Source organism: Heteronotia binoei, chromosome 13 (assembly GCF_032191835.1).
Source record: "Heteronotia binoei isolate CCM8104 ecotype False Entrance Well chromosome 13, APGP_CSIRO_Hbin_v1, whole genome shotgun sequence".
In the NCBI taxonomy this organism is placed as follows: domain Eukaryota; kingdom Metazoa; phylum Chordata; class Lepidosauria; order Squamata; family Gekkonidae; genus Heteronotia; species Heteronotia binoei.
The window spans coordinates 69,833,562-70,095,602 of NC_083235.1; the positions used below are offsets into that span (position 1 = coordinate 69,833,562).

At 45.0% G+C, this 262,041-nt stretch overlaps 2 protein-coding genes and 1 non-coding gene across 6 annotated transcripts; all 3 read right to left on the reverse strand.

The window, feature by feature from the left end:
• Positions 1-2,013: 2,013 nt before the first annotated feature.
• Positions 2,014-37,036, reverse strand: FOXJ1 (forkhead box J1). Its single transcript, XM_060252759.1, has 3 exons — positions 36,891-37,036; positions 22,910-23,488; positions 2,014-4,245 (listed from the first exon to the last, which is right to left on the reverse strand). Exons 2-3 carry the CDS (start codon positions 23,429-23,431, stop codon positions 3,433-3,435), a joined length of 1,335 nt encoding a protein of 444 aa, XP_060108742.1. The 5' UTR covers positions 23,432-23,488; positions 36,891-37,036; the 3' UTR covers positions 2,014-3,432.
• Positions 37,037-45,856: 8,820 nt separating this feature from the next.
• Positions 45,857-213,433, reverse strand: RNF157 (ring finger protein 157). 4 transcript variants are annotated; one of them, XM_060252948.1, is made up of 21 exons: positions 213,326-213,433; positions 153,490-153,608; positions 126,565-126,653; positions 119,547-119,693; positions 102,769-102,886; positions 94,752-94,818; positions 94,208-94,251; positions 89,419-89,466; positions 88,876-88,947; positions 86,191-86,350; positions 85,738-85,850; positions 82,744-82,785; positions 82,036-82,274; positions 81,671-81,779; positions 80,877-80,988; positions 79,856-80,040; positions 79,311-79,376; positions 67,823-67,871; positions 60,872-60,982; positions 50,732-50,772; positions 46,241-46,394 (listed from the first exon to the last, which is right to left on the reverse strand). In XM_060252948.1, exons 1-20 carry the CDS (start codon positions 213,411-213,413, stop codon positions 50,732-50,734), a joined length of 2,019 nt encoding a protein of 672 aa, XP_060108931.1. In that variant the 5' UTR covers positions 213,414-213,433; the 3' UTR covers positions 46,241-46,394. The 4 variants fall into 4 exon arrangements, with proteins under 4 accessions (XP_060108929.1, XP_060108930.1, XP_060108931.1 ...); XM_060252946.1 differs by lacking the exon at positions 50,732-50,772 and having other exon boundaries at positions 45,857-46,394; XM_060252949.1 differs by lacking the exon at positions 60,872-60,982.
• A 1,259-nt stretch (positions 213,434-214,692) lies between these two features.
• TRNAL-GAG (transfer RNA leucine (anticodon GAG)) lies at positions 214,693-214,767 on the reverse strand. The gene has a single exon. It is a non-coding gene; the product is annotated as a tRNA-Leu (tRNA).
• Positions 214,768-262,041: the final 47,274 nt, after the last annotated feature.

A 262,041-nucleotide genomic window follows, 5' to 3' on the forward strand; every position in this document is an offset into this window, starting at 1 on the left:
CTCTATGAACAATTCCCATAGGGAATGATGGGGAATTGATCCGCGGGCATCGGGGGCTCTGGGGGGGCTGTTTTTTGAGATAGAGGCACCAAATTTTCAGTATAGCATCTGGTGCCTCTCCCCAAAATACCTCCCAAGTTTCAAAAAGATTGGAGCAGGGGGTCCAATTCTATGAGCCCCAAAAGAAGGTGCCCCTATCCTTCATTATTTCCTATGGAAAGAAGGCATTTAAAAGTCTGTGCAGTCCCTTTAAATGTGATGGCCAGAACTCCCTTGGAGTTCAATTATGCTTGTCATACCCTTGCTCTCGGCTCTGCCCCCAATGTATCCTGGCTCCACCCCCAAAGTCCCCAGATATTTCTTAAATTGGACTTGGCAACCCTAAGAGAATGGGTACTAGAGACTGAGGTAGGGTTGCCAGATCTGTGTTGGAAAATACCTGGAGACTTTGGGGGTAGACCCAGGAGAGGGCGGGGTTTGAGGAGGGGAGGGGCCTCAGCATGGTACAATGCCCTAGAGCCCGCCCTTCAAAGCAGCCATTTTCTCCAGGGGATCTCTGCAAGCTGAAGATCAGTTGTAAAAGTGGGAGTTCTCCAAGCCCCACATGCAGGTTGGTAACACTAAGAGGTCAAAACAGATGAGATTCTGGGAGATCAATGAACAGATCTTCCTGGCATCTTTTAAAACAGTCACAGCAGCCAGGTTCCTGATTAATGGGCCACAGGAGGAATGGAGGGGGCCATTATCCCTTTTGTCCTTGCACTTTTTGCAGTTCAAATCCTGGCTCCCCACACAATACCCTGATAAAGAAAAAAAGGCAAGCAAAAGTGAAGGAACAGACTCCACCTCCCCCCACCTATAAACAGTTAACAGTAGATGGAGTTGGGTTCAGTTCGCAAAATTGGGGGGAAAAGGTTTAAGTACTGAGCCTTGCATGGCTAGGGTCAATATTTTATTTTTAAAAACCCCACTAATGGTGACTGTGACATCTGTCATGTCTTTCCTGATCCTCAAGTAAGAGATTGCTACGGTAGAAGGAATGGTGGTGTCAGAAGTTCAGACCCCATAGGATAGAGGCTACATTATATCCTTATGGAGCCTATAGTCTACCAGTGGTCATCCATGTTCAAGGCTACGGTCACATATACTCTGAGAGAGGATAGGCAATTTGTATAACGTGCTTTGAAAATATAAAATATCCCCCCCAAGAGAAATGATGTATACACAAACGGACGTTATTATGCACGGTCTCTCCTGCCCGCACATGTACATGCGTACACAGACACTCCACGTATAAATAATGTGAAAAGACCTTCTGTCTTTCAGTTTTAGTGTCTTGTCAATAAAAAAGAATTAAAAAAGACTCACCTTCGAGGAATGAAGTGAGAAGGATATGTACTAAAAGTGCCATGAAACTACAATTATTTCCAACCATACCCCCGTCATAGTAACATGAGCCCTGTACTGATATTTGGGACATAACAATTAATTAATTTTAGGGTTTTATTCTTGAAGAAAGTACTTAATTTAGCAATAATGGGGATTATTTTTGAAGTTACCAACATTCAAAACGTATCATGAGGGAATTCCTTTTCAAATGTATATGATTGCCCACGCAATGTACCTATTTTGTACAAATCACCTGATGGATGAGCATACATTTTCTCGTCACTGTGAATACACAATATTATGCATTTATCGGGGGCCAATAATCATATTCGCCATTGAAAAACAGCACCTAGAATTTTGTCCCTAGGGAGCAAATGCTTGGAAACTATGGGGATGGCGTGATGAGATGCATGGGAATGTTAACACCTGAAGATTCATAGTGTTGACCAGTATGAATATAAAGGAGATGCTGGCATGTAAAAACCATTTAAGTGAGTCTTGCTAAAGTCCTTTTGGTTTTCCCTTCTGCACAATGCAGACAATGGCACTTTACCCTCATTCTACAGCTCTTTAAAAGATAACAAACAGAAAATATTACCATATTCAGAAAGAGAGAACTTCTTGTGGCTATGTAAATATTTTAATTTATTTGAATGCATGCAAATTTTAAGATGACTATTGACTAACATTCACTCTGGGCTAAAAATATTTATTAGGGTGGCAACCTCAACTCTAGGATATAAGAATAATAAGGCAGAATGAAGCTGAAGATTCTTCAGTTGTTTGCAGTTTCCCCTGCATACAAGTTCTGTGTTCTATAACTGTCCCTAAGTCAAGAGCCACTGAAAAACAGCAACATTTCAAAGCCAACACTAAATTATCACTCTGGCTGGGGGCTAATACTCTACAAGGCATTAACTAAAGCAGAGAAATGTTTTAGCAGTTTCCATAGCCGCCTCACCAAAGGAGAAGAAAACGTAGCCATTCGTTATCGATCAGTTAAGCTGTTGGCTGATTTGTCAGATTCTGTCATACGATCGCAAAATTCCTTCATAACTTCCAGTTAGAAAAGGGTAGATTGCTTTTGTTAGTGGTCCAGAATGTTAGAGAATAGCCTGCAGTGCATCGTGTCTAAGCTTCACAGCATACACATTCAGTCAAGATTGCAAAATGGTCAAGAATATGAAATACAAAAATAAGTCAAAAGGATCACCTGGTGAACATCAGGTTCCATTGTATAGTGCTTTTTTTTAATCCTTTGCTGTCCAAATTCCACCTTGCATCTTTCATTACATTTTCCTCTGTATAACAAACAGCTGATATGCTTCAATCTTCATTAACATTATTACAAACAATCCTCATCCCTCCAATACTCTACTGATTTTGCCCTGTAGCTAAAAATATGTTTCTTAATAGATACAGATATATAATAGGCTCTACTTTTAAAAGCCCATAAAGAGCTTGACTAGTTGATTCATATCAGAGTCTACAGATTTCAACTACTAAACTAGTTCTAAGACTCCTAGGATACAGGTGGAAATTGTATTTGCCTGCTACTTAACTGCCACATGTTTTATCTAGAAGTTTTCCCTGGGTAGAAATACAGACACACTCACACAAAAAAAGGGAGGGAGATGGAAAGATTAAGCAGGCGTAAGAAGGAAGAGGAAATTGCAGGTGATCTAAAACATTCTTAGTTACCAGAAAAGGCCAGCTCTTCCATCTTACTCAAACATCCTCCTCCCTTCTTCTACAAAGAAGATATGCTCTTTTCTATTCCCTCTGCCCTAAAGTAAAAAGTCCATATTTCTTCAAAAGAACACAAAAATAAGTACTGTATTTGTTTGTCTCATGGGACACAGAGTTTCCCCATATGTGTTGCTTTCAGATACATCTGACGCTTCTGGCCCCAAATAATAAAGATGTCTCATATGCCAGAGGATTCTTCAGTCTGTAAAGTCCTGCAGCTCTGGGAATATCTTGTTCATATAGCAGGCTGATCTGGGGTGATCTTCAGCCTTCTAACCAGGGATCAGTCTCTTATTAAAGACACCCGGCATTGTTCCAGTCATTCATTTCTGTCTGCAAAGAAGGGTCGCTGAGTTCAAACAGAGGATCCATGTTGACGGAACTCGAGAGGTAATCATTAGTCCCTTCATCCCAGGGGTGCTGAAGGAAAGAAGTGGCAATTAAGGTTTCATCAAAGTCCAAACTGTTCTGGTTGGATTCTGTTAGGACATAATCTTGTCCAACTGGGCACCATTCCTGTGGACAGTCAATATGCCTTCCTCGCACGGTCAGGTCTACATCCCTGGTTATTGGGCTAATAGGAGGGGTAATCTCCAGATCCTCAAAGGTGGAGAAATCATCATTTAAGGTGGTATCAAAGATAGCCTCCCAGTCAAAGTCACCTTTCAGAGACCCAAGCTCTGTCTGTTCTTCCTGAGTAAGTATGGGGGAACTGGAGAGGCGGGCTGTCTTATACATCCGTTTGGGTAGCGGCTGTTTGCGTTTATGGCTCATTTTCCCATCCACAAGGTTCCAGTTCTGATCGTTGGTGACTTCTTCAAACTCTTTGAGCAGCTGTTGAGACTCCATATTGATTTTCAGAATGCTGTTTTTCCATGAAGTCGCTGCTTGGTTAGCAGAACTGGAACTGGCATCTTGTTGGACTTTGCCGCTAAAGGCTGGATGGATCTGCACAGGGGGCATCCTGCGCTTCTTGAATGCCCCGTTCATCAGTCTGTCTGCGTACTGAGGATCAATTTTCCAGAAGCCACCTTTTCCAGGTTCATCCTTCTCTCGAGGCACCTTGATGAAGCACTTATTCAAGGACAGGTTGTGTCTAATGGAGTTCTGAAATCAAAAGAATAGAGAGAGATTAATTTTGGCAGCATCAGGAAAAGCGTCATGTAGAGGATGGTGCGGACTTGTTGTCTGCGCCCCCAGAAGGTAGGACCAGAAACAATGGCTTGAAATTAAATCAGAAGAGCTTCAGTCTTAACACTGGGAAGAACTTCCTGACACAGCAGTTCCTCAGTGAAACAGGCTTCCTCAGGAGGTGGTGGGCTCTCCTTCCTTGGAGGTTTTTAAAGAGGCTAGATGGCCATCTGACAGCAATACTGTTCCTGTGAATTTAGGGGGAGGTATTTGTGAATTTCCTGCATTGTGCAGAGGGTTGGACTAGATGACAGTGGGGTACATTCCGACCCTTTGATTCTATATAATTACAAAAGTCTTTTTAGCAAGAGAGCAAACTATAGTGGTTTAAGACAATCAGACAATCAGATCTGGAGTACTGTTATAATCATGTACATATATGTACATATGAAGCTGCTTTATACTGAATCAGACCCTCAGTCAGTATTGTCTACTCAGATTGGCAGCGGCTCTCCAGGGTCTCAAGCTGAGGTTTTTCACACCTATTTGCCTGGACCCTTTTTAGTGGAGATACCAGGGACTGAACCTGGGACCTTCTGCTTCCCAAGCAGATGCTCTGCCACTGAGCCACCGTCCCTCCCCAAATCATGGTTAGAAGTATGATTACAGACAAACAGATGGCCTACTCCAACATACTTTAAAAATCAATTTACATGTCTTTATGTCCCATTGTAGTCTTTAACAAAACCAAGCCATTAAAATTACACTATTTAAACGTATGAAGTGGAAGCAGATATATTTCTAAGATCCCAGTAAGAATCTGGCAATTGCTAAGAATTTCATTGTAAGGGCTTTTTTGGTAGAAAAAGCACAACCTGAACTGATTTGCATATTAGACCACACCCCCTGATGGCACCATTGTTTCACATAGGACTTTTCTGTAGAAAAGCCCAGAAGGAATTCATTTGCATATTAGGCCACACCCCTGACACCAAACCAGCTGGAACTGCGTTCCTGTACATTCCTACTCAAAAAAGCCCTGATTTTAATCATTTTATGCCACCTTTCCACTCAACCAGGATCCCCAAAGTGATACACATTAAAACATTTGAACAATTAAAAACATTTAAAATGCTTCAATACAAACACGAACAAACAATACCAGAACCAGGGAGGAAGACCAATAACCATTATTGGAAATGTCAAATAAAAGCAAAAAGGTCTTCACCTGCTGGCAGAAGACACTGATTGAGGGAGACAGAAGGGAGTTCCAAAGTTTTGGTGCCACAACCAAGAAAGCCTTTTCTTGCATCACTACCTGTCTAGCCTCAGGTAATTGGGGCAATTGCAGCAAGGTCTCCAAAGATGACTAGAATGTTCATATGGTGGAATGTGCCTCTTTTGCTTTTGTTGAATGGACTTTTATGTCCTCATGGTATGATAAGAATAGTGCTTGCTCTTAAAATTCTATAGTAGTATTAGGGACATGGCTTTTGTCAAGATTTGATGAGGAGATAAGTCCCGCCTTCCTGGCTCCCCCTCCCACCCACCAGGGACTGTCAGGGGTGGAGCCATCCCCCCCCCAGGGCATTTTGGGCAGGAGGAGGCAATATGGCTACAGTGGTTTTTTTCTCACATCTAAGACATGGTGTGTGCTGGAGGGGGAGAGAGAGAGAGGGGGTGTGTGTGAGAGAGATACCCTTTGCCCTTTCAGCCAGCCATAGAATGCTTCAGATCCCTTTTAAAATACACAGTTACACACAGGTTCCTTCAGGATTTTAGCACTTCCCAGGAAAAAAAACCCCTCCAGCTTCCTAAAGCGGGAAACACAGAGAGAGACAGAGAGAAACTGCAGAAACAGCAAAGTTTTAAGCCAGCTTTCCCAAACATTCCTCTGACACTGGAATGGAGGGGCTTTAATACAGCTCCCCTTCCCCCGAAAGAGGGAGAGACCCCGGCTCTTCTCCCTTTCATAGAGCAGGAAGTTTTTAGCATGCAAAGAGCTTTAAGCCATAAAGCAAAAGCTAGCTGCAAGCTTACCAAGCAGACCGTTTTTTCCCCAACTTTTTTTTTCTAAAGGAAAGCAAATTCCTTTTCAGCAATGCGTATTCTCCGCCAGACGCCCTGCTTACTGACTGCTGGAGTTTCAACACAGCGCGCCAGGCTGAGGAGGAGGGACTGAGAAACCAGGGGCCAATCGACGTAGCCTACCAGACAGAATTTACCCCAGCTGAAATGGGGGTTCTAGCCATTCAGAAAGCAGGGAATCACATGGTCCTTTTCAGCCAATGGCAGCTGCACCCTTCAACCAGCATTTCTAACGCTGAAGAGGAACACCCCCCCCCCTCGTTTGCTGCTGTCTCTGACTTGTTAAAATAAAAAACCACACAAACTTTATAAATAATAATAACAAGACAATGGATTTATGGCTTAAAACTTTGCTATCTCTGCAGTTTCTCTCTGTCTTTCCTGCTTTAGTGCTAAAATCCTGAAGGAACCTGTGTGTAACTGTATTTTAAAAGGGATCTGAAGCATTCTATGGCTGGCTGAAGGCGCAAAGGGTATCTCTCTCACACACACACCCTCTGTCTGTCTCTCTCTCTCTCTCAGCACACACCATGTCTTAGAGTGTCTGTGCTCCTCTGTGGGGCAAGCAGGAAGAGAGAACTGCTGTTGCTCTAAGCCCCTGCAAACATTTGCTCTGTCTGGGAGGCAGGAATTTGTGATTTCTACTCTCTCCTTTTTAAATACTGCTGCAAAAAAAACACTAAACATTTCCCCCACACTGCACAAATGCACAGTCCTTTCCAAAATACAGGGTTTTTTTCAAAAGCGCAAGTTTAAAACCTGTATAATAATCCTTTTCATTCCCATTGTACAAAAGCACAGACCACAAAAATACAGTTTGCACCAAACAATTTTTAACCTAAGAAAAAAAACCACTGTAGCCATATTGCCTCCTCCTTCTCAAAATGCCTTTGGGGGGGGGGGATGGCTCCACCCCTGACAGTCCCTGGTGGGTGGGAGGGGGAGCCAGGAGGGAGGGGGGAGCCAGGAAGGCGGGACTTATCTCCCCATCAAATCTTGACTTGACAAAAGCCATGTCCCTAATACTACTTTCTATCATTCATATGAGAATCTATATGAGCTATAAGGGGAAAAAGAAGGGTAGAAATTTTACAGAATGTCTGCCAACAATGTAGATTAAAAAAAAATCGTATAGACTTGATGGCCAATGTTACAGTTCTTTAAATGCCATTTCATGATGTGGTCTTTAATAAAGAATTATTGGTACTCTTGGAATATCACAATTCCTACTACGTTAATTAGTTTAAGTGAACATTTCAGTGAACATTAGTTTCCGTGAGATCCTGTGCATGTTACAGCAAATGTGCATACAGCTGTTTAAAAGAAAAACCAGTGTGTGCTAACATTGCAGCTTGAACTGGAAACCAGTGTCTGGGTAAACACGGAGTCTGTCCTGCACATCCAGCTACACATACATTGAATGTAACATGAGGATTATCCAATGCATGTGTTAAAAACAAGTGTACACTGTATACAGACTGAATGTGCATTCACTGTGACTTAGGAACAGACCTATATGCAATTCATATACAGTGTACATTTGATTTTCCTTTATATATAAGCAATGAATAATTATCATGTTACATTAAATGCACGTTCAGGTGAGTGTGTGACTGAAACCCCACATTTATCCAGATACTGGCCTCTGGCTTCATATGTAAAATAAATGTGCATTGGCTGTTTCTAGGGTTGTCGGATCCAGGTAGGAAAATTCTCGGAGATTTTGGAGCCCAGCCTGGGGAGTGCACCCTCCAGAGCATTCCTTTTCTTCAGGGGAACAGATCTCTGTAATCTGGAAACGAGCTGTAATTCTGGGGGAACCCCAGGTCCCACTAGGGTTGCCAATCCCCAGGTGGGGGCAGGGGATCCCCTGGTTTGGAGGCCCTCCCCCCACCCGCTTCAGGGTCATCAGAAAGTGGGGGGAGGGGAAGGAAATGTCTGCTGGGAACTCTGTTATTCCCTATGGAGATTTATTCCCATAGAAAATCATGGAGAATTGATCCGCAGGTATCTGGGGCTCTGGGGGGGCTGTTTTTTGGGGTAGAGGCACCAAATTTTCAGTATAGCATCTAGTGCCTCTCCCCAAAATACCCACCAAGTTTCAAAAAGATTGGACTAGGGGGTCCAATTCTATGAGCCCCAAAAGAAGGTGCCCCTATCCTTCATTGTTTCCTGTGGAAGGAAGGCATTGAAAAGGTGTGCCGTCCCTTTCAATGTGATGGCCAGAACTCCCTTTGGAGTTCAATGATGCTTGTCGCAGCCTTGATCTTGGCTCTACCCCTAATGTCTCCTGGCTCCACCCCCAAAGTCCCCAGATATTTCTTGAATTGGACTTGGCAACCCTAGGTCCCACCTGGAGGCTGGCATCCCTTATGAACAGACATATGCACATATATGCAGAGTATCCACACATTCACTGTAATATGTAAACAGAAGTTTTCATTATTACTCATTAGTGTGTCTGTTATTAATGAAGGCTGCTCTTATACTGATAATAAATGCAACTGCAAATCAACCTGTTAAGTCTGAGACAGAACTAGGCTTGCCAGGTCTAACTCAGAAACTATCTGGGGACTTTTGGGGTGGAGCAGGAGACTTTCACATTCCCTAAAATGAATAAGTAAAAATACAGCAGTGCACCTCCCCTGAATACAGTCCTCATTCCCAAGCAGTTGCACATCCCCTGTGCTCTTTCTCTCTCTCTCACACACACACACAGCAGCCAAAATAAACAGTTTGCAATCACACAGTTGTGTGGTCTCACTGGGGCAATGTACTCACGAGTTGCTGAAGTTCCAAGTTGTTCAGACTAACACAGGGAAACCAAAGTTTCTAGTTTCTCTACTATGCAAACAACCTTTGAAACTATTGTAAAACAAACGGAGGGTCTGGGATGCTTTCACAGGTACTGGGAGCAGCCGTGTTGTTCTGCCGGCTCACCCCACCCCCATTCAGCCTGGCCTCTACAGATTTAAAGGCACAGACACACTATCTAAAAAGTAAGCCTTTCCAAGTGTCTTCTTAAGCCTTCTGAAGTGGAAAGACACATGGTGGCTGTTGGGACAGGGCTTCCCCCTGCCGGCCAACTGACTGGAGGCAGGAAGGAGCCTGCAAAACCGGGAGATCCCCTGCTGGGACCTGGGGATGGCAAGCCTAGACAGAACAGGATGTGTTGTTATGAAAGGTGTAGTAGTGATAGTGAACATAAGAACACAAGAAGAAGAAGATACTGGATTTATATCTCGCCCTCCACTCCGAAGAGTCTCAGAGCGGCTCACAATCTCCTTTACCTTCCTCCCCCACAACAGACACCCTGTGAGGTGGGTGGGGCTGAGAGGACTCTCCCAGAAGCTGCCCTTTCAAGGACAGAGTCTCAGAGCGGCCTACAATCTCCTTTCCCTTCCTCCCCCACAACAGACACCCTGTGAGGTGGGTGGGGCTGAGAGGGCTCTCACAGCAGCTGCCCTTTCAAGGACAACCTCTGCCAGAGCTATGGCTGACCCAAGGCCATCCTAGCAGATGCAAGTGGAGGAGGGGGGAATCAAACCCAGTTCTCCCAGATAAGAGTCTGCACACTTAACCACTACACCAAACTGGCTCTCCTCTTTGAAGTGATTCAAAGAAAGAACCAGTGAGTGCAAGAAGCATGTACTAGAGGCTAGTCTAATTCAAAAGAAACTGGGAACAGCCATTTTGTTATTACAGAAATGACAAAAGTGGTAAAATGTCTTAACTTTCCTGTTTCTCTGTTTGTATAGAGTCCACAGCACCAAATGTTACAAAAATAGCATTATTGAATCATGACAGAAATAGAACAAAACGTTTAAGCTACAAGGCAGCCGTTTTGACAGCCTGTGATCAATAGTATCCTTTCTAGTGAAGCCTACATAAAATTTCTGTTACCCCAGGATTGCCATTTCGTCAAAAGCACCAATCTGGCAAGGGACAGACCTCACTCAGGGGCAGAGACTGGCCTCGCCCTCCTACACAGCATTAAGACAAGTAAAAGGATATCAGCGGGGTCAAGAGGCAGAGCCCCCAGGCTCAGAAACAGCGCCGAGGGCTCAAATGACAGAACAAAATAACCAAAAGTCGAAGCCAACCCCAAATACCAATTAATAAAGCGTGAGGTGATGCTGTCACAGCAATTTTTTCAAGCAAATGGGTCAGGAGGAAACATCCAAAGGAAGTGTTCTCATAAGAGGCCAGTGCTCCACGAATTTCTTGGTCCAACGCAGCTTAGCAATATTATCAAGCGACGAGGCCACACTTAAATCCTCATTTCACGTAGGCTTTGATGAGCTTCATACAATCACATTCCTCATAATTCATATCAAGGCAACGTATACACCTGTTTTCTCACATTTTCATGAAAATATCGCTCAGCACAATTTATATGGGTTTACTGTAACCAGCATTGGTTTTATCTGTATTGTTTTTGCTGGCTTCTGCTGTGAATAAACTTAAGATTGCCAAGCTGCTTTGGACCAAGAAATTCTTAAAATTGGAGCACTGGACTCTTATGAGAACACTTACCTTGGATGTTTCGTGAAGAGACTTGGGGAATGGGGGTGACAGATGTTCTTGTTTACATGCACTAATATTTGTATGTCTTTGTTTAAGACATGTATTACTTTTCATAAGAAATTGTAATTGTTGTTCATTTTGGAGGCTGGTTGATGCAGAGGCTTTTTGGCTCCCCCCCACCCAGTTCTATTTTTCTGCATTTCTCTTTTGGGTTGCAGTCCCCAGGTGGTGACTGAAGATCTCCTGGAGAAAACACCTGCTTTGGAAGTAAGCGTGTTAGTCTCCAAATCCCAGTGGGGGTCCCCTGGATTTGCAGGCTCTTTCCCACCCCCAGTCAAGCTGACCGGTGGGGGGAAACCCTGCCCCAACAGCCACCATGTGCCTTTTCACCTCGGAAGGCTAAAGAAGCTTGGAAACGCTTGTTTTTATATGGTGTGTGTGCCTTTAAATCTGTAGGAGCCAGGCTGAACAGGGGCAGGGTGAGCCGGCAGAATAACATGGTTGCTCCCAGTGAGCTCTGAAGCTGTAACAAAGGAAGGGGAAGCAGCCCAGACCCTCAGTTTGTTTTACAATCCTTTCAGAAGTCATTTGCATAGTAAAGGGTAAACTAGAACCCTTGGTTTCCCTGTGTTAGTCTGAAGAACTTAGTTGACTATACAGCAGATGGTTACATGCAACACCGTGAGTAAATTGCCCCAGTGAGACCACAAAAGTGTGAGCTAGCAAACTGTATTTTGGCTGCTTTGTGAGTGTATGTGTTCACTTTCAATTAGTGAAAGTGAAGCTGCTGGGGGATGAGAAAATGAAGACTTACTAAGGGGAACTGCACCGCTGCATTTTATTCATTCATTCATGGGAATGGAGAAATCTCCTGGCTCAACCCCCAAAGTCCCCAGATATTTTCTAAATTAGTCTTGGCAACCCTATCTATATGGCATTATACTTTGCTGAGATCCCTCTCTTCCCCAAACCCTGCCTCCTTCTAGGTCCACCCCTAAAATCTCCAGATATTTCACAAGACAGAGCTGGTAATCCTACCCACACAGGGTTGCCAGGTCGGTGTTGGAAAATACCTGGAGGTGGATCTGGGAGAGGGTCAGGTTTAGGGTTGCCAAGTCCAATTCAAGAAATATCTGGGGACTTTGGGGGTGGAGCCAGGAGACATTGGGGCGGAGCCAGGAACCAGGGTGTGACAAGCATAATTGAACTCCAAGGGAGTTCTGCCCATCGCATTTAAAGGGACAGCACACCTTTTAAAATGCCTTCCTTCCATAGGAAATAATGAAGGATAGGGGCACCTTCTTTTGAGGCTCATAGAATTGGACCCCCTTGTCCAATCCTTTTGAAACTTGGGAGGTATTTTGGGGAGAGGCACTAGATGCTATACTGAAAATTTGGTGCCTCTACCTCAAAATACAGCCCCTCTAGAGCCCCCCGATACCCGTGGATCAATTCCCATCATTCCCTATGGGAATTGTTCATGGAGGTGCATAATGGCTGTGGGGGCGGGGCTTCCCCTGCCGGCCAGCTGGCGGGGGAGGGGGAAGCCTGTAAAACCGGGGGATCCCCCGCTGAGACCTGGGGATCGGGAAGCCTAGTCAGGTTTGGGGAAGGGAGGGGCCTCAGCATGGTACAATGCCATGGAGTTCACCCTTCAGAGCATTTTCTCCAGAGGAGCTGATCTCTACCAGCTGGAGATCAGTTGTAAAAGCGGGAGATCTCTAGGACCCACCTGGAGGCTGGCAACCCTATCTACTCAAAGTGGAGTAAAACCCACTTTGGCTGGAATGGCCAGTGATCATTGGACCACTGGAACTTTCCCCTGTGTCCATAACAGACATTCTGCCCCTGCAGAAAAGGCATCCAAAGACACCTGCTGTGTGCACAGAAGGCACTTTTGAAACACAGAAAATGTTGGGTTAAAAATGCAAGTTAAAGTTGGCTGCGAGCTTAGTGCTCCAAAAATCTTAAAGGTACAGCACAGCAAGTTCCTTTGCCTAAAAAGGAACCAAACTGTTAAAAACGGGGCTCTTTCCTATCCCTTAAAAAGTTTCCGGCTACTGGCCAGAAGAGAGAAAAACTGGTTACGCCAGTAGAAAACTGGACAGTGGCAACTCCGTCTATTGCATGAGGCATAAAGAGATGCATCTTAGACACACACACACTTCTGAGGGGGGATGTGTGGAGTTCTCATTGTGCAAAGTTTGGAAAGGACAGGAGCAGTTCTTGAGAAAACTCTTTGTCATTTCAGCCCAGCAAGTCAAAACTCCCACCTTCACACCCAGTAACACACACAAGGGGCTAAAACTGTAAAACTAATTAAAATTGTAAAACTAATGACTTGCTGTCATGCCTTTATCTGGCAGGGACTCAGCACAAATAAGTGTGGTGAGATGGCAGGAAATGAGAGCAGGAGTATTAGGGGGGGGGGGGGGGAAATCAGTACTAAGGCTCTATCTTTCCTGAGAGTCCCTATGTTCTTTTTTTCTTTTAAGGAGTCACTATAAAACACATCACATGTTTTGTGCCTTGATGGTTTTAGGTACATGGATAATTCACAGCAATCTCAGAATGGAGAAGGCCGCTGCCCCTCCTCAAAATCTGCCTCTGTATCAATGCTTTAGGTTGCAATCCTAAGGGAACATTCCTGTGAGTATAGGGTTGCCAAGTCCAGTTTAAGAAATATCTGGAGACTTTGGGGGTGGAGCCAGGAGACATTAGGGGTGGAGCCAAGATCAAGGCTGTGACAAGCATCATTGAACTCCAAAGGGAGTTCTGGCCCTCACATTTAAAGGGACGGCACACCTTTTCAATTCCTTCCTTCCACAGGAAATAATGAAGGATAGGGGCACCTTCTTTTGGGGCTCATAGAATTGGACCCCCTGGTCCAATCTTTTTTAAACTTGGTGGGTATTTTGGGGAGAGGCACTAGATGCTATACTGAAAATTTGGTGCCTCTATCTCAAAAGAAAGCCCCCTTGAGCCCCAGATACCCGCGGATCAATTCTCCATTATTTTCTATGGGAATAAATCTCCATAGGGAATAATAAGAGTTCCCAGCAGACATTTCTGTCCCCTCCCCCCGCTTTCTGACGACCCTGAAGCGGGGGGAGGGTCTCCAAACCGGGGGATCCCCTGCCCCTACCTGGGGATTGGCAACCCTATGTGAGTAACAGGGCTGGCCACTAGCCAAACTAGGCAATTGCCTTCTATGAGGACTAAACTGGGTGCCCCCATGTAATTTAGTGGCGTTATCAGTGCGGGGGGGCGGGGAGAAGTTAGCCTTGTTCACTGGCCCTGGTGAGTAAGCCTCACTGAATAATATGCAACTTACTACTGAGCAGACCTGCTTAGGATGCCTCTCCATGAGACTGGAAATGCAAACGGAGCATATAACTGTCATCCCAGGTTTTAAAAAACCCCTACAAGCTTCATTGCGTACGTCTTGTCTGCAGTCTGATGCTGAGAGGACTGTCCCATAAAAGACAGCCATCGTGGCATAAATGTAATAGCAGCACCCTGTGGAAGAGCTACTTAATCTGCCGCAGATTGGGGACACCACACATGCTTCAGCCTCTTGTGATATAGTTGCACACTGATTTGAGACACACATTTGTGTACTCATGTGGCATCCCTGGGTTGATCTGGGCTTTGTTTTTGTGTTCAGCCTCTGCATCATAATAAAAAGAGAGAGAGAAATTAGAATAGCTCTGAACACAACAAAGAGAATGCCAAAAAGAGGACATTTTCTGTTCCCATAGAGCTATTCTAAAAAGAATGAATGTGTGTGTGGAGCAATGTGCACAATTAGAAGGGAAACTCTGTTATTGGGTAAATAACACCCTTTTGTAGTACACAAAGCCAAGAGGGTGTTAAAAGATTGGATATGGTGAAGGATTGGGGGAGGGCTTTAAAAAAAAATGTTGCCTAGATATCTTTATGCTTATTCATCCATAATCCTTATTGCCAAAGAGCAAAACCAAGGCTTGAATGCCTGGAGGGCTAAATAAAACCCCCCATTCCTGTAGGCTGAAACTCTCCAGGCATCTTGGCTCCTTTCCAAAACACACAGCTCCCACAGGAATCTCTCTCCATCTCCCCACTGCTTATGGGTGGCATGACATTTTGACTCTGCACTTACAGGAACTGGGGCTGGCAAGGCAGATGAGAACATGGTGATGACTAGAGAAAAGAAAAGAAAAGAAAAGAAAAGAAAAGAAAAGAAAAGAAAAGAAATTCCTGCAAATATGCTGGTTTCCAGTGAGTCAGAATTTACTGTTTAATTAAATTTAACAAGGGTCACAGAATACCCCTCTGCTTGGCCTAGAGTCACTTTAAAATTGTTGGAATTGTCTACAGTTGATTATTACCCAGCTAGTTAGCATATTTATCATTCTTTCCTGTACTAATCAATCAAATGACCTGCATGTTTGTAGAGTGCAATGGAATACTTAAAAAAATGCAACAGAAAGGGGAGAATCTTTTAACCTCACTGTCAAAGTTTGCAAAGAAAGGCAATATTTGAGGACCTTGCTTGTTTGTACAACACCTCCATGTTTATTACTTTTAGGAATACTAAAATTTCCCAGCTATTTACTCAGGAAGAATCTCATAATGTACTTAATGCATTTATAAATAAATGATGTTCACTATTTATTATTGTTTCTTCTAAACTATTTGCATGTCCCAGATGCCATCGCCTACAATATGACTGGAGTGCTGGATTTGGATTTTGAAATTTTCACCTAGACATGAAATATAGTATTATTTCTACTACTACCACCTATTTCTCAATCTGTCTTTCCTGTTTGCAAAATAGGTCTCCTACGGTCCACATTTTTATTGTGAGGATGCACAAGGTAAGGTACATAAAATGTTCTGCATATTAAAAATAACACTTAGATTAGATTTAAATTGCAATACAGTCAACATTTTATGTTCAAGAGGGAACAGATGTGTGGCTCTCTTAGCCATCATAATTCGTTCTACCAGTCTCCTGGCCAACTTGACATTGGTACCCCCACCCCTACTGCAACAGGGGCGTCTCCAAATATGAAATTCTCTGCAGTGACACCAGAATATCCTTCCCTTCCCCAGAGAAAATTGCACTCTATGCAATCACATACTTAAAGTCTCAGACTCTCAGGATGCCACAGATGACGTTCAGTGTCTCTTATTTACAGTGTTCAGAACTGACATCTTTTCTTTGTTGATCCCCTTATTTTGATTAAAACCTGCATATTACAATAAATGAACCACCAGTTTTGTAACACTGTCACAACTCTTTGTTAGTACCAGCGTCTGCAGGGTTATCACACTTCGCTGGGAATGCACAGCGTGACACAAGAGGATCTCACCCAAAATAGAGATTCGGTATTACTTTAACTTTTTATTATTTATACTTTCTAGAGATGGTAATCTCACCTATGGTAATTTGGGTTGTGTTTAAGTTAATGCTGAGTACAAGCCAATGCAGAGGTACTGAATCAGAGTTACTTAGATTGAAGTAACTCACTCCTAGTGTAGTGGCTTGCTCTGGAACATCCAGAAGTCAACATAATCCATTCTGTTGCTTTTTTTCTCCCACCTTTCTGTGTTTGCTTGGTGACTGCAGCCTAATTAACATTGTTGCAAAACTATATCCTTAATTATCATTAACGGAAACATGAACAAAACATTAGAAGTTGTGATTGGAAGCTGAATTTCACTCAGACCAATTTAATTAAGAAGCTGTGGTGCACAGAGGGAGAAAACAAAGGTATTTCTGGACATATCAGTAAGCAGAAGAATAAGCTGACAAAAACCATGAAGTTTGTTTGTGTGCATGTGACCTTTCCAAAAATACTCTCCTCTTGGAGCTGAAGTAACAGCTGCCAAGGTCATGAAGCTCTAGGTAAGGAAACAGGTAAGGGCCAAAAAGGACATGCATTACAGTGATGATAGATGTGCCTCCAACAACTATATCACTGTAATCTTTGCCCATTTTTGGCTGGTCCTTCTGCTGAGTCCTTTCTTGGTTCAGTCAGATCTAGCCACAGTAATCCATGCTTAGTTACAACTAGACTGGACTATTACAATGTACATTGTGTGGAGCTACCCTAGATACTGTTCAGAAGCTGCAACTAGTCAGGGCCAGCTTTGGGGAACATGTGACGCTGATATTGTAGCAATTACACTGGCTACTGATCTGTTCCCAAGCCCAATTCAAGGTGCTGTTTTTGCCTTCATAGCTTGGGACTGGGGTATCTGAGAGACCATCTTCTCCCATACGTTCCTGCCCAGGAATTAAGATCATAGGAACAGCCCACCTGACTGTTCCATCAATCAAAGACAATCACTTGGCAGTACATGAAAGAGGGACTTTTTGGTGGCAACACCATTAATATGGAACACCATTCCCGGGGGGGGGGGGTGTGCCTGACTCCCTTACTTTCAGTCTTTAAGAGGCAGTTGAAGACAGTTTTAAGACTGCATTTGATTAATTTGGTGGCAGTCTTAAATGAGGGTTTTAAACTCTGTTTTGTATTATCGTTCTTTATATTGTAAACTGCTTTGAGCGCCATAAAGTGGAAAGGTGGCTCATAAAGGTTTTAAATAAATAAATCGTAGCAGAAGTTCCACAGCTGTAATATATGCCACACTGAGCTCACTGGAAGAAGGTGGGAATATAAACACGAGGGATAAATAATATAAAGAACAACTCACCATCTGGATATATTGTAATCACATGGTGATTATCCCTCCTCCCCTGCCATTAGCCAGGAAACTCTGTTGAGCAGTCCTGAGTATTAAAGCTCTGGGCAGGAATCATTCAATACCACCATAAGGAGGAGGCCACTTTTGCTAGAAGTCCTGCTGACCCATCTTACGTCAACTGTAACTTGTGCTCCAACTTTAAATAATCTATTCGCTGCCTCTGTCCTGTGGGCATGAGCGTCTTGCCTCATTTAGCACTTAAGAGATCTGACTGAGGAGAAGGTCAATGTAGGAAGGGTTGGGCTTAAACTCACCCAGATGTACTGGCAGGAAGCAAAATTATATGATTCCATTGGGTCCTGCAGTCCAGTCATGAAGCGACCATTTAGAAGAAGGTGAAATGACTTTGTTTTAGCGTACGGATAATGCGGTGAAGAACATCTCAGTGGGGTTTCTGTCTGAGACTCAGTGCTATAGCTACTCCTCAAGAGTAACCATAACCATATAAATAATACAAATGCCAGGCCTATCAAACATAAGGATGGCAGAATCATATGTGGAGAAAGTTTTCCTTTCACTGAGATGTATTTCTGCGAGAAACAGTGCTTGCACCCTTGGATTGTACTCAGTGTTAACGAAGGGGAAAGCACTACTGTCTTAGAAGGAATATCTGATGGACAAATAAAAAAAATCATGAGGCATGTGGATTACTACAATAATAGAGCCCAAATAAGCATCTTAAAAGATGAGACTGAGAACCCTTATTTGGGGTTCTACCCAGACTTATAGTTGGGTCAGTGTTAGGAACTGTGACTCTGATGTAAAAAGAAATAAAAATCCAAGGGGTGAAGGTCACAATTAGCTGGGCATTGCCCACACTGAAAATTCAGTGATGTGCCTCAAACGGAGAAGTTTACCATACTGCAAAGGAGAGTTATCACCATGTTATCAGTGCACTTTTCAACACTGATAACATGGTGATAACTTGGGTTCTAAGACAAAGATCATTGCAGACTAAAGTCCTACTGATCTAGACCAAAACATTATGGTTTAATGATTCTTTAAGAAGTTATTGGGAAAGTATCGTTTTTCTGTGTTTGACTGCTTCAGAAATTAAATACGTCTGATGAAATATTCCATCCCTTTCACCTTTTTTTATTTAATATTTATTTATTTTCATCTGCTCTCTGACAATCCTCTGTCTGGTTCCTGTTATCCTTTCTACTTCTTTACCGTCCCTCTCATACATTTCTGTGTCTTTAACGTCAATCTTGAGAAGTATCAGCTAGTAAAAGCCAGTTTGGTGTAGTGGTTAAGTGTGCGGACTCTTATCTGGGAGAACCGGGTTTGATTCCCCATTCCTCCACTTGCACCTGCTGGAATGGCCTTGGGTCAGCCATAGCTCTGGCAGAAGTTGTCCTTGAAAGGGCAGCTGCTGTGAGAGCCCTCTCCAGCCCCACCCACCTCACAGGGTGTCTGTTGTGGGGGAGGAAGGGAAAGGAGATTGTGAGCCATTCTGAGACTGTTCGGAGTGGAGGGGGGATGTAAATCCAATATCTTCTTCCACCTCACAGGGTGTCTGTTGTGGGGGGAGGAAGGTAAAGGAGATTGTAAGCCGCTCTGAGACTCTTCGGAGTGGAGGGCGGGATATAAATCCAATATCTTCTTCTTCTTCTTCTAAAATTCAATTATTTGGCTACTCTAACAAGTACTCGATGAGGTGATGCTGCCGGCACCTTTGATTTCCCCACACCAATGGAAATCTGGTGGCAAGAAGAGCAGATTATCTGTTTAACTCCTGTAGAATGCAAAGTTGTCCCTTGATTTAAATGTTTTCCAGGAGTGACACAGATTGGTCTAGACTGGTACCTTCTATTTGTGAAAAGCTAAAATTTGAAAACGGAAATTAATCTGTCAGAGGCAAGTACAGGATATGGAAGACGGTTTCTTGGTGTGAGAGGTTGACTTTCAAAGTCTTTGTAAAAGGCATGGGAGCAAAGAGACATGGGAAGTTTAATGGCCTGCTCTCAAATACATTCAGAATTAACAAGGCCACCCTTCTATGCCAAATGAAGTCAATGTGTTTTGAAGAGTGATACTTTGTTTAGGATTTCACTGTAAATTGCAGGTATCCCAGGGCCAAACAAAACAAATCTTCCCATAATTTATAAAAAGGTAAATATTATCTGTGTGAGGTCCCAGCTAAATCAAAGTGATATCAGTGGGGATACAAAAGAGGAATGGCCTATCATGTGTCTCACTGGTATTAGCCCTGGGGTGGGGGAGAGAAAGGCACATTTATTTTGCTTATCTTTTCCCCCTTCTCGGTCTTATAACAGCTTGGGATGGAGTTGGGAAGGATCGGTCGCAACCCAGCAAACCATGCTGGGTCAGAGAAAGCATGAGCCCTCTCTCCTGCACTGGAACCCAAGTGGCTTCCATTTCCTTCTAAAAATGCTGGAAAGATCTGCTCACAGATCTCCCACCCTTACATGCAGCTTGCCTCTGAAGAACAATTGTCGTTACTTTTCATACTTTATGACCGCCAAGACAGAAATGTTCCTGAGCCATAGTCATAAGTGCGCCAAAATTCAGAAAATGCATCATTGCTCACTTCTCTAGCTTCAATGCCTCCTGACCTTGTAGATCCTTGGCCCCCATATCCCCAAGTTATAAGCGACTGTAGCAGTAGGCCTACAGTTTAAATTCCTTTCCAATTTTTAACACTGTCCTTAATTTAACAAAGTCCAACATTCACCCCCTTCTCCTCTTCTTCTTCCAAGCTTTCAAACTTTCTCTTTCCCACCTTCTAATAGTATTTTGTTTGTTTTAAAATCGTCCCGGAATGGTAGATAACAATCGGTACCTTTTTCTAAGGTCATCCAGATCAACACTGGTCTCGTACAGCATCAGATGTTTAGCAGTCTCAAAGAAGATTAGGATCTTGTCAAGCTTATGTCAAATAAATGACTCTGTAAGCTTCTGCAGATGATGAATATGCAACTCTTCTCCGGGGATCCCTCAAAGCCTCAAAAGAGCCCCCCTCCCGGGATTCCCTTTTAGCCAAGGTAAATCACCTCAAAGTTTCCTGTGCATATCTTGACTAATCTCTCACTGAGAAAAGTAGGCAGAAGGCAAAAATTTGCCCTTTACTACCCCGAACAGAAGCTCCAGTCTGCCCCCCTTAGAGAGGCAGGTCAGCTCAGCATTCTCCAAATCCCGGAAGTCAAGACTGTTGGGAGAATCAGCCCTGCAATCTTCGGGTGTATAATAAACCAGACACTTGGCCACTGCACTTCACCTTCTTACCTCCTTATCCTTCCTCCAATTTTTCTTTTTTATTTATTCATCTATACCCTGCTTTTGTCCCCAGTGGGGAGTTCCAAAGTGGCTTTATCATATCATTCTCTCCCCTCCATTTTTATCCTCACCACAACCACCCTGTGAGGCAGGTTTGGTTAAGACAGATTGGCTCAAGGTTATCTTAGCAAGCTTCCATGGCAAAAGTGAGGATTCGAACCTGGTTTTCCCAGACCCTAGTCCAACACCATAACCACTACTGCTGGCTCTCCTTATCTCTCCACCTGTTTTTTCTCTTTCACTTTGTCCTCACTGGCGTGTTGTGCTTATTTCTACACTAGGCTTCCCAAACCCCCGATTTGGAGCCTCCTCCTCCCCCCGCTGGCCAAAAATTCAGAAAGCGGGGGGAATGGCAGCCCTTCCCACCCAGCCCCAATCCCAGCAGCTTCTCCTCTCCCGTTCCCACCGATCCCCAATGCTTCTCCTCCTCCCTTCCCTTCTCACCTCGATTGCAGCAGCTTCTCCTTGCCCCTCCCCTTCCCACCCAGCTCTATCGCAGCAGCCGGAGCTTTCCCAGGCTGCTTCCTGCCCCGCCCCAAAGGACCATGTGCCTTTGCACCTCCGGAGGTGGTGAAAGGCTTCAACTTTCTGTGCCTGTGTCTGTTGCTGAAATAAGCTGGCTGGTGAGTAGAGAGGGCAATCCCCTACATCAGATTTGCGAGAAGGGGTGTGTGTGTGTGTGTGTGGAGAGGGAAACGTCTTCATTGTTAGCTATGGAAATCGTTTCTCATAGGGTATAATGGGGAATTGATCTGGAGGTTTCGGGGGCTCTGGGGGAGCTATTTTTTGAGGTAGAGGCACCAAATTTTCAGTATAGTATCTAGTGCCTCTCCCCAAAGTACCCCCCAAGTTTCAAAACGATTGGACCAGGGGGTCCAATTATATGAGCCCCAAAAGAAGGTGCCCCTATCCTTCATTATTTCCTAAGACATTTTAAAAAGTGTGCTGTCCCTTTAAATGTGATGGCCAGAACTCCCTTGGAGTTCAGTTATGCTTGTCACACCCTTGTTCCTGGCTCCGCCCCAATGTCTCCTGGCTCCACCCCCAAAGTCCCCAGATATTTCTTGAATTGGACTTGGCAACCCTATTCTACACTGTGCATGGAGCATCTAGAACCTCCTTAAGTGACTATAGTTACTGTGATTTCTGTAGTCTTAGAAAAAGGACAGTAATTCCCTCAGTCATCCTTAGCATGTGTCCTGCAAGGAAGACATAAAGATAATTACTATCTTCACAATGAGCAAATGCCTGTTTACATTTTCTGCCGTCTAATTTACAGCAACCTCTGCGTGCTACTAACTGCTTACTGCAGGCAAAACATTTTTGATAGGAGACATACCAAGCAACCATAATTGCACCTTTGGGAAAAGGAAGGGTAGAAAGGAGCTACCGCATGAATATTACCATAATGTATTTGCTTTCTAGTGTTAAAGGGGGAACATAAAGAGAATTCTTCCTCTTGGCCCCTCCCCCCCCAAAAAAAATTAGCCTGACCAATGGTGTACCAACATGAGTCCCCTATCAGATGGCAAAAAATGAAAATTAGGGAACCTTGATCTTAGCTGTGTGAGGAACAATGATCCATGAAGTAGGATGCTAATGCCCACATTAGAGCTATAAAGAACTATTTCTTGGCCAATCACAGATTATTATGAACTCTGCACAAGGAGGCCTCGGAGCACTATCTCAGCTTCTTGACGGTGAATCTATTATTTGTGACACTTCCCTCACAAGGCGGTTGTGAGGATTAAAACCATTTTGGAAATTTATCAGTGACAGCAACGACGTCATATTATCAATCTTGACTTGGGAGACACAGGGAGCCTTCAACCACGATGAAGTATCAATGGATTCTGTTTTCTTTTCCCCTCGGAGGAGAAGAGGTGCATCATAAAACGTCACCCACATTTCGTGACTGACCTCATTCCCAAAGGCAGTTGCCCAAGTGGGGAGGGACATAACCACTTACCTGCCATGTGGGGTCAGCATGCCGGAAGTAGCAGAAATTATCTGTAATCCACTTATAGATGTCTGAGAGGGTGATTTTAGTTTTCTTGCTGGTTTCCATTGCCATGCAGATGAGTGTGGCATAGGAATAAGGAGGCTTCACGTGGGGATTCGTCTTGTAATCGATGTCTTCCAACGGCTGGCCTTGTAGATGTGCAGTCCTGGATGTGGAGGAGGAGATGGGTTTGCCCGGAGTATGGGGCATCCCCATGCAAGCTGGATCACCAGCCAAGGGAGAACATGGCGCAGCCGATCCAGGAATTTTGTGATACCCATGGGGATCAGTGCTGCACGGGGAGGAGGAGGACTTGCCCATGTTGGCATTGATGATGGAGAACTCTTGAAGCCACTGTAAGCTGGTCAAGCTGTCGTCCAAGTTGCCCGAGTCTGCCATGCTGCTCTCCTGGCCTTTCTCTTCCTCTGATTGCATGTTCAGCCAGTTGTCAGTCATGTCAGTAGAAGGCAAAATAGGGAGGTCCAGCATTCAGGAGTTGTGGGGGAACGGGAAGAGGGGAAAGGGAAAGGGCAGGGAGTGACAGTCCTGCAACAGCAACATAAAGATGTTCAAGATCCCGGACATCTAGCAAACAAACAGTTTAGCAGGTTACTTTTCAGTCCAACACTCTCAAAGCACTGGAGTCAAATATATCCTTAATGTGTCCCCCAGGGAATCGAGTCACGCCTGGGTGCAGGAACTCAAATCGACCCGCTTAACTATCTTGCTTTATGTGGCCCATGGCGACGAGGCTGTGGAATTCATCCCAGTGCTGCCTTCTCCCTTTTGGGGCAAGATTTTTCTCAATCGATCAAGATTTTTGTTTTGTTGCTACTGAAACTACGTTAAAATCCAGATAGAAACATGCAAATGAAATAAAGAGCAGGACCTCTTTCTGGGTAACAACATTTGCTGCAATCCATTAAGTGGTAGGAGTTACAACAGTGACACCCTTCAGCATTTGCCCAATTAATCTAGAGCAATGCAGGGTAGCACATATTTGATTTCTCTCTTCAGGTACAACCACTATCATCTTTACAAAGCAGCAGATACACATGTAGAAATATGTTTGCCATCCAACTTAGAAAGGGGATGCCTAATGTCCCCTCTCCTCCCAAACGCTTTGGCTTTCCAAACCTATGCTTGGGACACCTAATCAAAATGGGAAATCTGTTTCCAGCACCCACAATCCATAACTCGAATCTCTTTAATTCAACAGAGCCGGTACCAATCTATGCGCTACGAACATTTTTATATCAGTCCTATCGATTTTCACAGCACTTCACGTAACGTCCTTAGCATTCCTCCTGATACGAAGCAGTCTTGGCTCAAAGCCACCTGCTCGGGCTCAGCTGGTTTCTGGATCGAGTTGTAAAAGGACGCCAGTGCGGCTTTAGAAATCATATCGACCTTGTTTGCAAAACACAACCTACGCTATAGAAGTTATTCAGATCGGCGAGCCAGGCCAAAGACTGCAGCTTCCGTGAAGCCCTTGTTTTTCTATTTCCAGCCCTCCTCCTTACCCCAAACGAGACATTTTTAAAGATGCTAACCACTCAGACCTCAAACGCACAAAACTATATCAAAACACCACATATCTTTATGAAGAAGGCCGCTACGGTGGGTATACTTGCAATTGCCTACTTGACTGATTTCTTGGAAGGGCTTGACATTAGGGCACTCGAACCTAACGCGCTTGTGTTTAAAAAGGAGTGGAAGAAATTTAGAGGATATGTAGAGAGAGAGAGAGAGAGTGGAAAGTAAAAAGACATTGGACAATTTTTTAATATAAATATGAGAAAAGAAAGATCTTGAACGTTGATCGGTTAAGGGTACCTTTATAACTGAACTTAAATCTAGAACTGAACTTAAATCTAGAGGATATGTAGAGAGAGAGAGAGAGTGGAACGTAAAAAGACACTGGACAATTTTTTAATATGAATACGAGAAAAGAAAGATCTTGAACGTTGATCGGTTAAGGGTACCTTTATAACTGAACTTAAATCTAGAACTGAACTTAAATCTAGAGGATATGTAGAGAGAGAGAGAGTGGAACGTAAAAAGACACTGGACAATTTTTTAATATGAATACGAGAAAAGAAAGATCTTGAACGTTGATCGGTTAAGGGTACCTTTATAACTGAACTTAAATCTAGAACTGAACTTAAATCTAGAGGATATGTAGAGAGAGAGAGAGTGGAACCTAAAAAGACACTGGACAATTTTTTAATATGAATATGAGAAAAGAAAGATCTTGAACGTTGATCGGTTAAGGGTACCTTTATAACTGAACTTAAATCTAGAACCTCGGCGGGAGTCTAGCAAGGGCGGGAGGGGGGACTGGAAACTATCCTATGGGTTAGAGATAGGGATGATAAAATTAGCTATTGTTACCATACGTTATTAATAAAATTGCTTCAAGCGAAAAACCTAAGGTGCTGGGGTGCGGTGCAATTCCCAGTTCTAACATCAGGTAGGAAAGAGGGCTCAAGGTGACCAGGGAGCCTCACCTGGCAGAAAGACAAGAATCCCCTTCCTCTTACCTGCTCCTACCAGGAAACCCCCAAATGTTTCCAGCTCCCCCCGACCGTTGCGCGGGATTCAAGGGGGGGGGGAGAAAAAAAAGGGGGGGGGAGAGCAGGGGATCCGTTTCTGCAGCTCCCCCGTCGGATGAAGCCGGAGCCTTGGCGCTGCCCGAGCTCTTTCCTGGCGGAGCCGCTGTGATTTGTAAGCAACAGAAGCACTGTCAATAAGTAGCTGCTGGAAAAGGCTTCTCCGGCTGCTATGGAGACGCTCCGCCTCTATCAACAGCTTCTGCCCTTCCCATTGGCCTTCGCGTCTCCATGGTGAAGGCGAGCGCTTGGCGGTTTTTGCTCCCCCCCCCCCGGTCCCTCCCTCCCGCAGTTTCGCTTCTTTGCCCAAAGTTTAGCGCCGCTCCTTCCCTCCGGCCCCCCGGTCGAGCTCGTTCCCCCTCCGCCGCCTCGCCTTGGCCCCCCCGGCGCGCTTTTACGCACGGCTCGGAGCGAGGGGAGCCCTTTGCAACGCGCCGCGAAGCCTGCAGGCGCAGAGCTCCCCCGAAGCTGCCAGGCGCCGTTTGCAAAGGGCATTTGGGGGGGGGGGGGAAGAGGTGGGAGGGGAGGGGAGAGAGCGGCTGCCCAGTCGAGCCCCTGCTGGGCGGCGGGAGCTGCGCCCAGCGGACGCTGCGGGTTTCATGGTAGGGTTGCCAAGTCCGAGTCAAGAAATAGCTGGGGACTTTGGGGGTGGAGCCAGGAGACTTTGGGGGTGGAGCCAGGAGACATTGGGGTGGAGCCAGGAACAAGGGTTGCCAAGTCCGATTCAAGAAATATCTGGGGACTTTGGGGGTGGAGCCAGGAGACATTGGGGTGGAGCCAGGAACAAGGGTTGCCAAGTCCGATTCAAGAAATATCTGGGGACTTTGGGGGTGGAGCCAGGAGACATTGGGGTGGAGCCAGGAACAAGGGTTGCCAAGTCCGAGTCAAGAAATATCTGGGGACTTTGGGGGTGGAGCCAGGAGACTTTGGGGGTGGAGCCAGGAGACATTGGGGTGGAGCCAGGAACAAGGGTTGCCAAGTCCGATTCAAGAAATATCTGGGGACTTTGGGGGTGGAGCCAGGAGACATTGGGGTGGAGCCAGGAACAAGGGTTGCCAAGTCCGATTCAAGAAATATCTGGGGACTTTGGGGGTGGAGCCAGGAGACATTGGGGTGGAGCCAGGAACAAGGGTTGCCAAGTCCGATTCAAGAAATATCTGGGGACTTTGGGGGTGGAGCCAGGAGACATTGGGGTGGAGCCAGGAACAAGGGTTGCCAAGTCCGAGTCAAGAAATATCTGGGGACTTTGGGGGTGGAGCCAGGAGACTTTGGGGGTGGAGCCAGGAGACATTGGGGTGGAGCCAGGAACAAGGGTTGCCAAGTCCGATTCAAGAAATATCTGGGGACTTTGGGGGTGGAGCCAGGAGACATTGGGGTGGAGCCAGGAGACTTTGGGGGTGGAGCCAGGAGACATTGGGGTGGAGCCAGGAACAAGGGTTGCCAAGTCCGATTCAAGAAATATCTGGGGACTTTGGGGGTGGAGCCAGGAGACATTGGGGTGGAGCCAGGAACAAGGGTTGCCAAGTCCGATTCAAGAAATATCTGGGGACTTTGGGGGTGGAGCCAGGAGACTTTGGGTGTGGAGCCAGGAGACATTGGGGGCAGAGCCAGGAGCAAGGGTGTGACAAGCAAAATTGAACTCCAAAGGGAGTTCTGGCCCTCACATTTAAAGGGACGGCACAACTTTTAAAATGCCTTCCTTCCATAGGAAATAATGAAGGATAGGGGCACCTGCTTTTGGGGCTCGTAGAATTGGACCCCCCGGGTCCAATCCTTTTGAAACTTGGGGGGTATTTTGGGGAGAGGCGCTAGATGCTATACTGAAAATTTGGCGCCTCTACCTCAAAAAACAGCCCCCCCAGAGTTCCTGATACCCGCTGATCAATTCCCCATAATTCCCTATGGGAATCGTTCATGGGGGTGCATAATGGCTGTGGGGGTGGGGCTTCCCCCGCTGGCCAGCTGGCTGGGGGAGGGGGGAAGCCTGTAAAACCGGGGGATCCCCCGCTGGGACCTGGGGATTGGGAAGCCTATTTCATGGAGACAAATGAAAGTCCGCTTGCAACAGCGCCCAGATGCCCCTTCTTCTGCAGGATGCTCAAAGGGGGTGGAGGGGGGGGAGAGAAGGGGGGAAAAACACACACGCACCAGAATCCTTCTGCCAAGAACAAGCAACCCAGCAACCGGCAAGAGCCCGGCCCTGAAAAGAAACGGACCCGTTTCCAACCGCCTGCTCTTGCCTTTCCACTGCGGGGTGACATGAGAGAAGGTTACAGGATGATGCATGGGATGGAGAAGGTCGAGAAAGAAGTCCTTTTCTCCCTTTCTCACGATGCAAGGACTCGTGGGCATTCGATGAAATTGCTGAGCAGTCAGGTTAGAACGGATAAAAGGACGTACTTCTTCACCCAAAGGGCGGTTAACGTGTGGAATTCACTGCCGCAGGAGGTGGCGGCGGCTACAAGCATAGCCAGCTTCAAGAGGGGGTTAAATAAAAATATGGAGCAGAGGTTCATCAGTGGCTATTAGCCACAGAGTGTATATATATGTGTGTGTATATATATCTGTATCTATATATGTGTGTGTGTGTATAAATTTTTTGGCCACTGTGTGACACAGAGTGTTGGACTGGATGGGCCATTGGCCTGATCCAACATGGCTTCTCTTATGTTCTTATGTGACTCAGAGTGTTGCACTGGATGGACCATTGGCCTGATCCAGCATGGCTTCTCTTATGTTCTTCTGTGACACAGTATTGAACTGGATGGGCCACTGGCCTGATCCAACAGGGCTTCTCTTATGTTCTTATGTGACTCAGAGTGTTGCACTGGATGGACCATTGGCCTGATCCAGCATGGCTTCTCTTATGTTCTTCTGTGAAACAGTGTTGAACTGGATGGGCCACTGGCCTGATCCAACAGGGCTTCTCTTATGTTCTTATGTGACACAGAGTGTTGGACTGGAGGGGCCATTGGCCTGATCCAACATGGCTTCTCTTATGTTCTTATGTGACTCAGAGTGTTGCACTGGATGGACCATTGGCCTGATCCAGCATGGCTTCTCTTATGTTCTTCTGTGACACAGTGTTGAACTGGATGGGCCACAGGCCTGATCCAACATGGCTTCTCTTATGTGACACAGAGTGTTGGACTGGATGGGCCACAGGCCTGATCCAACATGGCTTCTCTTATGTGACACAGAGTGTTGGACTGGATGGGCCATTGGCCTGATCCAACATGGCTTCTCTTAGGTTCTTACGTGACACAGAGTGTTGGACTGGATGGGCCACTGGCCTGATCCAGCATGGCTTCTCTTATGTTCTTCTGTGACACAGTGTTGAACTGGATGGGCCACAGGCCTGATCCAACATGGCTTCTCTTATGTGACACAGAGTGTTGGACTGGATGGGCCATTGGCCTGATCCAACATGGCTTCTCTTAGGTTCTTACGTGACACAGAGTGTTGCACTGGATGGGCCATTGGCTTGATCCATTGGCTTTTCTTATGTTCTTTCACCAGGGCAAATCTCTTCACTCCACCCTGTCCTCAGACGTTGGCTTCCCCGGGTTTCTTTTCCACTCCCCCGCCCGAAGCTCCAGCAGGCATTACCTCGCCTTTGAAGATTGTATTTGTGAGAAAACAATAAAGAGCGATTGCGGGGGTGAGGGGGGGAGTATTCATGTGAAGAGGTCTTCGCTTTTCTTGAACCTTCGCCATGGCTGAATTAATAGTTACCCTTTCATGCTGCTAAGAATTTGGGACCAAATTGACCCCACGTGTAGCTCCTGTGCAGGACAGCCGAGTTTGCACCAGGGATGGGCTGGGAAAACTCTCCCCCTCCTTCCCTGCTTCGGTTCTGTGAAGCTGTGTTCGATTGACCTTTGGGTAACCTTAAGAAGTTAGATCAAGGAGGAGAGAAGGCTGGGGAACAGAAGACCCTCAATCAAAAAGATTGCTGGATCTTTCACCCCTTTTAATTAAGAGGACTACAGCCACAGTTCTTCATCAATAAATAGGAAAGTTGGGTAATCTTGCTATCGCAAAGACCTTCATAAATAGGCTCCCCCCCCCACCCCCCATGCAGAACATTATTGGCATTTTGGCTTTTTTATCCTGCCTTTCCCCGAAGAGAAGAGACATCTGTACAGCTGGCTGTAATTTTAGCCTGTAGATGAGCCCAAGGTCACCCAGGTGTTTGAAGTGAAGTCTCCCCCCTCTAAACCCAAGTCTGTGTTCGCGCACATTTTTGTAAGCACCTTCAGATTCATCACCCCAATAGTCAATTCCTGGTTGAGGTACTACCTGCAGCTGAAAGGGCGAACCGTCTTGCTCCAGGTTAGCTGATGCTTTAAGGTATGTTTTATTATGCAGAATTTCCCCTCTCCTTTCTTTGTGCTGGCATCTCAGCACCTGGTTGGTGTCCATTGCGTGTTAACCAGCCACTGCCTCTAGTCACTAAAATTATACTGCGCACTAGGATTGCAGAAAAACAAACGGATGAAAACGCTTAATGCACACCATATTGGAAACACGGAGGACGGTTTTCAACACCTTGTTTTCTCTTCGACCAATAATACACACCAGAAAGGCTTCCTCTGGGCTGTCACAGGACAGATCCATCCCCAACAGCATACGCTACACATATAGCACCAACGTCCTCTCTGCAATTCAAACTTCAGCTCTGCCAGTCTCACAATGGAAATCATGTTAGCACAATTATCTAATAACTTAAAACAATTTTTCCCTTCATGACACATTATCTAGCGCTACAACTGAAGAGCTACAGACCTGTCCCTGACTGAAAGCCTAAGCGGCTAATTACAAGTTAAATGCTGATTTTTATTATTGTTATTATTTGCTAGAAATTTTTTTAATAAGTGCCCTACCACCGGCAGAATTAGAGTTACATGGCAGGTGTTATTTAAACAGGTATAATGAATTGAGTGATTGGCAGTGGGGATATGGAAAGGCACAGATGGGAAAGAATCATGGTTAAAGGAAATGTCCAAACTTAATTTTAACAAATTTAGTGTTGCCATGGATGAAATTTATCAGTGGATTAGCTACCGTGAAACTAATACATTGCTTAGGTGCCTGGTTCTGTAGAGGAGAAACTGTCCTGTTTCAAAACAAAGTTTGCATCAAGTGGCACCATTAAGACCAACCAAGTTTAATTCTGGGTATAAGCTTTTGTGTATATATTTATTTAATTCTATTTATATCCTGAGCTGAAGCAGGCTCAGGGTGGCGAACAAGGCCAATAGGCAAAATTAAATACAATAAAGTGAGCAGCGAAGTGGCCAAGTTTGCAGATGACACTAAATTGTTCAGGGTGGTGAGAACCAGAGAGGATTGTGAAGCACTCCAAAGGGATCTGTTGAGGCTGGGTGAGTGGGCATCAACATGGCAGATGAGGTTCAATGTGGCCAAGTGCAAAGTAATGCACATTGGGGCCAAGAATCCCAGCTACAAATACAAGTTGATGGGGTGTGAATTGGCAGAGACTGACCAAGAGAGAGATCTTGGGGTAGAAGAAGAAAATATTGGATTTATATCCCGCTCTCCACTCCAAAGAGTCTCAGAGCGGCTCACAATCTCCTTTACCTTCCTCCCCCACAACAGACACCCTGTGAGGTGGGTGGGGCTGGAGAGGGCTCTCACAGCAGCTGCCCTTTCAAGGACAACCTCTGCAAGAGCTATGGCTGACCCAAGGCCATGCTAGCAGGTGCAAGTGGAGGAGTGGGGAATCAAACCCGCTTCTCCCAGATAAGAGTCCGCACACTTAACCACTACACCAAACTGGCTCTCTAGTGGTAGTGGTAGATAACTCACTGAAAATGTCAAGACAGTGTGTGATTGCAATAAAGAAAGCCAACGCCATGCTGGGAATTATTAGGAAGGGAATTGAAAACAAATCAGCCAGTATCATAATGCCCCTGTATAAATCAATGGTGCGGTCTCATTTGGAGTACTGTGTGCAGTTCTGGTCGCCGCAAAAAGGATATTATAGCATTGGAGAAAGTTCAGAAAAGGGCAACTAGAATGATTAAAGGGTTGGAACACTTTCCCTATGAAGAAAGGTTGAAACGCTTGGGGCTCTTTAGCTTGGAGAAACGTCGCCTGCGGGGTGACATGATAGGGGTTTATAAGATAATGCATGGGATGGAGAAAGTCGAGAAAGAAGTACTTTTCTCCCTTTCTCACAATACAAGAACTCGTGGGCATTCAATGAAATTGCTGAGCAGTCAGGTTAAAACGGATAAAAGGAAGTCCTTCTTCACCCAAAGGGTGATTAACATATGGAATTCACTGCCACAGGAGGTGGTGGCGGCTACAAGCATAGCCAGCTTCAAGAGGGGATTGGATAAAAATATGGAGCAAAGGTCCATCAGTGGCTGTTAGCCACAGTGTGTATATATAGATATAGATATAATTTTTTTTTGTTCACTGTGTGACACAGAGTGTTGGACTGGATGGGCCGCTGGCCTGATCCAACATGGCTTCTCTTATGTTCTTAAAACCAGTTAAAAATTAATTACAATTACAGCATTAAAACCATTTAAAACAGCCAATACAATTACAGTAAGTGCTATATTCGTACTATATTTGTGATGGCAGTGTAGCAATTCTCTCCAAATAATCTCCAGATGTAATTAGAATCTAGAGGCCAGGCTCTATGGTAATCAGTTCACGTTTGTCTAGACAACTTAATATGACCAGGCAGAGATGACACATTTAGCAGTCAAATGTGGAAGAGCTCCATCTTACAGGCCCTGCAGAACTGTAATCGATCCCGCGGAACCCTAACCTCTTCAGGGAACTCATTCCACCAGCATGGGGCTTCAACCAAGAAGGCCCTTGCTCAAGTTGCGGCCAAGCTGGCTTCTCTGGGGCCAGGGCCTGAGAGAAGGTTTTGAAACCCAGATTGTAGTACTCTCTGGGGTACATGCGAGGAAAGGTGGTCCCAAAGATATGCAGGGCCCTGGCTATATAGGGCTTTAAAGATAAGAACTAGCACCCTGAAACGAATCTGGTATGTAATCGGTAACCAGTACAGAGCTTTCAGTGCAGGTTGAATGTGCTCCCACAAGGGGAGACCCAATAGCAGCCTGGCTGCAGCGTTCTGCACCATTTGAGGAGTCCAGATTTGAGGCAAGGGCAGCCCCACGTAACCCCCCATTATAGAAGTCTGGTCTTGAGCAGTGTTCCCTCTAAGCTGAGTTAGTGTGAGCTCGGTCACAGATTTTTAGCCTCCAGCTCACACATTTTTGTCTTAGCTCAGGAAGGATGACCCCAGAGCACGCTAATTTATGCAGTAACTCACAACTTTAATGCCAGTAGGGCACAATTTTGATGCCAGTAGCTCACGAAGTAGAATTTTTGCTCACAAGACTCTGCAGCTTAGAGGGAACATTGGTCTTGAGGTGACCACAGCACGGATCACTGTTGCTAGGTCATCACAGCTGAGGAAGGGAGCCAACTGCCTCACTAGTCAGAGATGATAAAAAGCTGATTTGGCAGTAGCTGCTACCTGGGCCTGCATTATTAGAGAGGAATCCAGGAGCACTCCTAGACTCCTAATTGTGCCCCATCAAATGCCGGAAGTGAGATCTCCATCCCTAGACCACCACAGCTCAAGTACTGGACCTCCATCTTGGGCAGATTCAGTTTCAATTGATTCAGCCTGAGCCAACCATGGCTTGTAATGCCAGGTCCAGTTTTTTTGGGTTGCCAGCCTCCACGTGGGTCCTGGTGATCTTCCGCTTTAATAAACTGATCTCCACCTGATCTCCTCTGGAGAAAATGGCTGCTTTGAAGAGCGGACTCTACGGTACTGTACTATGCTGCAGGTCCTCCTCTCCCCAAACCCCACCCTCTCCCAGATCCACCCCCAAAGTCTCCAGGTATTTTCCCACACAGACCTGGCAACCCTACCTCAGTCTGAGACACTGGGCAGCTTCTGCCAATTTGGATAGACCGATGGTCTGATTCTTGGTGGACCAATGGTCTGATTCAGTAGAAGACATCCTTGCTATATTATATGAAACAAGGTAATTGCTTCAGTCCATAGAATCAAGCTATAATAATTTTAAAAAATGAATATTATACAATGCACAGAGAAAGTTGTTTTTGCATTAGGATGGCCCCTAGCCTGCAAGAATATCATAAGAACATAAGAGAAGCCATGCTGGATCAGGCCAACGGCCCATCAAGTCCAACACTCTGTGTCACACAGTGGCAAAAAAATTTATATACACACATACACTGTGGCTAATAGCCACTGATGGACCTGTGCTCCATATTTTTATCTAAACCCTTCTTGAAGGTGGCTATACTTGTGGCCGCCACCACCTCCTGTGGCAGTGAATTCCACATGTTAATCACCCTTTGGGTGAAGAAGTACTTCCTTTTATCCGTTTTAACCTGTCAAGCAGTTGATTACGAAAACTGATATAAATAGCACTATCTGGTGGGCTAGAGATTTCTGCTCTTCTCTCTAGGGAAATCCCACCACTCTTTATAGTCCCAAAATACTTGTTTTATCTTACAGTTTCAAAATACAGGTGAGCGGTTATGCTTGCAAGATTACATGAGCCACTATCTGCAATCTCTGAAGATGGTGTATGAGGTACACTATTTTCAGATAAATATTGCAGTTGTGGCTTAGGGATCATAGAAATGGTGAAACATGTTTTATTTGAATGTCCATGGTATCACGAGGCTAGACAGAAAAGGATCAAACTACTTATATCCCACCAAAAGGAGCCTCCCCCCCCCCGAGATTTTAGTTACTAACATTTTAATGGACCCTAAGCCAGCAAATACACTTTTAAAAGCCGCAGGCCGCAAGAGTTTAGGCAGCTTGTAATAAAACACCTTGTATAGCCTTTGTGCCTGCCTTGTATTCTTCCTTTTATTTTTAGCTGGAATTGATCAATATATTCAAGACCTGAGCTAAGAATGGCATTAGATTTAGGGTTTCTTTCTTTTTTTTCGGGGGGGGGGGGGGTTGACATACTGAATTTATCAGAATGGCAATCAACACAATCAAATTCAGATAATCAATAGAATTTAAATGTGTGCTTTCTAAACAGTACCCGTTATCTTTCTTTATTGGAAGGACGTAAACGTTTATAAAGGCACATGGAAGAGTCTCTCCCAGACCACCTTATATACACTTTTTCTCTTTATACAAACGTACATGGATTTAATAGACAGTTATGATTTCCCATTATGTGGTATTTGAGGTTACCTTCTGTCAGAGAGTTTTCGGGGAACTGCTGTATTGTTCTGCATGTTTGTAAATATGCATTTCTGCATACATTGTAGAAGAAGATGATATTGGATTTATATCCCGCCCTCCACTCCAAAGAGTCTCAGAGCGGCTCACAATCTCCTTTCCCTTTGTCCCCCACAACAGACACCCTGTGAGGTAGATGAAGATATTGGATTTATATCCTGCCCTCCACTCTGAAGAGACTCAGAGCGGCTCACAATCTCCTTTCCCTTCCTCCCCCACAACAGACACCCTGTGAGGTAGATGAAGATATTGGATTTATATCCCGCCCTCCACTCCGAAGAGTCTCAGAGCGGCTCACAATCTCCTTTACCTTCCTTCCCCACAACAGACACCCTGTGAGGTGGGTGGGGCTGGAGAGGGCTCTCACAGCAGCTGCCCTTTCAAGGACAGAGCCTCAGAGCGGCTCACAATCTCCTTTCCCTTCCTCCCCCACAACAGACATCCTGTGAGGTAGATGAAGATATTGGATTTATATCCCGCCCTCCACTCCAAAGAGTCTCAGAGCGGCTCACAATCTCCTTTCCCTTCCTCCCCCACAACAGACACCCTGTGAGGTAGATGAAGATATTGGATTTATATCCCGCCCTCCACTCTGAAGAGTCTCAGAGCGGCTCACAATCTCCTTTCCCTTCCTCCCCCACAACAGACACCCTGTGAGGTAGATGAAGAGATTGGATTTATATCCCGCCCTCCTCTCAGAAGAGTCTCAGAGCGGCTCACAATCTCCTTTCCCTTCCTCCCCCACAACAGACACCCTGTGAGGTAGATGAAGATATTGGAATTATATCCCGCCCTCCACTCCGAAGAGTCTCAGAGCGGCTCACAATCTCCTTTGCCTTCCTCCCCCACAACAGACACCCTGTGAGGTAGATGAAGAGATTGGATTTATATCCCGCCCTCCACTCCGAAGAGTCTCAGAGCAGCTCACAATCTCCTTTCCCTTCCTCCCCCACAACAGACACCCTCTGAGGTAGATGAAGATATTGGATTTGTATCCTGCCCTCCACTCCGAAGAGTCTCAGAGCGGCTCACAATCTCCTTTCCTTTCCTCCCCCACAACAGACACCCTGTGAGGTAGATGAAGATATTGGATTTATATCCCGCCCTCCACTCCGAAGAGTCTCAGAGCGGCTCACAATCTCCTTTCCCTTCCTCCCCCTCAACAGACACCCTGTGAGGTGGGTGGGGCTGGAGAGGGCTCTCACAGCAGCTGCCCTTTCAAGAACAGAGCCTCAGAGCGGCCTACAATCTCCTTTCCCTTCCTCCCCCACAACAGACACCTTGTGAGGTGGGTGGGGCTGGAGAAGGCTCTCACAGCAGCTGCCCTTTCAAGGACAACCTCTGCCAGAGCTCTGGCTGACCCAAGGCCATTCCAGCAGGTGCAAGTGGAGGAGGGGGGAATCAAACCCGGTTCTCCCAGATAAGAGTCCCAGATAAGCCTGTGTTACAAGCTATATTTGAATACACATTTACTCTTCACTTGGCTAGAAGTTTTTCAAGTAATTTTTGTAGGATTGGGCTGTTTAAAGTATGTTATTATCTCAGCTTGATTATGGCTCAAGCAAAGGAAACCCCCCAGTAAATAGTACATTACAGTCTTCACTAATACTTTACCATGTAATAGTATATAATAATATCAAACAGACACTTCTCATCCAATATCAAAATACACAGTAAGCAATGAACTTTCAATAGCACAATGAGAAATAACACACAACAAAAATATACAAACATACTCCAAAGCCCATACTTCCAGAAGTCACAAAATGGCTCTCCAAAATTCTGTTACAAATTCTCCAGGCAGCGACATGGAAAAGTCTCTGATGGTGCTACTCATGGAAATAAAAATATTTATCCAGCTGACCAGTAATCGATGCAAAAGGTCCGGTTTCAGAATCTTGCTCCACAGCGGAGCTTCCATCACAGAGCAATATCCTCTTAATGCATCGTTTTACTAAAAAGAAAAGGACTATTTCAGACCAGTGCCTCCCATACATAATAACAAAAATTCAAATGTGGAGCTACCTATACTTACAACATAGAGGAGGAAAAATTCTCAAAGAAGGGAGCACCCAGGCCTCAAGTAGCTTTAATGACCATCCAATGTCTTCCTCAGCAGGCATGGCATTCTCAATTGAGTTACTCCCAAACAGAATATGCACTCCCACTCATTCTCTTCACATTTCTTAAAGGGGAACTACTACTAAATCACAAGAAACAGCTTAATTCACGGCTCTGGTTCAGCCCCACTGGCTTTAATGTGTTGTACTTATAAATAAATTTGGCTTCTTGTCTTAACGAAAGTCTAACTGAATCACTTTGATTGCATGGGTGTTTCTTAATATGACACAAAACTGCAAATTGCAGTTGTTCTGGTTGGTGATGACGCATCAGATAAGGCTTGACTGGACGGGCATCTGCCACGCCCCATCTGAATCTTGAAATATGCTCTAGCACCCTAGTTCTAATAATTCTTGTACAGCCAATGTAGAATCTGGGACAGGGACATCTGAGACACGTTTTCTTTGGCAGGTAAAGTAATCCCTAATCCAATACGTTTTTTAAATTAGGGGAGGAAATGTTATCAGTGATCCAGGCAAATCTGCATGTCTCACAACCACTGCATTTGCGTTGATCACCTGATGAAAGTTCTTAGGGGCCACATCCATAGCAAGCATATCTGATTTGGAAATAATTTGTTTAACATTTTTGGATTTCCTATAAGTAATTACTGGGGGATCCCCGAACCCTGGGATGTCTGTTATCAAATGCCAATGCTTCTTAATAACTTTTCTAATAGCAGGTGCTAATGTAGAATGCAATAAACTCCAATGTATCCTATTATCTGGTATTCTATTTTTAGGTCTCAATGAAGTATATCTACCAAATTAGCTCTGTCTTGGCAAGTTCTAAGGATGTGAGAAGGGTACCCTCCTAGTAAAAGCTGAGTTTGTAATAATTTTTGTTCCTTAAGAAGAAGAAGATGAAGATATTGGATTTATATCCCGCCCTCCACTCCGAAGAGTCTCAGTGCGGCTCACAATCTCCTTTCCCTTCCTCCCCCACAACAAACACCCTGTGAGGTAGATGAAGATATTGGATTTATATCCCGCCCTCAACTCCGAAGAGTCTCAGAGCGGCTCACAATCTCCTTTCCCTTCCTCCCCCACAACAGACACCCTTATTGTATATGTACGAAATGTTGTTAGCCGCCCTGAGCCTGCCTAGGCGGGGAGGGCGGGATACAAATAAAATTTTACTTACTTACTTACTGAGGTGGGTGGGGCTGAGAGGGCTCTCACAGCAGCTGCCCTTTCAAGGACAACCTCTGCCAGGGCTATGGCTGACCCAAGGCCATGCTAGCTGGTGCAAGTGGAGGAGTGGGGAATCAAACCCGGTTCTCCCAGATAAGAGTCTGCACACTTAACCACTACACCACACTGGCTCTCAATCTTAAGATTATCTTAAGATAATCACTCTTTTCAGTACAGTTTCTTTTAATACTTAAAAATTGCCCATATGGTAGATTATTTTTTAAAGGAGTCAGGTGGGAAGGTGAATAATGCAAATATGTATTCAGATCTGTAGGTTTCCTATATAATTTGAATGTAATAGTAAAATGTTCATTTTAGTAAAATGATGCATTAAGAGGGTATTGCTCTGTGAGGAAAGTTCAGCTGTGGAGCAAGATTCCAAAACCAGACCTTTTGCATCGATTACCGGTCAGCTGGATGAGTATTTTTATCTCCATGAGTAGCACCATCAGAGAGTTTTCCATGTCGCTACCTGGAGAATTTGTAACAGAATTTTGGAGAGCCATTTTGTGACTTCTGGAAGTATGGGCTTTGGAGTATGTTTGTATATTTTTGTTGTATGTTATTTCTCATTGTACTATTGAAAGTTCATTGCTTACTGTGTATTTTGATATTGGACGAGAAGTGTCTGTTTGATATTATTGTATACTATTACATGATAAAGTATTAGTGAAGACTGTAGTGTACTATTTACTGGGGGGTTTCCTTTGCTTGAGCTTGATTACCCCCACAACCCCACGTGTTTGCTTTTTGATTATGGCTCAAGACAACTATACTTAAACTCAGGGCTTTTTTTATATAAAAAGCCCCACAGGACCTCATTTGTATATTAGGCCACATCCCCTGACATCACCATTGTTTATCACAGGGCTTTTTAAAGAAAAAGCCCAGCAGGACCTCATTTGCATATTAGGCCACACCCCTCAACCAAGCCAGCCAGAACTGCGTTCCTGTGCATTCCTGCTTAAACTGAAGAGCTCCCAGAAAAGCACTGCTTGGGTATTTTTTGATAGCATTCATAAATGTAAATTGCACAGTTTACTTCATGGAATTCATACATCTTTTGCAACCATTATATTTAGGAAAACTTCTCAGTAATAATGCTAATGATCGTTTGAAACTGAACAGAATAATTCCAGCTATTGGCCAACATTTTTAACTTGCATGAAATGCTTTCCCAGGTGGTTCTAATCAAGTGGAGAGACCCTGGTATGAATCCCCTCACCATTTGTGTAGAAAATAAAATGCCCTGAATTACAGTAATTAAGTAGTTTGTACAAACAGGGTTTCTGAATCAAATTGGAGGAGAACCAGTGACCAGTAGTTAATCACAGACAACATTTGACGTCAAGATAATACCTTCTATTGATGTAGAGGACCATAATAAAGTATATCACTGATATGAGCTTAAATGATTAAATTCAATTTCAAATTTGCAAAATGTCAAGCCAGAAATTCAAACATTCTCAATATTTAAATTCTAAAACTTGATGGTTTTACAATGTAAACGTTTGGGTTTTGGTTTTTGTTTTTTAGCAAAAGTTCATCTGCCTATACACAGCTGATGTAGCAAGACTAGAATTTAGCCTTATATAAATCTGCCTTGTGCAACTCTCCTCTTTAAACTTTTCCTTATTTATGTAATTGCTAGCTCATCCGTAAGCTACATGTCCCTTTCTTTGAGTTACGTGCCATCTCCTGATTCTAAAGCATCATTACAGTTCTCCAACAATTCATCAGTGTTCCAGTGGCTTTAAATATAATCACAAGTAGCAATCATACTTCCCAAGTTTGTTATTCAAATTCAGCAGACCTTTTGGTCAGATTGTAACTTACAGCCGGCTTTCTTTTAGTGTGCATTAACTGACCCCTTGTGTAAATGGGTGATGTCACTGTGGCGTACCCAAATGCACCACTGACACAATATCCATCCACCTCTTTGAAAGCCGACACTGCCATTCAGTTGGGCAGGCAGCCTCTGTGCAATCCTAAAGGGGTTGTGTGAGCTGTTAATGATAAGTAAATTGCATTACAAAAACATGTTTGAAGAGATACTTAATTTTGACTGTCACATGTATTACCCAGGAAAAGAGGCAATTTGTTGTTATGCCCTTCCATGCCAATATAAACAGCTTTATTCACCCTTTATTCACCTGTTGCTGTTTGTCCATTGCTTATTTTATATGTTTCTTTCATCTTTTTTGTGCATTGCACAAAATGGAGCACATTTGTGACAATACTGTTTCAGTCTCTCAGGACTGATAATGCCATAGCAAATTTATATCCTTTTAATTCCCCCCCGCCCCGGGAGAATGGACAAATAAATTTGATGTCCATATATGCTGGCCATATGCTTGGGAACACATTTCAGAATTAACACCCCCCATACAATGGCTGTCCCTCCTATTCATATGTTTAAGTATAACTGATTAACTACGCATCGTTGCTACAACACTTTAAAAGAGAATTAAGAACATTCTTTTAAACATGGTAGAAACCATCCCATTCTTTTCTTTACCTGATCTATCACATAGACATTTAGTGCTCCACTATACCATTGATTTCTGTAATACTTACTGGTTCAGTCTTTTAACAACAAAATGACTGAGAACAACTATTAATAAGAATATATTAATAATAATATGGAGTGCTCTTTGCCTAGTATATTGTAAAATCCACATTTCCATTATACTAGGCAGGGAATACTCTATAAGTAATAGCTAAAATAAACATGGAATCTCGTAGCACCTTAGACCAACAGCATGTTATTCCAGCATAATATGAATAAGCTGTTATGGACTACAGATCACTTCTTCAGACGCAGTGCACAGATCCTCATTATGCGGAGAGCCAGTTTGGTGTAGTGGTTAAGTGTGCGGACTCTTATCTGGGAGAACCGGGTTTGATTCCCCACTCCTCCACTTGCACCTGCTGGAATGGCCTTGGGTCAGCCATAGCTCTGGCAGAGGTTGCCCTTGAAAGGGCAGCTGCTGGGAGAGCCCTCTCCAGCCCCACCCACCTCACAGGGTGTCTGTTGTGGGGGAGGAAGGTAAAGGAGATTGTGAGCCGCTCTGAGACTCTTCGGAGTGGAGGGCGGGATATAAATCCAATATCTTCTTCATCTTCTTCTATTGCAAAGGGCAGAGGCGGGTGACAAGCAGCAAGGTTAAGGGACCAGGAAATGCAGGAAGCACAAGGCACAGCATAGCGAGGATCCACTCATTACATTTGAAGTAGTGGGCTCTAGTTCACAGGAGTAGATGCTATCATAAAACAAGACTATTTTTGGTGCAGATTAATTTAGCTACCTCTATGGGAAACATAGCTGTTACAGAAAGAAGCAGATAGGCAAAATACCAATCCTGTTCTTAAAAAAAACATGCCCCCCCCATCCAATTTATGGCTACTCATCAAAATTCAGTTTTAAATTAGTAAGGTAACTAACAGCAGCCTCTCTTGTCCCTTCCCATCAGTAACGTTGACAAAGCAAATAAAAGCAAACACATTAATTTTGCAATACATAACTAAAAGCACAGATTTCTCCCCAGCCAACCATGCCCCAAATCAGTTCCAGACAGCATTCCTTGTAAACAGCTTTATTCGCCCTTTAAAGAGTCATGCAGTAATAAATACATATTTCATCGTTGCCATAGAGGTGTACATGAGTTTGCCTAGAAGTCTCCATATCTTTCACATGGGGCATAAGCCACCAGAGTCTGTGCACTCTTGAGTGGGCTTAAACGGCCTCCCTGCTGAGTGGCCTGCTTTATAACGAAGTGTTCTGGTCGGAACCCTTTTCTATGTGGCAAGTTCTCTCAATGTCAAAAAGCCACGAGAAGTCTTAACAGCTGTTGCCTTCTGCCATGCCACAGAGTAAGTAAACAGGACATAAGAGGAAGGATATATTTTGTATGGCTTTGCTTGGATGTACTTCTTCACTCCTGAGGAAGAGTCACAAACATTTCAAGTACCAATATTACAGTTTTTTTCAAGAACTCCTAGAACACACAGCAATATCTTTCTTCGCTGAAATAATCGGGAGTACTCAGTAAAACAAACCCTAAGCTATTATTCCCACTATTCTCATCATAGCTCAGTCTCAGGTCTTCCCTCTATATATTGTTCTATATGTGGGTAACAAACGGTTGAAAATACTGCAATGAGTTATGCCTCATAAAAGCTCATGATACAATATATTTTGTTAGTCTCTGACGTGCTGTGCAATTCTACCTACTTAAAATAATGAAGAAACGCTGACAAAAAGCACTTCATCGCCGTTTGTTCCTATGGAGGTTAACTAGAAGGGCCTACATAGCTGATGTTCAAAGTGTAAGTCATTAAAGTGCTCGCCGCACCCTCAAAGTGCTTGGGAGGACTCAGACTGCAAACATTTCAAGAGCCTCCATGCTGAATGATGCTCGGTGTCTTAATAATGTGAAGGCTGCAGCTAAAGTCTCTTGGACTGTTTTTCTGTAGTGATCAATTGGGTATCGTAATACCTGAGTTGGAGTTGTATGAACAGCGCAGCAGGTCTAAATTATTACTTGGCTGTATTGTTAGGTTTTCTCTATAAGACCACCAAAGGACTGAAAATTCAAGTAGTGGGTACAGCCAGCCCTAGATGACAAAACAATCTAATCAGTCAGGTTAAAGGTTCTGGTGTTAACCTTTAAAGCTCTAAATGGTCTGGGACCAGAGTACCTTTGGGACCACTTCTCCTGGTACATCCCTCAAAGAGCATTGCACTGCCTTTTATCCCTGGTCCAGAGTATCCAGCTGCTGTCAATCAGAACTGGGGCTTTCTTGGCCCTGGCTCCGGCCTGGTAAAACACTCTGCTGGGTAACAGTCTATGGGATCTAAACCACTTCCACAGGGACTGTAAAATGGAGTTGTTCCACCAGGCTGATGGTTGAGGGCAGCGACGGTTCTTAGATTGACCTCCCTTCCTCCTTCCCTCTCCCCTTCTTGCATATTAGGGGGACTTTGGGATATTCATTTCCCTACCGGAATATTCTTATGCTATCTAGTAGCTGTGTCAGTTGTTATTTTATTGTATTTATTGCGTTATAAAATTAATGTTTTAATTGCATGGGATGTTTTTTAAAAATGCTGTAACCTGCTCTGCGCCGTGTTGTACGGGGGAGGGAGGGCTATAAATAGAAATAAATAAACTTTAGGATTTGCAGATGTGCCCCTTCCCACCAAATAACTGCAGCTGGTTAAGCATTGTCTATATGCACGAGTGTCTATCTTCCTCTCTGATCTGACCTCTCTAACAGCAATCGAACCAAATTTCCAGAATGACAAAGCCTCACTTATTTTAATATAGATATTTCCAAACAGATTAGTTCAAGGAGACTGTACTGGTGCTTTAACACACGACTGGTCTGAGGTAGGATACAAAGATGAGATTGTTAGGAGCTAGATGGGTCCCAACCAAAGACAAAATACCACTACTGGGGTGCGGTCACATGTACCATTAAAAGCGGGTGTATAGCGCTCAAATCTGAACTGCTGAATATTGAATCGATGCAGGGCAGTTCAGACGAGCATCCAAGAATGCGATTCATTCTGTTGTGCGCGATCAGACATCCAATACTATCGCGCTCCTTTCTTGGAGCATGTGTAATCAGATGGTGATTTCTGGGAGGGGAGGGGGTCCATTGAACATGTGCCCAACTGTTTGGAGCTGGGAAATCAAAACTTTCTTCAGAGGCAGGGGGGAAGGGCGAAAGTTTCCAGAATTAATATTGCCGATCCAAACCACGGAACTGCCAGGAATTATTTTCCTAGAAATTGGCAGTGACAATGATATCTTGAAATCCTCCACATTGAAAAAAAAAGAATTTTTTCCTGTTCTGAATAGTGGGATAACGTTTCCTCCCCCCCCTCCGATCCTGTGTTGATTGGAGAAGCAGAAGCGTCACCTCAGATTCCCGGATGATCTGGCAATGCGCATGTCTGCTGGGGCTTTCTTTAAAAAAAAAGGTGAGAGGCAGTATCGCATGTGAGCTGTCCAAACAACAAAAAGCCGATTGTGTGCCGCTGTTTTGAAAAAGGGCCGGACTTTATGTACTGTCAAATTAATGCGCCATTCATGCGTAGCAAGCCTGGATGAGCCCGGATGACGATCGATTGCCAGATGTGGCTGTCTGAACGAACACATTTAATCCGTCAGCCAGACGGAGCTGTGTCGTCGCTAATGGTACGTGTGACCGTGCCCCTGGGATTGCTTGCTGAAATGGCTAGAAATCAGCTTGTCGCCAAGAAAACAATCTTAATGGCTAGAGTGAACAAATATATAACCAAGACTGTGCTTATGCGGCTCTTATCATTAGGCTAGAGTTTTCACTGTCTGACTTGCAGTGGTACAAAGGAGACGCTGTGCCCCGCCCCCCCCCCCCTTTAAACCTCACCATCCACTTACTTTATACTCCTTCTTTAACTTGCAAGTTTTGTATTGAACTTCAAGGATGGCAAATTTAGGCTTGCCAGCCCCCAGGTCCCAGCAGAGGATCCCGTTTTTGCAGACTCCTTACTGCCACCAGCCGGCTGGCCAGCAGGGGGAAGCCCCACTCCTGCAGCCACTATGTGCCTTTAAATCTGTGCAGATTTAAAAGAAGCTTGCAAACTGTGTTTTGGACTGTGTGTGTGCCCTTAAATCTCAGCAGGAGAAAAGCTGCATGGGTAGGATGAGCAGCAGAGCCACATGGCTCTTCCTGATGACTGTGTGAAACATGTGAGAAAGGAAGAGAAGACAGCATGGTCCTTCTGTTTGTTTTGCATTAATTTCTTAAGTTGTGTGTATAGTAAAATGGGTAGCAAAGAGTAAACTAGAACCTGATTATGGGATGGAGGAAAACTCTACCCCCTAAGCTGGTCTCCTTTTATTTTCCTCTGTTAGTCTGAAGAAGTTGGTTGAAATACAGCAGACTGTTACATTCAGCAACTCGAGTAAATTGCCCCAGTGACAGCACAAGAGTTTGTGCTTGCGCTGCTTTGTGAGTGTGCATATGTGTTCACTTTCATTTAGTGGAAATGCAGCTGTTGGAAGCACTTTGAAGGCAAAAAAGAGGATGAGGAAATGAAGATTGTATTCAGGGGAACCGCACAGCTGTAGTTTTATTTATTTTAGGGAATGGGAAAGTCTCCATGCTCTGCCCACAAGGTCCCCAAATATTCAAGTTGGACCTGGCAAGCCTACAGGGATTCCACATCAGAAAATGGAGAAGAGAATTTTCACACATAAGGAATAATTTTTGTTGTTGTCAGGCCAAGTGTATCTCTTTCATCCATCTACATTTAGATATTCCTTATTTTTATAGAATATCTTCTGTACAACTCTGCAAAGCATAATGTTATGTCCTTAATTTTATGGCCTTGAAAAACTCTGTTGAACAGACACTACACATCTCTCAAATGGTTTGTGACTCTACCCGCACACATTTGAAAGGCATCTCTAACACTATAGCAGGGTGGCAAAGGAGCTTGTTTCTTCTGCTGCCAGAGTTACTCTACGCATTACAAGGTGCCAAGGGCATATTTTCCACTGTGTATAATGAGACAGAGAGGAAAGACCAATTCCGGATTTGTGCTGCATGGTTTCGCTAACAGTAGCTTTTCTGCTGCACTCATTATTATTATTACAGGTGCACATTCTATATGCACCTGTTCTAAAACATGTAATGAATGGAGCTACATTTATTCGTATCCAAAAGAGGAGATATGGTGTTATGGCCATCACCGAAGGAAGCTTTGGGTGTGCCATAAATACAGAGATCAAGAGGCAGAAGGGACGGCTGAAGTGACAACGTATTAGAAGACAAAGAATGGTAGAAGATGGAGGCACCAGCCATTAAATCCAACTTAGTCATTCAGTCTTTCTAAAAATTGAAGTGAATACAGACTAAAACACATGAGGAATCTGAATCAATTAATAGGGATGCTGGATTACAGTGCTTTTTAAAAAAAAATAAATATCACGTTGTGCCGTGTTTGACAATGTTAATGCCCACACATCTGCAGTTTCAGAGTTTTTTTTGGGGGGGGGACATGTTCAAAGAGGTAATTTTCCCTCTCGGGACAATGTGACATCATAGAGGACACAGAGGTCTCAGCATGCACTGCATATCTTCATCGTGTTTCTGGTTCATAGTGCTTGCAGACAGATGATGCCTCCAGGTCTGGCTGTGATTCAGAGCATTAGCATCTGATGTCTGGGTACCTAAGAAGAAAAAGCAACTGTTATAGAGAAGAAAAGCAGCGAACAACTTAAGTCACCCCAAGTAAGTGGGAAAGGGTGTTTTTTTTTTTAAAGGAACTAATACAGACATAAGGCAACAGAACTTTCAGACTGATTCTTAATAATGTAAGCTTGGATTTTAATAGGACTCATTTTAAGGCCAGAATTTCCATAAAGTTAAAATGCAATTTTGGATACCCTTCAAACATGGCCACCGATTAATTCAAAGCCTTAAACAAATGCACTTACACAATGTATTTGTGTTTTTTTCCATACGTGCTCACAAAGAATGGGCTTCAAAAGCCATTTTACTGGCATGTCCAAATTCAGCATACATCTCCATTAAGCCCCAAGTTTTTAAAAGGTTGCCTTGTCATGTTGCCATTTATTACAAAGATGCACCCGAAATTTGGTACTACCACTAAAAAAATCTTTGCATTCTGCTATCCATGCTAAAATATACACAGAGAGAGCTTGGCTGTGTGTTTTTTTTTCCTGTCAGAAGTTGTATATTTTATTCTTTTTAGAAAAACACCCACATCTTCCAAGCATCTCAAAAAACTGGATTTCTCTGCCAAAATCAATAACTGTTGCTAGCTGGCATATTTGCTGTAGCTCTGACAAGCTGGCTAGTATAACCAGAAATATCCTTTATCAGAAACTACTGCTCTATCTAAATAGTCTCAAAGCAGCTTACAATCTCCTTCCCTTCCTCTCCCCACAGCAGACACCTTGTGATGTAGGCAGAGCTGAGAGAGATTTCTCAGAGAGCTGTGATTGGCCCAAGGTCACCTAGCAAGCTTCATGCGGAGGAGTGAGGAACAAAGCCTGGTTCTACAGACTGGGCAGCAAACTCTCCAACATCTGAAGCCTGCTAGGTGATTTTGAACTAGTCACAGTTCTCTCAGCCCTCTCTCAGCCCCATCTACATCACAAGGTGACTGCTGTGGGAAGAGGAAGGGAAGGCAATTTTAAAAATTATTTTTGTGAGTATTTGTGTGTGTGTGTGTGCGTGCCTGCAAGTCATGGTTGACTTCTGGAGACCCCTGGTTGGGCTTGGGCATTTCAGAAAGGTGGCTTGTTTGGCTGCCTTTGTGTCCTGGCCATCCACGTACTTGCCAGGGTCGGCCTTGCTTTAGCTTTTGAGCTCTGATGAGATAGGGCTTGCCTGGGCTATCCAGGGCAGGAAGGGAAGGCAATTGTAAGCTGCTTTGAGACTCCTAGGGTAGAGAAAAGCAGGGTATAAAAAAGCCCTCCTCCTCTCCAAATAAAATAACATTGCATAATGCATATACCAAACCCATGCACAAATACCTTCCACATAAAACCATGTGATGCCTGAGATCCCTTTTTAGCTTAACTTGGTGGTCCCAGATCACCAAGCAATGGTTTTGCAGTGTGAGCAAGTTCATTTGATCTTCAAATGGCTACTGCTATTGGCTTAGACAAATGCCCTGTGAGGCTTCATATTCTTGGAATCTAATTGCACAGCTCAGGAGTAAAAGGAATGTAAGAGTAACCCCTCCAGCTCAGGCCATTGTTCTCTGATATCAGGCAGACACAGATATTCAAACAAGCTGATAACAGAACTCTGTTCTGCAACACCTACATCCAATTTCTGACTTGGTTTAGAGCAGGGGTGGCCAACGGTAGCTCTCCAGAAGTTTTTTTGCCTACAACTCCCATCAGCCCCAGCCATTGGCCGTTCTGGCTGGGGCTGATAGGAGTTGTAGGCAAAGAACATCTGGAGAGCTACTGCTGGCCACCCCTGGTTTAGAAGCATCCTAAGAATTAAGACAAGTACTTTGAGCGACCTGGCAGCTATTTCTAATGCATGTTCACTTGAATGCAGTGAGCAAAAATTTTATATTTTAATTATTTTACTTCAGTAGAGTCGATAGCCTTAAAGTGCATGCATAAACTGGGATTTTCATTATGTACAGGAAGCATCCAGTTCAAAAAATACAAAACTGTGATGTAGGAGCATACAGAGCTGCAACTGTATGCTGCAAGCCTTGTACTGGCCAAATTTAGGTGATCTAGAAGAACCAACTCTGGGTACAAAGGATTTTCCAATTTTATAAGGAGAAAAATGTCTTACGGACGTTTAGTACCCATAGCAGCATGTCCAATAGGAAGACAGAACAATGCGTCAGTAAACACCCTAATCAAAATGGGCTAGAATGAGGGGAAAGAAAAGAAATCCAAATTCTAAACGATCAAGAGCAATCAAGTTATCAGATCACCCATCATCAGCACTAAAATTTCCATGGCAATGATCTGAAGTTTGCAAGAGAAAATTCAGGAAATATTCTCAGTGTGAGACAGAACAAAACGAAAAACATATTTCAGAAACATTTGCTGCTAAACGACTTCAACATAAAACTACCAGTGAGGGGAAAAAATCTGCTGGCTGACACATGCTAATACAACCTTTTGCCCTCGCTGTTCAGACCCTTGCCAGAAGTGCATTTTAGAGTATAAAAGATACCCATGCAAGGAATTCTACTGTAACAATAATAGATGGTAGAGGCAGAGAAGATAGCTGTTCCCTCTTTGTTCTTTCCAATACGTCCGGTCTTTCCAAGATCAATGTTTGACACGCGTCAAGAGCACAGAAATGCGCATCCTCAGAACAGTCTGGTAGCTTTAAAAAAAACTAATTTTGAAACGTTTCCTCTGAATAAGGGGAAAAGTAGTGTGACCTCACGAACAAATATCCTGAAAGAAGCTCACAACACTTGAGCAGTTAAATTCGGAACCACAGTTGTAACGATGAAACACTGATGGACTCGTGTCCAGGTACAAAACCCTTGTCCTTTGTTTTGGGTAAGTGTGACATTCCTGGACTGACGGACTCTGATAAGAGCGATCTGATGACTGAAGCTAGTGAATGTTACTTAGGAGACAACTTTGTACGCTGCATCAGCTGAAAAAAGCCGAGGCAAGCATGCAATATTTATTACTAAACTTTATCAACCTGTTTATTTGGAACAGAGCTATCACGTTAGCAACTTTTGTTAATACTCTTGATGTATAGTTTAATTTGTATTACAGGATGTCTTGTGCCGCAATTCAGCAGGGTATGATTTTCCTGCGCAAATTTTTCATATTTACAACGACCACTGGTTTTAGCCTATAAAAATACTCAAGAGAAAATGGTGGTACTGAAAGTGGTTTTAAAAGGGTTCAGCATAGGTATGACTGCATTGTCGCTTGCTGGTGCTTTCCCTGCTCTGACTTTACTACAAGTTGTACCTCTAGAATTAAAAAAAAACACAGGCTTCTCTTATGTTCTTAACCCACACCATACAGCACCAAGTGTGGGGAATGATGAGAACTCCGCTAGAATTAACATACCTTGTATGCGTCCACTATGAAACATAACTCCTATGACATTCCTGGCACATCCAAGATTCAAATTATTTCAACGTCTCAGACAAATAATGCTGTGATCCTGTGATTACTGAAAATGATTGATTTTATAGTTGGAAAGTGATGGCTAGCTGCACCAGTTCCCAAATCAGCTGAACTGTTCTTCTATTTGGTTTGCAGGTCACAGACAGAAGTCTTTTCAAGGTCAGCGGGCCCAAACATTAGATCTCTGTAGTCCTACATTTCCTAAGCCATTCACAACAGTGGTTTTCAACCCATGGACTGGGATCCTTGGATGTGTCACAAGCCCTTATGAAGCAGCTATATTTGTTTTGCTGCTTTTTGGGAAGGGTTTATTGTTAGAGAGCATGCTTAGAGAGCAAGGGTACCATACCTCCAATATCTTCTTTGCACACATGCTGGAAAATTGGCCGGGTGCTGAGGCAAGGTCACTCAGCCATGCAGAGGATTCTTCAGTGGCTCTACTGCTTGACTTGCTTCTCATTATTGTACAAGCCACGACACTCAGCTTGAGCATCCCGTACCCAGCTTTCTTTACGTACTTGCCCACTGACATCTTGCCACGATTGAGGTCCTAACTCTGGCTCCCCTTCATCCTGTCATGCGCATGAAATTGTTTTCTTGCTGCTTAATGGGTCCTATGCTGCTATTTAGGCTTAAAGATCAGCCCCGGGTATGGAACATTTGAAGACCACTGCGCTCAGGGAAGCCCTTCTGTCGATGTGCTTCCACACAAATGGTAGAAACGACCATTACGTGCCCTTGTCAAGATATTATTTGCTAAGGGAGAAGACACCCTTTCCTTCATCCAAAGAATGGGGACAACTGGGCTTATCAGGAAGAAAAAGAAAATCATACTGCAAAAATGGGAGTTAGATTTGTACAGAGGGAGTGGGAAAGAGAGAATGTCACATGTCTCGTACCTATTCCTCAATGCTTATGGGACAGGACTCCGGAACTGCAGCTGTTTAGTGGAGAAGACCAAAAGCAAATGGTGAACAAGAGAAAAGACAAACACCACAAATGCATATGTGTACAACAGAGAAAGGAAGGAAAGTACAACCAAAAACGTTCGCTATGCTGTGTCTCTTCACTAGCTTAGATTTTTCATAGACACTTTTGTGTTGTGACACTTCAGGACAGGGGTGGGGAGCCTTTTTTTCTGCCAAGGGCCATATGGATATTTATAACATCATTCGCAGGCCATAAAAAATTATCAATTTAAAAAACAGTGCTCCACCGGGGGAGAATGATTCAGGCCAGCAAAATTAATGCGAATAATTGTTTTTCTATTTGAAGTCATGTGGGAAGAGCCTAATCTGGCACACACACACACAACCCACTGCCCTAGGCAAATGCATATGTCCAAGGCTTTTTTGTAGAAAAAGCCCAGCAGGAACTCAGTAGCATATCAGACCACATCCCCTAATATTAGCATATTAGGTCACACACTCATTAGCATATTAGGCCACACCATCTGGGATTATCAAGTGCAAACTGAACTGTAACAGTAACTTTTCCAGGCCCTGTAGCAATTCTGGCAGCCATCCAAGCCCCAGGGAGGGTGCTGCACAGTACATCTGGGCCCTGTGATCCCTGCCTGACCCTGGGGTGGCTGCTGCACAGCGCAGCTGGGCCCCACGATCCTCGCTGGCCAGCCAGGCCCCAGAGAGGTTGCCACATGGCTCGGATCAGTCCAGCAATCCCCAAGGGCCACACCAAGTGACCTCGAGGGCTGTATATGGCCCTCGGGACAGAGGTTCCCCACCCCTGCTTTAGGATAATGTTCAAAATGAGTTGCAGTTTTCTAAAAGTCCAAGTCTGGATGATTGGGGTGACTGTAGCATGGTGGAACTCAGCTCTTAGATGTCTATAAGGAACATAGGGTTGAGAATCCATTCAAAATAAGAATGTTTTTGCTTCATAAACCATCTCTCCTATCTCATGTACCTTAGAGATGTCTGTAAGAAATGCATGTTCAAGGAAAGGCATGGTATTACATAGCAAACTGATACTTTATAATCCAACATTCTTATGAACTGTGCTGTGTAAAGACACTCCTATTTCTCAGAGACATCAGTAGTTGTGACTACAATTGGATATCCCACAGTGTCACTGAATTCATGACTTAGGCATTAAGAATGGCAAATTACAAGAAAAGGTTCCAAGGCGGATAAATGCAGCCCCACTCCTCATAAAGACAGTGATACACCAGTGAAAACAGTCTGAGGAGTGTGCTATCAAATCAAGATGTAACACGTAAGCCCATCTTGTTCCTTTTGTACTCATGCTATTTTTAATTGGCTGGAATAGCTTATAACTTATTTTTCAGATTTATACCCCATGTTTCAAAGATACTTCCAGCAATGATGAAACCAAACAATTTTAAATCACTAAGCTTTGATTTATGCTAAAATACATTTAAAAATTAGGGCTACCCTCCCTACAACATACCTGACAATTTTAATCCAGATTTAATATTTGACACAGGGCAACACATACACACATTATAGCAGGGGCCAGTTTTTTTCCCTGTGCAGTCACAACAGTTTGTGCATGCTGATATCAGTATAGCTTAGTAACTTTGTCAGAGGGATTGTATGTTACTTTTGTCCTCCAGGACAGTCTGCTTGCAAACGGGAGGCTCCCTGTCTTAAAAACAAAATATATAGCTAAGGAAGTGGACCACATACTTCTTTGCCTACTGCTGGGTACTAAAAAAACATGATTTGGCCCCGGTGACAACTGCAATTTCTTGCCATCAGGAGAGTCTGCACTGCAGCAGCAGAGCCCCCTAAAGGCAAACCAAGACAGTTACTTCTGATCATCCACATCATCGAACCAGTTCATTTTCAGATCACCATTTTGCAAGTCATAACTTCACTCAGGGCTGCTTCTCATGTTACTACTTCTACTTGGGTACGCATGCACATGACAAATCATGTCAAATATGAGGGGTAGATGCTGCACGGTGTTAACATTTAAAACTATCTCTGCATGTTTTGTCTTCTGACATATGTACCCGAGTGGGTGTGGTCTTGATTCTCCTGCTCATCTTCCTTTACGAGTGACTGTTTCCTCTCCAGAAAACATCAAACTCCCATTGGCTTACCTTACTTACCTTTGAATCTATTCACATGTTAAGGAAAACAGATGACTCAAAGAGACTGAAGACCCCAAACAAACAGGGTGAGATGTCATAGTATTATCCCCTCAATTTAAATGACATATCTACTAGATGTTACTGAAACAAGAGCTCAGACATTAGAGTTAAGAAAATGGAGTGTGAGGGAAACTAGGGGACAACTTTAGAAATGCACCTCTGCTGGTTAAAAACAGCTGTACAATGTGTTCTTCCAGCCATAAAATAAAGGGCTTAAAATCACATGCATCTATGAGACAGGCAGCTCAGAGCCATTTCTCAATCTGCTGTACGTATAGCTGGTGTTTCACTAAATATATGCTTTATCCTGTCTGGCTATAGAGCAAGGAAGGGATTTGCAAAAGAATGTACCACAGGCTGTGCAGCTAAGCGAAGATCTTTTAGATCTGCTTTGCATGAACATAATGAGCTGTCAGCAATCTGCAAGAGATTTCTGTAAGAAGCAAAGCCACCCAAAGGGTATATTAGTCAAGCAAGGTACCCAAATCTTGTGTGGATCATCCCGTTTCTTCCACTGGGGTTTCTTAATGTCCAACTTTCATTCATATAGCTCAAATACTGTAGGCAACACCCTGGAATATTTCTTGTGCATAAACAAACACAACAGGGATAAGTGTGTGACTCCATCCAACGCAATTCTTGTCTTTCACCCAAGTGCTAGTTCCACTCTCTCCTCCCTTAAATCTACCCAAGAACTTGATCTACTGGAAGACTTCCAGAGACACCTCTTCCATGGCCTCCCCTTTCTATAATTCAGCAGTAAACCGAAAAGTATGAGAAAGCCCGCACCAAACAACTTATCATTAGCTAGTTTTATACTAGCAGAGATGTCCATTCAGGTCTCCCCAAACTGAAAACACACAACTCCGCCCCCCCGACTAGCATATGGGATATATTTCAGCATCCCAAATGTACCTAGGATTTTTCCGGAGAACCAGGGGGGAAATCCCACCCCAATCATGTATGTGTTCAGGAATTACTGGTAAATCTGAAACAACAGCTAGAGCAGATTACTCCTAACACTCAGCTGTTTTTGATATTTTTCTGCAGTCCCTTTAAACAGATGGTGTTTAAAGGGACTGCAGAACACGGCCAACAAAACAGCCAAGGTGGGGGGGAACTCTCCCTGCCAGCTCAGCTGGGGTTATTTTGGGCTGTTGGGCTGAACTACCAAAGAGAATCCCAGCTGAGCCTGTGGGGAGGGTACTCTTTAGGATCAGCTGCTTTGTGGGGTCTCTTGGGCTGTCTGGTTTAAACCAGGCTGCCCAGCAGGATAATGGAATCCCCAGGGCTTTACAGAGATATCTCATGATACATGCTAAGTACTCAGTTCTCATACCCAGAATTAAACTTCGTTGGCCTTAAAGGTACAACTGTGTAATGCTGGAGTCTGAAGTTGCTAAAAGTAGCTAGCGGTAAGGCCCACAGTGGGCAAGATCTCATGACTAAGAGGGGAGCATGTCTTATTAGCTGCATTGTATGGTTCAGATAGCTCTACCTCAAATAATCTGTCCCTTACTGTTCATATTGCCTCTAATTCTGAAAGGGAGAGAAGAGATTCAAAGGAAATATTCAGTGCTCTTAGTTTGTTTCCAATATTGACCAGCCATGGGAAAATATTACATTCTGTCAAGAATTGGGCATAGTAGCTAGAGGGCTCAGATCTATAATGCAATCAAAGCCAAAATTTAAAGGTCATAGACCATACCCTTGTAGTCCTAAAATTTTGGCCACATTCCAGGCATAAGGCTGCATATGGTACACATAATGGAACACCCAAAATCTTCTGTAGAAAGCCTGAGTGTACTTGTTCGCCTGCTTTGAATCGATCCAGATAGGGGCTCCATAGAGTAAATGGGGGCCAATTTTCAAATTAAAAACTTTTAGCACAGCTGGAACATATTGGTTCCCAGTTTGGTGAAGTGGTTAAGTGTGCGGACTCTTATCTGGGAGAACCGGGTTTGATTCCCCACTCCTCCACTTGCACCTGCTGGAATGGCCTTGGGTCAGCCATAGCTCTGGCAGAGGTTGTCCTTGAAAGGGCAGCTGCTGTGAGAGCCCTCTCAGCCCCACCCACCTCACAGGGTGTCTGTTGTGGGGGAGGAAGGGAAAGGAGATTGTGAGCCACTCTGAGACTCTTCGGAGTGGAGGGCGGGATATAAATCCAATATCTTCATCTACCTCACAGGGTGTCTGTTGTGGGGGAGGAAGGGAAAGGAGATTGTGAGCCGCTCTGAGACTCTTCGGAGTGGAGGGCGTGATATAAATCCAATATCTTCATCTACCTCACAGGGTGTCTGTTGTGGGGCAGGAAGGTAAAGGAGATTGTGAGCCGCTCTGAGACTCTTGGGAGTGGAGGGCGGGATATAAATCCAATATCTTCATCTACCTCACAGGGTGTCTGTTGGGGGGGAGGAAGGTAAAGGAGATTGTGAGCCGCTCTGAGACTCTTCGGAGTGGAGGGCGGGATATAAATCCAGTATCATCTTATTATTATTATTTAGAGAAATAGAAGCGCAGAAGTGCGTTAACATTTGCTTTAGCATTATTGATTGTCACTTTGCGTTGTTGGGTCCATGGTGTAGTAGCCTGGAAATGCAAACCTAAGTACTTCAAGTGTTTTACTCGTTTGAGCTCATGGTTGCCCTCCCTCCAAGTATATTGCTTTCTAGATTTGGAGAAGACTAACACTTTCAATTTCTCATCATTTAATTCTAATTGGTTGATTTTACAGTACTCTTGGCAGTGATTTAATAGCCGAAGGAAACCTACTCGGGAGCAGTACAATAGGACTGCATCATCTGCAAAAAGCAAAATTTGAACGTTGGTGGTACCCAATTTAGGGCTGTGGCCGTCCGCCTGGGTCAAAAAGGGGGCAAGATCAGATAGGAAAAAAATTAAAAGAAGGTGTGCAAGAACACAGTCCTGCTTGACTCCTTTGTGGGTTGGGATTTTTTGGGTTAGTCTCATGTGCTATTAGAATGCTGTTACTGTGTTAATATTTGGCACAGCATTTTATTGCTAATTCTTGATAGTATCTTAGAGCTTCTAGAGTCATATAAAGATGGGAACACAACTGATGCTGTGGCAACGTTTTTGCAGGCTGCTCTTCTGATGCGCAATAATATATTGTAATGTCATGGGTGCTGGGGACCCTGCAGAAGAAGCCGAGCCTGCAGAAGGAACGGTGCCCCTGCCACCTGCACCAGTGCCCCTGCCTCCTGCTGAAGAAGATCCAAGCCCCCCTGCCTCGCCCTCTCGGGTGGCTCGTGTGCGTGACCGCCTTCGTCGGGACCTCAGGGATCGGAGGAGGGCGGCACGCTCACAAGCAAGACGCTCCCTGAGCCCTGAGTGTTGAAAGGATTCTGGCCCTTCTAAGTGTGAGGATGCTTAAGTTTCGGCAGGATCCTGGCTGCTGCTCTGAGACAGCAATTAGCCCAAATGAGCAACAGGCAGCAGAGGGCTATATAGCTGTGGGCTTTGGGAGGAGGCTTTGTGGAAGCAACTAGTCACATACCTGACATCCTAGCAGCCACTCCGGCTCTTGACTTTGGCTTTTGGATTCCTGACTTTGGCTTGGACCTCTGGACCCCCTGACTTCGGCTTCGGAACCTCTGACCTGTGATACCTGTTTTGGCGCCTTGGACCCACCTTGCTCACCAGTTGCAGACCCTGGACCGCCCCTGGACTTTGCCTGACTCAGCCCCAGCTCGTGACATGTAATTTAAATTTGAATTAGACAGATTGATTTTTTACTTATTTTTGTACAGATTGCAGACCCTTTTAGAATGTCCTTTTGTCTTGACTCATGTTGGCATGTTTTATCTATTTGTATGCATATGTACACACATCTATTTTTCTCTCTCTCTTTTTTCTCTCCTTTAATGCCAGTAAAGGTAACTGAACTGAAAGGTACAACTGAACTCAAACTTAGCTCTTTGTTATTAACTTTTTATTATTTGTATGCTACTTTGCGGCTATTCACAGACTTTGCCAGCTGTGTTATTTCAACCTTAGCTGTACTCATACATCTTGACTCTTCCTGGCCACTAATACTCCCTGCCGCCCCAGCAAATATGCATAACGCTTGAAGAAATCTATTTCAGTGTATTCAAAGAAGTTTGCATCTACACATGCTAAGTTTCTCAGCTTTCACTTACACACAGAATTGAACTTTGTTGGTCTTAGAGGTGTCACTGGGCTCAAATTTAGTTCTCACATCTGTTTGTTAACACTTTCATTATCTGTATGCTAATTTGCTGCCATTCACAGGTCTTATCAGCTGTTTGAATCCAAGCTCAGCTACACTTATCACTCAGTTATGCATCTTGACTCTAACTAAAACTCCCTGGCAACCAAACCACCCCCCCTCCCCACGTAAGACCTGAGGAAAACTGTTCCTATGTATCTGAAGAAGTATGCATGCACACAAAAGTTTATACCCAAAATTAAACTTTGTTGGTCTTAAAGGTGCCACTGGACTCAAATTTTGTTCTATTGCTTCAGACCAACATGGGCTACCCGCCTGAATCAATCATTTATTGAATCATCCTCTAATGCAATTTGTAGACAGCCTATCCCAAGGCTTGCATGGGATAACAGTCCTAAGGACTCGTTTACCTTATTTGCTTGGTTAAGAAGAAGAAGAAGATATTGGATTTTTATCCCGCCCTCCACTCCAAAGAGTCTCAGAGCGTCTCACAATCTCCTTTCCCTTCCTCCTCCACAACAGACACCGTGTGAGGTGGGTGGGGCTGGAGAGGGCTCTCCCAGCAGCTGCCCTTTCAAGGACAACTTCTGCCAGAGCTATGGCTGACCCAAGGCCATCTCAGCAGGTGCAAGTGGAGGAGTGGGGAATCAAACCCGGTTCTCCCAGATAAGAGTCCGCACACTTAACCACTACACCAAACTGTTTCTGTTAAGACAGAAACAGAAAGAATGTCTAGTTTAAAAGAATGCAAAGAGTCATGGATATACACTAAATTGGGATTAAATCACTTGGTTAGGAAAATCCCCAGCTTTGGGTGTTTATACAGACACACCGTCATTTGGAAGCATCACTGAGTACAAAGACAGAAATTTACACCTAATTGCTCCAAAGGACTTTGCATGCGGCTGCTTTTAAACGATTCCCACTTCAGGTCAAAATGGCTACCCCTTGAATTTATTACTATTGTTCTAGGATCCCTTATCTACTGCCACATATGCAGTTCCACATCAAAGCCTGAATTCACTGCAGAATTTCCCAAGTGGAATAAATTATAAAATGGACATGTTGATTTAGCAAAGGAATAGGGTTAACTTGCTGACATCTATATAAGAAAAAGTGTGTGGGGTGGTAAAAATCACTTCCCTCCTCAGTAGCAGTGAACGAGACCAACAAGGAAGCTTCTTACAGAGATCTCAAGTTTACAGCCTGGAAGCTTTGGGGAAAGTATGATAACCAGGTAAAGAGTTGCTATGGTTTTACAAGTGACACAAATTTACCAACGGGGTGATGGGTCTGATATATCTTTGTTTTAAAGATCTGGGGCACAAACCAGAGAAGATTAGGACTGAAATAATGGGAGCTAAGCATACAAGATAAAGCGCGGCGGAAGTCCGGGATGCCATATTTTCTCTGGATGTTACCCATGAAATGCCATCCATGTCAATGGGACTTCTACAGAATTGTACCCACAGTTTCCAGCACTGGAATCAAAGCCACCAATTCTTCTAAGGTCAAAATGTCTGTCTATGAAAATAACATCCTCCCTCCCCCCACACTGCAGCTCCTCCAGACCCATAAAGAAGAGTCAGTAAAATTTGCAACCATTAAGCAACAGGGAGATAGGGAGGATGGGAGCATGAGTTAACAGAACTGTGCTGGCGTAGAGTGAACATGAACTTTCACACTGATGAAATCCAGTTGGAGGTGGAAGAAGATCAATGAGAGAAGACAAAAATACAACAGACCCAGAGTTAGAAATACACTTAGCTGGAAATGTAATACCAGGGGCTCAGTTGAAGGCTATTAAGTGTGGTTGTGCCTAGATTATGTGCATGCTAGACTACTTAAAGAATGAAGCCTAAAGATCATTTGTATTGTACATTGACTAGAAATAGCGTAGGAGGAAATGGCTGGGTTTTATGTCGGTGCAGAAAAAGGGATCTTGCCCGACTTTCCATTTTGGCATGAATCTGAAAGGATGGTTTGGGTGTAATGAACAAACTTCTGGGAGAAGAAATAATTGGGAAGGTGGGGAGGGCTTTCCTTTGGCCAGGATACAAGTAAACCACTGATTGAGTTATAATTCCCACAGACCTCTCCAGGGGCTGGCAATTTATCCCACCATTCTTAATCTTGTCTGGGGATAATTTTGTAGCTTGGAATCAAGCTTGGATCTGAAATTGATATCATTCAGATAAGGATATCTCTAAACTACTAACGGAAATTGTTTTCTTCCAAGAAATCATGGTAACTACAATTCCATGATGGGGTACTAGGGCCCTCATGGTTGATTTGGACTTGCATTACCTGTATTTTTCGCACCATAAGGCGGTCCGGACGATAGGACGCACCTTCTTCCTGGGGGGCGATCCGCTGCCTCTGCCTCCGATCCCGGCGCTTCCCCCGCGCCTGCCTGTCTGGCTCCAGCTTCTTCCAGCAAGCGCTGGGATCGCTCCACGTGGCCCCACCGCAAACCCAGCGCTTCACGAGCGCCGGCTGTGGAGAGGGCAGCGTGCTTCCTCCTTGCCTGCCTGCTGGCTCCAGCTCTGACACTTACAGCAAGCGCCAGGATCGCTCCCTCCGCCCTCTGATCCCAGCGCTTGCTTTAAGCATCAGAGCTGGAGCCAGGCAGACAGGCACGGAGGAAGCACGCTGCCCTCTCCACAGCCGGCACTCGCGAAGCGCTGGGTTTGCGGTGGGGCCACGTGGAGCGATCCCAGCGCTTGCTGGAAGAAGCTGGAGCTAGGCAGGCAGGCGCGGGGAAGTGCCGGGATTAGAGGTGGAGGCAGCGGATTGCCCCCCCCGGAGGAAGGTACGCACCTTCGCTCCATAAGACGCACACACTTTCCCCCCCACTTTTTTTTGGAGGGGGGAAGTGCGTCTTATGGTCCAAAAAATACGGTACATCCAACTTAGGAAGAGTTTGCCTCATCCAATGATGTAATGTTACAGTGCTGGTCTGAAACTGGAAAGTACATCTATTTTTCTCCCTGGATTTTGATCTCCACTCAGCCATGAACCCCACTGGGTGACCTTGGGCCAATCACTCACTCTTTACCTCAATTACTTCACAGGGTTGTTGAAGGGACAAAATGGAGATGGGAAGAACCATACAAGCCACCTCCTGGGAGGAAAGACAGGATAAAAATATATAGCCATGACGTACAGATCTTTCTCTTCGCATGGATTTTTTAATCTTCAAAGAGGGGGAAATTGGGGAGAGAAGAAGAATGTATGATAGTGAGAAAAAAGAGGGGGGGGGAGTCCAGAGAAGAATATGTGCAGTAAAAATTAGAAGTGGATCCCATGAGCAGGCTGGAGTCAAAAGAAATTCTGAGGGATAATGTTGTGTAGTCTCAAGAAAAAAAGAAGTCACGGTTCCCAAGGGTCTTTGGAGAAAGCCACATTAAAAATTATCTTAGAAGCTGGGAAAACCTGCAATTTGTTTCTACATTATGTAATGTAGAGCAGTTAGGGAAGACAGTATGGCTTAAGATGTCAGAAAGGTGCCATAGCTAAGCACCCTTCTTGCTGTTTACTGCTACATGCTGTATAATTGTACACATACATAAATGCCAGGGGCTGCTTGCTCTCAGGCAGGTGACAGGTGTATAGGATGGGGGGGCATGAAAGTTCCCCCTCCCACCTCCCTTCACCCACAAAGTTCATGTTCAGCAGACTGCCACTCACCAGGTAAGCAGGCCTCAGAGCACAGCTTATTGTCCAGAGCTTTCACGCTTGCGTTGCCAATGTCATTGTTATTGTCACACTCCATACCTAGGAATGCGCCTGTCCTTTGGCCTGTAAGGGAGTTAATGTAGTTAGAGAGGGGATGGGGCTTTGTTTTATTTTTTTTTCCCCCTTGCTAAAGTAATGGAAGAACACAACAGTTAATTATCAGGATTGGGGGGAGGAACACCCCACGGCAAAAGCCAACAGGGTAGAGCATGGACAATAAGGCATTAGGTTGCGATGCATCTGCATGAAGCCATCCTGACTGGTTTCCTCAACCATCTCCATTTTCATTCTAATTTCAAGACACGTTTGGGGTTTATCTGTTTTTGGGGGGTGTTGGCCGATGAGGAAGATATTTGGGCTACAGCAAGAAATTTAACCATGTTTGTAGAGACAATAAGCAAGCAGGCAAAAAAAAAAAACCCATATAAGGACAGAAGGGAAATATTGTAATAACAGCTTACGAATATCTCCAGCTCGTATTACTGCAGATCTCTGGCCTTTGGGGGTTACATGAGTGCTGAAAACTCACACACTTTTCCTAATTTTATGGCCTAATAAACTGTTACCTAATGCAACGCAACAAAAATTTCACACTGTTGCAAAAAGAAAACATAATTAACATTAAGGACCGCTGGGCATACACACATTATAGACTTAAAACAACTGAATTGTCATTCTTTCCTATCGGGGAACTCTGGGAGTTTCCGTTCTGTGTGTAGATGCTAGGGATTTCTAACAATATTATCAACATCTGTATAAAAATATAATTCCCAGGATTCTTTGGTGCATTCCATGACAGTTTTACTGCTATAAAACCTATACAACTCTAATATTTCTTATGAGATGCCCGAGACATAATAGCTACAAACCAGAAATCACAGTAGTCTTGTGTTTTCATTCGTCGTACTGCTTTGTTAACTTCTAAAATGACTGCTCACACATCTCCTCATGCAACTACTGTCTAAATAATGTCAGAATTCCCCATATTTTAAAATTGAATGAGAAGACTACAACAAACCAAGTGCACATTAAAGAGTGGCCCTATTTACTTTCCGTAGTGGCCAATAACACAGGTAAACTCTTGGCCAATCCACAGGGAAACGCTTTCCGGATTACTCCACTTGTGAAAATGCTCTGACCTAATCAGAAGTCATTTTGTAGAAATAGAGGTACCAGAACTCATTAAGCACAATTCATTTGCACATGCCAAAAACCCCTGACATCACCAGGTGAACTAAATTATATCAGTTCAGTATCTACCTTAAAATGCTTCTTGAATTAGAACTGTCATAATAAAACCTTACTCCCATTATACTTTTTAAATTACTTTCTCCTTAAATTACTTTCTCCTTCTCCACAGTGGCATGATGAAGATTTCCATCTGTCTGCTATATATGTTTTGATTATTCTTCCATTTTTTTGTGGGGGGGAAATATTAGAAGGTTTGTCAAATCTTAGAGATCAGCAAAATTCTCCCAGGCGGCTTGGACAATGGAGCCCAAAAGCAAGTATTTGAGGGGTGGGGGTAAGAAAGAAAGAGCACAATAAAATTTAAAGGTTTCGGAGCACCGCTCCTTTGAGCTCCTGCCCAAAACGAGGCCTGGACCTAATAAACAATGGTTTTTCTTTTACCAAGATGTGGTTCTACAGAAAGAAATCTCTTATAGCACTTTGCATTAGTATTTCTAGTTAATTTTTTCTAAATGGAATGTGTGTTTTTAAACCCCGACCCCCACCAAATAGAGCCATGAACATAAAGAAAATGGAGCAAAATGTGGGATTTAGGCTCAGGAAATTAAAAGGAATGTTGCCATTCAATTCAAGGGTCGAGCAAAGCTCTTACGACAGCAAGTTTGCTTAAAAAATGGAGATATGGCTGAGAAAGAAGATCTTAAGTACATATAAGCCAACTTATTGAGGCACTGAAAGATTTTTTTTTAAATAAACCATAGTGTCTCCATAAGCCTGGAGACACTATGTCTCCATAAGCCTGGAGACACTATGTCTCCATAAGCCTGGAGATACTGAGCCTGCCTCGGCGGGGAGGGCGGGATATAAATAAAAGGTATTATTATTATTATTATTATTATTATTATTATTATTATTATTATTATTATTATTATTATAACTTCATCTTGTCAACGTTCCTGTCATCCTTGATGAGTGGCAAAGAGCAGGCAATGCACTATCAACATCAAAACATCAGATCTGACCTTCTCGAACAAGAGCTGTATGGATTCTTTCCGTCATGCTTTCAATTAATTCCAAAATAAAATGAATTTTTTATGGCAACAGAGTCACTCAAAACACTGGGATTGATGGTTAAGAAGCAAGTACTTGAGTTTGACTGGTTTATGGATTGGGCTGCTGAATGCGTTTTGAAGTATTTTGCTGAATGTCGGAGATAAGCATGCAAACCACTGAAATTCCTGAAGCGCAGATGGTGCTAAAGCGGAAGCACCAGCTGTGAAGTGCCGTGGATCAGGGAGGAAGAAAAAGAATGGCATTTGCGGACCCATGGAAAGTTATCTCCTTGAACAGTGACATCACGCCTTATCTAAAAATGTATTATTACCTGGCAGCTGTATACAGATGAAATAAATTCTTAAAAGGGAAATAAAACCAGCCAGTTAGCCTTGCTATTAACCTGAATAAATGGCTTCCACAGAACTCTGTAAAAGTGCAGTTTACCCCAATTATTGGTTAATTTGTCCATTTTCCTCGGCGGTTTTAAGCTAAACCTATATTAAGGAACAGAAGCATGAAACAAGAATGAGCAAACTAATTAGCCCATATGCACAGATTTGGAAGGAGAATGCTGCGGCTAATCTGTATGTTTAATTCATTTTTTCAATGTTAACTTCCATTTCTCTTACCAGAGGCTTCCAGCTACAAGTAATCATGTCCCCCCACTGGAAAAGCATACAGTTTGCTTTTGGCATATAATTGCATATAAATGAAATCTGGGGCCTATCCATTCTGACCTAACATGGGGAGGAGATGAGGGAAAGGAGAAAAGCTTTCACAAGACTGTTCTACCAATCACAGTTGATTCCATGAAGACATGTCATTCAATTCTGGAACATTTATAAAGAACAGCTGTGATCACTAAGAGCCAGCATGGGTTTCTCAAGAACAAGTCATGTCAGATTAACTTTATCTCATTTTTTAAAAAAGTTATTACCCTGCTGGATCAGGGGAATGCTGTAGACATAGTTTATCTTGATTTCAGTAAGGCTTCTGATGAGGTTCCACATAGTATTCTTGTTGATAAGTTGGTAAAATGTGGTTTGGATCCTGTTATTGTTAGATGGATCTGTAACAGGTTGACAGATCATACCTAAAGAGTGCTTGTGAATGATTCCTCATCCTCTTGGAGAGGAGTGACAAGTGGAGTGCCTCAAGGATCTGTCCTGGGGCCTGTTTTATTCAACATCTTTATAAATGATTTAGATGAAGAAAAAAAGGGAATGCTTATTAAATTCGCAGATGATACTAAATTGGGAGGGGTCACAAATACAGTAGAAGACAAGTGGGCAATTAATGTAAATAAAGAAATACAGATGGATACATGGGAGTATTTGTGGAAGAACTCTATGAAACTCTCAACATGTCAGAGTATTAAAGAAAACTGTTTTAAGATGATGTATAGATGGTATATGACTCCTAAAAAGTTGGCAAAGATGAATAACAAAATGCCGGACAGGTGTTGGAAATGAAGAAAACATGAAGGTTCTTTCTACCATATGTGGTTGGCTTGTGAAAGAGCGAAAATGTATTGGCAGATGATTCAACAAGAGATTTCTAAGATCTTGGGTTATGAATTTAACCAAGTTGCAGAGACTTTTCTGTTGGGATTACAAATGGAAAAATTTCCAAAGGAAGATATGACTTTAATCTGGTACTTGCTCTCAGCTGCTAGGACATTGTATGCGCAGTTGTGGAAGCAAGAAAAAACACCAGAGAAATGGGATTGGATTGTAAAAGTTATGACATGGAGTGAAATGGACAAGTTAACAAGAACCTTAAGAGACTATGATTTAAAGGTATTTAAGATGGAGTGGAAGAAGTTCAGAAGATATGTAGAAAAAGAGTGGAAAATAAAAGGACATTGGACAATTTTTGATAATGACTAAGTATAAGAGGGAGGAGGATATGAATTTTGGTTCTTATTAATTAAGGGTACCTTTAATAATAATGTTTTAAGTATAGTACACCGGCGGGGGTCAAGTAACGGGGGGAGGGGGAGATAGAAAGTAATATATGGGATAGAGGAAAAAAGTAGTTATTAACGATGTAAGAAATTGAATATATTACCATATGTTACTAATAGAATTGTTTGAAACCACAAATACAGTAGAAGACAAACTCAATATACAAGATAATCTTGACAGGCTGGAAAACTGGGCTAAAATAAATAAAATGAATTTTAACTGTATTTAGGTAGGAAAATCCAATGCATAATTATAAGATAGGGGATACTTATCATGGCAGTGGTATCTGCAAAAAGGATCTAGTGGTCTTAGTGGACCATACACTGAACATAAGTCAGCAGTGTGATGTGGTGGCTAAAAAAGCAAATTCAATTTTGGGCTTTATCAACAGAGGTATAGTGTCCAGATCACATGAAGTGATGGTATTGCTTTACTCTGCTCTGGTAAGACCTCACCTAGAGTACTGTGTTCAGTTTTGGACACCACAATTTAGGAAGGATATAAACAAGCTGGAACATGTCCAGAGGAGGGCAATGAAGATGGTGAGGGGTCTGAAGACCAAGTCCATTGAGAAAAGATTGAAGGACCACGTCCAATAGAAAAGACTGAAGGAGCTGGATATGTTTAGTCTAGAGAGGAGACGACTGAGAGGTGATATGATCACTGTCTTCGAGTACTTGAAGGGCTGTCATATAGAGGATAGTGCAGAGTTGTTTTCTGTTGCCCCAGAAGGTTGGACCAGAATCAACAGGTTGAAATTCAATCAAAGGATTTTCCAGCTAAATATTAGGAATAACTTCCTGACAGAGCAGTTCCTCAGTGGAACAGGCTTCCTCGCGAGGTGATGGGCTTTCCTTCCTTAGAGATTTTTAAGCAGAGGCTAGATGGCCATCTGACAGCAATGCTGATTCTGTGAATTAAGCAGATTATGAGAAGGAAGGCAGGAAGGGCTACATCAGTGCTTACTTCTCATGATCCTTTCTTGCAAGCCCAGGGAAACGCTGATTGATGCTTTGGGGGCAGTCAGCAATTTTCCTCCAGACCACTTTGGCAAGGGATCCTGGAGGTTTTTGCCATCTTCTGGGCATGAAGCAGGGATCACTGGGAATGTATGTGTGGGGGGCGGGGAGGTATTTGTGAAGTTCCTGCATTGTGCAGGGGGTTGGACTAGATGACCCTGGAGTCCCTTCCAACTCTAGGCTTGACAGTGAAGAGGGAATCTGACTGGTTTACTATCCTCAGCTTAGAATAGCAGCAAGCACCAAGGCACCCCTCAGATCACGAGCATATACACAAAAGCCCAAGAACTGAGGGGAATTTGGAAAACAATGAACATGAACATATGACGCTGCCTTCTACTGAATCAGACCCTTGGTCCATCAAAGTCAGTATTGTCTTCTCAGACTGGCAGCGGCTCTCCAGGGTCTCAAGCTGAGGTTTTTCACACCAATTTGCCTGGACCCTTTTAGTTGGAGATGCCGGGGATTGAACCTGGGACCTTCTGCTTACCAAGCAGATGCTCTACCACTGAGCCACCGTCCTTCCCCTAATATGAACATATGAAGCTGCCTTCTACTGAATCAGACCCTGGGTCCATCAAAGTCAGTATTGTCTTCTCAGACTGGCAGCGGCTCTCCAGGGTCTCAAGCTGAGGTTTTTCACACCTATTTAGCCTGGACCCTTTTTTGGAGATGCCAGGGATTGAACCTGGGACCTTCTGCTTCCCAAGCAGATGCTCCGCCACTGAGCCACCGTCCCTCCCCGAAGTAGCACAGGGTGGGAGCTGCTGCTTAACTCGATCCTGTTCCCTGTTTCTCTGCTCCAAATCTGCTCTCCAAGTTGCTTTCTTTTCTGTGGACTCCCAGACATGTATTTGAATTCTGCCTAGTATGTTGTGTGTGACTGTAAGTGCAAACAAGCTATTTGGGAATAATTCGAGGTTTAGAAATGGCAGGTAAAGTGTTAAAACATCCATTCAGCTTCAGACTCCTCTCTTGAAGCTGCTGTTTCCCTTCAAGTAGCACCTGTTGGGCATTTGCTAATATATGTGTGTATGCAATGTGCCATTGGCTCTAGGGAGCCTAGAAAAGAACTATATAATCTCTAAGAAATAATAGTGACGGAATACTGGAGCTGGGGCATAAGCTTGTCATCTTTGGAAAGACTGTAGGCTGCTGCAGGAAGAAATAATATCCCAAATATTTGGAGCGTTCATTAGCTTTAGAATTCTGATCCGATCTCATTTTCTTAGAACCAGCTCCCTTAACCCCTATTCTTGGATAAGAAACTGAATGACAAAAGATAGGTAGGGAGAGCAAACAGGTATAAATCTCAAAATGTCATAAAGTTGCTTACGGAACTGCTTTTTTATCCTTTATCCTGCACTCTAGACAAACAGAAAGGAAAACTGAATTTGGCGTTTTAACTAAAAATATACCACATTGTTGTCTGCCATCCCTTCACATTTCCCCTATGAATCTTTATTTGCCATCTTTTCTGTACAGAATGGTGAATCTTGTCCTATTCTACAGACGCCTTCCTATCTCCTGTTTGTTAGACATTCAAAAAATGCGGCAATGCAGCTTGTCCAGAACCTCCCCACTCCTCTTTCCCTTGTGCACATTGTCAGCTAGATAAGAAACATGACCAAACAACATGAAACAAGGAATAATTGTCCATTCTCTGTTACCATCTTCCTGTGTGGGGGAGCCATCCTCTTCCTCCATGACATCATTCCCCTGCCACAAAAATTAACAAAATATTACTATTAAAAAGAAAGACCTCCTGAACCACTGAAGAAAACAGAAACCAAGTTCCCTAGGTTTCCACTTCCAGAGGTGGTTAAGAAAAGAACATGCTATATGTGAAATAAACAAGTGGTTCTTAAGCCAAAGCAACCCAAAGACCCTCATTTTGATTTAACGTGTTTTTTTTCTGCAGATGACCTCCTCTTCCACCAACATACACCATATGCCAGAAAGATTGTTTTCCTTTTGGAGGCTTCTGTTCTCTTACTTCTTCAAAACTATACAGTGGGAGGGCTTCTAGTGTCCTGGCCCCACTGGTAGACCTCCTGATGGCACCTGGGTTTTTGGCCACTGTGTGACACAGGGTGTTGGACTGGATGGGCAATTGGCCTGATCCAACATGGCTTCTCTTATGTTCTTATACAGTGAGACCCTTACATGCTAGACTTGAATGTCTGTATTATCTGTATTTGGTCTACAGAGAATAGACCAAATTTGGCTATTTGGCCCAGAGAACAGTCAATACTAAAAACTACAACTAAAACGGAATGTAATCTAAGTTCTAATCCGTCTCACCCCTTGACTGTAGAGGGCTTCACACTCTAGACAGTAAAAACGTTACTTATTAGTGACTTTTAGCTAGTGGTAGGAAGGGGCCTGGAAAAAACTTTTGAAGCTACTCAAAGAAACAGAAAAAACCAGCACAGACAAACTGAACACCTGGCATTCCAAGGGAGAGCTACTGGTTCCCTGCAATCAACCAGCACGTTTTCTGTCTACTGCTGAGGTGATCTGGAAGCTAGGTGACAATGGATATCAGCAACAATATGAGCACCACCCCCATTCCTGGAAAACTGGAGAGAGCTTTATTTTCACATTAGCTAGATGGCATGAAAAGGGCTCAACTCTTCACCTTATAAAAACTCTGTGGATCCTCTGTAATACCATTATGGATACACAGGAGTTTCTGACCCCAATTTGAGGGAAGCAGAAATAAGATATTCAGTATACACCTTCTATGGCAATCAGGGTAATCCTGCTGGGTTGCAGCATTTCAAATTACAGGTCTGAATGTCCCTCCAGAATGCAGGTGGCACTGTCTATGTGATTCCCCTGATTGCACATTTATCAGTCTTGTTCATGCACCTGGAGGCAGAATGATCTCAGAATCTCAGCTTGGTGCTTTAGCTTTTGATTGAATTGTAAAACAGCGTTGTACTTCATTGCAACTGTTGTTCATCAGGCTGTCTTCTGTGCAGGAACATACTGGGACTAGGCTTGTACAGGCCAGCCACCAGAGGATTCCTTCCCTGCTTTTACCTCTCTCCTTGTCTAGAGCCAAAGTAGGGAGCCCCTCCCCAGAGTCGAAGGCATGTTTTCCCACCCAAATGGTCATGTGCTCCTGGGAGGGGCCCCCTTCCCTCTCTCAGTTCTCCAGCCACCAAGAGCAGATTAACTTGAGAGAAAGAGCTCGTGGCAGGGAAGGAGAGAGAGAATGTGTGCCTACTCAGAAGACAACTTGTTGAAAACAAAGTTGCACTTGCCTGCAACTATTATTCATTGAATATCTTCTGTGCAGGCACACATGGGGACTTTGCATGAGCAGGCCTGCCATCAGATAGGTCAAGCCTCCAGCGGGCAGTGTACCAGAGCCAGAAGCTTGTTCCTGCCCAGGGACCATGTGCCCTAGTGCAGCAGCGTTCCCACACTCAGTACCTCTAGTGCTACCGAAGCAAGAGCATACAGAGGGGCAGGAGGGAGGGTATGTGTGTTTGCAGAGAAGATACTCAATGAACAATAGTTCCAGGTTAAGTGCAACTTTATTTTCATCATTGATCTTCTGTGCAGTCCCACATAGGAATTCTAGCAAGCTACTCAGCAGGAGATAGGGCATGCTCTCCTCACTTGAACAGCAAATGAAGTACTGCCTTGCCTACTTAAGCCTCTCATATTGCTTGCACATCCAAAGCATAGTGACACACAAATATGTCTGCCAATGACTAGGTGGCAGCTTTCCAAATCTCCATCAAAGGCACTCCATCCAGGAAAGTTGCTGAAGAAGCCACTGCCTTAGTAGAATGGGCTTGAATGTTCAAAGGGCATGGTAACCTGGTCTGATCATAACATTGCCTAATAGCTCTGACAGGGTCTGAGAGGACACTCTCCTACCTCTCTTAGGGTCACTAAAGCAAACAAACAGGGCTCTATCCCTGTGGAACTCCAGGGTTCTCTTGAAGTAAAATAAGAGCTCAGTGAAGGAAAATATGCTGGCAAAATTATATCTTGGGATACATGGGACCTGAAAATGGAACCTTAGGGAGAAACTTAATACTAGGGAGAAAGATTATCCTCTCAGAAAAAAAAATTCACAAATGGAGGGTCTATCTGAAGAGCCACTAACTCATTCATCCTCCTGGTTGAAGTAATAACCACTAAGAAACACACTTTCATAGGAAGGTCTACCAAAGAACATGTAGCAAGAGGTTCAAAAGGTTTGAACATTAACTGTGCTTATACAACTGACAGAAACCCCATTGGACAACTAAAGAATCCTAGGGCAGGCAAAGATAGCCTGTTGTTGTCATTTGGCATCTGAAATCATCTTTATAAAGTCAGTATCTCTGGTACCACATGTTACATTTTATGGCACACATGGTCCAGTTCAACAGTGACACTTATGTCATATCTGGCCCTCGTAATGAATGAGTTCAACACCTCTGACCTAGCCCCTTAAAAACCTTTTGGACAAATGATGGGAGAAGACTGATCCACCCTCAGTGCCCTTGGGATCAGTGTTCCCTCTAAGTTAGCTTACATTCTGTGGCCTCCTGCTTACATGTTTTTGTCCTAGCTCAGGAAAAATTGCCCCAGAGCAAACTAATTTATGCAGTAGTTCACAACTTTAATGCCAGTAGCTCACGAAGTTGAATTTTTGCTCACAAGACTCCACAGCATAGACGAAGCATTGTTTGCGATAGCAAGAAATAACAGCTGTTGTTTTCAGGTGCAATAGATAATCGAATATGGCCTGTAATGGGCAGTACCCGGTGACATGTCCCTCTCACTACACCTTCCACTTATACATATAGGATTTCCTAGTGTTAGGCTTGTGTGATTGCAGGAGAACGTCACTAACCTCCAATGAAAAGTTAGGTCTCTGTCTAAAGCCTTCAAGCTGCCATGCTGAGGCAGTTCGGATCATGATGAAGCACCTGGCTGATGCTGATTAGGGATGGGCATGAACTGGGCTAGTTTGTGGTTCCTGAACCAGGAGTTTGGGAAAATATGCCTCCCACAAACCCTCCTCGAACCTTCATGGAGGTTCGGGAAGAGTGTGTGTGGCTTCTGAAGGCATTTAAATACCTTTGGGGCCCAACCAGAAATGAGCTCCAAAAGACATTCAAATGCCTTTGGAACTTACTTTTGGGTTGGGCTTCCTGAACGGAAGTGAGCTCCAAAGGCATCTGAATGCCTCCGGAGCTCATCTCCAGGCCTGACTGAGCTCTGAAAGTGAGCGGCAAATGCCTTTAAAGGTCTTTGGAGCTCACTCTCATACCGATTCCCCACTAGCCTTGTCCCAGTCTCATGCTCCTCTTTCTCCACGGCGCTTCCATCCAATTTTGCACAAGCTGCTGTGGAGCTGCAACTTGCCCCACCTCTTTCCTGCGGAAAGCAGAAACCAATTTTCAGAGAATCTTGCTTGCTGCGGGAAAGAGATGGGGCAAGTTGCAGCTCCACAGCAGCTTGTGCAAAATTGGATGGAAGCGTTGTGGAGAAGAGGAGCATGAGACTGGGACAAAGCTAGTGGGAAACTGGTCTCAGAGCTCAGCCAAGTTAGCTGGCTTGATTTGACTGAGCTCTCAGAGTAAGCGCTGAATGCTTTTATAGGTCTTCACAGGGTTTTTTTTTTAAGCAGGAATACAGTTCCAGCTGGCTGTCACGGCTGGGGCCGGGTCAGGCAAAGTCCAGAGGCAGTCCGAGGTCTGTAGCCAGTAAGCAGGAGGGTCCGAGGCGCCAAATCCGAATCACTGTAGAAGTATCGCAGGTCTGAGGTCCAGAAGCCGAGGTCAGGGAGTCCAGAAGTCCAAAGCCAAAGTCAGGGAGTCAGGAACCAAAGTCAAGCCGGAGTGGATGCTAGAATGTCAGGGAGATGACTAGTTGCTTCCACAAAGCTTCCTCCCAAAGCCCACAGCTATATAGCCCTCTGCTGGCTGTTGCCCGTTTGGGCTAATTGCTGGCTCAGGGAGGCAGCCAGGATCCTGTTACCACTCAAGCATCCTTGCTCTTAGAAGGGCCAGAATCCTCTCAGAACTCAGGGCTCAGGGAGCGTCTTGCTTGTGAGCGTGCCGCCCTCCTCCGATCCCTGAGGTCCTGCCGGAGGCGGTCACGCACCCGAGCCACCCGAGAGGGCGAGGCAGGGGGGCTGGGATCTTCTCCAGCAGGAGGCAGGGGCACTGGTGCAGGTGGCAGGGGCACAGTTTCCTCATCAGACTCAACTTCCTCTGAAGGGTCCCCAGCACCCATGACACTATCCCCCCCCCCAGGGCCCCCCTCCGTCGAGGGACCTGGAAGGTCGGGGTGGTCGTTGTGGAACTGGTGCACCAAGTCCGGGGCATGAAGATTGTCCTCGGGCTCCCAAGACCGGTCTTCTGGGCCGTATCCCTCCCAGTCCACCAGGTACTGGAGGCCTCCACGATGGTACCGGGAGTCCAGGATCTGGCGCACCTCATATTCTTCCTCGTCATCCACCAACACTGGTGGTGGCGGCGGTGGGGAAGGAGTCCGAGCTGGGTCAGGGGGTGCAGCCAGAACAAGGAGGGAGCGATGAAACACGGGGTGAATGCGGAGGTGGGGTGGCAACTGGAGCCTGAAGGCGACGGGGTTTATTTGTTCAACGACGGGGTAGGGTCCAATGAACCGTGCATCCAGCTTGTGAGACCGACCAGGCCGGCGCAGGTAGCGAGTTGAGAGCCACACCTGATCCCCCGGCTGCACTGGAGGGCCTTCTTGCCTCTTTCGGTCCGCAGCCCGTTTATATGCCTCCTTGGCTTGCTGTAGCTGCTCTCGGAGCAAGTCTTGGCTGGCACGGAGTTCTTGCAGGTAGGCATCGAAGGCGGGGACATTCGTGGGTGGTAGGATCGCTGGGAAGAACCGAGGGTGGTACCCGTAGGTTGCAGCAAACGGGGTCATTTGGGTGGATGAATGGACCGCGTTGTTGTATGCAAACTCTGCTAGGGGCAATAGAGTGGTCCAGTCATCCTGCTGGTAACAGGTGTAACAGCGGAGATATTGCTCTAGCGTGGCATTGGTGCGCTCTGTCTGGCCATCTGTCTGTGGGTGGTAGGCCGAGGACAGGTGCACTCGAGTACCCAGGCTGGAATGGAGGGCTTGCCAGAACCGAGAGGAGAACTGAGGGCCCCGATCGGAGATCAGATGGGCTGGGAGTCCATGCAGACGAAAGATGTGTTGCAGGTAAAGCTGGGCCGTCTCCTGAGCTGTGGGGAGTTTCGGGCACGGAACAAAGTGGGCCATCTTGGTAAATAGGTCGACGACCACCCAGATACAAGTCTGACCCTTGGAGCGTGGAAGTTCCGTGATGAAGTCCATCGAGATGGTATCCCAGGGTCCTGAAGATGTGGGCAAGGGCTGCAGCAACCCTGAGGGTTTGGCTGGGATGTCTTTGGCCCGTCGGCAGACGTCACAGGAGCTGACATAGCGGGCAACATCAGCGCGAACTCGTGGCCACCAGAATTCCCTTGTCAGCAAGTGGGTGGTCTTATGCTGTCCAAAGTGCCCGGCGGGTAACGAGTCGTGGGTCAGGCGTAGCACTTCTGCCCGCAAGGGCCCGGGCGGCACATAGAGGCGTTCGCGGTGTAGCAAGAGGCCGCCTCGAGTCGTGAACTCCCCTGTTGGGTCATCTTGGAGAGCCTGGAGGTGTTGCTGGACCCAGGGATCATTGGCCTGGCTAGCCCGAATGTCCTCCACGAGTGCTGGTGAAGTGGAGGTGGCTGCAAATACTGAGGGCGGCAGGATTGGAGCAGCGGGCGCGGTCTCAGTTGAGGCAGGGGCGTATTCCGGTTTCCGGGAGAGCGCGTCTGCTTTCCGGTTCTGGGTATGGGGGATGTAGGAGATCCGGAAGTCGAAGCGAGAGAAGAATAGGGACCACCGGATCTGGCGCTGGTTGAGACGGCGGGTGGTCTGGAGGTGTTCCAAGTTCCGGTGATCGGTGAGCACTTGAACAGGGTGGCGAGCCCCTTCGAGGTAATGTCGCCAAACCTCAAACGCCGCCTTGATCGCGAGCAACTCCCTCTCCCAGATGGTATAGTTCCTCTCTGCAGCAGTGAGCTGCCGCGAGTAATAGGCGCAGGGCTGTAGTGGCTGGGACGGCTCCTCGCGCTGGGACAGCACTGCTCCCAGGGCCACGTTGGAGGCATCAGCTTCCACCGTAAAGGGAAGCTGGGGGTCGGGGTATCTCAGGAGTGGCCCGGTGGCAAAGCGAGTCTTCAGGGTGGAGAAGGCGTTATCGGCCTCTGGGGACCAGTGGAAGGGTTCTTTGGGGCGGAGTAGTTGAGTCAGGGGTGTGGTCAGGGATGCGTAGGCCGGGATGAATTGCCGATAGTAGTTGGCAAAACCGAGGAACCGCTGCAGGTCTTTGCGATTCTGAGGAGCCTGCCAGGTCAGGACCGCTTCTACTTTTTTCGGGTCCATGAGGATCCCCTGCGGTGACACGATGTGCCCAAGGAACTCGACGGAGCGCAGGTCGAAGTCGCACTTCTCCAGCTTGGCGTAGAGACCATGGGCTCGTAGGCGCTGCAGGACCTGGCGGACGTGCTCGGCGTGCTGGGCAGGATTGCGGGAGTAAATTAGGATGTCATCCAGGTATATGATCGCGAAGCGGTCGAGCAGGTCCCGGAATATGTCATTCATGAACCTCTGGAAGACAGCGGGGGCATTGGTCAGTCCGAAGGGCATTACCAGGTGCTCGTACTGCCCGTATCGGGTCCCAAACGCGGTCTTCCATTCGTCTCCGGGCCGTATGCGCACCAAATTGTATGCTCCACGGAGGTCCAGCTTGGTGTAGATTTGGGCCCCCTTTAGGCGATCCAAGAGTTCAGGGATCAGTGGTAGAGGGTACCGGTCGCGGATGGTGATCTTGTTCAGGGCCCGGTAGTCATTGCACAGCCGGAGCTCCCCACTTTTCTTCTTCACGAAGAGCACTGGAGCAGATAGGGGAGAGGTTGAGGGTCGGATGAATCCGCGTTTCAGGTTCTTGTCCAGGAAGTCTCGCAGAGCTGCCAACTCCGGCTCCGACATTGGGTACAGACGCCCCACCGGGAGTGGTGCCCCAGGTACCAAATCAATGGCACAGTCGTAGGGCCGGTGAGGGGGAAGCTGATCAGCTCCTGTCTCTTCAAAGACATCAGCAAAGTCCACATACTTCTGAGGGAGCTGAGGACCACCACTCGGGATGCCAGCTGCTAGAGTGGTGGGAGGAGTCAGATGGGGGCATGGGTCTCGGAAGCGTAGTTCCTGCTGGGCCCAGTCCACGATGGGGTTGTGCAGCTTCAGCCAGGAAAGGCCTAGAATCAGCGGGAAGCGAGGCATGCGGGCGACATCAAACCGCAGCTGTTCTTGGTGCTGCTGGACGTGGAAGGTGATGGGACAGGTCTCCTGGGTGACGGGGCCAGAACGGAGGAGGCGCCCGTCAATAGCCTCCACCAGCGACGGAATCCCTTTTGTCTGCACAGGGATCTGGTGCTGCTTCACAAAGGCGGCATCTATAAAACAGTGGGCCGCTCCCGAGTCCAGCATGGCATACACGAACAACCAGCGTTCGTCAGGCAGACGGAGTTTGACTGGTAGCAGGAATGGCCCTGGGGTATCAGCCCGCTGTTCGGAGGACCCAGCTAGTCGCCCCAGGCTGGGGGGTCCACTTACGCCTGGGGCTGCCCTTTTGGCGGCGGTGGCAGCGAAGGTCCAGGTATCCGATGCTTAGCAGGGCAGCCAGAGGCATAGTGGCCTGCCGTGCCGCAGTAGAGGCACAGATTCTGCGTGCGGCGTCTGGTCTTTTCCTCTGGGGTCAGGCGGGGTCGAGCAGCTCCAAGCTGCATAGGCTCGTCCTTGGTGCTGGTACTAGCTGGGGACGGGCGAGGAGCCAAGTAGCACGGCGCAGGGAGCTGGCGCCCTCTGGTCTTGGCTTGGCGGCGACTTTCCAGGCGGCCATCGATGCGGAGGCAGAGGGTGATAAGTTCTTGGAGCGTGGGTGGCTGCTCCACCCTGGCCAGTTCATCCAGGACCTCCTCTGCCAACCCCTCAGTAAACTGGTCCATCTGGGCAGCCTCATTCCACGCCAAGTCCTGGGTCAGGAGCTTGAATTCAGTGGCATATTGAGCCACCGAGGAGTTGCCTTGTTTCAGTGCCCTGATCTTCCGGTTAGCTGTGGCTGCTTGGACTGGGTTTGAGAAAGCAGCAGACAGGTGGGCCTCAAACCCCTGGTAATCAGTCAGTAGGGGAGAGGACGCGACCAGTAAGGGTGTGGCCCATTTGGCCGCCTGCCCCTTTAACAGACTGATGACGAAACACACCTTGGTTTTGTCATTGAGGAAGTCCCGTGCTCTCAGTTCAAAGTACAGCCGACACTGTGCTAGGAAGGCAGGAAATTCTTCCACGGCACCCCCAAATCTGTCAGGTGGGGGAACTGGGCACTTGGCTGGAGCACTGGCCGCAGGTTGTTGCTGCAAGTGCACTACTGCCTGTGTTAGCTGCTGTACCTGGGCTTGGAGCGCAGCCAGTAGTTCTGTGGTTTCACTTGCTTCAGCATCCATCCTGTGGAGTGGGTGTTTGTCGGTGGAAGCAATCTGTCACGGCTGGGGCCGGGTCAGGCAAAGTCCAGAGGCAGTCCGAGGTCTGTAGCCAGTAAGCAGGAGGGTCCGAGGCGCCAAATCCGAATCACTGTAGAAGTATCGCAGGTCTGAGGTCCAGAAGCCGAGGTCAGGGAGTCCAGAAGTCCAAAGCCAAAGTCAGGGAGTCAGGAACCAAAGTCAAGCCGGAGTGGATGCTAGAATGTCAGGGAGATGACTAGTTGCTTCCACAAAGCTTCCTCCCAAAGCCCACAGCTATATAGCCCTCTGCTGGCTGTTGCCCGTTTGGGCTAATTGCTGGCTCAGGGAGGCAGCCAGGATCCTGTTACCACTCAAGCATCCTTGCTCTTAGAAGGGCCAGAATCCTCTCAGAACTCAGGGCTCAGGGAGCGTCTTGCTTGTGAGCGTGCCGCCCTCCTCCGATCCCTGAGGTCCTGCCGGAGGCGGTCACGCACACGAGCCACCCGAGAGGGCGAGGCAGGGGGGCTGGGATCTTCTCCAGCAGGAGGCAGGGGCACTGGTGCAGGTGGCAGGGGCACAGTTTCCTCATCAGACTCAACTTCCTCTGAAGGGTCCCCAGCACCCATGACACTGGCTTGGCATCGGGGTGTGTGGCCTAATATGCAAATGAGTTCCTGTTGGACTTTTTCTACCCCAAAAAAGCCCTGGGTCTTCAAAGCCTACCTTTGGGTGGGGCCTGCCCATATAAGGGCATTTAAGACCTATAGAAGCCTTCAGAGCTTGCTTTGGGAGCTCAGTTGAGTTGGGCAGCCCTACTCAACTGAGCTTCCAGAGTGAGCTCCAAAGGCCTATAAAGGCTTTTGGAGCTCACTCTCAGACCTCAGTCAGGCTGGCCCAATCCAGAGCTCACTTGGGATGGGGCCAAACTCCCAAACTGGACAAACGACAAACTATTTTGTACAATGGAAGAGTCCATTGGAAGTTCAGGGTTCATGAAAACTCTAAACTGACCACTGAGATGGTGACAAACAGTATGGACTGTCTGCCAAAGTCTCGAGGCAGCAGGAGGAAGTTTGCGGGCCTAACTTGCCTGGGAAATTACAGATGTTTGTATACAAATGCTAGAAGTGTCCGAGGTAAAATCGGGGAGTTGGAATGGTTAGTGTTGGGGGAAAACATAGACATTGTGGGTATTTCAGAAACTTGGTGGAATGAGGAGAATCAGTGGGACACGGTGATTCCTGGATATGTTATATCGGAAGGATAGGGAGGGAAGGGTTGGAGGTGGGGTGGATCTGTATGTCAGAGAGGGTATACAGTCCAGTAAGACTGAGAAGGAAAGAGAATTAGATTGCCTTCTAGAAATGCTTTGGGTCGAAATAGTGGGCTCAAAAGGAAATTCAACTATAGGAGTTTGTTATTGCCCACCAGATCAAAAGATAGATATGATGAAAGAATTAAAGATAACGGCTAAACGTAAAAACTGTGTCATAATAGACATGACTGACTGTGCCAGACTACTGCTAACAGGACCTAGGGAAAAGGTGCAGGCAAGACACAGAGACATTATGAAGAGAGATTTTAACTACCCACAGATTGATGGGGTCAATGTGTGTTCTGGTTGGGAGAAAGAGATAGAGTTTCTAGACACTCTCAATGACTATGCTATGGAGCAGATGGCCACAGAACCTACCAGGGGTGGAGCGATCCTGGATTTGGTCCTTAGCAATGCCCAAGACTTGGTGAGAGATGTAAAAGTGATTGCACCGTATGGAGAAACACCATTTTAGGCCTGTGCTTGTCTGGGAGTTGGCTAGAGGAGTCTATAAAACTCTAGGCAAAACTTTGGCCTAGTCTATTCCTCCTCCCCCCCTCCCCTCCTGTCCAGAAGCAGCCATTCTGAGGAGGCCTCCTAGAGAGACAGGAAGTCTTTCAGGCTGGTCTCCCAGATGGCTGTAAGAGGGAAACCAGTTCCTGGGTGGGAACTGGGTTTTATATTAGAGGTTTTTGGAGGGAAACGGGCAGTTAAAAAGTTGTCAGGAGAAGCTGACAGTCAGTTGAGTTTGATTTGAGTCTTGGTGACTGGTGAGTTGATTCTGGATGGTATGGTCAGGGCCAGTTATATATTAGAGAAAGAAGGAGCGTTTATCCCTACTTTCATTTATTACTTCTGTTCACCCTGTATTTAAAAATGCCTGTATAGAGTCCCAGCCATGCAGGTCCAGAAATGTTCTGCTTGGGCAAAAAGGAATGAAACTTTGGAGAATATGTTTACTTAACCATTTCCATGATGATCCAAATTATTCAGGACAAACTTTTCCCTCACTGGCCCAGACTCTTGTTTACTTCTTGCTGTTGTGACCTATCAAACTGTTACATAAGTGACCTCGTTGAGTGGTGGTCCCCAGTTCCTGTATCATCAAGGCTCCTTCTGCAACCAGATTACTAATTCCTTTGACCAGTTCCTATATATCAGTATTTTTTTATGCCTGGCCATGGAATTCCCCTCAAGGACAATCACCTGACCACATACAGCTTTAACATCAAAGGGTATTTGTCATTTCCTCCCATCAGATCCCATATATTAAATAAACTTTAATATCTTTACCTCAGCATCTAGTTCCTCTGCTGAGACACTGACAAAATTTGCATCTGGAGATTCAACTGGAGTTGACTACAATGAGACAGAGAATAGACTTAAGACTTGCTGAGAAATAATCTGTATAGATATTTAAGGTCATCTAGAAAATTGTATCAACTCCTATACACTACATTCCTTAATGCCCCTCACCTTCTTTTCACGCTATCCTTGGAGTAAGATGTCTGGCCGTCATTACTGTTTCAACTTATTTAATTCACAGGCAGTGCATACATGCATACATAAAGTTGTATCCATCATGGGGGCTGCACAGGTTTTGCCATCTTAAGCGATAGGTAAGCCATACAAGCCACTGTGTTCCTTCCACATATCAAAATGGCTTCAGCTGCTTTTTAAAACCAGTGTATGCTTAAAGTGTTACAAGGATTTTGACATGCTTAAATTGCTCTGGTATGTAATACCTACAATAGTTTCTTCCAATGAAGGCAGAAACTGAATCCATCCCCTGCAAAACACCACAATTTGTTAACCCTGATTGGCTTGGCCATACTTACGTCTTCTTCTGATGGTATCCCACTGACGATACCTGGGGACGGGATCATGTCCCCCTCTTCCTCAGTGCCAGGAGCTACGTATGAGCCTGACATGGAAGACATGGTGTCAGTGCTGATCTCAGAGTGCTGACTTTGAGAGGAGGCCATAGACATGACCGACTGTGCCAGACTACTGCTAACAGGACCTAGGGAAAAGGTGCAGGCAAGACACAGAGGCATTATGAAGAGTGGTTATAAGCAACATGTGTGCTAATGAGTCCCAAATCCCATTAAGAATGTCCAAAGTTAAACCCACTCCTCTGCCTCGAACAAATTTGCAAAGTCATTTTTTAAAGCTCAGATACACGTTGAGTATGCATCAGATACTGAGTTCAGGCTATGCAGACCTTTCTCTCCAAGGAGTGCAGGATGGTGGGGGGCAGTGTTCCCTCTAAGCTGAGTTAGTGTGAGCTAGCTCACAGATTTCTGGCCTCTGGCTCACACCTTTTTGTCTTAGGCTGATTCCGCACTCACCTTGCTCCGGGGCAGGCTTCCGTTTCTGTGTGGAGCAAGCTGGTGATTTCGCACCAGTTGTTCTGTGCCGCCATTTTGCGCAGGGCAAACCCGCGATTTGCCACACTGCAGTGTAAACTTGAAAAAATGTGGTGCGGCAAATCACAGGCTTGCCCCGCACAAAATACCAGCGTGGAGCAACTGGTGCAAAATCACCAGCTTGCTCCGTACAGAAACAGAAGGCCTCCCCAGAGCAAGGTGACTGTGGAATCAGCCTTAGTTTAGGAAAAACAGCTCCAGAGCAAACTAATTTATGCAGTAGCTCACAACTTTAATGCCAGAAGCTCACAAAGTAGAATTTTTGCTCACAAAGACTGCATGGCTTAGAGGGAACATTGGTGGTGGGGGAGGGATTAAAGATCAAGGAACTGGAGAGTGACTTTTCTCAAGGAAACCGAGAATACGCTTGGCAAGGAGAGTATAAGTGAGCTATCAGAAGAAGCAAAACAAGTAAACTCTCCTATTGTACCTTCTGGGGAAGAGATGGTAGAAGAAAGAGGTGTCCCTGTACATGAAGACCGATCTATTGCACCTGATGAGGATAAGGTGAGGTTTTCACTCTCAGGAGTTACACCACAATCCTGAAAAACATATCAGAAGCAAAGATTTGTGTTTTTTTTTTTAATTATCCTACTTTTTGTATTAGATTCTTAAGTGGCTAACAACGATTTAAAAATTTTGCGCTGTTATTTTCAATGAATGAACCATTAAAGGCTGAGTGGCAATCCTTTGGCTGACTACTGAAGCCACTGTATTCAGCTCCTGTTATCTTCGACAGGCAAACTGTGAAACCTTCCCTCCCAGCGCCTGTTCTACAGAGAACAGCTGCAATCAGACATCATGACAAAAAATGGTTTGTTTAAACTCCTGGCTATTTACAAGATGCAAGTAACAACTCCTGATTTGTTCACTTCTTGTCTCTTCTGCTGCCGGAAAGGGGAGCATCCTCTTTATTTCTAGCCACGTGGCTGTGAGGGACAGTGCTACTCAAGCAATGATTTGTCAATTCAGTCATCACAACAAACCACAATTAGTATAAACCCTAGTTTGAAATGCTGGTTCAGAGTCAGCCCATAAGCCTCAATTTCTTGGATTATCTGCATTTAACAGTTACAACTAACTGGCGTTTGATTGATCCGCAGTTTATGCACCATGAATTATCTTGTCGTCTGAATACAGCCTTCATCCTCAGGAAGAAAAAGTACAGAAGAAACTGAGATGGTGTTCAAAAGAGACCCCCAAACCATTTTAAAGAAACATCACCTCTTCATGACGACGAGGAGACTTTCTCCTGGAGATCCTGATTTCAGATTCACTACAGGACTTTTCATCATCTTCTTCATGTAGTACTGAGGAATTCTGGGAGACTGACCTGGGCAAAGGAAGGCAATCCCTCAGCCTACTAACACAAGTCATGTTGGAAAGCAAAAGCCATAAAATGCTGAAAGCCACCAAAAAGACACAAGTGCCCTTGCATAATTAGCTAGGTCTATATGAAAGGCAGTTAGTTACATCAGAGAGTAAACATAACTCAAAGAGAAGGGATGCCAGCCGCTTGTAGCCTAGCCATTGCAAGTTTGCAGGTCAGCCATAGCAGTGCGGGAGGGAGAGACTTGCAGGTCACTTACTTGGAAAGGCTTTTCTTCAGCTTGAGTCCTTGGCCGCCACAATCCGACAAACGGTCAAGGGGAGATAGTGTCCTCATAGGAGGCAGGTGGCTGTCACTGCCATATGAAGACAGCATGCCCGAAACGTGGCTGTCCCCAAGAACGTGGAGTGGAAGGGCCGCTGGGGATGGAGTCAGAGGCCCATTAAGGGCTTCCAGGAGGGAGACCACCTCATAGCCAGGAGGGATATTCTCTGAAGACTAGAGGAACCAGAGATGGGTATGAGAAGGACACTTTTGGCAGTAGCAAACATGGTTTAACAAGGGAGCTTGAAACAGATCAGAAAGCTTCAATTCCCCTCCAAAAATTCTGACTTGTACATGAAGGCCAGAGGCTGATACTATTGTGAAAAAAGCAATTCCTCTATCAGAGTTGCTTAAGTTACGTGCTTTGTTCAGAGAACGTATTTTAGGTTTCACTTAGCCTGAAATCTCTGAAGGAGAGGTGCAGGACTTTAGTAGTAGTGAAATGCCATTGGGGGGCCACAGCCATGCAGGGCACAAGAAGCTACACATATACACACACACACACACACAACAAACATGGAAACATACACATTTTCTCCCAGACACAGCTTGCATGTTCAAACAAAATTTCCACAACCATTAGGGCAAAACACATGCTCTTGCCCTTAGCATGAAACCTGAGGCCAAGTTTACTCATACCCACAGATGAGGTGGTGAAGTTGTATCTGGAATGTATCTCTTCAGACTGCATTAAGGGGAGGGAAGAGATCACATAGCTGAAAGCTTTCCCATGAAGAAAAATCCAGGCATACACAAAACTAATTTAACAGGCAAGAAATTCCTTCACGAGCACTTAATTTTCCAACTAAAACATTTTTTTTTAAAAAAGAAACACATATAAGAATATTTCCCCACAACTGCAGTCAGAAGCGGTACAATCTAGAAAGCCCCTCATCTGCTGTTTGTGTGAATTAGGCCTTAAATATTGAGGAATCTCTCTTCTGTATAGGAAAATCTGCACAAAATTCTGGACATGTAGGCTTGCAGAAGACAAATCTATGAATACATTCTTGTATTTCAGGTTTTCACGGCTGGTAACATCATTAGGGTTTGTAGAATCTTTCGGGATCAAGTGCCGTGTTCTACTGGAGAAAGTTTTTCTTCCAGATGTTTCGTTCTCAGCTGTGGAGAACATCCTCAGTGGCGTTGCAGCCGGAGCAGGCGCTCTGACCTTCTTGGCTGCTGTGCATTGAGTGCTCCGGCTGCAACGCCACTGAGGATGTTCTCCGCAGCTGAGAACGAAACGTCTGGAAGAAAAACTTTCTCCAGTAGAACACGGCACTTGATCCCGAAAGATTCTACAAACCCTAATACATTCTTGGGTTAGAACCCAGACCTCTTGCAAGACACAGCCAGAACCCTAAGTCCCTCACTGCCGCAGAGCCTTCTGAATTTCTAGACTCTTCCTATTCATGGTTAATGGAACATATTTTTGTGTATTTATATTGCTTGATTCTAACTGGAGTCTTCTGCTACACCACTGGACATCTATAGGAAAGTCACCTTGCTGCTGTTCTAATCATTCTCTGTTGCCCCCCTAACTGAAGCATATGTTCTATTAATGTCCAAAAATTACACATGATGAATGACATGTTTCAATAATTTCAGTACAAGACCCATACTGGTAGATCATGCACTTTATTTTGCCAGTAAAGTGCTAAACAAGCTCTAAACCTGAACAAAGTTGTTACTATGGAATTACTTTTGTACCTTTACCTTAATATAAGAATGTAAGATTAGATTTGATCAAAGGTCCACTAATCCAGCATCCTGTTTCCTGCAATGGCCAGTCACAAGCTTCCAAGAAGTCCAGCAGCTGGCTATGAAGGCAACAGCACACACTTTCTATTGCCTCTCAACACTATTAATGACATACCTCTGAACATGGAAAGTGCATTAACCAACAGCAGTTGACAGACCTGTCCTCTGTGTATCCATCTAATCCCCACCTAAAACTATTTATTTTATCTTAAGGGTTGGTCACATGATAGACACCTGTCAACAAATGTGCACTGAAGTTCTGTGCTGGGAAGTCAGTTACCAGGTGTTCAGGATTGTGGACTGTGAGACATATGAACATATGAAGCTGCCTTATACTGAATCAGACCCTTGGTCCATCAAAGTCAGTATTGTCTTCTCAGACTGGCAGCGGCTCTCCAGGGTCTCAAGCTGAGGTTTTTCACACCTATTTGCCTGGACCCTTTTTAGTTGGAGATGCCGGGGATTGAACCTGGGACCTTCTGCTTCCCAAGCAGATGCTCTATTACTGAGCCACCGTCCCTCCCCGACATGGAAGACATGGGAAGAAGATGCTTAAATCCTGCCCCTGTGCTGCCATCCCAACCTGGAATGTCTCTGGGAGATGCAAAGGGTATCCACATAACTGGGAACTGAATTCCAGTGTGGAACTCCCAAGCTCCCATCTGATCCGGAGTCCTTGTGGTAGCCAAGTGGACTTCATATAATTTGTGAACTAGCCTTGAGTTTCACAGGTTAATTGATCTCAATGTGAAGTACTACTTTCTTTTTTTCTCTCTTGAAACTATTGTTCATTAATGCTATCCTAGAACTGAGTGAGCCGTTTTTGATAATGTAGCATATTCAGGCTATTTGTTTCTCCATTCCATGGATATTAATCAATAGTGCTTCTCTTTCCCTTCTCCACTGTGCTTGTAAACCTGCAAAAATATATGCAGGGTAAGGGGTGCACAGCCAATCAGCTCTTCCTGGCAAATACCACTGAATGTTCACAAACGTTCCTTCCTTTTCTACACTTTGCAAACACCACTGTATACATATGAACATATGAAGCTGCCTTATACTGAATCAGACCTTTGGTCCATCAAAGTCAGTATTGTCTACTCAGACTGGCAGCGGCTCTCCAGGGTCTCAAGCTGAGGTTTTTCATACCTATTTGCCTGGACCCTTTTCTGTTGGAGATGCCGGGGATTGAACCTGGGACCTTCTGCTTCCCAAGCAGATGCTCTACCACTGAGCTACTGTACCTCCTATCAAAGTCAGTTTTGTCTCCTCAGACTGGCAGCAGCTCTCCAGGGTCTCAAGCAGAGGTTTTTCACGCCTACTTGCCTGGACCCTTTTTAGTTGGAGATGCCGGGGATTGAACCTGGGACCTTCTGCTTCCCAAGCAGATGCTCCACCACTGAGCCAATGTCCCTCCCCATGTATGTTGGACTGCCATTTTGCTCCAAACCCAGGGCCAGTTCTCTACCCAAACAACAAGGGAACCCCATAAGACTTCTACAGCACAACTGAGGCCTGGGAGAAGGTGAGAGGCGTGCAAGAAGGTGAGAGGCATAGCAAGTAGGCTGGCTGCAGAAAATGGGAATTGACCCTGACTTGTGTTTAAACATTTCCAATGTGTTTTGACAGTTTTGAATTTCCTGTACCCCTGACAGTGATGCTGTTGCTACCTTTGTCCCAGCGGTATATCTCCGCTCTAGTCAGCGGTTCTGGGCACTGGCCTATAACAGTTTCTATACAACTACATCAGGGATGCTTTTAACCCTAACATTTGAGACTGCAACAAACCCAGAAGCCATTTCACAGTCCAGGAGATCAAATTAGCAGGGGCAGAGGACAAAGCCAGCATTTGAACCGTTGCCACTTCAATACTAACCGAGTGTTCTTCCGAATCAGATGTCTGGGATGCGATGACAGGGTTGAAGCTGGTAGGGGAAAGGGGTCCAAGTTTTTTCCTCATAGCTCGGATCTGCAGCAAGGCTCGAAATGCTGCAAGACAAAGAAAAGGGGCAGAGGGAAAGAGAGAATCAACCGTCCTACAAAACACTGAAAAGGTATTAAAATGGCATTGTCTTTAAAGGGTTCTCTTCATGAACATTTTGTGCTAAGCTGATCAAGATCAGAAAATAACCTGGCCAGATCTTTAGAGAGGCCTTCTTGAAGTTTTTTACCTCTAAAGGTAAGCAGTGATACTTAACCATGAATTCTGCCTTTACCTCTAAATCGCCAAAAAGTAAAGGATCAAACAGGGTGAACCACCAAAATTCCTGAGAATTGAAGACAACTTACTTTAGTTAACGTCAAAGTATAAAAGAAGACAAGGACTTACGCAACCTGCAGATGGGGCAGTTGTTGGCTTGATAACGCAGGGTGTCAGCACATGTGTTGCAGAGGCAAAGATGGCGGCATGGTAAGATCAGGGTATCCCGGACATCTGAAAGGCAAACCACACACTCTGCACTATTGTCGCTCACCTCATCCTCTGCCACCTGCATAGGAAACCAAAGAAAAATGCCAGCTCACTTACCGAAACAGGGGGGGGGGGGGCGTTTTGTGTGGGGGAACAGAAGCAGTAAAACCTGAAAAGTATCAGTATGTAGTTAATAGCATCACAAGGTCATATTTAGTTATGTAATCTTTTTTACTATATGTACCCACTGCGGTTAACATATAGGAAGGTGAGACCCTGGACAGAAAAGCTGCTTATTTCAGAACAAGTTGTTTAATTTGCTTGCTTTATTCTAGACCACATTATCCTAGGTCTTTAGGTATGGAGAGCCAGTTTGGGGTAGTGGTTAAGTGCGCGGACTCTTCTCTGGGAGAACCGGGTTTGATTCCCCACTCCTCCACTTGCACCTGCTGGAATGGCCTTGGGTCAGCCATAGCTCTGGCAGAGGGTTGTCCTTGAAAGGGCAGCTGCTGTGAGAGCCCTCTCCAGCCCCACCCACCTCACAGGGTGTCTGTTGTGGGGGAGGAAGGGAAAGGAGATTGTGAGCTGCTCTGAGACTCTTCAGAGTGGAGGGCGGGATATAAATCCAATATCTTCATCTACCTCACAGGGTGTCTGTTGTGGGGGAGGAAGGGAAAGGAGATTGTGAGCCGCTCTGAGACTCTTTGGAGTGGAGGGCGGGATATAAATCCAATATCTTCATCTACCTCACAGGGTTTCTGTCGTGGGGGAGGAAGGTAAAGGAGATTGTGAGCCGCTCTGAGACTCTTCGGAGTGGAGGGTGGGATATAAATCCAATATCTTCATCTACCTCATAGGGTGCCTGTTGTGGGGGCGGGGAGATAAAGGAGATTGTGAGCCACTCTGAGACTCTTTGGAGTGGAGGGTGGGATATAAATCCAATATCTTCTTCATCTTCTTATGTCTTTTGCTGGAAGAAGATCATCACTAAGGACCAGAGCCACACACTCTAATATGACTAATTTCTCCTGACCGTCCCTTCCTGGGAAGTGGGATATTATAGTCCACAAAAATCTACCATGTTCAGCTTCATATCTTGGACATTGGAATGTGGCATGGGACGGAGCCTCAATAGACTTTTGATCACAGGAGCAGACTGTTTTCCTATATGGGATTCCATTAAAATGGCCTTCCAAGACTATGAGTGGTAAATTCCTATTAATTAGCCAGTTTCTGATCCACAAGAGGACTTGTCCTTTTACCCCATGACTCTCGAGCTTACTAAGGAGCCTTTGATGAGGAACTTTATCAAAAGCTTTCTGGAAGTCAAGGTAAACAACATCTATTGGGTCTCCTTTGTCCACATGTTTGTTCAGCCCCTCAAAGAACTCTAACACGTTAGTGAGACAAGATCTTCCCTTACAGAACCCATGTTGAGTCTTCCTCAAATGCTTAAAATGCTTCTTGAATTTATAATATAATCTCACTCCCATCATACTTTTTAAATGACTTTCTCCTATGTGGCCACAGTGGCATGATGAAGATTCCCATCTGCCCGCTTTATATGTTTTGGTTATTTCCCCATTTTTTTGTGGGGGGGGGGGGAATATTAGAAAGTTTGTCAAATCTTAAAAGTTCAGCAAAATTCTCCCAGGGGTTTGAACAATGGAGCCCTGAAGCAATTATTAGGGGGGGGGGGGGGGTAAGAAAGAAAAAGCACAATAAAATTTACAGGTTCCGGAGGTCCACTCCTGTGAGCTCTTGCCCAAAATGAGGTCTGGGCGGAACAACTAACAGCCAGCATGCAATTTTGTTTTGAGTAATTTCTAAAGACTGGAGATTTGAACTCTAACTGGAAAGTGGGTCTCATTCACATAGACTTGCATGTAGCATACACATGTATCCATGAAGTATGCCATATACACACATAAGAGCAAAACACAGGAAAATAATCTTGAGATGGCTGGCAAACACTAACCCTTTCTCTCTGTCACTTGAACACAAATGTGCATAAAAAAGCCTCCTGACAATTTTTTTTTGTTAAATCAAAGCAATCTCTGGAGTATATGATTTGATATTATGGTTGCCAACCTCCAGGTGGTAGCTAGAGATCTCCTGGGATTACAACTGACCTTCAGGTGATAGAGATCCGTTCACCTGGAGAAAATGATAACTTTGAAAGGTGGACTCTATGGCATTATACACCATTGAAGTCCCTCCCCAAATACTGCCCTCCTCAGGCCCCACCCTCAAATTCTCCAGTTATTTCTCAAACCAGAGATAGCAACTCTATTTTGTATAGAGAAGTGAGGTAGGGAATAGATTCTTAATGCTCTCTCTGCCGGCTGTTTTTCTGCTCAGCATAATCTCTCCCAGCTGCTTCCCTCACACGGAGTCATCATTATAATCATATGCGTATCCAGAACTAAGGGGTAGTGAAATTAGGGGGATCCTGAGTGGGGAAAGGGGCCATCAGGCAAAGCACAAAGTGCCAACCAATCAAAACTGCAGCCTCTTGGATTTTCATTTATTAAAAAAAACCTTGTTGGGCCTACATAGTTTAACCTGTAACTTCAAATTCTTGGACACTTGGAACCAAATTACCTTGGAATCTTGTGTGTTGTATTTGTTTTCTATTCCATAGATTTCCTGAAGCAAGTAGCTTACACCATCCACCTGTGAAAAATAATAAATACAAGTTGTAGTAGAAAACAGAAGCTGGAATATAGACATCTCCAGGAACACAGGCTACAACAGCTTCACTAGCAAACAATTTTCTTCTTCCTGAGCTATCCTTCCTGCATCAGAAGATGACTTTCAGCCTACCCGAGTACACACACATTGTGAGAACTGCCAGCGTGGCTCTAGCTACGAGAATTCCTCCATTACATGTAGGGTATGGTACCTAAACTAACTAAAACTATCCTTGGCTTGAGTCACCATTCTCCACAAGCTTGCCTTCTCTTTTTCTAAGGCTCACTGTAATAGGCTATTGAAGAGAGAAACTGACCAGAAAGAACATAGAGTCCACCTTCCAGAGTTATCACTGAGCACCCCCTTCCTTACACTGGTGTCACAGTTTACCATCCCAGGAAGGGTAACAAAAGATATACCTGAACTGAACAGCCCCGAACACATAATACTCACCACTTGCTTCTGCTTTAGGGGTTTTACACAAAAGCTTCCATCAGCATGCTGGGGAGGAGGGGGGAGGAAAGAGATCTGATGAGAGTATCAATATTGTTATTGCTCGAAAGAGATTTTAAAGAAAAAAACTGTGGAAACATAATTCTTCCAAAGCATAACTGTTTGAAAGAAGCCATTATCTGCACAAGAGGACACTATTTAGTTCCAATTTACAATCCAATTCAAGGTCCACCTTATTCTTCAGAATCGTCCAGGAATCACTCTGCCTTTAACTTAGTCCCCTACATTTAGTTAGCGTTTTAATTTTATATTTTTTACCATTCTAGTTCTTATAAAAGATAGCTACAGTTCAAAGCACTCTGGAGTTCATATTTATCTCATTGTTAAGTGATGTAATTATTTTTGTGTTTGTTTGAAACACATATACAGACATGAACAGCTACTCAGGGGTCAATATAAAGGTCAATTATTTAAGTGCCAACATTCTTGGGCAGCCATCTTGGTCTGAAGCAGTAGAACAAAGTCCATTGGCACCTTTGAGAGCAACCAAGTTTTATTCAAGTATGAACTTTTGCGTGCATGCACACTTCTCCTCAGATACATTAAAACAGGAGCTAATGTTCATATAAATATTATTATTATTATTATTTATTAAATTTATGAACCACCTCATCCCGGCCGATGCTAGGCTCTAGGCAATGTACAACAGCAAAAATCCATATAAAACCAATAGAACCAGTTAATTAAAACAAATCGCAACCCAATGGTATCCTTTATAACATGCTACAGTTCTGAGAGCCAGTTTGGTGTAGTGGTTAAGTGTGCGGACTCTTATCTGGGAGAACCGGGTTTGATTCCCCACTCCTCCACTTGCACCTGCTGGAATGGCCTTGGGTCAGCCATAGCTCTGGCAGAGGTTGTCCTTGAAAGGGCAGCTGCTGTGAGAGCCCTCTCCAGCCCCACCCACCTCACAGGGTGTCTGTTGTGGGGGAGGAAGGTAAAGGAGATTGTGAGCCGCTCTGAGACTCTTCGGAGTGGAGGGCGGGATATAAATCCAATATCTTCTTCTTCTTCTTCTTCTGCTTTCTAGACATCGGGAGCAGGGAATCCCCCCTTAAGAGGGAGGGGTGCCTACCTGGCAACAGTCGCTGTCCTCAGGTGGAACATCTCTGCTTTACTGGCCCAGTAGAATTGTAGAAGATCCTGCAGGGCCCTTGTATCTTCCGGCAGAGCATTCCACCAGTTCGGGGCCAGGACTGAAAAAGTCCTGGCCCTCATTGAGGACAGCTGGACCTCTTTAGGACTGATGCAAGACCGAGAAACTTGGTGGGGCAAGCTCTTTCAGGGTAACTGATTCACCCTCCTGGACCCAGGTCTCAGTCACGCCAGCCAGGTCCACTGACTGAACTGCAAGATAATCTTGCAGAGTCTTGGTCAAGGGAGAAAGTATGTCCTTATCTCCATCCCCTTCCATATCAAGACCTCCTCCCACCACCATACCTCCATAACTGGGATACCCAGCCCAGGGCTGGCAACTGAAGTGGTGTTCTCAATATTCAACCGTTTCCTCTCCTGCCCCGCCCCACAGCACCATACAAAGCACAGGAGGATAAACCTACCGTTTACAATTTGCACAGTTACAACGCTAAGGGCAAGAATGATGACATCTCAACATTAAATAGGTTATGCAGCCACCACACACTAACATTGCAACCTCTCCGCCCCCCCAAAAAACCTCCCCCCATCTAATTCTGTTGAATTAGTAAATAATACAGATTAATGAAATTCCATACTAATGAATTACAAATTCAATTCAATTAGCAAGGGGAAAATTCATCCTAAATTCCTATCTAGTCCCAACCATCCACTAATTAACAGCCCAATTTAATTTATGAAAAGCAGTATAAAGGCAATCCAATCAATTAACCAATCAGTTCAAATCCATCATGTAATCAATCAGCATTCAATTAATTGATTCATTATCTCCTAAACAGAATTAATAAAACACAATTTAGAGGGGAAACCGACTAATAAATTAACACAAATCCACAACTAAAATCGCAACTCCTAAGAGCCCAGTCCAGCAAGATCATAAATGTCTGAGGAAATGAGTATCCAGTGGTGCACCAATAATTCCTAACGGCCCAGTCTGGCAAGATCGTAAACATCCAAGAAGGTGGATATCTGATGGTACACACACTCCGCATCTCACAGAGCCCTCCCATCTGATTCCATCACAGAGCCCTCCCATCTGATTGGTAAAATGCCTAGGCTCCCCCATTGGTAGGAGAAAATCACTAAGATCCAGCAACTAGCCACGCCCTATTCCCTCGCTTCAGATAGACAGATTCTTGTACATAGGTCAACATAAATTTGTACATAGGTGAACATAAATCTTGTACATAGGTGAACATAATAGGTTATGCAGCCACCACACACTAACATTGCAACCTCTCCGCCCCCCCAAAAAACCTCCCCCCATCTAATTCTGTTGAATTAGTAAATAATACAGATTAATGAAATTCCATACTAATGAATTACAAATTCAATTCAATTAGCAAGGGGAAAATTCATCCTAAATTCCTATCTAGTCCCAACCATCCACTAAGTAACAGCCCAATTTAATTTATGAAAAGCAGTATAAAGGCAATCCAATCAATTAACCAATCAGTTCAAATCCATCATGTAATCAATCAGCATTCAATTAATTGATTCATTATCTCCTAAACAGAATTAATAAAACACAATTTAGAGGGGGAACCGACTAATAAATTAACACAGAGCCACAACTAAAATCGCAACTCCTAAGAGCCCAGTCCAGCAAGATCATAAATGTCTGAGGAAATGAGCATCCAGTGGTGCACCAACAATTCCTAACGGCCCAGTCTGGCAAGATCGTAAACATCCAAGAAGGTGGATATCTGATGGTACACACACTCCGCATCTCACAGAGCCCTCCCATCTGATTCCATCACAGAGCCCTCCCATCTGATTGGTAAAATGCCCAGGCTCCCCCATTGGTAGGAGAAAATCACTAAGATCCAGCAACTAGCCACGCCCTATTCCCTCGCTTCAGATAGACAGATTCTTGTACATAGGTGAACATAAATTTGTACATAGGTGAACATAAATCTTGTACATAGGTGAACATAATAGGTTATGCAGCCACCACACACTAACATTGCAACCTCTCCGCCCCCCCCAAAAACCTCCCCCCATCTAATTCTGTTGAATTAGTAAATAATACAGATTAATGAAATTCCATACTAATGAATTACAAATTCAATTCAATTAGCAAGGGGAAAATTCATCCTAAATTCCTATCTAGTCCCAACCATCCACTAATTAACAGCCCAATTTAATTTATGAAAAGCAGTATAAAGGCAATCCAATCAATTAACCAATCAGTTCAAATCCATCATGTAATCAATCAGCATTCAATTAATTGATTCATTATCTCCTAAACAGAATTAATAAAACACAATTTAGAGGGGGAACCTACTAATAAATTAACACAGAGCCACAACTAAAATCGCAACTCCTAAGAGCCCAGTCCAGCAAGATCATAAATGTCTGAGGAAATGAGTATCCAGTGGTGCACCAACAATTCCTAACGGCCCAGTCTGGCAAGATCGTAAACATCCAAGAAGGTGGATATCTGATGGTACACACACTCCGCATCTCACAGAGCCCTCCCATCTGATTCCATCACAGAGCCCTCCCATCTGATTGGTAAAATGCCTAGGCTCCCCCATTGGTAGGAGAAAATCACTGCAGGGCCCTGCATCTAGCCACACCCTATTCCCTCGCTTCAGATAGACAGAGTCTTCTACACAGGTGAACATAAATTAGCATACCACTTAATGGAGATGTTTTGACATACGCAAAGGCCAAACAGCAAGAACAACCTAGCTTGTTCTTGCTGTTTAAGTGTGTGTGCACATGAAAGCTCATACCTTGAATAAAACTTTGTTGGTGCTACTGGACTCTAACTTTATTCTTAATTATAATCAGCTGTTTCTGACTGACTCTGTCAGGTGTATAACAACATCATAGCTGCTGCTTGACCGAACACCCTTTTGAAAACTAATGGCCTTTCCTCAGATGCTTGAACCCTATAAGTAGGAAACACAACAGGAAGGTCTGTACTCAGAGATAACATAACTACAACGTATCAGAGGTCCCAGTCAATGTTCAAGAAATACCGCCATCCAGATAGCTTCAGCTGCTCAGGGCAAGCTCTCCATTTCTGTATATGGTTCTGAGCTCCATCCCTCAACTCCTTGGACATGATTTGCTTCATCAGTCAGGCTTCACCTCCTTTCTCCTTCTATGAAGAGGCCAACACTGACTTGCATGTCCAAAGACCAGGGCTAGACATTGCTGAAGCAAACTGGAAGACTGGGATGTGTTGGTATGTTTGTGGAAGAGCACCTCATTTCGTTGCTCTCTTTTTGTTGAGAACAATGACAATAAATTCATCTATCTATCTATCTATCTATCTTCTTCCACATATTCAATGTTTTCCTAGAGGGGATAACTCTAGAGATACTGATTCAACAGCAGGCTCTAATTTTAGGACCATAGTGACAAAGCAATCCCATCAAACCCACTGTCCCATGTAAATTAATTCTAAGTAAAGAGGGCTTAAGTAAGTCCATGAATAATCTATCTTGTTATCAAAGAGTGCTCCCCCACAAGCTCTGTGTTCACGTCTACAAGCCTAGAACCATATACAGAGTGTAAAAATCATCCTGGACAAGGATATCTCCAGGAAGAAAAAACTCACCTTCTCAAAAGTAGCCAACAGAACATGGCAGTGACCCATATGTTCTGTAAGACAAGAAAACAGGTACAGATGAAAGTGTTCGTGAAGGAGGGTGACACAGGTGTGCTTCAAGTGTAAGTGTCTAACTTCTTAACAATGAAAACATTCACCAGAAGCTCATTAGAGATGGTTTTCATAGTATATTTATATGCTGCTGCTCCTAATAAACATTTACACAGCACTTTCAGTGTGCAAAGTGTTTCACAAGCATTACCATGTTGTAATCCTTACAACAGCAATGTAAGGTAGGTCAATACCAATAACACAATATTGTAGGCTGAGAGAGTGTGTCTTGCTCACGGACACCTGGTCTGCTCATGACAAATGAGAGACCGAAATTAGAGGTTTCCTGGATCAAAGGTCATTCTTTAAGCCACTATGCTACATCCCTTCCTAAGAAATATTATCCAGCAGGGTACTTGATACATTCTCAGAATCTGGTTATGTAAACAGAACCTGTGCTATATGAACACAATGACAACTTGCAGACAAGCCATTTGCTTACCTTCTCCCTCATCCACCACAGCAAGTACCACCATGGGGTAAACTTCACGGTCTAGATCAAAGCTCAGCTGCAAGGAGGAAAGAAAAGTCAAAGTCATATTGGAGAAATAAGAGTGGTCAGACCAGCAAAGTTTTATATATATGCTATAGCCTACCAAAAAGAACTTGCAGTTTTGCAATTTGCATGGATATTTTCAGAATTTGCTAAGTACAGAATAATTTCTGAAGAAACACATACAGGTGGAAGAATCTTAATCTTAAATTTCCACCAACTAACAAAAGAGGTATCATAAAAAGCTCCTTTAAGGGCATTTTCTCACAGAGCTTACCCCGGAGCGACGTCCCTCTTCACCGCGCACCAACTGCTCTGCAGAACCAGGAAGAGCCGCGAAATGCCGAGCCTTTTGCGTCGCAAATGTAAACCGCTAAAAACCAGTTTACGTTAGCGACGCAAAAGCCGCAGCTCTTCGCGGCTCTTCCTGGTTCTGCGGAGCAGTTGGTGCAAAATCCGCGCAGATGCTGCGCGGTGAAGAGGGACGTCGCTCCGGGGTAAGCTCTGTGCGAAAACGCCCTAAGTCTTAACTGTGTCCTTTGAGTGCCTCTGAAAGGCGTTAATGCAGCAGAAAGGACTTAAAGCAGTGACATTCCTTTACTATTGCATTTTGGCTTTATTGTGTATATTTTTGTTTGTTTGTTTCCCCCCTTTCCCCTTCACCTTCCTTTTCCGGGGATTTAATTCACCCTGTGCATTCCCTGCATTCTATAAGCTGAGCTCCTTTGAACTCATCAATATGTATTCTGTATGTAGGGAGTTTATTTTGCAGCTTTTATTTATTTATTTCTTGCTGTATCTATATCTTGAACTTCACGTGTCTGAATCTGATCCTAGGATAATGGTATATAGATGTGTGTGAGGAACCCGGTCAGAGTCTACTTGGAAGGGTGACCACTTTAAATTTCTCCCCAGTCACCTTCCCTCAGTCCCACTCACAGAAATCCTGTCAGAACTCTCAAAAATTGGCACCAAAGTTTTAAAATTCAAAACCCACAAAAATATTTATTAGATAACAAAAGCCAAGGGAGAGGGATCAAAAATAATATTGATTAAAACTAATCAATAACAAAGAATCAGTTGGCAGGCAGATAGCTGGCAGATAATCAAATCTCAATGCCCAGAGATTGGTCAGGCTGAGGTAAGATATATATCTAAATAACACTGGCAGAAGATCTTTTAAAATAACAAACAGGCAGGCTTCAGAATCCTACTGGATTCTACTTCAGGCAGGCTATGCCTTCTGGGCACTCAGAATGCTCTACAGTTCAGTTGTTTAGCCCTGGCTTTGGCTACTTAAAATTATAAAAACAACAAACTGACCATCACTCCTTCCACACACACATAGAGAACTCCTGACTGGTGTCAGTATATTCTCCCTCACAGACCCTCTCACACTAGCTCCCAGGACTCGTACCTCATGCGTCTCAACCCTAACTAGTTTCCTGGTCTGAGACTTGGATAACCCTGCTGACCACCAGAATTCAGTTCCCCCTTTAGTGTGACTTTTAGTGATCTTAGTTTGTACACAGGAGACTGCCTGATGTGCTGGCAGATCTCCCTCAGAGAGTTTCCTTCAAAGAAGGACTTGGTTTTTCTCCCTTCTGGCCTCAAACTCTCTCTTTCAGACAGCAGCTTAACCTAGCTCTGTCTCCCACAAGGAGCCCAGCCTCACTGGCTGATCTAAGCCCCTTGTCCAGTTGCCTTTACAACTGACCGGCCTAAGCCCACAGTCTTCATTTCAGACTTTCTCTCTGAAGACTTCTCTCGAAGACTCCCCAGCTAAGACTCAAATCCTGAGGTGTTCCACTACTAAGCAAACCTCATATTGCTACTTTTTCATTGCTCGGGCAACGTTCCAGCCAACAGCTGCAAGCCTGTTCCCCAGCTACTCAGGCTAAGTTCCTGAGTCCGTCACAATGTGCTATTATAGTTTTTTGTCTGGGGGAAAGGGTTAAGATTGTGTGAATATTTGACTGCGCTTCTTGTATATTGTTTTGGAAGGAAGGAAGGAAGGAAGGAAGGAAGGAAGGAAGGAAGGAAGGAAGGAAGGAAGGAAGGAAGGAAGGAAGGAAGGAAGGAAGGAAGGAAGGAGGGAGAGAAGGAGGGAAGGAGGGGGAGAGAGAGAGAGAGAGAGAGAAAGAGAGAAAGAGAGAGAGAAAGAGAGAGAGAAAGAGAGAGAGAAAGAAAGAAAGAAAGAAAGAAAGAAAGAAAGAAAGAAAGAAAGAAAGAAAGAAAGAAAGAAAGAAAGAAAGAAAGAAAGAAAGAACTGAGTGTTCCGTCTCAGAACTAGCGGCTGCCACCACTTCAATCCTCTCCAAGAATTCTACATGCTTTGCAAGGAAAGAGACCTTTCCCTTTAACCCTCATACCATTGCCTCCTTATCGCCCAAGATACCTGCTGTTATAAAACCCATAGTGGGGAGATTTCCAGGTTTTGGCATCTTGAGCTCGGTGGGGTCCGCAGAGCTCGTCTTCGGTGGCTCCCCGAACCAAGTAGTAGGAGGGGTGCCACAGCTGTGGCATCTCGAGGGAGACCCTGGAGGGATCTCCTGACACCAAAGGGCTTTAGAGGAACCAGGGAAACAGCGGCGGCTGGTCCCTGTTCCTCCTGTCTGCCCCGATGCTCCGCTGCGGTCACCATGATGGCAGCAAGAGATGAATGCCTGACTGCTTTCTCCTTCTAACAAGCTTTTAATACATCATACTTCTACCCTAATCATTGAAATACTACCATGCAGGTAAGTCTTTCTTTTAATACTACTGACTACTGGATCTTCTACTATAATGCCAATTGGAACTGTTAAAAAAAGGGGGGAAGAGAAGGATATCCCCCCCCCCCTTTTTCCTGCAAGGGAGGTTTCAAAAAGACAAAGAACTCTCAATAATTTAAATTGGATTGAACATAGATATTTGAATGCATTTGGCTTACAATTAAACAAGCTATAATGAGAACATGATTTTATTACAATACGGTCTGAATAAAAGCTGAATATACACTCAAGAGAAATCGATTTGATACCTGATCAGGACTTAAATGATTACAACCGGAATGTAAGAGAAAAGCACACGGCTGGAGGAGATTTAGAAAGAGACTATGGGACTTTGAGTTACTTTTAACTTTGATTATCAGACTGAGTTATACTGTGGAGAAGATGGCGATTCAACTTGAAGCACTTGATAAAAAAGATGCTATGGTTACCATATTCTCCTTAAAGCAGGAAATCGGTCTGCTGACAGAGTTGATACAAGACAGGGTGGAAACTTTTATTTTGAAATGCAGTGAAACTCAACATTTACATGAGCGGAGTGGTAAAGAGATCCCAGTGATGTCTACGGAGTTGAGAGAAGTGGATAAAGATCCATTGGGAAAGGAGTTGAAAGAAATCAAAATGGAGACATTGTATGCAGTTACAAAAAGGAGGCGGAAATCAAGCGTAATTAAAGTTTTTACAGGAGGAAGTGACGGCGTGGAGGACTCATCACTTTTAGTAAAATGGATCTATGTGCAAAAGGGAGGAAAGGCAGACTTCATCAAGAAGATCAAGACTTGGAAAAATTTCAAAAAGAAGGTATTATAAACTGTTGCTCTTTCACGTAATTGGTCAACATTGAATTAATAAAAGGAAACTGGCGTGCAGTTTTGAAATGGCAAGCGAGACTTTTAGAATCTGGATGTTTCTCTTCTTTTTGTTATTTTCATCTATGGATCATACATTTTTAAAGCTAAATAGAGCCATTTAATAGAGAGTGGGTTATAGAGGCATGATTTTTTCCATAGGCAAAAATAAATAAGTGTGAGAGATGAGGCTGTTTTCATCTATGAATCCTACATTTTTTAAAGTTAAATAGCGCAATTTAATAGAGAGTGGGTTATGGAGATTGTATGATTTCTTCCCTAAGTAAAAATAAATAAATATGGGAAATGAGGCTGCCATTTCTTAAACTTGTGCTTCTTAGAGTAATATGAAAGAAGGAGATAAAGTCTCCAAAAAGTTTAATGAATCTTAAACATTCAACCTAGACAAATAATTAATTTGGGTCAATTTGTAACAAGGTAGAAAACACAGGTATTTGAAAATTTTAAAGATCTGCTCCTGATTTTTTCTAGCTGTTTATATTGAAATAGATAAAGCATTGTCTGCTAGTTTTTATTACTTTTTTATTTTTTCTCTGCTGGAAGCAATTAAGGTAGTATTAAGGATAAAGAAATTATATTCATCTTCTCTGGTTATGCTTATTGTCAATATTGTTAAAGTAACTAGTTAGTTCTTATCCCTAATATTGTTAAAATTAACCAGTGTGTTTTGTTTTGTGGTTGGTTTCTTTGCTTTTCTTGTTTATATGTATTAACGATGAATAGCTTAGATTTATATCATAAGCTATAGAATAGTAAAAAGTATATAATAAAATAATAAGACTGCAGAATTTAATGGTTATATGGGGTTAAAATTTAAGACTTGCAGATAGAAAGAATTTGGTACCATGTCTGGAGGTAGAAATGTAATTGCTAAATTTGCTGCTTCTCTGTTTTTTTTCTGTTTTGCCCCTCCCCTAACCCTTTTCATTTTTTGCTTCTGTATCTCGGCATTACTCCTTTCCCTTTATACTGAAACTTAATAAAAAAATTAAACCAAAGCCCATAATGAATCCCAAGGGTCATTTCATAGAAAAAGCTTTCCAGGAACTCAATAAGATAACTTATTTGCATATGCCACACCCCCTGGCGTCACTGGAAGTGTGCCAGAATCCAACGCCCACCACTCAGGCTCCAACCCGAAATCTCCAAGTATTTCCCAACTCAGAGCTGGCAATCTGGAGAAAAATTACTTCAAAAGCACAAAGAGAACAGTCAAGATGTTAAATGATTTCAATATCACAAACATTTATCAGAGGGCATGCATGGCCTGTCAAGTTACTTTTGGGGGAATGAAAGATGGGGGACAAATGACAGGGAGAGACAGAGAATGGAAGAAGAGGGGGGGGGTGAGAGAGAGAAAGGAGGAGAAGAAGAAGAAGAAGAAGAAGAAGAAGAAGAAGAAGAAGAAGAAGAAGAAGAAGATGAAGATATTGGATTTATATCCCGCCCTCCACTCCGAAGAGTCTCAGAGCGGCTTACAATCTCCTTCACCTTCCTCCCCCACAACAGACACCCTGTGAGGTGGGTGGGGCTAGAGAGGGCTCTCACAGCAGCTGCCCTTTCAAGGACAACCTCTGCCTGAGCTATGGCTGACCCAAGGCCATTCCAGCAGGTGCAAGTGGAGGAGTGGGGAATCAAACCAGGTTCTCCCAGGTTCTCCCAGATAAGAGTCCGCACACTTCACCACTACACCAAACTGGCTCTCTGGAGGGAAGAGAGGCTTCTCATTCTGCACTCCACACACAGGGAAATTATCTGGCTGCTAAGTTTGCAACAGCTCTTCCAACCAACCCTTTGGTTCTTGCAACCAACAGCTCTTTTCAAACCAACCCGTTTTTTTAGTAGTGACTGGGACTTCTGGGACTTGCCGCTTCTTTCTGACTTACACCATTTTTCTTTCATTGTCAATTTTATTTTGCACTAATTTGATTGGTCCAGTAAAAGGCCTTGCCTTGATTCTATTCTTGTTTCTGTAATTTTATTTTTCCAGTAACAAGATTGGGTTTTTTTAGTCTGCCTTTTTCTCATACTGATCATCACAGTGTTTTTTCCCCACTCCTTTTATTGTTTCTGCTTTACCATTTCACATAGCTTCAACAGCTGTCTTGTAAGCTCTGGGTACCCTATTCTGAAGGGCACTATATGTGCTTCCCATCCTATTTCTTGGCGAGAAAGGGCAGCCCACTTCCTCCATAAAGGGGGGGGGAAGTGACCTATCTCTTGGACAGAACAGGCAGTCCACTGCCTCCAAAAAGTGTGTGAGAGGAAAGCCCGCAGTCCTCTCCCCTGGGGAAGTGACCTGATATATGGGGAAATCTGCAGGAAAGATCCAGAGGCTGGCTCCTTTGCTGAGAGAGAGAGAGAGGTGTGGGAAGAGAAGATATAGAACCCCCCCGCCCCCTCCCCCAACAGAAGACTCCCACTCACCCAGTAGCCCAGGATGGTTGGGCAGGCCTTGCATGGTCAGGGAACTCTCCTGCACCCCCCCATCTGAAAGGTGAAGACCCCCCCGCCAAGATGTCTGCTCACTTGGCAAGGCATAGGCTGAAGGCACCACCCCCCCAATGCTGCCTCGACAAGGCAGGCCCCAGCCTGTCCTGCTACGGTGGCCCAATGCCCTTGCCTTCAGCAGAGAGCATTCCTCCCCCGAGGACAAGTGCACCCAACCGAGCATGGCAAGCCAGGCTGGACCTGCAATGAAGGCCAGAAATCACTCCCCCACCACACACCACCCTTCTCTCTCGAAGAAGAAGATATTGGATTTATATCCCGCCCTCCACTCTGAAGAGTCTCAGAGCGGCTCACAATCTCCTTTCCCTTCCTCCCCCACAATAGACATCCTGTGAGGTAGAAGAAGATATTGGATTTATATCCCGTCTCCACTCCGAAGAGTCTCAGAGCGCTCACAATCTCCTTTACCTTCCTCCCCCATGACAGACACCCTGTGAGGTAGATGAAGATACTGGATTTATAGTCTGCCCTCCACTCCGAAGAGTCTCAGAGCGGCTCACAATCTCCTTTACCTTCCTCCCCCATGACAGACACCCTGTGAGGTAGATGAAGATATTGGATTTATATCCCGGCCTCCACTCGGAAGAGTCTCAGAGCGGCTCACAATTTCCTTTCCCTTCCTCCCCCACAACAGACACCCTGTGAGGTAGATGAAGATATTGGATTTATATCCCGCCCTCCACTCCAAAGAGTCTCAGAGCGGCTCACAATCTCCTTTCCCTTCCTCCCCCCACAACAGACACCCTGTGAGGTAGATGAAGATATTGGATTTATATCCCGCCCTCCACTCCGAAGAGCCTCAGAGCGGCTCACAATTTCCTTTTCCTTCCTCCCCCACAAAAGACACCCTGTGAGGTGGGTGGGGCTGGAGAGAGCTATCCCAGCAGCTGCCCTTTCAAGAACAACCTCTGCCAGAGCTATGGCTGACCCAAGGCCATGCTAGCAGGTGCAAGTGGAGGAGTGGGGAATCAAACCCGGTTCTCCCAGATAAGAGTCCGCACACTTAACCACTACACCAAACTTGCTCGAGGGCAAGTGCACTCAGCTGAGCAAGGCAAGCCAGGCCAGGCCTGCAATGGAGGCCAGAGATCACCTCCCCCCCTCCTCCGAGGGCAACTGCACCCAGCCGAGCAAGGCGAGTGCACCAAGGTAGAGCAGACCAAGCAGCCTGGGGTTTGTCTTGCAATGTCAGCAGACGGCACCCGCCCCCCTGCCCCTCCTCCACACCACCCCTGCCCAAACAGGATTGTGTACCATCTAAAGTTATTAGTCACTGCACAATTAATTTTAAAAGGTGCATGTGCCTTTTTCTGTCGCATTAATATGATATACTGTATGCAATGCACCATTTCTGGACAAAATTCCCTGGTTTCCATATGGCAAAAGCTGGCTAAATCAGAAGTAACTGCCTGGTGGCCCCTTTAACTTCATTTCTGTAAAGTACTGGGGTTGGCGCAGTAAGAGACCAGAGTCGGAGAGTGATTTCAGCAAGCTTTACTTCAGGAACACAAACACAGACTGAGCTCTATTCAAACCTCCCGCTCCTTTATACAATTCTTGCCCCCTTCTGATTGGACCTTAACTATGTACATGGATTGGCTATTTACAGAGGCCTAAGGGCCTATCAGGGTACAGTATGAGCCTAGATGTTGATTGGCTACTTATGTTTCAATCCTTCCCCTGATTGGGCACACTTAGGCCTTCTCTGGAACCCTGGTGTGGAGTACAAGCTTGGCTTGTTCAGCTTCCCTCCAAAAGTAACAGTTCTCCATTTGAACCTAGGACACAACAATTTCCTTGTTTTCAAAGTCTTACCTCCTCTTCTGTCCATTCTGAGGGATCAACTGCATGGGAGGGGAGACAGAACTGCTGGCAAACTCCTCGCTTGTAACGGACAGTCTCAGACTGCGAACTGTTGTCTTTGGGGATGTAACTGCAGTGAAAAGAATAGAGACAGAATAAACAGTCACAAAACAGAAGATTATTCTTGCATTCCTCCCCATACATGACGAAGTAAAACACTTAAAGTCAAGGAAGTTTTCTTCCTTGTAGGATGCCAGATTTTTACCTAAAACAAGCAAGATACATCTCAAGGCTTTTTCATATCTGCTAACAAAGATGCTCTCTAATATCCAGAATACAAGCCTTCAATCAAAGCCCTCTAATGATTCAGATTTATTAACGGCCCATGGCCAGTATGTACAAAAAGATACTACAACAGTCACACACACAAAGAAAACATTCCTACAATTAAAAACACAAATTTACAACTCTCATAAAGCAGATAAGCATATCGGGATCCCATATTTACTTGAGAAATACAAAATATTTACTTGAGAAATATATATAAAAGAGTGCAATTTTATCACTTGAGCACGAAACTTTGCTATTTTCTTCATAGTCTCCATGTTTATATCAGAGAAAAACTTACTAATTTCCACACTGGAGATTTCAGAGCCTCTCTTTGATATCAATGAGATAAAGGCTGAGCGAATTTCGTTGTATAGCAAACAATGTAGTAAAACACGTCGTCGTCTCAATCGCATCAACATTATAGGGACAGAATCTTTCGGCTTGAGGCATCTTGTTATATCTGCCCTTGACCGCTGCTGATGGCACCACTGCTAACCTTGCGAAAGAGAAAGCTCTTCTCTTATTTGCATTTTCCAGGCTATATAAATAAGAGGCCAGTTGCAGGAGATAACGTCTTTCAAGAAGTCCTCTAATGTATCCTACTCAAAAGATATCCTCAGGGTTGATATCAGCTTCTAGAAACATTAACTTTCAGCAAGGCAGCCAATCTCCATTCAGATGACATCTGGATAATTCAGCTCAGATCAGCCGATATGCTTTTTGAGCACCTGCAGGGACTAATCAAAAACTATTCCAGCGGAATTCTTCACATGCTATCAAAAGCTATTCTGGGCTGAATTCTGCCTTGTCATGGGTTGTCAGAACTAAAACCAGCCTAGATTAGCAGGTCTAAGACTCCACAGTTCAAACTGCTACAGGTACTCTCAAGATTATCTGACTACAGACACCCTGTAGCCAGACATTTTTGGGTGGGGGGGCCAAGGGGATAAAAAATTTTCGGGGGGGGGGGCTGTGGGGCTTGGTTGCTTCTTCCAGCGGCCAACTGCCCAGCCCCAGCTCTCTCTCTTGCACTCTCTCTCTGTCACTCTCTCGTGCCTTCTCTCTCTCTCACTCGCTGTCACTCTCTCTCTCCTGCTGTCTCTCTCGCTCTCACACTCACTTCTGCTGTCGCTTTCTCACTGTCGCTGTCACTCTCTTGTGCTCTCTCTCATTTGCTGTCTCTCTCTCTCACTGTCTCATGCTCTCTCTCTCACTCGCTGTCGCTCTCTCTCCGTCGTTCTTGCTGTCACTCTCTCTCCTGCTCTCTCACTCGCTGTCGTTCTCTCTTGTGATCTCTCTCTCTTGCTCTCTCTCACGGTGGGTGGGGAAATAGCCTGGGAATGGAGGGGCCCTACAGAGGGAAGGAGGGTTACATAGAGTGGCCCGCCCCCTTTCCCCATAGCTATGGGCCTGACAACAGAAAACAATAGTTTGATGGCCATTGCCTTGTGTCTGATACAAGATTCTTTCTCCCCAAAGGGACAACAAGCTCATGAGTCTGTTACCCTTGAGACAAGCTGTGACAGAATGCCTCACCCCCTCCTCTGTTGAGTTTCTAAAGTGTCATTCTTTGTCTCTTGTCTCTGGAAGAGCAAGACGCTAATTCAGTTTCCAGCCATAGTTATGCAAATAACTGGACTTGTAAACGAACTGAGGGATTTGGTGTTAGGAATCTCCAGGTGACTCCTGGGAGGCTCCTGGGTGATCCAAGAATGCATTTGGGACTTGACAGGACAAGGTAACAAGGGGCGGAGAGGGATGTCAGAGGCTCATTAAAAGTGCTAGCATCAAAGTGGAGAGGCTCTCTTGGAGCTGGGCCTTGGAAAAGAGCAGACTGCTGTGCTCTGATGAGCAGCCAGCAGCCATACTGATTGACCATGTGGCTGGCCCTGGCTGGATGCAGGAAACCTGCGGTAATGGGACAGCCTTAGAACATTTAGCAACTTACTAAGCTTAGGATTGCCTGCACTACTACTCCAACTTCTCGTAGGGCATGTTTTTAAAACAGAGAGAGGAGGAATGTGATTAGAACCACCTTTTATTTGATCTTCTGGCCACTGATTGTGTGCTGGGATAAAATTATACTTGTAAGCTCTTTGTCTTTTAAAGAAACATTTCAATATTTTGGATGCTGGCTGTAAAGCTCTGGGCGCCATAGTTCTCCAACCACCTTAGACCATGCTACTTTAAGAGGAGAATCCTGGGGGGAAGACAGGCAATTGGCAGTGGTGCCAAACCTCCAGGGGTCTCCCAAAGACGGACATTGGTAGGCAGGTGCTGGGTAGCAGAGGACCTTGAGGCCAGGCCTCAGAACTAGAAAGAGGGATTGAGAGTTGTGTTCCTCGAATTTGAGATCCCTAAACTGAGCAGGTGGTGGCAGTGTGCTGTAGAGGCAGGAAGCAGAATAGCACTCTCCAAGCAGCCATGTTATTCTGTTGGCTCACCCCGCCCCCATTCAGCCTGGCTCCTAGATTTAAAGGCACAGACACACCGTCTAAAAAGCAAGCCTTTCCAAGTGTCTTCTTAAGCATTCTGAAATGGAAAGATACATGGTAGCTGTTGGGGTGGAGTTTCCCCCCACCGCCCAGCTGACCGAGGGTGGGAAGGAGCTTGCAAAATCGGGAGATACTCCGCTGGGACCTGGAGATTGACAAGCCTACAAACAACCAAACTACAAGCTATATGCCTCTGAACTTCCTGTAAGCACTTGCTATGTCACAGACAGCCAAAACATCTTATCTTTGCACATCAATACACTGATGACACCCAGCTATATCTGTTCTTGGATGGCTGCCCAGATATCACCCCACATAATCTGGCCGCAGGTTTGGAGGCTGTGGTGGGATGATTAAAAAAGAGAGTAGACTGAGACTGAATCCAATTAAGGCAGAGGTTCTGTGGCTTGGGCACAGACTTCCCACTCTTGACGGAGTGTCAATATGTCAAGAATTCGATATGATTCTGGATGCCTCCTTAACTATGGTGGCCCAGGTCACGAAGAATACCAGGTTGGCATTTTTCCATCTACACCAAGCACAGCAATTAGCCCCCTTCCTGTCACGCCCCGACTTAGACACAGTAAAACACATAACAATCACTTCCAGGCTAGACTACTGTAACTCACTCTACGCTGACCTGCCCTTGAGGCCAACCCAGAAGCCCCAACTGATCCAGAATGTGATGGGAATGCCAAGGATACAGGGCCAGCCCTAGTGCACTTGGCGCCCCAGGCAGACTAAGTGCCCACTGCCCCCCGCCACAGGGCCTCCTGGTCCCCCCTCTTCTTTGCAGTCCCCCCACAGTGTGCTTATAGGAGCACTGCCCGCCAGCCTCCTGCTTACCCACTCGACAGGCACTGCACTCTCTTAATAGACGGTAGGAAGAGGCTTCACTCACCCCTTCTTTCCTGTTCCAGAAGAAAGCGATGCCTGCCAAAGCAGGAAAGCAGGAGACTAGTGTCACTCCTCTGAGCGTGCTGGGGGGGGGGGGAGGTGGCCTGAAAGGATGGCACATATACAACCTGTGCTGTGCCAGCTACACTGGTTCCCAGTGGAGTACTGAGTCAGGTTCAAGGTCTTGGTGTTAAGCTTTTTTTTAAAATAAATAACAGTATTGAAAAGTTAACACAATAATATAAGAATATAAAGCGTGTGAATCAAATTAGCTACATACATAAATGGGTCAAAAAGCTGAAATAATTACCATTTAAATTTCCATCTGAATAACAATTACAATATTAAACCCTTAACTGAGCATACATTAATTGATCTTTAAGAGTCATAGTGCTTTCTAAATAGGGTTGAATATTTAACACCAAAATGGGTGTAATGATGTATTGTGAGTAAATAATAATTGGAAGGGATGCAGAGAATACATTTATGGTAAAGTGGACTGGTGAATAATGAATAGTGAAATTATGAATATGGTAATCTGAAGAGAAGGTGCAGTGTCAAATGAGTTATGAAAATATCAAAAATCTAAAAACAACACTAAGCTTAAAAAAAGATGAAAACAAATTAAGATAGTTATAACAATAGATCTAAAAATTAAATTAACTGACCTGTGTCATGACTTAACTGCAGAGGTATAATGGAGTATAGAGTGGGTAGAAATAGTTTTGATTTGTTCCAGCACATCTTTCCAAAAGTCTTGTAACATTGGGCATTCCCACCAGCAATGGGAATATGTTCCTATCTGATCACATTTTTTCCAGCATAGAGGAGATCTACCTTTTGAGAAGGTAGCTTGTCTTTGCGGAGTAATGTACCATCTGTGAAGAATTTTAAAGGACTGTATTCTAGTCACAGATACAGGAGAGCTAAAAAGAGAGGAGGAGTATTAGATTCCCTTCTAGAAATGCTTTGGGTCGAAATTGAGGGCCGAAAAGGAAATTTAACTATGGGAGTTTGTTATCGCCCACCAAATCAAAAGATAGAGGACGATTATAATATGATGAAAGGATTAAAGATAGTGGCTAAACATAAAAACTGTGTTGTAACAGGTGATTTTAACTACCTGCAGATTGATTTGGTCAATATTTGTTCTGGTCAAGAGAAAGAGATTGAGTTTCTAGACGCTCTCAATGACAGTGCTATGGAGCAGATGGTCACAGAACCTACCAGGGGTGGGGCGATCCTGGATTTGGTCCTAAGTAATGCCCAAGACTTGGTGAGAGATGTAAAAGTGATCGCACCGCTTGGGAGCAGTGACCATAACGTTATTGATTTCACCATTTGTATAAATAGGGAGTTGCCCCAAAAGACCAGCACAACCATGTTTAACTTTAAAAGGGGTAAATTCTCTGAGATGAGGAGGCATGTGAAGAGGAAACTGAAAGGAAAGATAAATACAGTCAAAACCCTTGGGGAAGCTTGGAGGCTATTTAAAACTACAATCCTAGAAGCTCAGATAAAATATATACCACAAGTTAGGAAAGGCACAAACAGGTATAAGAAAAGGCCTGCATGGTTAACAAATAAAGTAATGGAAGCTGTAAAAGGTAAGAAGGACTCCTTTAAGCGGTGGAAAGCTAGTCCAAGTGAAATTAATAAAAGGGAACACAGGCTGTGGCAGATCAAATGCAAGATTGTGATCAGGAAGGCAAAAAGAGACTATGAGGAGCATATTGCAAAAAACATAAAGACCAACAATAAAAATTTCTTCAAATATATTAGAAGCAGGAAACCAGCCAGGGAGGCAGTGGGGCCAAAGGATTAAAGATAGTGGCTAAACATAAAAACTGTGTTGTAACAGGTGATTTTAACTACCTGCAGATTGATTTGGTCAATATTTGTTCTGGATGACCAAGGGGTAAAAGGATTACTGAAGGAGGATAGGGAAATGGCTGAAAAGCTGAACGCATTTTTTGCCTCCGTCTTCACTGTGGAAGATGAGAAGTGTTTGCCCGCTCCAGAACTGCTAATTTTGGAAGGGGTGTTAAAAGACCTGAGTCCGACTGAGGTGGCAAGAGAGGAGATCCTACAACTGATTGACGAATTAAAAACTAATAAGTCACCAGGTCCGGATGGCATACATCCAAGAGTTCTGAAAGAACACAAAGTTGAACTTGTGGATCTTCCGACAAAAATATGTAATCTTTCATTGAAATCTGCCTCTGTTCCTGAGGACTAGAAGGTAGCTAATGTCACCCCCATCTTTAAAAAGGGTTCCAGAGGAGATATGGGAAACTACAGGCCAGTCAGTCTGACCTCAATACCGGGAAAGTTGGCAGAAACCATTATCAAGGACAGAATGAGTAGGCACACTGATGAACACGGGTTATTGAAGAAGAATCAGCATGGGTTCTGTAAGGGAAGATCTTGCCTCACTAACCTGTTACATTTCTTTGAGGAGGTGAACAAACATGTGGACAAAGGGGACCCAATAGATGTTGTTTACCTTGACTTCCAGAAAGCTTTTGATAAAGTTCCTCATCAAAAGCTTCTTAGTAAGCTCGAGAGACATGGAGTAAAAGGACAGGTCCTCTTGTGGATCAAAAACTGGCTAATTAATAGGAAGCAGAGAGTGAGTATAAATGGGCAGTCTTCACAGTGGAGGACGGTAAGCATTGGGGTGCCACAGGGCTCAGTACTGGGTCCTATGCTCTTTAACTTGTTCATAAATGATTTGGAGTTGGGAGTAAGCAGTGAAGTGGCCAAGTTTGCAGATGGCACTAAATTGTTCAGGATGGTGAGAACCAGAGAGGATTGTGAGGCACTCCAAAGGGATCTGTTGAGGCTGGGTGAGTGGGCGTCAGCATGGCAGATGAGGTTCAATGTGGCCAAGTGCAAAGTAATGCACATTGGGGCCAAGAATCCCAGCCACAAATACAAGTTGATGGGTTGTGAACTGGCAGAGACTGACCAAGAGAGAGATCTTGGCGTCATGGTAGATAACAAGACAGTGTGCAGTTGCAATAAAAATGTTGACTGCGGGGTGACATGATACAAGTTTACAAGATTATGCATGGGATGGAGAAAGTAGAGAAAGAAGTACTTTTCTCCCTTTCTCACAATACAAGAACTCGTGGGCATTCAATGAAATTGCTGAGCAGTTGGGTTAAAACGGATAAAAGGAAGTACTTCTTCCCCCAAAGGGTGATTAACATGTGGAATTCACTGCCACAGGAGGTGGTGGCAGCTACAAGCATAGACAACTTCAAGAGGGGATTGGACAAAAATATGGAGCTGAGGTCCATAAGTGGCTATTAGCCATAGTATATTACTGGAACTGTCTGGGGCAGTGATGCTCTGTATTCTTGGTGCTTGGGGGGGGGGGCAAAGTGAAAGGGCTTCTAGACCCACTTGTGAACCTCCTGATGGCACTGGGTTTTTTTGGGGGGGATACTGTGTGACAGAGTGTTGGACTGGATGGGTCATTGGCCTGATCCAACATGGCTTCTCTTATGTTCTTATGAATATATGGTCGACCATTGATCTTCAGAAAGAGTAACATTACAGTCCCAGCTTCATAATAATAATAATAATAATAATAAATTTTATTTCTATCCCGCCCTCCCCACCTCAGCAGGCTCAGGGCGGCTAACAACATTTTATAAAAACATACAATAATAATAATAAAACCTTAAAATTTAACAATATAAAACATCAACAATAAACTTAATAACATTAAAACCAGTTCAATAAATAGAGTTATTCTGCGGTATAGTTCTTCAACCGCGTTGGCGGCTCCTTAATTTCTGATCTTCCTAACAGTCCGGGTGTGCAAATTTGAAAAGGACGGTCTTGCAGGCCCTGCGGAACTGCTCAAGGTTCCGCAGGGCCCGCACCTCCTCGGGGAGTCGGTTCCACAGAGTAGGAGCCGCAATCGAGAATGCCCGTGCTCTGGTGCTCTGATATTTTATCTCCTTCGGCCCGGGGATGGTCATTAGATTTTTCCCAACTGACCTCAGTGCTCTCTGGGGTTCGTATGGGGAAAGACGGTCCCTCAGGTAGGCAGGTCCTCGGCCATATAAGGCTTTAAAGGTAACGACCAACACTTTGTACTGGACTCGGTATACAATCGGCAGCCAGTGCAGTTCACGCAGCCCCGGCTGTATATGCTCTCGTTTTGGGAGTCCCAGCAACAGCCTGGCTGCCGCGTTTTCAATGTTTTTGAGATGTAGGCTGAATGTTGCTTTCCAGATTAAGCACAATATTGTATATGGCGGAAATAAGGCCTTTTGACCTAGCAACCAATGAGTCTGTTTTTCGAAGGTTGTCAGTGGGGTCTTCAAAATTTTTGAAATATTGAGTGAGGTCAATGCATGACTTAGCTGAAGATAGAAGAACCAAGGTGGACCATTGGTACGGATAAAACGAACTCATGATTGCTTCCAATTTTGCAGGTATGTTCATTGGTAAGAGTGAAGACTTTGAATAGTTAATATGCAGACCGGAAATTTTACTGAAGGATGATAGAACAGCTTGAAGTCTTGAAAGTTAATTCTCTGGATCTGTGATGTAAAGTAGCATATAATCTGCAAAAAGGCTGATTTTAAATTCATGCTGACCAATGCTAGTTCCGTGAATGAGAGGATCATGTCGTATGAGGGCTGCAAGAGGTTCTAAAGCCAAGGCAGAAAGAGCAGGAGACAATGGACAGCCCTGTCTAGTTCCTCGCTGTAAATGGAAGGTGTCAGATATTAAGCTATTGATCTTGAGTTGTGCTGAAGGTTCTGAATAGATAGCTTGAATAGCCTGGGTGAACGTGTCGCCAAAACCCATATATTTCATCAACAATAGGAGGAATGAAATCTCAAGAGAATCAAATGCTTTCTCTATATCGAGAGAGAGGAGAAATGCAGCTGATTTAGACGATTCACATGAGAACATTATATGAAGGATTTTGTGGATGTTATCTGTTATTTCACGTCCCAGCATAAATCCAGTTTGGTCAGTATGGATATATCTTGTAATGAGTGAATTCAGACGCTTAGCCAATGTGGCTGTGAAGATTTTATAATCTTGATTTAAAAGAGATATAGAATGGAACAAGGCAGAATTGGTGAGATTCTTGTTTGGTTTAGGGAGGACAATACTAGAAGCAGCATTCCATGTTCTAGGTAAAGTGCCAGATGATAGAAACTCATTGCAGGCGTTGGTCAGCGGATAAAGATTTGTTGAGAATTTTCTGTAGAACTCAGAGGGGTAGCCGACCAGTCCTGGCGCCTTATTATTCTTGAGATGTTTAATAGTGTCCATGATTTCCTCAGGTTCAAACGGCTGATCTAGACTGACCAAGAGAGAGATCTTGGGGTCATGGTAGATAACTCACTAAAAATGTTTTTATTGCGTTTGCAATAAAAAAGGCCAACGCCATGCTGGGAATTATTAGGAAGGGAACTGAAAACAAATCAGCCAGTATCATAATGCCCCTGTATAAATCGATGGTGCGGTCTCATTTGGAGTACTGTGTGCAGTTCTGGTCGCCGCACCTCAAAAAGGATATTATAGCATTGGAGAAAGTCCAGAAAAGGCAACTAGAATGATTAAAGGGCTGGAACACTTTCCCTATGAAGAAAGGTTGAAACGCTTGGGACTCTTTAGCTTGGAGAAACGTCGACTGCGGGGTGACATGATAGAGGTTTACAAGATAATGCATGGGATGGAGAAAGTAGAGAAAGAAGTACTTTTCTCCCTTTCTCACAATACAAGAACTCGTGGGCATTCCATGAAATTGCTGAGCAGACAGGTTAAAACGGATAAAAGGAAGTACTTCTTCACCCAAAGGGTGATTAACATGTGGAATTCACTGCCACAGGAGGTGGTGGCAGCCACAAGCATAGCCACCTTCAAGAGGGGTTTAGATAAAAATATGGAGCAGAGGTGGAACTGTCTGGGGCAGTGATGCTCTGTATTCTTGGTGCTTGGGGGGGGGGGGCAAAGTGAAAGGGCTTCTAGACCCACTTGTGAACCTCCTGATGGCACTTGGGTTTTTTGGGGGGGATACTGTGTGACACAGAGTGTTGGACTGGATGGGCCATTGGCCTGATCTAACATGGCTTCTCTTATGTTCTTATGAAAATTACGGTGGTCTTCAGAGAGTCTGTTAAGACTGGGGTGCGAAGAGAGAAAATTATTAATTGAAGTTGGAGATGGATTTTGAGAAGTATATAAGGAGCAGTAGTATTCCAAAAAATTTTTTACAATATCTTCAGATTTGGTTAGCAGATTACCCTTTTTGTCTTTAGAAGCACAGATGTGCTTGGATTTCGAGACCTGTTTTATTCTCCAGGAAAGGAATTTTAAGGAATGAGACGAGTTAGTCCAATGTTTCTGCTTAATATGTAGAAGTTTCTTCTGTATTTGTGAGGTTTCAAGCATCTCTAACATTTTACGTTCTGAGAAAAGTTTTCTATAAGTCTTCTAGCCTCCTCTTTCTTTGTGTTGTAGTTCAAGTTGTATTCTATCTAGCAGTTTTTGTTTGAAGGCTTCTCCGCGTTTTCTTAGATGAGATGAGAGGGAGATGATATTGCCTCGGACAACTGCTTTCAGAGCTTCCCATGTGATAGATGCTGATGTACCAACATTAGCATTATCTTGCAAATATTGCTTTATGAATGTCAATTTGTTGAGTAGATTCTTCATTGTATAATAGAGTATTATCAAATGACCAATTTCTGGTGGCCCTGGAGGCAGCTAAAGGTGTTAGTGTGCACATCACCCAAGCATGGTCTGACCATATGATTGAGTCAATGTCCGCATTGCAAGCCTGATGAAGAAGTGGATTGGAGAGAAGAATATAATCAATCCTGGTGTAAGTATTATATCTTGAAGAGTAGTACGTATAATTCTTTTCTGTGCTATGAAGAAATCTCCAGGCATCTGTCAAGTGGTGATCATTCAAGAGCAGTTGAAGTTTGGAAGGATTTTGATGAGATTTAGCTTTGAGAGGTAGAGGCGAAGAGTGATCCAAGGCTCGGTCTATCACACAGTTGAAGTCACCTCCAACGATCAGCTTGCCTTCCTGAAAATTTTGAAGTGTGGTAAAGACTTCGTCTAGGAAAGAAAGTTGGGCATTATTTTGGGCATAAATTGATGCTATTGTAATTTTTTGATCGTCCAGCAGACCTTTAATAAAAATAAAACGGCCCTGGGGGTCTAGTTTTGTGGCCTGATGGTTGAAACGTAGCTTATGTGAGAGAAGAATTGAGACTCCCCTAGAATTTGAGCTGCCTTTGGCATGATACTGAAATTGAATCCATTTGGCTTTCAGAAAGGTACGGTCCGTAGACTTCAAATGAGTTTCCTGGAGTAGGACTATGTCTGAATGCTGTTTCAAAAGATAATTCAGGATGCGTTTTCTTTTAATAGAATTGTGAAGACTTCTGACTTTAAGAGAGGTGATGGTCCAGTTACGTGCCATGTGAAAAAGTTATAGGTAAAGAGTTAGGACTGTTGTTGAAGGGTTAAATGAAAAGAAATGTCTGATAGTGAGTGTTGATTGTATGGAAAGCCACGACACAGGTATCAAATTAACAAAAATTAAAATATGGAGAAATAAATCTAAATCTATATAAATGAGGGTGGAGTCAGCTAGAATATCAATATTTAGGGGGCTGGACTTTAATTAAAATTGAAACAGTTAAAAGAAGACAGAAAAACTAGTAGTGGATGTGCCCGAAGAGCACAATGTAATAGACCAAAGGGTGATTAACATGTGGAATTCACTGCCACAGGAGGTGGTGGCGGCCACAAGTATAGCCACCTTCAAGAGGGGTTTAGATAAAAATATGGAGCACAGGTCCATCAGTGGCTATTAGCCACAGTGTGTGTGTATGTATAAAATTTTTTGCCACTGTGTGACACAGAGTGTTGGACTGGATGGGCCATTGGCCTGATCCAACATGGCTTCTCTTATGTTCTTATGCTTATTCAAACTGAATCAAGGATATTTTTCTAATACAATTAATCTACAATTAGATATAGCTGAGTGTGGAATGTCAATATACATATGTCTATATATACTACTAATTAGTTACAACAAATGATATTGCAAAGAATATTAATTAGCCAGACAATCAATATAATACCCAAGATGAATTAATTATGATATAAAAATTTTCCTTAGCACCTAGTATTTAGAACTTAACAGCAACCATCAATTCCAACAAGAGTTAATTGTTATTAAAATTCATTATTAAAACTTGCAATTAAGCAGTAACTATTAATAAATACTACGAAGCAATGTTATGGAGATTATTAAATAACGATACAATCAATCTATTAACTGGTACAAAATTATTAGAATATAGAAACTTTTTTAAATCTTATGGAAAAAACACACCTTCAACAATTAATGCTTAAAACCAGAATATTAACAAGTACAACTAATTAAGAGCTATTATAAAAATTAAACAGAGCTTGTACTTGTTTAAATTCTCTTCCCTTCCCCCTCCTTGTTTTATAGTAATAAAAATATAAAATTGTTAAAAGTTAGAATACCTTAAAGAATTAATGCACTACCTAGAGAGGTGTAGGACTGAGTGTGAAGAATTAATAAAATTATGAAGCTATGTAACTATATACAGGTTGTTGAATTACAAGTATTCAAATACTCGCAGGATGAACTAAGCTGAAGGAAACGTATGGCTGTGAAGCTTTTAAAAAAGTGAGTTAAATGGGATGTATATAAGACAGCTATAATGGAACTATTGTGGATGAACACTGTGCTGTCAGAATGTAAAAAATAGATGGTTACTTAAACAAACAAACCGCTAAATCAGAGTGCTGGTTGTGTCTGAGCAATGAGATGCAGTAACAGATTAAATAGTGCACCACACTCTACTAAAGTGAATAAATATTTAATAATATTTCAGTCTCACTTAACCCAGGAAAGGAAAGTTCCCCGAGTTAACAGAGCACAGGCTCTGAGAGAAGAGACTGTTTAACTAAATAGAAAAACTGGCAAACAATGAGTTAACAGTGAAAGCCCCCCCCCCTTCCCCCTTAGAGCTGAATCAGCAATGAGTTAAGTTGGCTTGGGCATTCACAGTGCAAACAAACCTAGCGATTGTGACAGAGTTCTTCCTTACAGAACAAGATGAAATACAAAAACCTTTGTGAAAAATTGGAAACAATAAATCAGAAACGGTCCCATAGATTAACGAACTACCACTTTATCGTCTCTGGGGGGAGAGCTTGGATGTTTTCGCTTTTGGGTTAGCTTGGAAGTATCAGACAGTAACGGCAACTGCAGGGACCGTAGGAGAGTGACGCCTTACAAGAAATCCTCAACTGTGTAGATCCTGTTTTTGTAAGTCACACGGAATTTTAAAAGGTTAAACCAGCAATATCTAACTTTGGAATGCCTAAGAGAGTCAGTGACTTGCTTCAAATCCCGGCGCTTGGATAAAACCTCCTAGGGGTGATCGGGAAAAACCAAAATACGTTCCCCTTTGTATTGCAAAGAACCAGAACTGTGGGCTGCTTCTAGGATCATGCGTCTTGTGCGGGCTTCTGGTATGACTGCTATAATGTCCCGCGGCCCTTTTCTAGTCGAGTGATTTGGCGCGCCCATTCTAAAGGCTGCTGTAATATATGGTGAAGAAGAAGAAGACTGCAGATTTATACCCCGCCCTTCTCTCTGAATCAGAGACTCAGAGCGGCTTACAATCTCCTATATCTTCTCTCCCCACAACAGACACCCTGTGAGGTGGGTGGGGCTGAGAGGGCTCTCACAGCAGCTGCCCTTTCAAGGACAGCTCCTGCGATAGCTATGGTTGACCCAAGGCCATGCCAGCAGGTGCAAGTGGAGGAGTGGGGAATCAAACCCGGTTCTCCCAGATAGGAGTCCACACACTTAACCACTACACCAAACGGGTGTAAAGCCTTGCTCAAGCTCTAGTTCTTGCGCCACCCAATCGGAGATGAAGGCAGGGAGGTCAGATTCAAAAGACATATTTTCTGCAAATGGGACTGCCGGGCTGATGCCTCAAGGTGTAAGATCCGATCATGCAATGCGCCATGTTCTGAGCGGAGGCTACTTATGTCTTCCCTCAGAGCAGAGCACATTTCTTTGGCACCTTCTGCAGACTGACATTTTGTAATGTTAGTTTAAAGTTTGCAAATTGGTCAGTCAGTGGCTGAATAGACGCTGCTATTGTTTCTTTAATTTTAAGTTCTACTTGTGTTCAATAAAGCAGTGAATGCGGCATCGTTGATGGTAGGAATTACTGGGGCTGAAGAGGTCTCTTCAGTCGCCATGGAGTCAGAGTCGGCCGAGTCGTCAGCGTTAGAATTGGGTTGAGATATTTTAGGGAAGAAAGTGGTAATAGCCTTCCTGTCAGCGCTGTTAGGCTGAGGTTTGTCTGAGCCGGATTTTCTCATTATATTTAAAACAAACGGAAATTTTGAATGCCTGAAGATAAAGAAGTGGAGTAAGGAGGGACGGAGCTCTCAGATTATGTTGCCATTCCGCTCGGCATCAAAGCTACGCCCCCTTGGTGTTAACCTTTAAGGCCTTAAGTGGTCTGGGACCTGTATTCCTTTGGAGCCACCTCCTCGGATATGTCCCTATGAGGGTGTTATGCTCCTCTGAAAACAACCTCCTCGTGATCCCTGGTCCCAGATATCTGTCTGAACCGGACCAGAGCCAGGGGGGGTTTTTTGTTCTTGCCTCCAACCTGGTTGAACTGTCTGCCAAATGCCACCAGGACCCTGTGGGACTTAATGCAATTCCACAGAGCCTGCAAGGCAGAGATGTTCTGCCAGGATTTTTGTTGAGGACTACAATAGTTTCCATCTTCTTTTCTTTTCTTCCATCTTCTCATGTCAGCCTCCTATTCATCCTACTCATGAGACGGCAGCATGATCCAGAAAGGGTTTAAATTTACATTAAGAATGCTATCTGAGATTATGTGTAATGTAAGAAGGATTGTTTTAATAATTTTCAATGTTTTAATGCTGATGTTTTTAATTTTTTGTATATTGCCCAGAGCCCTGTGTATTCAGGGATGGACAATTCACAAATCTAAAATATAAACAAACAAAAAAACCAATGGAATTAATTGAACTATTATTGACTTATTTGCATTCACACAATTGACAGATTTATTTAGTTTCTGGAATGTGAAACTGTTTCAATCAAGGTATCTTTTCTGAAAAGTAGTACTCCTGTTGAAAAGAAATGGCATTTTTCCCAGGGCTTGATCCAACGTATTTGGTTGCTGAGATGAATAAAATTTTCTTCCAGAAGGAAAACAATAATAATTTTGGTTAGAGAGTACAGTTAGATGCGGCACCAGTATGTATCGAAAATGCTGGAGACATACTCCCCCACCCCACAGCATAACTGTGTTTTTAATTAACTTTTTAAAAATTAAAAGTGTTCTCTTGGCAACATCTATGCATGAGCATGTTCAGGTTGCCCTTTACAAACCCCAAACAACTGGCAAACACCAGGAGGGCTACCTCTCCATCCTTGCCACCTAGTAACCTTTCTTATTTTCCTTTTCTTCCCAAGGTGCCTTGAATACAGAGGTACACTTCTCCCCTTATGCTGTGCCTTCAGATACAGTGGTATATAGTGGATGAACATCATTACTGAATCATTCTCAGGTTTATGTGTAGTGGGGAGTTAGAGAAAGCAACAGCAAGCTTTACTTTCCCACCTACTTGATATGCATGCTCCATCCCTGATGCCACTGGCCATTCATCCAGTGGCATAGCATTAAAATGGGGCCAAATTCAGCATTCCTTGGCAAAGAGACTAGGAATTGCTTTTGGGAACAAAAGCTACAAGTGGTCAACTCCCTGCTAGAAAGTAAAACAAAAAAGTTAGAAGTTGCCTTGCCATTTAGTAAAAGTACTGCTAAAGGAAGATATCCTGCTGCTACTTGCCAGTTTTGCTTTGTAAAGACTGGGTGACATCATGCACAAGGAGTGGACGGTGGCTCAGTGGCAGAGCATCTGCTTGGGAAGCAGAAGGTCCCAGATTAAATCCCTGGCATCTCCAAAAAAAGGGTCCAGGCAAATAGGTATGAAAAACCTCAGCTGGAGACCCTGGAGAGCCACTGCTGGTCAGGGGAGGGACAGTGGCTCAGTGGTAGAGCATCTGCTTGGGAAGCAGAAGGTCCCAGATTCAGTCTCGGCATCTCCAACTAAAAAGGGTCCAGGCAGTAGGTGATGGAGATGGAGGGATGGTGGCTCAGTGGTAAAGCATCTGCTTGGTAAGCAGAAGGTCCCAGGTTCAATCCCCGGCATCTCCAACTAAAAAGGGTCCAGGCAAATAGGCATGAAAAACCTCAGCTGGAGACCCTGGAGAGCCGCTGCCAGTCTGAGTAGACAATACTGACTTTGATGGACCGAAGGTCTGATTCAGTAGAAGGCAGCTTCATATGTTCATGGGGAGGGACGGTGGCTCAGTGGTAGAGCATCTGCTTGGTAAGCAGAAGGTCCCAGGTTCAATCCCCGGCATCTCCAACTAAAAAGGGTCCAGGCAAATAGGTGTGAAAAACCTCCGCTTGAGACCCTGGAGAGCCGCTGCCGGTCTGAGAAGACAATACTGACTTTGATGGACCAAGGGTCTGATTCACTATAAGGCAGCTTCATATGTCCATATGACTGGAGCACTAAGATGTCCCCAGAGCAAACTGAGTCGAGCAGCCCTTGTGAGGCTTGCTGTGTTGCACTTGGCTCAGACCCAGCCAATGGAAACCAGTGAAGGCTAATTTATCAGCCCCCTTCCCCCCTTCTCGTGTAAGCAGGCCAGAGTTGAGTGGCTCCTGCAGTACTGCCGGTGATGGGGGAGCTTGGCTTGCACCTGGCTGCCAGCGGTCCTCAAAGGCCACTGGATGCATCCCTGTAAATTAAAGGATAAACACACTCATGCACAAGTGCTACAGCTGAAAGTACAGTCTCACATTCTTACCCCATTCTCTACCTTACATATCACAAATCTAGTCCTCAGTCTCAAAAGACTATACCAGATGTGATTCTTCCTCTCCACAACATTCTTACCTCACTGTTCCATTTTGGAATTCCTCAGTAGCCTGGTAATAGATGGTTATAGCCACTCGTGCGTCAGTGTCAAATGTGAACTCCACGTTGTAATGGATTTTGGCTTTGCTGACTTCCTCTCCTGGAGTCTTCACTTCCTCCGTGCATCTAGTAGATTGAGACACAGTCAAACATATTAATCTGCTCCAAGGATTTCCAGAAAATGAAGCCCAAGGAGCCCCATGCAGACTTGACATCTCTCTTCCACTAACGAGTTCACTCGATGGTTCCAGAGCTTAAGAAAGTAATAACTACTGTTGGCAAGAACTGGAACCAGCCTTACCTGAGGCTTCAAGGCCTGGTGTTGTGGCCCTGATGGTATAGCAACATTTCCATGAGAAAGAAGGGGCAAAAGTCCCAAAACCATTTTACAGGTTTTATGAATTTCAAAACTCATTATCTAATTTTTCATGGGGGTATAAAGGGTTGGTTGGGAAGAAAGGCAGCATGGGATAGCCCAATTTCATCACATCTTAGAAGTTAAGCAGGACTGGTACTATGGTTGCCAAGTCCCCTGCCTCCTCTGGCGGGGGACTTTCATACGCGCATGATGCAATGACATCACCTGGAAGTGATGTCATCACGCGGGCAATGCCTTGTGTGGCCGCTCTAGGCATTTCCAGGAAAACTCTATGGTTTTCCCAGACACTCTAGCCATTTGGGAGGGAAAAATTCTATGGTACCTATTGTGCCATAGAGTTTTCCCTCCCAAATGACTAGATTGTCCGAGAAAACCATAGTTTTCCTGGAAACGCCTAGAGGGGCCGGCACGTGACGTGGCCAGCACGATGACATCACTTCTGGATGACATCATCGCACCGGCAACGTAGGGGGAGGTTCCCCCCACCGGCTCAATGGGGACCGGTGGGTTGGGAACCCCCACCCAGAACGGGGGCTTGGCAGCCCTAGCTGGTACTTGGATGGGAGACCATCAAGAAAGGCTCTGTAAAGAACAGCAATGGCAAAATCCTGGTCTGGATTTCAGCTCTGACTCTTCACCTTCTTTGAGGGGAAGACTGCTGGTGCTGGAGGTGGATGGTCCCATTTTTGGAGTCTCCTGATGGTCAGACTCCACTTGGACAGGAGACAGAGTCTAGGAAGGGCTTACCTTCCAGCTTCTCTTTTTCTAGTGTGCATGAGAGCAATGTTTCAGCAATGGAGAGAAGGGGGTATTCACCCTGGTTCCCTTTCTCTCTCTGGCCTCTGCCCAGTTTGGTGTAGTGGTTAAGTGCGCGGACTCTTATCTGGGAGAGCCGGGTTTGATTCCCCACTCCTCCACTTGCACCTGCTAGCATGGCCTTGGGTCAGCCATAGCTCTGGCAGAGGTTGTCCTTGAAAGGGCAGCTGCTGGGAGAGCCCTCTCCAGCCCCACCCACCTCACAGGGTGTCTGTTGTGGGGGGAGAACCGGGTTTGATTCCCCACTCCTCCACTTGCAGCTGCTGGAATGGCCTTGGGTCAGCCATAGCTCTGGCAGAGGTTGTCCTTGAAAGGGCAGCTGCTGTGAGAGCCCTCTCCAGCCCCACCCACCTCACAGGGTGTCTGTTGTGGGGGAGGAAGGTAAAGGAGATTGTGAGCCGCTCTGAGACTCTTCGGAATGGAGGGCGGGATATAAATCCAATATCTTCTTCTTCATCATCATCCCCCGTCTTTGAGGGAAAGACCTGGTCTCCTTCCTCCTTGGCTGTCCCCAGACAGGCCTTATAAAAGAGTACCTGGAGGTGGGACTTTCCCAGGCATCTACCAATGTGTCTCAAACCCCTTTAGTGACTGGGCTGTTCCCAGGGGTCATTTTGTAAAAAAAAAAAGAGGTGCCAAAGCTCATTAGTACACCTCTCTTGCATAACTTATTTCCATATGCCCCACCCCCCTGACATCACCAGAAGGTGTGCTAAATTCTATCAGCTCAGCATCTATCTTAAAATGCTTCCTGAATTATAATTGTCATAATAAAACCTTGTTCCCATCATACTTTTAAAATGACTTTCTCCTGTGTGGGCACAGTGGCATGATGATTTCCATTTGTCAGCTTTATATGTTTTGATTATCTTCCCAATTTTTGGTGGGGGAAAAGATTAGAAAGTGTATCAGATCTTAGAGTTCAGCAAAATTTTCACAGGGGGGTTGAACAATGGAGCCCAGAAACAAGTATGGGGGGGGGGGGAGAAAGAAAGAGCGCAATAAAATGTAGAGGTTCTGGAGACGAGCTCTGCTCCTGTGAGCTCCAGCCCAAAATGAGGCCTAGCCGTTGCCCCTCCACACTCTCCAGCCTGCCATTTCTCCTCTCCTAGCCCCCCCACCTCAGGGCTAGGGCCATCCTATATTTTCCCAGGCTGTTTCTGGCTTCCAGGGCCTTCCACCTGCTCCAGGGAGCCTCCATTCTTTCCCCCAATTTCCTGATGCAACCCAGCTGCCTGCTGCTGACATCACTTCACCTTCCCTCCCCTATTCATTCCTTGGCAGCCAAGGATGGCCACTTGAGACTTCTGCTGCCCAAGTCAGCAGTGGCAGGCACCACTGTGGCGGGCTCTTCAGGCTACTCAACAAGCGGCTAGTGTGGGGGCAGGAGAGAATCTTTAGGGTTTGTAGAATCTTTCGGGCTCAAGTGCCGTGTTCTACTGGAGAAAGTTTTTCTTCCAGACATTTCGTTCTCGGCTGCGGAGAACATCCTCAGTGGCGTTGCAGCCGGAGCAGGCGCTCTGACCTTCTTGGCTGCTGTGCGTTGAGTGAGGCCAGGGCTGTTGGAGAGCTGCTATTTCTAGGCTGGAGGGGGTGTGGTGAAAGGGCAATAGGTTTGTGGATGTGCCCATTGTTTGGTGGGGCTTCCTGGAAGGGTAGTGATAAGGAAACTGGCTGTTGAATGTGACCATTGTTCTGTGTTAATTGCTGGGAGGGTTGGAAGGGGTGTGAAGAAAAGGAAGATGGAGAGAATCTGTCCACAGACACTAATCCCACTGGCTCTTGAATGGCAAAAGGGTGGGTGAGGAGTTTTCCTGGCTCTGGTGGGCAGTGAGTTTTGGATGGAACAGAAGCCATGGCCCCCTCAGTCCTTGAGAAGTCTCTGCTACCAGAATGATGCAGAGTATGGGTGAGTTCCAACATGCGGGAATAGAAATGTCTTATTAAAACATAGAACTTGATCTGTGTCTTCATCTGACGTGATCTGTCTCAAATTTAGCAGCTAAAAAAATAACCATGATCAGTGTGCTATTCAACCTATGGCTCACCCCAAAACCAATATTTATTTTTGTATCCTGGGCTAAAGAGCTGAGAGATACATCCTGAGGCAACAGTTTGGAAATATGACCCAATAAACATGTGTATGGGGGGGGGGGGGTGGTCTTTGGTGTCAAGGTTTGTTTGTTTGACAGCTAATAAAGATTCCAAGATCCTTTCTTGAATATGCCTTTTAAATCTGTAAAAGGGGAAGTGAGACTATTCCCTGGACTCCTATCAGATTCTACCTCTCCACACAGCCTTGAGGAAGTGGGGGAGATAGTCCTCTTCTACCCGCTGCATTTGCACATCTGATTTCCCAGGTCATGACAACATCCCTCTGAAAAGGGATGAAAGCATGACAGTGAATTAAATCCAGGACGCAAGGAAGGAAAGATATAGCATTAGTTATATGTCTCCAGTCGGCTAACCAGACAGAGCCGGCTAACCAGCCTTTACCAAAGTCTTACCGATACAGCCTTTTACTATGTCATCTTCCCCATTCCAGTCCTGAACTCTAACCACTGGCTTTAATTTTAGCCCAGCAACAGAAGCTAGTTCAAATATACCTAAATCTTGTCACTTCCAGTGACCCAAGAAAGAAAGGTAACAAAAGAAAGAGGCGAACAGCCTCTCTGGTACTGTTGTGACCATCTGCATAACTCCTCCTCAAACAGCCACACTTCTAATCTCTAATCTCTAGGAACTACATGTGGATATCTCCTGCTGCATAGCAGCTGGTGGACTGCTTCCAACAATGTGCAGCAAAACAGACCTACACAGGAGACAACTTTTGAAATATGGTTTAAAAATTAACAGACAGCAAAAGATGCACTTGTGTCAATGTCAGTTGTGAATACAAGTCTGAATGGGTGAATTTCACCACAAACACAGAAGCAGAGAGCCCGCCTTTCATGATCACCACGTATCAGCCATGTTTGCTTGGGAGTGTGAGAAACTCTGAAGGATATTTAGAAACAGAAGGAGCCAATCAGAAGGCTTCAGGTTTCCTTGTTGATTGTGAGGAAACCTAGCCCTTTAAACAAGCACGCATTCAAAACTGACTACACCTCATTTCTCATGTTAATTGAGGCATTTCTTCTAACCTAAATTCAGAGAATCAGCCCTAAGATATCTAAGTAGTGAGATCCTTTGCCAGTCTCAATAACCACCTACAAAATAGACACTGCATTCAAAGTTGTAACATCTGTATTTCTTACCAAAGTGTTCTTTGGCCTGGGCATGCATGCGTGTGAAATTTCATGTGTGTGTAATTATTTTTTATTGTTATTTATTAAATATGTGGATCGCCCAATCCCTGCTACTGCAAGGCTGTAGGTGATATACAATAACGACAAAAACATCAAACAAAGGATAAAACATAAAATTAGTACCTCACGTTTAAAACAATCAGATGGCAAATTCCAATTATTTCCCAATTTCAGACTCCTGACCACTTTGCCAGTGGGAGGGGCAAAGGGCACGGCAGGTACAGAGAGCAAAGGAGGGTGCCAGCTAGGATGGAAACTGTCACTCTCCTCAACCAAAAGTATGGTGGAACATCTCTGCCTTACAGGCCCTGTGGAATTGCATAAGATCCCACAGGGCCGATGGTGTTTGGCAGAGAGTTCCATCACATTGGGGCCAGGACCAAGAAGGCCCTGGGTCAAGGACAGAAGAATGTCTTTGGGATCAGGGATCAACAGCGATCCAAAGAATGCAACTGCTCTTCCACGGACATACCAGAGGAGATAGTCCCTTTGATATGTCAGTCCCTGGCTGATCAAGGACTTGAAGGTCAACACAAAAACCTTGAACTTGACTTGGTACTCCACCGGAAGCCATTGTCACTGGTGCAAAACAGGTTGTATATGTGCCGCCTATGATGTTCCCATCAGGACTTGCACTGTTACATTCTGGATCAGCTGGAGCTTCTGGGTCAGTCTCAAGGGCAAGCCAGCATAAAGTAGTCTAGCCTGGAGGTGACTGTTGCATGGATTACTATGGCTATGTCACGGCATGACAGGAAAGGGGCCAACTGCCAAGCCTGGAGCAGATGGAACTGCCAGCCTGGCAATATGCGTTACTTGGGCCTCCATAGTCAAGGAGGCATCCAAGATCACACCCAAACACTTGACAGACTGCGCTGGTGTAAACAGCACCCTGCCAAGAGCAGGAAGTCTATGCCCAGCTCCCAATCCCACCCCCCCCCCTCGGCAAATCACAGAACCTCAGTTTTAGTTGGATTCCGTCTCAGCCTGCCCTGTTTCAGCCACCCTACCATGGTCTCCAAACTTGGGGCCAGATTCTGCAGGGCAGTATCCAGATGACTGTTCAATAACAGAAAGAATTGGGTGTCATCAGCATACTGGTGACACCCAAGCCCAAAATTCCACAACAGCTGGGCAAGGGGACACATGTAGATGTTAACACCGGGAAGATAAGTGCCTCCTGGGGGAACCCACATATTAAGGGAGGACGCATTCTCTCCCAGTGCCACCCTCTGTCAGCAACCATGAAGGAATCAGATAAGCCATTAAAAGATCATCCCACAAACTCCTACAATGGCAACTCCAGTGGGTCAAAAGGTCACGGTCAACCATGTTGAATGCTGCCATAAGCTCTAATAACAGTAGCAGTGCTGACCCACCTCGATCCAACTGTCTAAGAAGATTATCCATCAGGGCAACCAACACCATCTCTGTCCCATGGCCAGGGTGGAAGCCGGACTACAATCAGTAAACCTGCTGTGAATAACTAAGGGTTTAACTACATGTCACATTTTATTCATAGGTGCTAGTGATCAGATCTGTGGTTGAGTGCTTGAAACTCAGTTCTCAGGTGTGCAGGGGCTGATTGAATCAGGACCATGATGACACATGGAGAGAAGACTCTTCACAGACCCCCCTCCCCACTGCTTATCTGACCTGAAACAGCCCCGGAGGCATGTTCATTGCCCTGTTAGAGAATCTTATGTGCAGCCCTTTAGTACACCAACAGGCCAAATAGCACCCCCACAGCAGATTGCAAAATATATTCTGGGAGAGGGGGGGAAGGTTAAGCCTGTTCTCCCTGTACATCATGGTCCTCATTTGAACCAACCCCTATGCACCTGAAAATTGAGTTCTAAGCACAGAACTTAAGAGTGTATACCTGAATGCTAGACCCAGGAAGATGTACTCTGTATTTAGATCTTTTAAGACAGCTATTCTGTCCGTTACTCTTCCATCTCTTCCTTCACTCAGAGTGGCACACGTGGTTTTCCTCCATTTTATCCTTATAACAACCCTTATGTGGTACGTTAATCTGACCCAGTGACACACAAGGGCTTTCATAACTTAGCAGGGATTTGAACCTGTTTCTCCCAGATCTTAGTCCAGCAATCTACACCAAACTAGCTCTTCAGCAATTTGCATTAAAAAAAACCTTTTTGGTATGCTGGCAACAATCTCATAACTCATCAAGCGCTCACTCAATGCACAGCAGCCAAGAAGGTCTGAGCGCCTGCTCCGGCTGCAACGCCACTGAGGACGTTCTCCGCAGCTGAGAACGAAACGTCTGGAAGGAAAACTTTCTCCAGTAGAACACGGCACTTGATCCCGAAAGATTCTACAAACCCTAATGCTCCTAGAACTCTTCATCAAGTGCTCAGCACCAGGTTCAACCAGCTGCTGACTACTCAAAATACCCAAGAGCTAAAGTGACCTTTTGTGTCAATTAAACAATTGGGTTTTTTGCTCCCACTACCTGAAACGACTGACTTACTTGACTAGGCGTAATGTGTCCTTGCGGATGTTGATTAGACTTCTCAGTGTCTTCACTGGTTCCTGGGGTGGTGGGGCAGCATATGGGAACTAGACAGAAATAGGAAACAAAGGAGAATGGACATTTGAGATGACTATCTAGAAGACCCTACTTGTAGTGAGCGACACAAAGTAAAATGTATATTTTTTCTATGAATCTTGCAGAGTTTGTAGAATCATATGGCAGATTGCTTACATTAGACCAGAAAGATTAGTTATAATATGGTACTGTGAATATTGGTACAACCAGAGTAGCGACTTTTATCCAATGTAGGATATCATGACATGCAGTCAGGGCTTGTCTTTTAGGACTATAAAGAAACAGCATATATATGCCTCTTTAAAAAGGCAAAAATAAGTGTATGTGCACTTATACAATGCTGCTCCAGGGAATCTTGGAAAACAGTATTCATGTGTCTGTGTGAGGAGGACATATGGCAAATTATAAGCAATCCCCAATGTTGTTTCTGGACAATTCAAGAGAGAGGACAAAACTGATTTTAAGGCACTTGTCTAGTACAGCTATAAAGGAGATCATTGCCTTTCTCTGCATCACTGAGATGAGGTGACTCAGGACTGTTTGCACACGGAGATGATTCTCTGTATAGCTGTATCGCAGAGGCATTCACAGTAGCAATGGACCAGCCACACAAGGTTTCTCTATACTTCCCTTGCCTCAGACCCCCAGGTCTACAGTGCTATAGGGCTATAACGATCTATTGCAACAATGATTTCATTCCCACCTTTCCTTTTTTTTAAAAAGGCTCTCGCCCTGTTGGTTGCAGAGTTATAAGGAGAAACTCTTCAAGAAAATACATACTTCAAAAAATAAAAAGCTAGAAAATAGTGCTTTGTTGCAATAAATTGTTATGTTATAATGCTACAGCACTACAGGTAATATTTTTAAAGCCTGAAAAAGTCCTGCAGAGAAGGCAGAAAACTGCTACTGAAGAGACTGAGGTAAGAAAAATGGCAGTGATGTAGGCAGAACTGAAAAATGTACATCTTGCTGTCCATACAATATTTATTTATTTTATTTTATTTATATCCCACCTTCCCCGGCGAAGCAGGCTCAGGGCGGCTCACAATATAAAATCACAACAATTAAAATCAATACATATTATAAAATTACACATTCAGTAATTAAAAACAGACAGAATTAACTTGGTGCTAATCTCTTTGATATTATATGTTTTTCAGTGGCGATGGTATTTCTTCAGATTTCCTACGATGTAGGCTTCGCATCAGTTGAACACCAACAGGAAGAGAGCAGTCTTGCAGGCCTTGCAGAACTGGACAAGTTTCCACAAGACCCTCACTTTCTCTTGGCAGTTGATTCCAGCAGTAGGGGGCTGCGATCAAGAAGGCCCTCTCTCTAGTGATCTTTAATTTGGCCTCCTTCGGCTCGGGGATTACTAATAGATTTTGAGATCCAGATCGAAGTACCCTCTGGGGAACATGTGGGGAGAGACGGTCCCTAAGGTAGACAGGTTCTAGGCCATATAGGGCTTTAAAGGTAATAACCAGCACCTTGTAATGAATCCAATATACTATTGGCAGCCAGTGCAGTTCCCGCAGTCCCAGCTGTATGTGTTCCCACTTGGGAAGCCCCAATAACAGCCTGGCTGCCGCGTTCTGCACTAGCTGTAGTTTCCGGGTTCGGCACAAGGGCAGCCCCATGTAGAGGCCATTACAGTAGTCCAACCTCAAGGTGACCATTGCATGGATCACTGTTGCCAGGTCACCACGTTCCAGGAAGGGAACCAACTGCCTCACCCGCCTAAGATGGAAAAAAGTGGATTTAGCAGTGGCTGCTATCTGGGCCTCCATTGTCAAGGCAGGCTTCAGCAGCACCAATACCCAAAGGCGCTTCTGATCGCAAACTTTCCAAAAAGATCATATCAAATCAGGTTTGGGAAATACTGCAGCAAACTTGAGGAAAACACAGAAACAGGATGAATAGAGGGTGATGTCACATGGGAGCACCTGAAAACAGCACTGCATTAAGGTATCCCAACTGGAGCAAAACTTCTTTTTAGAAACACTCCAGGAGAAAGAGTTGGCTTGAAAAAGGACAAGTGTATTGAATCTGAAAACCAGGCTTGTGTGTAAAAATCTTTACACACAAGCCTGCCTTCAACTCAGCCTGATTGCTGGTCTGTCAAGGTTGGTATTATCTACTCTGGCGGTGGTTCTCCAGGGTCTCAGACAAAGATCTTTCCAATCACGTGTTACCTGACCTTTTAAAGCTAGAGATGCCAAGGTACTGCATCAGGCATCTTCTGCACGCAAAGCAGATGTTCTACCGCTAAGCCGCAGCCTGTCCGCTCCATGGCCTCCCAAAAGGCTGCCCAGTTAAGTTTAAGAGAATCTTATGGTTAACAGAGATTCTCAGGATATACAGATACAGCTTAACAGGACAGTCAAAGTAGTATTTCTTTTTTCTTTTTTTTTAATGCTCTGCATTTCTATCATAAAATCTCTCAAGCACAGCTACCATTTCCCTGCCCTTGCTGAAGAACTTACTTTCAAAGATCAGATTACATTGTTCTCTGTGAAACCTCCCAAGCAGCAGCCGACAATATTCCATGCATGCATTATGGCCACATCGCAGCTGCCTTGGGAACCTTTGTTCTGAGATTTCTTGTGGGTGACAGCTGGTTGTTTCTGTTCCAACCTGTAGAGACGGTAATGCAGGCTGCGCCCATCAGCATAGTAATTCAAGATATTCTAGTGAAATTATGGACACTGCTGGAAGTGCCGCCCTTTATCCATATGAGCCTCTTCCCCGCCCCCGTCCATCTTTTTTTTTTTTGCAACAGACTAATGTACCTAGTGCAAAAAATCAGAGGCTATTTTTAGTTTGCTGATGCAGCGGAACACTGATCGAGATCAGAAACAGGCGATGGGGTCACTGATTGCTCTCTGCCTGCCTGCTGAAGAATGAACACAGATCTGCCTATTTAACAGCTGCTCTCCGGGGGGCAAAAAAGGGATTACGTAACTTTGATGTTGGTCACCTGCAGTGAGGTGTGATGAAACCCTGCTCAGGAACACTGTTCAGCTGGAAGGAGAGAAAATAAGCATGCCAGAAAGCGAGCGTGGCATTTTGCAACCTATGCAGAATCAGTGCAGTGAAGCAGACAAGGATAAACAGATGTGCTCAGCAGTGACCTTGTACCATTAGCATTGTGGATCGAACCCCTCATCTGCAGTGTGAGAACTGCTTCCAAAGCAAATCCAGTTTTCTTCACATTATTTCAAAGATTTTGGTGCTCTTTGTGGAGAAAATCCCTGTCACGTCATTTTATTCCTCTTCACCTTTGTTTCTACATTGCTGTGGTGTCTTGCTTCTATTTCAAAACCAAGACAGCTTGTTCATGCAACTTGAATAAGGTTTGCAATGTGGAATTTATTCCGACAGCGCAAAAACCAAACAACTGATAACGCCTGATGCACTCACAAAATATACTAAGCTTTCACGAAGAATGTTACTGCGAGCCACTAAGCAAGTGCTTCATGGAACATGTACCATATAAACTGGTGCACATGCTGCAAGGATTTGTGTGAAGCACCCCAGAATTTTCATTAAAATTAACCATAACTGAGTCTGTTCTGTCCATGCGCAGAGGTTACTAAGAGCCTTTTCTGAAAAAAGGGAACTTGATGGAGAAAAGCAAGGTGGGAAGGACTCATCCCTCAGCCAAAGAACTATCCACCTCTTTTATATATGCAGATAACCTAGCCTAGGAGAGAACAAAAGGAACAGTGAAAAGTTACACCTCAGCTACAGAGACTTCAAATGGAAATAGTCCAGTGATACTTTCCCAAAAGAATGGAACATTGGAACTTACTTGAAGGTTCCTTCTCTTCAGTGGGGGTGAAGTCTGAATAGCCCTATCGAGCAAGCAGAGGTGTGACCTAACCACCTTCTGAATTACTTCCCCCCATTGAAGGAGAACGGGGAAAGACAGCAAAATTCACTGTTAGAGAGGGGAAACAATGAAAGGCCCCTGACTGTAAGAAAAGGGAGGTCCTCTCATTCTCTTCTTAGGCAACTGCTTCAGTGATGAAACTATTTCAAATATTAGCTCCATTTACCAAGATGACCAGGTGCCACTGAACTATGAGGGAGAGCCCCATCTATGAAACAGGCATATGAACAATTTCTGAATGCCCCAAGAAATAAGAACCTATCCTTACTTTAACATGTAAGTGAGAAAAGGGTCAGGGGGTTTGCTGTATAAATAGGCGAAAAAGAGATCTGCCTACCAAGCTCATCTTGCTCAGCCCTCCTGTCCCAGGAAAAAAGCTACTTTTCGCACTGTATGTAGCAACCTCCAGCGCAAGCTTCGAGAACGAGTGGTGGACCAAGCTTGCAGAGAGAACCCAGCTGTGTGCAGACACGGGTAATTTAAGAGGGTTCTACGAAGCCCTGAAGGCAGTATATGGTCCATCATATCAGGCTCAGAGTCCCTTGCGTAGTGCAGATGGCCAAGTGCTCCTCACAGACAAGGCATCCATACTGAACCAGTGGTCGGAGTATTTTCAGGTTCTCTTCAGTGCCAATCGCGTAGTTCAAGATTCAGCAATTCACCTCACCCCACTTCAACCAGTGAAAACAGAGTTGGATGAGATCCCCACCCTAGAAGAGACTGTTAAAGCCATCAAGCAACTGAAAAGTGGCAAGGCAGCGGGAGCTGATGGAATCCCACCAGAGATCTGGAAGCATGGGGGCATAGTACTACATAGTACACTTCACAAAGTACTTGTCACCTGCTGGGAACAAGGCAAACTACCACAGGACTTTCACGATGCAATCATCATTACTCTACATAAGAACAAAGGGGAAAAGTCAGACTGCTCCAACTACCGGGGGATAATCCTGCTCTCCATCGCAGGCAACATCCTTGCTAGAATACTCCTGAACAGACTGGTGCCCACCATTGCAGAAGAACTTCTCCCAGAGAGCCAGTGTGGCTTCAGAGCTAACAGGAGCACCACCAACATGGTATTTGTTCTCAGACAGCTCCAAGAGAAATGCAGGGAACAGAACATGGGTCTATATGTGACTTTTGTATACCACATCGATGGGGATCTAGATTGCCAGACCCCATGATTTGGTCTAGCGGGGGGTGTCATGATCCTGGGCCTAGCGAGGCCTGCAGGCCCCAGGGGAGAAGTTACTGGGAAAAGCCTACATCTCCCAGGATCCCCTCTGTCCCTCTGATTGGGTAGCGAGAGTTTTGGAGGGAAACAGGCCCAGAGAGGGGTGGGGCCTGGGAAGAGAATATATAAAGGCCAAGCCCAGGAAGTGGGTGTCCTTTCCCTGGAAGGCTGAGCTAGAGGTAGGCTGTTGCTTGAAGAGCTGGAAGCAAGGGAAGGCCCTTACCCAAGGGGGTAAAGTGTTGGTATTAGTTAGGGACTGTATAGATAGACGAGTTAGGGCATTTGATTATTTTCCCTTCATCCCTTTTACTGTTTTATACACCTTGTCTGTTATATTGCACTGACCTTTTAAAATAAACCTCCCCCCTTTGTTAACTCTGCCTGGTCCTCATTCCCATTATTTGGCCTAAGCTAAGGGAGTCCTGGAAGGGCTTGGGAGGGTACTCTGGGCCTTCTCAAGGGGAACCCTTAACCCAGAGTGGTGGCATCAATTGGTAATACCCCCCTGAGTTTTGACATGCAGTCACAGAGTAGAGTCTTTGAAAGGCAATGTGATAAAATAGTGCTAAAGATCTAGCTCCTTTATCAGGAGACACTCTTTTAAGGCTAGGAGGTGGTAGCAACAAAGACAGAAGAGTGAAAAGTGGGAGTAGGTTTGCAGAAAAATCCAAGAAGTTTAAAAATGAATTGGGGGGGGGCCTTAACTCTCCCCCCCCATTTGTTGTCTGCACAAGCAGCTACCAGGCTCACCGTGAGTAGAGACGGGGGGAGGAGCTGTGCTGGGCTTGCCAGAGCTGTGCCAGCCTCGCCAGCAGTGTAGGTTAAGGAGAGGGGAGACTTCGCAGGTCCAGCAGCAGAGGGCAGATGCCGTGCTGGGCTCATTTGGGGGGAGCCAGAGCTGCACCAGAACCTGCCTCCTCTAGTGGCTGCAACGGTGGGATTGGCAGGAGTCACAGCACACCCAGCAGCAGAAGGCAAACTGTGCTGGGCTCACTGGCACTGGAAGTGATGGGAGGGGGGGCAGTGCAGTAGGCTTCCCAAATCCCCTGCCTGGGCGGGGGACCCCTGATTAGGAGCCTCCACCCCCCGCTCGGCAAAAATCCAGAAAGCGGGGGGAATGGCGGCCCTTCCCACGCAGCCTAAATCCCAGCAGCTTCTCTTCTCCCCTTCCCACCGATCCCCGATGCTTCTCCTCCTCCCTTCCCTTCCCTTCTCACCTCGGATCGCAGCAGCTTCTCCTTGCCCCTCCCCTTCCCACCCAGCTCCATCGCAGCAGCCGGAGCTTTCCCAGGCTGCTTCCTGCCCCGCCCCAAACGACCATGTGCCTTTGCACCTCCGGAGGTGGTGAAAGGCTTCAACTTTCTGTGTCTGTGTCTTTGTTGCTGTGAAGAAGCTGGCTGGTGAGTAGAGAGGCCAATCCCCTACATCAGATTTGCGAGAAGGGGTGTGTGTGGAGGAGAGGGAAACGTCTTTATTATTCCCCATGTGGAATATTTCTCATAGGGTATAACGGGGAATTGATCTGGAGGTTTCGGGGGCTCTGGGGGAGCTATGTTTTGAGATAGAGGCACCAAATTTTCAGTATAGTATCTAGTGCCTCTCCCCAAAATACCCTCCAAGTTTCAAAACGATTGGACCAGGGGGTCCAGTTCTATGAGCCCTAAAAGAAGGTGCCCCTATCCTTCATTATTTCCTATGGAAGAAAGACATTTAAAAAGGTGTGCTGTCCCTTTAAATGTGAAGACCAGAACTCCCTTGGAGTTCAATTATGCTTGTCACACCCTTGTTCCTGGCTCCGCCCCCAATGTCTCCTGGCTCCACCCCCAAAGTCCCCAGATATTTCTTGAATTGGACTTGGCAACCCTACAGTGCAGACAGGAAGCCATGCCAGGCTGGCCGGGGGCAGAGGCAGTGGGGGAGACAAAGCTGTGCTGGGTTCATCGGTACTGGAGGAGACAGGGCCCAGGAGCGGCAGTGAGCTCTCCAGGACCAGCATCAATGGGAGGAGCCACAGCTAAGAGGGAGAACGGATTTCCCCCCTGCAAATATCACAGGTTTCCATATATATATATATATATTCCAATTTTCAACCTGGTAAAAGATGAGGATACCTAAGTATGGAGATCCGAACTGTGAATTGACAAGACAGATCTTTCTACAAACCTGGAAAACATCCCAGGTCTGCAGAAAATCTGAAATCTAAAAAATAAAATAACATTGGGCAGCGGGGGATGGGGAAAGAGTTAAAAACTCTTCAATGATTAAAGGAACATGTGCAGCTTTAAGGAACAGATGCCCTTGGTGGCTGTTGCTAGGCAGCCATCACAGTTTGGTCAGCATTCTAGGCTGCTTGTGCCTGGGCATGCCAGAATACAAATGCCAGCCCTCATCCCCCCTAGCTCTCCTTACCTCTCCCCCGCCCTCCTTGCCTCTCCCCCAGCACACCAGTGGGAGAGGAGACCCTTCCTTCTTTCTTCTTGCTGCTGGTGGCAGTCGGCGCATTGGGCTGGTCAGGTCAGGGACAGGGTGTTGCTGGCTGCGTTCCTGGCAAGGCTTCTACACAACTGCCACCAGCCTGATGCCATCTCTGCAGGGGAGGGTGGCAGTGGTGGAGTTTCTGCCCGAGGGAAAGGCCATTGGGAACGTCCCGTCTCAGGGCTGGGGCTGCCTGGCCTGGGCGCAGCCAGCCCATTGGGGCACATGATCTCCAAGCCCAGCCTTGCTCCTCTCCGTCCAGCAAGGCCCAATGAGGAAACACACAAACACTTCCTGCCTTTCACCAGGCTTCTCGCCTGCCCTGCTGCCTCTTCCTCTCGCTCTTCTTCAGCCCTGCAAAGCCCGGGCATGCTGTGCAGAGCCATGTCCTCACACTAGGCTAAAAACAAAAACAAGACAATGCCCCCACAGCAGGGAATAAAACACTCTGGGAGGAAAGAAAGGAAGAGTGACAGTGGGGCCAGAAGGGTTACCTGGGGGTTTGATTCATGGGACCTGGACCCCTGGTGCTCCAGTAGCTATGGACCTGCTGGGGGCAGGAAAAATACGGAGAAACCCGCCACGCAGAAGCCCTGTTGTTATTGCAATGCGTCAGCATCAGCAACCACACCAGCAAGGGGGGGGGGGGAATCACACAAGCATGCCCCTGGATGGAAACGTCAGCAACCCAATCCTGCTTTGATACAGTTATTCTACAAATATTGTACCCTGGTGGGGCGGCCGGGGGGGGGGGGGAGTGTCACTATATGAAGAGGAAGACAAGAGATTTTCGGACCTCCTTGCCCACATACAGCACCATTTTCTCTTGTCTTCTTCTCATTCCTGCCCCCCTCACCTTTCTTTAAAAATCAGTAGAAGGTATATTGCTATTCACTATAGTGACATGCCTACTATATGCTTCATCAGAAGGTTTTCCCATGATGGGGGAATGGCAGACAGGATGTGGACCTTCCATTGTTTCTGCATTGACAATGAGAGAAGAATGGAGAATCTTCCTTGTATGGAAGCAACACATCGACGGCAAGCTCACCCTTATTTACTCATTATGCCATTATCTTTTGTTTGGCGTCATAAGCATTTTCACTGACCTAGCAGCAAATGGCATATGAAGCTATAATATTTCATGAAGGATGTACAGCTGTCTTTAAGCAGTTGTTCTAGTTCTGCTTCTACAACCTAAAAGGACAAGATGCGGCGCGACAGCATCTCAATACAGATTATATAGAAATATATCACACCTCCAGATCGGGGGTTTCCGGTATCGATGTAATAATGAAACGTCAGGGCCCATGTCCTGAAAAGATCGTCATATTGCAAGATCTAGAACTGGGAAGCATCAAGACAGTCCTCCTTAACAGAAGTCTTAGCACCTTAAAGTGTTTTCACTCCAACATTAGGTTTTATGAACCTAATCCGAATCGTGGGTTTTATACCGACATCACCTGCAACTCCTTGAGCGCTTTCATCAGCGCTGCCTTCGCACCATCCTCAACATCCACTGGAGTGACTTTGTGACCAACACTGAAGTCCTCAAGCAAGCGGAGGTTACAAGCATCGAGGCACTGCTGTTGAAGACGCAGCTGCGCTGGGCAGGGCATATTTCTAGGATGGAAAACCACGGCCTTCCCAAGATTGCTCTGTATGGCGAACTTTCCACCGGCCATCGAAACAGAGGGGCACCAAAGAAGAGGTACAAGGACTCCTTGAAGAAATCCCTTGGCACCTGTCGCATCAACCATCACCAGTGGTCTGACCTAGCCTCAGATCGCAAAGCACGGAGGCACACCATCCACCAGGCTGTCTCTTCCTTTGAGAACGCACGCATAGCTGGTCTTGAGGACAAAAGGAGATCGAGGAAGAATCGCACTGCTACAGCACCAACCCTAAATCAGACTTTTCCCTGCAGCCACCGTGGCCGGATCTGCCTGTCCCGCATTGGTCTTGTCAGCCACCAGCGAGCCTGCAGCAGACGTGGACTGCTGCACCCTTCTTAAAACTTCGTTCGCGAATTCAAGCCGAGAGAGAGAGAGAGGTTTTATGACCATCCAGTGAAGTGGCCTCTCCTTCAGATTATGCATATGTTGGAATAAAAATGTCTTTGACTTTACAGTGCCACAAGACTCCTATGTATTTATGCTGCAACAGACTAGCACTGTTGTCCCTTATAAACTGAATCCTTAATATAGAACACCAGTTACCTAATAACACAATACCATTTCTGTTTCTTTCTGTGACCTTGGGGATTTTAACCAGTAATATTATTTTTAGATTTAAGACATACAAATCTCACATTCTTCACCTCATGAGAAAGGATGGTTTCAGACCCTACATTCACTTGGGGGGTGGGGGGGAGAACTCCCTTATGTCAAGCCTTTTGGTGCCACCAAGTGGTAACATTCTGACATTACCTTAAATTTTACACAGTACGAAAATGCATGGAAAGAACATGGCAATTGCTAAACCAATGGGAGAAAAATCAACTGAATGCTTGTATAAAATCATGGATCCTGTATTGATAGACTAATAAACAGCTTTAATTGTCCTCATTTCCTCTCCTGCTGTTCTTGTTCTCTGTACTATAAATGTGAACTTTACAGTACATTTCAAACGTCATACATTTATAAACTTTATACATTTCAAACTTTTTTTGTCATAGTGAAATGTGAAAATGGATCTCTGTCATAATATGAAGTACAAAAAGATATTTGCAAAGGTTTTTTAATGATTTTAATAAATATTGTTAGCCAGCACATCACAGTAGTTGTTTTTTGTAATAACTGGAGATAAGCATGCTAATGTTTTGCGAAGAGTGGCACATACACTAGGCAATGTTAACTCATGGGTATGTAAGGAAAAGAAAACCTCAGGGTGAATAGAACATGGATTCTGATGTCTCTATATTAATAAGCAGAGCATGGGAAACAAGCAGAAGGAACTGGAAGTCCTAATACGGGAAGGGGACTATGACCTAATAGGTACTACTGAAACTTGATGGAATGACTCTCAAAATTGGAATATTTAGGACTGAGAGGGATACAACATTTAAAAGAGACACACAAATAAGGAAGGGTAGAGGCATAACATCATATGTGAAGGAGGTATATACTTGTGAGGAAATACGTGAATCTGAGCATGGCTGTTGAGAGTCTCTGGGTAAAAATAAAAGGATTAAGAAATAATATTATGGAGGGGGCCTGCTACGGACCATCATACCAAGCAGAGGAGTTAGATCTGGGGAGTCAAACATGCAGTTTGGGGGCTGAATCATGCCCCTGGAGGGTTCCTATCAGGCCCCCAAGCAACTGGCTGTCATCTGCTTCCTTCTCCCTATATCTTGCTTCCTTCTGCCTAACAGCTTGCTTTGCAAGGCTTGCTCAATTGCACAGGAGCTACAGAGCAAAACCTCAATTTTCTCCATTGGCTGAGGCTCCTCCCTTGGGGAGAAGGAGGGGAGGGAGAGCTTGCTTTGCCAGGCTCTCTCAATCGTACAGCAGAGCTACTGAGCCAAGCCTCTCTTCCTTCTATTGACTGAGGCTTCTCTCCCCTCCCCCCCCCATCCCCTGAGGAAGGGAGAGAAAGAACCAGAGCTTCCTTTGCCCAGTTATCTGGATCCCATGGGAGAAATCCAAAGAAAGCACCTTTAAGACCAATGGGTGCTAACGTTTTAAGTTTGTGGTTTTTTTAAATTTTAATTGTGTTTGTGTCCTTTCTAAAGTTTATATCTCTGCTACCTAATCTTAAATAGGTATGCACATGGCCTGTTCCAACATGGTCCGGCCCAACCTGACATGGACTGGCCCGACAAGGTCTCATTTATGTCAGCTCTGGCCCTCATAACAAATGAGTTCAAAAACCCTGATTTAGATTATAGACTATGACAGATTGCAAAGTTCTCAAAGAGAAGGGACACTGTGGTCATGGGAGATTTCAGTTACCCAGACATCTGCTGGAAATCCAACTCTGTTAAAAATGAAAGGTCAAATAAATTCCTGACTTGTCTTGCTGACAACTACATTTTCCAGAAAGTGGAGAAGGAAACAATGGGATCTGCTATCTTGGACTTGATTCTCACCAACAGGGAAAAACTGGTTGATGAGGTGGAAATAGTCGGCACCCCGGGTAGTAGTGACCATGTAATTTTGGAATTCACAGTCTTGGGGAAGGGAAAAGCTGTACATAGTCAGACGTATAGATTGGACTTCAGGAGAGCAAATTTTGACAAATTTAGAGTTATGCTGGGTAAAATCTCATGGTCAGAAATACTTGAGAAGGGAGTTCAAGAGGAGTGGGAATTTCTTTAAAGCAAAATATTGAAGGCACAACCAGAAACAATGCCTATGAGAAGGAAAAACGGGAGGAGCCTAAAGAAGCCAATATGGCTCCATAAACTGTTCTCTAAATACTTCAGAAACAAAAAAGGCTCAATTAGGAAACGGAGGGACGGTCTCATAACCAAGGATAAATATATGCAAATAATCAGTGTTTGTAGAAAAAGTTAGGAAAGCTAAATCTCCGTATCAGCTTGGGCTAGAAAGAGATGTCAAAAACAACAAAGATTCTCTTTCCTACGTACAAAGTAATAAAAAGAATAAGGACATGGTAGACCCATTGCGAGGATACGAAAGTAAAATTGTAACAGGTGATGAAGAAAGGGCGGAACTGCTCAATTCCTACTTTCCCTCAGTCTTCTCTTGCGAGGGAAATAGTGCTCAACATAACAAAAAACAGATGAGGAAAGGAAGCTGCAGCCTAGGATCAGCATAGGGGTAGTACATAAACACCTATTTTCTTTAAGAAGATGAAGATATTGGCTTTATATCCCGCCCTCCACTCCGAAGAGTCTCAGAGTGGCTCACAATCTCCTTTACCTTCCTCCCCCACAACAGACACCCTGTGAGGTAGATGAAGATATTGGATTTATATCCCGCCCTCCACTCCGAAGAGTTTCAGAGCGGCTCACAATCTCCTTTCCCTTCCTCCCCCACGACAGACACCCTGTGAGGTAGATGAAGATATTGGATTTATATCCCGCCCTCCACTCTGAAGAGTCTCAGAGCGGCTCACAATCTCCTTTCCCTTCCTCCCCCACAACAGACACCCTGTGAGGTAGATGAAGATATTGGATTTATATCCCGCCCTCCACTCCGAAGAGTCTCAGAGCGGCTCACAATCTCCTTTCCCTTCCTCCCCCACAACAGACACCCTGTGAGGTGGGTGGGGCTGGAGAGGGCTCTCCCAGCAGCTGCCCTTTCAAGGTCAACCTCTGCCAGAGCTATGGCTGACCCAAGGCCATGCTAGCAGGTGCAAGTGGAGGAGTGGGGAATCAAACCCGGTTCTCCCAGATAAGAGTCCGCACTCTTAACCACTACACCAAACTGGCTACACCAAACCACTACACCAAACTGAAATTAAGTCCTCAGGGCCAGATGAACTGCATCCAAGGGTACTAAAAGAAATCACTGACATAACTTCTGAGCCTCTGTCCATTTTTGAGAAGTAAGTTTGGTCATCTCTTGTAAGTTCCATCATCTTCACCAGTCATTTGTCTATTGCAGATAATACTGAAGATTTCCATTTCTGAGCATATAATAATCTTGCCACCAGCGTCGAATACAAAAATAAAGTTCCATATTTTTTTTGGTCTGTACAACAGAAAAGCCTTAAGTTTTAGCTGTATATTAATCATTAAAATCTTCTGAATAGCTGTATTTTATCAAAAAATGTCCAACACACATGATAAAATGTCCCTTCTTGCTAATTACATTTCCAAATTTGTTCAAAATATGTTTATATATTTTAGTTAATTTTTCCAGAGACATATACCATCAATACAACATTTTATAAAAAAAAAAATCTCATTCAAACTAATACTTAATGAAAATTTAAGACTTCTTAGTCAGATATTTTTGCTATTGTTTCAGGTTTATGTTATATTCAAAATTTTAGTCCATTTTATTATAGTCTTTCACCTTTTCTTCAGACTCAAATTTCAACAAATGTTTATACATTTTACTTTACTTTACTTTACTTTATTCGATTTATATCCCGCCCTACCCCACCGAGGTGGGCTCAGGGCGGCTTACAACAATAAAAGCTAACAAAGGTCGATTTAAATACAATTAAAATTATACAATAAAATACATAAAAGCCTAAAAGCCTAAAATAACATGCTCATCATTCATACAGTTTTTTCAAATTCTGTTGTACACTGTTCAAAACTGTAAGATCTCTTATCTGCTTTGAACCTTTCCAATACTTGAGCATAACCCCCCCCCCCTTGACAATTATATCCTTCTGCTATCAGGTCTTCTCTTGATTTCATTTTACAATCTCCTTGTATGAATTCTAATATATCATGGTGCATTAACCACTTGTGCTTGGTTACCATCTCACAACTTTAAAATGCTTCCTGTATTGAAAGTCACAAAGGTGTTTTTTGACATAGCCTAGGTTTATATTTATTCCAGAACTGCATATTTAATATTGTGATTTTTTTAAAAAAAAAATTAACATTAAGAACATAAGAGAAGCCATGTTGGATCAGGTCAATGGCCCATCCAGTCCAACACTCTGTGTCACACAGTGGCCCAAAAAAACCCCGCCAAGTGCCATCAGGAGGTTCACAAGTGGGGCTAGAAGCCCTTCCACTTTGTCCCCCCCACGCACCAAGAATACAGAGCATCATTGCCCCAGACAGTTCCAATAAAATGCTGTGGTTAAGAGCTGCTGATGGACCTCTGCTCCATATATTTATCCAGTCCCCTCTTGAAGCTGGCTATCCTCATCAGAATCAAGGGTGGAAACAGTTGTTCATGGTCACAGTGGAACTAACAGTGATGCAAAGGGATGACCGTGGTGCTAAGAATGATATTGATCTTGGTTGGAACATGGGAACAGTGGGCAATCAGACTAGTCTTGAGGATAGGCAGGAGACATATAGTATGGGTATGACTGCCATGGAAACAGAAAGTAAGGTTCATGCCAGGCCATCAGATGCGACGGGTCCATCTGAGTCTATATCAGGCTAGCAGCTGCGGCTTGACCTAGAGGAAGCTCTCATCTGACATGGATGGGATCAGTGAAATAGAGCATGCTGAAGGGGTCTTAGGGGCACCAGGAGTTTCAGCAGGTTGGGTGGTTGTGGAGTCTGACTTGGGTGGTCCTTGGGTTCAGAATGAAACTTGGATCTATCCTTATGTTTTGACTTGGATTGGCTCTTCTTGGCCGGAAGTTGCAAGATGCTTCTTTCATTTGATGGAACCAGAGACAGTGAGCAATGTTGAGTCAGTTCGGAGTGGGTAGCTGATGGTTGAACTGAGGTTGCTGCAGATTGTGGGATGCTTGACAGTGTTGCCTCTGGAAATGTATTGGTGGAGGACAGCACCTTTTCTGAAAGGGCTGCCTTTAAACTTGAATAAGGCCTTTTGAGCCATTGCAGAGGCTAGAAGTACTGCCTGTAGAAAGGATTTGGGTGCTAAAGCTATCCAGAGCCCTGGGAAAGAGCAGCATGAGGCAAAGGAGTGCGCAGTCTTCATTGTCTTCCCGGCACACAGTAAGGTGAGAGAGTATATGTTCTATTTTATATACTTTGATTATACACACACACACACACCTTAAGGAACATTATGTCTACCTACTACCATGCTGAATATAGTAATAAACAAGTAAAAGAAGAAGAAGATTTTGGATTTATATCCTGCCCTCCACTCCGAAGAGTCTCAGAGCGGCTCACAATCTCCTTTTACCTTCCTCCCCCACAACAGACACCCTGTGAGGTGGGTGGGGCTGGAGAGGGCTCTCACAGCAGCTGCCCTTTCAAGGACAACCTCTGCCAGAGCTATGGCTGACCCAAGGCCATTCCAGCAGGTGCAAGTGGAGGAGTGGGGAATCAAACCCGGTTCTCCCAGATAAGAGTCCACACACTTAACCACTACACCAAACTGGCTCTCCAGTGAAGATAGTTACGAATGATAAAAATGTGCAAGTATGATTTATTTCAAGGATTGCCTCTCATTTCAGAACCTCAGGACTCATGACACACAGAAGGATTTCTTCCAACATCACATACTTAAGGGAATTCACTAACACAAGATGCAGCAGTAGCCACAATGTCTTTGATGGCCTTAGACGATAATTAGTCAAATTCTTGGAGGTTATGTTGTTCATGACCATCCATGTACGCTAGCGGGACTTCCGTGTTCAAGAGGCAGTATAACCCTGAATGCTAACAATGCAGGGGCAAACAACAGATGATGGCTGACAACCTCATACTCTGCTGATGGGCTTTTAGGAAGTATCTGGTGGTATGTCAGGATACCAAAGAGGCACCTTTGGTCTTATCCGGTAGGACTCTCTTATGTTTATTTACTAGCCACTTCTTTGCCCCTTTCCATGTAAAAGTAGTTTTATGTTTGCCTGTGATTTCTGCAAAATCCCGCTTGCTGGAAAGGGCAGGGTATAAATGAAAAAAAAAATAAATTAAATTAAAACCTAGTCCTAGCATACTGCTTATCAGATATCTCATTCTATTGACTGCATTGTCTCAGTGCAATCTGCTTTAAGTCTCAGTGAGAAAGAGGGACTATAAATGTAATTTTAAAGTCCATCTATCTCTAGACAGATAGCTAAATTCTGCCATTACCTTGTGAAGTTCCGTACTAAGAGAAAAGAAATTGCATGTTTTGTATGATCTGTTTGAATTTTAGGTTATAAACGATTTTATATATTCTGATTTAAAGGATTTTATATTAATTTGAACTGATTCTGGATTTTATAATTGGTTAAACTATATTTTAGTTATCCTCGACCTTTATAGGTGTGGAAAAGTTTTATGTATTTTATTGTATTTTATGTATTTTAGGAGGGTTTTTATATGATGTGTTATAGTTTTTATATTGGTCTATGACCGTAATAAAAAGTTCAGTATCAGTATCAGTAATTTTAAAAAATACACCAGTTAAAAAAAAAGAACTAGAAACAAAAGTCCAAGAATAATGATCAAGTTTCTTCAAAATCCTTCCAAAACAAAGAAATCTTCAAATAATTCTGGAAGATTCACACTGTTGGCACCAATGCACTCTCCCTCGTGACAGCAGTCAAGAAAGGCCCCCTCCCCATGGTTTTCTGTCATATGGATAAAGCCTAAATCCAAGTGCTAGTTTTGACTTTTTAAAACCCTAAATAATTTGGGTACAAACTGGAAGACAATGCAGTTGACATAGTAGCGGTTTAATGAGCGCACCGAGATGAGCATATTAGTTTTCTGGATGCTACATTTTGTACCGCTTGCAGTTTCTAGATCCTCCTCAAAGGCAGCCCACACAGAGCAGATTGCCACAGTTTGTTATAGCTCTTACAGCACTGTGGCATTCCAAGTTTCTAACATTTTAATTAGTTGACAGAGGTCAGCCATAAAAATACTGGCATGTAGTGGTGCCGTTTGAAGGAATAGCCAGGACTACAATAATCATAGATCAGTTGTGTTATGTTTTAAAAATAGAGCTGTTTTATCTTGGGACTATAATAATGATTTTTCTAAAGAACTCTCCCTACCTTTCCCTTCCCTCTCCATCACCCAAGATAGGGCCAGATTACTTGGGAAGCTAACACATTCAAAGCCTCCAGAGATCAAAGACACTTATCCTGGCCTTGACTATTCAAAAGCAAGTTCCACCTTACTCTCAAGTACAAGTAGGACTGAAGACGAAAAAGCGCAATTTGCACGAGTGTTAGGGTATAAAAGGTGTCTAAAGCTCAGCACACAACCGATCAACTCACTGCTCTGTGGATTTGTCAAGAAACTGAGAGACACCTAAGTGGTTGTGTTTTCAATGTCTGTATATGTTTGCAAGTCTTTCAGAATTTGCACCAGCATTGTGTTAAGGTAAGAGGCACTTAACCAATCAAGGTGGAAACTAATTGATCACAGCTGTAAAATCAGCCCACAATGACATCTAGATCTAGCCTTGTCTTGGTTAGCATCTAGATGACAGCTTGTAGATTATATTGCGTCAGCGATTGGCTAACCAATCAACTAGCCAGGATAAAATCCGGCTAGGTGCCCACAAAAGGAGGAGCTTCTACTTTTCCAAGCCAGAAGCCAGGAGCCTTCTTCAGGAGCTCTAGAAGAAGATATCAGCACAACCAGGTTAAAGAGGACGGGACTTCCAAGACGTCTCTCTGGTGTTGTGGGCCTGACAGCTTAAAAGCGCCAGTATTAGTCTAGGGAATTAGCCAATTACTACACAGTCCAGTGTAGGGAGATAGGCAAATTGCCTTAGGGTTTTGTTTAGTGTTCCTTTGTGCACAGTATGTTTGTTTTAATTGCTTTTTATCATCCCATTTTGTGTGTCCCCTTATCTTGTGAATAAAGTTTATATATTTTTCTATAAGTTTTGTCTTTTACTTAGTAGACCTGGGACCTGACAACACACTGACCAAAAGAACTTATGTGATATTCTTTTAAGTTTTCCTAGTTATTTTAGTTTAGTTTTTCCCTTCCTTTAGCAGGCCTCTAGGGTGTGGCATATACTCCCTGGGCCTGGATGTCAGTTATGACATGTCAGCAGCTGGGTGTTAACAACAACAGCTGTGGTTCTTTTCCTGATAGGATTCCGTAGGGGAAGGACAGACAAAGCCTCCTGCTGTGCGTTCAAGCTTTCTACCGATGGAGTTTGCTTGAGTCAAGGTCAGGCCATGAACATTCTGATGGAAAGCTCCAAGCCAGTGTTGCTGGCAAGCCCAGAGCAGCTAGCAGCGTTTTGACACTGTTTGCAACAAGCATGTGACACCTTTTCTTCCCTGTCTGCCTTCTTACCTTCTCTCCAGCATAAGGCACATGTGTGAGACTATCAAGATACTGGGAAGTGGCTTCCAAGAAAGGGGAGTGAAACCATCACCACCCCACTGTGGCCACCTTATAGTCTTTTCCTGGGTGGTTGCCATGGTAGCAGCAGTTGTACTCTGTCCACTGCCTAGGTGCTGAGATGAATGTGCAAAGGTTGTGGAGAGGGATGAAAAGGTTATTGGAGAGGATAGGCCCTTTTATTCCCTTCACTACCATGATGCCCACACCTAAGGGAGGCTCATAGCTTACCCATCCTCCAGTCTCCTCACCAGTGGCTATTCCTCGATGGCAACCATGTGCCCACCACAAGACTTGAACACTTTCCTGGAACATGGGGAAGGTACCACATTGTAGAACTGTGCTCAGAAGAGCCCTGAGTCCGCTTGCGGAGAGGGCGGGATATAAGTTGAACTTAATAAATAATAAATAAGTAGATGGCTGAGATACTTTGTATCACAGGTAAAAACAGCACTTTCTGGCCTCAGAAACAGCACATTTGTAGCCTCCAATGAACCTTTTTCCAGCTACAAAACCCACTTCTATATTCCAGAATCAGGGCAACCAATAGGCCAGCCTCACAAAAGGGGACAGGGAAGCAGAAAGAGGAGCACATTTATAAATAAACACACCTCATGGTCAAGGAGCAAGAGGACAAAGACTGCAGTGCTATTATTGGCCAGCTCTAATTCTTAATGCTAGTACGGTACTTACTTTAGCATTTCTCCCATCATAGGGGCATTTGCACAAAGCACAAGGTTCCTTCCCCCTTGCAATTTCTGGTGTATCACAGAGCAGCAATTCCTAAATTCATGCTTCAAACTATGAATGTGACCTTGCAGAGAACACAATCAGCAGTTCTCAACTGGATGAATAGACCTGCAGTGAGAGGCAAGGCTTCATTTCTTAGGCTTTTCAGCTGCTGGCACTGGCCAACTACTATTTTTTTTGCTATGTTTCTTCTTTGTGAAACATTCAGCAAATTTAACGACTGCTACCTGTTTCTGTTTAACACTGATGCATCTGCTTTAATCATAGTTTCAAAGGAAGCAGAAGGAGAACTAGAGTAACAGAGAGATCAAAACCAGAAACTGCATCCCAAATAGAAAATTACAAGTGAGAACCCACAAGGACTTGCAAGAGGTGTTATCATTGTTCCCTTCCCCCCAGTTTCCTCTTTCCCTTCTCTAAAAGCTCCCATTATTTCTCCTCTTTTCCCTGCTTCTTTCTCTCCTTCTAGTTGCCAACCTCCAGGAGGAGGCTAGAGATCTCCTGGAATCACAACCAATGTTCCCTCCAAGCCAGGAGTAGCCAAACTGTGGCTTGGGAGCTCTTTCACACATGCTGCGTGGCTCTCAAAGCCCCCACCTCACCCGCCAGCTTGGAGAAGGCATTTGTCTCTTTAAATCATTTCGCCAAGCCTGCCAGTGGCTTGGAAAATGCATTTAAAATTAAAGTTGCTTTCTTTCCACCTCCCTGTCCCCCATCTTCCTTCCTTTCTTGTGGCTCTCAAACATCTGATGTTTGTGTCTTGTGGCTTTCAAACATCTGACCTTTATTCTACATGGCTCTTACGTTAAGCAAGTTTGTCCAGCCCTGCTCTAAGCTGAGTTAGTGTGAACTAGCTCACAATTTTTTAGCCTCTGGCTCACAAATTTTTGTCTTAGTTCAGAAAGGATGGGCCCCAAGCAAAGTAATTTATGCATGAGCCAAATCGCTTGCTCACAACTTTAATGCCAGTAGCTCAGAAAAGTATAATTTTTGCTCACAAGAATCCACAAAGGGAGCTGTGACGGAAGGCTAGGGGTTGAAGACGCACAGGGCCTGCGTCAGGTGCCCTGAGGGTGGGGGCAAAGTGCTCGGAGCTCTCAGGGAGGGAAAGTGGTTGAGGGACAGAAACTGCTGAGGCAGTCATTCAGTCAGTTGGTGTCTGACAGAGTTGGGGCCTGTCAGAAGTCTGTCAGTGTTGGGGCCTGACAGAGACTGAGTGGGTCAGTTCGTGCTTGACCGAGGCTGGGAGGGCAGCTGATCCTGTGAAGGAGCTTGAGACAGTGGCGGGAAAGTCTTCCAGAGGCTGCAAGCTCGACAAAACCAGCCAAGAGGGCTGTGTGCGTGAGTCAGTCAAGACCTGAACGGTCACAGACACCTATAGACAACTCTGAAGATCTAGTAAGGTGGTTGAGGGAGCGGATGTGGGTCTGAGACACCAGAAGGGCTGAGAGAGGGACTCCAGTCGAGGGGTGAGACTTGGCACATCATACCCAAGAAGCCAGACCTTTGCTAGAGGTGGAGAGAGCAAGATATAGGGAAACTGTGAACTGTGTAACTCAGAGACTCAAAAGAAGGAAAACGTGATTGTAAAGCTTGAACCAACTGAGCAACGTGTTAGCCTGTGTAAATATCTCCCATATCCCCAGTTTAAAGACTTTGTGTTATAATAAATCTGTGGTTTGAGTTAAAGTTCTCGAGAGCCTATATTTTTGGGAAAAACTAACAAAGCTGCTGTGGTCCCCTACGAAGAGAATTCTATTTCCATCAAATAACGAAGTAAAATACCCCGAAGAGACTGAAATAAAGAGATCCAGTGAGGCCGTGAGGTTGGCGCTGCTATAGGAGCATTGGTCACAACAGATCTACCAGCTACAGAGGTAGTTCCCCTCAAAGTTGCCAGCCCCAAGTTAGGAAATCCCTGGACATTTGGGGGTGGAGCCTTTGGAGGATGAGGTTTGGCGAGGGGAAGCAACTTCAGCTGGGTATAATGTCAAAGACTCCACCCTCCAAAGCAGCCACATTCTCCAGGGAAACTGATCTCTGTCATCTGAAGAAGAGCTGTAACTCTGGGTGGGACCTGGAGATTCGCAACCCTAATACCCTTAGAGTCTATTATACCAGGGGTGGCCAACAGTAGCTCTCCAGATGTTTTTTGCCTACAACTCCCATCAGCCCCAGCCATTGGCCATGTATAAGGCAGCTTCATATATAAGTTCATTTTCAGAAAAATCTCTTTGAAACTCATGCTGAGCCAAAATGGGGGTAGAAGGTGGGTAGTCCTCTCTTTTCACCCCTACACCTGCATGCACCTATCTTGTGTATTCTTCTCCAGCTTGCAAGCATTCCTAATGCCCATGTTCAATTGCCTGCACCACCTACGCACCCCTTCCTCAACAGCACTGGCCATTGTATGCAGTTGGGAGTGCTGTTGCCATTGCCATCAGGAATGCCAGCACTGTGTACCACCCACACTGGGCCCTGGCAGCTGCTGTACCTCAAAATATGCTGACAAATTTAGTAGGCCCTTCCTTCAGCTGCTACTACTGGAACCCTGCCTCAAGCTACAACCAAGCTTTGTTGGTTTCAAGAAAATCTTTTGACAGCTATTTTTCATACTTTTCTTTGGTTGAAACATGGGGAAATGGCTATGAAAGCTAGCAGAGAATTGTACTGCAATTAATGAATTAATTTCAAGTCATATGAAGTTCATACAAGCTTTTCTGCAGTTATCCCCAAAAAGATATTTATGAGGGACTTGCAGATTTTTACTGGCTGTGTTTCCCATGCCTTTAAAAGCAACCTGCTGTGCAGATACTTAGCCAGTGAACTACCTTCATCCTTTTTTAATATCTACAGGAGGAGTTTAATTTTGGTGTCAGACAGCTGTTAAAAGCAGGGCCAGTAAAATGGTGCCAAGTTCATAGTACCATCACTTCCAGTGCTCTTGAGATATACCCCAGTAATCTCCAATAATCTCTTTCTGCCCCACACCTCTTACTGTCACTCACTCACACAGAAATCTCATAGAAGGCCACCTGGCTACAACTGGGGGTGCCAACTTTTCGTTGGCAGAGCTCCTAAGTCTGCAACAACAGTATGATGAACATAAAAGTTTCATCCAGTAAAAATGGAAGGAAAGAAAGAAAAGGAAAGGGAAAGAATGAAATGGAAGGAAAGGAAAGGAAAAGAAAGACATGGAAAGAAAGAATATAAGAACATAAGAGGAGCCATGTTGGATCAGGCCAGTGGCCCATCCAGTCCAAAATTTCCTCATACAATGCCCAAAAAGCACCAGAATGTCCACCAGTAGGGCCAGGGCACTAGAAGCCCTCCCACTGTTGCTTCCCCCGCAGCACCAAGAATACAGACGGAGCATCACTTGCAGAGGGAGGGAGGGAGGGAGGAAGGAAGGAAGGAAGGAAGGAAGGAAGGAAGGAAGGAAGGAAGGAAGGAAGGAAGGAAGGAAGGAAGGAAGGAAGGAAGGAAGGAAGGAAGGAAGGAAGGAAGGAAGGAAGGAAGGAAGGGGGCAAAGAAAAAAAAAGCCTTCCTCACCATCAGATGACCCCAGCCAGTAAAATTCTGCCCAGGGGTCATTTGGTAAAAAAAATAGCTACTGGAATGCCCACTCCCCGCCCCTCCCAGCTAAAACACACACACACACACACCCTTCTTTGCTGCCCAGGCCTCCCGGGGAAATCTCCCCAAAACAACATACTGCAAGGCACATGAAAGCTCATACCCTGAAGAACACTTCATGGGTCTAAAGTGCCAGTGGATACTAGCTTTTCTCTCAAACACTGGGAGTGGGGGAGAAGGAAGGAGAGGCAGCCCAGCTCCTCTCTGCAGAACACAGAGATGGGGCGGGGCTAGCTTTTGCTTTTCTTGTGACCTGGTAGTGAGGCTTCTGTGGCCCGGTACCGAGTCACGACCCTGCAAATGGGAAACACTGTTTTAGGCCATGATCATGAGGCCTCTGCATGCATTCTGGAGAGAATGTTTTACTAACCTCAATGGGCATAGAATAGAAGGTCTTCTGAGAAGAAGCATAAAAAACAAATGACATCCAGTTGAAATCACCAAGACCAGTAGTTGATTAAATGCATCTCAGTAGAACATTTTACCTAGTGTGCAGACAGAGATTTAAAAATCATGTCCTAAAAAATCCTTCACTCCAGGTGTGTTATTGGGGGGTGGGGTGCTTTTTAACAAGAATACTGAAAAAAGAGCTCAGAACAATTCAAAGACTTGCACACTGTTTTCTGTTATTTCTTAACGGAAGTTATTATATGGCTTTTAAATTTTGCTATGGATCAAGAGAGTTTCAGCTTTTACCCTGTCCTCAGATACCATCAAGTTGCAAACAGATGACTGCACAAATGACATCCTTAGTGAGTGATATAGATGCTCTCTCCACCACTCTATAAATCCAGGAGAGATGTCTGCGACATTCCCAAAGGGGGCTCTTCCAGGTAAAGATGGTATACACTATGGAACTATTATATGATGTAACTAAAGGGAAACATGAATGGCGATTCTGTGTGCCACAGCCAAAAAGACACAAAAATAAATGGAGCCAAATAATAGCACTTGCTGATCATTATCAGCATTTAAAAGCACCTGACATACATTAGGTGCGCTACATGAATAAGAATACATTGAGTTTCTACCTGCAGGCTCACTGAATGGAATACAGATGTTCATTCAAAGTTATTCTATCAAAGCACATTCTTTTCATCTCCCTGTGTCCCTCAGTGGGTCATGAAACATGAGCCTTGTCAAGTTACGTAAAAGATGGCTGAACGGTGTAGTCTACCAAGCAATCTGGCTTGTAAACAGTGCAGAAGAATATATGGCCAGGACAGCCACAACTCAATTGCTGTTTTTCATCACCAGCACAGAACATACGACTTCAGCGGCAAATCGGTATCACATAGTGTCCTATGTATAACTAATACGAACTAGTTCTGGTGTGGCTTAAATGTGTAAGGCAGGACAAAAATCACAAAGCAAGTTTTGCTTCTCCAGTGTTATAAATACATAGGAGAGCCCTACTGCAATTTGCCAGCTAAAAACAAAATATCCACTCCATTTATTAGGGGGGGGGGAAATAATGATTACACGATGGGGACAGAAAACAGCAAGAACGTTTCAAGTTACCATGACGAACTAACTGTATAAACCTCATATGACTATCAGCGTGGAATTTACTAGCGTGCAATAGGCGTTCATTTTGTGCTTGTTGATATGCCAATAGAGATCTGTGTGTGTGTATATATTTTTCCTTAGTATTTAAAAAAGCTCTTGAAAGCTGTGCATTTTTCTATTTTTAGGGGAAAAGGTAAACACAAAGCAATCCTGCCTGTTAACAACCACCAGGGCAAAGCAATCTTCTCTGCACCTATGCTATGATACTTATCCATTATGTGTTGACTGAATATTGAAGAAGAAGAAGAAGAAGAAGAAGAAGAAGAAGAAGAAGAAGAAGGATGATGATGATGATATTGGATTTATATCCCGCCCTCCACTCCGAAGAGTCTCAGAGCGCTCGCAATCTCCTTTCCCTTCCTCCCCCACAACAGACACCCTGTGAGGTAGATGAAGATATTGGATTTATATCCTGCCCTCCACTCCGAAGAGTCTCAGAGCGCTCGCAATCTCCTTTCCCTTCCTCCCCCACAACAGACACCCTGTGAGGTAGATGAAGATATTGGATTTATATCCCGCCCTCCACTCCGAAGAGTCTCAGAGCGCTCGCAATCTCCTTTCCCTTCCTCCCCCACAACAGACACCCTGTGAGGTAGATGATGATATTGGATTTATATCCCGCCCTCCACTCCGAAGAGTCTCAGAGCGCTCGCAATCTCCTTTCCCTTCCTCCCCCACAACAGACACCCTGTGAGGTAGATGAAGATATTGGATTTATATCCCGCCCTCCACTCCGAAGAGTCTCAGAGCGCTCGCAATCTCCTTTCCCTTCCTCCCCCACAACAGACACCCTGTGAGGTAGATGAAGATATTGGATTTATATCCCGCCCTCCACTCCGAAGAGTCTCAGAGCGCTCGCAATCTCCTTTCCCTTCCTCCCCCACAACAGACACCCTGTGAGGTAGATGAAGATATTGGATTTATATCCCGCCCTCCACTCCGAAGAGTCTCAGAGCGGCTCACAATCTCCTTTCTTTTCCTCCCCCACAACAGACACCCTGTGAGGTGGGTGGGGCTGGAGAGGGCTCTCACAGCAGCTGCCCTTTCAAGGACAACCTCTGCCAGAGCTATGGCTGACCCAAGGCCATTCCAGCAGGTGCAAGTGGAGGAGTGGGGAATCAAACCCGGTTCTCTCAGATAAAGAGTCCGCACACTTAACCACTACACCAAACTGGCTCTCCATTCTGTTTGCAGTAGGACTGCCCTGGGAAGAATAAAATATGGCTGGGGCATGCTTTGCCAGCCATCAAGGTAAACCCTCACTGCTCCCTCTGAATCCTGCCCCTGGTACCCTGGCCTAGCCAAATGCTGGATTAAAAGACTCAATAGTTGATACACTTCCAGACAGACACAGATCCATTTTGGCCACCCATATCCCTGCTTCTCGGTGTGGCTAAGACTTCTCCTTCTTCAAGGATAAGAATAAGCATGTACTGAAAGACTGAAGAGCAGCAGAAGGCTATCTTGTAGTTTCCACAATCCCCAGCGTGGAACTGAATCCCTGAACTAGATTCAGAAATAGAAATTCAGGACTTCAGCTTTCTTCCCATCAGAAAAACATTAGGTAACCAAACCAAACATAAAAAACCCTTGAAGGAATAGGCCCAGTGGATGTGATGCAACAACCACCTGCCATAAAGCAAAAGCATAAAGGTCCTGGGGCACCTAAGACGTTAATAATAACAATAATAATAATAATAAATTTATTCTTATATCCCGCCCTCCCCCGCCGAAGCGGGCTCAGGGCGGCTCACATGACATGGTTTACACCATGATTACACTAAAATCCATCAATACATTAAAACAATAGTTAAATACAATTCAGATTAAGTTAAATAACAATTAAAATTTTATCAAGTATAAATTAAAGTGCCACAGTTCAGAATGTGTATAGGATGGCTAGGTGCCATCTCCGGGTGCCATCTTAAATGCGAGTTGACAGAGGGTGGTTTTGCAAGCCCTGCGAAATTGGTTTAGGTCTCGCAGGGATCGCACCTCCTCTGGTAGTTGGTTCCACCATTTGGGGGCCATTGTGGAGAAGGCCTGCTCCCTTGTTACTTTCAATCTGGCCTCTCTTGGTCCAGAGATTCGTAGTAGATTTTGGGAACTAAATAACTTACAGTAGCACAAGCGGTCTTCAGCATATTTGTCAGATACAACTTGTAACTCTGCAGATCTGGATCTCATCAGTGTGCAGGTGAGAATTCACCTGGCTATCTTGAGTATGCCATATTCATTGAGTTCCATGATGGAAGAAAGGTAGAATATAAGCGTAAGTAGTAAAATTTACATATCTGAGAGTTTAGCTGTAAACTTGGCATTGGTCAGAAAGAAGTCCACATAGAAAAGCAAAACACTGACCCATCTACAAACCTAGCATCATATTATAACAACTTCTCCTACCGCTACAGGTCTGTTCCCAAGGAAGTTGAGGTCACTGTTCTCTCCAAAGAGGTAGCCCTCAGGCTGTGTAGAATCAAACTTCTCGCCTCCCATGATGAAGTGACTGGCAAAATAGCTTCCTGAAAGAGAGGAAAGCAGAAAAAAATAGAAACAATGAAAGGAGTCCAGTATTGTTACACACTCCCCCACTTCCCTGAGTAGAAGCAATATCCAAGGTAGAGCTCCAAGGTTTGGATGAGAGAGCACTGGAGATGTATAGTGTCTTTGTAACATCTGTTTTATTTAAAAACAAGGAAGCAAAACTTTTGGAAACAAAAAGGCAAGAGATCGACCATCCTAAATCAGGATGCAGATAGACTGCACCGTAACAAGCTTTAAGAACATAAGAGAAGCCATGTTGGATCAGGCCGGCCCATCCAGTCCAACACTCTGTGTCACACAGTGGCCAAAAAAAAAACCCAAGTGCCATCAGAAGGTTCATCAAAAGGTTCAGAAGTGGGTCTAGAAGCCCTTCCACTTTGCTCTCCCCCCCCCCCCCCGCCAGCACCAAGAATACAGAGCATCACTGCCCCAGACAGTTCCAACAAAATGCTGTGGCTAATAGCCGCTGATGGACCTCTGCTCCATATATTTATCCAATCCCCTCTTGAAGCTGGCTATGCTTGTAGCCACCACCACCTCTTGTGACAGTGAATTCCACATGTTAATCACCCTTTGGGTGACAAAGTACTTCCTTTTATCCGTTCTAACCCAACTGCTCAGCAATTTCATCGAATGCCCACGAGTTCTTGTATTGTGAGAAAGGGAGAAAAGTACTTCTTTCTCTACTTTCTCCATCCCATACATAATCTTGTAAACTTCTATCATGTCACCCCACAGTCGACGTTTCTCCAAGCTAAAGAGCCCCAAGCGTTTTAACCTTTCTTCATAGGGAAAGTGTTCCAAACTTTTAATCATTCTAGTTGCCCTTTTCTGGACTTTTTCCAGTGCTATAATATCCTTTTTGAGGTGTGACCAAAATTGTACACAATATTGCAAATGAGACCGCACCATCGATTTATACAGGGGCATTATGATACTGGCTGGTTTGTTTTCAATTCCCTTCCTAATAATTCCCAGCATGGCGTTGGCCTTTTTTATTGCAATCGCACGCTGTCTTGACATTTTCAGTGAGTTATCTACCATGACCCCAAGATCTCTCTCTTTGTCATTCTCTGCCAGTTCACACCCCATCAACTTGTATCTGTAGCTGGGATTTTTGGCCCCAATGTGCATTACTTTGCACATTGCTTTGTGTTCAGCCAACTCACAGCTTTCTCTCTCTGCTCCTTTCAACCCTGCCAAATGCCAACATCTGCTGTTTCTTCCATGCACATTCACAAACTGACCCTCCTCCCCTTTCCTGGAGTAAGGACCATCACTTTCTCCAGGTTCTTAAAGGTCTGTCTGCACTAGAGTTATCTGAACTGGCTCACACCGAGAAAATATCTAGCACTATTAACATTCTTTTGTCAGAGGTCTGGAATCTCAGTGTCATCTTAGACAAAACCATAGCAATAGACAGACTCTGATTACCGTATTTTTCAGACCATAAGACGCACTTTTCCCCAAAAAATAGTGGGGGGGAAGTGTGTGCGTCTTATGGAGCGAAGGTATCTTCCTCGGGGGAGGGGATCCACTGCCTCCGCCTCTGATCCCGGCGCTTCCCTCGCGCCCGCCTGCCTGGCTCCAGCTTCTTCCAGCAAGCACTGGGATCGCTCCACACTGCCCCCACCGCAAACCCAACGCTTCGCGAGCGCCGGCTGTGGAGGGGGCGGCGTGCTTCCTCGGTGCCTGTCTGTCTGGCTCCAGCTCTGATGCTTACAGCAAGCGCCAGGATCGCTCCCTCCGCCCTCTGATCCCGGCGCTTGCTTTAAGCATCAGAGCTGGAGCCAGGCAGACAGGCAAGGAGAAAGCACTCTGCCCCCTCCGCAGCCGGCGCTCGCGAAGCGCTGGGTTTGCGGTGGGGGCAGCATGGAGCGATCCCAGCGCTTTCTGGAAGAAGCTGGAGCCAGGCAGGCAGGCGCGGGGGAAGCGGTGGGATCAGAGGCAGCGGATCGCCCCCCAGGAGGAAGGTGCGTCCTATGGTCCGGAGCGCCTTATGGACCGAAAAATATGGTAATTCCACACTAGACCTTTAATCCTGGTTCAACCCTGTCCCCAAATTGGCATTCAATGCTAGAATAATAGAATCAAAGAAACCAACTCTATGAGTCTAAGATTCTAGTGCAGAAAATCAGTTTGAGGACAGGGCTGAACCAGGATAAAGGTCAAGTGCAGCATTGGCCTCAGAGAGCTCAAAAACAGCATATGATACGCTGTGTAGAAAGTGAAGCATCACAAACAGAGAATCTAATATTCTACAGAATAATAGAGTTCCCAGCAGACACTTCCCTCCCCTCCCCCAGCTTTCTGATGATCTTGAAGGGAAGGGGAGGGCCTCCAAACCGGGGGATCCCCTGCCCCCACCTAGGGATTATTAATATAAACAACCAATGGTTATAGTGACCAAATTACTATGTAATATTGATGTGCATATACAAAAAACAAATTGTCAAAAGAATTCATAAATTTTCTTCCACAAAGGAGTCCCAATGTGCAGGCTGTCGACTTTGAAATGTCCTGCTTTGACTAGAACTCTTCCAGCATAGGGTGCTCCATAAATTCTTAAATAAGACGTCCCCGTCCAAAAGCATCCAAGGCCCTGAGCCGCTTGTGAGCATGATGCCGGTTTGAAGTTTTTGGGAGAATTAGTATTCCCATATAAGCAGCAGAAATATTGAGAAGTAAAGAACGCAGTTACAGCGTTACTTTAGACACTTTTGGACGGCGATGTCTTATCTAAGAATTTATGGAGCACCCTATGCTGGAAGAGTTCTAGTCAAAGCAGGACATTTCAAAGTCAACAGTCTGCACATTGGGACTCCTTTGCGGAAGAAAATTTATGAATTCTTTTGACAATTTGTTTATTGTACATTTTTTTCCAGTATTAATATTTTATTAAGTGTGCATTTATCAATTTATTTATACATCTCAAATAAATACATTTCATTTTTTTTTGCTTATTACATTCTACAAATCAAACTGAATACTAACAACAAATAAATAAACCCATTCCTCTTTCTTATTTCCTTTCTTTACCCGATTTCACCCGATCCCCATACCACTTTTCCTAATTCTTATTCTAATCATAATTATATTCTCTCTTTTGTTTCCAAAGCTTCTTTACTTCTTCACCGACTTCCATCTTTTTTAAAACTTAATTTTTAAAACTCTAACTATCTTCTCTCATGCCTGCAAAAGAAAGCTGGATAGGGTTACCTCCAGAACTCGGTGCTGTAGAAAAATCTCTACAGTTGGTCTAGGGGGGGCACACTCACCACCTCCTTGCTACTTCATTAGCTTTAACAATTCACTTAACCCAAAATCTTCTCGTTATCCCTGGGCCAAAAGAAGCCCGCCTAAAATCTACTAGGGACAGGGCCTTCTCTGTTATGGCCCCTACATGGTGGAACCAGCTGCCGGAAGAGGTGAGGGCCCTGCGGGACCTTATTCAGTTCCGCAGGGCCTGTAAGACAACCCTCTTCCGGCTAGCTTACACCTAACTGATATAGGAAATTAAATGTAGCTCTATCAGATCCTTGCTATGCATACTGCCGAAATGTTTAATGTTTTTAAGGTTTTAAATGTTTTGAATGTTTTAAATGTTTATATATTTAAATACCAATTTAATATTATGTTGACTTATCTGTTGTAAGCCGCCCTGAGCCACCTTGGTGGGAAGGGCAGGATATAAATAATAAATAAATAAATAAAATAAAACTTCCCATTTTCCATTCCCATTTATCATATCTTTATCCTGTTTTCTAACTATATACATATTCTCCTATTAATACTCCTCAAGAAAACATAATTTCCCAATTCAAAACATACTTTCCCAATTCAAACTCTTCCAGACTTTAGTTTAATTACACTGTCTATTAGTTCCTTGCCAGATGCCTCATTATAAGCAGTAAATGTTTGATTTTCCATATTGACCACTAGATGGCCTAGTGGTAACCATCTATACATAATTCCTTTGTCACGAAAAATCTTTGTTGTTCCATTCAATCTCCTCCTTGCATTAATCACTTCAGCAGGGATATCAGGAAATAAAAAAACTGTTGTGTCTTCAAGGCACAGTCCTTGTTTTTCCCTGGCGATTTTAAACAGTTTGTTCTTCATCTGTAGTTTTTTAAATTCAACAACAATGTCCGGGGAAACGTTATCAAGAGCCTTTTTGGAAATATTTAATCGGAAGGCAGAGGTAACAATCTCTTGGGAAGGCTCTACTTCTCCTTCTGTGAGAAGAATGACTCAGCCATCTATTTAAAGCTGTAGTAAGATTTTTCGTCTCTCCAAAATTTACAAATATTCCACGAAGTTTGGCCTTTCTTTCTCTTAATTTTAACTCCTGGAGTATAATCTTATTTTTGGCCCAAGACTCAAAGTCCTTAAAGTTTTTCAAATCCTCTGCTGTCTTTTTTGCCGTCTGATATGCAGCTTCAGCTTTCTTATCCATTGTTTTCAACTCTGCAGTGAGTTCTTCCAATTTCTTAATAAGTTCGACTGACTGAGAAGTCCAAGTTCCTTTTTTAATTGTCCAACCTCTCCACTAAGACCTTAAATCACTCTCAATTTCATTCTTTATCTCTGTAAGGGCATGCAATATCTCAGTCCGCTCACTTTGGAGAGGATTACTCCCTTCGGCCGCCATTTCCTCTAACAGAGAAGTCTCCAAGTCAGAATCTTCAGATTCTAAGTCAGTTTTACCCTTTCTGGGAGGTCTATAGGGAGGAGTTTTAGTACCTTTTTTTGCTCTAGTCTTTCCCATGCTTGACTTTGATGTTCTTTCCAAAATTGGCTGTGTTTTCTGGGAATAGTCGTTAATCTTCTGCAGGAATAGCAGGAGCGTAGGAGTGATGTAACCGGCCTGAAGCTCAGTCTTTGTTTATTGTATATTACATCAATATTACATAGTAATTTAGTCACTATAACCATTGGTTGTTTATATTATTGTTCCTTAAGTGACTGAAGGAGAGCCCCTGAATAATTAATACCCCCAATAATAACTGCTATAGTGAATAAGAGCATGTTTTGCCTTCACACTAAAGGTATCTGTTGCAATGCTGCCGTTAGAAATTGACTACCATCCAGTGGCTGTGAGCTCCAGCTTGAAGATTAGATAAGAGAACAGCCTCCTACAGACGACTTGCTGTAAATACATCGAGTTAAAGGAATCACGTCATAGAAATTTACTGAGGAGAGGTTTGCGAGGTGGGATCTTTGAAATCAGAGAAGCTTACACCAGCCTACTCACTTTCTTGCTTGCTAGAAAAACTGTATGCACTCAGAGAAACGGATCTCAGTCATTTTGGGGTCGGTGCCTGACTGAGTCTTCTTTTTTGGTACCAAAAAAGTAAACCTCGCTTCATACCAGTAAGTCTATGCGGACCTCATTATTTCTCTGCTTCATGACTTCTCTCCCTGTTGCTATATCCCACCTGGGGATTGGCAGCCCTAGCTATGCTGCTCTCTCTCTCTCACACAAACTCATACCCACCATTTACTTGCTCTAAAGCGAAAGCAAAACAAACGGAGGGGCTGTGCTTTGAAGAGCTTCTGCTATTGACCCTTCCCCATGAAGTACTTCCTGCTTGCTGCTTCCTGCTCAATTTTAAAGGCACACACACACACAGGCATTTTGAAAGGGGACCTGTTTGCAGGTTTCTAAACCTGCCGGAGATCTAGAGGTAAGTGGTGGCTGTGGGGGCGGGGGGGGGGAAACCTGTAAAACCGGGGGATCCCCCGCTGGGACCTGGGGATTGGGAAGCCTATCTGCAGATGACACAAAATTATTCAGGATGGTGAAAGTCAAGGATAACTGTGAAGGCCTCAAGAGGGATCTCCACAAATTGGGAGACTAGACAAAAATGTGGCAGATGAAGTTCAGCGCCTGTAAGCATAAAGGTGATGGACACCAAAAGAAAGAAAAATCCCAACTTCAAGTATTAGGCTAATGGGGTCTGAGCTTGCTGAGACAGAGAGGGGGAAAGATCCTGGGGTTGTAGTACATAGCTCAATGAAAGTGTCAACTCAATGTGCTGCAGCAGTGAAAAAGGCAAACTCTGTTGAAGAGGATTAAGGAAAATAAGACAGCCAATATTATAATGCTGCTGTATAGATCTATGGTGCAGCCTCCTTTAGAATACTGTGTGCAGTTCTGGTCACTGTATCTCAAAAAGGCATTGTAGAGCTAGAAAGAGTACAGAGGAGGGCAACCAAGGTAATTAGGGACTTGAAGCACTTTTCCTCTGAGGACAGTTTGAAGTGTTTGAGACTTTTCAGTTTAGAAAAGAGATTTCTAAGGGGGTCATGATATAGTGATTTATAAAATTATGCACAGAGTACAAAGAGTTGACAAAAATAACTTTTTTCTTCCTCTCCCAAAACATTAGAACTCAAGGGTGTACAATGAAGCTGATGGGGCAGTAGCTTCAGGATGGACAGAAAAAAATACTTCTTTACACAACTAGTAATTAAAATGTAGAATTTGCTTCCGGAGGCTATGGTGATAGCCACAGGCATCAGCAGTTTTAAAAGGGGATTGGATAGATCCATGAAGCGTAGGTCTATCAGTGGCAACAAGCCATCGTGACTAAAAGGAATCTCAAAAGAACATAAGAGAAGCCATGCTGGATCAGGCCAATGCTTCATCCAGTCCAACACTCTGTGTCATAGTGGCCAAAAACCAGGTACCATCAGGAGGTCCAACAGCAGGGCCAGACCCTAGAAGCCCTCCCACAGTTGCTCCATGTTCAGAGGCAGTAAACCTGTGAATACCAGTGCCAGCCAGGAGGCAACATCAGGGGAAGACTTTGGTCTCTGTGCCGTGTTGTTGTACCCCCAGAGGAACTAGTTGGTCATTGTGCAAGACAAGATGTTGGACTAGACAGACCACTGGTCTGAGCCAACAGGCCTCTTATAATGTTCTTAATATGTTCCAGCTCATCAGAGTAGGTGTCCTTCCTCCAGCGAAACATTTTTCATTGATGCTCTCTTATATCTAATTAGAAATAATCTGTTGACAAATGGACCAAATGCTTCCATTCAAGGAAACTGCACTGCTTGTAACAGTGGTACAGGGGTCTGTTCTCCCAGCTGTCTGAGTAACAGATGCATTTTCCCCAACAAGGTTTTAAGACCCACTACTCATCTCCACTGTTATCTTCTTGCATTTCCTCCTCCATACTGGGGATTTAGAATAAAACTACACTAAATTTATTTGAAGGAAATGGCCACAGAGATTTGCTTGTCTTGAACACAAAGTACTATTAGGTTATATTCTCTCTGTGTGTGTGTGCACACACTTGTATGTTTGTGTATGTAGCGCAGAAGCTTTACATAACATACTTGATCCTCCATGTTTCCCGATTAAGGGGAAAACAAATTACAAAGATGATCTGACTCCAGTGGTAACAAGAGAAAGAAAATGTACTTACAAAAATAAAAGTACATCTTACATAACATATTCATGTTTTGCTGTGAACAAATTAACTTCAGGAAAGGTCAGGGGGGTTTTTTGTAGCAGGAACTCCTTTGCATATTAGGTCACACACCCCTGATGTAGCCAATCCTTCAAGAGCTTAAAGGGCTCTTAGTCCAGGGCCTACTGTAAGCTCCAGGAGGATTGGCTACATCAGTGGGGTGTGGCCTGATATGCAAAGAAGTTCCTGCTACAACCCCCCCCCCCCCCCGGAAAGCTCCAAACCCAGGTAAGAGAGAAAAGAGAGGTCCTATATAAGATTAAATAGAAGGCAAGCAACAGCCAAAGAGGTGCAATATCTATGAGGGGATAAGGCTAACTGCCAAGTGTATCCGAATGAGAGAATTTTCTTCGCCCTTTCCCTCCCAGATCCTCTTGCATGCAGAGTTAAAGAACTGCCACTCTTCAGCCCTCTCTCAGCATTTTCCTACCTCTTCCATACAAATAAACTGATACTCTCAGGATTTGTGTGTATAAAAGAAAATGTTGTTCAGATATGACTAACCTTTACCTGTTACCAACTTGCCTCCTCTTTGAATTTGTCTGAAATGAGATGAGGGCACTTTCAACACATTTCAGCATAGCACATGGGGACAAAAAGAGAGCTGAAGGGTCTTCTGGACATCTAATAGCCTTGACTCCAAGTCTTGATTCCAAGACTGTCCAGGGTGGGGGTGGCGGCTTCCCAAGACAATATTTTCCTGTCTGCACGGCCTGGCTCAGATACCAAATGTGTGTGTGTATATATATGTGTGTGTGTGTACAGGGTGGGCTATAAATCCAATGTCATCATACACACACCCATACAGACACACACAGACTCCTACACACATATATATACATACATTTATATATCTATATACACACACACGCAAATTGCAGCGGTTGCCAGTGAAGATGCCTAGCTTTTTCCGAGACCTCAGTTCCTCAAAACTACATTTACCAGAGTTCAGAGGAAGAGAGAATGACTTTAAATGGATCTAAATCAAGTACAACAGCTAGGCTGAGTTCTGCCATTTCTCTTAACAAAGATTAGTTTCTCCAGTGACTACATTTCCCCAGTAACTACTTTGGCTCAACAGTGATGGGATTCAGTGATGCTCCTGAAAGCTGTCACTTTTTTTACTGGGTTGGGGGTGCAGAACCAAATATGTTTTTAAAAAAAACCACTAAAAGGCAAAATTCACAGGTAGCGTGTGATTTTCTTGATTTAATTTGTCTGCTGCATCTTTGGGATAAACCAACAAAAAAAATTAGGTGACAAATCACAAGATCTGTAATGGTTAGCATTTTTGCAATAAACCTGAAACCTTTTTGAGAGATAAATGACTTGTATTTATTAATTTATTATCATAAGCATAAGCACAATGGATGCCCCACAAGAAAAAAAAATTGTCCCACAAAATGAACAATCGGCTACAGCCCTGATGGCAGGGGTTCCCAGCCCTTTCAAGCCTGCAGGTACCTTTGGAATTCTGAGGCAGGATGGTGGGTACACCCACACAATGGCTTCCTTAAGAGGCGAGCCAAGGATAAAATGGCAGGAGAGTGTGGTTAGGCATTAACAGTAACTTTTCAAAATTTCAAGCCAAAGTTCTTTTGAACTGAACGTAATGTTTAAAATTAGGTGACAAATCACAAGATCTGAACGTAATGTTTAAAATTAGGTGACAAATCACAAGATCTGTAATGGTTTAAAATGGGGGTGGGGGGTGGGCTCCCTCTGGGTATCCTACCCCCCCAGGGAAAGTGTATGCGCAATACATAGCCTCTCCTCTCTCGGTGTAGTGAACGCCGCGTGGTCACTGTCTGGCTATGCCTGGCAGATGGTCACTGCAATGGCCTCTCCTGCATTACTGCATCCGTAGCAACACCTTCTCGCTGGTCCCCCCCTGTTTTTCACAGAGTTTGCTATGTCATGGTGCGACCGAATTGTCCGGCGGTATAACCGGATGGGCAGGCTGGGCCCACCAACCTCGCCAGCCTAAGAGAAGAAAAACTCTAACATCAAACCCGGGCAGATAGAGCTCGTTAATGTAACACCTACCACCTGGAGGACTCGCTGCCGGCATCCTGGCTTACTGGGCCATGGCAGATGACCCCCAGGTGAAAGGGTGGAGCCAGTACCGCGCACACTGCGCTTCACCTAAAAAATTCCTCTGCGCAGGCCTGAAGGGCATATCCACATACACAACGCATCAAGTCCTGCAGCGATGGGCAAGGGGCGAAACGGCAGGTGGAAGGTGCCACTGGAAGCCGCAGTCCCGATCCTGCATGTAGGCGGTTCAGGGTATTGGTCGCCTGATGCTAACCCAGAGACGAAAGCATTTTTCGGCAGCACCCTGAACGACCAAGCAGCCTTATCTAGGGACAGCACTGCTTGCTCCACATGAAGAGGGGCCTAGAAAAGGTGGCCTAAACAAAGCTCGTCTCCTCCCCCCCAGTTGGCTAGCCGCGGTCAACGGGCATCCTTACTTGCGGTCAAAATATAACAACAAAGAAAAGGCATGCACCTGCCTCACAAAGTGTGCAAAGACTAAAGCTTGCGTGTTGGAACATCAGAACCATGCTTGACACAGTAGACAGTGGTCGCCCTGAACGACGCTCTGCTCTAGTTGCCCACGAACTTCTCAGGTTGAATATCGACATAGCAGCTCTCAGTGAGGTCCGTTTCCCTGAGGAAGGTAGTCTTCAAGAACACGGTGCTGGCTATACCCTCTACTGGTCGGGTAAGTCAAAGGCTGAGAGCCGCCTTTCTGGCGTTGGCTTCATGGTCAGGAACTCCATTGCCTCCAAACTCGAAAACCTGCCAACAGGTCACTCAGATCGCATCATGTCCATGCGCCTCCCACTTCAAAACAAGCAGCATGCAACACTCTTCAGTGTGTATGCCCCAACCCTTCAAGCAGATCCTGCAGAAAAGAACAAGTTCTATGCTGATCTACACAACCTCGTACGGAAGACCCCTACAGAGGACAAGGTGATCATCCTTGGCGACTTCAATGCCAGAGTAGGTAAAGACTCGGAAGCCTGGAAAGGAGTACTTGGCAAACACGGCATTGGCAACTGCAATGACAACAGGTGCCTCCTGCTAGAATTCTGCATGGAGCACCAGCTCACCATCACCAACACTATCTTCCAGCAGAAGAACAGTCTGAAGACAACCTGGATGCACCCACAGTCCAAGCACTGGCACCTTATCGACTACATTCTGGTGCGCCAGAGAGACCTTCGAGATGTCTTACACACCCGAGTAATGCCCAGTGCAGAATGTCATACGGATCATCGTCTTGTACGCTGCAATCTCCGTCTTCACTTTAAACCCACACCCAAGAGAAGAGGTATCCCTCGGAGGAAGTTTCAGGTTGGCAGTCTCCAGTCAGCTGAAGTTAAAGCTTCCTTCCAGGCAAAACTCCAGTCAAGAATTGAGGACCCCAGTTGCCCCACAGACCCTTCTCCAGAAGCACTCTGGGAACACCTAAAAACTACCGTCCTGCAGATCTCTGAAGAAGTCCTCGGGTTCTCCACAAGGAAGAACAAGGACTGGTTTGATGAGAACAATCAAGAGATCCAAGATTTACTGGCGAAAAAGAGATCTGCCTACCAAGCACATCTTGCTCAGCCCTCCTGTCCAGGGAAAAAAGCAACCTTTCGCGCTGCATGTAGCAACCTCCAGCGCAAGCTTCGAGACATTCAGAACGATTGGTGGACCAAGCTTGCAGAGAGAACCCAGCTGTGTGCAGACACTGGTGATTTAAGAGGGTTCTACGAAGCCCTGAAGGCAGTATATGGTCCATCATATCAGGCTCAGAGTCCCTTGCGTAGTGCAGACGGCCAAGTGCTCCTCACAGACAAGGCATCCATACTGAACCGGTGGTCGGAGTATTTTCAGGTTCTCTTCAGTGCCAACCGCGTACTTCAAGATTCAGCAATCCACCTCACCCCACTTCAACCAGTGAAAACAGAGTTGGATGAGATCCCCACCCTAGAAGAGACTGTTAAAGCCATCAAGCAACTGAAAAGTGGCAAGGCAGCAGGAGTTGATGGAATTCCACCAGAGATCTGGAAGCATGGGGGCACAGAACTACATAGCTCACTTTACAAAGTACTTGTCACCTGCTGGGAACAAGGCAAATTACCACAGGACTTTCGCGATGCAATCATCATCACCCTATACAAGAACAAAGGGGAAAAGTCAGACTGCTCCAACTACCGGGGGATAACCCTGCTCTCCATTGCCGGCAAAATCCTTGCCAGAATACTCCTGAACAGACTGGTGCCCACCATTGCAGAAGAACTCCTCCCAGAGAGCCAGTGCGGCTTCAGAGCTAACAGGAGCACCACCGACATGGTATTTGTTCTCAGGCAGCTCCAAGAGAAATGCAGGGAACAGAACAAGGCTCTGTATGTGACTTTTGTCGACCTTACCAAAGCTTTCGATACCGTTAGCAGGAAAGGCCTGTGGCAAATCTTGGAACGTTTAGGATGTCCCCCAAGGTTCCTCAGCATGATCATCCAGCTACACGAAGACCAGCGAGGCCAAGTCAGACACTGCAACGACCTCTCGGAGCCCTTCCCAATAGGCACAGGTGTAAAGCAAGCCTGCGTTCTCGCGCCAACTCTCTTTACGATCTTCTTTAGCATGATGCTTCAAAGAGCCGCAGTAGATCTAGATGATGACGATGGTGTCTACATCCGCTATCGCACCGATGGCAGCCTGTTCAACCTGAGGCGACTAAAGGCCCGCTCCAAGACAATGGAAAAACTCATCCGAGAGCTACTGTTTGCTGATGATGCTGCACTCGTCTCCCACTCGGTATCAGCTCTGCAGCATATGACGTCCTGCTTTGCAGAGGCTGCCAAGCTATTCGGCCTAGAAGTTAGTCTGAAGAAGACAGAAGTTCTCCACCAGCCTGCACCCCAGGAAGATTATCACCCTCCCTGCATCACTGTGGGTGAATCAGTTCTGAAGACAGTCCAGCAGTTCAGCTACCTGGGGTGCATCATCTCCTCAGATGCCAAGATCGACAAGGAGATTGACAACAGGCTGGCAAAGGCAAACCGTGCATTTGGCCGACTGCACAAAAGAGTGTGGAGCAACAAGCATCTGAAAAAAGGCACAAAGATCAATGTTTACAAAGCGGTTGTGATGACAACCCTCATCTACGGCTCCGAATCATGGGTTTTATACCGTCATCACCTGCGACTCCTTGAGCGCTTTCATCAGCGCTGCCTTCGCACCATCCTCAACATCCACTGGAGTGACTTTGTGACCAACACTGAAGTCCTCAAGCGGGTGGAGGTTACCAGCATCGAGGCACTGCTGCTGAAGACGCAGCTGCGCTGGGCAGGGCATATTTCTAGGATGGAAAACCACCGCCTTCCCAAGATTGCCCTGTATGGCGAACTCTCCACCGGCCATCGAAATAGAGGGGCACCAAAGAAGAGGTACAAGGACTCCTTGAAGAAATCCCTTGGCACCTGTCGCATCAACCATCACCAGTGGTCTGACCTAGCCTCAGACCGCAAAGCATGGAGGCACACCATCCACCAGGCTGTCTCTTCCTTTGAGAACGCACGCATAGCTGGTCTTGAGGACAAAAGGAGATTGAGGAAGAATCGCACTGCTACAGCACCAACCCTAAATCAGACTTTTCCCTGCAGCCACTGTGGCCGGACCTGCCTGTCCCGCATTGGTCTTGTCAGCCACCAGCGAGCCTGCAGCAGACGTGGACTACTGCACCCTTCTTAAATCTTCGTTCGCGAAGCCAAGCCGAGAGAGAATGTTTAAAATATTTTCTTGCATAGACACACAGTAATGTGGTGCAGATCCTTGTGCTGTGGTGGCAGCTGTTGTTGAGGCAACTTTGTAAAAATCTACACAGCAAAGACCTCCAATAGACAACCTGAAGAAGCCCTGATGGGCAAAATCCCCACTTTCCTCATCCCCTTTCTAACAACACTTGGCAGGTGCCATTGAAGGTCTCAGAGAATGCCATGGCCTACAAGGTGGGGACTCTTGCTCTATGGTGAGATAAGTTCTATTATTCAAAGAGAACTCTACATACATTTCAAGCATTGCAGATTACTGTTTAGTTTTGTTTTGTTTTTTAACTTAACTCTTGAACCACAATGCAGGTATTCACGGCTGTCCCACTGAAAGCATCCTTCGGCCCAGGAGCTAAGAAATATCGGAGTCCACCAGATATTTCTATAAGACTTGCAATATAAAATAAGATTTGGCAAAATTCAAAAAGCTCTAAAAGAATTTTTTTAAAGTAACAAAGTTATCTCTACAGCTCTCATACAAGGTTTATTGTCCCTTTGTACTAACAGACAATAACAGCTATATGAATATCTCCCAAGCGATATTTGTGCCCCAAAAACTGTTGCTTAACACAACAGATATCACCCCAGGCCTCCGACATCTATACACTTTCAATCTCTAATGCATTTCTAACCTGATTAAAGGATTTAATATTAAAAAGGTCAAATCAACATTTAAAAACCCCATCAATTCCAAGCCTACCAGGAATAATGGACAGCCCTCATTTTTCAGTGGGTAGGGGGAAAGGAAGCTTGGTCTTTGATATCATTTCTTTTTGGGTAGGAGAAGGAAAGGGGAAAGAAAAGGAAGAAATATGACAACCGAATTCCTGGAGTCTTAATGTAGAATGGCTTAATTTCTAGTCTTGTAAAGAAGTCCTATAGAAGTATACCGGTTTTGCACAGAGCTTACCACGCGGTCACGTCCCTGTTCTCTCCGCAGCGTCTGTTGGATTTCCCACCATCTGCGCCGGAGTTACAGGAAGTGCCGCGGCTTTTGCGTGGCAAACGTAAACTGGGTTTTAGATGGTGGGAAAACTGACGGACACTGCGGAGAGAACAGGGACGTGACTGCGTGGTAAGCTGAGTGTGAAAACGGTCGTAGTCTTATTATTGGCTCCCATTATGTGACAGAGCAAAGCCTCTATTTTCTCTATTTGCTGAGACTCCACTCTTGGGGAGAAGAGAGAGCTTGCTTTGCCGGGTTCTCTTGATCACACAGCAGAGCTACTGAGCCAAGCCTCTTTTCCTTCTGTTGGCTGAAGATTCGCCCCCTCTTATCCCCTGGGGAGGGAGGGAAAGAGCCAGAGCTTCCTTTGCCCAGTGCCTTCAACCACATGGGAGATACAACGTTTTTAATTATGTTTGTCTGTATTGTTCATAAAGTTTCTATCTCCACTACCAGGCATTACATTTTATGACACACAGGGCCCCTTCCTGACAAGGTCTCATTTATGTCAAATCTGGCCCTCATAACAAATGAGTTTGACACCCCTGCTTAGATGAAGCAGTCTTTTGCCCATGACACAATAAGATTTGCTGGTCCTGAAGGCATCACAGGACACTGTTTCTCCTATGAACTGACATATGTGGTTACTCTTCCAGAACTACACAAATGATTCAGGCTTTGCCTTTCCCCTCCTCTTAAGCAGGGGGCATAATCCAATCACCATATGCTGGCAATAATATTCTCACAGACCAAACCATTCAGGAGTAAGTGGCTGCATATTCCTTTTCCCAAAAAGAGAGAAAATATCAAAATGTATTCCTGTTTCCAAGTGACTTATAACTCTGTGTGTGTGCGCGCATGTGTGTGTTGAAGGCAGTTATTAAAGGTTCCATTTAAACAGCTAATCGTGGTCCTCTCTCAACTCAAACAGAATTGAAAATCAAGAATACTTGGAAACTGCTTCATAGGCTTCTGAACACTTGCTTACATAGCCGTTACTAATTTGTAAAGATCTTTACAATCTTTCTGCTTGGTCTAACTACTCAATACAGTACGTCCCTAGGTCCCTAAGAACAAAGGCCAAGTAACATGCATATAAACCCACACAATAACTCTATGGGACAAGGGGGGTTAATTCTCCATCTAATGGACTGATTTGGATGTTGAAGTCTCTTAAACACTTTTATATAATTCTGCATTATTTAACCAGTCCCGTGAATATTCCACGTACCCGATCATGACTCTTCACATGCTAGCAATAAGTTCTTATATTTTCAGAACCGTCACTGGATTGCCCATAGCAATAGCAGCATTGTATTCTTCTTTGGATGCTGTCTTGAATACCATCCTTTGCAGAAAGGTAGCATATAACATTTACACTTTTAAAGACTAGTGTATCCACAAGGCTGGTTCAGCATATGCAAATCAATTGAAAGATTGCTGGTATTTATTGCAACAACATTACAACTTATTAGAACTCTGCACTATGACAAGCTTGGTGCTACAAATGACGTCTCTCAGTTGCCAATCGCCAGGAAGGTGAACGCATTTCCAAGCAAAAAAATTACACAGTGGCCCAGGCACCGAAACAGATAGAAGCAACTCATCATTTAGAAAGATTTTGTTTTCAGTTATTGAGGCCTGCTGCTTTCTGGCTCCATTTTTTCCACGTGCATAATTTATAGGGAAACAGAGCGGCAAAGAGAAAAACCATGGGCCAGTTTCGCACTAGACCTTTAATCCTGGCTTAGCCCTGTCCCCAAGCTGACATTCTACACTAAAATCATAGAATCATAGAGTCACAGAGTTGGTTTATCTGATTCTCCGATTCTAGTGTCGAATGTCAGTTTGGGGACAGGGCTAAACCAGGATTAAAGGCCTAGTGCGAAATTGGTCCATCTGAAAGTACACTGCCCAATGTATGCCATTGTAGCTTACCATGTCAAATACAACCACACAACTGAAGCGGCATAAGAGTGGAAATACAGTTTGCCCATAAAGTGAATAGAATCGCCTAATGAATTTAAAAAAAAAATGATTACAGAGGGAAGGAACTGCATTTAAAAAGCAAAATCCATCAATCCTCGGTTTAAAAGTTGGCACAACCATAGCAAGCAACTGTAGTCTTGGTGTCTTGATACAAATGAGGCATATGGGTTCATTACTTGTAATAGCTGTGCAAAAAAAGGCATTTCGATAATGCTGCAGTTACCAAATTCTCTCCTCTACACAAAAATACAAAAAACCCAGTCCTTTATTTCATCTGCTCATCCTAAAACAGACAGCCTTGCTCCCTACTGCCTGCAAAATCTTTTACTGAGGGTTAGAAATATATTAAACCTGTCAAATGTGCCCAAGATGGTGGCTGGGAAAGGGAGTCACTGTACTTCTTCAGTCTTCTATAGTTTGCACTGGAAGTAATTTAGTTAGCTTCTCTTTCAGTGCTAACCACCAGAGTTTTTTTCTGCTGGAGGCCACAGAACCTGGGCTGACCAGAGCTCCAGCTAGCCACGCGCTCCCACGTCAGGTGGTACGGCCTGATATGCAAATGAGCTCCTGCTGGGCTTTTTCTACAAAAAAAACCAAAACACTGCTGACAACATTTAATCTTGGTTTGTGGCATGATCAAAGTTTTTCAAAATCAAAAGAAACACACAACTGAGCTATCAACTATGTAGTCTTTGGCCCAAATCCTACCTCGACCGAAGACTCGCTAAAACAGCAAGCGCCTTGATCTCCTCCTTTCACCTAGTGGAGCTAATACTGTCCTTGGAGAACTACTGTAAGGATTCCCTGAGATAATGTTTGGAAGAGCTCACAACACTCCCAAGTATTATACAGATATATAATACGAAGCCTTGCCAGGTGGTTTATAGCACTCAGCTTGCAGACAAAGATCTGGACAGTTAGGTCGAATCAGGGAGAGAAATTCAGTCCCTTCAGCTTTACTCCTCCTTGGTCCCATGCCTACAGTATCCACACAAGTCCCCAAAAGACCTAATTTGTCTACAGCCTCTGTCTCCTCTAGAGCAGTGTGCTAAGTTTTCCCATCAAACTGACATTTTGCTTTCTTTACAGAACCAACGCTGTTTTCTTAGTGTTCTACCGGTTAGTTCAGAGTCTACAGAATTCTAAGCAGCTGAGTTGCCGCCTTCGACTGCAATTTTATGGATTTCAGTTGTATATCCTGCCCTCTCTACACGCTCTTGAAATGGGAACTCATTTTCAATTTGTCAAGAAGTACTACTAAACGCATGACTGTCAAGAAGAATTATGTTAGCAGCCCCTAAAAACAATAAATATGCTACTTGACAAGCTGATAAGCCAACACTCTTGCTTGCTGTAGCCCAGTAGCAGAACTCACAGTGGAGAGGAAAGTAAAAATACACTCTTAAAAATAGTGAGCAGGTGAGCATTAGCTAAGTAGACAATGGAGACATCATATTTTTATCTCTTCAAAAGAAGCTCATCGTAGGTGTTGCCAGGCTGCCTTAAATTGCCACAGTAACTCTCAAGAGAATGGTCCCCCTGGCCCTACTTGTATAGCAGCTACTTGTCTCTCACAAGTTTACACACAAAGCAACTAGGTGAGTGAAGAGTATACATGGGAATGCAGAGAACCATTAGATATTTTATTTGAAAAAGCTAAACAACTGAGCTATCAACTATGTAGTCTTTCGTCCAAATCCTACCTCTACCAAAGACTCACTAAAGCTGTAATACATGGAGAGCCAGTTTGGTGTAGTGGTTAAGTGTGCGGACTCTTATCCGGGAGAACCGGGTTTGATTCCCCCCTCCTCCACTTGCACCTGCTGAGATGGCCTTGGGTCAGCCATAGCTCTGGCAGAGGTTGTCCTTGAAAGGGCAGCTGCTGTGAGAGCCCTCTCAAGCCCCACCCACCTCACAGGGTGTCTGTTGTGGGGGAGGAAGGTAAAGGAGATTGTAGGCCGCTCTGAGACTCTTCGGAGTGGAGGGCGGGATATAAATCCAATATCTTCATCTACCTCACAGGGTGTCTGTTGTGGGGGAGGAAGGTAAAGGAGATTGTGAGCCGCTCTGAGACTCTTCGGAGTGGAGGGCGGGATATAATATCTTCTTCTTCTTCTATTTATAAAACATTGTTCGGTCCTAATGAAAACTATCCTCTAAGAATCTGTGTGAATAAACTATACCAAGGGACCACAAATTTGTTGACTGTGTTGGAACATTTGGGATTTTGGCAAAGGGTAGTGTTGTTGTTCGACTCTTTGCGACCCCATGGACAAAGTCACGCCAGGCCCGCCTGTCTTCCATCATCCTCCGAAGCCTGATCAAATTCGTGTTTGTTACATCAGTAACGCTGTCCAGCCATCTCATCTTTTGCTGTCTCCTTCTTCTTTTGCCTTCTGTCTTTCCCAGCATCAGGATCTTCTCCAGTCAGTGCTCCCTTCTCATTTGGTGGCCAAAGGATTTGAGCTTCAGCTTCAGCATCTGACCTTCCAGGGAACAGTCTGGGTTGATTTCCCTTAGGACTGACTGATTTGATCTTCTTGCAGTCCAAGGGACTCTCAAGGTTCTTCTCCAGCACCACATCTCAAAAGCATCTATCCTTCTGCGCTTGGCCTTCCTATGGTCCAGCTCATACAGCCATACATTACTGCTGGAAACATCATCACTTTGACTATACGGACTTTTGTTGGTAGGCAACTTTTTATTATACTGCCCATATTCGCCATAGCTGTCCTCCCAAGGAGCAAACGTCTTTTAATTTCATGGCTACAGTCACCATCTGCAGTGATCTTGGATCCCAGAAATGTGAAGTCTGTCACTACTTCCATGTCTTCCCCTTCTATTTGCCAAGGTGTGATGGGGTCAGATGCCATGATCTTAGTTTTTTTTATGTTGAGGTTCAAGCCTACTTTTGTGCTCTCCTCTTTCACCCTCAACAAGAGGTTCTTTAGGTCCTCCTCACTTTCTGTCATTAGAGTGGTATCATCTGCATATCTGAGGTTGTTGATGTTTTTCCCAGCAATCTTAATTCCGGCTTCTGCTTCATCCAGGCCAGCATTCCACATGATGTACTCTGCATATAAATTAAATAAGCAGGGTGACAATATACATCCATGTCGAACTACTTTTCCTATTCTAAACCAATCAGTTGTTCCATATCCCGTTCCGACCGTTGCTTCTTGACCCTTATACAGGTTTCTCAGGAGACATATGAGGTGGTCTGGTACTCCCATCTCTTTAAGGACTTGCCACAGTTTGTTGTGATCCACACAATCAAAGGCTTTAGTGTAGTCAATGAAACAGAAATAGGCGTTTTTCTGATACTCCTGTGCTTTCACCATAATCCAGCGAACGTTGGCAATTTGATCTCTAGTTCCTCTACCTCTTCGAAACCCAGCTTGAACTTCTGGTAGTTCCCAATCTACATATAGCTGAAGCCTAGCTTGTAGGATCTTTAACATGACCTTGCTGGCATGTGAAATGAGTGCAATGGTGCAATAGTTTGAACATTCTTTGGCATTACCCTTCTTTGGGATTGGAATATAAACTGACCTTTTCCAATCCTGTGGCCACTGTTGCATTTTCCAAATTTGCTGACACAATGTTTGCATCACTTTAACAGCATTGTCTTTTAGGACTTTGAATAGCTCAACTGGGATACCGTCATCTCCGCTTGCTTTGTTGTTAGCAATGCTTTCTAAGGCCCATGTGACTTCACACTCCAGGATATCTGGCTCAAAATCAGCAATTTCACTGTCATGGTTGATCCTTCTTGTATAATTCTTCGGTGTACTCTTGCCACCTCTTCCCGATCTCTTCTGCTTCTGTTAGGTCCCTACCATTTTTGTCCTTTATCACGGCCATCTTTGTACACCACCACAAAATACTTGTCATGGGAAGTTCCAAGCCAAGGATCCGTTAACGATGTGGGCAGCTATCCCGAGTGGGTGATCCCTACAGATGCAACATCCCTGCAGACCTAAAGGTCTCTTCTGAAACAACTACAGCTCCAATGAAGTGGTGGTATGCCAGGACTGGTTTTCTGCCTTAGGAAAGAGCTCATCTGGCACCATGAACAACATTGGCAGGAAGCACAGCATCTACAGATGCTATGCTGGATATCATTGAATTATGCCACTGGCTCATGCAACAGTAGACCACATGCTCGATAAATGCAAAATGGCAGATTCAGTCTCTGGTACCTTCACTTTAAGGGATTTCAGGCAGCAGGGCTGGAGAGACCTTTTGTGGGACACACTGGAGAGCTGCTACCAGTCGCTGAAAACAATCACCCTTGGAATAGATGGATCAGTTCTCTGATTCAACATAAAACAGCACCACGTAGGATACCAAACAATTCATGTCTCATTAGGGTTTGTAGAATCTTTCGGGCTCAAGTGCCGTGTTCTACTGGAGAAAGTTTTTCTTCCAGACGTTTCGTTCTCAGCTGCGGAGAACATCCTCAGTGGCGTTGCAGCCGGAGCAGGCGCTCTGACCTTCTTGGCTGCTGTGCATTGAGTGAGGCCAGGGCTGCTGGACAGCTGCTATTTCTAGGCTGGAGGGGGTGTGGTGAGAGGGCAATTGGTTTGTGAATGTACCCATTCAAAATGTACATTCACAAACCAATTGCCCTCTCACCATACCCCCTCCAGCCTAGAAATAGCAGCTCTCCAGCAGCCCTGGCCTCACTCAATGCACAGCAGCCAAGAAGGTCAGAGCGCCTGCTCCGGCTGCAACGCCACTGAGGATGTTCTCCGCAGCTGAGAACGAAACGTCTGGAAGAAAAACTTTCTCCAGTAGGACACGGCACTTGAGCCCGAAAGATTCTACAAACCCTAATGATGATGCCAGCCGTGAAAACCTGAAAGCTTTGATAATTCATGTCTCCTTTGGCCACTACCAAAACAGAAGAAACACCATACAAAGCAACTGTTTGATCACGACTCAAATATTGCCTTCACAATACATTGTAGATGAGCACAGTTTCGAAGGATATCCGTGTCGATTTGCAATAGAGCTGTTATATTTACCTCAACAATCTTGGTCTCTGAGGTGCTACTGGACAATCGAGCTGCTCTGCTGAAGACCAACACTGCTACCCTTTGAAACTATGCTCACCTAAATGTACAGAATTCTGTCTGCTTACATTACAAGCCTCCTGCCCGGGGTGAAAGCATTAGGAGGGCCCTGTCCAGGCTCCAAACCCACCACGAGCCCATGTTCATTTCAGAAATACAAAACACGGTTCCTTCCACTGCACTGCTTCCATTGACACTGCACAGCTGCGCACAAACTTGTATTGAGCTCTGAAAAACTATCTTGGTTGCCGGCCCTGCCAATGGACAAAACCATCCCTGCGCTAAATCAGATCATCACAGCTCAACGTAACGTAACGCGTACCACAAACGCACCGTTAACACAAAGCAAAGGTTAGAAGCTCCTTCAGTTCTCAAGCAGGTGAATGGAGCTTCACGCTACATGTCAAATCACACTGAAGAGCATAAAAACCCTGCTGGGTGGTTGCCGCAGAGCCAGCTGAAGCTGAATCCAACAAAGAGAGGGGTCCCTCACCTGAGGCGTGGCAGACTGGGGTCAGGAATCAGGCTCCCAGTCTGTAGTGGGGCACCACTGGTCTCAGGGTGATACTGGATTCCTTGTTCTCTATGGAGGCCCAGGTCACTTTGGTTGCCCAATCAGCCTTTTATCATCTTTGGCTAGTTGGCAACTGGTTCTCTCTCTCACCCGCCAGGACTTAGCTACTGTGATCCATGCAGTGGTCACTTCCAGGGTGGATTACCGTAACTTACTCTATGCGGGCTACCCTTGAGCCTGAGCTGGAAATTACAGCTAGAGCAGAACGCAGCAGCACACCTGCTGACGGCGACACCTTTGCAGATACACATTCAGCTGGTGTTGCACCAACTGCACAGGCTGCCAACGGAATACCGGATCTGGTGCAAGGTTATAGTTTTAACCTTTAAAACCCTATGCAGCCCAGGACCATCATGCTTGTGAGACCACCTCTCCCCATAGGAGTCCTAGAGAGCTTTATGCTCCTCTGACCAGCATCTCCCATTGGTTCCTGGTCCGAGAGACATCTGCTTGATCTTGACCAGAGCAAGGATTTTTCAGCCCCTGCCCAGCCTGGTGGAACATGCTCCCACTTGAGATCAGGGCCCTGCAGGACTTATTTCAGTTCCGCAGGGCCTGTAAAACAAAGGTGTTCCACCAGGCTTTGGGCTGAGGGAGAGGACATTGGACCATTCTGGCCTCCACTGCTGTTGGCCCCTTTCCCAGTGCCTGCTGTCTAGAATATGATTTCAGCACTAGAGTCTTTTGGGGCATGTATTTTCTGCCAGACACGAGGCATGAATTTCTGTTTTGACTCCTGTTATGTTTTTTTTTATTATGTTTCTATTGTTTTTGTTGCAAAAACTACAAACATAGCCCTTGGGTCTAGAGAAAACCTTTAGTCAGTAAATCCACAACACAGCTCCCCCCCCCCCCCCCAAAAAAAAAATGAAGAGCAGATGACTACAGTACATCAGCCAAGCTGCAATTATTGAAATACCAATACACATTATAAGGTCTAAAAATACCAACCGATTTTGTGAGGATGGCAAGTTATGGAAAATCCGATCCTTAACGCGCTGGCAATCTCCACACAGGTTATTGTGATGTGGTTTGAGCCAGTTTGGTGTAGTGGTTAAGTGTGCGGACTCTTATCTGAGAGAACCGGGTTTGATTCCCCACTCCTCCACTTGCACCTGCTGGAATGGCCTTGGGTCAGCCATAGCTCTGGCAGAGGTTGTCCTTGAAAGGGCAGCTGCTGTGAGAGCCCTCTCCAGCCCCACCCACCTCACAGGGTGTCTGTTGTGGGGGAGGAAGGGAAAGGAGATTGTGAGCCGCTCTGAGACTCTTCGGAGTGGAGGGCGGGATATAAATCCAATATCTTCATTTACCTCACAGGGTGTCTGTTGTTGGGGAGGAAGGGAAAGGAGATTGTGAGCTGCTCTGAGACTCTTCGGAGTGGAGGGCGGGATATAAATCCAGTATCTTCATCTACCTCACAGGGTGTCTGTTGTGGGGGAGGAAGGGAAAGGAGATTGTGAGCCGCTCTGAGACTCTTCAGAGTGGAGGGCGGTATATAAATCCAATATCTTCATCTACCTCACAGGGTGTCTGTTGGGGGGGGGGGAGGTAAAGGAGATTGTGAGCCGCTCTGAGACTCTTGAGTGGAGGGCGAGATATAAATCCAATATCTTCATCTACCTCACAGGGTGCCCGTTGTGGGGGAAGAAGGTAAAGGAAATTGTGAGCCGCTCTGAGACTCTTCGGAGTGGAGGGCAGGATATAAATCCAATATCATCTTCTTCTTCTTGATGCTGATGAGAAGTGGATATTCTTGCTGCTTACCCTCAGCATGGTGATACATTCATCAATCCCCTAGGCTGCAGTTTTAAACACCCACAGCCTTCAAATATTACCCTTTTTGCCTCTTTATCAATGCTGAGCAGCTGTACCTGGGCCACTCTAGACTGCATACCAAGATGTGTACACCGTTGCCAGCTCATGGCTTCTGTCCTGTTGAGCCATAAATGGTTACCAATCATCAGCACAGTAGGCTACCTACATGATATTCACCAGTGAGTAAAACAGTAACAATTAAACCTCTTCATTTAAACTAGGGGACAGAGAGATCGAACGAATTAAAGGGATCTCAGCAGAACACTTAAATTTTAAAAATTATTTCAGCCACAACCACCTTAATGTTTTCCACTGGTAAAGGAGTAGTCCGAAACAAAAACATCTCTCCTCCAGACAGATGGTTGTTTTTTTTTTTAAAAATGCCACAACTCAAGCCATTTTTTTTCAGCCAATACTTCTGAAATTCGATTTGGTTTTTATGGTTCACAGAGGAGACACCGCACATCAAGTTTCATATGGATAGGACAAGTCATTTTTATTTTATGAGCTGAACTTGCACGCTTTAAGAATGCTGAAATTCCACACTGCCTTTTACTTGGGAGAGGTAGCAGCTTCGTAACCAGCACAGCTCTCACTCAAATGGTGTTTTGAAACTAGAACTCCAAAGCAGATAACTTGGAGGGATTTTGAAAATAAAAGGGTATTCCTGAGACTCGTTTATGCCTTTGTCACAGAATACAAATAGATCTGTAAACAGATCTGCGCTAGGGAAGAAGACTTTTTCACGCATGTAACAACATCAAGTTACTTCATAATCGTTTGGACACTGGCACATGAACTAAGATAACAGTTTCAGATCAATGTATGCCTGAGAGTTTGCTCTCTTCTTTCATGTTACTTCAGTGAAAGGAAGACAAACTGTGCCCTAGTAGCTACACCGAAGCCATCAGCTGCGGCTCACCCACCGCTGCCCAACTGCAAAAGTACAGCTGATGTCTTAATTCATTTACCATCGACTGAAACGCAGGGTTCAAACTCATCAGAAATTGACTGAACTTTTGGAAGGTGTTTAGCATCAATTATAGAGTTGATTTCTGTTTCTTGCTGGTCCAAACAAGAAACCACCAATACCAGGTGCATTTACGGGCACAAAAAGAAAAACTGAAGATGCAAGATACAGCAAATTAAAACGCCTCCAAGTTGCTTCATCCTGGTACGCAAATGGAAACAGAAACAGGGACAAATAGCAGCAAAATCAATGAGAAATGAAGCAAGAGCACTTATTTAACAGACAGTCTCTCCCCATATGAACCCCAGAGGGCACTGAGGTCAGCCGGGAAAAATAGGATGACTATCCCTGGGCCGAAAGAGATCAAGCTCCAGAACACCCGAGCACGGCCTTTTCAATCGCGGCCCCTGCCCTATGGAATCAGCTTCCTGAGGAGGTGCAGGCCCTGCGGAACCTTGATCAGTTCTGCAGGGCCTGCAAGACCACCCTCTTCAAATTAGCATACACGGACTGCTGAATAATGCTGTTAATCAAGGATCCGCCAACACGGCCCTGTTTAAGGACCTATGTCATCATGAAAATCATGCAAACTGACAGAAATTAGCGTCACAATGCCATTATTACTGTCAGAGAAAATTAAATTATATAATTTTAACTACATTGACTGGTTTTTAAAGGATGTTACATTTAAAGTTTATTATGGTTAAATTTAAAGTTTTTATATTTATTATTGTATGTTTATGAAATGTTGTTAGCCGCCCTGAGCCTGCCTAGGCGGGGAGGGCGGGATACAAATAAAATTTTACTTACTAGAATATCTAACCAAACTACAGGTTTTTTTCCAATATTGTTGCTGTGGGAGAGGTGGAGGGAGGCACTCATGATGACAATTAGACAAGTATATAACCAGTGTAAATTTGTAGTTGAGACATGCCCTGTAAGTCTGTATCATGACATCTGCTACACAGAACGCACTGTTAAGAGGATTTTCGTGACCATGGCTGATCTTAGAACATACCCACGTGTGAGCTTTCTGCCCAGTCAGTTTGCGGCTTTAACACAAAAGCAAAAGACGAAATACATTTATAAAAATGCTTGCTCTGTTGTACAGGATTGAATACATCCAATTCATGAGACAGGTAAGGGAGGGACGCACCTGAAAAAGGTTGCACACAGACTCTTGAACTAAGCTGCACATCGGCATATTTGTTTAAAAGTACAAATTTAGACATGTCCTAAGAAGCAGGGATCAGAGGACAGAAGTGCTTTCTTGGATTCACGCCAACCAGATTCTAGTGCAACACAATGTATGTCAATCTCTGGATTAAATATGTGTCTTTAAGACAATTTCTAACGTAATTACTTGTTTGCACTCCTAGCTATAATCATCTGTTTTACTAGCTGCCTCCATCAAATATTTACACATCACTATTCATATTGAGATACTGCATTATAGTCCTTATATTATTTATCTGATAAAAGCCAGAGTGCCATTATTGGGATGACAGCCCAAACACATACAAAATAAAACACATTTTATGTACTGTGCCAGTCCAACAAGCCCAAATGATAAGTTTGTTTGATGTGAAAATCATCCAAGAAAATTATGTTTTAAAATCCCTTTTAAAATGTTTTTGGGGGAAATGACTGGCACAGAAGGAAATACACATTAAGGTCCTCCATCCATAAATGCAACACTTGCAGAGTAGAAGGTCTTTGGGTGCCTTTTAAAAATTAAAGAAGGCAAGAAGATGTTCTTCTAAGTGAAGGCTGTACATGTATTCTAAGTAGGTTCTCAGTCGTGCCAGAACAGATTAAAGAGGCAGCGGATAGTAACCTGACAATGTAGCTGCAATCTCCAAAGGAGAAATTAAACGAGCAGGGTTTATTCAAGCATCCCTTCCAATTAGAAGGACAGAAAGGGAGAAGAGAACACTATCCAAGTGTTTACAGCCCCACTTGTATTTCACAAACTTGCCATGTGATGTAATGAGTGCCAAGGCCCCTGGCAGGATCCGAATCCAGATGCACATATAATATCACAGTAAATAACTCTTACTATTAGACTGTTGCTACCATTGCCAGTTTGCAATCTAACCTACCTCAAAGAGTTCTTGTTAAGATGAAAATGAGGTAGCACATGTACACCAACCTGATCTCCTTGAGAAAAGAAAACTAAGGTGATAAGCTTACTTCATGGAATCCTGCAAGTAGAAGGCAGCATCTGAATAAAAGCCAATTAGTGGCTGTTTCACATGTTACAAAATTCCTACGGAAAAGTCACTTCTTTTGGGGAGGTATTTAATTCTGTGCAGCTATGTGTGACCATCAGCCATACATGTGGGCTGTTTCATGTATTTAGTATGCATGTGCTGGAAATCCATCATTTCCTAAAACATGCCAATGCAACTTTATATATGCACACTGAAATGCAGAATATTAATACAGTCTCTGAAACAAAACTGAATGCTATATGGGTATGTTGTAACTCATGAAATGACATTAAAATAATTTATGTCTTTCTATATAAACCCTGCCAGTTACGGTCATTTGTTTTCAGCACTGCTATATCATCTTACATGTTCCTCTTCTGCTATCTGACACCTCTCTCCCCATTCCCTAACCTGAGCCCTGTCTTGCCCATGTTATATGGCCTATAAACCCATCAAGCAGGATCCTTATTTACTTCTACTGTCCATACCAGGGGTGTCAAATGTCCGGCCTACAGACCAGAGCCGTCCCACCCAGGGCTCTAATCAGGCCTGTGGGGCTCTTTTCTCCCCCCTCCTCCCCCTCTTGTCCTCACCTTTTGAAGCTCCAATGCTGCCGAAGTACCCTGCTCTTTCTGCCTTGTCTTTGTCAGCTTCTGCAGGAAGCAAAGCTGCAAAGAAAACGTGGAGTGGATTTTCTATTAAGGATAGATGGGCCCAGAGACCGTAATGGAAAATCCATTTCATGGTTTTCTTGCAACTTTCTCTGTGCTGCAATGTGTTTCAATGGAATGGAGATCAGTTTCACTTTTCAGCATTCCTACAGCCAACTGAAGCTCATGCTTCCTGGAGCTGTGTCTTGCAAATAAAGGGTTGATGCTTTGAGCCAGCTCCTCTCTGCTCAATGGACCTGAGAACTGGTGCCTAGTGAGTACTCTAACCTGGGAATCCACAGTCAAAGGGGGATATTACACAGGAGAGCCACTGACAATCTGAGTAGACCTGGAGGGGCGGGGGAAGGACTTGCAATGTCCAGCCATTTCATGTTTTCCCAGACTCAGAGCATTTTATATTTGTAGTTTCTGCTGCAATCCTTGTGCTTTTTCTTGATGTTTTATTTTAAAAATTCCATTGCCAAATCCCACTATTCCCCCATCTTTCCATTTTAAATAATATTGTATGAGTTTCAAGTATTATGTTGTCGAAGGCTTTCATGGCCGGAGTCCATTGGTTGTTGTAGATTTTCCGGACTGTGTGGCTGTGGTCTTGGCATTGTGAGACCTGACGTTTCACCAGCAACTGTGACTGGCATCCTTAGAGGTGTAACCCAGAAAACTGGAGTTCTCTCTGGGTCAAATTGAGAAGAAGTTGGTAGGCAGGTAATTTATATCTACTCAGGCAGGTGGGGTAGGGCTGAGTCATTATCTTGTTGGTGTTTCCTGGGGCTGTGACATGCTAATGGAGGAGCTTGTATATGTATAGCCAATCCATAAACAAAAGAACCCATTCAAGTAAGCTCCTCTATTAACATGTCACAGTCCAGGAAGCTCCCACAAGATAATGACTCAGCCCTACCCAACCTGCCTGAGTAGATATATAAATTATTACCTGCCTACCAACTTCTCCTCAATTTGACCCAAAGAGAACTCCAGTTTTCTGGGTTACACCTCTGAGGATTCCAGTCACAGTTGCTGGTGATACATCAGGTCTCACAATGCTAAGACCACGACCACACAGCCCGGAAAATCTACAACAACCAGTTTTAAGCCCGTTTGTATTTTAAGTTAAAAAAATATTATGTGTGTCCTTTATAAAGTTTATATCTCTGCTACCTGGCATTACATTTTACAACACATGTGGCCTGGCCCCACAAAGTCCCATTTGTGTCAAATCCGACCTACCTAACAAATACAGTCAGTACTTGGTAATTTATTGTAAAAGCCCATGCCAAGGATTGCTTCTAGACTACGTCACTTTTCTTTTGGAGAATCCACATTATGTTATTCTCTAAACGTCTTTTCATTGGCCTCATTACACTCTTTCTTAAACGCCCCCCCCCACTCCTGTGTTATGAAAGAATGCAGTCCAAATATGCTATAACCCAGTCTAAACGGAAATGCATGAATGTCTTGTCCTGCAAAGATCCCACCCATACTGGCAATATTTTCCTGCTGTCAACCCCTCATAGCCAAGGGTAAGACTTGGATCTGGGAGAAACAGGCTCAAATCACCATTTAGCCATGGAAGCTTGCTGCGTGACCTTGGATCAGTCAAACACTCTCAGCCTAACCTTCTTCACAGATTTGTTGTTAGGATAAAATGGAGGAGATGAGACTGATGTAAACCACTTTGGGTTCTCATCGGAGTGAAAGGCAAGGTACAGTTGAAGTAAATAATAAACATCCCCCCCATTGCATCTCTGGGGGGGTGCTTTAGAAAAGAATTGGCAATTGCTACAGCGCAACAGCAATTTAAAGAACATTGTTAGGGTTTGTAGAATCTTTCGGGCTCAAGTGCCGTGTTCTACTGGAGAAAGTTTTCCTTCCAGACGTTTCATTCTCAGTGGCGTTGCAGCCGGAGCAGGCGCTCTGACCTTCTTGGCTGCTGTGCATTGAGTGAGGCCAGGGCTGCTGGAGAGCTGCTATTTCTAGGCTGGAGGGGGTGTGGTGAAAGGGCAATAGATTTGTGGATGTGCCCATTGTTTGGTGGGGCTTCCTGGAAGGGTAGTGATAAGGAAACTGGCTGTTGAATGTGACCATTGTTCTGTGTTAATTGCTGGGAGGGTTGGAAGGGGTGTGAAGATAAGGAAGATGGTTTTTGACTGTGCTGATTGTTCTATGGAATATGCTGGTTGTTCTGTGAATTTCTGCAATTTATAGACTGTAGGGTGTTTTGCAGAGCTCGATACCAAGATTGGTGGATGGAAATGCCTTCTTCCTTTCTGTTAAAGTTGTGCTGGTGTTTGTAAATCTCAATAGCTTCTCTGTTCAGGCACGTATAATAATGTAAGGCCGTAGAAAGGACTTCAGCTCTTTCAAAGTGGATGATGTGGTCTCCTTCTTGAAGTGCATGTTCGGCTACAGCTGATTTTTCTGGCTGAAACAAACGACAGTGTCTCTTGTGTTCGGTGAGGCGGGTGTTGATACTGCGTTGGGTAGTGCCAATGTAGACCGCACCACAGGAGCAGGGTATTTTGTAGACTCCAGGGGTTGAAAGTGGAACTCTCATATCTTTGGCCGAGCGCAGCATGTGGCGGATCTGTTGTGTGGGTTTGAAGACTGTGACAACATTGTGGCGTTTGAGAATTTAAAGAACACTTTACAGGCCCTTTTTGGAGCAGCAGCAAGGCATATGGCCACCACAAAAGGCTGATAGAGCAAAGTGCATGAAAAACCTACATGGAAGCTCTATTGCCAGCGAATCGTCCTCTGCATTCACAGCAACAATGAAAGAAACGTGAAGAATCCTTACCCTGAGGGAGTAGCCTTGGCCCACACTACTAAGAGATATACGAGTTCTTATATCCAGGATCAAAACTGACCTCAGTTACAAACTCACTAGATAAGCTTCTTTTTTTTAAGATTTTACGTGGGCTAATAAGGGTGGTTTACACTTTTTTTCTACTTTATGGGTTACTTAGTTTCAGCCAAGAAAGAGAGGGCTTTGTCAAATGGATGAGAATAATCGGAGGAAAGACTGCTTGCACAAGATAACAGCGAACCAGTTTGCTTTCAATCTGATAGATGTTATCTGAGTCATTGTACATTTATCTCAGCCACTGCTAAAATAAGGGCTACCAAGTGATTCCATCTGCTCCCAGCTTGGAAAGAGGACTGTGATTCTCGCATGGGTTTAGGGTACAATTTGGACCCTGCTGGAATTTTTCAAATGACACCACTTCCTACTATATATGTCTTCTTCCCAGAATGCAAGCGCTGCTATTTAACACCTACACAGCAATCAAACTGTGACCCTGCCAGTATCCAACGTCAAAGGGTCGCAAGACAGGCTCTTGAGATCTGGACCTGGAAAATCTACCTTTTTCTACCCTTATTTTTAAAATTTTTGTAACATCTGACTGATGATATGACTGTTTTCAACCAGACACTGTTCCTTAGCCTCAGTGCTCACGTACACAAAAATATAACACCAGTGATACATTACAGATCTGTTGCATTAACTACTGAAGGAACGTATGTGAAATATTCCGAACATTTAATGAAGTGTTTTGTAAATGCTAATTAATAGTATTATCAATAATTCAACGACATTAAACATAGATTGCATAGCAACAGTGCTTTTCAGCTTTCAAAACCTGTTGGTCTTGAATGGCATACTCGAGGGGGGGGGAGGGGGGAGGCTTGAAAGAGAAAGAAACTCCTCGCCCGTAGAATAAGGAGCCGATTACAGATGCTTAAAACTGGCACCAGTCCCAAGAGGATTAAAACCTAATTAAAGATGGTTAAGTTATTGTGGAAGCTATGGTCTCTAAAGAAACCTGCAACTTCTAAGGTCATACAGAACATTCGAGCATGGAGGTGAAGGCGAATTTAATCCGCAAACATGGATTTTTTCCAAGAAGCCTCAAAAAAGTACAAAGACAATACCTGCAAACCATATAGCAGCATGTCTAAGAAGCCTGTAACACTGACTGGGGGGGGGGGATCTATGTTTACACAGTACTTTTTTCATTTGATCCCCATGATGCTTTTGCATGTTACGGCATCGTGCTGAAGGCACAGCAGGTGGTACATCTTGAAAAGAACCTTGGTCATGCCACATTCAGGGGAACTCTCTCATTAGCTATCTACACGTGCCTAGCTTTAAACTTAGTTATAAAATTCTTCAGCAGACAATACAGAACAGAGCTTAAAGACCGGCATGCAGCAAGCAGCACTGTCCAGAATCTGTTCATCACAAGGTCCACATGCTCATAACAGCTCACATAATCAACTCAGAGCCAGTTTGGTGTAGTGGTGAAGTGTGTGGACTCTTATCTGGAAGAACCGGGTTTGATTCCCCACTCCTCCACTTGCACCTGCTGGATTGGCCTTGGGTTCACCATTAGCTCTGGCAGAGGTTGTCCTTGAAACGGCAGCTGCTGTGAGAGCCCTCTCAGCCCCATCCACCTCACAGGATGTCTGTTGTGGGGGGAGAAGATACAGGAGATTGTAAGCCGCTCTGAGTCTCTGATTCAGAGAGAAGGGCGGGGTATAAATCTTCTTCTTCTTCTTCTCCTTCTCCTTCGTCTCCTTCTCCTCCTCCTCCTCCCTCTCCTCCTCCTCCTCCCTCTCCTTCTCCTCCTCCTTCCCCTTCTTCCCCGTCTCCCGTCTCCCGTCTCCCTTCTCCCCCTCTCCCTCCCCCTCCTTCTTCTTCTTCTTCTTCTTCTTTGCAGTCCCCTGTGGCTGCAGTCCTGTTTTTTAAATTTATTATTATTTATTATTTTTATTATTATTTATTCACATTTGGGCCTGTATAGAACAATTTGGGTTAGAATCATAAACTAAATTTTGTAAACTAAATGTACAAAATCAGCGCGAAATATCAAAATTGAAACATTACAAAAATAAGCGCGAATCTTTAAAAAATCCAAATTATTTCAGTACATCCTAAAACGGTACTATATTTCAATACAGAGGATTTATTGGAATTATATCAGTTGCATACATTAAAAAGGGAAACCAGATAGCAACAATTTTGATTCATATAGTTCAGGGTCATTATCTATTGTGTTGTATGTTATTTTACTTAGAATAAATTGATCCCATAAACTATTGGGATACAGCGAGAGGATTTTTTTTTCCTGTCCACTTTGCTGCAATTGCAGTTCAAGCCATAGAGATTAGTATGAAGATCAATGGGGAGGGACGGTGGCTCAGTGGTAGAGCATCTGCTTGGGAAGCAGAAGGTCCCAGGTTCAATCCCCAGCATCTCCAACTAAAAAGGGTCCAGGCAAATAGGTGTGAAAAACCTCAGCTTGAGACCCTGGAGAGCCGCTGCCAGTCTGAGTAGACAATACTGACTTTGATGGACCAAGGGTCTGATTCAGTAGAAGGCAGCTTCATATGTTCATGGGGAGGGACGGTGGCTCAGTGGTAGAGCATCTGCTTGGGAAGCAGAAGGTCCCAGGTTCAATCCCCGGCATCTCCAACTAAAAAGGGTCCAGGCAAGTAGGTGTGAAAAATCTCAGCTTGAGACCCTGGAGAGCCGCTGCCAGTCTGAGTAGACAATACTGACTTTGATGGACCAAGGGTCTGATTCAGTAGAAGGCAGCTTCATATGCAGGAGGGACGGTGGCTCAGTGGTAGAGCATCTGCTTGGGAAGCAGAAGGTCCCAGGTTCAATCCCCAGCATCTCCAACTAAAAAGGGTCCAGGCAAGTAGGTATGAAAAACCTCAGCTTGAGACCCTGGAGAGCCGCTGCCAGTCTGAGTAGACAATACTGACTTTGATGGACCAAGGGTCTGATTCAGTAGAAGGCAGCTTCATATGTTCATATGTTCAATTCAGTTGTTTGCTTGTTTTACGTTTAGATTTTGTATTTACGAGTAAAATAGTAGGTGTGAGCGGGCTATCAACATTTGTGATGAATGTAATATGCTATACAACCAAAGACTCCAGAATTCTTGGATTAATGGACAAGTCCACCAACAGTGAATATAGTCTGCCTTTTTCTCCACAGTTTTTTTCCTATGGGAAACCTCAATATCTTTGTTAAACCTATGAGACCTTGAAGGTGGGAGATACCAGAGCAGCAGTGTCTACATAGCTTGGAATTTTATATTGAATACTGGTGAAGCAAAATATGGTGATTTCCAAATTTCTTCCCAGTCTTGCTCCTCTAGATTTTGTCTACAATCTGTATTCCGTAATTTCTGACAATTTACAAGTTTTTCTTCTGTGACTTTCAATAGTATTTTGTAGACTGCAGATACTACTCCTCTCAGTTATCTTTCTTGTTGATAAGTTGTTCAAATTGCTTGAGGGTGAGTGTATCTTTAAGTTGTCTAGAATTTAACATGTGGCCAGTCTTGAAGGTATGTGAACCATCTAATTTGAAAACTTATTTTTTTCCTAATTTTTCTTTGGTCAGAATTTGCCCTTTTTCTATAAGGTCTATAAGTCCACTTACCCATGTCTGTTTCCATTCTTTAAAATTTTCCCAATTCTTTAGGAGAACCAAGATTGATTGCCAAAGGCTGCTTAGAGAGAAATTTCTGGAACTAAAATCTGGTTGTGCAGTTGAAAGATTTTAGTTCCAGAAATCTTTCATCTGCACAACCAGATTTTAAAAGAAGTATAAAAAACATGTAATGTTGGCCTTGGAAGCAATTTAGTATTCCATATAACATATCTAATATAATATGATTCTAACCAAAATTGTTCTATGCAGGCCCAAGCCAGTTGAGGATTTGCAAATGCTGCTCTAAATACAGATTCTGAATGCACAGATTCAAAACAGAAGGATAGATCAGGTATTTCCATGCCACCACAGATACATCAATCTTCACAAGCAATAGAGCAATTAACAGACTGCATTGATTGCCTTATGACACTCTCACCATCATTCTCCCATTCTGGCATGTTACTGTTTTATTGCTTTCCCACACAAATGCTATCCAGATCAAATGTTCGTTCAATATGTTAATTTCACTATTTTGCCATTGGATTCTAACTTTATACCACTTTGCATTCTTAATCACTGCCCACCAGTTATATGTAGCTCTGTTCACTGTACCCTATTCCATTGTCTGATGAAGTCTGCATACATACGAAAGCTGACATTCTGAATAAAACTTTGTTGGTCTTAAAGGTGCTACTGGGCTCCTACTTTATTCTATTGCTTCAGACCAACACGGCTGCCCACCTGGATCAAACTTTGTATTATGTCAGAGATGGCTAAACCTGCTTAACATAAGAGCCACAAAGAATAAATGTCAAATATTTGAGCGCCTCAAGGCATGAACATCGAAGGAAGGAAGGAAGGAAGGAAGGAAGGAAGGAAGGAAGGAAGGAAGGAAGGAGAGGGAGGGGGAGGGAGAGAGAGAGGGAGAGAGAGAGGGAGAGAGAGAGGGAGAGAGAGAGAGAGGGAGAGGGAGAGAGAGAGAGAGGGAGAGGGAGAGAGGGAGAGAGGGAGAGGGAGAGGGAGAGGGAGAGAGGGAGAGAGAGAGAGGGGGGAGGGAGAGAGAGATGGAAAGAATGCAACTTTAACTTTAAATGCATTTTCCAAGCTGCTGGCTGGCTTGGAGAAATGAGTTAGAGAGAAACGTCTTCTCCAACTTGGCTGATGGGGCAGTGGGGGCTTCAAGAGCCACACAATATGTGTGGAAGAGCCACATGTGGTTCCCAACCCACAGTCTGGCCACCCCTGCATTATGTTATGACGAATTCTTGGCTTTTTATATGCCTACAGAAACTGATTAAGATGGCTGCAGTCCTGTTTCACTGTTGATGATTCTGGGGAAGTGGCTGCAGACACGCACAAAGCAGTTTAGGAAAAGTATGGCTGTGATCAGACATGCAGCTTGATCCAGTTTGGTCCCATTCCTAATTGATCCAGGGTTTTTTGTAATTGAGACTTCTGATCAGACTTACCCCTTTCTTGCTTCAATGTGCTTTCAGTCCATCCTTGATTGATCAGAAGCAGCAGCCAAGGAGATGGCTTCCCCCCCACCCACCTCTCATTTATCTTCTGAGCATGTGCACAAGTACTTATGGGAAATAGTGCTTCAAACTCCTGGAAGAATGGTGGCAGCTGGTGGCCAATGGGATTGTTGGAGGAGGCTTCTGGGATATTTAGTCCAGTCAGTTAATGTTAAGTAGAAGCCTGATGCTTCCAAAGCAGCATTCGCACTGGAAAAGCGTTCAGGCATCCGGAAGTGGCTTGACATCGCAGCAGGAGTGTCCAGTCAGCAAAACCAGTAGGGTGAAACTGGACAACTCAGAAACCGCAATGGATCAGGTAACAAAACAATCCATTTTAAAGAGGGATTAGAGCAGGAGCACGATGACTCACTTACAGGAGGCAGATGTTGCTCTCTGATCGTGCACTTTACATTCGGTAGGGAACAGCAACGTCAACCAATTAAACTGTACGTCTGAACACTGTATGTCTCAGCTGACCCATGTTTACTTTTAAATCACATCTATAAATTTGTCTAAATTTCTTTTAAGGCCAACTGAGCTAGTTCCCATTTCTACAGGCACTGTACTTCCTTTTGTCTGTCCTGAACCTACTGGAAATCAGTTTCACCAGTTGAGCAGAATTCTAATATTATGAGAAAGACAGAATAATGTGCATCTATCTACTTTCTCTGAAACCATAAATCATTTTACACAATTCTATCATGTCCCACCGTTTAGCAGTCTTTTCTCTTGGTAAAAACCTTATCTAACCTTCCAACATTTGGGAAGGTATTCCATTCTTTAGTAGTTTTTGTTGTCCTTTCCTAGTTCTTTGCCAGCTATGTTTTTTGTGTGTGCACGCGTGCATGCCTGGAAGTCATAGCAACTTCTGGCAACCCCTACTAGGGCATGGAGGACATTAAGAAAAGTGGCTTGATACACCTGCCCTTGTGTCCCAGTCCTGGTATTCCAAGGAGGTCTCCCTTTCAAGTACTTGCCAGGGTTGGCCCTGTTTAGCTTCCACGATCTGATGAGATTGTGCTTGCCTGGACTATCCAGGTCAGGGCTGTTCCTGCAACTTTTTGAGGCATGATGTGCTCCAGTGCAACCACGCTGGTATAGACACCTTAAGTTACTGGTGTTTTTATTTTTGATCTATTCATAATAGTTCCCAACACAGAAATTTCAGTTTTTACTGCTGCTGCTCACTGAATTGATAGTCAGTGTATTGTCCACCATGGCCCCGCTCTCTTCCTTGAATAAAAGGCAAAGGTAACCCTGTACAAGCGCCAGTCATTTCCGACTCTGGGGTGACATTTGACAGCATTGGGCACTTTAAGGGGAAAAGTGCTGATGCACTGTTATGTAACTCCTACTATACCTGCTAATGAAAGGCATGTGAGAAGCATGTGCAGCTAGTTAAGAATTGGGTAACATGATTGGCTAGCTGCACTATATCAACAGAGAGCCTAACTCTCATTCTCTGTGGGTTGATGAACACGGAGGACGTGCAGAGGTGTGGAGAGCTATTGTGATCAGAAGCTGTTACTCTGTCGGACTGACTGATAATGATGATGACTTGGTATGTGTAGACTACTCTCTTGGACTGTGACTGTGAACTGCTAACTTGGATGGACTGAACTTGCTGTGTATTAACTATCTGGACTGACTATTACTACTCTATTTGCCTTACCCCAAATACAACTGTTTCAACTGGCTTGTTGGAGTTTTTGTCTTCATAGAACTTTTACTGGTTGCTGCACTTATCAGGCACTCATACCTGCAGAACTTCCACGCACACTGACAACGTTGCATTCACAGCCTTTTCACGGCAGACTTTTTACGGGGTGGTTTGCCATTGCCTTCCCTAATCATTTACACTTTACCCCCAGCAAGCTGGGGACTCATTTGACCGACCTCGGCAGGATGGAAGGCTGAGTCAACCATGAGCCCATGCACAGCCAATTCAGATTTTTTTTTTTCAGCATATAGATAGGATTTTCTTCACTGCTGTTGCCATTTTGTTGCTCACCTGTCCAGTTTGGAGAGAGCCTCTTGGAACTCTTCATAATCCACTTGAGTTTTCACCATCTGGAATAACGCTGAGACATCCACAACAGAACTGCATGCCTTGCTCCTCATATCTGATTCCAGATCATTTATGCACAAATTACAGCTCCACAAGAGGTGATATCTTCTTCCAGCTCACCTTAGTTACTCTAGGGACTTTTGTAACAACTATGTCAAAAGTTTTTTGGGAAATCCAGAAACACAATATCTGACTGCCTCCATCTGCATGCTTGCTGGTATCATCAAACCATTCTAGAAGATCAGGTGGATAGGATGACTGCCCTTTGTAGAAGCACATCTGAATTTGTTCTTCTGGAGCTTGTTCTTCTTTGTATTCAACAATGCTAGTTTTAATTTTTTTTTTTTTAATCGTCAGTTTACGAGCACAGGCATTGGCCGACAAGTCTGTAATTTTCTGGGTTTTCTCTTAGTCCTTTTAAAAGAATCGATGGCACACTGCCTACTTACCAATCCTCCGTTAACGTAGCTGATTTCAATGATACATTACCGACTTTTATTTAAGAAATCTAAGGTGCACACAAACTAGCTCCAAAGGGTTGTATTTTGTCTATCTTTAAAAAACAGCCCTTTCTCACTGCCGTCCAAGCCAAAATTCTTACTTCGATGTCTTCTCTCAGGTGACAGAAGGAATACTAGAAACACCAATCTAATAAAGATATGACAAATAACGGATGTGATGTGATGCTAGGGAGTGGAACAAGGGAAGTCATGTGCCCCTCAGTGAACTCCAAGATAGTTAAATAGATGGATGGACAACCAAATTCAAACGTACCATGCGCATTTCTTTGGAAGCACTAAAATTAGTATGCCAGCAATTTTTAGTGCCTTTTAGTGGGGTAGGATTGCCAAGTCCAATTCAAGAAATATCTGGGGACTTTGGGGGTGGAGCCAGGAGACATTAGGGGTGGAGCCAGGATCAAGGCTGTGACAAGCATCATTGAACTCCAAAGGGAGTTCTGGCCATCACATTTAAAGGGACGGCACACCTTTTCAATGCCTTCCTTCCATAGGAAATAATGGATAGGGGCACCTTCTTTTGGGGCTCATAGAATTGGACCCCCTGGTCTAATCCTTTTGAAACTTGGGAGGTATTCTGGGGAGAGGCACTAGATGCTATACTGAAAATTCGGTGCCTCTACCCCAAAAAACAGCCCCCCCAGAGCCCCAGATACCCGCAGATCAATTCTCCATTATTTTCTATAGGAATAAATCTCCATAGGGAATATAGAGTTCCCAGCAGACATTTCCCTCCCCTCCCCCCGCTTTCTGACGACCCTGAAGCGGGGGGAGGGTCTCCAAACCGGGGGATCCCCTGCCCCCACCTGGGGATTGGCAACCCTATAGTGGGGTCTTGAAAATTTAAACAATGCATGAGAAGTTCGTGCTACCTTGTATTTACATTTTGTGAGTATTATTTCAATAAAAAATAATTCTCACATAAAGCTTACAATTTGTCTGAATCTAACATTTAAACCACACAATTTATTTTTCCCTAATCCAATATTCCAGATTAAGTACATCAAATAAAAACACAGTACTTTTAAATGTTTACTAGATATGTCAAAACAAACATACTGAATCCGATTATGCTCTCGTTAGAGCATCAGAAAATTTGCCAGTCACTTCTTTCCACAACACCCATATCACTGACTACTGTACAACCCTTCCTATAATGGGCACCTCTTATTTCAGGTATCTCTTCTCCCTTCCAATTAAGTGCTAAACCACATTATTTATTAAACCCCATGCCCAAAGGCAGCTTACAATACGTAATTAGAATATTAAACAGTAAAACCCCAATTCCTCCCCCCTCACACACCAACTAAAATGCCTGCAGCTGATACCCAATTAAAAGTTCAGGCGGATAAAATAAATGTACTGCATCTCCCAAAAGTTTCCAAGGAATGCGCACACGCACCCAGTCTCTTTGGGGAGCTTCATCCATAAACAGGAGCACTCACAGAGAAAGTACAGGCCCTCATCAATTCCGGGCAGGACCAATTTTAATGAGAGAGCACCCTCGTGGCAGCAAACTGAAGACCACAGCTGGCACATGGGGACAATATGAGCACGCTTGTGGGAGCTCGAGGGGGAAGGAATTGTACGACACAGCAATTCCACTGACAATTATGCAACTGGGAGTGATGTTGCAGCGTTGCCACAATGGCATTCTAGTTTCCCATTTTTTCAAACTGCTGCACTGGGCAGCAGCTGGGGGCCAAAAGTGGAAGACTGGATAGTGGACGACCTCATCTCCCCAGTCCCAGGCCATGAAGTTTTTAAAGGGTTATAAGCAACACCTTGAACTGAACCGGGAAACAAACTGGCAGCTAATGAAGCCGTTTTAAAATAGGCAAGATGGGTTCCTAACAATAATTGGGGTGCTGAACCAGCTGTAATTTCTGGGATGTCAGTGCAGGAACCCAACGGTGAGGTCACAAAGGCATAGATTAGCATGTCCAGGAGGTCTGCCAAGGTCTGGGAAATAGAAAGCTGGCAAATGATATGCAGCTGGTAGATGGCACCATTTGCCACCCCACAGCCTGCTTTTAAAATGTTCTGGGTCCACGAGCTCTTAACCTGCTCTGCAAATGCCAAGCCACTCATCCGCTGCCAGTGGAACCAAACCTTCCCAAGTATCAGCTTTTCTCACCAGCTTGGCATCTGTTTAGTCTGGATTCAGCTTCGCCTTTTTCTCCCTTGGCCACTGAACCATGACATTGAAACTCAGGTTCAGAGTCAGGATGAACACGTCTGGAGCTTAGATAATTAAACACAGAACTGGATGTCATCTGCATATTGATGGCATCCAACTAACCCACACTTTCATATTTGGGAGGAATGAACCATTTGAAAGACACTGTCTAGATCATATGGCAGAATCAAGCAGTGAAAGGTTTCTTGGATTGTTCCTCTTCAGGCTTCCTTTCTCTCTGACATATGAGCTTTGTAAGTGCAAGCAGTTTTTTTTGTGATGGTACATTTTTGTGAGGGCTCAGAAGTGGAGCATCTGCTTTGCACGCAGAAGGTCCGGGGTTCAATCCCTGGAATCTTCTGTTGCAAGAACCTGGCATTAGGTGATGTGAAAGACTAGTCTGAGATGCTAGAGAGTCATGGACTCAGATGGATCAATGATTTGATTCTGCACACAGTAGTTTCATGTGTTTATGTGTACATTCAGACATGGAACCCCTGGCTGAAGAAACACAGCCCAGGAAAACCTTTACCACTTCATTGTGCTGATTAGTTAAAAACTAGTTAAAAACAGAGCCAACTGCCAGCTTCCGAAACTACATAAACAAACTAGAAAACACTAAAAAAAATACTGATACCTCACTAGCAGTTGCTCTGCTCCCAGGCTTCTGCTTTCCCTGGCTCAAGCAATCAATTCCCCGCCAGTTGCTGTGCGGGCACATTTTGACCAGTGGCTCCCTCCAATTTCCCTCGTGGCTTCCTGATCTTTCTTTTTAGAGATCTGGAGGGAGCCACAGGTCAAAATGTGCCCGCACAGCAACTGGCGGGGAATCAATCGCTTGAGCCAGGGAAAACAGAAGCCCAGGGATGGAGCAACTGCTAGTGAGAAATTGGGCAGCGTGTTGCAATAATAATAAAATATATTCAAATGTTTTCAGTTTCCTACCTGTGTTCATTTAACAATAATAATCTTGAATATATCACAAAAGTGACTGACACAAAACCATGTGACAAAATTCATATACAATTCAGTCAAAATTAATAAAACTTTTTAGAGCAAATTTTAGAACATATTCCAGAAACATGACATATTCCAACAGCATGAATGCTACTTGAAAAAGCAGAAGAAACATTTTTTATGTTCCTAGTTGAACATCAAAAAATGCTCAATGATATGACATATTCCCTGCATTGCAGTTGCTATAACTGCAATAATGTGCATATGGACTTTAAGGCACATTTTATGATGTCATCGAGGTAATGCAATCAGGTCATGCTTTTTCACTCAGAGAATGCCAACTGCTGCTATAATATGCACATTCACAAAGGTACATCAGCTTCGTACACCACCTCTTGCCAGCAATCTATTGCAACACACGGTGTTTCTAGTTTTTGTATTTGCTTCGTGCATACTGCGGTCCCGATATTCTGTAAATTTCCAAAACCAGTCAGAAACAGAGAGCCAAACATAGGCTTCTGAATAATCTAAGTTTTAGGGTCCAGGGATAAGCATCTGACCTGCAGCAAATATAGCATCCAGACAGATCATGCTATAAGGAAAGTTATTTCAGGGAATATCTTTACCCCCAACTCATCTGGCAAGACATACAAACATACGTACTCATAGCAGGCCCTCACTCCACCTACAATCCTTCCAGGTCCTCAGTATGTTTTGCAGTACAGGGCATCTTCTATTCCTCCTTCTGCCTATCAATACTGTTGATTTTTTTTGAGACTGGAGGAAACGTGGGAGGGTAGGAAAGCTGCTGAATTGGATAACCAACATGATGGAAGAATTTTAGAACAAGTCCAAGACGGGGAACGAGACTGGAAATTGCAAGTGTGAAAAACATGGCAGACAAGAATCACCACTGGAGGAAATTCCAACAACATCCTGCCATAACATACCTTTCAGCATACTGAGCGGCAGAACACCCTTTAACAGAATAATCATACAAGCTTAGGAGAAGCAAAAGACTGCTTCCACAGATACCAGCGTATAATGGACTGGAGAAATAGTGTGCCTTGAGACTTCTCCTGCTGAACTGGTATTCTTCTAAGTTTGATATCAGACTTAATAAAGACTTCAGATTCCAAAAATCACTGCACGTATTAACTAGCTTATCAAAGAAAAGCAGCTTGCCAACTGCAGACATCTGCAAGGTCTCTGTACTTTTCTTATGTTTGAATTTTGCATAATTATATCTCACCCCGTATCTCCCTGCATTTCATGGCCTTTTAACCCTGCTTTCTACATTTTTTTTTCCTTCATAGCTGCATGTGTCTGTCTGCTCATGAGCTGCTAAGTGAATCTGACAGAATGGGCTCTAGTTTGTGAAATGAAAGCTGTGCTTTAACAAGCTAACAGATATGCTACCCATCTGGAATGCTTAGGTTTCCTTTCCTAGGTGGCTTACATACAGCATGCCAATAACATTCTAAATCAACTAAAATTCAGCACACACATTATATAAGCCAAAATGCCCTCAAAAGAGGTTGGGGAATTGACAGGTGGGCACCTTTGGCTTAAAAGGGATCTAGAATCTATGTATACAGGATTTCCACTTCCAGAAATTATTGCTTCAATTCACCAAGGACACTAATTAAATAAAAACAATTAAAAATGTATTGTAGAAAAACATAGAACACACATACAAGGTAATGAATACATACAATACACATACAGTCCTAATAAAAATAGAAAGAAATGCATAGAGGTAACATAAGGATGGACAAACAGGGTGATAATTACCGATCGTAGTCTTCAAGGAAGGCTCCAATGGTGACGAATGAGGACTAGGGGGAAGGGACCCTCAACTCATCAGGAATTGGGGATGTATCTAGACAGCGGAATTGGGGTACTGCTAGATGAACATCTGTGGGGAGCTAAACCACAGGTTATAAGGACTACCTTGAGCTCTTAGGGGATGGGAGGTACAGGGGCGGATGACAGGTGGTCAGCTGGTACATGACCTCAGAAAAAGGGGAGGCTCCGCAATGGCCATAAGGGCTGGACTTATGCGGTAGCCAATAGCCAGTTTATTGGGGGCACCTGATTGGATGCCCATACGTGGCCAATGAGCAGGCTTGGCCCTGGTTCCCTGATTGGACTTCCAGGTAACAATGGGCCAAAGGGGGAGGCTCCAGGATAACCATTAAGGAAAAGAATGGGAGAAATTATTGGGGTGGAGGTGATTAAGGCTACTAAAACTTATCTAAAAAGGTGACAATAGATGGCCAAATTGCTACCTAAGGTAACACCCAGTCTATACAAAGACACTTGGCTCTAGGTGAAGATGTTCTTCCTCTTCTTCATCCCTCTACTGGCACCTGTCTTTGTCTTGGGTTCTGTTGGACAAAGGCTTAGGCAGTCTGGCAGGATCCACGCCTAAGATAAGCTTGATGGCCTTATGCATAGGTGACATCTGTTGAGTATGTGAGCCTCCCGCTTCGCTGTAATGGAGTCTGGCACTGCAGGAAGATAGTTGCTGGTGATGTTAGCCTTCCCATATGGATTCTATGGTCAAGGCTGGAAACCGCTTGCCTGGACAGTTCCTGGCGGCACACCTTCCGCTGCAACGACCGAGATGGAGATCGCATGGAGCGACTGGAAACCCATCTGTTCTCCTGGTTAGCACTTCTCCAGAGACACAGAGTGTTGCTGCAACATTGTGGCTGTTAGTACTCACACATAAGTCCCTTCGTTCTGGTAGACAAAACCCACGTTCTCCTGGCAGATGTGTGTGAGTTGAGTCTCCAGGCACCCTGGCAACCAAACGGGTGACTACAATGTTCTGAAATTAGGGGTCTTTTTCTCACGATTGAGAATGTCTTTGCTGGCTTATTTGCCATACATCAATTAAATTAGAAGACTCACCACTCATTGTGGTTCAGTCGTTTCCATATCCATACCACTCATTTAGCAGTTTTTACTTTAATGCTGTTTGTTTATGCCAATTTTGGCAGGATTCCAGAAGTACAGACTGGATTTTGAAGAGATAATTTCTTGAGAGAATGAAGGTTTCTTAAGGTTACCATAACCTCAACTAAAAAAACAGCAATTATTTTCAATTATTATAACCTATTAGTATTTAACAGGGACGTACTAAAACTCACAACAGCGCCTGCCCATAGACTATACACACCTGCCCATAGAGAAAGCACAGCTGCCCACAGGGAATAATGGTGAAGCTTAATTTCCCTGTTTCCCTACGGTGAAATGTAGTCCCCATTATTCCCTATGGGCAGATGTGCTTTCTCTATGGGCAGGTGTGTATAGTCTATGGGCAGGCGCTGTGCTTAGGAGAAGCTTAATTTCCCTTTTTCCCTATAGTGAAATGTGGTCTCCATTATTCCCTATGGGCAGGTGTGTTTTCTCTATGGGCAGGCGTGTATAGTCTATGGGGAGGCGCTGTGCTTAGGAGAAGCTTAATTTCCCTTTTCCCTTAAGGGCTAGTGTGGTCCCCATTATTCCTTATGGGCAGGCATGCATAGTCTATGGGGCAGGCGTGTATAGTCTATGGGCAGGCGCTGCGCTTAGGCGAAGCTTGATTTCTCTTTTTCCCTATGGTGAAATGTTGTCCCTATTATTCCCTATGGGCAGGTATGCTTTCTCTCTGGGCAGGCACTGTTCCAGGTTTTAGTATGTCCCTATTTAACATTTATATAGTCCCCACAGTGCACGTGAAGCGGAGAAATAACGAGGTCCGCAATTATCACTGTATTGAAATGAATTTACTTTGACATCAAAGCAGAACTTAGCCGGCCATAAGCCTCTAAAATGACTAAGTTAAAATCATTCCCATTCAGACCGTTTTTATTCACACCCCAAAACAAGCAGGCTTATCTACTCAACATGCTCCACCTTCCTGTAATTTCTAGTATTTTTCCATACGTCCTGTCTTCATGCGTTATCAGCTCTTGCAAGAAGCTTCTCTGAGGCCTCTTCGTTATCTACTTTTTAAACCTTCAATCCACATCCATTGAAGGCTGTCTGCTTCTAACAGTTACTTTAAACATTGCATCAGACACCCTCTTTTGAAGGCAAAAAAAGTTAAAATCATTCCCATTCATTCCCATTCAGACCGTTTTTATTCACACCCCAAAACAAGCAGGCTTATCTACTCAACATGCTCCACCTTCCTGTAATTTCTAGTATTTTTCCATACGTCCTGTCTTCATGCATTATCAGCTCTTGCAAGAAGCTTCTCTGAGGTCTCTTTGTTATCTACTTTTTAAACCTTCAATCCACATCCATAGAAGGCTGTCTGCTTCTAACAGTTACTTTAAACATTGCATCAGACACCCTCTTTTGAAGGCAAAAAAATATTTTCAATTATTATTATTATAGGGGTATTCATTAATTATTCAGGGGTCCCCCTTCACACAATCCCTCCAAAGAATCTTTCATTCAAAGTAATAACAAGACCTTATCATCTGTTTTCCACTAGCTCAAACTGGTGATCCAACCATGAAACGAATTCCAGAGGGACAGCCATGTTTGTCTACTGAAGTAGAAACAAAAGAGTCTTGCCTCTCCCTAAAGACTAACATATTATTGTGACATAAGCATTGTTGAGCCAGAAACCACTTTGTTTTCAGCTTGCAATTTTCATTCCCCTCCCACTACCCTTCTATTTGATCTTATGTATCAAACCCTGGGTCCATCAAAGTCAGTATTGTCTACTCAGACTGGCAGCAGCTCTCCAGGGTCTCAAGCTAAGGTTTTTCACACCTATTTGCCTGGACCCTTTTAGTTGGAGATGCCGGGGATTGAACCTCACTCTCTCTGTGTGTGGGGGTCCAAGTGGACTCTAGCTCAGGGGTGTCAAATGTGCGGCCTGCTGGCTTAACTGGCCCCCGGAATGCTTCAATCAGGCCTGTGGGGCTCTCTTCTCCCCCCTCCTGTCCTCACCCTGCAAAGCTCAAAGGCTTCCAACGATCCCAGCTCCTTCTGCCTTCTCTTTGCAGAAGCAAAAGCAGAAGCAAAGCTGCAACGAAAATGTGGAATGGATTTCCCACTCACGTCTATAGGCAGAGCAGACTGGAATGGGAAATCCACTCCATATTTTCCTTGTAACTTTGTTTCAATGGAGAGGTTTAACTTCCCAGCATTCCTGTGGCCAGCTGAAGCTTCCTGGAGTTGTGTCATCAAGTGTGGATGCTTTGACTCAGCTTTGTCTCTTCTCAAATGGAGTGAGAACTAGTGCCTAGTGAGTACTCTAACTTGGGAACCCACAGCCAAAAGGGGATATTACACTGGAGAGCCATTGCTAATCTGAGTAAACCGCGGGAGTGGGGGGGGGGGAGCTTGCAATGCCTTGCCATTTCATGTTTTCCAAGGCTGAGAGCATTTTATTTTTTTTAGTTTTCTGCTGTGTGATCCTTGTGCTTTTCCTTGATGTTTTATTTTCAAAATATCATTGCAAAATCCCACTATTCCCCTACCTTTCCATTTTAAACAAAATTTTGCACTTGAAGTACTTGAAAGGTGGCTGAAGTGGTGTTATGATCACCACCTTCAAGTACTTGAAAGGCTGTCATATAGAGGATGGTGTGGAGTTGTTTTCTGTGGCCCTGGAAGGTAGGACCAGAACCAATGGGTTGAAATTAAACCAAAAGAGTTTCCGGCTCAACATTAGGAAGAACTTCCTGACCGTTAGAGCAGTTCCTCAGTGGAACAGGCTTCCTCGGGAGGTGGTGGGCTCTCCTTCCTTGGAGGTTTTTAAACAGAGCCTAGATGGCCATCTGACAGCAATGAAGATCTTGTGAATTTAGGGGGGGTTTCCTGCATTGTGCAGGGGGTTAGACTAGATGACCCTGGTGGTCCCTTCCCGCTCTATGATTCTAAGACCGTATGTAAAAGTGACATGGAGATAAAAATGGGACAGACCCCTTCATAATAATATCGTTCGTTATATTTATTTAGATTCATCGTCTACCTCAAACTGAAAGCTTGAGATAATTAATAAATACAAAAAAAAAAAAAACCCAGAAGAACAAATTAAGATTTCTCTTCCTATCAATGAAATTTCCCTACCCTTTTTGTCTTAACCCCAAACCCAGTTCTCCCCACTGATCCTCCTTATATTCACCTGCCTCATAGCCTCTTAATAGGACAGATTTTTCATATGCTGCTAGCTGAGCCTCCCAGGCTGAAATTACACAGGCATCGGAAAATGAAGGAAGGCTGGAATGTGACTGTAAAGCAACTTTCCTGCTTGGTTATCGATCAGTTTAAAAAAAAACACCTTCCAGGCACATTTGAAACTGCCTCTGTTTTTACCTGTGCCTCCCACCGCCAGCAGAGAGAGAGGCTGAACTGTAATTTAAGAGGCTTGTGGATTTCAGAGTGACATCAGCAATAGACTAACAGGAGACTATCACACCTGTAACCATAACCATTTCAGGTGCAGTATGATGTACTATCATAAAGGGGACATATTTGGGGGAAATAACAAGCAACCGCTTCAAGCAAAAGACTTAAGTTGTCATATATTTAAACAGACAAGATGGGAAGGGAAGATAAAATTACAGGGGCCCTGCTTACCCTGGAGGCTCAGGCATCTGAACAAACCACTGGGGTATAGCTATACATTCAGTGGTAAAACAGAGAAGCACAACCTTGGGGCTGTTACTGCCTCAGTATAACGGTATAACAGAGCTGTTGCAAGCATAAAATGAAAAGTCCTGAGCTTTTCAGAGGAGGCGGAGGAGAAGAATGGATATGCCAACAGCAGATAATGCAGTTTGATTTCATATAATGTGTCTAGGTTGGACTTGGATGGTGTGTGAGAGGGCGCAGAAGCATCTTTACATGAGGGACCCGTGATGGCTCTCAGGACCTCTTTACACAGTTCAATTATTTTAAAAATCCATACAAAGACCCCTCACGCTGACAGTAACAGGCGTCTATATTCATTAATAATACCGTTTAACCTCCTCAGTAGAAATTCCCCCTTTTTTTTTACTTTTCCAAATCCTTCTTCACTTATTTTCAAGTGAAACACTTTGCCACAACTAACGAGGACTGCTTCAACACAATAGCTTTGAATATGAAGACCCCCTTCCTACCATCAGCAGATTTTGCAGAGCCCACAATAGCAATTGTACTTAATACATGCTAGAAAGATCAAAATGACAGTGCTTAGTGCACATATGGATTCGTAGATCCCTTGCAATAACTCAGTGGGCCCCCAGGTTGGGAACCACTGCTGTAAGTGACAGTCTCCCATACTTTTAAAAGGAGAAAAGCCACTTCATGTGGAGGAAACTAGGAGCTTTTTTCTCCTGCTGAGAAAAAGTCACATGAAGAGCAGGGAATGGGTTAAATATGTTTCTTCCTCTACTGCCATCTCTCTGACCTTTATCATCACCACCATTGGCTTCCCCTCATTTAAAAGGGATGGTGTCCCTACTCTTATACTTGAACCTGAACTTTTTATTACGGTCATAGACCAATATAAAAATTATAACACATCATGTAAAACCCCTCCTAAAATACATAAAATACAATAAAATACTTAAAACTTTCCCGCACCTATACAGGTCGAGGATAACTAAAATATAATTTAACCAATTTTAAAATCCAGAATCAGTTCAAATTAATATCAAATCCTTTAAATCCGAATATATAAAATCGTTTATAACCTAAAATTCAAACAGATCATGTCGGAGCGGGAGTAGCAGAGTGAGGGAGATGACTTGCCCGACACAGGGCTTCAGGAAAGAAAATCAGGCAGACACGTGCAACTAGTGCCAAAAGGTGTATTAACATATATACACGACAAGTGCTCTCTTGTGCAGTCTATACAATATCACCTCCACGGACAAAGTGCTTCGCCTAACCACCATCTCACAGGGAGAGACCTGTGTGATGCACACACAGATCATATATAGTCCAAGCAGCCAATCCTGGCCGTGCTGACTCAGCAGATTGCATCACTTGGCTTCTGCCGGCTCAAGCCGGTCTGCTGATCAGGTCACTGTGACCTAGCCTGGCAGCTAGATCACCAGCTGTCATACTGTAGCTGTCAGACTGGGTTTATGTAGATTCTTGCTCCAACACACCTCCTAATCTATTTAAACCCAGTATACCCAAACACTTTACACAGTTTTCATGTTCACTTGCAGTTAAACATTTCGTGAATATATCAGCGGCATTCTCATCCGATGTACACTTTATTATTTTTATGAGGTTTTTAGCCGCTGCTTCCTTCACATTTTGGTACCTGATAAGTATATGCTTGCTTTTCCCTCGAGCAGCTTGGTTCTCCGTCAGTTCTTTGGCTGCTGAGTTGTCAGTATATACTGAAACTGGCAAATTTACAGGTATGCTAAAGTCCCTCATCAGTTGTACTGCCCACTCTAGGTTAAGTACACATTCGTTTATGGCACCGTACTCTGCCTCACACGTGCTACATGCCACCAGGGTCTGCTTGGTGGCTTTCCATACTACTAGGGCATCTCCCAGAAATATTCCAATTCCTGTGGTTGATTTTGCCTTGGGCCGGTCCCCCCAGCTTGCGTCAGCATAGGCGCGTAGTTCAGGTTTTTCTCCTACTCTGAGGGATAGCTTACGTTCTATTGTGCCGCTGAGGTAACGTAGTACTCTTTTAGCCGCCACCCAATCTTTGTGGTGGGGTTCAGCATTTTTCTGGCACAATATATGTACCGCATAGCTGATATCTGGCCTGGTCCAGCACGCTAGGTGCAATAAGGACCCGATCAGGGACTGGTATAATGGTACATTCTTGAATATCTCACCTTCAGGTTCCTTGCTATAACCTGTGGTCATGGGTGTTTGCACACTGCTAGCTTCGTTCATACCATACTGAGCTAGCAGCGCTCTCACTTTGTTGCTCTGGGACAGTTCAAAACAACCATCGGCCCTCCTCGCTATTTCCACCCCTAGGTAGTAGCTCACTGGCCCCAGGTGCTTGATAGTGAACAGCTTACTGGCTGTTTCTTGAAACCATGCTAATTGTTGGTTGGAGTCCACTAAGACAATCAGATCGTCCACAAAGATGAGGACTATCATTCTGGACTCTCCCACCACCCTGCTAAACATGCAAGGGTCTGCCAGATGCTGGTTGAATCCTACTTTCATTAATGCTGACTTCAAACACTTGTACCATGCGTGTCCGGCTTGTTTCAAACCATACAAGGCTTTGTTCAGTTTTAACACACCACTCCCACCATCAAAACCGGGGATTTGTTCCATAAACAGCTCCTGGTCTAAGGGGGAGTTCAAATAGGCTGTCTCGAAGTCAAAGTGATGGGCTTGTTGCCCCGTACTTCCAGCCTTACACAATGCTGCCCTGAGGGTTTCAGCTTTTAAAGTGGGGGCAAACACTTGCTGATAATCCAATCCCTTCCTTTGGCTGAACCCTCTGGCCACTAACCTGGCCTTTCGTTGCACGGCTCCATTTGCGTCTTTCTTTAACCGGTAGGTCCACCTACAGGAGATAATGTTCCGGTTGCCCGGCCTTAGCACCTCAGTAAACACTCTGTTTTTCAGCAAGGAATCATATTCCTTCTGCATTGCGGCAAACCATGCTAGCCTTTCTTTACTATCTAGCTTCAGCACCTCCTCGTATGTTTCAGGTTCAGGGGTGCTGACTTGGTTTGCACTTGGGAACCCGTATCTAGCAGGAGGGATGCCTTTTGTGGCTCTAGCCGACACCCGTGGCCCTGTGCCAGGATTCGGCTCACCTTCTCCAGCCCCACTGGGTGCCACCTCCTGGGCTGGGCTTCTGGGCTGCGCTCCAACATTCTTATCAGTACTTGGCAGCATTCCCAGGTCTCTTTCCGTAGAGTGCAATCTTGCCCAGCTGGACTCACTAAATCCAGCGGACCTACTAAAGGTTAGCTTCGCCCGCTTATCACAAAAGCGATATGATTTGGTTTCTGGCTGGTAGCCCAGAAAGGTTAGGCTCACTGCCCGGTCACCTCCTTTCCTTCTATGTTTCAGAGGAATATTCACCCAGGCTTGGGTTCCAAATACCCTCAGAAAGCTCAAATCTGGGCAGTGGTTATATAGCCGCTTATAAGGCAAATCATTTACAGGCTTACACCAAACCCTATTATGTACGTATGCCGAGCAATGCATCGCTTCCGCCCAATAACGAATTGGCAGCTTTGCATCCTCGAGCATGCTGTGCATTAATGTTTGTAACACGGCGCCTGTTCGCTCGGATAGCCCATGTTCTTGGGGCGTTGCTGGGTTCGTCAGACGGTGGGCAATGCCCTTGTTCTCCAGCCAACGTTTCATCTGGTTAGATAAGAATTCCCCCCCTCTGTCGGTTTGTACAGCTAGGAGATTAACCCCTAATTGTCTCTCCACTGCCTTGACCCACTTGGTGAATGTCTTATACACCTCAGACTTATGCACCATGGTGAAAACCCACGCGTACCTCGTGTGGTCGTCGGTGGCCACCAAGCAGTATCTCCTCCCCGACAGACTCTTTGGCAATGGGCCAATAACGTCTAAATGGACTAGTTCCAGGGCTCGTGTGCTTTCCCTTGAGCTTTCTTTAGCAACAGCACACGCCTTGCTTTTGGTCTTCTTGCAGACCTGGCAATCCAAGTAACATTTGCAAGGATTTACTTTCAAACTAGGCACAAGCTCCAGGGTTTTCTTTAACGCCCTAAATCCGCAGTGCCCAAGTCTCCTATGGAGCAAATGTATACAATTATTGTGCACAGGCTCATTCGACACCTGAGCCGCCTGGGCACAATCACTCTGGACCACATACAGTTTACCTTCCCTCTTTCCTGTCACAAGCAACTTTCCCCCACCTCCCAGGATTTTGCAGCAGGTTTTCTCAAATCTCACCTGGTATCCCTGGTCAAACAGTGTGCTAACACTCAACAGGTTAGACTGCAGTGAGGGTACATACAACACATTTTGCAACATACATTTCAGTGCAGGAAATTCCACATTGCCTGAGCAAACAGAATTGGCAGTGGTCCCATCAGCCAATCTCACATACTTATGCTCAGGACTGTCAATGTTTTTCAACAACTCCTTCTCGCAGCAGAGATGGCTCGTTGCCCCGGAGTCTAAAGTCCAAGCAGACCCTGTGCTCTCTACTGCAGACGTGACCAGCCGGGTTGCTTCCTCACACGGGCTGGCGGTCCTCCGCTCTCGCCGCACACGCCCCCGCCTCTTCTCCCTCTCAGGGCAAGCTCGGAGCAGGTGCTGCGACGACCCGCATCCATAGCAGCGACGGACTGCAAACGCAGTCGGCTCCACTTCCTCCACCTTCGGACGCCTGCCAGCAGCAAAAGCTGGCTCATTCTTGGCTGTCTTCCCGGACACACCGATAACAGCACGCTGCCCGGCCGACACCCCCGGACAGCTCACGGCCGCAATTCTCTCTTGGAAGTCAAGCAGGTGGGCACAGACGTATTCCATGGTCAGGGTCGCTACGTCCACCGTCTCCAGAGAAGTTATCAGGGGAGTGTACTCAGGTGGCAACGACGACAGCAAAATGTACACTCTGTCGTCTGGAGCTACAGTCTTGCCTCTTGCCTCCAGCTCAACAAAACAGTCCGTTAGCCGTTTGATGTGATCTTTCACACACCCTCCAGCCGGCATAACGGTGCGGAACATCCTCCTTGTCAAGGCCATGAGGGAACCAGCAGTGGTGCTAACATGCACCGCACTCAACGCGTCCCAGGCAGCCTTGGGAGTGTCCTTCCCTCGCACATAAACCAGCTGGTCATCTCCTATAGATAGCACTATGTTGGCCAGTGCCTTATCCGATAACACAGTCTCGGCAGGAGATAAGTCAGCAGGGGGGTTACTCACGAACAGCCATTGCCCTTCACGCTTGAGGTAGTGTTGCATTCTCAGGCTCCACACCGCGTAGTTGGCTGAGGTGAGCTTCTCGACGGCTACTCCAAGCTGTTGCTGAGCCATCGTGCCGACTCCTCCTCACGGCTGGCTGCCGACGTCCCTCTGGCTCTCAAACAGAGAACGGTGGTGCTTCTGTGTCCTTCACCGGCGTTCCTCGCCTCCGGCTCTTTCCAACCTCACAGTCAGCTCAACTCTCAACTCTCTCCTCCGCGCAGCGGAAGCGTGCTGGGCCCATAACCCTGTCGGAGCGGGAGTAGCAGAGTGAGGGAGATGACTTGCCCGACACAGGGCTTCAGGAAAGAAAATCAGGCAGACACGTGCAACTAGTGCCAAAAGGTGTATTAACATATATACACGACAAGTGCTCTCTTGTGCAGTCTATACAATATCACCTCCACGGACAAAGTGCTTCGCCTAACCACCATCTCACAGGGAGAGACCTGTGTGATGCACACACAGATCATATATAGTCCAAGCAGCCAATCCTGGCCGTGCTGACTCAGCAGATTGCATCACTTGGCTTCTGCCGGCTCAAGCCGGTCTGCTGATCAGGTCACTGTGACCTAGCCTGGCAGCTAGATCACCAGCTGTCATACTGTAGCTGTCAGACTGGGTTTATGTAGATTCTTGCTCCAACAGATCATACAAGACCTACCATTTCTTGTTTCTTAGTATGGAACTTCACCAGGTAATGGCAGAATTTAGCTAGAGATAGATGGACTTGCATCCACCAAAAGTTTCTCCAAACACGCCCTGTCCGCATCTACTATTGGTTTGACTACAAACGGGGAAACAAACCTGTCCCTATATGCTTGGTGGAATGGGCATCGAAAAAACATATGAATCATCGACTCCACCTCTCCCATAGCACAAGAACAGCGTCGATCTTCATATGGAACTTTTCTATATTTCCCTTCTAACACTTTTGAGGGCATGACTGCACATCGAGCCAATAAAGGCTCTTCTGTGAGCTGGTACCTCCAAATAAGAAAAGTACTTGGCCATCCTCATAACATATTTGGTCTCAGTAGATGCCAAGAAAGAAGGGGCCTGTTCTAGATCCCTTTGTCTCTCTATATCACAGATTCTTTGTTTGATAATACTTTTTGCTTTGGCATTACTCTGCGTCAAGAGGTTTTCAAGTGAGAATCCTATACTTTCCAAATTGCTTTCAACCAATTGCAGCCACCTTGGCCTATAGAGGTCTTGAATTATTTGAGGAAAGAGGCCTTTTTTGTTTGTATAGATTCTTAGCCATTGGTATGCTGAAGGCAACATAATTCTGGCCTCAATTCTCATTTGCCCAGTTTCTAGTCGCAAAAGGGCATTTGGCACACCTGGCAAGAGCTGCAAGATGTTACGGAGAAATTTAGATTGCACTTTCTCAAGAGCCTGTAATTTTTTAGCCGAGATGCCCAGGTTAATACCATAGAGCAGTTATATATCTTTAGTCTGGCCCTGGCCCTAAGATTAAATAGTGTTAATATCTAGTAGTCTTTTAAAAGTACTTAATCATATACTATGTGGTGCCTAAAATGATAACAGGACTGAGAGAACAGAAATTTAACATAAAAGATTTTGTGAGGAAGGAAAAAAGCAGGATTTGGGATGGCGGTCAGGAAAATTTTACACCTCCATGTTCAGAATCAAGACAAAAGCTTTTTTTTTTTACCTAGGAAATTTCACATATTCTTTCCTCCTCCAGGCTTTACCATATATTTCTTTTAGGCAATCTCACACCATCACCACTCTCTCTGAAATAAGTGTGGAATGTATTTCATTTTGCTATTTTACTGAAGTGAAAGAGAGGCAAAGGGAGAGGAAGAACTACCAAAGATCACAGGTTGTCAAGCTGAATACATTGGGGATTCTCCTCACAAAATAACCTCCCTCCAGCCGGAGGAGGAGGGAGAAGAAACTCTGAATCTCAGAGCAGTCGCAATCTCCTTTTCCTTCCCCCCCCCCCCACAACAGACACCCTGTGAGGTAGGTGGGGCTGAGAGAGCTCTTACAGCTGCTGTCCTTTCAAGGACAACTCCTACAAGAACTGTGGCTGGCCCAAGGCCATTCCAGCAACTGCAAGTGGAGGAGTGGGAAATCAAAGCCAGTTCTCCCACTTAACTCCCACTTCTCTCTGCACTTAACCACTACACCAAACCGACAGTCACTTCTTTTACTCTCTCTTATTCCATGAACCAGCTGCACACTTCTAGAGCCTGTTGGGCTGGGGGGGGGGGGGGGGGGAAGGGAGGGAGGGGGGAAACTGGAATAGAAAAACAGCAAATATTGAAAGCTCTTCTTCCCTCTGCCTTGCCGCTCCTTAAGAGGTGGGTTTTCATCTTAAAGAGTCATCTTGGTCACTATTTACATATTATGTGTCGCTTACCCCAGCAGCAGCCTCTGGGCTTGTAATGTGCCACAGAGAGAAGTGATGAAGAACTTACACACTACACGATTATTATCTCATTCATGTACCCCGGAGGAGGATCCCTGCACTGAAGGCTTTTGCTTGCAAGCAGCAACTCCTGACAAAAAACTTTTCATTAGAAAATACATAAACCAAAAAAAGGAACATAGTTACAGACATCAATACCCTGCAAGATAAGGCCATCAAGAACACTGCACAAGTCCTCTGAATAAGAAGGCATCATTGAATGTACTACCAAATAATGTTTTTTTTAAGATGGCAACCATCTGCTTAAGATTACAACTCCCCCCCCCCAAAAAAAAACACTTTTTATCAAAAAGGATGGGGAAAAAGTTGCTAAATGCCAACAGCCAGACAGATGTTTCGGTAAACCGATTCCAAATGTTTGGCACACCAAAAAAAAGCCAGGCATGCATTTTCAATATAAAAAGAGTTTACTTTAGCAATGACACTGAAAAAGAATGTAGAAACCAGCAAAGGCCCTTTTTTTCTTTTACCTTACTTTGCTGATTAGCTATCAAAATTATTGCCCATAATTTAAAATAATCAACATCTAACAAATACATGCGTTTGTTGAACACAAACAGTTTCAAAGTGTTAAACTAAAGAAAACTGTAAAAAAAATGACTTAAGATCTCTTTTCATTTTCTAAGAATAAAGACACACCTTCTTTAAGCTTTTAACAGACAAGGAGTATTTACTATCTTGTACAGCTTATAAGAAGTAAGTACTATCATACAAGGGCCAAACTACTTGTAATGGCAGGAGATCTGTAAATGATCCCCCACCATTTTTCAGACCCCATATAGAGATGGACAGTCAACTGATCATCCCCATGACATTGTCATGCTCTGAATCCCCCCCCCCATTATTTGTGGGGCTGCAATTTAAAACAAGTATCAGCAAGAGAATCAAGTCACAGTTGTTATACTAAGCTTTATCCAAGCAGACACAGGAGGGCAGCCTTTGTGTTTCCACCAGGCAAAGAAATTGAAGTGGATAAAGGGTTACATAACTGTATATATTAAAGGAGAACTTGGACTTAAGTGTCCATCTGCAGATGCAAATCTATGAGGCTGCAACATCTCAAGACACTGCCATCAAAAAGAGGCATCTCACAATCCAACTAAACTGACCAAATGCCAATGAAATTAAAACTTTTTCAGGAGGTACAAATTACTACAGATAGGTATACTGAAAAGGTGACGTTACTCAGCACATTCAGGTAAGACCACTAGTCAAAGCGGCCAATGCTGAACTAGACGGATCAGTGGACAGACAGAATAAGGAGGCTTTATATGTTCAATCTTCTCATCCCACTGGTCCATCTAGTTCAACAGCATTGACTACTCTGGCAGTAATTCTTCAGGGTTTCACGCAAAGAAAGAACTTTCCCAACACTTGCCACCCAATATCCTTTTTGATGGAAATCCATTTAAATCAAGGATCCTCTGCAACACAAAACATATGCTCTCCTACTGAGTCATGGGCCCCACTCAAGATTCACACTTGCTTAAGCCTATGTCATAGCTACTACCATTCATTCATAGCAATAACAGAAGAGGCCTGAACAAGAACATTCAAGGGTAGGAATCATCTCAACTGCAATCAGAACCTTCCAGAGACTAGAAACAGAGTTTTGCACCCTTTTGAGCCACTGAGAGCACCAAAATCCTATTGTTTTGAATTACACTATCACCACAGGAATTAGTCTTCAAAGCATGAAATTAGAAATAGCACACATAACTAAAGTTTTCTTTACATATTCTTCTGTGATAAAGAAACACATTGCTCCCTTTCTAACCCCCCCCCCCCAATTGCTTTAGCATTAAAAAGGAAATTGTTAACAAGCTGCTGTTTATTTATCAGGAATAAAATATCACTAGTTTTCTAGCATCCTCACTCAGAAGTAGGTCCTTCCCGGAGTTACTTCCAAGTAATAATACAATTTCAGCTATATGGCCCAATTCCATTCAGATTTCCCCAAAATTAAATTTCACCAAGGTCAATGGAGTAAAATTCTCGACAAACGTGCATACAATTGCAACATAAAAGTTGACCCATTTATCTTACACCAGCTGGAGGAATGTATGGAAGGAGTGGAGGCAACTGATGCTACCAACTGCAGAACTGGAGTTTGTTTTTAGATTGTGATATTGCTTTTAGATTGTATATTGTTTTATTACATGTATTTGATTTTAATCTTGTATTATTGATCGTTGTTACCCGCCCAGAGTCCATTTAGGAATGGGCGGGCTATAAACTGAACATAAATAAAAATGATCAAAATAAATGAAATACAGACATATGCAAATAATCAAAACATAGAAAATATGTGATACATAGTGATACAACTATGAGATTATATGGTGGGGGGGGGGGGGGTTCCCACAGACTCTACTCCCACATTTTTAACTAGAGTAATTAGATGCAAAGGAATACATTGTTCCTGTAGCTATGCAGATAAGAGGACTTTCACCAACTGCAAATGGGTGGACGGGCACTTTAACTTACCAGGTGAGTTCTCGGTGTGCCATGGCTGGTCAGGAGCTTGCTGAGACAAGAGCCTACCCACACTGCAGAGGCCACACCTATAGCCACACCATGGCCCAAGTCTGACCAAGTCAGCCACTGTGATGCTGCCCGAACTGCAGAAGCTAACTGACCCGGCTTTCTCTCGGGTGAGAGAGAAAGCGACCTTCAAAGCTGCCCCCAGCTGCAGATTTTCTAACAGTTGTACAGCCAGCCACCTGCACCTGCCAAAAATTCTTTCTTCCATACTATACTCCTATGCAAACTGGCTGCTTTAATGGCAATCTTAGCAAAGTGAAGTTTCTCCTGGCACTGACAAGAAGGGGTGGCAAAAGCACCACCAGCTTCATTTCTGCACATTAAGCTATTGTTCAAGATGCAGGAGCAGAGCCAAGAGAAAGATGGCATTCCCCCATCCCACCCGCATACAGTGCAAGGCATACTTACTATATTTATTTTTAAAAGTGTATCCTTTATGTACCCTTATTTCTTTTTCCCTTCTAAAAAGAAGAAACGCAGAGCCACACAACGGATTCAAGTGACCCATAAGATCAATGAGGACGGTTTCGTTTTAAGGACATATTGATCTCACTCCACCCAATGCAACATTTGTTGCTTCAGCAAGCCAGCCTTTTCCATGCCCTGTGCCAAAGCTAATCAATACCGAAGGCCACCTAACTAGGCGATGGAAAGTGTCACACAGCCAGACAGATGGGCGATCGTCATTCCCAATTAGCGCATGAGCAAAAACGTGCAAACAGGCATGCAGGTATCGAAAGCATCCTATCGAAGAAGTCGCCCAGCACACCCTCGACAGCACGTCGCTAGCTACTCGTAGCGGATTCGAACATCTGCAGAAAAACAAGAGTTGGGGACACAGCAAGGCTTCCTCTCCAATCAGGGGTGGGAGACCCCTGAGAAAACCCCAGGGCTCTGCGTAAAAAAAGAGAACTACAGCCGTTTCAAAGAGAGAACGAAAAGGTCCTTTTACCCAGAAGCATGATGCCACGGATGCTGCCCTCTCCGCTCAGATGTCACCGCAGTTCTCCGGCAAGACCCAGGACCCCATCAAAGCAAAAGCACATTTTTTTTTTGCCAGCGTCCAAACCTTTGCACGCAACGCTTGCTCGGCGGCTTCTTCTCCTCCCTCCCCCCTCGACTCCGGGGGAAAACTCAGGAGCTGCCCTCGAAGGTCAACAAAGCAAGCAGTTGAGCAAAAATCTGCCTATGTCCGCATGTCATTTCTTTTGATCATTTTTATTTTATGTTCCGTTTATAGCCCGCCCATTCCTAAACGGACTCTGGGCGGGTAACAATAATCAATAATACAAGATTAAAATAAAAAAAAAGCCTCAATGGTCCCGGGTGGGGTGTGTTTTTTTGGGGGGGGGGGGGTGTTGTTAGGAGAAGCCTTCGAGAGGAGCAAGCGAGCGCGCAGCTCCCGCTTCCACCCACCCGCGGCTACGCGGAACGAAAGGGGGACTCTCTCGGTCAGGCTGCAGTTCCCCGCGCCGCCCAGCGGGTCGCGCCGCTGCCCAGCCCCTGCCCGGCTCCCTCTGCTAAGCCTTACCGGATTTAGGGGGGTATCTGTAGATGGCATTGGACGGGGCGTCCGCCTCTTCCAGCCCCGCGTTCTGCCTGCTGCCGAAGGCTCCCATGGCCCCGCCGCGGCAGAGGGCATCCGGGGCGGGGGGGAAGGTCCCAGGCGGCACCTTTGGGCGCCCGCGGAGCCGCTTCCTCCTGCTCGCTCACTGGCAAAGCTGCCGCATTGACTTGCCCGCTGCTGCTGCTGCTGCCGCCGTCCCCCCGCCGGCTCTCCCCATGCCTCGCTGGCCGGAGAAGCCCGAGCGGCTCCAAGTGGGGCGAGCGGAGCGGAGCTGGCTTAGCGGGAGCCTCGCGGGGCGGCACTCGCGGGCGCAGGCAGGGGCCGCAGGGGGAGCGCAGAAAGCCAGGCCAGCCCGCGGCGGCCGCATCCCGGCTCTGCAGCACGAGCGGCGGCTTCGCGAGGAGCCCGGCGCCGCCTTGACGTTGGCGGCCGCCCGCTCTCCTCCTCTAGCCAATGGAAGCAGCCGCGGGAGGAAGGCGGCCCCGCGAGCAGCCGGCGGCGCCTCCCGCTGCTCTCGCGGCCGCGGCAACTCTCGGGCGCATCGTGCTTGGCGGCGAGGCCCGGCGAGGGCAGCCCCTTTCCGGGCAGCTGCCCCAGCTCGCCTTGGGCGAGGAGCTGGGGAAGTCGAAACCTGCTACCGACTCCCCGGCGGTCTCCGAGAAGCCGGACCGGGGAGTTATTGGCAGAACACTGGATTTCCACCCCCCCACCCTTCAGCGTGAATAGTTACAATGTATTGTTAGGGCTCACTGCGGACCCTAGCCTGAAAACATAGGAACATATGAAGCTGCCTTCTACTGAATTAGACCCTCGGTCCATCAAAGTCAGTATTGTCTACTCAGACTGGCAGCGGCTCTCCAGGGTCTCGAGCTGATGTTTTTCGCACCTATTTGCCTGGACCCTTTTTTGGAGATGCCAGGGATTGAACCTGGGACCTTCTGCTTCCCAAGCAGATGCTCTACCACTGAGCCACCATCCCTCCCCTGACCAGCAGTGGCTCTCCAGGGTCTCAAGCTGAGGTTTTTCACACCTATTTGCCTGGACCCTTTTTAGTTGGAGATGTCAGGGATTGAACCTGGGACCTTCTGCTTCCCAAGCAGATGCTCTACCACTGAGCCACCATCCCTCCCCTGCTCTCCAGGGTCTCAAGCTGAAGTTTTGCACACCTATTTGCCTGGACCCTTTTTGGGAGATGCCGGGGATTGAACCTGGGACCTTCTGTTTCCCAAGCAGATGCTCTACCACTGAGCCACCGTCCCTCCCCTGACCAGCAGTGGCTCTCCAGGGTCTCAAGCTGAGGTTTTTCACACCTATTTGCCTGGACCCTTTTTTGGAGATGCCAGGGATTGAACCTGGGACCTTCTGCTTCTCAAGCAGATGCTCTACCACTGAGCCACCATCCCTCCCTGACCAGCAGTGGCTCTCCAGGGTCTCAAGCTGAGGTTTTTCACACTTCTTTGCCTGGACCCTTTTTTGGAGATGCCGGGGATTTAACCTGGGACCTTCTGCTTACCAAGCAGATGCTCTACCACTGAGCCACCGTCCCTCCCCTAATATGAACATATGAAGCTGCCTTCTACTGAATCAGACTCTCGGTCCATCAAAGTCAATATTGTCTACTCAACTGGCAGTGGCTCTCCAGGGTCTCAAGCTGAGGTTTTTCATGCCTATTTGCCTGGACCCTTTTGAGTTGGAGATGCCGGGGATTGAACCTGGGACCTTCTGCTTACCAAGTAGATGCTCTACCACTGAGCCACCATCCCTCCCCTAAAAGCCCGAACCTCTTGTTTTACAATCGGATCCTATGTAGATATTAGCCCATTCTGTTCAATGGGGCGCCCTAAGAATATGTTTAGGGTCATGGCTTAATGCGTGACTGTTTTTCAGCAACCGTGCAATCCTAAACACATTTAAGATGTCCCGGTTGAATTTGCCTTCTTAACAGGAAGATCTTGCGTAGAGTTACTCCAGTCTAAGCCCGTGATAACTGGAGTACCTGTAAAGGACTAGGCCATCGGTGTCTTTAAGACTGCAGTGTAAAGTTCGCTGTTTTGATTCTCGCAAAAGCATCTGCACCTAACAGCAGGGCCACAAGACGGATTCAGGGGGTAAAGTTCCTTTCATTGCTTCCTTGGACTCTTCCCTGTCACCCAGCTACCAGTCATCACAGGTGCCCTAAGGGGAGGGAGAGACAAGTGTAAACCCGGGAGCCATTTTGCACATCCTTGAGGGCAGTGTTACTCCTTCACATATTCCTTACATACTCCTTCACAAATATTAGCTGACATTAAAACCAGCATCTAGTGGTCAGATCACTGTTACTTACAGGTGTAACAGGGATGAAGAAGGCCACATGGATTGAAATTGGTTGGAAGTCTGCCCAATTCTTCTTTCCCAAACAAGTCAGAATTTATTCCACAACTCTTATTCCTCACTCCTTTGGCTAGCTCACGTTGCACCAAAGAAACCCATTTGCTTTTTCTCTGGTCTATGGACAGGGGAGATAACTCTACACAACCAATCTCCCCACTTCAAAGAAGAAGATGCTGTAAGGAAGGGGTGGGGAACCTTTTTTCTGCCAAGGGCCATTTGGATATTTATAACATCATTTGCGGGCCATACAAAATTTTCAACTTTAAAAACAGTGCTCCGCTGAGGAAGAACTATTCAGGCCAGCAAAATTAATGTAAATAATTGTTTTTCTATGTGAAGGGGAGAGCCTAATTTGGCACACATGCACACACACACCTGACCTGCCAACCTAGGCAAATGCCTAGGTCCAAGCCTTTTTTTGGTAGAAAAAGCCCAACAGAAACTCATTAGCATATTAGACCACATCCACTAATAGTAGCATATTGGGCCACACATCTGGGATAATCAAGTGCAAAATGAACTGGTGGTAGCTGGTTCCAACCCCCCCATCCCTGCGACCCCTCCCTCCCTCCCTTCATGTGGAAACTGCAGCTGCTCCCACCAAACCATTAAAGGCACCTACATACCCCAGCAGCAGTCCTTCACAATGCCCACCACTCAGGCGCCACAGAGAAAAAGAAAGAGAGAGGAAGGAAGGAAGGAAGGAAGGAAGGAAGGAAGGAAAGGAGAAAGGGGAAAGAAAGAGAAAGAAAAGGAAATAAAGAACGGGGGGGAGAAAGGGAAATGAAATGGAGGAAAGAAAAGATAACAAAGGAAAATAAAGAAATGGGGGAAATAAAGGGGAGAAGAAAGGGAAATAAACGTGAGGAAGAAATGGAAAGAAAGGGAAATAAAGAAATGGGGGAAGAAAGGATAATAAAGGAAAATAAAGAAAGGAGAAGAAAGGGAAATAAAGAAATGAGGGGGGAAACTTGCCTGAACTGTGACAGTGACTTTTTCAGGCCCTGCAGGGAGGCTGCTGCACAGTGCGGCATGGCCCCACAGTCCTCACCGGCCAGCCGGGCCCCAGGGAGGCCACCACATGGTTCGGCTCAGCCCAGCAATCCCTGAGGGCCAGACCAAGTGATCTCAAGGGCTGTAAACAGCCCTCAGGCCAGACGTTCCCCACCCCTGCTGTAAGGTCACCTCCATGCTTGAGAGGAGATGGATGGAGCACAATGGCGGAATCTTAGATACTCTCAGCATTCCACAATTAAAAATACAACTGCCCATAGATCTCCAATTTTAACATATTTATTTTCTTCACCATGCTTTCCCCTGGAATTTAACCCAAACAAATGGTGACCATATAAACTAAGCTTGTTATTCCTGTTTGGTCCTTGAATCCGTTAAACATCTTTATTATGCCGTATACTAATGTGCTGCTCACCTACTACCTATATGCATGGACTAGTAATTTTCATTTCATTGTATCTGAAGAAGTGTGCTTGCACACAAAACCTTATACTTCGAATAAAATTTTGTTGGTCTTAAAGGTTCCACTGGACTCAGACTTTGTTCCAGTGCAAAGAGCAGGAAGCCCTCCCTTGGTTATGGCCACCCATGCTGGTTAAGATCTATCCTGGTGATCAGCCTAGAACAAGCAGAGAGCTGGGTCTTTAGGTGGGGCAACACCCATAATTGAAGCCTATGCAGTTGATCCTTTAATAAGGCCTCTGTTTACCAGCCCAAGGAGCACTCTCTGTTCTTTGTTGTTGTTCAGTCACACAGTCAAGTCCAACTCTTTGCGACCCATGGACAAAGTCATGCCAGGCCCTCCTGTCTTCCACCATTCTCCGAAGTCTGATCAAATCTGTGTTTGTTACATCAGTAACGCTGTCCAGCCATCTCATCTTTTGCCGTCCCCTTCTTCTTTTGCCTTCTGTCTTTCCCAGCATCAGGACCTTCTCCAGTCAGTGCTCCCTTCTCATTTGGTGGCCAAAGTATTTGAGCTTCAGCTTCAGCATCTGATTTTCCAGGGAACAGTCAGGGTTGATTTCCCTTAGGACTGACTGATTGGATCTTCTTGCAGTCCAAGGGACTCTCAAGATTCTTCCCCAGCACCACAGCTCAAAAGCATCTATTCTTCTGCGCTCAGCCTTCCTTATGGTCCAGCTCTCACAGCCATACATTACTGCTGGAAATACCATCGCTTTTACTATATGGACCTTTGTTGGAAGGCTGATGTCTCTACTTTTTATTATACTGCCCATATTCGCCATAGCTGTCCTCCCAAGGAGCAAACGTCTTTTAATTTCATGGCTACAGTCACCATCTGCAGTGATCTTGGACCCCAGAAATGTGAAGTCTGTCACTACTTCCATGTCTTCCCCTTCTATTTGCCAAGGTGTGATGGGGCCGGATGCCATGATCTTAGTTTTTTTGATGTTGAGTTTCAAGCCTACTTTTGTACTCTCCTCTTTCAACCTCAACAAGAGGTTCTTTAGGTCCTCCTCACTTTCTGTCATTAGAGTGGTGTCATCTGCATATCTGAGGTTGTTGATGTTTTTCCCGGCAATCTTAATTCCAGCTTTGTGCTTCATCCAGGCCAGCATTCCGCATGATGTACTTTGCATATAAATTAAATAAGCAGGGTAACAATATACATCCATGTCAAACTCCTTTTCCTATTCTAAACCAATCAGTTGTTCCATATCCTGTTCTGACAGTTTCTTCTTAACCCTTATACAGGTTTCTCAGGAGACATGTGAGGTGGTCTGGTACTCCCATCTCTTTAAGGACTTGCCACAGTTTGTTGTGATCCACACAATCAAAGGCTTTAGCGTAGTCAATGAAACAGAAATAGACGTTTTTCTGATACTCCCGTGCTTTCTCCATAATCCAGCAAATGTTGGCAATTTGATCTCTAGTTCCTCTACCTCTCTGAAACCCAGCTTGAACTTCTGATAGTTCCCAATCTACATACTGCTGAAGCCTAGCTTGTAGGATCTTTAACATGACCTTGCTGGCATGTGAAATGAGTGCAATGGTGTGATAGTTTGAACATTCTTTGGCATTACCCTTCTTTGGAACTGGAATATAAACTGATCTTTTCCAATCCCGCGGCCACTGTTGTGTTTTCCAGATTTGTTGACATAATGTGTGCATCATCTTCTCAATTGGGATACCGTCATCTCTGCTCGCTTTTTTGTTAGCAATGCTTCCTAAGACCCATTTGACTTCACACTCCGAAATGTCTGGCTCAAGGTCAGTGATTTCACTGTCATGGTTGTCAAGGACATTGAGATCCTTCTTGTATAATTCTTCTGTGTGTTCTTGCCACCTCTTCCTGATCTCTTCTGCTTCTGTTAGGTCCCTACCGTTTTTGTCCTTTATCACGGCCATCTCTGCATGAAACATTCCCTTGATTTTTCCAATTTTCTTGAAGAGATCTCTTGTCCTTCCCATTCTATTATTTTCCTCTATTGCTTTGCATTGTTCCTTCAGGAAGGCCTCCTTATCTTTCCTTGCTGTTCTCTGGAAATCTGCATTCAGCTGGGTGAATCTTTCCTTTTCACATTTGCCTTTTGCTTTCCTTCTTTCCTCAGCTATTTGTAAAGCCTCATCAGACAGCCACTTTGCTTTCTTGCATTTCTTTTTCTTTGGGATGGTGCTGGTTGCTGCCTTCTGTACAATGTCATGAACCTCCGTCCATAGTTCTTCAGGCACTCTGTCTATCAACTCTGGTCCCTTAAATCTATTCTTCACCTCCACTGTGTATTCATAAGGGATGTGATCAAGGTCAAATCTGAATGTCCTAATGGCTTCCCCAGTTTTCTTTAGTTTAAGCCTGAATTTTGCAATGAGTAGCTCATGATCGGAGCCGCAGTCCTCTCCAGGTCTTGTTTTTGTTGACTGTAAGAAGCTTCTCCATCTTTGACTGCAGAGTATATAATCAATCTGATTTCCGTGTTGCCCATCAGGTGATGTCCATGTGTAGAGTCACCTTTTAGGTTTTGGAAGAGGGTGTTCGCTATGACCAGCTTGTTCTCTTGACAAAACTCTATTAGCCTTTACCCGACTTCATTTTGTTCTCCAAGGCCAAACTTGTCAGTTGCTCCGGTTACCTTTTGATTTCCCACTTTGGCATTCCAGTCCCCTATGATGAGGAGGACATCTTTTTTTGGTGTTAATTCCAGAAGGTGTTGTGGATCTTCATAGAACTGGTCCACTTCAGCCTCTTCTGCATCAGTGGTTGGGGCATAGCCTTGGATTACTGTGATATTGAATGGTTTGCCTTGGATACGGACTGAGATCATTCTGTCATTTTTGAGATTGTATCCCATTACTGCCTTCTTCACTCTCTTGTTAACTATAAAGGCCACACCATTTCTTCTACGGGACTCTTGCCCACAATAATAGATGTAGTGATCCTCTGAGTTAAATTCACCCATTCCGGTCCATTTTAGTTCGCTGATTCCCAAGATGTCAATGTTCAGCCTTGCCATCTCTTGTATGACGACATCCAGCTTACCTTAATTCATAGATCTTACATTCCACGTTCTTACAATGTTCTTACACTCCATTCTTACAATGGACTCTATAAAGAAAAAATGCTGTTTAGCCAATCACTGCCTGTCTGCCAGAACTGTCATCAGTAACCAAGCAGACTCTAATGTTGCTAGATCCAGGTAGGTAGCTGTGTTGGTGTGAAGTAGTAGAACAAATTTTGAGTCCAGTGGCACTGCACCTCTAGTGTTGCCAGACATGAAAGATCATGGGTTGGCAAGGAAACTGCAGGCTAGTTAACTGAAGTTCTAAAGAAGCCTCATCTGAATTCATCTCTTTGGCTGTTTTCGCACTGACCTTAATCAGCAGCGACGCCCCTCTTCACCGCGCAGGATCGGCGCGGATTTCGCACTGATTGCCGCGGAGCACCCGGAAGAGCCGGAAAGTCCCGCGGCTTTTGCGGCGCAAACGGAAACTGGTTTTTGGCGGTTTCCGTTTGCGCCGCAAAAGCCGGGGGACTTTCCGGCTCTCCCGCGTGCTCCGCGGCAATTAGTGCGAAATCCGCGCCGATCCTGCGCGGTGAAGAGGGGCGTCGCTGCTGATTAAGGTCAGTGCGAAAACAGCCTTTCTGTCCAGCCTCATTCTCCTCCTGGCAGAAAGGTAGATTTGTCGTTTCTGTTAGCAACTTTGTTGTTTCTATAATGCTATTAGTATTATGGGACAAATGACTCAAAAGCAAGATTTTAAAAAAAAACCCAAAGAGGACAAACAGCTGTCATAGTTAAAGTACATTTTGTTTCTGAAGCACTGTCAGTCCAAGCCTGTAAACACTTACAAGGAAATCAGTCCCACTGAGTAAAGTTAGGCATGTATTCCTTTGGCACACATACCTGGGAAATCAATGCAGCTTATATCCAAGTAAGCATACACAGGAATGTTTGCAAATCTATATTTAGAAAAAAAAAACCATTGGCTAAAGGCTTATATCTGAGTAAACAAAATTCAGTACTGTTGCAAGGTTTAGTTGTCACGTCAGGCAGTCTTGTAGAAATCAGTGTAGTTTACATTATATACCACTTTTCAACAATAAAATTCAGAGTGATTTACAATAAAAATAATATTATTAATATCTCTCTCTCTCTCTCGGCTTGACTTCGCGAACGAAGATTTAAGAAGGGTGCAGTAGTCCACGTCTGCTGCAGGCTCGCTGGTGGCTGACAAGACCAATGCGGGACAGGCAGATCCGGCCACAGTGGCTGCAGGGAAAAGTCTGATTTGGGGTTGGTGCTGTAGCAGTGTGATTCTTCCTCAATCTCCTTTTGTCCTCAAGACCAGCTATGCGTGCGTTCTCAAAGGAAGAGACAGCCTGGTGGATGGTGTGCCTCCATGCTTTGCGATCTGAGGCTAGGTCAGACCACTGGTGATGGTTGATGCGACAGGTGCCAAGGGATTTCTTCAAGGAGTCCTTGTACCTCTTCTTTGGTGCCCCTCTATTTCGATGGCCGGTGGAAAGTTCGCCATACACAGCAATCTTGGGAAGGCGGTGGTTTTCCATCCTAGAAATATGCCCTGCCCAGCGCAGCTGCGTCTTCAACAGCAGTGCTTCGATGCTTGTAACCTCCGCCCTCTTGAGGACTTCAGTGTTGGTCCCAAAGTCACTCCAGTGGATGTTGAGGATGGTGCGAAGGCAGTGCTGATGAAAGCACTCAAGGAGTCGCAGGTGATGACGGTATAAAACCCTCGATTCGGAGCCGTAGATGAGGGTTGTCATCACAACCACTTTGTAAACATTGATCTTTGTGCCTTTTTTCAGATGCTTGTTGCTCCACACTCTTTTGTGCAGTCGGCCAAATGCACGGTTTGCCTTTGCCAGCCTGTTGTCAATCTCTATATATTAATATATAGACAGTAACTAAATAGCTAACAACACTAAAGATGCCAGTTTTTGTACTTGATCCTTGTGCAGTTAGCTGTGCCAAAACCGGCAGTAAAAAGAGATGCATTGCCTATTTACATATAGATTCTTTACTGGTGGAGGGCACTGATTACATTAAACTCCTCACCCCTTCCACATTTTAAAGGTTAGATGTGCTTTGGTGCTCAGAACTGAGGCATTAGCCAGGAGAACAATTCACATTTCCAAGGCTTTTTTTTTAGAAGAAGCCCAGCAGGAACTCATTTGCACACCCCCTGGTGTCACCATTGTTCCGTGCAGGGCTTTTTGTAGAAAAAGCCCAGTAGGAATTCATTTACATATCAGGCCACACCCCCTGACACCAAGCCAGCCAGAACTGCATTCCTATGCATTCCTGCTTTTAAAAAAACAAAAAAACTCTGATTGTTTCAAAGCCCAGCTTGTAACAACCACAGGTACCATCAGTTAGACAGTGCTGGGAATTCTCTCCTGGACAATTCATTTCCCAGGTGCATGCAGGCAAGGAAACAGTGCTTTGAGTTTTCCCCCATGCTATTTTCTTGACTTGAAATAACCTGAGGAACTGCTATTTGTCCTGTTGGGGAAATGTAGTAAGTGTAGCGACAGCCATATGAAGAGCAGACAGCAGCTCACAGGCTATTTCGTATAAGGCAAGATCCCTCCCCCTTTACCACTATGAATCAAATTAGAGAGCTTTTGAGCATGGATTCCTAGGCTACATATGTTGACCAGCCACGTGGAACTATTACTGGAAGGGAGCTATTACTGCTCTGATTATAGTCTGCAAAAATCCAAGCTGCCCATAGTATACAGGAAATGGGGGGGTATTTTAAATTTGGATGTGGCATTAGAAAGTAGTGTCTGAAGATCAGATCTCTTATGTCATCTGGTGGTTACTTCCTTTATCTTCTAGCAAGACTCATATGCCTGCATTACAGATATAATGCAGAATATCAAAAATGAGGCTCTCTCTTCTATGCCTTTCTTTTTTGGCCACTGTGTGACACAGAGTGTTGGACTGGATGGGCCATTGGCCTGATCCAACATGGCTTCTCTTATGTTCTTCTGTGACACAGAGTGTTGGACTGGATGGGCCATTGGCCTGATCCAACATGGCTTCTCTTATGTTCTTCTGTGACACAGAGTGTTGGACTGGATGGGCCATTGGCCTGATCCAACATGGCTTCTCTTATGTTCTTCTGTGACACAGAGTGTTGGACTGGATGGGCCATTGGCCTGATCCAACATGGCTTCTCTTATGTTCTTCTGTGACACAGAGTGTTGGACTGGATGGGCCATTGGCCTGATCCAACATGGCTTCTCTGATGTTATTCTGTGACACAAAGTGCTGGACTGGATGGGCCACTGGCCTGATCCAACATGGCTTCTCTGATGTTCTTATGTGACACAGAGTGTTGGACTGGATGGGCCATTGGCCTGATCCAACATGGCTTCTCTTATGTTCTTATGTGACACAGAGTGTTGGACTGGATGGGCCGTTGGCCTGATCCAACATGGCTTCTCTGGTGTTCTTATGCCTGCAGCCAGCTTCAGCTGATAGTTTTGCCCTCCTGATCCCAGCTGATGCTGCTGAGATCATCAAAGGCAGCACAAGGACTGTTGCTGCTCAAATAATCAGAAGCAACACCAGACAAAAAAACATTCAGGTTGCTCCAGGCTCCATTTGTGCAGTGCTCATGTGTTCTGATTGTTTGAGCAGTTTTGAGAACGCTTGTGTTGAAAAGTGGTATGTAAACTCAGTCAATACATTACAATAAAGCAGCATAAGTGTCTGTCTGCTGCTGCATTCCAAATAGGGAACTATTTGCCTGTTCAGTTTCTACCTGTTTTACTGCTTATGCAGTACACCTTGAAAGGGTGGCAGGCAGCTCAAGTTATGGTTTCTTGTTCCAGTTTGCTATAACGTTCAGTTGCTATTTCTTGTAGCTGCTTTTAAAGATTCCAAAGCAGACTTGGATGTTTCCCCTGCCACAGTCAATTAGCAACCATTAGATTATTAGGAAGGTGCCTGTTATGTATGAGAGCCAATGTTGTAATCAATGGTGTTCCTGCCTGGCTCATTGGAGCCTGAAGGACTGAGCTTGGGGACTTAAGAACAATGGGCAATACGCAGGATCCAAATCCAGACTGCCCTGCTCCAATCACAGGCGCCCTGCTGGTTTGAATGACCCAATAACGTGCTAGTGCGGGAACCGAGTGTTGTATATAGTTGGCCCAGCAGGCCCCGTTCTCCAGTGTTGTTAGTGCAGCCACCTACCATGCTGTACTCAGTAAAGAGCTTGTTATCACTACAACCGTGCCTCATCAATGCATATTATCATGCCCCTTTCCATGCTGGACAGAAGCTTATAACAGGAAAGAACACAGTGTTTTCGCACTGACCTTACGCCGGAGCAACGTCCTTCTTCACCGCGCAGCGTCTGCGCGGATTTTGCACTAATTGCTCCGCAGAACCCAGAAGAGCCGCAAAGTCCCGCAGCTTTTGCGTTGCAAATGTAAACCGCAAAAAACCAGTTTACATTTGCGATACAAAAGCCGCGGGACTTTGCGGCTCTTCCAGGTTCTGCAGAGCAATTAGTGCGAAATCCGCGCAGATGCTGCGCGGTGAAGAGAGACGTCGTTCCGGCGTAAGGTCAGTGTGAAAACGCCCATATTATACCTGTATTCCTCTACACTTTCACCTTCTTTGTCTGTCTTTACTACTTTCTTTACATCTGATTTTGGGATTAGCGTTCTGGAAAGTAGCATGCATGCTGATAGTTCTATAAAAAGAGAAGGGTAGTGTTCTCAAGAGTCCCATTAATTCAGTTCAAGCCTTTAGTTTAGTCAGATCCTGTTCTATTCAGAAAGTTCAGATACACATGACTGACATTTAGCTTTAATGCTGCAACAATATCATGTCTCTGACTATTTACTGGGCAATGTATCCTTAAACATGAAAGCAAAACCATTCCTTAAATCAAACAAACAATCATATTAATTTGCTCTGCATTTGCAGCCAGTTTTATGCATGTTGCCTCAGAAGCAGGGACCACTTATTTCAACAGACCCTACATCCGGGGAAATGTGCATAGGATTAAACCTGTGCAGCTTGATCCTTTAGAAAGAAATCTCTTTGAGTTCAGTGGGAGTCATCTGTGTGAAGCTGCAGCCTCAAGGTGATACTGTATTGTGTGCTCACATGAAACCAAAGATATATTGTTCAACTGGCTGAAATGCTCGAAGAAAAATATTCATCTAAGGATGAAAGAGCTCAGTTGTAGTTTCTTGCTACTTGCTTTGGGGGGAAACCACTAAGCGATATGTTTCTTCATTTTCTTCAAGTCACGTTACCAAGGCCTTATTAAAAGCCCTATAATAGTCTTTTCTTTCTTAAAACTCCAGTGCAGGAAGACGGAGCTGTGTGTGTGCATGTGTAGAAACCTGCGGTTGACAATTCTGAAATTTTGTTGTTCTTGATTTATATCACTAACAGGTATAGCCCTATTGACTGGAATGCGATTACTTCTAAAGGTAGATTCAGATGCCCACTAGTTATGATCAGCAAAAAAATGCATACAAGTATCTCCTACAGGTATTAATGAGACACGAGGCATTTGAAAGAACCAAATTTTGTACGTTTCTGAACAAAGTCCAGTGGAACCTTTAAGACAAAAAAGTGTTATTCAAAATACACACTTCTTCAGATAAATTGAAATGGAAGTTACCAGTCCATACATATAGGTAGAGGGTGAGCGGCAAATTAGCATACAGCATAATAAAACTGTTTAACAAATTCAAGGATCAAACAAGAATAACAAGCTAAGTTTATATGGTCACCATTAGTTTGGGTTTAATTACGGGGGGAAACATAGGAAATAAATATATCAAAATCTTAACTGTGGAATGCTGAGAGTAATTAACTGAGACCCTGCTATTATGCTCTATCTGACTCCTCTTAAGCGTGGAGGCAACAGTACAGCATCTTCTTCTCTGAGGTTGGTGTGATTGGCTGTGCAGTGTATCTCCCATGCCCCCAGGCCAGACAAATACATCCCAATCTACGAATTCCAAATTACATTATATTCTACTATTCATTACATTACAATCTACTATTCCAACCTACAATACCAAATAAGAAATTAAAGAAGATTTATAGCCCTTTTTGGGGATTGGTAAGAATACAGATATAAGGGCTGAATGATTTTAGCATAGTGAGATAATAAACCAATATCCCTGTTAAGTCCTGGGGATTCCAATGTGCTGAGTGTTCTAATAACTTGTAACTCAGCAATTTCCCTTTCTAGTATGTTCCTGAAGTTCCTTGGCAATAAAATAGTTAATTTTGAGACCACCCACTGAATGTCCTGGAAGACTGTTCAGTTCTCTACATAGGGCAAACAGTTGAAACCCTATGCCGATGGATAAATAAACACAAATCAAGAACCACAAGATTATGAAACCTGTAGGAGAACACTTCCAGGATATTCAGTGAGTTACTTTAAAGCAGGGGTCCTCAAACTACGGCCCGTGGACCAGATGCGGCCCGCTGAGGACGTTTATGCGGCCCGCCGGGTTATGGCAAAATCAGACCGGAAGTGACGTTCGACCTAAACTCACGTTAGCAACGCACACTTCCGGCACTGGGCTGAGGCGGCGGAGACAGAGTGTGAGGTGATACCGAGGTGAGGTGAGTTCCCAGGCCGGGGTGTGTGGTGTGGGGAAGGGAGAGAGATGCAGAAGACGGAGAACTGACGGCCCGCGGCCTTGTACAGTAACAGCAGTCTGGCCCTCCAACAGTCTGAGGGACAGCTGCCTTCTACTGAATCAGACCCTTGGTCCATCCAAGTCAGTATTGTCTTCTCAGACTGGCAGCGGCTCTCCCCTAATGTCTCCTGGCTCCACCCCCAAAGTCCCCAGATATTTCTTGAATTGGACTTGGCAACCCTAAACCTCAGTCATAGGCTCTTGACACCTTGCATAAGGTAGTTACTATCAGGGCTTTTTTGGTGTAGGAATGCACAGGAATGCAGTTCCAGCTGGCTGGGTGTGGCCAAATATGCAAATTAATTCCTGCTGGGCTTTTTCTACAAAAAGGCCCTGATGATAACCAGGGGTCGTTTTGTAGAAAAATAGGTGGTGGAGCTCATCCCGGGATTGTTATGCCGCTGCACCTACTATTCAATGGACAAGGAGGTGGAACTCTCAGAAGAAGGAGGTGGAATTCTCAGAAAGGTTCAGAAGCCGCGCTCCTGTGAGCTCCCACTGAATCCGAGGCCCGGTGGTAACTATGATTTATGGATGGAAACTGGTCAGGGAGGGAGACTTTTGTTCCAAATTGTAAATTTTAGAACAAAGCAGGAGTCAAGTAGCCCTTTGTGAGATGAAGGATTACGTACTCGTCCAGCGGCCTTTGACATGATACATCTGTTTTGATCAAGTTTCTATTTCTTATGGTTATGGTGGCTAAAATGATGAACATATGAAGCTGCCTTCTACTGAATCAGACCCTGGGTCCATCAAAGTCAGTATTGTCTTCTCAGACTGGCAGCGGCTCTCCAGGGTCTCAAGCTGAGGTTTTTCACACCTATTTGCCTGGACCCTTTTTAGTTGGAGATGCCGGGGATTGAACCTGGGACCTTCTGCTTCCCAAGCAGATGCTCTACCACTGAGCCACCGTCCCTCCCCAAATGATGTAAATAAGCAAGTAGTGTCAGCTTTAAAAACTAAAAGTGCTTGGGCAAAAGTCTAGTAGTTAGGTGTGTAGTCTGCTATGCAGAATTAGATGCACCAGGGTACATTGAAAATAACTTACTTAGATCTGACTTGGATAGCTCAGGCAAGCTCGATCTTGTCGGATCTCGGAAGCTAAGCAGCGCCGACCCTGGCAAGTACTTGGAATACCAGAAGTTGGGAGGACTTCCATGCCCCAGTACGGGTCACCAGAAGATACCATGACTTTCAGGCATGTGTGTGTGTGTGCACGCACGCACATACACACAGAGCCTGTAATGGGGAAGGCGGGATATAAATCTAAAAAAAATTAAAAATACAAAATACAAAAAAACCCCCCATACATCCCTCCCCAACCAAAATAATTTCCTTAGCTAGGGCTAGTACAACCTTGAGAACCTTGTTCCTTCGGCTCACCCAGTGCCTATCCTTCTTCCTTGTTGTCCCTAGTTGTTCCAACACTGTGATCAGAATAAATTAAAACAAATTGAATGTCATATTTGTACAAATATAAAACGTTGAGATGAGTAGAATATACCTCGTGGCGGTACCCAGTAACACAGTTGATGAAATCCCAGGCTAAGTACAAAACAGCAAATCAGTGGAGAAACAAAATCAGCTGCCTTGGTTAGAGTCCATTATAACATCATGAAACAGGTTGCGGAATTCTGGAGCAGACAATAATTCAATGTTATGGCTGCAAATATCCATAAAGCACAAGCCATTATGCGCAATGCTAGTGTTTTACGGTGCTCTTGTTGCTGGTGCAGCAGAGTATTTTATATTGCCATAACACAGTGAGACGGTACAACAGAAATGCTGCAACAAAGGAAAGGTGTGATCCTACCAGTGTTTTTAACGTAAAATTGAAGCCCTGTATGGCGTTACTCTAAAGTAAAAAAGAACTACAATATAAAAACACTTTCACAAGCCACAAATTCTGCTCAAAATTTACCCATGACTGGGACTCTTTGACCTTCACCATTTAATTGTTAAAGGAGTAAACATAGCAGTGTAATCATGGTATTCGTCAGCAGTGGGTACAAAATATGAACCTGCTACAAAAATCCACTATCATACCAAGCCACTCCCAGTCTCCTTCTCTTCAACATCTCATCTTGGAAGGCCAATGCTGAAAACAAAAGAACAATATTGTCCTCATGCCCTACTTACTTCTCAGATATATTTGATTACTCATTGTTGCAAACAGAGTGTAGAACTACTGGAAGTAAAGAACTTGCCCAAGACTAAAAGCTGAATGTAACACAGAATTGACGTCCTCCATGGAATATCTGCTTTGCCTGCAGAAGGTCACAGTTCAGTTCTCAGCATCTTGAGTTAAATGTAGCAGGTGAAAGACGATGGAGGGCCGTCACCAGTCAGAGGAAACAATACTGGCCTTGATAGACTAGTGGTCTAACTAGGGCTGCCAATCCCCAGGTGGGGGCAGGGGATCCCCCAGTTTGGATGCCCTCCCCCTGCTTCAGGGTCATCAGAAAGCGGGGGGAGGAGAGGGAAATGTCTGCTGGGAACTCTATTATTCCCTATGGAGATGTATTCCCATAGAAAATCATGGAGAATTGATCCGCGGGTATCTGGGGCTCGGGGGGGGGGTTGTTTTTTGAGGTAGAGGCACCAAATTTTCAGTACAGCATCTAGTGCCTCTCCCCAAAGTATCCCCCAAGTTTCAAAACGATTGGACCAGGGGGTCCAATTCTATGAGCCCCAAAAGAAGGTGCCCCTATCCATTATTTCCTATGGAAGGAAGGCATTGAAAAAATGCCGTCCCTTTAAATGTGATGGCCAGAACTCCCTTTGGAGTTCAATTATGCTTGTCACAGCCTTGATCTTGGCTCCACCCCAATGTCTCCTGGCTCCACCCCCAAAGTCTCCTGGCTCCACCCCCAAAGTCCCCAGATATTTCTTGAATTGGACTTGGCAACCCTAGGTCTAACTCACACATAAGGCAGCTTTATGTGTGTTCACCAGTCTAAGCTTAAATACCAAAGAATTCCTTTGACCCCAAATTTGTTAAAGCGGCATCTATTTTACAGTGAATTTCCTGTATTGTGCTAAAGTATCCTGTGCAGAAACAAGCAGAACACTTTCCTATACATAACAGAAAACAAACTTCAGACATTATGACTGATTGATGGTTTTGCACTTATCCACATTGATTTTTAGGTTGGTACCTGACTAAATTTGGGTGGGGGTGCCCTTTAAGATGGCAGTTTAACATTCTATGCACACAGTGAAATAAAGTGCAACTAAGACCCAGATATGGAACGTCCAGGTACTGATTTCCTGTTCCTTCCCTATCTTATGGTAATTTAGCTACCTTTCCACTTACACCTTAACTAGTTCTCAAAATGTTTGACGTGAGATTCATTTCTAAACTTACTGTTCTTGGGGCACAGAGCAGTCACGCCTCCCAAGTTGGTGGTGGAAGGTGGCAGTGGACATGGTGGAGCATAGGCTTCCCAATCCACAGGTCCCAGCGGGGGATCCCCTGGTTTTACAGGCTTCCCCCCTCCCCCAGCCAGCTGGCCGCCGGGGGAAGCTCTACCCCCACAGCCATTATGCACCTCCAGGAACGATTCCCATAGGGAATGATGGGGAATTGATCCGCGGGTGTCAGGGGCTCTGGGGGGGCTGTTTTTTGAGGTAGAGGTGCCAAATCTTCCATATAGCATCTAGTGCCTCTCCCCAAAATACCTCCCATGTTTCAAAAGGATTGGACCAGGGGGTCCAATTCTATGAGCCCCAAAAGAAGGTGCCCCTATCCTTCATTATTTTCTATGGAAGGAAGGCATTCTAAAAGGTGTGCTGTCCCTTTAAATGTGATGGCCAGCACTCCCTTGGAGTTCAGTTATGCTTGTCACACCCTTGCTCCTGGCTCCGCCCCCAAAGTCTCCTGGCTCCACCCCCAAAGTCCCCAGATATTTCTTGAATTGGACTTGGCAACCCTAGTGGAGCAAGAGCTGGAATAGGGATGGACAAAGTTAAAACTTTGGTTAAGCAACACAGGACCATTTTGAAACACAGAAGCATCTGTAGCTTCCAGGAATATATCCAAATTGCTCTGAATTCAACCAGCACCTTTTAAATAAAATACCTGTTTGCAAACAAAATAAAGGGAGGGGGCATGAAATTGACATTAGATATAAGAGAGAGAGAGATACTGGGATAGGAAAACTTTGAAAACATGTCGCTTTAATGCTTTTGTGAACAAAAAAAAAATTGGGGGGACCATTTTGGCAGTCTTGAGAAAAGGAAAGGAAAGGTCCCCTGTGCAAGCACCAGTCGTTTCCAACTCTGGGGTGACGTTGCTTTCACAATGTTTTCACGGCAGACTTTTTTTACCGGGTGGTTTGCCATTGCCTTCCCCAGTCTTTTACACTTTCCCCCCAGCAAGCTGGGTACTCATTTTACCAACCTTGGAAGGATGGAAGGCTGAGTCAACCTTGGGCCAGCTACCTGAATCCAGCTTCCGCCGGAATCGAACTCAGGCCGTGAGCAGAGAGTTCAGATCACAGTACTGCTGCTTTACCATTCTGCACCATGGGGTCTTCAGAAGCCTAACATTAAAATGACACATTGTTGTTTTAAATTAAAAAAAAAAAAAAAACCTTTGGACCCCACTCTCACACGTCACAAGTGATATTCCCACCTCAATTAAGAACGACTGTGTTTTCTTTGTTGTGGTGCAGAATAAATGCACAGAATTCACTGGAGGAAAAAGAATGGGGCGTGCAGCAAGCACACAAATCCAAACTCGAGCTTAAAGGCTTGGCTGCTTGGATTCTTTGGAGTAAGCTCTCCATGCATAAAAGGCCTACCACAGAGTGGTTGGCAGTGGGAACCTTCATGTGGATGCTTCAGCCGCAGCACATTTGGAAAGGAGGAGCTAAGCTTCACATTTCTTTCCCTCCTTTTGGCCCTTTAAATGGCTGTTTTTCTTTTCCCAGCTGTTTCCAAGGAAGGAAAATGAGAACAGGTACCGGCAGCAGCATCAGGGGCAATAAAATGCAGAAATCTCACATCAGTCAACACTGAACAAGTCCATATTTTATTTGTCATGTTTAGTAAAGAAATTACTGAGCGATAGGCTGTACTTCATGGCTCTCTAGGCTTCCCAACCCTCCCGCCCTGGCGGGGGACCCCAGGATTTCCAGCCTCTTCCCCCGCTCCCCAAAAAAACGGAAGCGGGGGGAGGGGGGAAACGGCACCAAGGAGCGTGGTGAGCCGCCCCATCTCTGAGCGGGCGACACCACTGCGCGGCTGCTGCCTCTTCTCCGCTTCACCGTAGCTGCTCCTCCGAGATGGACTCAAGCTGAGCCCATCTCGGAGGAGCAGCTAAGATGAAGCGGAGAAGAGGCGGCAGCAGCACAGCGGCATCGCCCGCTCCACTCGCCTCTGAGGTGAAATCAGAGAAGGGGAGGGTGGAGGGAAGGAAGGCATTTAAAAAGTTGTGATGGACAGAACAGAGGGAAGGAAGGCATTTAATTGTGATGGACAGAACTCCCCTTTGGAGTTCAATTGTGCTTGTCACACCCTTGCTCCTAGCTCCACCCCAGTGTCTCCTGGCTCCACCCCCAAAGTCTTCTGGCTCCACCCCCAAAGTCCCCAGATATTTCTGGAATTGGACTTGGCAACCCTATGGCTCTCTCACATATTGGGTTGGATCCCTCCAATTATTTCCATGTGCACGAGGGAGAATTTTTGTGGATTCTTTTGAATCCCATTCTTTTGAAACCTGGGTGGGTTTCATGTTTCCCATGAGCAGCATTTCAGGGGGCATCTGAGGCTGCAGAAAGAGGGAGGAAGTGGAGAAGTCAAAGTGACAGAAACCCTCTAATTAGTAGAGATTTCTGGTGGCATCCAAGCCATTAAAAGCAGAAGCAAAGTCATATTTGTCATAGAGCTTTCCTGAGCCTTCTCCTTGTTTTTGGGCTCACAATCAACCTATGATAGAACCATAACCCAGTGCTAGGTATGGACTCATGGTTTGATGAGAATCACAAATTTCAGCCATCAATTCACCGACATACCTTTTCTTTCCTTTTGTCCCTTCGCAATCATAGTCTCATCTACCCGACAAATTATTCTAAATAATGTGGGCAAGGATCATGTGAATTCCATGTTCATTGCAACACATAGCCTACTGTTGGAACTCCAAGGGGGGGGGGGTTATCTAAAATTGAGGACTGCTTTGTAATTTAACAGATTGCACTCCCATCCACAGCCCCAAAATGAAGAGGCCAGCATCAATGTTGAATGTGCATCTGTTGTGTGAGACGCAGAGGCCGATGTGCTATGCCTATTTATCCATTTGCTTTGCAAGCCAGAGTAGTAACTTCACGGAGTGGGTAGGGGTGGAAGTGTGTTTCTACAAGCTGTAGAGGCAGGCCTGTAGCTACAGTGGGCATTTGGGAGCATGGCCCCTGACTTACCCCAAATGGCCTTTGACATGCCCCTGATTCCATTCCCGGTCAAAAAGCCTTCTTTCTGGAGCCCACTGCAGCCGCTCAGGGCTCCCTGGCCAGGCTCTGGGCTCTGTGGTGGTAGCAGCTTCCTGGGGCTGCTGGGAGCCAGCTGGAGCACTTTCCCTTCAGGCTGGAAACATTTGTTTGCAGGGACGCATGGATGGTGGGGAAGCAGTACTGAGAAAAGAGATTGAGGCACCCAAACAGAGCTTGCGCTTCGGAGGGTGAGAAAGCCTGATTTGTGTGCCTGCAATTACTAGGGTTACCAAGTCCAATTCAAGCCAGGAGACATTGGGGGTGGAGCCAGGAACAAGGGTGTGACAAGCATAATTGAACTCCAAGAGAGTTCTGGTCATCACATTTAAAGGGATAGCACACCTTTTAAAATGTCTTCCTTCTATAGGAAATAATGAGGACTGATTCTCAGGATACAATTGTGGTAAAGTTTTCAAGGATCCTCCAATCCACAAGCCAATCTGTTCTCCAGCAGCAGCAAAGCCTGGAGTGAAGGGTTACAGTAGGGTTGCCAAGTCCAATTCAAGAAATATCTGGGGACTTTGGGGGTGGAGCTAGGAGACTTTGGGGGTGGAGCCAGGAGATATTGGGGGCAGAGCCAGGAGCAAGGGTGTAACAAGCATAATTGAACTCCAAGGGAGTGCTGGCCATCACATTTAAAGGGACAGCACACCTTTTTAAATGCATTCCTTATATAGGAAATAATGAAGGATAGGGGCACGTTCTTTTGGGGCTCATAGAATTGGACCCCTGGTCCAATCGTTTTGAAACTTGGGGCACTTTGGGGAGAGGCACTAGATACTATACTGAAAATTTGGTGCCTCTACCCCCAGAGCCCCTGAAACCTCCAGATCAATTCCCCATTATACCCCATGAGAATCGATCTCCACATAGGGAATAATGAAGCGCTCAGCTAGGGTTGCCAAGTCCACTTAAAGAAAAATCTGGGGACTTTGGGGGCGGAGCCAGGAGACTTTGGGGGTGGAGCCAGGAACAAGGATGTGACAAGCATAATTGAACTCCAAGGGAGTTCTGGCCATCACATTTAAAGGGACAGCACGCCTTTTTAAATGCCTTTCTTCCATAGGAAATAATGAAGGATAGGGGCACCATCTTTTTGGGGCTCATAGAATTGGACCCTCTGGTCCAATCGTTTTGAAACTTGGGGGGTATTTTGGGGAGAGGCACTAGATGCTATACTAAAACTCTGGTGCCTCTACCTCAAAAAATAGCCCCCCCAGAGCCCCCAATACTCACGGATCAATTCCCCATTATTCCCTAAGGGAATCATTCTCCATAGGGAATAATAGAGTTCCCAGTAGACATTTCCCTCCCCGCCCCACGCTTTCTAAAGGGGGGGGGAGGGCCTCCAAACCAGGGAATCCCCTGCCCCCTCCCTCTCTCTCATACACAAATACTTACTAGATCTTCTTCCTGCGGAACTTTGCTTCCTGTGAAAACGAAAGCAAAAGAAAGGGAGGGGCCGTTCTCCATGGAAACTTACTGACCCTTTCCAATGAAGCCCTTCCTGTTTCCTGTTTCCTGTGCAGCCTTAAAGGGGCACACATTTTACAAATGGATCAGAAGCTCTACAACAACATGATGCCTACACGTATGATCTCCCCCCCTCCACCCCCCCCCCGCTTCTGGATTTTTGGAGAGCGGGGGAGGATGCTGCAAATTCCGGGGTCCCCCACCAGGGTGGGGGGGTTGGGAAGCCTACGCTCAGCAGATGTTTCTCTCTCCCCATCCCGTTTCTGGTGAGTCTGAAGCAGGGGATTGGCCTCTCTTCTCATGAGTTGCTGCCAACTTCTTCACAGCAACACAGATACACCATCCCAAGAGGAAGCCTTTCAGTTGGAGACTGAAGCCTTCGAAGTGCAAAGGCACATGGTCCTCTGGGGGCGGAGCTTCTCTTCGCCGGCCAGCTGACTGGGGGCGGGAAGGAGCCTGGGAAAGCGGAAGAACCCCCACAGGGACCTGGGGATTGGTAAGCCTATTCTGGACTGGTAAATATGGCCTTCCCCAAGGTCTTTCTCCCTGCTATTCCCTATTTTGTTCCTTAGCCTTGTTCCTGTATGTTTTCTCTGTGTTTTACATGTATATTTTGCTCTTTTGCATTTATAATAAAAACACCTTTCTGTAATAAAAACAGCCTAGTTCATTTGAGAGTTTAATAAGGAAACAATCCCTGTAAACATTGGTGAAGATTGTGAATTCTCCCCTCTTGCTAAGCTAATTTCCCCCACTATTTAGTAGTCTGCCTTTTTGGATAACAATTGCCTGCCTCCACATCATGACCCTGACATTGCTTGGAGGACTCCCATCCAAATACTAGCCAGGGTCGACCGTGCTCAGCTTCTGAAATATTATAAGATTGGGCTTGCCTGAGCTATTCAGGTCAGGGCTCCAGCATCGTAAGGGGCTCTAAAGCAGTCTCCTGTTTCATGGTGGAAGAAGCACCTGAAGGGAGAGGAATTTTTTCCTCAAATGCCTAGTGTATTTAAAGTAGGGTGAAAAAGTCACATTCTGTTCCCACTTCCAAGAGGGTATTACACCTAAGGATGTGACATGTTTAGTAGGGAAGTATTTGAAATTCCTGGAAATTTGGGAGTGGAGCCTGGGGGTGGCAGAGTTTGGGGAGAGAGAGAGCTCTGCAAGAATGTGATACCATAAAGTTCTTCCAGCTGCCATTTTTTTCCAAGGGGGACTGATCTCTGTAATCTGGAGATCAGTTGTAATTCTGGGAGATCTCTCAGCCTCACCTGGAGTTTGGAAACTCTAACTGGAAGGCCCAGGGCCCTTCAAAGCCTGTATAATGTGTGAGGGTAGAAAAAGAACTTGAACTCATCCAGTTAAATTGATAGACATTAAGAACATGCCAGATATACAATGGAGTTCACTACTATAAAATGCAATAACGGCCACACGTTTAAATAGCTTTAAAGACATGTCTATCAATACCTATCAATAATGGGTATACCAATGCCCCATATTTAGAGGGAGTAGACCTCTAAATACCAGTTGCTGGAGGGGAACATGCTTGAGTAGATGGCTCCTTCCAGGATTTATATTCTTAATGTTTTTGTCATTAGAGGGAGGCAGCTGGCACTAAATTTAAAAACCAAAAAGAAGACAAAATGGAATTCTCATGCCATGGTTCTTGAAGGCTCCCATGACATTGGTGGAAGCAGTGCTAGGACTATAAATTAGTCCCGGTCATGTTGTGGGTTAGAAAGCTATGAAGGTTTTATAGAAAAAGGTGCATAGACCACCTTATTGGAATAAGGAAGTAGGTAGTGATGGGCAAGAGAGATAGCAGGAACCGATGTGAGGTATTCCATTGTTCAGGCTTTCCTTATTTACCCACAGTTCTGGAGCTAAAATATGAAATTACGGTGGCCATTTTTTTCTGGCAGGGGCTTTTGTGCTCAATGATAAAGAGAAATTTAATGTGTGAAGCATTTCCCAAAACTGTATCACCATACCAAGACAGGTGTCACCTATTGAGTTTTTGCCTATCACAACAGTCTAAGAGCTCAGTCAGAAAACGAAAAATATGGCAACTTGGACTTCAGTTATCACAACAGCAAAAGCTACTTCCAGGCTTTTCAACTATGAGGATGGCTTACAGGATAGAAGGACAACTTACCTAGGGTTCTCATGGCAAGGGGCTATGTGAAAGGACACACAACAAACAGCAGAAAGCATCAGATAGCTGTGATTGGAATGAATTAGTAGGCCATAATGGCTGTCAATAAAACTCAGTTAAATACTAACTTCATGAAGTCATGTGTTGAGGGGATCCAATTATTAATTTATCCATGGCAGATTAAATTTCCTATATGGATTTGAGGCGCAACAAAGGTCTGTGCATTTGAAACATACTGGGGTCTTTCATATCTTACAATTCCATTAAATTCATCACATTTTACATTCACTTCCAGTATAAGGTTGAAGTCACATAATAGCAGTCTCTGTATCTGTCTAGATCCTTGCACGACTCATTTCCCCAGTATCTCAAATGCCTTAGGGGTCCTCTAAATCAATTATTTGGACTCTGTTTGAAAATGCCATGTAATTCATAATATAAGAATCATGTTATCTTTTCATGGGGCTTTAAAAGATGTATAGCAGCAGCCAAGACAGCCTCCAATCTTAGAACACAAGAAGGAGAAAGAAAAAGACCAGGGAAATTGGGTCATTTCTATTTCAACTTCCTTGCACTTTTGAGGAGGGGCAGAGAATCGGTTGTGTTCTAAACATCTTTTCAAAACAAAATAAAGTCTAGCCACATGAATGACGACAGTGTCCTTTAAAAACTAGTCTGCTCTGTCTTTTTAAGTATATATACATATTGCACATCTCCATATGTAATATAGAACTTTTCCCTCTCTTGCTTTGTGGCTTTGCTCTCCTGATTTTGGTGCAGGGATATGCAGAGTGTCACAGATTGGATTGTGACATCTCTTGGAGAATCAGGGATGAAAGCAGGCAGATTAGAAATATATTAATGACGCCAGGCAGGTACGCTATGCTTTCCCCTGAGATGCAGGGGCTTTCAGGACAAGGAACGGTGGAGCAAAAGACTCATTTATTATTAACATTGTCAGAAGCTTTGGCACTTCTAACTTGTTCTATTAAGCCCTTCTGCATGTTACACACAGAGACAGCCGGAAGCTCTTTTTAAGAAATATGTTTATCATTGATAAAACATGGTTAGGGCATAAATGGCAAAAATATTATCTCCTTTCTCCCAGCAACAACTCTGTGAGATGAGGCGCTAATATTCCCCGAATGGCAGATTTTCCAAGGCTTCCAGAGAATCAAGTCTAAGGCAGTTTCCCTGGGTCCAACCCCATCACTGTAGACACCAGAGATGAACCAGTTCTCAAGAAGGCTGGAAGGCCCTGGTTTGGAGCTCCACCAGACACTGTTCTCAATTTCCAGCAACAGAAGTATTTTACTTCCACTATTCCTTTGTACACCTTCATATCACTCTACCACATTTTTATCTTACCCTTCTTCCAAGGATCTCAGTGCAGCTCACATGGTTCTCCCCTACTCCTTTATTTCGTGCTGATGTTGTGGACCATCTATGCAGTCCCTTGGACTGCAAGAAGATCAGATCAGTCAGTCCTAAAAGAAATCAACCCAGACTGTTCCCTGGAAAGTCAGATGCTGAAGCTGAAGCTCAAATACTTTGGCCATCAAATGAGAAGGGAGCACTCCCTGGAGAAGATCCTGATGTTGGCAAAGACAGAAGGCAAAAAAAAAGATGAGATGGTTGGAAAGCGTTACTGATGTAACAAACACGAATGTGAGCAGACTTCGGAGGATGGTGGAAGACAGGAGGGCCTGGCGTGACTTTGTCCATGGGGTTGCAAAGAGTCGGACTCGACTGTGCGACTGAACAACAACAACAAAACTCTGTGGAAGTAGGTCACTCAGTGACTCTGAATGTGGGTTCACCAGTTGGCAGTGCTCCCCCTGCACAAAATGCAGCAGTGAGTGGGAGCCCCACCAGCCTCAGTGATGAACAATCCCACGTGATGGCCAAATTCTTTCCCTTACAGAAGCAGAATACCCTTGCGCTGCTGACAAAGGACATTTCCTGCTACACAGAAGTTCTGATAGGCTTGATAATCCCCAGGTCCCAGCAGTGGTTCTTCCACTTTCCCAGGCTCCTTCCCGCCCCCAGTCAGCTGGCCGGCGGGGGGGAGGGGGAAGCCCCGCCCCCCCATGTGCGTTTCTACCTCCGGAGGCTTCAGTTTCCAATTGAAAAGCTTTTTCTTGGGATTGTGTGTCTGTGTTACTTTGAAGAAGTTGGCAGCAACTCGTGAGTAGAGAGACCAATCCCTCGCTTCAGACTCGCCAGAAAGGGGAGGTGGGGAGGGAAACGTCTGCTGAGCTCTTCATTATTCCCTATGTGGAGATCGATTCTCATAGGGTATAATGGGGAATTGATCGGGAGGTTTCGGGGGCTCTGGGGGAGCTGTTCTTTGAGGTAGAGGCACCAAATTTTCAGTATAGCATCTAGTGCCTCTCCCCAAAGTACCCCCCAAGTTTCAAAACGATTGGACCAAGGGGTCCAATTCTATGAGCCCCAAAAGAAGGTGTCCCTATCCTTCATTATTTCCTATGAAAGGAAGACATTTAAAAAGGTGTGCTGTCCCTTTAAATGTGAGGGCCAGAACTCTCTTGGAGTTCAATTATGCTTGTCACACCCTTGTTCCTGGCTCCACCCCCAAAGTCCCCAGATATTTCTTGGATTGGACTTGGCAACCCTCAGTTCTTGATTTTAAAACAATTTATTGATAACATATGGTTACAGTATCTAATTATATCCTTGTTATCTCTAACCCATATGATATTTTCAATCCCCCCTCCCTCCATAACTAGACTCCCGCCAAGGTTATATACTTAAGTTCAATTATAAAGGTGCCCTTAACCAATCAAAGTTCATTCTTTTCTCACATTCATTTTAAAAAATTGTCCAATGTCTTTTTATATTCCACTCTTGCTCTATATATCCTCTAAATTTCTTCCACTCTTTTTTAAAAATGTCCAAATCATAGTCTCTTAAAGTTCTTGTTAGTTTGTCCATCTCACTCCACGATAAAACTTTCACAATCCAGTCCCATTTCTCTGGTATTTTTTCTTGTTTCCACAGCTGTGCATACAATGTCCTAGCAGCTGAAAGCAAATACCAAATTAAAGTCCTATCTTCTTTTGGAAATGTTTCCATTTGTAATCCAAGCAGAAAAGTCTCTGCAACTTTCTTAAAATCATATCCCAAAATTTTAGAAATTTCTTGTTGTATCATCTGCCAAAACTTTTTTCGCTTTTTCACAAGTCCACCACATATGGTAAAAAGAACCTTCGTGTTTCTTACATTTCCAGCATCTATTCGACATCTTGGTCGTTTTCGCACTCACCTTAATCAGCAGCGACGACCCTCTTCACCGCGCAGGATCTGCGCGGATTTCGCACTAATGCCGCGGAGCACCCAGAAGAGCCGGAAAGTCCCGGCGCTTTTGCGGCACAAACGGAAACCGCCAAAAAACAGTTTCCGTTTGCACGGAGGGTCGTCGCTGCTGATTAAGGTGAGTGCGAAAACGACCCTTGTTACTCATCTTAGCCAGCTTCTTCGGAGTCATATACCACCTATACATCATCTTAAAACAGTTCTCTTTAATATTCTGACATGTTGATATTTTCATCGAGTTCTTCCAAAGATACTCCCATGTATCCATTTGTATTTCTCTATTCACATTAATTGCCCATTTAATCATTTGAGATTTTACTACTTCTTGGCAACCCTCAGTTCTGATATGGCACCGGCTCAGGCATGGAAGGTCCAGATACTGCCCCGGGGGGGGGGGAGTGGTGCGGTGTCTTGCAGCCTTAAAGCACCAGAAATGGCACCTGGATTGCTGCATTGCAGCCCCTTTGGGACTGGCGAATGCCCTTCAGGCTGTCATCAAGAAATGTTGGCAGCTGCTCCACAAAACGTTTCCCCTGTACGCAGGTGCCAATTCAACAGGGAGAGCCGTCACCCCAACTTCAGAGCTGAAACTCCACCGTGTGCCCTCTCTGCAGCAGAAGCTGACCCTCAGAAGTGTGCAGACACATCCAGCCTCTTGGCCTTTCCCTCCCCATTGGGAAGGTATTCCTAATGGCAAAGGATAGAGTGGGGTAGCACACAGAAATGGCACAATACCACCCTAACCGCTGTGTTGGCCCTGGATCCCTTCAATAAAGCTCAGCCAGTGTGCACATCTCAGGTATTGCTGTGTGTTGTGGACTAGGGGAGGAGGGGGGAGTACTGTGCAAGCTACATGATTTTCAAAGACACAATGGGCAGGGGCCTCATTCTGACAATAACGCTGCCACAGCAGAGAACTCAGATGGGGGGGAGGGGGAAGGCTACAGGTCAGGCCGCCATTCCCCCGGTCAAAAGCACAGACCTCTCAGGCAATTGCAGGATTGCCCCACTCACCTTCTGGAAATGAGGAGTGGGGGTGGGGCAGGGGGAGACCTCCTGACATGGCTGATGAGACATCTTGCGCTGAACTCTTGACTTAACTACTCAACTGTGGTGAGCGTTTTGGCTTGATTGTTCCAAATTCTCCTGCCTGAGTCTGTCTTGACCCTGGATAAGCATCTTCCCACAGTGGTTCCACAGCGCTCCCACATTCCCCTGTGTGTTGCTGCAACATCTGGGGGTAGGGAACGCCACCAGCAGCCCAGCCAGACCAAGGCTGAGAAGACACGGCTGTACAAGCTGATGGTAAAGCATGTGAACATTGCCTTTGCCACCATGAGGAGATCTGCCACTTCCTGGTGCCATGCCTTCTGATGCATGGCAGTGGAAAGAATGTCTGCCCTGAGACATGCTGCCCAGACAGAGATGTCCACTCTGAAGCTCTTTGGTCCTACTCAAAAATGCATCTGATCTCTCATAGCCAAAGGTGTCCCTTATGAAGCGTTCAGTGGAAGAAGAAGAAGATGATTATATTGGATTTATATCCCGTCCTCTACTCCGAAGAGTCTCAGAGCGGCTCACAATCTCCTTTCCCTTCCTCCCCCTCAACAGAACCCTGTGAGGTGGGTGGGGCTGAGAGGGCTCTCACAGCAGCTGCCCTTTCAAGGACAGAGCCTCAGAGCGGCCTACAATCTCCTTTCCCTTTCTCCCCCAAAACAGACACCCTGTGAGGTGGGTGGGGCTTTGAGGGCTCTCAGCAGCTGCCCTTTCAAGGACAGAGCCTCAGAGCAGCTGACAATCTCCTTTATCTTCCTCCCCCACAACAGACACCCTGTGAGGTGGGTGGGGCTGAGAGGGCTCTCCGAGCAGCTGCCCTTTCAAGGACAACCTCTGCCAGAGCTATGGCTGACCCAAGGCCATTCCAGCAGGTGCAAGTGGAGGAGTGGGGAATCAAACCCAGTTCTCCCAGATAAGAGTCCGCACACTTAACCACTACACCAAACTGGCCCCCCTGGAGGATCTGCCCAGAGCTGAGGCCATAATGTGAGTGCTGAAATCCCCTGTGGTGGTGGGTGGCTGTGGCACTGAGATGCTGTGTGGTGAGTGTCATGGACCAAAACTACCAGGCCAAAACTGTGGGACCTGTCACCCACTGTCTCCTATCACCCCTGCAGTGTCCTGACTGTTTTCCTTGCACCCCAGAGGTCCATCCTCCAAGGTCACCAAGGTGGATCAAGGATGCAGCAGCTGCCAGAGCTCCTGTGGACTGACCCTAATCCTTGTGGAGGAGAAGAACTCCACCATTGTCATGCCCCCATATCCACAGCTGAGGTGCTCCTATGAAACCCCCGGGGTCTTGTGCCAAGGGCCCACATGTCTAACTTGGAGGAGATGGAACTGAGCAGCAGGGAGGAGGATGAAGGAGGCCAGGCTCCTGGGGTGGTGGCCAAGGGAGGTCAGGTGCCTCACGGTGGAGGGGGTCTGAGGTGCAATGGCAATGGTGCTTGCCTGGGAGCTCCTGTGGATTGACTGCTGCGTTCTCCCCCTGCACCTCAGTCCCTGTTCTGTGACATTTCGTGCTGATGTTGTGGACCACCTATGCAGCCTGACCCTGAGGAGGTGCATAGCAATGGCAATTTCCATGGTCCTGTGGTTGCTGGGCATCAAGGACATAAGAACATAAGCGAAGTCATGTTGGATCAGGCCAATGGCCCATCCAGTCCAACACTCTTTGTCACAGAAGAACATAAGAGAAGCCATGTTGGATCAGGCCAATGGCCCATCCAGTCCAACACTCTTTGTCACAGAAGAACATAAGAGAAGCCATGTTGGATCAGGCCAGTGGCCCATCCAGTCCAACACTCTGTGTCACAGAAGAACATAAGAGAAGCTATGTTGGATCAGGCCAATGGCCCGTCCAGTCCAACACTCTGGGTCACAGAAGAACAGAAGAGAAGCCATGTTGGATCAGGCCAATGGCCCATCCAGTCCAACACTCTGTGTCACACAGTGGCCAAATACACACACACACACACACACACTGTGGCTAATAACCACTGATGGACCTCTGCTCCATATTTTTATCTAACCCTCTCTTGAAGCTGTCTATGCTTGTAGCCGCCACCACCTCCTGTGGCAGTGAATGCCACATGTTAATCACCCTTTGGGTGAAGAAGGACCTCCTTTTATCCGGTCCCTGGACCTGGCAGTTGGAGGGGAGGTGACTTACAGAGCAGACTTGACATCTTTGAATGGGAGGGGCCCTGCCCTGCCAGAGAGAGGGGGTGGGGGCAGTGGCAAGGAAGGTAGCCCAAAGGAAGAGAGGAAATCTGGTGTTGGCATGAAGATGCCAACATACTTGCCTGTTGTGGCCCTTGGGGGCCCTCTGTGCTCTCTGTGTGTGGAGCGACACCATGGGGGCCCCATGGGGCAGGCAGCTGACATCCCTCCTCTTCACTGATAGGTGGACGATGCTTGCCCCCTCACCTCATGGGTCCCATTGGTCCTGCTGCCATGTCTATCATGTTGCTCCCTTCTAGCAACAATGTCGGGATGGAACTCTGTGATGGCAGCATCACAGACACCACAGCAGCGCCCGCCAACGCTAACGAAGCTCCTTTTTTCCCATTTGGCCAGCATGCAACTTTCCCCTTAAGTAGGCAACTAGTGGTACCACTGCTGAGCCACATCGACCAAGGTGCAGGCACAGCAGGAGATCGCTCTGCCCATCACGCAGTGAAGATTCTTGTCCCTTGGTGGCAAATGTTGCCAAATAAACTTTTTACAATCTGTACAGACTGTCAGATCTCCAACGACCAATCAGAAGTCTGGCTGGGCAAAAGCCCTGTCTGGCCCTGACTACTTTCTTTAAAAAAAAAGGGCAGGCCTCAGGAAACGTGTCAGCAGGAACCCCTGGTGCCCATGGATGCCACGTTAGAGAACCCTGCCATGTTAGAGAACCAATCCTACTTTCCAGGGAGTAAACCCATTGAATAATATGGGATTTACTTCTGAGTGGATCTGTTAACCGGTTTTGGGCCACAGCCTTGAAACCCCAAACAATTTACCAGGCAGAGACTTCTTGCTCAAAGTCCAAAAAGGTTTATTTGTAAAAATCACATTGCAATTGTGAGAGAGAGGCTTCAGGCTAGAGCAGTCTCTCTGCTGTTTCTGCCCAAGCTGTTGATTTTTAAGCATTACCCGACGCACACAGAGGTTTAGACAACACGCAATCACACAGTCCTGACTCCCAGTCCCGGAAACTCACGGTCACCAAGGAGAACTGCAGGACTCACACATACACCATTCAGTCCTTTTGACACACCTATCTCCTCCCAAGCAATAACTGACAGAGTGAGTGTCCCAAAAATACTCACCCAGTGTCTTGTCAGGGTGTCCTGGTGCCGTCCACGACCCTGGACTGAGCGTCTCTAGTGGTGGGTTCTTGGAAAAGGGGTGCCACACCACAACCAGCAAGCCAGACGGCCAAAAAGTGGCCGGGGCGCCCTACTGGAATTGCAGGGGCAGCACGCTCACCCCAGTTCCAACGGACTCAGTGGCTCGGCCCAATAGGGCTCCTTATTTACATCCCACTTCTGACACCAGAGATCTACTTAGGCACACTTCCTAAATCTGAGAGGCAGGGCCAGTGCGATTGAGGCAGCAAGGTAGGAAGCCGCCTACAGCGCCATCTGGTGGCAGGGGTGCCTCCCGCAGGCCTACCTTACCACGCTGACAGGGCACATGTGCGCTTGGCAAAAGGGGGAGCTTCAGCAGCCGCCCAGCCCTTCCTGGCAGGGCAGCGATGCAGTGTGTGTATTCCCCTCCCAGCAGCCTCTAGCAGCAGCCGCCCCTGAGCCAGGCCCAGCCAAGTCCAGCTAGTGGGCTGCACATGTGTCTGGCAAAAGGGGGAGCCGCAGCAGCCACCTGGCCCTTCGTGGCAGGGCGGCAGAGGGTGCGCTCCTCCCAGCAGCCCCTAATAGCAGCCGCCCCTGAGCCAGACCCAGCAAGGAGGAGCCACAGCAGCTGCCCAGCCCTTTCCAATGGGGGCTGTGAAGCCTCCAGCCCGACCCCCGCCCGGTGCACATTGGGATTGGAGTTTTACTGGCACATGCTTGAGGAGGTGGATGAGGAGTTGGATGCCGGGGCAGGGTGTGCCCTGAGGCAAAAGCGGTTCCACAGGGACCCTCCAGGACACAGATAGGTGGGAAGACCTCCAGCTCCAGCCAGCCCTCTCTGCCACTGGCCCCTTGATGGCCTCGTGCTTCTGGGAGGCGGAGCCAGGAGCGGGGAGAGAGGGGAGAAGGCAGCTAAGCGAGTGCCCAGCAAAGGGACTCTCCTGCCAGACACAGGAACACAATTCTGGCTGGCTTGGCCTCAGAGGGCGTGGCCTAGTATGCAAATATGTACATCCTGGGCTTTTTCTACAAAAAAAAGCCCTGTATATGTGTATATATAAAACATTTAACCCAACAGGGCGCAGATAGAGCCCAGTAGGCAGCCGTGTTGGTCTGATGCAATAGAACAAAGCAGTAGACAAGTTTACCTTTAAGACCAACTAAGTTTTATTCAGAATGTAAGCTTTCGTGTGCTCTTAAGCAGGCTTCATCAGACAAAATGGGAATGGCAAGCAGCAATTCTTAATATAAGTAGGCAGTGAGTTGGTATGTGGAATCATGGGAATGTTTTTAGCAGATGAAAAGAATCTAGGGTTGCCAAGTCCAAGTAAAGAAAAATCTGGGGACTTTGGGGGAGGAACCAGGAACAAGGGTGTGACAAGCATAATTGAACTCCAAGGGAGTTCTGGCCATCACATTTAAAGGGACAGCACACCTTTTTAAATGCCTTTCTTCCATAGAAAATAATTAAGGATAGGGGCACCATCTTTTGGGGCTCATAGAATTGGACCCTCTGGTTCCATCATTTTGAAACTTGGGGGGTATTTTGGGGAGAGGCACTAGATGCTATACGAAAAAATTGGTGCCTCTACCTCAAAACATAGCCCCCCCCAGAGCCCCCAATATCCACGGATCAATTCCCTATTATTCCCTATGGGAATAGTTCTCCGTAGGGAATAATACAGTGCCCAGTAGACATCTCCCTCCCTGCCCCACGCTTTCTAAAGGGGGGAGAGGGCCTCCAAACCAGGAAATCCCCTGCCCCCTCCCTCTCTCTCACACACAAATACTTACTAGATCTTCTTCCTGCGGAACTTTCCTTGCTGTGAAAACAAAAGCAAAAGAAAGGGAGGGGCCGTTCTCCATGGAAACTATTACTGACCCTTTCCAATTAAACCCTTCCTGTTTCCTGCGCAGCCTTAAAGGCACACATTTTACAAACGGATCAGGAGCTCTACAACTACATGTTGCCTACATGCATGTTCTCCCCCCCCTTCCGGATTTTTGGAGAGTGGGGGCAAAGGCTGCAAATTCGGGGGTCCCCCGCCAGGGCGGGGGGGGGGGGGTTGGGAAGCCTAAAAGAATCACAAATAGGGATCTGTGTTTGTTAGTGTTAGAACAAAGCAGGGCTGAAACAACGCTGGAGGGGGATAAAATGCAGATGGCTTTTTTCAACAGGGTGCAGATAGAGCAAGAAGGCAAATGGAGCAAGAAGGCTTGTAACAGATTGGGAAAGGTAGTCTCACTGAGTTTGCAGCAGAGGCCAACATTCAACAGGCTGAATGAAGCCTACTTGTACCTCTTTAGTTGGTCCCTCCAACCAACCTCTCAATTTTGCTCCAAATCTGTAAAAACACAGAGACTGCCAAGCACCTGTCAGGCCACAAAACATGGTTGATGGGCTGAAGGTCATAAGTCATACCTCAAATGGGCTGCAGCTCATAAGTCACACAAACAAGTCTGAGCTGTATTGAAAATGCATGCTTTTGAAAATTATATAATGCAGGGTAAATTGTATGTCTTAAGTGCCATACAGAGAGAATATGCATTGAGATTTTGTCCTGAAATTACTTTGTCTTACTATAGTACTTTGGGAGAAATGTGAAAAATACAACCCCGCCCCCCCAAAAAAAACTTTGTTGATGTGGAAACCATGCTGGAGTAGAGTGGAGACATAGTTTTCTACAAGATTTTAAGACTTCCGTTTAATCATCACTGAAACTCCTTCCTAATCATTGTCTGGAAAGTCAGTTGAATGAAGAATACTGATGAATCACTGAATGCGATCTCTCCACGTTGCACCATGAAACAATTTTTACACAGTATGGCTAATATATATTATCAGGAACTAATATGTGTGTTAGGCCACACCCTCTGGCATCACCATTGTTTCGCACAGGGCTATTTTTGTAGGAAAAGCCCAACAGGAACTCATTTGCATATTAGGGCACACCCCTGACACCAAGCCAGCTGGAACTGTGTTCCTGTGCGTTCCTGCTTTTAAAAAAGCCCTGTATATTATATAAGTAATAGAACCGAACTTTGGAAATGCCGTATTATTTGAATCTGAGAGATCAGTTGAATGCAAACTACTGAAAAGTGAAATAATCTAATTTAGGTATATTCTACACTCAGAGAGCCAAAGTTATCAATATGCATATGTGAATGAATTATACTAACACATAAAAGGGTTCATATGCTATGTTGTCATTGACAAAAAGAAACATCTGGTGATCTGCCAACACCATCTCTGAGTGTTGGAGAAATGTTTCTAAGACAAACATTTGGGGAAAGGTTGCCAGCTCTGGCTTAGGAAATTCCAGAATTGAGACCAATACCAGCAGATGATTGAATCTGGGGAGAGATCTCAGCAGGTATTTGATGTCACCCCCTAAGACATCACATACAGTTTCTAATAGATTATATGGTATACCATTATAGTCAGCGGCGTCACTAGGGCGGGGCCAAGGGGGCCATCAGCCCTCCCCCAGAGCATTCTCATTGGCCCCAGGCACTGACCCATGACCCCCCCCCCCAACAGGAAGGGGCTGACCCTGGGACTAGAACGCTGCTGCTGTGTGTGGGCTGGCCGGGATTCTGAAACCGGGGCCGCGCTGCCTCCGGCTCAGCTAAAAGCGTGTGGGTGAGTGGGGGAAACTTAAATGCTGCAAAACTGGTATCTTGGATTACGGAGGCTGGTCATGTGACCAGAGGGTGGATGAGGGAGGGGCCATGTGAAGTGGGCGGGGTTGTGTGCAGAGGGGGTGACGCAGCCCTCCAAAAGGGGTGATGCCCAATGTGGGGGGGGGGTGACTTGAATCAGTTACACCCCAGGGTGCAACCCACCCTAGTGACGCCTCTGATTATAGTCCATCCTCCAAAGCTGCCGTTTTTGCTAGAGGAGCTGATAGCTGTAGTCTGGAAAATAATTGTAATTCTGGGAAAACTCCAGATCTCACCTGGAGGTTAGTAATCCCATGAAGATCCCATTAGAAAGTGGGGGAGTATGCTTCTCCCATATCTCAAAATGAGACAGACATTTTAAGTGATATCTTTGGAGAGGGTGAAGATGGGACAATTAATAGCAGCCTGTTAACACTGAAATTTCCTTGCTGTTTTAATGGTGACAATAATACATAGAGTGGTGAGACCCACTGAGAAGGTCACTCTGTTACCTGTGTCTAACTTTGTAAGACAAATAATGAGGTCTATAGAGCAATCCTGTCCACTGGGCAAGGAAAAGTTTGCCCTTAAGTCCCTTTTGCTGGTGGGGACCAAAAACATGTTGGCATAAAACTCACCACTGCATCATCAGTTCCTTTCTGTTTTCCCCACTGAGCTGGCAAGGTCCTTAAGCTGAAGGAACACTGCCAGTGCACTGGGGAAAACTGAATGGAACTCATGATGTAAAAGGAAGCAGTGGTCATTAGGCAAAATCCTGAGCTCACTCACAGGTTGGTTACATTCTTGATATTGGTGTAATGTGACACCTGTAAAAGAGATGACAAACGTTAAAACAGTCCCAACTGAAGTCAGTGGAGGCCCCTCATTTCCTTTCCCTCCATTTACCTCCCAACTATAGCAGAGAATAAGATTCCAACTAACTCTGCAGCCAGTTAGGATCTAGCACCAGGATTAAAGGAGATCCAATGAGGGAACACTACTTATGTATATACTGCATCATTTCACCCCATGTTGGCAGAGCTAGGAGGACTCCTATGGAGTTTGAATAGTAGGCATCTTTTAAGAGGTGGAAATCATAGAATAATAGAATCATAGAGTTGGAAGGGACCTCCAGGGTCATCTAGTCAAACCCCCTGCATAATGCAGGAAACTCACAAATACCTCCCCTAAATTCACAGGATCATCATTGCTGTTAGATAGCCATCTAGCCTCTGTTTAAAAATCTTCAAGGAAGGAGAGCCCACCAACTCCCGAGGAAGCCTGTTCCACTGAGGAATTGCTCTAACGGTCAGGAAGTTCTTCCTAATGTTGAGCCAGAAACTCTTTTGATTTAATTTCAACCCATTGGTTCTGGTCGTACCTTCTGGGGCCACAGAAAACAATTCCACACCATCCTCTATATCAGGGGTGGCCAACGGTAGCTCTCCAGATGTTTTTTGGCTACAACTCCCATCAGCACCAGCCATTAGCCATGCTGGCTGGGGCTGATGGGAATTATAGGCAAAAACATCTGGAGAGCTACTGTTGGCCACCCCTGCTCTATATGACAGCCCTTCAAGTACCTGAAGATGGTGATCATATCACCTCTCAGCTGCCTCCTCTCCAAGCTAAACATCCCTAGCTCCTTCAATCTTTCTTTATAGGGCTTGGTCTCCAGACCCTTCACCATCTTCGTTGCCCTCCTCTGGACCCGTTCCAGCTTGTCTATATCCTTGTTAAAATGTGGGTGTCCAAAACTGAACACAATACTCCAGGTGAGGTCTTACCAGAACAGAGTAAAGTGATACCATCACTTCACGTGATCTGGACACTATACTTCTGTTGATTCAGCCCAAAATTACATTTGCCTTTTTAGCCACTGCATCACACTGTTGACTATTTCCACTTCTTCAGTCAATTCTTCCTTGTTGGTGATAATCAAATCCAACATAGCAGATCCCCTTGTTTCCTTCTTCACTTTCTGGAAAAGGAAGTTGTCAGCAAGACAAGTCAGGAATCTATTTGACCTTTCATTTTTAGCAGAGTTGTACTTCCAACAGATGTCCGAGTAAATGAAATCTCCCATGATCACTATATCCCTTCTCTTGGAGAACTTTGCAATCTCATCCAAGTCCTCTGCCTGGCTTGGTGGTCTAAAGCAGACCCCCACAATAATATCACTATTATTTCTTACTCCTTTTATTTTTACCCAGAGACTCTCAACTGAGCTGCCATGCTCAGATTCACATATTTCCTCACAAGTATATACCTCCTTCACATATACTGCTACACCTCTGCCCTTTTTCATTTGTCTGTCCCTTTTAAAGAAGTTGTACCCCTGAATCCTAATATTCCAGTTGTGAGTGTCAACCGCCAAGTTTCAGTAAGGCCTATTATGTCATAGTCTCCTTCCTATATTAGGACTTCCAATTCCTCCTGTTTGTTTCCCATACTCTGTGCATTAGTGTAGAGACATCAGAATCCATGTTTTATGCATCCCGAGGGTTTAGTTTCCATACATACCTGCAAGTTAACGTTACCTAGTGTATGTGCCACTCTCTACAAATCATTAGTGTTCTTATCCCCAGTTTCTGGCATCATACAAGGCTTTGAATTATTGTCTCGCTCCCCCATACAATTTAGTTTAAAGCCCTCCTTATTAGGTTAGCAAGGCTGTTACCAAACACCCTTTTCCCTACCGTCATAAGGTGCAAACCATCTCCCAATAGAAGACCACCATCTCGAAAGCGTAAGCCATGGTCCAGAAATCCGAATCTTTCCTGACAACACCATCTACGTGGCCAATCGTTTATTTGAAGTATTCTTCTTTCTCGTCCTAAGCCACAGCCTTCAACAGGAAGAACTTATGAGAACACAACCTGTGCGCCCAGCTCCTTCACCTTCTGACCCAGAGCCACATAGTCTTTTCTAATACGTTCTTTTCTAATACGAGCAGTATAATTCATTCCCATGTGGATCCGCAAGAAAGGATAGTAATCCATGGGCTTGATAAGTCTTCCAATCCTTTCTGTCACATCCTGGATGTGTGCACCCAGCAGACAACAGACCTTTCGGGATGATGTTCCGGTCAGTACACTTTGGGCTCCAACCTTCTGAGCAAGGAGTCTCCAATCACTACCACCTTCCTCTCCCTATATTGGGGAGCAGAAGCTCCACGCTTCTTATCCACAGGATCCTGAGAAACTTTGTTCAAGCTTTGTGGAGGGTGGGGAAGTAGCCCTTGTTCCAATGGTTCAGAATCAGTTACTGTGGGGAGATCCTGGAACCTATTGCTGAGCAGCAGAGGTTCTGAACATCTCCTGATTTTCTTCCTTCGGGTTACATTTTTCCAGGAACCCTCCTCCTGTGTTGGGTTCTCTTCCAATTGCTGAGATACCACTTCCTCTCCCTCCTCTTGTCCTTTCAAGGTGCCTCATGCGTTCTGTCAAGAAAATCCTCACCTTCCTTTATACACTGCAGTGTGGACAATCGTGCCTCCTGTCCCTGTATCTTCTCCTCCAGCAGGGCTACTAACTTACACTTGTTGCACTGTGTAAGTTAGAAATACAAACATCCCACAGTCTTTACACATCACTGCCTCTGCTCCCTCACCAACCATGCTGCTGTAATCCATTTCAAAATGTTCTTTATCTTGACTTCCCTTTAAATTCCACTACCAACTGCCACTTGAAACTACTTGTGAGTAACTACCCATCTTTCTACAGAACCCCCAGGCCAAGAGCCCTTTGGCTCTTGCCCTTCGGCTCGCGCCAAAGGCTCACGCCTCTGGCAGTATGAGCCTTGCAAATTAAAGGCTCAAGCCCCCATCCACTTCTGACTCAACAGCCAGAGCAACAGCAGAGAGTGGGGCCAGCAACTACCCCCAGGCAAACAAGCTCTCCTCACTCAGCAACAGCTATACTAAAGACACACAAAAGCAATCAGAAACCCCTCTCCAGCAGGCACCAAGCACTCACACAGTTCTCTCCCACAGCAGCCCTAGGTAATACTCCCCAGCAGTTTTAGGAAAACAAATCAACACTCACCTTACCAGCAGTTCTGTCCCAGCTCCAAGCACCTTCCTCTAATGCAGCTGAGCCACTTCTGGGTGGGAGAGAGATGGGGGAGACTTAAAGTTTTCCAATTTAATATAAAATGTTTTTAACTATCACTGTAAGCTCCCTAGAACCATGAAGAAATGCAGGATATAAATGTTTAAATAAATAAAATAATTGTTCAGTGTTGGGCTAGGTGGCTGGAAATCCCTGAACATGATGCATGAGACATATGGGTTGGGAGTAGATGTTTTATGGGCTAGACCTCTGGAAGGCTACAAAGGTCTCATCACAAGTCTTTATTTTGTCTATGACTTTCTATTAGGGCATTGTTTTTTGTTTTGGGAGGCCTGTTGCAAAACTCTTTTTACATAAAATATAGCCATTTGGGTTTTTTTTTAAATGTAGTTTTGTGGGATCAGCATGTGCAAATCCCTGGATGAGGTCAAACTTTAAATCCCTAGTTCTCATTCCCCCCACAGCTAACATTCTCTTTTCTGATCTTGCTGTTGTAGCTTCCATTCTTCCTTGTCTACACGACATCCTTTTCTTCCTCTTGCAAATGCTTATTTCTTATACCAGGGCTTTTTTTTGAGCAGGAATGTGTAGGAATGCAGTTCTGGCGGGCTTGGCCGGGGCTCCAGCTCAAAAAAAGGTCTCCAGCAGAGGGAAGGCACTAGGCAGCCGCACGCTCCCAGATCATGCAATCCGTACTCTCTGCCGCCTCCAGCCTCCAACAGATGAGGAGCTGCCCATGAGTGCCCCCTGCTGGGAGAAGCTGGGCCTGCCACTGCCAGCTCTGCTCTGCCACATGTGACTCTCTCTCCCTGGCTGTGTCTGGGGGAGAGGAGAAGCAAGGTCTCTCGTTGGGCTGTGTGAGAACACACATCCATGCAATGCATCTGATAGCACTGTACTGTTCTGTGTTAATATGCAGAAATTAAGCTACTGAATGGGTGATGTCACTTCCGGTGATGTCAGGGGTGTGTGGTTTAATATGCAAATGAGTTCCTGCTGGGCTTTTTCCTACAAGAGAGCCAGTTTGGTGTAGTGGTTAAGTGCACGGACTCTTATCTGGGAGAACCGGGTTTGATTCCCCACTCCTCCACTTGCACCTGCTGGCATGGCCTTGGGTCAGTCATAGCTCTGGCAGAGGTTGTCCTTGAAAGGGCAGCTGCTGTGAGAACCCTCTCCAGCCCCACCCGCCTCACAGGGTGTCTGTTGTGGGGGAGGAAGGTAAAGGAGATTGTGAGCCGCTCTGAGACTCTTCGGAGTGGAGGGCGGGATATAAATCCAATATCATCTTCTACCTCGCAGGGTGTCTATCGTGGGGGAGGAAGGGAAAGGAGATTGTGAGCCGCTCTGAGACTCTTCGGAGTGGAGGGCGGGATATAAATCCAATATCTTCATCTACCTCACAGGGTGTCTGTTGTGGAGGAGGAAGGTAAAGGAGATTGTGAGCCGCTCTGAGACTCTTCGGAGTGGAGGGCGGGATATAAATCCAATATCATCTTCTACCTCGCAGGGTGTCTATTGTGGGGGAGGAAGGGAAAGGAGATTGTGAGCCGCTCTGAGACTCTTCGGAGTGGAGGGCGGGATATAAATCCAATATCTTCATCTACCTCACAGGGTGTCTGTTGTGGGGGAGGAAGGGAAAGGAGATTGTGAGCCGCTCTGAGACTCTTCGGAGTGGAGGGCAGGATATAAATCCAATATCTTCATCTACCTCACAGGGTGTCTGTTGTGGAGGAGGAAGGTAAAGGAGATTGTGAGCCGCTCTGAGACTCTTCGGAGTGGAGGGCGGGATATAAATCCAATATCATCTTCTACCTCGCAGGGTGTCTATTGTGGGGGAGGAAGGGAAAGGAGATTGTGAGCCGCTCTGAGACTCTTCGGAGTGGAGGGCGGGATATAAATCCAATATCTTCATCTACCTCACAGGGTGTCTGTTGTGGGGGAGGAAGGGAAAGGAGATTGTGAGCCGCTCTGAGACTCTTCAGAGTGGAGGGCGGGATATAAATCCAATATCTTCTTCTACAAAAAAGCCCTGCTTATATCAGTACATTGTACTGTTAGTATTGTCTCTATGGAGTCGTGGGCATCTCAGCAGAACTAGAGCCCTTTTCGTGGGAAATCTTGGGGTTCTACGTATATATTTCTCAATCAGTTGTCTGCAGGCAGCCTCTAAAGGACCGTGTTTATTAGTGCTAACTGTGTGGGAGGGATATATGCCATTGTGCTTTCATTATGGTGCACATAGATTGGTGTCTTCCATTCACTGGCAGTGAGTGATGTCAAGACTGGTGATGGAGGAGTTTTTAGGAATGCAATAGAAGTGTCTGTTGGTATTGCTACATTAGCTTTTGTTTCCATAGTAATTGTGCTGTTGGTTCTACACCTGACTGGACACTGGATTGCAAATATGTTAGATTGGGCAGTAAACATGCCTAAGATCTGGCTGTTAGCCACTACATGATCAAAGAACCATCCATTCCAGCATGGTCTGGTGTCAGACATACAATTGACCTTTGGGGCAACTGGAAGATCCTTGAGTCAACTGGAATCAGAATGGTGCCATCTGTGGTAACTTCTAGAATCAAATTGGAGCCTTTCAGTGACAGCAGTCTAATGTTTCTGGTGTAGACATTTATTACTACAGGCAGTTTCACATATGATGCTTAAATTCACTCCCATAAATTCGTCTGTAACTATAACAGCACCCGCCTCACGGTCCCACTGGATTGCTGTTTATGGCTACCTCAGCCCCTCAGTTTCTCCTCAGTTCTTCCTTTTTAAACTTTCACCTCAGGACTATAGAACTCATAAGAACATAAGAACATAAGAGAAGCCATGTTGGATCAGGCCAACGGCCCATCCAGTCTAACACTCTGTGTCACACAGTGGCAAAAAAAAATTATATATACACACACACTGTGGCTAATAGCCACTGATGGACCTGTGCTCCATAGTTTTATCTAAACCCCTCTTGAAGGTGGCTATACTTGTGGCCGCCACCACCTCCTGTGGCAGTGAATTCCACATGTTAATCACCCTTTGGGTGAAGAAGTACTTCCTTTTATCCGTTTTAACCGGTCTGCTCAGCAATTTCATCGAATGCCCACGAGTTCTTGTATTGTGAGAAAGGGAGAAAAGTACTTCTTTCTCTACTTTCTCCATCCCATGCATTATCTTGTAAACCTCTATCATGTCACCCCGCAGTCGACGTTTCTCCAAGCTAAAGAGCCCCAAGCGTTTCAACCTTTCTTCATAGGTTGAATAAACCTTTAATCATTCTAGTTGCCCTTTTCTGGACTTTCTCCAATGCTATAATATCCTTTTTGAGGCGCAGCGACCAGAACTGCACACTACTCCAAATGAGACCGCACCATCGATTTATACAGGGGCATTATGATACTGGCTGATTTGTTTTCAATTCCCTTCCTAATAATTCCCAGCATGGCGTTGGCCTTTTTTATTGCAAACGCACACTGTCTTGACACTTTCAGTGAGTTATCTATCATGACCCCAAGATCTCTCTCTTGGTCAGTCTCTGCCAGTTCACACCCCATCAACTTGTATTTATAGCTGGGATTCTTGGCCCCAATGTGCATTACTTTGCACTTGGCCACATTGAACCGCATCTGCCACGTTGACGCCCACTCACCCAGCCTCAACAGATCCCTTTGGAGTTCCTCACAATCCTCTCTGGTTCTCACCACCCTGAACATAAGAACATAAGAGAAGCAATGTTGGATCAGGCCAACGGCCCATCAAGTCCAACCCTCTGTGTCACACAGTGGCAAAAAATGTTATATACACACATACACTGTGGCTAATAGCCACTGATGGACCTGTGCTCCATATTTTTATCTAAACCCCTCTTGAAGGTGGCTATACTTGTGGCCGCCACCACCTCCTGTGGCAGTGAATTCCACATGTTAATCACCCTTTGGGTGAAGAAGTACTTCCTTTTATTCGTTTTAACCTGTCTGCTCAGCAATTTCATCGAATGCCCACGCGTTCTTGTATTGTGAGAAAGGGAGAAAAGTACTTCTTTCTCTACTTTCTCCATTCCATGCATTATCTTGTAAACCTCTATCATGTCACCCCGCAGTCGACGTTTCTCCAAGCTAAAGAGTCCCAAGCGTTTCAACCTTTCTTCATAGGGAAAGTGCTCCAGCCCTTTAATCATTCTAGTTGCCCTTCTCTGCACCTTCTCTAATGCTATAATATCCTTTTTGAGGTGCGGCGACCAGAACTGCACACAGTACTCCAAATGAGACCGCACCATCGATTTATACAGGGGCATTATGATACTGGCTGATTTGTTTTCAATTCCCTTCCTAATAATTCCCAGCATGGCATTGGCCTTTTTTATTGCAAACGCACACTGTCTTGACACTTTCAGTGAGTTATCTATCATGACCCCAAGATCTCTCTCTTGGTCAGTCTCTGCCAGTTCACACCCCATCAACTTGTATTTGTAGCTGGGATTCTTAGCCCCAATGCGCATTACTTTGCACTTGGCCACATTGAACCGCATCTGCCACGTTGACGCCCACTCACCCAGCCTCAACAGATCCCTTTGGAGTTCCTCACAATCCTCTCTGGTTCTCACCACCCTGAACAATTTAGTGTCATCCGCAAACTTGGCCACTTCACTGCTCACTCCCAACTCTAAATCATTTATGAACAAGTTAAAGAGCATGGGACCCAGTACCGAGCCCTGCGGCACCCCACTGCTTACCGTCCTCCACTGCGAAGACTGCCCATTTATACTCACTCTCTGCTTCCTATTACTCAGCCAGTTTTTGATCCACAAGAGGACCTGTCCTTTTACTCCATGATTCTCAAGCTTTCTAAGGAGCCTTTGATGAGGAACTTTATCAAAAGCTTTCTGGAAGTCAAGGTAAACAACATCTATCGGGTCTCCTTTGTCCACATGTTTGTTCACCCCCTCAAAGAAATGTAACAGGTTAGTGAGGCAAGATCTTCCCTTGCAGAACCCATGCTGAGTCTTCCTCAATAACCCGTGTTCACCAATGTGCCTACTCATTCTGTCCTTGATAATGGTTTCTACCAACTTTCCCGGTATTGAAGTCAGACTGACTGGCCTGTAATTTCCCAGATCTCCTCTGGAACCCTTTTTAAAGATGGGGGTGACATTTGCTACCTTCCAGTCCTCAGGAACGGAGGCAGATTTCAATGAAAGATTACAGATTTTTGTTAGAAGATCCACAAGTTCAACTTTGAGTTCTTTCAGAACTCTCGGATGTATGCCATCCGGACCCGGTGACTTATTAGTTTTTAATTTGTCTATCAGTTGTAGGACCTCGTCTTTTGTCACCTCAATCTGACTCAGGTCTTTCAACACCCCTTCCAAAATTAGTGGTTCTGGGGCGGGCAAAAAGTTCTCGTCTTCCACAGTGAAGACGGAGGCAAAAAATTCATTTAGCTTCTCAGCCAGTTCCCTATCCTCCTTCAGTAATCCTTTTACCCCATGGTCATCCAAGGGCCCCACTGCCTCCCTGGCTGGTTTCCTACTTCTAATATATTTGAAGAAAGTTTTATTGTTGGTCTTTATGTTTTTTGCAATATGCTCCTCATAGTCCCTTTTTGCCTGCCTGATCACAGTCTTGCATTTGATTTGCCACAGCCTGTGTTCCCTTTTACTAATCTCACTTGGACTGGTTTTCCACCGCTTAAAGGAGTCCTTCTTACCTTTTACAGCTTCCATTACTTTGTTTGTTAACCACGCAGGCCTTTTCTTATGCCTGTTTGTGCCTTTCCTAACTTGTGGTATGTAGTTTATCTGAGCTTCTAGGATTATAGTTTTAAATAGCGTCCAAGCTTCCAAACTCAAAGGGGTGGGTATGATATGGATTTCACTCTTCTAGTCTCTTCGGAGTTTTTGTTTTCAGATGGATATATAATGCCCTTCACAGGGGACCACAGCAATTTTAACAGTTTTCCCAAATTATAGGCACCAGAGAACTTTAACGTAAACCACAGATATTTATTTCAACACAAAAGTCTTAATCTGGGGATATGGGAGATATTTACATGGGCTATAAAGTATCTCACACAGTTAACAAGTTGCTCAGTTGTTTCAGGCTTTCTAATATAACTTTTTCTTCCTCTTAGGTCTCTCAGGTTTTTAGTTCACATATAATACACTCTCCAACACTAGCAAAGGCTGGCCTCTTGGGTGTAATGTGCCAAGTCTCTCAAGTCGACTGGAGCCTCTACTCCCAGCCCTTCTGACTTCCAGACCCATATATATTCCCTCAACCACCTCTCTAGATCTTAAGAGATGTATTTAAGTGTCTGTTACCGTTCAGGTCTTCACAGTGACTCTCCTTCTTAGTCACACACAGCCCCTTGCTGTTTTTATAGAGCTAGCAGTCAGCTTTTCTTCTCACGAAGACTCTCCTTAGCTACTGTCTCAGCTCCCTCAAAGACCAACTCTCTCAGACTCTGACAGGCACCAACTCTCTCCAGCTCTGTCAGGCACTAACTCCTCCTCAGCCGTTAGCTGTCAATCTCACACTGAGAGTTCCGAGCACTCTGGCCCCCACCCTCAAATCATCTGACGCAGGCTCTGTGCGTCTTTGGTTTTCCTTGGTTTTCTGTTAACCCATACCTTACTGTCACAGTAACATGATATTAGACCCTCATTGGCTGCAATGTGGATTTGATTTCTCTTTCCCAGTCTATTTAGTTACATGATTTGGAATTAGTATCAGGGCAGTGGATGCCTCCTAAACAGTACCAGAGGGCAGTTCTGGTGGTCCAAGCCGCCTCCCAGGATGAGAATTGTAGAAGCTGACTTGAAATGAAGAGGACCAAGAGACTGTGTGCCTAGTGGGAAGTACACAAATAGGTTGGTGGAGATCTGCGTGTGTCAAGGCTGTAGAGAGAGGGTTCACCATTGTGGTGCCCACGGGTACCATGGTGCTTGCAAACACCTTTCTTGATATCCACCAGGGGTCATTTTGTAGAAAAATAGGTGGTGGAGCTCATCCAGGGATTGTTATGCAGCTGCACCTACTATTCAATGGACAAGGTGGGAAGGAGAAAGTGGAACTGTCAGAAAGATTCAGGAGCTGTGCTCCTGTGAGCTCCTGCTGAATCCGAGGCCTGGTATCCACCAGACATTTTTTTAGGAAATGGGTGGGGCTTTTGCCTGGCAGGGCTTCTGATTGAGCACTGGAGATCCTAATGGCTGTGTAGATTTTTTTTAAAAATCAGCTTTGGCAGCTGCCGCCACAGCTTTGGCAGCTGCCGCCACAGCTTTGGCAGCTGCCGCCACAGCTTTGGCAGCTGCCGCCACAGCAAAAAGATCTTCACTATATAACTGAAGATAAGCTGTGCAAGAAAATACTTTTAAACAGTCTGTTCATTTTGAACGGCATCCTGTTAAACAAAGCTTCTGCCTGAAATGTTGAAGAGCTACTATTAGAGTTATACATGACGACTTCACTCCCTGGCTCCTTCTCTTGTGGCAGCCATTTGGTGGCCGCACCCACTCCCTTGTGTCAGAATTCCAAATGTGCCTTTAGGCTCAAAAAGGTTGGGGACTCCTAGACTACGATGGGTAGCAATTATGGCTCAGTCGTAGAGGATCTGCTTGTCTTGCAGGTTCAATCCCAGGCATCTCCCGTTAAAAGGAACAGGTAGTGTGAAAGACCTCTGCCTGAGACCCTGGGGAGCTTCTGCTAGTCTGAGTAGACAATACTGAATGCTGATGGACCCCGAGTCTGATTCAGTATATTGCAGCTTCAGGTGTGAGGATAACAAAAAGGTGAGGAAGTCTATAGATAGCACCAGGTTATTCAGGATGCCAATACTGTAGCAAGACTGTGAAGAGGATTTCCAAAGGGATTCTTCCAAACAGGGCAAAAAGGCAAAAAAAAAAAAAAAAGTACATAAGTTTCAGACAAATACTGGGATCTTACCCACTCCACCCAGCTTCACATATAAAATGATTGGGTCTGAACAAATAGTGACTACCTAGGAAAGGAATCTTGGGGATGTGATTGAAAGGTCACTGGAAGCATCAGTTCAGTGTGCTGCAATAATTTAAAAAGACAAGTTGAGTTATCTGGCAAGCTGATGTCAGAAATATAATGCTGGGCTGCGCAGACATTGGGCTGATCTAACAGGGGATTTCTTATCCTGACTTAACAGGTGCCAAAAAAAAGTTCAAAAGCATATTTAAGCCTCACCTACAACAACACCCTAGCATGCTTACTAAATCCAGCATCAACCCACCATACGGCTTCAGCACTATGGGCCGAATAGAGGGCTGTTTTCCACAAGGCTCTTAGCATGTATTTTTAGTTATCTGTTCGCACTTCCAGGCACTGCTGTTATGCATTGTGCTAACTGTGTGCATAGCCATAGCACACATACTGGACCCATTGAGGACTGTGTTTTGAAACACAGATGTGAGAGCTCTGCGGGGCTGACGGGGCAAGTAAAAATGCAAACTCTGCAAGTAGCATCAATGGTTAGGGTTGCCAAGTCCAATTCAAGAAATAACTGGGGACTTTGGGGGTGGAGCCAGGAGACATTGGGGGTGGAGCCAGGAGCAAGGGTGTGACAAGCATAATTGAATTTCAAAGGGAGTTCTGGCCATTGCATTTAAAGGGACCGCACACCTTTTTAAATGCCTTCCTTTCATAGGAAATGACGGATAGGGGCACCTTCTTTTGGGGCTCATAGAATTGGACCCCCTGGTCCAATCTTTTTGAAACGTGGGGGGTATTTTGGGGAGAGGCACTGGATGCTATACTGAAATTTTGGTGCCTCTATCTCAAAAACAGCCCCCCCCCAAGCCCCAGATACCCGCAGATCAATTCTCCATTATTTCATATGGGAATAAGTCTGCAATAATAGAGTTCCAAGCAGACATTTCCCTCCCCTCCCCTCCCCCCGCTTTCTGATGACCCTGAAGCGAGGGGAGGGCCTCCAAACCGGGGGGATCCCCGCCCCCACCTGGGGATTGGCAACCCTACAATGTATGTATGCCTAACCTCAGTATCACAGGTGGCAAGTATAAAATCTAAAGGGTGAACCTTTGGGGATTTAAAATACAATAATAGACTAAATTATATGCAATCTATCCAGCAACGGTGTCCCAAAGCCTGGCATCTCAATTTGCAACGTTAGGGATGGCTCCTCTCAATCCATAGCAGCGGTGTCATCAGGAATTAAATGAAAAAAAATATCTGCTGGTTGCCATAAACCGACAGGGCCTTGAAGCCTCAAGAAAGCACCGTTCCTATCCTTTCATTCAGGACCGCCGAAAGGTTCATTCACAAAAAAAAAAAAAAATCAAAACAAAAATGGCGGTCTAGCTACATACAAGAGTGCAGCTCTTCCAAAAGCAAATTGCCATAACGGCAATTTCACGCTCGCTCATGAAATCAGTAAAAAGGAACTCTAAAATTCAACCGCAAGAAATAACATTCCTAATCTATGCTTCCTCTGAGCACTAAGGATCCGGAAGTTCTGAGCAGCATTTCAAAGAACGGCTATGTG

What these genes read in the sequence shown, in the direction of transcription:
- FOXJ1 (XM_060252759.1), bottom strand. Translation starts at nt 23,431, where the DNA reads ATGCTGGACCTCCCTATTTTGCCTTCTACTGACATGACTGACAACTGG. An exon ending in ATGCTGACCCCACATGGCAG is followed by an intron (nt 4,246 to 22,909) that starts GTAAGTGGTTAT and finishes TTTTGATTTCAG; the next exon opens with AACTCCATTAGACACAACCT.
- RNF157 (XM_060252946.1), bottom strand. Translation starts at nt 213,413, where the DNA reads ATGGGAGCCTTCGGCAGCAGGCAGAACGCGGGGCTGGAAGAGGCGGAC. An exon ending in CTGATTCGGAAGAACACTCG is followed by an intron (nt 82,786 to 85,737) that starts GTTAGTATTGAA and finishes CCCTTAATGCAG; the next exon opens with TCTGAAGAGATACATTCCAG. An exon ending in CTGAAGAAAAGCCTTTCCAA is followed by an intron (nt 81,780 to 82,035) that starts GTAAGTGACCTG and finishes TCCTTTGCCCAG; the next exon opens with GTCAGTCTCCCAGAATTCCT.